The 288,358-nt window shown below is 38.4% G+C and overlaps 1 protein-coding gene across 2 annotated transcripts; it reads right to left on the bottom strand.

The window, feature by feature from the left end:
- Positions 1-54,398: 54,398 nt before the first annotated feature.
- Positions 54,399-239,210, bottom strand: FAM171A1 (family with sequence similarity 171 member A1). 2 transcript variants are annotated; one of them, XM_001368430.5, is made up of 8 exons: positions 238,806-239,210; positions 142,422-142,649; positions 133,204-133,296; positions 113,981-114,139; positions 107,438-107,614; positions 66,054-66,170; positions 63,159-63,273; positions 54,399-62,229 (listed from the first exon to the last, which is right to left on the bottom strand). In XM_001368430.5, exons 1-8 carry the CDS (start codon positions 238,900-238,902, stop codon positions 60,522-60,524), a joined length of 2,694 nt encoding a protein of 897 aa, XP_001368467.1. In that variant the 5' UTR covers positions 238,903-239,210; the 3' UTR covers positions 54,399-60,521. The 2 variants fall into 2 exon arrangements, with proteins under 2 accessions (XP_001368467.1, XP_056656137.1); XM_056800159.1 differs by lacking the exon at positions 238,806-239,210 and adding an exon at positions 178,018-178,141.
- Positions 239,211-288,358: the final 49,148 nt, after the last annotated feature.

Here is a 288,358-nt window from a genome sequence, read left to right as displayed (position 1 = left end):
CTGTCTCTTTGTGATCCTAAGGACTATATATAGCTGTGGTGGCAAACCCATGTCATGTGTGCCAGAGAGGGCACAAAGAGCCCTCTCTGCCGGTATGCACCATCACCCATCATAGTTTGTTACTAGAAAGGCAGAGGGATTCAGGCCAAACTTCTCCCTTCCCCTTCTCCACCATGCCTGAGGACATTCCTCATTTCACCCGCCCCTCTGCCCAGCAAATAATTGGGAGGGCTTTCTCCCTCCCCTGTCTGGGGTAAGGGAACACTCAGTCTCTGGGTGGGATGGGCCACAGCACATGACTTCTGGGGAGGGGAGGGCATGCCACAAGTTCTCTAAAAGGTTTACCATCTCTGACCTATAGCATACAAGGTCTACTGTCTTCCACGATTTCCCTAAGTCTGTGTAAGTTATAAGTTTGTTGCTTCCATGACACCATCTATGTATCTCTTCTTCTGCCATTCCCTTTTCCTTTTACCTTCAATGTTTCCTAGCATCAGGATCTTTTCCAATGAATCTTATCTTCTCATTTTGCTGTCAGAGTATTTAAGGTTCAGCTTCAGTATTTGCCCTTTCAGTTTGAATTAATTTCTTTAAGTATTGGCTGATTTGATCTTGCTGTACAAGGAACTCTCAAAAGTCAGAGAGGAATTAATAAATCCAAGCCAAAATGTTGCCATCATTCTTGATATCTGAATATGATGCAGGATGTGATGGTAACCAATATCCATCCATGTCATTATAACCCGAAGAGATTCCTGTAGGACTCACGGCAGTGTTCATAACCAAAGTCCCCAAAGAATGATTTGGAATCACAGCTTTTATTTGCTGAGCCTGACATTGGTAGCAAACACTTGGCCTCAATCTCCTATTTGCAAGGTCTTTTGTTCAAGGTCTACCTACTTCTAATTCCTATAAGCTATATTGTTCTGCCTCAGCATCCCGTATGTCTTTCTCACAGTTGCCCAGTTTCACAACTTCCTCTTCTTTACTAGCCTGTCCTAAGAAAAGAGACTCTAAAATCACCAATGCTCTATCAGGGACAAGACTGCATTCTTGGTTAATCTGCTGAACCACTGAAAGGCAGGAACTTACACAGGACTCGAAGGAAACTGCTCTAGAACCAGATGTGCTTTCTACATCAGAGCCAGGTCTGCAGTCCCACAGAAGATGGGAAATCAGTCCTGTCTGAAAACCTTCAGCTTGACTTGGCAACACACTGGCCTGCCAACTCCCTCCAGGAATACAGGACTCCTTGTTAATTTTTCTATTTTTTGGTCAATCAGCACATCACTGGACCATGCATTCCTCAAGAAGAGTAAATAATAACTTTATGGATGAAGAGCATAGCCTGCTGTATTGTCAGAGGCCTTGTTACCAAGGGACAGGATGCAGGAAATGTCAAGGAGATGGGATCTACATTTATTAAGGGTTGTTCCTCTCTGACCAATTCTTGAGAGGGATGGAAAAGAAGCAGTGTTGGGAGGATGATGGAAAGGAAGCATCAGGAAATAGAAGGAAATAGAAGCCTTGGGGAAGGCAGGGAGAGAGAAAAAGGAAGGAAGAGAGAAAGGAGGAAGAAAAAGGCAAGAAGAGATGAGAAGAGAGAGAATGAGGAAGAGAAGGAAGATTGCAAAGTAGTAATTGGTTCCCAGTCATTTTTTCCCCCCAGAGAGGACTTCTTTGCCTCCTTTCCAGTGAGAGAGAGACTGATCATAAAGCACTTACATTATATCCCTGGGCTATCCTCTCACATACAGCTGAGAAGTTTTCTCAGCTGGGCCTTGAGATATATTTGTATCTACCTAACAGGTAAGTAACAATGCTCTTAAATAATAAGAGCTGGCATTATCCTCACAACAACCCTTGGAGGAAGGTGTGAATATTATCCCCATTTTACAGATGAGGAAATGAAGCAAGAAGAGGTTAAATGATTTGTCCACAATTGCACAGCTAATAAGCATCTGAAGCAAAATTTGAATTTAGGTCTTCCTGAATCTTGGTCTTTTTACCTTTAACAATACTGGGGCTGCTAGGTGGTGTAGTGGATAGATTGCCAGGCCTGAAGTCAGGAAGACTCATTTTCCTGAGTTCAAATCTGGTCTCAGAGATTTACTAGCTGTGTGACCCTGAGCAAGTCACTTAACTCTGCCTCAGTTTTCTCATCTGTCAAACGACCTGGAGAAGGAAATGGCAAACCACTCTAGTATCTTTGCCAAGAAAACCCCAAAGAACGTCACAAATCAGATAATTAAAACAACTGAATAACAAAAATATACTTTCCTTCTCTTCACTGTCCTAAGTTCCTCACACACTCCTATCTCTCTATGTGTCCTTTATGTCTAGGATACTCACTTTCTTCACCTCTAACTCTTTTTTCCCCTGGCTTCCTCCAAGATTCAGCTCATATTGTCCCTTTTGTAAAGTCTGTCCTCAGTCCCGCTATGCTCACCTACCACCTTTCCTCAAAGATTAGCTTTTATTGACACTGTCTCTTGTATCCATTGTGTATATGCGTCTTCTCTTAGAATGTGAGCTCCTCCAGATCAGAGACAGCCTTTTTTGCTTTTCTTTGTAGCTCAGAGTTTAGCACAGTGCCTGGCACATTAGTAGAGCTTTCAAAAATGCTAGAGTTCTCCATCTTACCAAGCCTTCTTCTCTGTCACTGCACCATGAATTCTTCTTGGAGGACACTGGAAACTCTTCTCCATTATTTCATTATGTCCAGCCTGTTATCATACACTATCATCCTTGCAATCTGATCTTGCTCTGTGGTCAGTTCACATGATTTTAGTGAAGCACAGTCTCTTGAGGGCACATCTACATTTCTATTTGTCTTTGTGCCTAGTGCCTAGGACAATGCTTACACACATGCTTTTTGAATTGAATTGGAAAGACTTCTGTGCTCTTTTAAGTGTCTTCTCATGTGCGTGCTTCCACTGTCAAATCACCAAGGTGAAAAGACAGGAACTCTTAAATTATTTCCTAAGGATTTTAAATTATGTTTACTGCATGCAAAAATAAGAGTTTGTTTCCCAGAGGACCAGAAGAGTCGAATACCCAATTGCAGATCTCTTGAGCATGGCTTCATAAAATAGATTGAATGAGTTGATGAATGCCAAAGAAGGAGGTTAAGTAACATTGGACGTCAATATAACATAGTCGTTTGCAAGAATGTAAAGCTTATTCGCTGGTAAGTTTAGAGTCCCATGTGTGTGAGGAACATATTAGAACATCATACAAGCTTCAAACTCGATTTGTCATCTTATCTGATAAGTTGGCTCTCCTCAATGACCTCATTTCTATTGGTGGTATCACCACTTTGCCACTCTTACAGGCCAAGAAGTAATCTTGAAATCATTTTTGCTTCTTCCCAAGCCTTCATTCTTATATTTGGCATCACCAAGTTCTATCAGTTTCCTCTTGCAGAACATTTCTTAAATTTGCTTGTTCCTCTCCATTCCCTCTATCACCATCTAGTCATTACAGCTTCCTCAAAGAAGAGCAATGAGTGACCTGAAATGTCAACACTACTGGCAAAGAGGGATTCTGTTTTCTGGAGATGGAATTCACTATATCAATTAGAATCTCATCCAAAAAATGAGAGGATGACATTGAAAAAGACCTGTGTGCCAACACAGTACCATCTAATGGTACCACCATGTATCCTGGCATTGTTGACAGAATTCAGAAGAATTGTAGTGTTTAGAAATTGAAGAAATCCTAGAGATTGGCATTTTTTGGTCCATCTTTTTTCCTTTGTCAATTGGGTGAAGCCTATGTTTTTAAAGCATAACAAGAATAATGTTTTAAATGCATAAAATACAAAGGAAACAAATCATATTGAAATATAGTCATCAGAATATTTTAAAAACAAGTTCATGTATCTCAGGTTAAAAATCCTCGATAATCCAACTTTTTTTTTCAACAGATAAAGAACTGAGGTATAAAAAAGTTATATAAGTAATTAGTTCAGCTAGAATTCAATTTTATGGAATTCTACTCAACCACAGGAGGACTGGACAATCTACAAAAATGTTACTGGGATGAGACATTTGGGGCATTATTCCTTCAAAATGAAAACTGAAAGTGACTTTCAATTTACAAATGACAAGAGTGCTGATGATATATATACCCTCATGGTTACAGAGTGGCAAAGGGATATCAGTTTAAGTTTGAAGCCTGAATACCTCTCAGATCCTTCCCTCTGCCCCTCCCCTCCCATTCTGATATGAAGAAAGACCTAGCTTCATAAATCTGCTTTCAGACACCATGAAAATTATTGTCTTACTTGAATACAAATACTTTGGATCAGGAGTTCCATTCAAGCCTCCCTTCCCACTTTCTAGTTGATGTGGGAGGTAACATGATGTACTTGAAAGTACACAAGATTTAAGACTACCAACCCTGCCACTTACTCACCAACTCCTGTGGATTCAATTATCATCTCTGCTAATGCTTCCCAGATTTACATAACCCATCCTTAGTTTTTCTACTGAGCCCCAGGTCCATATGACTGATTTTCTTTTGAATATTTTGAATTGGATCTCCTGTGAGCATCATTAATTCTACCTGCTCCTAACAGAGCTAATTATTTTCCTCTGGTCTTAGCATCCTTATTATTGTTGAGGGTATCACCATCCTCCTAATCACCTGGGCTTATAACTTTAGTGCCATCCTAGACTTCTCGTTCTCATTCATTCCACATATTTAAGCTGTTGCCAAATCATATCATGCAATCTCCATCAGCACATCTTTAGAACATAGCCCCTATTTGTGAACCTTAAAATTTCACAGACTTATGAATGTTAAGAATTTTACTCCACATTGAGGAATCCTCAAATTCCCTACTGAGAAACATTCCCCATTTTGATGTGAGAACTCGCCAGGATCAGAAATGGGAGGACCTCTATTCCACCTGTACTTAAGAATGCTTTAGGGAAGAAAACTCCTTGCTAAACAAAGAAAGTACTTGATCCATGCTTATGGTGGGGCAAGGAGTTCTTTGAGCCAGGCCTGTTTTTAGAATTGATACAATGAGATGCTAGGTACCTAAAAGGGTCGGGCAAGTTTTCTCTTGATGAGATTAGTTGACTCAGCTGTGTTTTCTCTCGTTCAGATTTACTGAGGAGATTTGGTCGACACAGCAGCATTTTTTTCTGATTCAGACTTACTGAGGAGATTGGTCGATTTAGCAGGAATTTAGATGGGCAGTCCTTTGGAAAGCATTTACAGTGATTGGTAGATGTAGGGACTTAGGGGAGGTGACATGGGAGAAAAACCGCTATATAAGAAAAAGCAGAATCTCTTGAGGAGATATAGATCCTTTTGGAGGATCTCTGATGAGGATCGCTTGGGAAGAATCTCTTGAGAGAGGCTCTGGAGAAGGGAAGATTTTGAGGACAATCTCTAAGGAGGTCTCGCTGGAGCTCCTCTAAGGGGACTCTGTCCCTCTGGAGGCTCTGGAGAGAGGCCCTTTGGAACAGTATCTGACTGGAAGGCTCTCTGGTGAAGTCAGCTGAGATGGAGCTGGCCTGGTGTCACTAGAATCCTTGTTTAGTCAGACCTTGTGGTGAGTGTTAAAAAAAAACTGACTGATTTCTCTCTTAAGACTCAGGTCTAGGCCATATTGGCTTGAGGCCCTTCATACTTATTCCTCTCTTACTCTCTGTCTTTCTTTGATTACTCATTGTATTGTTAATTAAAATCTCTATAAAACCCAATTGACTTGGGTATTTGAATAATTGGGAATATTTCCCTGGCGACCACCTTATATTTGATTTAAAACCCAAGACACTGTAGTGAAACATATCTCTGCGGTCAAAATTTACTCACCCTCTCTTATATCTATCACAATTTATATCTTCCACTATTTTAATCACTACAATTTAAGACATCAACCATTTTAAATCTCACATATTCATCACACCCATAGTTACCATTCTAGTTCAGACCTTCATCACCTCTTGCTTAGACCATTGCAATAGGCTCCTTCTTTTTAAAAAATTTAAACCCTTACTTTCCGTCTTAGAATCAATATTGTGTATTGGTTCCAAGGCAGAAGAGTGGTAAGGGCTAGGCAATGGGGGGTCAAATGACTTGCCCAGGGTCACATAGTTAGGTAGTGTCTGAGGCCAGATTTGAACTTAGGACCTCCCATTTCTAGGCCTGTCTCTCAATCCACTGAGTCACCCAGCTACCCCCACAATAGGCTTCTAATTGGTCTCTTTGCCTCAAGTCTTTCTCTTATCCAACCCATCATCCATATAGATGCCAAAGCAATTTTCCTAAAATGTCACTCAGACTGCCTTCATCAATTCAATAGGAAATGATGCCAGCCCCTTCCTATTGCCTCCAGGATCAAAGATAAACTTCTCTCTTTGACTTTACAATCCTTTTCAACTTGGTCCCTTCCTACTTTTCAATCTTCTCACACTCTACTGCTCTTTCTCTTTGTGTCTATAATCAGTAATACCACTACTAGGTCTGTATTCCAAAGAGATTTTTTTTAAAAGGCGGGGAAAGGACTTAGTTGTACAAAAATTTTTATAGCTGCTCCTTTTGTGGTGGCAGAGAATTCAAAATTGAGGGGATGTCCATCAATTGGGGAATGGCCGAACAAGTTGTGGTATGTGATTGCAATGGAACACTTTTGTGCTATAAGAAATGATGAGTAGGATGATTACAGAAAACCTGGAAATACTCATGTGAACTGATGCAAACTCAAAATTTTAGAAAACAAATGCTTAAAATTGTTTTTACTTATAACTGGGAAAAATATTATCAAAGGAAAAAATGAAGGCTATTTAGCAAAACAAAAGCTCATGAAAAATTTGTTCTGTTAACCATATAAAGATTGGGCTTTTTTTTTTACTAGCATTTATTAAAAAAACTTATTATGTTGAGAGTAGTTGATGATTATCTGTGAAAACTTGGCTACTTTCAGCAATGCAATGATCTGGGAAAATTCTGAAATACTTATGAAGGGGAAGGCTATCCACTTCCAGGGAAATCTTTCACATCAGTGTATCTGGTTTTATTTTGGGTTTTGATTATGTATAAGTGTGCTCTTACAACAATGACCAATATGGAAAAAAATTAACAAAGGACAAAAAAAGCCCTTAATATTCTCCAGGACCTAGGCTAGAAATACAAATACAAGCAGAAAGAAAGTGTTTACCCTCAAAGAACTTACATTCTAATAGGGGAAGAAAGTACATAAAAGGGAGCTAAAGGTAGGGGAGATGAAGCAAAATTGAGTAGTATTATTCTGTGAGCACTCCTCCACCTTCTAGAAACTAGAAATCGAACTTTTCTCTGTCTTGTTGCCAATTTACTAGTCTAGTTAGTGACTGTGGACCTTCTCTTGCAAGCAAAGGCAACCAGGAACTAAGAATTATGGGCCCATTGATCTAAATGGAATTTGTACTTACTGTTATTTTGTTAGTACAAAACAAAATCCTGCAATTTAATAACACATTGAATTTCCTGTCATATTTGAATATAGATTGTAAAGTCCTGGAGGGTAGACTCTGTTTCCCTCTGTTTCACTATTCCAGGTGCCTGGCAGAGGACCTGATCTACTATAGTTAATTAAGGCTTGTCAAAATTAATTGACATCTCTGCTATCAGTCTTTCATACCTCTAGCCTCATCAGTATGCCCTGCCAGACTAATTTTCCTAAAATGCCATTTATATCATGTCACTCTGCATCAAGAAACTTCAAGAACTCCTTTCTAGCCCCATGAAGCCCAAGCTTCTCCTTCTGGTTCTCCTCCCCCCCCATTATTCCTATACATGCTAGCTTTTCCCCTGTTTCCTACTATAATCCGTCTCCACCTCTACTCCTTCTGATCCCAAGATCCCTCAAGACCCAGCTCAAATCTCCCTCCCCCCTTTTAAAAAGCAACCCATAGCTTCTGTCTTAGAATCCATACTAAGGTTCACACTGGGTTCCAAGGCAGAAGAGTGGTGAGAGGTAGGCATTTGGAGTTAAGTGACTTGCCTAGGAAGTGTCTGAGGCTACATTTGAACCCAGGATCTCCTAACTCTAGGCCTGGCTCTCTTTCCACTGAGCCACCTGAATGTTCTGATACAATTCCCTCTTGGAGATTCTTAAAGCTGAAAAGTAAAATCCTTTATCTACCCATCAGTACTCATGTGGCCGGCCATGAAGAACTAGGGCCAAGGAGCCTGAGATCTGGACCCAGACTCAGACATTTTATGAGCTACTAGTATGGTATGTTGGTGGCTATTGGCTAGGGTCTCAAGAATAAGCCTCTGTTCTCTGTTTTTGGCATTGCCTTCTTTAAAAAAAGTAAAATAATGGAGATAGAAGGGCCCTTCGAGAGCCTCCATTTGGTTCAACTCCCTCTTTTCACAGATGAGGAAACTGTGGCCAGAGAACTGAGTGATCCATCCAGAGGCTTGTCATGAGGTAATAATAAAGGGGGGACTAGCATGCAGCTCTCCTGAATGTCAGACAAAAGTTCTTTCCACTATGATATACAACCTATGTGGATCCTGAGGGGAAACTCACATAAGCAGCAAAAGGTAATGAAAAATAAAGTAATTTAAAGGCTTTTAAAAAATAGGCAGCTTTAGTGAAAGTGCAAATTAGCTAAATTCAAAGTGGTGACTGACAGTATTAAGTCTCCAATTAGTCCTTTTTGACGATGTGAGATAAAGAATAGAAAATTAGCTCTTGAGTCAGGAAGACCTGAGTTAGAATCCTGCCTTAGACAATTACTCGCTATGTGATTCTGGGCAAGTCACTTAATCTCTTCCAGCCTCAGTTTCTTAATTTGTAAAATGAAAGGGTTATCCCTTCTAATTATTAAATCTATGATGATTGATGGATTTTGCCATATCAAGATACCACATCCTTTTCTGATGAAGATTTGCCATATTTCTCATTTCTAGGTTTTAAAAAATGACATCTTGTCATCACAAAATGAGATGATAAGTCACATCTCCACAAAAGTCCTGCTCTAGGAGTATTTCCTGGCACATGCTACTTAACTTCTTTGGCTACAATTTTCTCCTTAAATAGAAGGCATTATGCCAAAAAGGAAATCACTAAGGTCTTTTCTAGCCCCATTGCTAAGAAATATCCAAACCAAACTCATTCTTTCTCCCCCTAAATCCTCTCCCCTTATTTTCCCTCTTCAAATAGAGCAGCGGTCCTCAACCTCTCAATTTGTAGCAATGAGAATACATAATGCATATCAGGTATTTACATTCCAAATCATAACTGTAGCAAAATTACAGTTTTGAAGTAGCCACCAAAATAATTTTTTGGTTTGGGGTCACTGCAACATGAGGAACTTTATTGCTGGGTCATGGCATTAGAAAGGTTGAGAACCACTGAAATAGAGAGTAGCACCATCTTCTCAGTCCCTCAGGCTCACAACCTAGGAGTCATCCTAGATTCTTCCCATATCTAATCTGTTGCTAAGGCCTATCAATTTCTCCTTTACCACATCTATCCAAGAGATCCCCAACTCTCCTCTGACACAGCCACCCCTCTGGTGTGGGCCCTCTTCCTCTCACACCTAGACTCTTGCAGCAGTGGCTGGTACATCTGCCTGCCTAATGTCTCTTCCACTCCAATCAACCACTAAAGTGACTTTTCTAAATCACTCTCCCCTCTACTCAATCAATTCTGGTGCCTTCTTATTGCCTGCAAGATCAGCTACAAACACCTTTGTTGGGTATTCAGAGTCCTTCAGGTTCTAGCCCCTCCGATGTTTCCAGTCTTCTTACTTTATTCCCCACTACATACACTTCAGTCCAGTAACACTCCAATGCTCAGCTTTGGACATTTTCTCAGGCGGTCTCCATGCATAGAATGCTCTCCATCCTCATTTTCACCTATTGGTGGAAATTGCCTGGCTGCCTTTAAGCGCCAACTAAAACCTTCCACAGGAAGACTTGCCCAACCTATTTTAATTGCAGTGCCTTCTCTCTCAATGATTTCCTATTTATCCTGTATATAGCCTGTTTATACACTCAGTTCGTCTTTACCATTTGCATGTTGAACCTTTGCAACTTTCGACTTTCTTGGTAATTTATTAGTCATCTCATTTTCACTGTTGGATTGGAAACCCAGAACATTAGGGCTATACCCAACAGAGGGGGAAAATGAGAGCCGTGGAGCAGCTGGTATCCAATCGGTGCTACGTTGGTCTTGTTGACCCTACCCTTGTAAAGAGCTCCCATGGATGCATTACATATTTTCATTATTTGCCTTTACGACCCCAAGGAGTATGTGGTACAAGTCCTTTGAGGTCTAAGCCCTGAAGCACAAAGATAGTGGTGCGGCTTTTTGAGAAAATACAGGTGATCCATACACCCTGCCAGAAGATGTGTAGCTGCTGTCCAAGGAGAGCTTGGTGTTAACCAATCAATGATTCATTGTATCTGCAAAAAGGAGGAAAGTATTCATAAAAGTTTTCATGAATCTGCTCTAGAAAGTGCTAAAGTAACCTCTCAAGTGCAGATGAGGGAACAACACCAGCACGCTGGCATCTACCATAGGGGAAAGTAAGATTCAGGTTAAGAAATGGTCTAGTTTTAAGAATTTTATTTGCTGTATCACAGTTATGTTACTGTAGATTTCATGTGTTATGAAAAGTTGATATTGTCTGAAATCAAGATTGGGTTGTATAGCTGCCTGCAGCCACAAATTCATATCTTCATGGGTGGCCACCTGAGAAGGAAAGTTAGAAACTGAGGGAAAATGGGTGAAGGGGATAGAGGGAGGGAGAGAGAGAGAAAGAGAGAGAGAGAGAGAGAGAGAGAAAGAGAGAGAGAGAGAGAGAGAGAGAGAGAGAGAGAGAGAGAGAGACAGAGAGAGACAGAGACAGAGAGAGACAGAGAGAGACAGAGAGAGACAGAGAGAGAGAGAGACAGAGAGACAGAGAGACAGAGACAAAGAGACAGAGACAGAGACAGAGAAAGAGAGAGAAAGAGAGAGACAGAGAGAGACAGAGAGAGACAGAGAAGACAGAGAGACAGAGACAGACAGAGAGAGACAGAGGGAGAGAGACACAGAGAGAGAGACAGACAGAGAGAGGGAACATAATAAAGGAAGAATGACTCAGAGACAAAGAGTTGAACAATGTGGGCTCCAGCTTGCATGCTCTTCTGATGGTGGAAAAGAGAGAGAGAGCTACACACGTTCCCAATCTTTTATTGGAGAATCAAGGCATGAGGAATGGGAGGTAGTTAATGAACATGTGACTGGCATACGATTTTATGTTGGCTCAATTGACAACCACAAAATCAAAGAGGATAGGGCGAAGTGAATCAAACATGTGACCCGGTAGGAATCTGGTCTGTCAAGGTAGGAACTAGGACTCTGTGGCAGCTAACATCCTCCCCAGGAATTCTCCAGTCCTTTGGACTGTAGATTTGGAGAGTGGTCAGAATTAATAGAGTACCAATTAAATACAATGATCAAGAAATAATATGACCATGAGTCTGGTACATGAGCACATAGGTTACAATATTAATACATCAATAATACTTTCAATACTAGAAAATACCTGGGATGACACAAGTTGTTGTTTTTTTGAGATTTTAGCACTAAAGATCATAGAATTCTAGGGAATTGCTAGGAAGAGAAAATGTTTTGCATGTTACTGATTTTATTTTGTGGGTCATTTCATTGTTATTTTGTTAGGAAAAGTATATATTATCAGAATTCATGTTTTTGTTATATAAAATATATGATATATATTAATTGTATGCTATACTAATGTTTTGTTATAAAGAATTATATATTTTCAACAATTTCTAGTAAAAGCTTACAGTCTTTGTTGGTTACAAGATCCTTACCCCATGTTTCTCATAGGTTTGCTAGGAATGTTAACCCTATAAAAGTTGAAGATTGATGGTATATGTTTGCCTGGTGTCTCCCATATTGGATTATGAGCTCTTTGAGGACAAAGACTATTTTTTGCTTTTCTATATCTCCAGTGTTCAGCATAATGTTTGGCATAGTTGCTTAGTAAATGTTTATTGACTATAAAACTATGACTGACCATTATTTTATTTTTTAAACCTTTACCTTCTGTCTAAGAATCTATACTAAGTATTAATTCTAAGGGAGAGGAGTGGTAAGGGCTAGGCAATTGGAATTAAGTGACTAGCCCAGGGTCACTTGGATGTAGGATGTGTCTGAGACCAGATTTGAACCCAGGACCTTCTGTCTGTAGGCCTGGCTGAGATTTAACAGGTCCATCAAGTGGGAAAGACTGAGCTAGAGCCTGAGAGGAGACTATGTGTCACTTGAGGATCCTCCCAAGTTTGGAGAGACTCATCTCCATGGTCATAGAATCAGGAGATTTTTGATCATAGCAACTTTCAAAGAAGCTAAAGTTGTCAAAAGGCTTGTGGTGTATATCAGTTTTAGCGAGCCCATCTAATAACATCAGAAATCCTTGAAATATTGAAGTATGGAGGGATAGTTAGGTAGCACAGGGGATAGAGCAAGCTCAAAGCCTGGAGTCAGGAAGATCTGGGTTTAAATATGGCCTTAGGGATGTATGGGGTGCTCAGGGAGGGGCAGCATCTCTGGTATGGAGGGCTTGTCATGCCCTCCTAGGGCAGCTCTCCAACCTCTGACCCTCAGCTGATACCCAGCTCTCACTTGTGGCTCCCAGTAGCTGCTAGCATGCGGCAGCGGCCAAACCCTGGGCAATGGCTTCGACAGGCCGGCTAAACCTTGTGAGGGTAGCCATCGTGTCGTCGACCCCTGGTGAACCAGGGCTTTGCTCACCCAGCATGTGAAGACTGCTTTGGTGGAACAGATGGAAGAAACCAATAAGAAGGTTCAAAGGCTGAGGTGGCGACGCAGCAAAGCACTGTGGAGTGCTTAGGGCGTGTTGGAGCACAAAAGACAACACGGCCATCCAATGCAGCTGAGGAAGTCTCCAGGTGTAATGACTTTTTGTGCCAATGGACCCAAGCTTCCAACGCCGAGAGAGTGGGACTGTCTCTGTGCATCGACTTTTCCACTTAAATCTCCTTCACGCATAAGTATCTTTGTGCACACTCATCTATCCTAACCCCGTCCACCCTCTTCAAGACCTGCGGTGATGGGGGAGTGGCGACACAACAGGTGGAGGTGACCACTGGCAGTTGTAGTCACGATCCTGCACATAGGTGGCCCACGGACCAGTGGTCGCTCGGCCCTGTAGGCAGCAGGGACGTTCGGCAGCATCCTGGGCGACTGAGCAGCCCTCTCTAGGACAGCACTGCTCACCCTAATCAAGGGAGGGGACTAGAAAAGGTGTCCCAAACATTGCCTGCCCTGCAAACACCCAGTCAGCACACCGCGGCTGGCGGGTCATCCCTTTAAGCGATCAAAACCAAAGAAAACAAAATACAAAGAAACTCCTACTAGGAGCATGGAACATCCGAACATTACTTGACAGAGAGAATACCCCAAGACCTGAGAGAAGAACAGCTCTAATCGGTAAAGAACTGGCACGATATAACATCGACATCGCAACATTAAGTGAAACACGCTTACCAGAAGAGGGATCACTCAGCGAACCCACCACTGGATACACCTTCTTCTGGAAAGGTAGAGCCTCAAATGAAGACAGAATCCACGGTGTTGGCCTGGCTATCAAGACCAGCTTGCTCAAACAGCTGCCAGACTTGCCTGTGGGCATCAGCGGGAGGCTCATGAAGATCTGTTTGCCTCTCAGCAAAGACCGGTATGCCACAATCATCAGCGCATATGCCCCAACACTGACCAGCACAGAGGAGACCATCGAGCAGTTCTACTCTGACCTGAGTGCAGTCCTGCACTCAGTGCCCACAAATGACAAGCTGATACTACTGGGAGACTTCAACGCCCACGTTGGCCAGGACCATGAAAGATGGAAAGGAGTGCTCTGCAAACACTGTGTGGGCAAAATGAACAACAACAGCCTACTGCTACTCAGCAAATGCTCAGAGTTCAAACTCACTATCACAAACACTGTGTTCAGAATGGCGAACAAATATAAAACAACGTGGATGCACCCACGATCAAAACAGTGGCATCTCATTGACTACATCATTGTATGCCGGCGAGACATCCAGGATGTATAGATCACCAGAGCCATGAGAGGAGCTGAATGCTGGACAGACCACCGATTGGTTAGAGAGACTCTTCAAATGCGCATTGCGCCTCACCATCCAAAACGCACCCAGACAGTTCGCACATTTTACAATGTGAGTCCTCTTAGAGATCCATCTTATTTGCAAACATTCCAGTCCTGCCTGGATGACAAACTGTCTACCAAGGGACCTCTCACTGGAAGCTCAACCGAGAAATGAAACCATTTCAGAGACGCAGCGAAGGAAACATCAAAGGCAGTCCTAGGCCCCAAACAACGCAACCACCAGGACTGATTCGACGAGAACAACACTGCTATTGAAGACCTATGGAGCAAAAAGAACAAAGCCTTTAGGGAATTGCAAAATAACCCAAACTCTGTTCCCAAAAAGAACAGTTTCAAGTCTCTCCAAGCCACGGCGCAGTGTGAGATGAGGAAAATGCAAGACTGATGGTGGGAAAAAAAGGCAGAAGAAATCCAGCGCTTTGCTGATACAAAAACTACACACAATTTTTCAGTGCCCTCAAGACTGTCTATGGGCCATTAAAACCCACCACCACTCCCTTGCTATCCTCTGACGGTGACATTCTCATAAAAGATAAAAAAGGCATCAGCAGCTGGTGGAAAGAACACTTCAGTCAGCTTCTCAACCGACCCTCTTCAGTCGACCAAAGTGCCCTTGACCAGGTCCCCCAAAACCGCACCATTGAACAACTTGATGCCCCTCCTTCAATAGAGGAAGTCCAAAAAGCCATTAAACAAATGAGTACAGGCAAGGCACCTGGTAAAGACAGGATCCCAACCAAGGTGTACAAGGCCTTAAATGGAAAGGCTCTTCAGGCATTCCATATAGTGCTAACCAGCATATGGGAAGAGGAAGACATGCCCCCAGAACTCAGAGATGCCTCCATTGTAGCCCTATACAAGAGCAAAGGCTCATGAACAGCCTGTGATAACGACATCTCACTACTCTCCACTGCTGGAAAGATCCTCGCTCGTGTTATACTCAACAGACTCCTGTCATCTGTTTCAGAGCAGAACCTGCCTGAATCACAATGTGGCTTCTGACCAGATCGCAGCACCATTGACATGGTCTTCATGGTGAGACAAATGCAGGAAAAATGCCTTGAGCAGAACCTGAGTCTCTACATTGTCTTCATAGACCTGACAAAGGCGTTAGACACAGTGAACAGGGACGCATTGTGGGTGATCCTCAGCAAGCTCGGTTGCCCAGCAAAATTCATCAAACTGATTCAGCTCTTTCATGTCGACATGACAGGGGAAGTCCTATCTGGTGGAGAGACTTCCAACCTCTTCAACATCTCCAATGGCGTGAAACAAGGCTGTGTCCTCGCTCCAGTACTATTCAACCTATTTTTCACCCAAGTATTATGACATCCTGTGATGGCTCTAGACCTGGGCATCTACATCAAATACCGACTGGATGGCTCACTATTCGACCTTCACCACCTGACTGCAAAAGCAAAGACAACAGAGAGACTCATCCTGGAAGCTCTCTTCGCAGATGACTGTGCTCTCATGGCCCACCAAGAAAATCATCTCCAAACCATTGTGGACAGGTTCTCCACTGCAACAAAACTGTTTGGCCTGACTATCAGCCTCAGCAAAACAGAGGTGCTGTTCCAACATGCACCAGGGAGGCCAATGAACCAGCCGTGCATTATAATCGATGGCACGCAGCTTTCTAACGTCAACACTTTCAAGTACCTGGGCAGCACCATCGCCAACGACGGGTCCCTAGACCACGAGGTTAATGCCAGGATCCAAAAGGCCAGCCAGGCACTTGGGCGGCTGTGCTGCAAAGTCCTCCAACACAGAGGTGTAAGCACTGGGACGTAGCTCAAAGTGTACAACGCAGTGGTCCTCAGCTCGCTCCTGTACGGTGTGAGACATGGACACTGTACCGGAAGCACATGAAACAGCTGGAGCAATTCCACCAACGCTCCCTCCGGTCAATCATGAGGATCTGATGGCAGGACCGAATCACTCACCAGGAAGTCCTCGACAAAGCCAACTCCACCAGCATCTAAGTCATGGTCCTCAGAACCCAGCTACGATGGTCTGGACACATCATCTGCATGGACCCACGGCGAATACCAAGACAGGTATTCTATGGTGAACTGTCAGCTGGACTCAGGAAACAAGGCTGACCAAAGAAAAGATTCAAGGATCAGCTAAAGTCCAACTTGAAGTGGGCTGGCATGACACCAAAGCAACTAGAACTCGCTGCCTCTGACAGAAGCAGCTGGCGAACCCACATTCACCATGCCGCCACCACCTTTGGAGATGAGCGACGTCGACATCTGGTCGCTGCACGTGAATGCTGACACCAGGCCATAACCGCACCTCCCATAACAACTGGCGTTCCATGCCCCATGTGCCACAAACTGTGCGCCTCAGTCTTTGGACTCCAAAGCCACAGGAGGGTACATCAATAGATGATAATGCACAAAGACAATAGTCATTCTCGGTCACCGAGAGACTACTAGTAGATACTTCCTACTTGGGCAAGTTACTTAATCCTAATTGCCTACCCCTTGCCACTCTCCTCTCTTAGAATTGATACTAGGACAGACGATAAGGGTTTAAAAAAAGAAATATTAAGATATGGCAATGGGAAAAAAGCAGAATGATATTATCAAGCTAGAAATGTAACTTTCTTTTGTCTGTGATTCTTACTTCATTTAAGAAAACAAATAAAAACAAGAACTGATTTAATTATTTTTTCCTGATTACCTGCTTTATTCTGGTTGATTTTCTTTTTTAAAAGAATCATTTTCTTTATAGAAGCTTTGAAAGCAGGCTAACAGAACTCTGGATCTTTGGGCAGGGATCATACTTTTGCCTCTTTGTATTTCCAGTTATTAGCACAATGCCTGGCACACATTAAATATGTACAAATGCTTATTGATTACCTGAAAAATTTTCACTAGTTCTAACCTATTTTACCCCTTACTCTTTTCAAAATTATAAGCCAATGAGAATAGGAACATCTAAAGTAGAGGGGATTGGCCACATCGTTTTAGAGCTTAATGGGCCCTCAAAGGCCATCTAGTTCAACTTCTTATTTGTCAACGAGGAAAGTGTGACCCAGAGACATTTGTGATTTGCCCAGGGTCTTACTAATGCTAACTAGCAGAGACAGGATGTGAACTCATATTACTGATTCCAAATCCAACCTTTTATTTTTTGCCTTGCTACTTCCTCAAAATACTTTTTTCTTTAGGCATGGGCAAAAGAACTTCAGTGAAGGAATGAATATCTGTGAAGGTCATAAATATTTGGTAGACAGTAAGGAATTCTACATTGAAAGATAAGTCACAAGAGCAATTTTCTATTATTTCTGTCACTGCTTCTAATCTTTCTAATCACACGAAAATCCAGATCTTAACCAAAATATGATTTGAAGAAATTCCCTGGTGCTTATGATTTTCTTTCCTTCTGTCCAAGAATATTAATTAATAATATTAAGAACGCAGGATTTGGAATCACAGGATCTGGATTTAAAGCCCTGCTCCTTTTATTTCTTTTTCTTTTTCTCTCTTCTTTTTATTAATTAATAGAATTTTTCATCAATAATTATATACTTCATACTTTTATATTTCTAAAAGATTTTCAAAGGTATGATGCTTTTTAGACATACACTTTATTTAAAAAAAATTTTCCCAATAACGTATAATAATCATTTATATCTATGTTTTCTGAAATTATTTTATGCAAATGACCTCATCCCTAAGATGATAAACAATTTGATCTGGGTTATACATGTATAATCTTGCAAAACATATCTCCACATTGGTCATGTTATGAGAGAATACTCATTTAAAACCAAAACCTCCAAATAAAAACATACAAAATAAAGTGAAAAATAGTTTACTTTGATCTGCATTCAGACTCCATCAGTTTTTTCTCTGGAGGCGAGTAGCATTCTTTGTCATAGTTCCTTCAGAATTGTCTTGGATCATTGTGTTACTGATAATAGCTAAGTATCTCACACCTGATCATCATATAACATTGTTATTGCTATGTATAATGTTCTCCTGCTTCTTCTCACTTCACTCTGCATTAGTTCATTTAGGTCTTTACAGTTTTTTTCTGAGGTCATCCTACTCAACATTTCTTATAACACAACAGTATTCCATAACCACCATATACCACAACTTGTTCAGCCATGCCCCAATTGATGGACATCCTCATGATTTGCAATTCTCTGTCACCACAAAAAGCTTCTATAAACATTTTTGTACAAATAGGTTCTTTTCCCTTTTAAAAAGTCTTTTTGAGGTATTACTGAATCAAAGGTTTTATAGTATTATATTGTTTATATAGTTTTATAGCCCTTGGGGCATAATTCCAAATTGCCTTTCAGAATGGCTATATTAATTCACAATGCCACCAACAATGCATTAGTATCCAAAATTGCCCTATCCTCTCCAACATTTATCATTCTTCTTTATTGTCATATAAGCCCATCTGATAAATGTAAGGTGGTACCTCAGAGTTGTTTAATTTGCATTTCTCTAATCAATAGTGATTTAGAACATTTTTTCCATATGATTATAGATAGTTTCGATTTCCTTATCTGAAAACAGCCTGTTCATATCCTTTGACCATTTGTCAAATTGGAGAAATTGGAGAATGACTTTGTATAATTAGATTTGCTTTCCAGGACTCTCTTTCCCAGATTCCCATGTTCCTTCTCACTTTATGTGCTAATGTAGGGAGGATATATTTTGAGTATAGCTACACCCTCTCTCTCTTATCCCCCCGATCTCCATTTATGGAAGTGGGGTGAGTGCCAGGCAAGAGAGTTTTTCTCACTGGCTTTACTTAGGCTTTTACTTTTGTTCTTTTATTTCTTCTGCTTCAAGTGATTACTAATAAATCTCATAAAACATGATACTTGGAGTTATTGGATATTAATTTCAATCTTACAACTTATTTCCTTATAATTTGATTCAGTTCTCTAAATATTTGAAAAATGAGTCTTTTATTGGAAAGATTTACTATAAACCCCCCATTTGTTGTTTCTCTCCTAGTGTTGGTTTTATTGTTTGTTTGTTTTTTTTACAAAATCTTTTAAATTTAATATAATCAAAATTGGCATAATGCTTTTTTAGCCTCATAACAACCTTGTGAATGTAGGTAGGGCAGGCATTAATAGTCCTATTTTGCACTTTAGGAAATGGAGTTTCAGAGTGATTGAGCTTCTTCATCTAGAATCCTTTCATGACTTCAATTCTCTATCTCTTGACTCAGTTTCTTCATCTATAAACCAAGAGGTCCAGACTAGATGATATCTAAGGGATTTTTGAGATCGAATAGTCCTTCATTCTATCTTTTGGATAACTATTTAGTGTGTTATGTGCTCTGAGGATAAATTCATGTGGATCCATCCACTCCCTCAAAGCTATCCTACCTGACTAATGGAATACATTTTTGAGGAAGCCAGCCAAGGATTAAGTGGGCAGACTGTAACCAATGGAATTCTTCAAAGGTTTCTTGGACGCAAAGGGAATCAGTACTTGACTTGAGATCATTAGAATTGGGAAAGACCTGAGGAGTTATTAAATCTAATCTAATCTAAATTTACAGATGAGAAGACCAAGGCCCAGAGAATGTCATAGCATCCTGGTATAATAGGGGTTTGGGGCATGTCGAGGTGCCCTATGATGTTGTTGTCAACATGGAAGATATTTAGCTGCTTTTGGGAGGCCGGTGGACAATGTGTGAATATGCTGGGTTGGGCTGCCATGCATTTGAGAATGACTTGTTCCCCTGGCTGTATAGCTGGCACTTTTCTCATCTTTAAGGCAGACTCAGCACCAGCTTGTTGTTGAACATTTGAATCTTAGGGTGAAGGTGTCTCCTTCACTCATACAATGGGGTAAGATGGAAAAAGCTTTAGAGTCATCTTCTTTCCGCTCTTCCCTAAGCCATCTGCTCTTGAAACAAAAAAGGGTCCTTGACATTTTTGATTGTCCTTTTCAATTTTAGGATAGAAAGTAAAGTCTCTGATCTAGCTGGGAAGTCTGTGCCACAGAGACTTTGGTAATCCAAGAATCAAGGCTAGATATTGCAGCCAATGGAAAGAGGCTTTTCTCAACCATGTGGGAGGCCATCCTAGAATGTTCACACATATGCTAGTCCTCTATTCTCCCAAGGAGTTTCTTAGTATCTACCATATGGAAACCATCATCTTGGGTTGTTTGGGCATGTACCAACCTTCCTCCTCATCACAGTATAGCTGGAAGGGACCCCAGAGGTGGGTAGTCCAGGGTTTAAAAACATTTTTGTCTCATTGGCATCTATGGCAATTTGGTGAGGTCTATAGATCCTTCAGAATATTTCTAAACACATAAAAGAAAACACATAGTGTTACAAAAGAAACCAATGATGTTGAGATCATTATTAAGTGTTTTTTAAGTTTACATATACTGGGTTAAGAGTCCTTTGATCTAGTCCAGCTTCATCATCTTACAGAGGAAGAAACTGAGGCATAAGATAGTGAAATGTCTTGTCCAAGGTCATACAGGGCAGAAAACCAAGATTTGTAGCTAGGCTCTTCCACTATGAATCCAACACATATTAAAACAAACAAACAAATAAACAAACAAAAAGCACTTACTTTCTGTCTTAGTAACAACTCTAAGACAGAAGGGCAAGGGTTAGGGAGGTGGAGTTAAGTGACTGATCCAGGGCCATATAGCTAGGAAATGACTGAGGGCAGATTTGAACCCAGGTTATTCCCAACTCCAGGCCTGGTACTCTTTCCAATACTGTACCTTCTAGCTGCCTTTGCTCTTTTCATAGTAAGAGCCTGCCTCAGTGACTTTTCCAGAGTCTTACAATTTCCTGGGTTTATCTTTGTATTTACTTCACTTAAGTTAAATAAATATTCCCTGTGATCTGGTTTCTCCAGAAAATCTTTTCTTCAGAGGTAATACAAGAAGGTAAATCCCAACCCTGCCCAGGTCACCACTGGCAATTTCAAATGATCAGATTTTAAGCTAAGTGCCCTTGATGCTTCGTTTTAATGTCTTGGTGTAAGTTTCTTTCTTTCTCTCTTTCTTTCTCTCTCTCTTTCTTTCTTTCTTTCTTTCTTTCTTTCTTTCTTTCTTTCTTTCTTTCTTTTTTTTTAAACACAACAGTGACTTGCACAATATGAATTCTGTGCTTGACACCACAGTAGAGTCTATATTCCCAGGGAATCTTTGATGCACATTATACCAGACATGATCCATATATAGTAAACAGACCTGCCTTTCCATAAGACAGACAGACAGACAGACAGACAGACAGACAGACAGAGGCAGAGGCAGAGAGAGAGGCCCGCACTCACAGAGATTTATTATTGGCTGGCCTTGAAACAAACTCAAAAGCATTTGCAACCAGCTGGGAATCTCAGGGGGGTAACAGGAACCCCCTGTCTCAATCCCAGGGGGCCTAGAGAAACATAATGGCAGCACATTAGAAAAAAATTCTACACTTCCATTTGGGTTTTTCTGTAGCCCTTCAAATAACATGCATTTCATTTTCTTAACAATAAAAAATCTTTTAACTAGTTTGTTACATTAAAATTCCCAGGTATCTCCATCCTTTCCTCCCTTCCCCACACTATAGAAAGCATCATTTGGCAAAAGGGATACATATATATATATATATATATATGTATATATATATATATATATATATATAACTGTGTCTTGCTTATTTCTTTTTGATCCAGTTTTTTTCTGGAGGTGGATATAGACAAGTTTTTCTTCAAAACATTTTTGTTGCTGTGTATAACATTCTCTGTCATTTTAAAATTAAAATTGGATGCTCTGTTAATAAGAATTTATTTTATGTTCCTCTTTCTTCTCTTCCCCCCTTAGAAGAACAATTAGAAGAAACAGAAATGCAGCCCTCCTGACAAATATGCAAGGTCAAGCAAAACAAATTCCCACGTTGGTCATGTCCAAAAAAGCATGCCTCGTTTCACATATTTAAGCTCCCCACTTCTCTGACTGGAGGAGGGTAGCCGGCTTCTTTACTAGTCCTCTGGAATCAGTGATATGCATTTCTTGCATCCTGTGGATCTGACTCAGTAAAATGGCTGCTAAGAGGGAGAGTGTATTTCCAGTGTTCACTTTATTACCTAGAAATTTTATTTTTGAACAAGTGAATAACAGTTTATGGTGCCTTTTGACTACAAAGTTCTACATAGGGATTTTCTTTTTTGAAATTCACAAGTCTGTAAGATAGGTAGGGAGAACAGTTTATTATCTATTTCAAAGGAATTATTCCCATATGCCAAAGGAGTTGGCTATAGAATTCTAGGGCTGGAAGGGGTCTGTAAATGAGAAGATTGACTAGATGGTCTCTTAAACTCCTCGGAAAGTTAATCTATAATAATCTATTATCCATTACACTTGGACTTCATAGTAAACTTAGCACCCAAGGGCCACCTAACCTTTTTGACTCCCAGCTTTGGCACTTGTGCCATTCTAAATACACAGTAGACTGGGATCTTATCACTTTGAGAAGTTCTTTCCACCAAAGTCACTTACTTATTAAGTATCAGAAGCTGGATCTAAATGCAGATCTTCTTATATCCAAGCCTAGCATTCTAACCACTACTCTATAGCTGCCTCCTCTAGCACGTGGGAATAATTCCATTGAAATATATAATAGTTCTAAGTGATGAGGTTAGGAATAATTTCACAATAGACCTTAAAATAGAATGTGAATTTTACTGTGGGAGCAGTAGCAAAGGAAAAAGATGTCAAAGCAACAAGTCATGGCACTGGAATTTAGTCACAATATTTTAGACCAATGAATGAGAGAGAAAAAGTAGGATAATGTAGTGGATGGAATTCCATAAATGTCTTTAAACTAGGTCATGGAGCCATCCATTGGAGAGAAAAGGGAAAATCTGTGGCAACATTCAAAGAATGGCAGCAGGCCATTGGACCAACAGAGGCCCTAAACTAGACCATGGAGTCATTTATTGGAGAGAAAGGGGAAATCTGTGGCAACATTCAAAAGATGGCAGCAGGTCATTGGACCAACAGAGGCCCTAAACTGGACCATGGAGCCACGCATTGGAGAAAAAGGGGAAATCTGTGGCAACATTCAAAGGACTGCAGCAGGACATGTGGACATGAGGCAGAAAAGAAAGAACAGAAGCTTACTCACGGATTCCATGCCTGAGGATATAGCTAGTGGATAAACCAAAGCTTCAGAGAAAAATGTTGATGCTGAAATGTATTTTTCAATTAAATAAAATAAAACAAGATTGTCTCTAAATCAAGGCCTGAACAACATCCTTTGAAGTTTTTCATGTTTTTGTTTCTCACTTGAATCACCAAGATCAGAGAAACATGGGGCTATAGATTTAAAGTTGAAAGGAGCCTGGGAGAATATTGAGTCTAGCCCTCTTCTTTTATAAATTGAGGAAATCAAGGCACAGAGTGATGAAGTGGCTTGCTCAAGGCCATGGAGCTGCTGAATGTTTGAGGCAGGATTCAAACCCAGATCTTTCTGAGTCCATGGATAGCATTTTTCTACACAGATCTTTTCCCTGACCTCTTAGAGCTGCTAACATACCTGAGAAAACAAGACACAAACCATGAAATAGTCCATTAAAATCAACAATAGAAAATGATGTGAAATCAACTGCCAAAATGAGTAGTCCCACATTTGAGATTTTCTTGGCAAAGATACTAGAGTGGTTTGCCATTTTCTTTTACAGCTCATTTGGCAGATGAGGAAACTGAGGCAAATAGTGGTAAATGACTTTCCAAGGGTCATAGCCAGTAACTATCTGAGGTCAGATATAAATTCTGGTCTTCTCTACTCCATGCCCAGCACTCTGCCTACTGCACTACATACCTGCCACACAGATAATAAAGTGCTAGGATAAGGTTATAGGATGATGAAAATGAATAGGGATGAAGTAAAGGGTGTGAAGGTGGGATTTGATCTGGGATCTGAAGGATGGATAGGTTTATAGGATCCTAGATTTAGAGTTACAAAGAACCTCAGAAACTATCTAGTTCAGTCTCCATTTTTTTTAATAGATGGGAAAGCTCAAGTCCAGAGGGTTGTGACTTGCCCAAGGTCATGCAGGCAGTTGTAGAATCAGTGTTCATCTGCTATGAAAGAACTAAGAGAGACAATGGGAAGCCAGAGGCTACTCCAAAAATGACTAATAAGTGTTCAGTAATGATGATGATAATAATGACAATAACAATAATGATGATGATGATGATATCTAGCATTTACATGGCATCTACTATGAGCCAGGCACTGTGATAAGTATTTTACAAATATTATCTCTTTTGATCCTCATGACAATCCTGAGAGGTAGGTGCTATTATTATCCCCATTTTATAGATGGAGAAATTGAGGCAGTGATTTGCCTCAGATTGTACAGACAGTAAGTATATGAATCTTGATTTAAATTTGGATCTTCCCAATCCAAGCATACTACCCCCTTGACCTAGATACAAACACAAGATGAAAATCACAAGATTTAGGGATGAGACTGAGTCAAATATATTTTAAAGGATAGTGAGAAGACCAGCCTGGCTGAAACAGGGCTGGAGAAGAGTGAAAGAAAAGGTGAGTTGGGGATTAAAGGGACAGATTTCTGTGATTCCTTAGTGAAAGGAACTCCTAATGTGGAAACTCCATGGATCCACATCATCGACTGGTCTGCAGCTCAGAATCTTAGTTTCTTGGGTTATGCAGTTAGCTATGTCAGAGAACGGAACTTGGGAAACAGCTTAGCATGGTGGATAGAGATTTGCCTTTGGAGTAAGTGGCACATTTCAGAGGGCCCTAGATGACAAGTAGGGGAGATGGGACTGTATCCAATAGGCAGGTAATGAGTAGCCATGGATAGTTTAAGGACAGGGCAATGGAATGAGAAGTTTTTCTCCAAGACCCAGATCTAAAACAACCCTTCTAATGTTGAATATAATTTTAATATTTTTATTCTTTCTCCCTTCTGAACTGTGAAGTGTGGGTAGTCTGCAGAGTCATAGGAACTTAGTCACAGTCCTTGTATTTTCCCCAGTCTATAGTTCTTTTGTATATTTGTATATTTTTAGTTATTCAGTCATTTTTCAGTTGTTTCCATCTCTTCATGTTCCCATTTGAGGTTTTCTTAGCAAAGATACGGTGTTGGTTTGCCATTTCCTTCTCCAGCTCATTTTTCAGATGAGGAAACTGAGGGAGGGTTAAGGGACATAAACTTAGTCATGCAGCTAATAGGTATCTGAGACCAGATTTGAACTCAGGAAAATGAGTTCCTTCCTCATTCCAAGCCTGTTGCTTTTACCCACTTGTAATCCACCTAGCTGCCCTTATTTGTACATAGTAGAGACAATATATGGCTGCTGAAATTGAATTTAAATGATGAAAAACTTAAGAAGTATGTTTTCTTTTTAAGCTTCCAATTCCATGAAGCCCAAATACTGCCTTTTTGAAGTCAGGAAATTGATTTAATATTCATATAAAAAGTTCAAATACATTGCATGTCTCCATGTAATTTTTCAAATTATTTTTTTAATAACCCAAAGGATTTCTTGCAGAACCAGGATTCTGAGTTAAAGAATGCCTACTCTCCTTCTTGACAACTTCACTAACAATTTCCCCCCGAAGGGTGGAGAAGCACACATATCCTGCTCCATTTTTGTAATGGCATCTTTTGGAGATCAACCTAGACTTTGGTTCTTTGATCAGCATTTCAGCTGAAACCCAACAAACACTGTACTTTTCAAGCCAGAATAACTGATGAAAGGCTCTGTGTTGCAAGTACATGAAGCCCTTTAGCAAACACTTAGAAATCCAGGCTTACTCTTGTGAGATTGGCATTAAAATATTCAGTGCGATAGAATGAACTGTCCTCGAAATGCTCATGATCGTACGTGGCTTAAGGGCTACCTAGACTTCTACTCCCACAGATATGATGTCATTATGGCTCCTCTCTTCCTTTTAGTGAAAATTGTGGCATTTAAAAAATCATTGCAGAGAGAGCTGAAGTTTTTAGTAAGAATTCTAGGAATCCGGAAAGAAAGATACCATGTTGGGGGGTGGGGGAGGATGAGCCAGTTTCCTTTTGAGGATTAAAGATGTTCAGTGGGACTCTCCATCATCTTACCTTAAATGGTTTCCTTTAAGGGTATCTCTATTAAAGTCACTCTGACCAGAGACCTCCAGTACTGGCAAAGGAGGACCAGTATAGTGTATGTCTCTTATCTATAGCTGTTTAGGGAATGGGCAGCCTCTGGCTTGTGCGTTGCTTACCTTGCTTATCTTTGAATTTACTTGTCATATTAGGTAGCTAGAGGGTTCAATGGATAGGACCCCAGAAGGGGCATCAGGAAGGCCACAATTTGAATCCTTCTTCAGTCCCATACGAGCTGTGTGACCCAAGGCAAATCCTGTGACCTCTCTTGTTTTTTTTTCATCTGTAAAATGGGGATAATAGCACTAATTTCACAGGTTATGGGAAGGATCATATGAAAGAACATTTATAAAGTGTTTTGTAATCATAAAGCATTATATAAATATTAGATATTTTTGTTGTGTGCCCAGAGGCAGCACTTACTTGCTACTGCTCCTATAAATAGGCCATGCCAAGGTCCTTTCTCCTGAGGCAGCCTGCTTTGGCACTTCACAGAGTATGGCGGACATGTGTAAGCCAAACTTAAACTAGAAATGTGGCTTGCTCTTCCTGGTTTCATTATCCACATAGCTCAGATCCAGAAGCAGTGAAAAGCATATTGGATTTGGGGCCAGATGGCCTGAGATTAATGACTGAGTCTGCCCTGTATGACCTGTGAGATCTTGGTCCAATCTCATCTCCTTTAGGGCTTGTGTTCCTTATCTGTAAAATGAGGGGACTGGACTTCTAATATGCCTTGGAGTTTTGAAGTTAGTTTCTAACCCCAATCAATAAGTATATTTGGCTACTTGGGGTGCAGTACATTCTTCATAATGAGCCACCATTCTTTTAGTCATAGAGACTCATAACCTCAGTGTGATCCATGATTCTCTTCTTTCCCCTCTCTCCTCCCATCCAAGTAATTGCAAAGTCTTATCAATTTTACTTCCACAACATGGCTCGATCGATCCTTTGCTCGCCATGCACATTGCCTGACTCTAGTTCAGACCCTCATGCCCTCTCCCCTGAACTGCCTCTGTAGCCTCCTCGCCCGTCTCCCTGCTTCCAGCTTCCTTCATCTTTGAGTCACCCTTCAGAGAGCTGCCAAGTGGACATTCTTAAAACAGAGATCTGTGTCACTTGTCTGCCCCAAATCTGTTGTGACTTCCAGTGGCCTCTAGTATAAATGACAAAATCCTTTATCTGATTAAAATTCACTCAACCACTTGGTTCCCATCTCCTTTTCTAGCATTACTTCATATTATCTCCCTCCATGCACTCTCTTCTTTGATCAAGTGGGTCTCCTTTCTTTTCCCCAGACATGACATTCCACCTCTGGCCGCCATGTTTTTCCTTTGCCTCATTGTCTCAGGCCCCTCAATTGCTTTGATAATCACAAGGAAGCACCTCCTAAAGTCAGACTGCTCTAATTCTAAATTCTCTTTCTCTATTTTTAAATCTTTCATATTGAGTTTGGATATACTCCACTGACTGACTTCTGCATTTCTTTGTATATCTATTGCTTAGCACAGTGCTTGGCTCACAGAAGGTCCTTAATAAATGTTTATTGACTGATTGAACCTGAAGTTAGGAAGTTGTTGCTGTTGTTCAGTTGTTTCAGTCCTATCTAGCTCTTCATGAGCCCATTTGGGGTTTTCTTGGCAAAGATACTGGAATGCTTTGCCATTTCCTTCTCTGGCTCATTTTGCAGATGAGCAAAGTGAGGTGTACAGGATTAAGGGTTGTCCAGGATGGCACAGCTCATTTTTGAGGGCAGCTTTGAACTCAGGAAGATGAGTCTCCATGACACCAGGTCCAGCACTCTATCCACTGTGCCACCTAGCTGCCCTGGTGTTAGAAAGACCTGAAAATCTGACCTCAAACACTCGACGCTGGGCAAGGTCCTTAACTTCTGTCTACCTCCATTTCCTCATTTGTATAATAGGGATAAATAATATTATCTACCTCTCATGGTGGTTGTGAGGATGAAATAATATTTGTAACTTGCTTCATAAACCTTAAAGCATAAATGCTAATTATTATAATTGTTATTGTTATTTTTATCTATCTCTATATATTATATCTCTGCTGGGGAATGTAAGCTCATTGAAAGCAGATATTATTTCACTTTTATCTTTATATCTCCTATTCCTAACACAATAGTTGTTATGGGCTGGAGTAAGTGCTCTATAGGGTAGTAAAGTAGCACCATGGATAGAGCATCAGACCTGGAGCCAGGAAAACTCATCTTCTTGAGTTCAAATCTGGGCTCAGATCTGGGTGTCCCTGGGAAGGCTGTTTGCCTTGGTTTCTTCATCTGTCAAATGAGTTGGAGAAGGAAATGGCTAGCTACGTTGGAATCTTTGCCCTGAAAACCCCAGACGTGGACAGAAAGAGTCAGATGTGACTGAAAACAACTCAACAGGAGCCCAGTAAACATAGACTGAGGAAGCTCTTTCGAAATTTAAAATGTTTCATTCATGGTTGTATCTCTAAGCCGTGGCACATAGTAGGAGCCTCATATGTGTCAACTGTATCTAGTTGTTTTACACTTGTATTCTCCCTGACCAGAAACTATCCAAGAGGTGCCTGGAAACTGTCATCCTAATTTTGATTTAATTTAATTTAATTTTTGATTGAGGATAAAGACAGAGACAGAGAGAGAAGCAGAGAGGCAGACAGAAACAGAGAGAGAAGCAGAGAGACAGACACATGGAGAGAAGCAGACAGAGAGACAGAGACAGAGAGAGAAGCAGAGAGACAGAGACAGACAGAAATAGTAATGAGAAGCAGAGAGACAGAGACAGAGAGAGAAGCAGAAAGATAGAGATAGAGAGAGAAGCAAAAGGACAGAGAGAGACAGAAAGACAGAGAGATAGAGAGAGACAGAGAGAGAAACAGAGAGGCAGAGAAGCAGACAGACGGGGTAGGCAATGGAGAGGTTAAGTGACTTACCCAGAGTCACACAGCTAGGAAGTGTCTGAGGCCACATCTGAACTCAAGGTTGCCTGCCATTTCCAGTCCTGGCTGCCCCAGCCATGATTCTTAATAGGAAATGGGGAGGGTTCACTGGAGAGATGAGTAAATAGGTCAAGGTCACAGAGACTGTAGTACACAGGTAGCATTGCCCCTGATGGTCCTCTTATTCTTGGGTATTTGAATAATTTCCTTTTCTTTGGTGGGTCTGGCAGTCAGCAAACTCAAGCATTGGAGCCCTTCTCAGAATGTTTTTGAAGCATAAAATAACAATGTAGGATTATGAAGGAAACCAAAAGTTAGTGATGTTAAAATGTACATTGTTTGGGCAGTGAGGTGGCTTGATGCATAGAGATTCAGGCTCAGAGATGGGAGGTCCTGGGTTCAAACCTGTCTTCACACACTTCCTGGCTGTGTGACCCTGGGCAAGTCACTTAACCCCCATTGCCTAGTCCTTCTCGCTCTTCTGCCTTGGAACCAATACTTATCATTGATTCTAAGATGGAAGGTAAAGGTTTTTTAAAAAATGTACATTTTTCCCCCACCAAATTCATGGACTCCCTGAAATCTCTCCCCAGAGCTGATGAGGAGGGAGGTCTGGCCTGCTGGCCTCAGTTTATAGACCCCTGTTCTAGAAAAATTACCTCACAAAGAGACACTGAACATGGGGCACTGACTGAGGCCAGTGGTTTCTTGCTCCTGCCATTCCTTGTTCAGTCTCTCACCTCTTATCTTCATGAGGAAAGCAATGGACTTCTCATACATCTACTTATTGCCTGGACCCTCTTCTGGATGTTAATGCTCAGGTTGCTGTCAGGGGTTCCATCTCTCCTCTACCCCTTCCCAAGTCACTAAGGTTCCCAAACCTTATTGATTTCAAGTGGGAGATATTTTGGGGGGGTTATTTGAGGGAAACCCATTAATTGTACCGCATTGGGTCCAATTTACACATCAGACTCCTCGTGGGAAAACCCATTTCAGCCCCTCCTTACAGTCTAGCAATTGTCCCATATTTACACAGTGGTGAGCATTCTTTAATGTTTAGATGGAGATTGTTCCTGTGCTTCGGAAGAATAAACAAAGAGATGGGGAAAGAGCTCTAACTGGGGCGTGGTGATTAGAGCTTTCACCAGGACTGAGCATTCAGAAGGCCCCAATAATCTTGTTCTCAGGCAGGCCTCTTCCCCTGGTAACAGCTTTATCTGGGCCAGGCTTCCTTCCCCTTCAGCAGTTTAGGACCTTCACAGTGTCCTTGGGCATATTTCTCCTGCATTTGTGCTCAACCCCTTGCCACAGAGCCGCCATCACTTGCCGATGTGCAATAATGACTGGTTATGGCTTTGATAACAAATAATAAAAGCTCGTTGACTTATTTTAATCCTGTTTTATTCAGCCTATGATACTTACAGCTCAGTTCAGTTTCTTTTATAATAACTCTAGCAATGGGAACTCAGGGAGTGGAACAGCCTAAATCAAGTGTTTTAGAGACTGCATCCCTCATTGCTGCAGACCTCTGACTTCACTGGATCTGAACTTGGGCCTCTGGGGTTCCCAGATTAGCTAAGAAGATGAAATGGACCTAAGACTTACAGCAAAGGAGGTTATGACTCAAGGAGGACTCTCTCTACTTTCCCCAGCAGGATCAGACATAAACATTACAGTATTGGCCACACGAATTCAACCAGGAACATTTGGCGGTTTGAAATATATTGGCAGAATTCATAAATGCTGGAGGGGGGAGGGATGAGTATTTGGAAGAGCCTGAGGATAGAGAGGGTTAAGGAAATTGTGAAATAAAGTGGAGAAACCTAGCCTATTTTCATTACCACCCCCTCCCCACAAATGCCCTACCTGGAAGTGCCCAGTACTTAAGACTTTAGAGCAGAAAAGTGTAATTATCAAAATGTTTGCACAGAACCTCTGTTCACATGGAATGGGACACCAAAGTTCTGTGGAGAAGACTCAGCTGGATGACATTGAGTAGGTTTCTTAACATCTCTGGGCCCCCCACCCTTTTTCATCTGTAAAATGAGTGTGCTGGGATCTCAGAGGGGACCACGGAGCTGACTTTAGCCAAGTCATTTCACCTCCATGGGCCAAAGTTTCCTCATCTGAAAAGTGAACAGGTCAGACCAGTTAGCCTGAGAGGACCCTTCTGGGTCTACATCTATAATCTCATAATCCTATGAAAAGTACTAGACCCCACTTCAGCCCCATTGATTTCATGTGACACATTCCCCAAAACATCCTCCTGCACCAACTATTTTGAATGATTACATGTGCCAAGGAGTTCTTCCATATCTAGGACAAATGGAAAGGGTAAAAGATGGCCAACCAGGTAGCAGGCCTGAGGACATGTTTCTGCGTAAAATCTCTATTTATAGAAGATCGCCCATCTTCAAAGACCTCTTTTTGGCTGCCACTAAAACCCTAAATGAGGTCTGGACAACAAAAGCAGCCTCAGACCACGATGTGACTCTGAATCAGACCACTGAATCCAGCACTGTAGTGGCAGCACACTCAGGGTGGTTTCATAACCCTTTAGATCAGCAGGATCTCTAAAGGAAGGTGGGGAAGAGTTGGCTTGGAAAACCACCAGATGACTCAGTTTTGGGGGGAAGGGGCACCCACACATTCCCTGCCCCATTCCAACTTCATGAGGTAATCTTTCCTTTGTAGAAATATTGTTCCTGCCATAAAAGGAAACAGAATGATGTGGGCACAATCACATGTGCCCTAACTTTCCCTCAACACAGTGGGGGCCATTGGAGCAGCAAACATTCATCAAGTTCAGAAGTCATTGGATCTCTCTGGGCATTCTGTTTCTTTAACTGAAAAATGAAGGGATTATATGAAATGACCTCTCTTCGAGTCCTAGGTCTATGGTTTTAGGGGTCTGTGCCAGGCACTGTTCTAGGTGCTGGGGCTATAAATACAAAGAGGAATAGAATTCCTACTCACAAGGAATTCCCACTCAAATGCATTCTTGCTCCCAATGCTGGGGAAAGAGACTCCTTCACTTTTAGAAAATATAATCTCCATTTCCTCTTCCTCCCAGGGTTTCTCTCTGGATATATTTTTTAAGAAAAGGAAAGACTCCTGGATACTCACATCTATCAATAAGAGCCAAGGGCGTAGCAGAAATAAGAAGCTAGAAAATAGCAAAGGAATCATCAGTGAATAGAATAAAGTGTTACCTAGAGCCAAGGAGCTCACTTAAAGTTCTCCTGGGTGATTTTATGTAATGTGGTTCTGTGTGGGTTGTTTTCTAAAGGGGGCTTAGAAAATCATGATTGATGGGAAAGGAATATGTCATGGCTGTTTACTATCTGTTTGAGGTACTCTCCTTGGGTAGAGTCTTTTTTTTAAAAATCCATACCTTCTATCTAAGAATCCATGCTAAGTATCAGAAGGCAGAAGACTGGTAAGGGTTAGGCATATGGAGTTAAGTGATTTGCCCAGGGTTATACAGCTAGGAAGTGTCTGAGGCCAGATTTGAACTCAGGAAAATGAGTCTTCCTGACTCCAGGCCTGTACTCTACCCACTGTACTTCCCAGCTGCCTCTTTCTTTTCTTTTCTTTAATTTTTATTGAATTGATTAGAGTATTTTTTCTAGGATTACAAAAATCATGTTATTTTTCTCCCCTACCCCCAACCCTCTCCCATATTCCACTGGGTTTTACATGTATCATTGATCAAGACCTATTTCCATGTTGTTGATGTTTGCATTAGGATGATCATTTAGAGTCTACATCCCAATCATATACCCATTGAACCATGTGATCAAGCAGTTGTTTTTCTTCTGTTTCTACTCCCACAGTTCTTTCTCCAGATGTGGAAAGCATCTTTCTCTAAGTCCCTCAGAATTGTCCTGGGTCATTGCATTGCTGCTACTAGAGAAGTCCATTACACTCAATTGTACAACAGTGTATCAGTCTCTGTGTACAATGTTCTCCTGGTTGTGCTCCTTTCACTCTGCATCACTTCCTGGAGGTCATTCCAGTCTCCATGGAATGCCTCCACTTTATAATTCCTTTGAGCCCAATAGTATTCCATCACCAACATATACCATAATTTGTTCAGCCATTCCCCAATTGATGGGCATCCCCTCATTTTCCAATTTTTTGCCACCACAAAGAGTGCAGCTATGAATATTCTTGTACAAGTCTTTTTCCTTATTATCTCTTTGGGGTACAAAACCAGCAGTGCTATGGCTGGATCAAAGGGCGGGCAGTCATTTAGTGTTTGGGCATAGTTCCAAATCCAGGTGCCTCTTTCTTGAGAGGAGTCTTGAGCAGTGATTTGCCCTTGACAACTGTGGGAGGTGAGTGGCCAAGTCCATGGCAGAGAGAAAAGAGCATTGTATTTATCATAAAAAACCAAACCACTGGCCTCTTTTCTTGACTCAGTCACTTACTTAAATAAGCAACTACCATGTTTTAAACACTTGGGATACAAAAGCAAAAGTGAAACAGCTGTCTGTCCTCAAGATTTGGAGTCATTGGAGACTTGAGGCAAAGAGGAAAATGGAGAGGTGGTGGCAGTAACAGGAAAGGGAGGATGAAGTTCTGAGCTAAAGTAGTAACTGGGTGAGTAGAGAGAGAAGAGAGCAGATAGAGTCCTATTAAAGAGCCAACATTTTGTCTAAAGGGCAGTCGTACTGTTTTATGGAACCTGTTTCAGGCAAAGTAAGCTAGATGCTGAGAGTGGGTCAAGGGGAACGGAAGGAGAAAGACAGACACAGGGAAAGTCCCAGGGCTGGAACCCCAGAGACCTCTGGGAGGTGACTAGAGAGATGCTGTAGGGTTGAAGCCCATGGGAAGAACTTCAGAGACCAGAGAAAGAAGGGGAACTTTCTCATCTAGGGAAGAAGGCGTAGGTGCGCTCTGTGTGTGCATGTGTGTGTGTGTGTGTGTGTGTGCGTGCATGCGTGTGTGTGTGTGTGTGCGTGTGTGTGTATGTGTGTGTGTGACAGAGACAGAGACTGAAAGGGAGAAGGAGAGGGAGAAGGAAAAGGAGACAGACAGACAGAGAAAGAGAGAGAGAGAGAGAGGAGAGAGACAGAGAGATTATTTGAGGAGTGGACACACCACAACCTTGAATCTTCCAAAACCTGAAAGATTTGCAGAAGGAGACAGGGGGAGGGCTAAGACATCAAACAGATGCCAAACTCTAACTCCACTAGAAATTTAGAGTTGGATCCTTTATCGGACCTTATCTGAAGGTCAGATCTGGAAAAAAGATTTAAAAGAGAAAGGGGAAATGAAAAAGTTCAAACCAGTAGAGTAACTACTAAGACTTTCTTCCTCTACTAACCTTTCTCTTTGTTCATAAAATTTACCCTAAATATGCTTCCCTGTAGCCTTTAGATAGAAATACTCTAAAGGATCTGTAATTATATGTAATTCCTATTTAAAATACAGACTTCAGCATGCATTACAACCCTGCATGATTTAATAGCTAAATTTTAGAGTTGCCCGAGGCAAAAAAAGGTTGAGACATCAGCTCATAAGAGTCAGAGGTAAGAATCTAGGGTTTCACTGGACCAACCTGCCTCCATCCATCAGAAATAAATATTCAATACTCACATGGATCTGCAGTCTCATTTATTGGTTGTTTCCTCCAGTGTAGATATGACCCTTCTATACCTGCCCATCCAGCCTAGCTCTTGTCCATTGATCTCCCTTAAAGTAGGCTAATGATGCACTAGCTTTTGGGACTACCATGTGAGACGCTAGAACTTTCAGGCCACTAAAACAATCAGCTTGTCTTCTCAAGAATTTTTGTTTAACCTAAGTCCCTTCTTTCTATACTTGTGTCCCTCATAACCCAGCGGACCAGGGGACGTCCTTATTTATTTCAGAAAATCAAATAGCTTAGATTGCACTGGCTAAAAAGTCCATGACTTTATGGCCAACCCACTGGCAACGAGTTACATTTTTTTTAATAGTGCATGGATAGGTTAGGCCTCTGAAACTAGTTTGTCACTGGGGTAGTACTCCTAGCCTTTCTAGTGTGGTATAACATGCTGGCATAATATTAAAAAACCCAGGGCAACATCCATGCCATTAGAGATGGCATTTTGAACTTCCTGTCCTTTATTCCCCAGAAGGTATAGAAGACCCCAAGTTCTTCAGCTCATTGGAAAATCCCCTTTCTAGGTGCTTCCCCCCCACCCCCCAGCAGTGTTCTCAGAGTCCCAGAGCTTGACTCTGTGTGGTGTCTAGCACATGACACTGTAGGGCCAATAAGAGCATTGTCTTCCTTGTCTTGATGAAAGACGTTCTTTTTAACTACTTTGGGGGTTCTGGGTTTTTCAAGGTTGATTGACCCCATCCCTGTGAACAGTATCTAATATCATAGAAGTCCAGTTGTTATAATTTGTTTACTTTTTAGAATTTCATTTATCAAAACCATAGATTGCAACTGTTTGGAAATCTTATATAATTAATAACTAAATGGAAAAAAACAACCAACATCCCCCTAATAAAATAAACTGGGGGTGGGGGCAGCACAGTGGCTCAGACAGGTCCACAGATGAGGTCCTGGGTTCAAATCTGATGTCAGATACTTTTTATTCTTAGCTCTGTGTCCTTGGACAAGTCACTTAACCTCCATTGCCTAGCCCTTACCACTCTTCTGCCTTGGAAATAATATGCAATATTGATTCTAAGATGGAAGATGAGGGTTTAAAAAACCAAATGCATAAACAAAGAGAAAGCTAAAGGCCGAGAAATAGAAATGCAACTAAACTCTTCAGTTTAGATTTCTACTTCCAGAGAAGCAGTGAAATCTCTGGGGTTTGGTAGCTTTTTTTTTTTTTAATAAAAGGGCTGGAAGACTTTGTGGAGAAGCAAAGGCTATGTCTTATCTCTGTTTTTGTATTTCTGAGTATTTCTTGTATAGTAAGTACTTACTGAATGCCTTTGTACCCATTCATTTTTTGTTTGTTTGTTTGTTTGTTTGTTTTTATTCACTCACTCATGAAAAAAAGCAAAAATAATTCAAAGGGATGGGAGCAGGATTTTTCCAAGTGCTGGAAACAAACTTTTTAAAAGTGCTACGTAAACATGTTTTTAGTGTGTCATCATCATCGCAGTCAAATTCTAAAAGGAAGAGAACTGGATTCGGAGTCAGCAGACCTGGGTTCAAAATATGACCCTGAGCAAGTCACCAAGTTTCTTTGGGCTTCAATGAGTTCTCTGCAAAATAGGTTGAACTAGAGGGCCTCTAAGGCTCCTGTCAGCTTTAATTTTGTGATGAAATGGATCCTCCCTCTTTAAATTGTGGTTAGGGCTACTTGGGAAAGCTCATTGCTACAGCTCTGTCTCCAAGCAGGCTGCTTCCTTCTAGCTTGCTCTTTAGAATACAAGTGAGTGGGAAGTTGACGATGGTCTATTGGAATGATGAGGGGAGCTTATTTATCAGAATGGAATGGACCATCGCAGAGACAACTAACTCATCAGGAAGGGGGTTTGTCTATGACATCACCAGTTTGGCATTCCTAGAACCATACTAAACCTACTCCTTTTCTTGAGAAGGTCAATACAAGGGTCATGAACTCAGAACAGAGAGGGGAGAATGAGTCACTGCAAAGGCAGTTTTCTCCTAATTCTCCCATATTTCAGCTCATATTTCACAATCATATTTATTGTGTAATCACGGACTAGACTACATGTATATAGACACACATCAAGAACGTTGATGAATCCATCATGGGGGCTCTCCACATACAACAGGTACTTCATTGAGTAAAAATGGAGGTTTTTGGAGAAAACAAACTGAAGAGGGCAGTTAGGTGTGTGAGGAATAAAAAAGGGGTCTGGCCAGAGTTCTAAGCATTTATTAATAAAATGAGACAGAGAAGAGATAGACATAGTTCCCTTAAGGAAAGATTAACCTGAATAGAATGGAGTCTCCATTTGGCTGGATATGGCCCTATCTCCTACAGCAGCAGCAGTGTAGCTATCCTATCTCTATTGCAGAAGTCCAGAGAGCAGTGTGACCCCTTCCTGGGTTTTTCAAACCTTTCCTAGCCCACTCGCTCTCACACATCATGCCCATGGGTCCATTGTTGGCCCTTCCTCCTCTGCTAGGGTGGCCCAGGGGATTTTCACTCTGCCTCATTGTCACCCACCTTAATTGCTGGCTTTCATGTTGACCCCAGGGGGCACCAGAGCTTAGATTCTGTTTTCCTGATCAAGGTCCCCTAAATAACTTCCTTCACACTGGTACTACAATGGATAGAGCACCAGGCTTGGAGCTGAGAGGAATCTAGTATCTTGCCTCAGATACTTCCTAGGTCTGTGATTCTGGGAAAGTCACCTAACCCTGATTGCTTAGCCCTTGTTGCCCTTCTATCTTAGAATTGATACTAGGACAGAAGGTAAGGAAGAAAGGAAAGGAAGGAAGGGAGGAAGGAAGGAAGGAAGGAAGGAAGGAAGGAAGGAAGGAAGGAAGGAAGGAAGGAAGGAAGGAAGGAGGGAGGGAGGGAGGATCAACCTGGGTTTTTGGGAAGAATCAACTGTTAATACAACTTCAGACATTATTGGCTACCGTTTAAATGGCAAACTTTTAAGGTTATTATTAGAGAAGCCTTTATCTAAGAAATATATTAGAGATACAATATAGACAAAACCATAAGAAACACAGAACTTAAGTTCTCAAACTTCTGAGAAGCTTTTTCACAACAATTTACAACCATTAAAGCCGTAAGCTATAACAAGTCATGCCATGAGGAACCTTTCTTTATTTTAATTGATTCAAAGCAGTTACCAAAATTTCAATTAAACTCTTGGGTTTACTAAGCTGGCTCCTACACTCCAGCTTAGCTTTCCATTCAAAGTTTCAGCGAACCATTTACACAGATTCTTTCTCCCTGTTATTTTATCTAATCTGAACCACACCATCCCTGCTCCTACTTCCAACAAGGGGAGGTAAGGGACACTGCTTCACTCATATTAATTTACAAAACATACACATACACAAGTTCGGAGTTTGTACAGCTCGACTGAAACGAAACTCCATTTTGGCCCAAAATTCTTAGGGTCAGAATTAGGCAACTTTGGCCTATCATGTGCATATCTATAGTCCCAAAACTCCACAGCTACCTGGTTCATAAGTTATAGACATATATACTCTGCAGCAGCCCCACACAGGGGGCTCACTGGGGCCCTTACCGAATGGCAATTGCCCATTTAAGCCCCTGATTAGAGTGGTTCTCTTCCCCAAATACTCTAAGTTATTCAAGAGTTCCACTTACCCAGCCCACCTGCTAAATAGAGTCCAGACTAGAATTCAATGGGTGCCTGTGGACATCTCATTTCTGGAGTCTACTGGCAGGTGGTTTAGGCAGCTGGAAGTTCAAATCTCAGTGGGACCTCCAAATATGTCAATCTGGAAAAACACAGAACCACTCCCAGTCCTATACATTCATCTGCAGGTTCTCTGAGCTTCAGTCCTTCAACATCAACTGCCAATTAGACATTTCAGCTGGATATTTCAGAAACATTTTACATTTTGACAGATTCAAAACAGATTATTTTCTTTTCTCTCAGACTTCGTTTCTTCTAAACTTCCCCATTTCTGTTTAAGACATGCCACTCTTCCAGGGTTGTAATGTCAGGATGATCCTCAACTTCTCTCTCTTGCTCACTCCATATAGCCAAACAGTTTCCAAATTTTTCCATTTATTCTTCTGCAATGTCTCTCACATCTGATCCTTTCTTTTATATAGCCTCTACTCTAGCTCTCATCACCTCTTGCCAGGGCTATTGCAATGATCTCTTAATTGGCTTACATTGTACCCTGCCATTCCAATCTATGTTCCATATAGCTCCCCAAATGACTATCCTTAAACATAGATCTGACCATGGCATTCCCCTCTTCAATCAACTCTAGTGGCTCCCTATTGCTTTATAAAATCTTTTTTTTCTTTGCATCTTATTTTAAAAACCTCTTACCTTTTGTCTTAGAATCACTACTATATATTGGTTCTAAGGCCCAAGAGCCGTAAGGGCTAGGCAATGGGGATTAAGTGACTTGCCCAGGGTCACACAGCTGGGAAGTGTGTGAGATCATATTTGAACCCAGGACCTCCCATCTCTAGGCCTGGCTCTTAATCCACTGAGCCACTCCACTGCCTCCTTTTCTTAGCATTTTAATACCATTCTTAACCTGGCTTCAACCTACCTTTCCAGTCTTAGTGGGCATTATTATTCTCCTCATCCTCTATAGTTCAGTCAAACTAGCCTTCTCTGCAATGGATATCACCTATAGCTAGAAAGTACTCTTCTTCAACCACATTTCCCAGAAACTTTTCTTTCTCCAAGACACAGCTCAAGTAGAACCTCTTTCTGACTTGCCCTGAACCTCATTGGCTAGAGCTCTTCTCTTTAATATTTCTTTTAGGGTAATTATCATCATCATCATCATCATCATCATCATCATCATCTGTATCCCCAATATCTAGCACAGTGATGGGCAAATGGTACGTGCCTAAAAAAATCTTTGGTGGTTTCTGAAGCTCCAAATTCCAGAAGCTTCCCTAGATTTGTCCTAGTTACTTAACTCCATTATAATCTTACCTTTTTTTCATTTATTCTTCCCCTAATGGGACTTTGAGTCATTATGAGGCCACACTACCTCTTCTTCAACAGGAAAGAATATTTCTTCCAAAAGGGCCTCCTCAGTGGTACTCATGCAGTTGATTATATTTATAGTCATGTGTTTGCCACTATACTTTCATGTACCCATAAAATGTCATAAGACTGGAGTCAGAAGTGTGGTTTGTAGTTTGATTTGGGGCTTAAAAAACAAGGAGACTCATGTAAAACTCATGATTTTTTATAAGGAAAATTGATAGACAATTAGGTGCCTCAGTGGATAGAGCCAGGCTTAGAGATGACAGGTACTAGGCTCAAATCTGATTTCAGAAACTTCTTAATTGTATGACCCTGGGCAAGTCACTTAACGCCAATTGCCTAGCTCTTATTGCTCTCCTTTTAAATTGCTTTTAAATTAAATTTTAAATTTTAAATTAAATTGTTTTTTGAGAATTCAAGCCTTAAATCAAAGTTCTCTATACAGATGGAGAGGCCTCTTTTGCCTGTTTCATCCATGTACTGACCTATGTATGTGTATCCAGATCTTAAAGAAGGTGTCCATTATGAATTTTTTAGAAATATGAGAAACAAAGACAATGATTGCTTATAAAATATCTTCTAGAATAATTTTGATCAATATTCACTAGCCCCTGGTCACTCATGTTATAAATTCCTTTCCTAACTGAAACTGAGTTTCTTGATCAGTTGATCAGGCAGGGAGAGGGGAGAATCACGTAAAAAGGTTCTTCTACATGGGGAGGGGAGCCCAGAAATGCTTCTCTTCCCCTGAAGGGAAGTTAGGTTTCCTGTTTTCTTATGATGACTCACAATTATTATCAGTTACAAATGCTACAAGCAGGTAGCATTAGTCATGGAGGGCTCTATGGACTGAGAGGCTGTTCTTTCTTTCCACTGGAGATTTCGTCAGCCACAAAGTCTACAGGGAGAGATAGAAAAAGTTCTTGGTGCAGGATCAATGCGAGTGTATACTCCATCCTCACTGACTTAAACCCTGTGGGCTAGCTCAGGCTTGGTGGATATGTCCTCGATGGGTCTTCAATGGAAGGAGGCTAATCCCATCTTGTGAAAAGCAGGAACTGCAAAGTAAATGCAGCAGAATCACAACTTGTAATTTTGGGCAAGCAGCACAATAATTACCGTCAGATAAACTTTAAAAAAAAATAGGGATAATTTTAAATAGATATTTTTATTCTCCAGAGAGAGAATTATCTTTCTGCTTTCTTGAATGAATCACTCATCTCCCTGGGCACATAGTCAAGTGTTCAGAATATCCAAAATTTATACTTGTGATTTTTAAACCAGGTGATGGCTATAATTTTGTGGTCTTCAATTTTTGATACATTGTGTGGAATTCAACTCACTTGCCCTTCACCTACTCCCTCCAGCTTCCCAGCATGAGTCTGCACTGTTTGATGTTCACATTGTTCAGATGAGATGGAGAGTCACCAATACTATTTCTTCTGGTTGGACAGAGAACCACTAAGCCTGTCCATATACCCCACCACACAACCCCAAGGTATTTTAGGCCTATTAAGCCATCTGTCATACCTCTTCTATCCCCTTAGATCTCCAACATTGTCATCTGACCTGTTGATGCAATTCCTTGTCAACCATCCCTCCCTCACCCTCCATTTGTACCTTACAACATCTTATACTATCTACTCTATAGATGAACTCTTTTATGTGTTGTCTCTCTTTAATTAGAGTGAGCTTGAAAGAAATCTTGTTAATTTTTCGATTTGAATTTCCTGGGGCTTAGCATAGTTTTTTGCACATAGATAGTATTTAATAATAAATGATCTTTTCATTTATTAATTCATTCTATCCTGACATATTCAATTGCACTCTTCAATGGTGGAGACACCTCTAAGACCTGGAATGCCACTGGGCATGCTTCCCAGGATGCCCTCCTGCACTCTCATACAGTTGTGTAATGATGGGGTTGTAGGCCTTCTCCAATTCTTTTTGCTGATGCTCAGATGTTCCCTTCTCTGAAGTCTGGTTCTTATCTAGTCTCTAGATTATTTCATTGCATTTATCAAAAAAACAACCCTTGTTTTGTTTATCTTCTTTACCAATTTGGCTTTGGAGTTTCTCGTCTGTCACTATGGCTTTTATGTTGAAAGCACAATCTTTAAGTGAGGACTTAGAAGACACTTTGCCTCTGATGGTTATCTTCAGCCTCCATTTTTTTAGCTCCTTGGCCCCTGTGCTCATTGTTTTCGTTGCTCAGGCAGTTCAGGATTCTTATCAGATACAATGATGATGCTATTTGCAACAATGTCAAAGGCTTCTTCAGGCTGGGGAGCATCACCGGGTGCCAGGGGGGTTTCTGGAGCCTAAAGTTGCCAAAGAAATTCTTTTGCCATTGTTTTCACTTTCATAAAATGGGATAACACTAGGTTGTATGTCTGAGTCATTGATGAAAAACCCTGTCTTTTTGGTAAGGATAATGGTATTTATTGTGTTTGGTCAGAACTTAACCTCGCTAGGAATAGAGGAGCAATTACCAGTAAGTCTTGAACATCCTTAGGTTTATCCCTGGAGAGGATGCTATTCTGGATGGCTATGCAATAAGCAACAGCCTCATCCTATTCTTTATTTAATTCTCTGATGCTAAAGAGGTTCTATGGACTATTGGATATAAGTAGAGCCATATACTGAAACTATCATCATAGGAACGATCACTCATTCAGCGTGGCATCCCTTCGAGATTGTTCCATTGGGTCCAGTGTGCCACAAGAAGTTCTTCAAAGCAAACATGGGTGATAGAGCTCTAGAACTGATGCCTTCAGAGAGGAAGTTAGTCTGAATACTGCCTGGGTATGGGAAGAGAGAGTGCATATGCAATACAGTGATGGGATTCTCTGTGATGTCCTTTTAAACCTTAAACTTCAGCTCTGGAATGAAATGACATCATAAAGTTGTCATATTCCATAGACATGTATGTTTTACATCACCAACCTTCTCATCTAAGTCATTAGCAAGAGCCGCAGAATCAATAAAGCCAGGAATTATTTCCATGTCTTTGTTGCCCTAAAGATGGGAAATATTGGAATAGGCTGGTGCTGGGATCATATTGCTTTTCCTGAGATGAGTTTTAACAGCTTCTTTCATTTCCTTTTTTTTTAACCCTTACCTTTCATCTTGGAGTCAATACTGTGTATTGGCTCCAAGGCAGAAGAGTGGCAAAGGCTAGGCAATGGGGGTCAAATGACTTGCCCAGGATCACACAGCTGGGAAGTGTCTGAGGCCAGATTTGAACCTAGGACCTCCCATTTCTAGCTCTCAATCCACTGAGCCATCCAGCTGCCCCCAAGCTTCTTTCATTTCTGTGAAGATCACAGAAGATATTTCCTCTGGATAGAATTTTTTCCGCTTTCCTTTGTATTGTTGTGGTTGTATAGACCACTCTCAAATATCCTATTTCTGGTGGCTCGATACTCTCCTACTAATGACATACTGTAGCACCTGAACCCCTACCAGTGTGCTTCCCATTTAACAAACCAATCATACTTGATTGGTTGATAACTGACTTGATAACTCTTAATCAAAACATTTCCTAATCAGAAGGCAAAAATAAGGACCATTACAATATAACATTCTCCCACTAATGCACAGTGTCCACAAGGGAGAGAGGGTTCAAATCTAAATTTACCATAGCACTGAAGTGCATATGTAGGAAGCAAATGTTTACAGAGCAACTCATCACTCTAGAGCTGTGGGCCTTGATGTCCTTTCTTTTCCTCCAAAAATCTCACCTGGGCTCTAAATGTAAAGGCTACTCATGGTTCTGATCCCATGATTCATCGGCATGGGGGCATTGGCCTGCTCTGTTTCTGAGCTGGGCTGCTGGCCCTCTCTTTATGTAATTCAGAGGTCCTTCATTCAAGGAGCTTGCCATATTTTCGCCATATTTATTGCAAACACCTGATCAGTCAAGTCTACTATAGCTTAGAACTCTGAATCATAAGAGATCCACCAGCCTCAGCCTTCCTGGTAGTAGGGATTACAGGAATGAGCTGCCACACCTGTCTGTCTCCAGAACAAGCTACATAAAATTTCATTGATGGACATTCTATTGATGCTGGGCAGGCACCTCTTCTGTTGGACCAAGCTTCACCTTTTCTGGGATGGGCAACTTCTATGTTGTGCCAAGTTGCTTTTCTTTGCTATTCAGGGAGTGCTATATTCTTTCTGGGGTATAAGAGACTTAGCTTGGGATTTGCAGTGACTTTCCAGTTGTGTTTCTTTGGCTGGTCTCTGAAGACTTTCCACTTTTAAGGAAGCAGGAGGCAAAGAAGAGAAAGAGAATTCTTCTTTGGCATCATTTAGTTCTGACATATTTTCTTAGAACCTTTTCTTTCTTTTTTGAAACCTTACTTTCTGTACTAGTATGAAAAACAGAAAGAAGAGCAACAAGGGCTAAGTGACTTCTCCAGGGTCACACAGCTAAAAAGTATCCAAGACCATTTTTGATCTCAGGTCCTTTTTACTCAAGGCCTGGTGCTCTACCTCCTGAGCCACCTACCTGCTCCTTTAGAACCTGTTCTTGTTTTTTATTTAAACTCTTACCTTCTATCCTGGAGTCAATACTGTATATTGGCTCCAGGGCAAAAGAATGGTAAGGGCTGGGCATTGGGGGTTAAGTGATCTGCCCAGGGTCACAGCGCTGGGAAGTGTCTGAGGTCAGATTTGAACCTAGGACCTCCTGTCTCTAGGCCTGGCTCTCAATCCACTGAGCCACCCAGCTGCCCCCTTTAGAACCTATTCTTGATCTTTTTAGAGAGAAATATTACTTCTAGTCATGGTTCCAAACACAGTGCTAGGCATTTGGGGATATACAGACATTAATGAAACAAACAATTCCTATGTGTAATTACATTGTGGTTTAGGTAATCACAAAGTACTTGCAACTGGAAAGGGTCATGATAGGCTTCCTGTAGGAGAAGTCTCTTGAGCTGAAATTTGAAGGCAAAGAAAGACTAGTAGGCAGCATCAAAGGAAGAAGGGAAGCCTTCCAATTACAGTGATGTGACCAGGTTGTGAAGAACTTGAAGCAATCTTGTAAGGTTGCTGTCTGCCTCTTGGATTCTCCAACTTCCTTAGAGTTCCAACTAAAATCCTTACTTCTTCAGGAACCTGAAACCCCTTCATGCTTTGAGATAATCTCTAATTTACCCTGTATACGTCTTGCTTACAGATAGTGGCTTGCATGTTGTTTTCTCCATTAGGCTGTAAGCTTCTTGAGAATAGGAACTTTTACCTTTTTTGAAACATCATCACTTACTACGTGGCTGCCTAGCATACAGTAGGTGCTTAATAAATATCCCTTGAGTGACTGTGGTAGAAACGACAATGGATTTGGAGTAATGGCATCTGGGTTTTCTTCAGCATCTATGTTACTTTTTGTTAGAAAGTAAACCCTATTAAGAGTAAGACTTGTTTCATTCTTCCTATTTGTATCTTTAGTGCTCAACACATACAGAAAGATCTTATGAAAGGCTTGTTGGGTGGTCGCTTCGCGTCTAAGCCTTGGTTTCCTGATCTACAAAATGTTGGTATTTCTGTCACGAACCTCACAGAGCTCTCTTGAGAATCACATTAAAAAAATGTATGAATCACAGAATCTGAAAGTTGGGAGGGGCCTCAGGGGCAATCTAGTCCCACCCAAACATGAAGAAACTCCCACTAAAACTTACTTGACAAGAGGCTGTCCAGTCTCCCGAGCTCCCAAGCGAGTCCATTTCAGTTTTGGACTGTTCACTATTAGAAAATATTTTCTGACATTAAGTCTAATTGGATTCTTTGCAACTGCCACTCATTGCTCTTGGGTCTTTCCTCTGGGGCCAAACAGTCTAAGTCAAATTGCTCTGCCACATCCAATATTTGAACAGAATTCTCATGATCTCCCTGAGTCTTCTTTTCTCCTTATCATGTCCAGACCCTTTAACTGATCCAAATATGTCAAGAACTCAAGACTCTTCACCATCCCGGTTGGCTTGATCATTGGCTTGGACATTCTCCAACATCAGTGTTCTTCTTATACCCAGCATGCATATAGCATTTTAAGAATTTCAATGTACTTTACATGTATTGTTTCATTTGGTCTTCATGACAATACTGTGAGATCAGTGTGATTGCTGCTCAGGCTCATATATCTAGTATTTATCTAGTCTAAGATAGAATTTTCTCTTAAACTGGTGTCCAGAATTAACCATGATACTCTAGATGGCGTCTTTTAAAGGCAGAACACAGTGGGACCATCACCTCCCTGTTTCTGGACGCCTTGTTCCTCTTAATGCAAGCAAGGAAACAATAGCTTTTTTTTGGTAACCACATGACACTGCTGACTCATTTTGAACTTGTAGTCCACTGAAACCCCCAGATCCCTTTCAGAAGTTGCTGTAAATCAAATCTCTCCTATTGTATATTTATGCAGTTAATTTGAAGGGGAAGGTGGTACCAAGTAGAAGGTGTTACATTTGCTCCAATTTAATTTCATCTTATTGATTCAGTTCTGTAATATGGATCATCAAGATCCTTTTCGATGTTATCATCCAGTGAGTCAGGGATCCCTTTTTACCTTTGTGTCATCTACAAATTTGATGAACATGGCATCTATGCCTGTATCCAAGCCACAGATAAAAATGTTAAAGAGTTCAGGGCCAACCAAAGATCTCTGGGGTTTTTAGCCAGAGACCTCTTGCCACATTGACACTGAACCTTTAACAGATAGTCTTGAGTCCAGGAGCTCAATCATTTCTGAATGGATAATATCCATCTAATTGGTATCATCATCTAACTCATCTCACTTCATCTTCTCTATAAGAATAGTAAGAAATAGTTTAGCAAAAGTTTGGTTAAAATCTTGGTTCACTATGTCCATAGCATTCCCTTTATTTAGCAATTTAATAATGCTTTTCTTTCTTTTTTTTTAAGCTCTTACCTTCTGTCTTGGACTCAATATTGGGTATTGGTTCCAAGGCAGAACAAGGCAGAAGAGTGGTAAGGGCTAGGCAATAGGGGTCAAATGACTTGCCCAGGGTCACACAGCTGGGAAGTGTCTGAGGCCAGATTTGAACCTAGGACCTCCCATCTCTAGGCCTGGCTCTCCATCTACTTAGCTATACAGCTGTCCCTTTAATAAGCCTTTTCAAAAAGGAGATGAGGTCAGTCTGGCTTGCATTATTCTTAAATAAGTTAGGTTGACTCTTGGTAATCACTGCTTTGTCTTTCTAGATATTTGCCAACTATCTTTTTAATAATCCTTTCTTGAATTTTCCCAGGAATTAAAGCCAACCATTGGCTTCTAGTTTTCCGACTGTTCCCTTCCCTTTTATGAAAATTACCCTTTTCCAGTCTTGTTGTAATTCCTTCATTTTCCATGATCTCCCAGATACCATTGGTTGTGGATCAGCCAGCTATCTATTAGTTTTTTTCAGGACCTGAGAATGTAATTCAACTGGGCTAAGTGACTTGAATTTATCAGGAACACTTGCTTTTAGGATACAGACGAAAGATTATTCTCTTTTGCAGAGAAAACAGAAGTCAAATAAGAAGGAGCAGTTCTTCTCTCTTGTCAATTGTTGCCATTCCATCTATTTCGAGTAAGGGTCCTCTCACCTCTTTTATCCTACTTTTTCTTCCAATATAGTTAAAGACGAACAACAACATTACTGTGTATATAGGGTAGATTGTTATTTATTCAACCAACTCCCCTCAGTTGAAGTGGGCAATACGATGCTTAATCAATCAATTTCAAGGTGACCTACATGTGGGAAATTCTTCAAAAGCTATTTGATGAAATGAAATGATACCACACAAGAGTTTTGTTCCAGTTGGCCAAGGGATTAAATCTTATTGTCTTCTGGGTCCCATACAAAAACAGAGTGATCTAGAAAGGAACTGAATTCCAGAAAATGGATAGAAATTGCCTGGACTATAGGGATAGGAAGAGAAGCTTTGGCCAATCCCATTCCCTTTGACCAGAAGATCTGCCTGTTTTTTTTTTAACCCTTACTTTCCATCTTGGAATCAATACTGTGTATTAGTTCCAAGGCAGAAGAGTGGTAAGGGCTAGGCAATGGGGTGTTAAGTGACTTGCCCAGGATTACACAGCTAGGAAATATCAGAGGTCAGACCTCCTATCTCTAGGCCTGGCTCTCAATCCACTGAGCCACCCAGCTGCCCCCAATTTTCCTATTTTGAGAGTACAAAGTATGTTAGATTTCCCATCATTCCATCAATGACCTAAATGGTATTCTTGGGTCAATTGATGGCACGGTCTGCACTGGAAGTCAGTGACAAATTATGGAGCAAATTCACCACACTCCAGGGGAGCTTGTGAATGGGTTGGGGGGAAAGACTGCTAGTGACTAGAAGCTGTTAGTTATCCTTTTTGTCATTTGTCTGTTCTAACCTTGAGCCCACTTTCTACTGGACTCTAGTATTTATGAGAGAGCTTGTCAGTTTTTTTGGGAAGAGGGATGGGATGGGAGAGGATGTTTTATATTGATTATATTTATATCATTTTGGTAAGTACATCTTCTTAGACAACTGCTTGATGCTTTTTTATTTAATAGTTCTTTACTGATAATCATGGGAGCAAGAGAGCTGTGAGGCCTTGAGTCAAACAATTCTTCAGGATTATTCCTAGAACTCTAGATGAATGATTCAGCTAGTCAAACCCTGGGATCCTGACTCATCAGTGGAACTAGAATTGGGATAAGGATCCTCAGAGCTTAAGTGGGCTACATTAGCCCTTTGTTTCCCTCATTAACATTCTCTCATTCTGAGTTTTAGCATCCCTGACACTATTCTGTTTTTTTTTTAAACTTACCTTATATTTTACAATCAATACCAAGTATTAGTTCCAAGTCAAAAGAGTGGGAAGGGCTAGACAATGGAGGTTAAGTGACTTTTCCAGCATCAACAACTAGGAAGTATCTGAGGCCAAATCTGAACTCAGGACCTCCTGTTTCTCCCTGGTTCTCTATTCAGAGTCACCTAGATTCCCCTCCTGACTATTCTTGCAGGACTGTTCCACACATATATTTGTTTTGTTATCTTATATTAATAATCTGTTACCTGTATGCAGAGCTCTTTGTAAGCCATGAAACACTACATGAATGTGTTAATTCCTTTTACAACTTTGTCTTTTTCTAAGTGGGGGGAATTCTGAACTGATAGAACAAATTCCCTAAAGCAGTCAAAGCACTTATTGAGCACCTATTATATACCAGGTGCTATGCTAGCCACTAGGGATACAAAGAAAAAGTAATAATAATCTTTTACTTGTGGCAGTTAGCTGGCTCAGTGGATAGAAAGCCAGGACTAGAGATTGGAGGTCTTGAGTTCAAAACAGAAGTCACACACTTCCTAGAGGTGTGACCCTGGGCAAGTCACTCGATATCAATTGCTCAGCCTTTACCTCTCTTGTTCCTCAGAACCAATACTTAGTAACAATTCCAAGAAAGAAGGTAAGAGATTAAAAAAAATAATCTCTATTTTTAAGTAGTTTACATTCTAGTGGGGGGAGACCACATATGAGATCTCTTGCTACCCTAGAAAAGAAATACAATGGAAACAACTTTGCCTTTTCCTCAAGTTCTTTTTTATCAGCCTGGTTGGTTACAATGTGGATTTTTCATAATCAAGCAAGAGGGAAATAAACCCATTACGTTTGTATCTGTTATTTTTATGTAGCAGATAGTTTGGTTTGATATGATTTTCTTCACAAAATAATCATGGGTGACTCGCACTTGAACCACTTTCCATTTCTCCAGTTGCAGAAAAGAAGTGAACTCACCACCCTTGAAATTCATCAGTTGTCAGAGGTGGAAATGGGCTTTCGAGATCAGGTTTCCAAGGCACATTCTCTCAGTGACATACATTGATCTGATTTAGGTTTTCTCCTAGGTAAATGTTCTAGATTATGAATGCTTTTCTGTAAAATAAGCCAAAGAAGGAAATGGCACACCACTCGGGTATCTTTGCCAAGAAAACCCCAATGGGGTCCTTAACAGTGGAACACTGCTAAAACAACTAAAGAACAATCATGTTTTCAATGATCCTGTTGTGGAATAGACAAGAATAACAATGGTTTGTCCTTTCATTGCATTCCTTGTAGGATTTATCATAGCACTTCATCCATCATTATCACCCTTTGGGTCCTCGAGCTCCTCTGAAGTTATATGTTTATACATGCACATATGCATTGTACACTGAGGTGATTTCTGAAATTTTCTTGCCAGGCAGTTTTTCTAGACTATTTTCAGAGTTTATTTTTAAACAAACTAGATTGATGAAGAATCCTTATCATCCAGGCTATGATAAACAATCAATGGATATAGATGGATGGCAATTGATGGTCCAAATCTAGTGGAAAGAAACCTGGCTTTGGAGTAGAGTACCTGAGCACAATTCCTCCCTTTGATGTTTATTACCTATTCAACGTGGCCCGGGGGACATATCCTCTCTCACTATCCTCCTCTTTAAGATGCTGGCATTGGACTAGAAGGCTTGTGAGGTCCCTTCCTCAGGGATCTGTGATCTTAGAACAACTTATCCTCTTTTCTAGCACAACAGGCATATCAAAATACTACGAAGCAGCTTAATTAAGGCATTAAGAGGCAGGTGCCACATTTTACAAGGCAATTAGCTATGCAGTCTGTGATGAATAAATTATGAGGGGTTATTGCCAGGGAAAACCAGGCACTTCTCCTAATGCTCCTGCCTCGCAGGCAGTGGCTCTGACATGGGTATCAAGGCCATTCAGAGTAAAGGGAAGTACAATAATACCTCTTTCCTCCCTGGGTCATGGCTGACACTTTGCAGACTTTCTTTTTCAGTTAAGGGCCATTTTCTGCCACACAGTTGGTCAGGCATAACCCAGCAGGAAGACTAAGATAAAAGAGGAAGCCAGAATTTTTTTTTTGAAACCTTACCTTCTATCTTAAACTCAACACAAAAAGAAAAAAAGTGGGAAGGGCTGGACAATCAGGCTTAAGTGACTTGTCCAGGGTCATAGAGCTAGGATGTGTCTGAGGCCAAATTTGAACCCAGGACCTCCTCTCCCCAGGCCTGACTATATCCTCTGAGTTACCTAGCTGCACCAATACCTGAATGTTTTAACATTTTCCTAAAATCTAGCTGAAATGCACCTGGCTTCCTAAACAGTCATTGCCACCTGGAAGTTGTGAAAAGAGAGCAGAATTAGGCCATCCTATGAATCAAGCTATCAATAAACCAATAACATTAAGAAGGAAAAGAATGAATTCAAAGATGGGAATTTTGGAATTTGTACTGGTGCTTAAATACTTTTTTTCTGGGGGGGGGGGAGGAGTTCAGAGACATATCAAGAGCATTTCCTAGGTATGGGGCACTATACTAGGCACCCTGGGGGGGGGGACAGGAAATGAGGTGATCATAACATTCAATATGGTATAGAGGAAAAAGGCAGGACTGATAGTTGGGAGACCTGGTTCTGTTATTAGCTACACAATCCAAGGGCAACCAGTCAGTAAATACTTAGGAGGGTCCTACTACAGTGCTGGACCCGGTGCCGAGGGCTGCGGTTTTGGGTTATTACAAAGAAAGGCAAAATAGTTACTGTTTCCAAGGAGTCTAATGGGGGAGACAACATTCAAGCAACTATGTATAAATAAGCGACATACTAGATCCATTGGAAATAACCAACATAGTGAAGGTGCTTAAATGCTCTAGGCCTTGGGTTTCCCATCTGTAAAAATAGGTTGTTAGATGGCATGTTCTCTAGAATTCTATGATTATATAATTTGTACCCAAACCATTGGATGTTCCCACACTGACATAAACAAAATGGCCTGAATTCTTGGCTATTTAAATATGCAACCAACATGTTTAAAGGTTTCAACGTACATTAGAAACAATTATTTGGAAAGTACTTTAGTCTTGCAAATATCTCCCAAGGATCTAGCTTGGCAAAACTGTACTTGGACTGAAAGGTTCTCCTTGCTCTTCTCTAGTTGTTTACCTCTTCTTCCTGGTGTTCTTCAAAGTACCATAAAGTCCTTGTGGTTTCCACTTGAAGATGAGTCTAGAGATGCAGGGTAATTACAAAAACTCTCAAAACAACATTTATTTAAATTTATCTTTATCTTACAAATATGTGGTCATAAAAATGGGGGGACTGTGTTTGGGTAAGAGTAAAATTCTTAAAAAAAAGGAGCAAAATTTCAAAAAATTTGAGATACCATGAGGAACGATATGAGTTATTTATTTGTCTATTCCCAAAATTGATTCCTGTAAAAATTAAAAAATTTGGGGGGGTAGGGAAGCCCTGTGCAATTTCTCATTTTGTCTGTTGCTTTTTAATTAGATCCATTTTTATTTTCTTCCTTCCTTCCTTCCTTCCTTCCTTCCTTCCTTCCTTCCTTCCTTCCTTCCTTCCTTCCTTCCTTCCTTCCTTCCTCTCTCTCTCCCTTTCTTCCTTCCTTCCTTCCTTCCTTCCTTCCTTCCTTCCTTCCTTCCTTCCTTCCTTCCTTCCTTCCTTCCTTCCTTCCTTCCTTCCTTCCTTCCTTCCTTCCTCTCTCTCTCCCTTTCTTTCTTTCTTTCTTTCTTTCTTTCTTTCTTTCTTTCTTTCTTTCTTTCTTTCTTTCTTTCTTTCTTTCTTTCTTTCTTTCTTTCTTTCTTTCTTTCTTTCTTTCTTTCTTTCTTTCTTTCTTTCTTTCTCTCTCTCTCTCTCTCTCTCTCTCTCTCTTTCTTTCCTCCTAGGGCCTACACTTGTTTTCATGGCTGCCTTCTGATAGAACATTTAATTATTTTTTAAACCCTTATCTTGTATCTTAGAACCTATGTATTAGTTCCAAGGCAAAAGAGTGGTAAGGGCTAGGCAATGGGGGTTAAGTGACTTATCCAGGGTCACACAGCTAAAAGTATCTGAGACCAGATTTGAAACTAGGACCTCCTGTCTCTAGCTCTGGTTTTCAATCTACTGAGCCACCTAGCTGCCCCCAAGAACATCTAATTCATAAGAGACCAGGGACTGTATTTTTTTAAAAAAATGATACTGTACCCCCTCTCTTACTTTGGTATACCTTCCAAATCATTAGGACAAAACATTTAATTTTTCTTTTCAATAACTGTTGTGATATTTGGTTTCAAGTTTCCTTTACTGAAGTACATCAGTGACTCCTTTATAACTTACAGAGTTGCCAAGAGGATTTAGAAATTAAAAACTTAAAGATCTGGGCTAATGGGATAAGATAACACTATTTGGTAAAAATTGCTGGAATAGCTATTATGTAATTTAGCAGAAACTAGGTATAGACTAGTATCTTAAACCACTCACTAAGATAAGATCAAAATGGATACATGATCTAGACATAAAAGGAAATATCATAAGCAAATTAGAATAGGGAACATACTACTAATCCAATTTATGGATAGGAGAGGAATTTATGAGTAAATAAGAGATGAAGAGGACTGTGAGATATAAAATGGATAACTTGGAGTACATTAAATTGAAGTTTTTGTACAAAGAAAACAAATGTTGACAACATTAGAAAGAAAGCAGAAAACTGGGGTGGAGGGGGGACATTCCATAGACAGCCTCTGAGATAGAAATTTATATCTAAAATTTATAAAGAACTTTGTCAAATATGTGGTGATAGGAACTATTCTCTCACTGAAAAATGGGCAAGAGATATGAACTAGATATGAACTAACAGGTTTCAGATGAAGAAATCAAATTGATATATAGATAAATGAAAAAGTGCTCTATATCACTATTGATTAGGCAAATGCAAACCCAAACAATTCTGAGGTATTGTCTCATGCCTGTCAGATTGGCTAACGTGACAAAAGAGCAAAATGACAAATGTTGGAGGGGATGTAGAAAAGTGGGGACACCAATACACTGTTGGTGGGATTGTGAACTGATCCAATCATTCTGGAAAGCAATCTGGAATTCTGTCCAGAGCTCTGAAAATGTGCGTACCCTTAGAAATAGCAAAGCCTTGTTGGCTCTATTTCCCAAGGACATGAGGGGAAAAGACAAAGGACCTATATGTTCCACAATATTTACAGCAGCTCTCATTGTATTGGCAAAGAACTGGAAAGTGAGGGGATGCCCACCAATTGGGGAATGACTAAACAAATTGTGCTATATGATTGTGATGGAATACTAATCTGCCATAAGAAAGGATGAGATTACTTGAAAAGAAAACCCTCAAACTTGGAAAGAACTACATGAGATAATGAAGAGTGAAATGAGTAGCACCAAGAGAAAATTCTATACAATTACAGATTTAATATTTGAAGAATAATTTGTGAATGTTTGCTTTCAGTGAATGAACTGAGAAGCAGAAACAAATAGAAATGTATTCTATATATACATACATCTGTTTGCCAGATGATGCATTCTATGGATTGGGGAGGAGAGAGAGGGGCTGAGATACCTGGAAATAAGTTAAAATAAATAAAAAATAATAAATAAAACATAAAATAATAACAATAAATAATTAAAATAAAAATAAATTCTTTTAATAAAAAATTTAATTAAAAAAGTTAAAGACTTGCCCAATATATATCAAAAGTAATAAGATTTCATCAGTGTCTGACACATAGTGCTTAATAAATGCTTATTGGCTAGTAGATTCTCTTATCAACTTCAGGGCCAGTCTTCTATCTAATACTCTCTATAATTAAACTTAGATGAGATAATTACATTTAACTATTAATAAATAATATTGTTAATAAGAAACATTAATAATAAAAATTTAAAATCCATTAATAATTATAATTAATATTGCCAATAATATCCATAATGATAAATACATGCTATAGATTATAAGCCTTTTGAGAGCAAGAGGTCTGTTTTATTATTTTTGCTCCCTCGATGTCCCTCTTTTTCCTGGTATAGTATACCACACATAATTTAATGAATACACAATTTCCCTGATATGGATGCTTTTTCCTCCTACATGGAGGTCATGGTCTTTTCATACTTTCTAAGTACCCACTTCTTTCATTAAAAAACAAACAAACAAATACTTATCTTCCATCTTAGGACCAATACTATGTATTGCTTCCAAGGCAGATGAGTGATAAGGGCTAGGAAATAGTGTTGTGGGTTCACATTGCTAGGAAGTGTCTCAGGTTAGATTTGAACCCAGGACCCCCCATCTATGACCTGGCTCTCAATCCACTGAGCCACCTAGCTGTCCCCACTTAATTTAAAGAATATTTTTGAGATTACAATATATTCTTCTGTCTTTCTTATTACTGTCCATTCTTGCTACACGACCAACTTCTTTTTCATTATACCTTTCCCTTGGATACCTTGGATCACATGTAAACTATTTGGGGTAAGTACATTATAGTTGTGTCAATCAGGTATCTTCTGTTCATTGCCCTTTGGGCTGCTTTTAGAGATAATAGTGCCACCTCGGTTATTATATTATACCTATGTCTACCAAATATAGTAAACCCAAGAGAATGCTAGTGTAAAAATCGGGCTCTTGTGCCAGTGAGTATACCCATGTATCCTTGGGCAAGTCACTGAGCTTTCCTGGGTCGGCTTCAGTTTCCTCACCTATAAAATAAAGGTGTTAGGCTAGATGACTTTTGAATCAAGTTGAGGACATTGAGCTCTTTGGTGAATGAAATCTAGCTTAATCTGCTTATGGCATCCTGTTAGATTTCTCATCATCTTTGGGTTAGAAAGCAACTTGTTGGGGCAGCGAGGTGGTACAAATGGACAGAGAGCCAGGTCTGGAGTTGGGAGGACCAGGGTTCAAGTCTAGTCTCAGATACTTTCTAGCTGTGTGATCTGGAGCAAGTCACTTAATCTAGTCCTGGCTCTTCTTTCTTAGATTTGTAGCTAAGGCAAAAGGTAAGGAGTTCTTTGTTTTTTTCCTTTTAAAAGAAAGTAACTTGATTAAGTTGGTGCCATGAAATGAGGAATGAATTTGGAATGATAAGACGGGGGTGTAATTCTCCCCTTAATCACCTATCACCATTCTTGTGGCCGTGGACAAGTCACTTTATCCCGAGGCTCAGTTTCACCATCTGTAAAATGAGGAGATTGGTCTGGACGCCATCTAAAGTCCTTTCCATCTATAAATCTATAACCCTCTTCTAAAAGAGTTTGTGAAATATTTGGCTGCAATTCAAATAGGCAGAATTTATTTCATCCCCCATTTTGCCAGTCTGTTCTCTAGCTAGGATCACCTAGGTCTGTCCATGTAAAGTTCAATGTGTTCTTTGAAGAAAGAAACACGATTCCCCTGCCAGGTGAGACCCCACTCTCTGTTTTCTTTCTTTAAGGAGAAAGAATGAGAAAAAAAAAATCTCTTTGGTGAGTGGATGAAAATCCACCACTAGGTGGCACAAGCCCGATGACTTGGACATCAGGTTGATTTCTTCAGACAATATTATGTTTCGGAAGAGTCTGATCTTGGCCAAATCCTGAAGAAGGCCACGCTTTGGGGAGAGGCTGTCTTTTAGCCTCTCACTTTAAGGCTCTCACCACAGCGCTCGCTCGTCTCCTCCATCTGTGGTCCATGAAAGACAAAGGCAAAGCTTGAGTGCTCTGGATGGCTGCTCCCAGATGGATGAACCCGGAGAGGAGGCAGAGTTCGCTTTGGCCTGGGTTCTTGTGGGGAATCAACTGTCTGGGGCTCATGCTCAGTTGCTCCAGACCCCGTTAATGCTGCTTTATGTTTCAGAGCTTTTTTGGCACAGGCTTTCACTATCCATAAAGTTTCCCAGATGATTCCTAAACTCATCTGTGAACTGATGAACTCATTGGCACTTTGCACAGTGACGGGCACACAGTAACCACTTAATTGATGCTTGTGAAGGTGGCACTAATAGTGAATGTAACATGCTTCCATTCTGGTAAGAGTCACTAGGACCGTAGCCCAAATTATAATAATAATAATAATAATAACAATGTTGATGATGATAGTGACAATAATAGTAACACATCAGATTTATGGAGTGTTTTAAGGGCTATGGTGTTTTACCTATATTAGCTGGATACAAAACCTTAGTGAGATACGTATTATTATGGTTCCCATATTAAAGATGAAGGAACTGAGGCTGAAGAGAGTTAAGTGACTTGCTTATGGTCATACAGCTAGTGAATGTTGGAGGCAGGACCTGAATTCGAGTGTTCTTGATCCCAAGTTCAGTATTCTACTGATTAATGGTAAGAATTTAGGTTCTCAGATAAGTAGTAGTGAGGGGTTTTGGAAAAAAGCTAACGATTTAGTGTCCTTCAAGTCCTATCGTACAGACCTTAGGATCTGTGAACTTGTTTTTTAAAAACTGATAATAATATTTCAGTATAATTGGTTTCCTTTGTAATTCCATGGATTTTCTTTTCTGCATTTAAAAACATTATTCTAAGAGGTGCATGGGCAGAGGTCCATGACACAAATAAGATTAAGCAGTACTGTCACGAAGCACCATCTACTCTTTGCTGATGGCAGAGAAATATGAGCCCCAGCTCTAGAGTCTAAGGACCAGGGTTCAGTTTTGGGCTCCATCACCTGTTCTCTGTGGCCAAGTCACAACTCTTCTAATTCCTCTCCTGTAAAAAGTGATGAGGGGGGCAGCTAGGTGGCTCAGTAGATTAAAAGCTGGGCCTAGAAACAGGTCTTGGGTTCAAATTTGACCTCATACACTTCCTAGCTGTGTGACCCTGGGCAAGTCACTTCACTCCTTTTACTCAACCCTTGCTGTTCTTTTGCATTGGAACCAATACATGGTATTGATTCTAAGATGGAAAGTAAGGGTTAAAAAAGTGATGAGGATGGAGTATAATGTAGTGGGAAGAACTGGAAAGATGGGGAAAGAAAACCCCTCTGAACATAACATTCAAATCCCATTTCTGCTTTGGGCAAATCTCTTAACTTCTTCAGGTCTTGGTATCTTCTATAAACAAGAGGGTTGGGCCAGAGTGTTTCTAAAGTTTCTAAGCTTCTCTCTCTCTCAATTTGTGAGCCCATTATTGTGCTTTCGGGGGAATTAAATTCACAGCAGAGATCTTAGTAGCTTACGGACCAAATCAGGTTCAGAAGGGATTTTAGGCAAATCTTCTGCAAGCAAGAACATTCATTTCCAACTAACATGGGGCTCAAGTAGGCTCGCCAGGGGCTCATCTCCACTCACTTGCTCAACACTGTCATGGATCCTCCCAACAGTTTTCCCTTTAAAAGCAGAACATTAATCATGACATTTTAAACAGAAAAGAATAACATGCAGTCAGCTTGATCATAATTCTGCCTGCCACTTTGGGATTCATGCACTAAGGATTCTGTAAAGTAGCTGTTACAATAAACATAGCAAGCTGAATTTATTTTTGCCAAACAATCTGTTCTATGTACTAACATCTTCATTAATGATTTAGTGAGCAGCTTCACAAATCTGGGATGGTCCTGCTCATTTCAATGCAATCATCCTTGGAACTGTGACAATGTGGCCCAACACTGAACTGCAAATATAAGATGTCGTGTTCTTTTGTTGTTGTTCAGTCATGGCTGACTCTTTGTGACCCCACTTGGGGTTTTCTTGGCAAAGATACTGGAGTGGTTTGCCATTTCCTTCTCCATCTAATAAGGAAACTGAGGCAAATAGAATGAAGTGACTTGCCTAGGGTCACACAGGTAGTAAGTATCTGAGGCCAGATGACTTCCAGTGCTCTATCCACTGTGTCAACCAGCTGCCCCGTCATGTTCTTGGGCAGTGATATTATTGTATCTCTCATGTACAATATGGCAAAATGATCCTCCTTGGATCACAACAACATATCAATTGAGAAGATGGCAAAAGGCTGCAGGAGAGCTGTGTTCTTAATAAAATTAAAAGTTTACTTTTAAGGTAAAGAAATACTAAGTTTAGTAGAAGAAAAGCTCAAAATCCCAAAGCCTATACATATTTAAATTGTCTTTATAAAAGGCAATGTGATATATGACAAAAAGTATTGCCTGGGAGCCAGGAAATCTGCATTCTACTCCTTCAGTCTGGACCGGGTTGAGCGAGATTAGAAAAAGTCCTGTGAAGTCTCTTCCAGCTTTCAATCTATGATTCCAAGTTGACCTACCTGGGCTAGGGGGAATGGGTAAAAATGACGAAGATGGATTTGGTGGCCTCCAGGGTCCCTTTCAGTTATGAACCTCTCTGACATAAGCTAAGGGAAGGTTACTTTCCCAAGTTAGAGTAGGTGTGCTCTGAAGTTCATTCAATTCTAAAAAATTCTATGATAAACAAATTTTTTGGGGGGTGAAAAAATGTATGTCTAATTCCTACCATAAAAAATGAAAACCGTACAGTCTAGGAAGTCTTAAGGTTCCTAATGAATTAAAAGAACCACAACATAGGCTTTTTTTTTCCAGAGTTTATTTTCAAATGATCATTTTTGGATAACCAAGCAGCTCTTCAAAGAGAATGCACAGAAGAGTCATTCTGGCACTTTTGGAGAATAAGTACATACGGTTTTTTGTTTTTTTGTTTTTAATATATACTTTTAAACACATTCAGTCCACTTGCTCAGTCCATACTCTATGTTAAGCAAGCTTAGCCCACAGGATTCCAGAGTTAAGTAACCATCTATACAAAGTCAATGAAACCATAATCTTGGCCACCCAGCCAAAGGGAAGGGTAGGAAAAGGTGTCTTTAAAATGTCCTATAGTCTATCTTAGCTAAACAGAATCCACATTACACGTGATAACTACAGAATACACTGTACTGAAAGGAGAGATGCTCAGCACAGATGGCCACTTGGCAGCATGCAGTGTAAAGAAAAAAAGAAGAGGATATAATTTCATCAATTTATAAAAATCAGACAGTACGATTAAACAAGTCAGCAAAAAAGGGGCCGTCTATTGTCACTGTAAAAAAGGCACTTGGAATTCATGGGACCAGAATCGAAGGACTCTTAGCTGACACCAAATTCAGTTTGGTTTCATAAAAAGGCTTTAATATTTAGAGATGCAACTCATAAGAGTTCCTGAAGGGAGACATTAAAATCAATCACTTAAAAACGAAACATGTTAAATCAAAGGCATAAAATGTTTACAACCAAGTTGTGTAAAAAACAAACAGACATAAAAAACAAACCCCAAAGCATAACCTAAGCAAAATTTTACTAAACAGCAGCAATGCATAGCCTTCCTTGGAGATAATGCATACCTCGGACACTAAGTGCCAAAAAGAATCTTGAATAAATGCTTTACAGTAGCATTATCATGATAAAATTGGTTCAAGAAATGCAAATAAAATTCCCGACTATTCCCAAATTCTGAGAGAAAAGTGAGGTCATTATATCTAATAATATGTTTGTTTTCCCCTCAATGTCCTTGGTGATAAACACACAGTATCAAGTATGTGGGATAACATTCAAAACCTACTTTTAGCCATCTCACTGGAGACATCCATTAAAATCAGTTTTTTTTTATTCTGAGTAATAACTTTAATTCCTTTCTAACATTTACACAGCAAACAGTAATGCAATCCAAGTCCACTGTCCACATTTGCCATTGTATTTTTTTTTGTCTTTTCCACAAACAAGTAAGCGCTTCCATAGAAAGAATATTTGGCAATTTTATACTCCACAGAAAGGTGGATCTATAACAGCTCACTTTATGTTAAAAGCCATGAGTGGTCTCTCTTCTCGTTTTTGCCATGGACTTTTCTTGTCTTCTCCTTGGTCGTCTTCATCATCATCGTCATCTTCGTCTTCCTCATGGGCTGATCTTCCACGTTCTGGACTGGCTAATGGCTTGGGTGGGGCTTCCACAGTTCGCCTTATTGTTTCCTCCTGCAGGCTGGGCAGCTGGGCACCACTCCTCCGACCAGCCCCATCCAACAAGCAACGCAGGGCACTGTCCTCTGGGGTACACACTGTGGTTCCACACTCGCTGCCGCTTTGGTCTATGTCATCCAGGTACACTAGCTGTGTGTATGCAGTGCTGTCTGGGACACTCTGTTTTCTCTTCTGATGCTCCTGCACAGGTGGGTGCCCCTGCTGAAGGGATAAGTGATCTCCTCGCCCTTTTCGGGCTGATTTTGGTTCATTCATATCAACACCAGAATCTAAACTGGCATCATTACTCCCATTCCTTCCAGCTCTTTGGAGATCGATATATGAATGTCTGACGTGAGCATTGGATCTTCCATCCAGAGACACAAACCATGCTCGAGGATGGGGAAGTGGCTTCCCACCCCCTAGTTCCAGGAGAGCCTTTTCAGTTAGAAGCTGTACCTCGCTATTCATTTGAGCCAAAGCTGCATCGTTAAGGGATGCAGGGATGGACAGAGATTCGGACATAGAAGCGTTCTGTGGGCTCCACTCACGGGCGCCTGCATCTTGTAAGTGCTGTTGCGATATTGCTTGTGAAGATAGCTGCTGGGATTGCATCTGGGTTGAGGGGTGTGGGAAGAGCTGAGCATGAGGGTTGGAAAACTCTGCCTGAAGTCTTTCTATGTCAAGTTGCTGGTCTGCTGGGACAACCAGTGGCTGGCTCACATAGGAATGTTCCCCTGGCAATTTCATATAGTGAGCAGGGATGACCAAGGCAGGCAAGACTTTCCGATAAACACTATCATTGACCTGATCAACAGAACTACAGCAAATTAACTGGCCGGGCCGAGGAAAAGAGGTTGGTCTTTCGAGATGATCCACTGACCGGGACATCATACATTCCGTTGGCCGGCGGTCCAGCAGTTGCTCTTTTTCAGGGGATGAAGATGTAGGGTACATTTGTTCCTGAATAGTGAGCTTGCTTCCCGCAGAAATGTGATTAATGGAGGCGCGGATTTCTCTGTCTTGCTTTTCAAATAAAGGCTGGGACAACATAGCATTATAGCTCCTCCTGTAATCATCCTTAAGGGGGGATTCATAGCCTTCTCTTTCTATAGATTTTCGTGATTTTAAAGGAAAAACTTCCACAGATTTATGGTAGTCCTTTCTTAAGGTCCCACTTGGTGTCAGATTATCAAAGGATAATCGGCTTTTATTCTCTTCTTTGTGGGAAAGAAGTTCTTCTCGGGAGCTAAATTCCTGTGAGGTGCTGTATGAAAGTTTGAGCATTGGGGTGTGCAAATCTGCTTCACCACTAGAAGACATCATCTCCATATGAACACCACCAATCAGTTCCTTTGTGCCTGATGCATCTGGGCGCCCATGGCTGGCAGCTGACAGGGTGCCAGGAAATTCCGATTCTCGTCGGGAAAACAGTAAATTTATGTGGGACATGGATGTTGACTGATCTTTTTTGGAACTGTCTAGGGCTGTAGAAAGCTGAAGTTTTCTATGGTGCTGACGAGGTTTTAAACATTTCCTCCTGTAATAAGAAATAAAACCCCAAACCAGAAATTACATGTTTTCTACCATGAGTACAGTTTTAAACTGTGATGGAAATCTTAATTCACTCTATAAAAAGGAACAAAACTAGCAAACTATATACACAAGAATTAGGGGCTCTTTCCTATTCCCTTCCCCCTGGACAATTTAATTTGGTTCAGAATTCACACTACAAAGAGAACACCATCCAGTGTTCATTAATAAATCAGCTGATTTAGGCACTATTAAAAAAAGGTTACTATAGAATTTAGGATAAAGATCTTTGGGGTTATATATAGCATATATAGCATATATCATTATATAATATACATATATTTGGTGTTTATATATAAATAAAACACAAAACATTGAAATAGTAATTGTCTTGATTTATTTTAAAACTCTTATCTTTTGTCTTAGAATCAGTGCTATGGAATGGTTCTAAGGCAGAAGAGTGGTAAGGGGGTTAACCAACTTGCTCAGAATCACTCAGTTAGGAAGTATCCAAAGCCACATTTGAACCCAGGACCTCCCATCTCTAGGCCTGGCTCTTCATTGATGCACTGAGCCACCTAGCTCCCCTTGATTTGTTCTTAAGACATATAGCTTATCATTTTTTGATCATAAGTGTTTTAATATCCTTTCCAATCTACTGGTCTGTATCAAAACCATCCAATGACACCTGTCCCCTACAACACTGGTCTTCCTACCCTGTTTCTTGTTTTTCATTTGTTTGCAATTTTAGTTGTAAAGATCAGTTTTTAGAATCTTTCCCCAACTCGTTCCCTAGCCTACCCTGTCACCCTGTCCCTTCTCCCTTCTCCTGGGGGTAGGGGGAACAGGGGAGTAGATTTTTTATTATTTAGTCAAAGAGAACAGATTTTTAACAAGTAACATTCAATTAAAAATGCTAAAGTGATAAAACTTTACCTGCAATAATACAAAAGAAGACACAGCAAAATCAAAAGGATGAAGGCCATTCCTCCTAAAATGGCCAAAAGAAATACCGTGTGATATGTAGTAATGTCTTGTGTTACAACAGGACCTGGAAGGTCAGAAAATAGCATTTTAGGAATAGGCGAGAAATGTTAAATAGAGAGACAATTGGATGAGATCTCTGTGGCTTCTGCCTCCCTTGAGCTAGGAGCCAGGAGAGAAGAGTCTTTAAATGTGAGGGCAGAATTCACTGACCTATTGCTCAAAGGAAAATGATTAATCTCACTGGAGCATTTGTAGTTCCTTTATTCTCCCCTAACTAGCACTTTCCCAGCCATTGCCCCTGGACCCCAGCCCTGACAATAATTCCTTTGGAAAGATGACTACTTAAATGTTAGAACAATTATGGCAAGGGCCCCTATTTAGATAAGAAAAGCTCACTGGCCAGCCTCCAGGTCAGAATGTCAGATGTTGGATTTTCAGGGAAAGAAACTGAACATTTGAGAGCAGACCTTTGGTAGGAATTTTAAAAACTCACACAGGGTTCAAGAATGATGAGCTTTTATCAATGGAGACAAGTTCCAAGATTACTTTGGTTTAACCTCTCATTATTTTATTTTATATCCAACTAATGTCAATTGAACAAACATTGATGAAGCTCCCAGGACCTGTCAAGTCCTGTACTTTATAAACAATATCACAATAACAGTCAGAAAACTATCACAAAAACAGCAGAATAACAGCACCTTATATCCATAAGGTTTGAAAAATGCCAAACGTACATTATTTCATTTAACCCTTGGGTTACCATCCTTCCTCTCTCCTGAAAATAAACTGCCTAGTCTGAATGTGTGAAATAAATTGATGTTAGGATTTTAAAATTTCATTTATTGCATTGTGTATGTGCCAACTCTCAAAAAGCATATTAAAGATAAAGATTCCTGTTTCTTATTTTGGAAAAAAACATATATAACATTTATTAGGACTTTAAAATTTGCAAAGAGTTTTATAAAGATGATCTCATTTTATCATCCTCACTGAAATCCTGTAAATGTCATTATTCCCACTTTGTAGTTGAAGAAACCGAGGCAAACGAAGGTTAAATAACTTGCCCAGCACCACATTTACAGTTAGTAAATGTTTGAGGCAGGGTTTGAACTTGGATCTTTCTGACTCCATGCCCTAGCACTCTTTCCACTGCACCACCAGCAGCCTCAAGTCATCTGATGATGTCTACTTTCAAAACAGGAATACAGACACAGCTCTCTAATGAACGAGAGAGATATAGCCACAGCCAGTTTAGGATGGTGAGCATATGGATCCCAGGGCTTAAGTGGTCATGGATTTCTGTTCTTAGTTTTTGTTGAGGGTTATATTAAGCCCTGATACTCATTCAGATTAAGGCTCTAACATAAGCCCTCCAACAAAAGCTATTATGATCATAATGATTAACAGAAAGAACCCAGACCAGTCCAAATAACTGCTCAGCACCAATCACTAATATGTATCAAGGGATGCCAATATACAGCACAATGGGGCATTCTGGGTATACTTTATATCATATTAATATAGACATAGTTAAAGCATGGAGAAAGCAGTTAGCACAATGGTAGAGAGGGAAAGATACTGGCTTAAAAGTCATAGACTTGGGTACATATCCCATCACTTGGGCAAATTATTCAACCCCTTTGGGCCTCAGTTTCTTCATCTATAACATAAAAGTTTTGAATTTCACAGAGTTTGTGATGTGGAAGGGATGTCAGGAGTCATCTGATCCAACCAATACCTGTAGGGAATTCCCATCTAATGCAAAATAAGGGTCTTCCACTAGCAGTTTGTATTGTCTACTCATTGCTTCTGATTCTGCCTTCTGGGTCAAACAGAACAAGTTTCTTTTCTCCACCACTTGTCTCTGTGGTATCCTCTGCTGCTGGATATATGATTATGTAATCTTCCTGCTTATTTCTCATACAAAGCCAACTAAAATTTTAAGAGAATAAACTCCAAATTTTAAGTAATATGCATTCAAAGGGAAACTCATCTTTATTTTTTAAATGTGATTTAAGTGCTAAAGGCCAATGTCAATTAGAGGATGGTGTGAGGCAAGGAGCATCACTGGCATTACAGAAGACAGCATTTTCAAGAAAGAGGGAAATAATCAATGAACATATGATCATATGAGCAACATGGCTCAATGGAAAGATGTTTCAAGGGATTCTACCAAGAACTGGTGGCCAGGGTGGCCTTTTGTGCCTTTCCTGTCTTTGGTCTAAGAATGTCTTAAAGAGGCTGTTACAATGTAAGAAAGAAAATAACATTTTATGCATTTTTTATTCCAGTTTTATCAAGATGCTAGTGAAAAGTGAGGTTTTCCTAAAGATTTTAAATACTATCTTCAGAATTCAACTTATTAAATAAAAAAAAATCTTCCAAGTCATGATTGACAGAGGAGATTCCCTGCATTCATTCAAGGGGGATGGAGAATGGAAGACCACTGGCATTTAACAGCAGCCTTGCCCTATCATACTGAGGTTGTCTCTCTACCCTCTGACTCTGGCACGGTCATTTGACTTGTGGATCCATCGTAACCTAAGGACCCCTAGACCTGACCATCTACCCTTTAGTTGATTTTTTAGGACATCTGAGCCTTTCGATCTCTTCTGGAGCTGCATTTTCTTTTCTCTGTTAACTTCCTGAGAACAAGGATTTTTCCATTTGTGTCCCCCCCTCTACGAACATAGGACTCACTAAGCAAATGCTTTTTCTTTCTATTATTCATTCATTTAGCAAGAATCCTTGGTCATCTGAAGCTGCCTGCTCACAGTCAGTCTGCACACACAATGAGCATGTGGTCTTGACAAACACTCACAGGGTTTTCTACCACTTTACCTGGGTTGGGGGGAGACATGGCTGCTACCCAGTACCCCAGTTGTGGGGCGATGTAGGTCCAAGTCAGCTGATTTCCTTCCTGCTGTACAAGGCCTAAGCCACTTTTCAGCCACGTTCCTGTGGGATTCAAAGCAGAATTTCAAATTTATGAAATTGAATCTTGTTGCTTAAAAGGGAAAACATTTTAAAAGCCCCATTAGTGCTTAAAGATTCTGTGATTTCTTGGGATGTGAATCATACCCCTTAGATGAATTAGTAGACCATTTCTGAGAGATGCTAGGGCTAAAAAATTCACCAGTGGGTGGTCAAGCCAGGGATGGATCACCTTTGTCCTCATACGATGGACATTCTGTACCTGGACTTGAAGCTTCGTGGGACCTGTTGGAGCTTATGGCCATATTTCAAGCAAAAGGGAAACATTTTCATGCTTTGAGGGGATACCCAAGTAGGACATCAGTGATATCCTTATATCATAATATTTTATAATTAAAGATGATTAAAATTAAATGAACTAAAATTTAAAATTATGTTCTTAGGCATCAAAGTGCAGTCCATAGGGATCCCTTCTAGTTTTAGCTCTGAAGAGCTTTGATTCCTTTCCTTAATGAAGAGATTCACAGTCTCTTTTCAAGGCTATGGGCTTTTGATTATAATAATGGGGTATAACAATAATAGATAATAAATATTTCTGTAATGCTTTAAGATTTACAGAATACCTTAGAGAAATTATTTCATTCATGCTATATAGGTGGTAGAGGAAATTAGTACATGTTATTTCACCCTTCATCCTGACACTTCCCAGTAAAATATAAGCACCTTGAGGGTAGGCATTGCTTTATTTTCAATTTTAGTGTTTAATATGGTGCCTGGGCACATAGCAGATTTTTGTTGTTGTTGGGGCAGCTAAGTGGCATTTGACCACCTCTTAGAACCACAGCTGTATTTTCAGAAATTCATTCAACTGCTCACAACCTATAATCCAGTGACCCCCATGACTAGGCATATACCCCCAAAGAAGTCAAAGACAGGAAATAAAGGATCCAATTTAGCCAAAACATTCCTAGGAGCAAACTTTAAGGTAGCAAGAAAGAGGAAACCAAAATGGCAGAAACAACTATAGCATATGAGTGTAATAGAATATGATTGTCTTTTAAGAAATGAAAAATGAGAGGAATTAAAAAAAACACAGGAAGATTTTCAAGCACAGATGTGGAGTGAAATAAATAGTGGATGTAGTGCTCGACCTAGAAATCAGAAGACTTGAATTCAAATCTAGATTTAGATACTCACTAGCTGTGTGACCCTGGTTAAGCTACTTTTGCTTGCTTCAGTTTCTTCATGTATAAAATACAGAGAATAACAGTGCCTACCTCTAAAATCTGTTCTGAGGATAAAATGAGTTAATATTTTCAAACCCTTTAGTGCTAACAAATGCTATTTATTATCATTATTTGTTAAAACAATTGAAATGAAATGATTATTCAAATTACATCTAAGTCTGAGTCACTAAAGAACAACGAAGATTCTGGAGATGAGATTAATGACTTTGAGCAAATAAACATCTCTGAGCTCCAGTTTTTTCAGCTATGAAATGAAGGGGTCAGAGCTGATGACCTCAAACCCCTTCAGTCTCTAAATCTATGATCCTCTGAAACACCTTCTCCCTCAAGCTAGAAGCTGGCATTGGCAGGCTACCAGGAATAAATATTTTGTTGTTGTGCAATAGTTTTTCAGTTCTGTATGATTTTTTTGTGATCCCATTTTTAGGCTTTGTTGACAGAGATACTGGAATGGTTTGCCATTTCCTTCTCCATCTCATTTTATAAATGAGGAAACTGAGGCAGAGAAGTTTATATGACTTGTCTAAGGTCACAGAGTTAGTAAATATTTGAGACTGGCTCTGAAATCAGGAAGATGAGTCTTCTTGACTCCAGGCCTGGTTCTCTATCCATGGCACCACCTAGAAGCCCCATTCACTGTCATATCTTATAGCATATCTAGTGAATATTTTTGATTATTTTCTTTGTCACAAGGACGTAAAGGCAACTAAGTGGTTTAGTAGATAAAGTGCTGGCTCTGGAGTCTGGAAGACCTGGGTTCAAATCCCACTTTAGATACTTAACAAGCTCTATAACCCCAGTGGGGTAAATAACTTAATCTTCCTAAGCCTCAGTTTCCTCATCTGTAAAATGGAGCTATTAACAGTATCCACCTTATATGACTGTTTTAGGATCAAAAGAGGTAACATTTGTAAATAAATATTATATAAGGACAAAAACACCAAAGAAAAAAAAACACCAAACTGTTTTTTAAAGAAATAGAAATGTATAATTTGCCCTGGTTTAGTGCTACCTAAAATCACTTGATGCATAGCCATAGCTTGGAGCCAAAATGCCATCTGTCATTGACCATGGGTCTCAAACTTTCAACCTTTGTGAACCTTCTGTGTTTCCAGACTCCTTTCTTTAACACAGCTGTGGATGCTTCCATTGAATTTTTTCCTGTGGTGCTTGGGATGCTCTGGTGTGCCAGTCGTGTTGCCATGGCAACATTCAAATGCAGCCTGTAGAAAAGGTGCCTGGTATCATTGCTGCCAATTCCTGCAAAGCACCTCCAAGTCCTAACCAGCTGTTGAACAAAAGGGGAAGGAGAGGGACGCCTCCAAAATTTGCAAGAGCCTCCTCTGTATTTCCTTTTGCTCCTCCCATTCAATTTCCCAAACTACTGATTGATGTCTTGAGCTTAGATTTGGAGCAATTTCAATTAAAAAATAGAAAAATCAAAATGAGAGGAAGAGAGAGACATACAGCCAGAGGAGGGAGGGAAGAAGAAAGAAGAAAGGGAAGAAAGGAGGTGGAGAAAGGAGAAATAAAGGGGAGAGAGAGAGAGAGAGAGAGAGAGAGAGAGAGAGAGAGAGAGAGAGAGAGAGAGAGAGAAAGAGAGAGAGAGAGAGAGAGAGAGAAAGAGAGAGAAAGAGAGAGAGAGAGAGAGAGAGAGAGAGAGAGAGAGAGAGAGAGAGAGAGAGAGAGAGAGAGAAAGAGAGCGAGAGCAATTTTGGGAAAAGAGGTAAGAGGTGCAAAATACAAGCCTGATGGCTGCTAAAATGATTGGGAGAGGACAGACTCTCATCTTGGATTCATTTACTGAAGAATACTAACTTAGTGACTTTGATAGAAAAAAAAATCTTAAGAGCACCATTCTGGTTCTGCGATGCTATTAAAAGTAAATAGAAATAGCAGCTCCTTTGAAAGCAGGAGAAAGCCCAACCAGTTTCTATAGTAGATAAGGGAGTTTTCTAGAGTAACAAGTCTCTTGTAATGCAAAAACATTTTTTTTTCAATTTTCCCTCCCTCTTGGAGCACCATGCTCCTCAAACATCTAAATTCCTTCCCTCTCTTTTTCAGTCCCATGCTACCACCACAGAAACTCTCCATTCCCATTAGAATCACCCTGTCTGTCAAGAAGTACCTTTGGGTGCATAGCTTTACAGTTCCTCCAAAATGAGATTCTGTAGTCACTACTCCTTTCATGAAGCTGACACTAGGTCAGATATATCAAAGGGCTCTAAGGGGTGATTAGGAGAAGGCTCCTAGTTCTGATACTTGCTGGACGCTGGGTAGCCTACTTAAATTGTCTCCAGAACCAATTTTCTTCTCCATAAAATACTCAACTCAACAAGCACTTATTAAGCACCCACTATTTGCATGGTTGTCATTTGATGTTGGGAGGAATATAATGGTTTTGGTAAATCAGACCTTACCTTCAAGGGCCTTGGGTTCTAGAACAGATGTGGATACTGTGTCCTGTGTAGTACTGTGGATAGCCTGGTGGACTTGAAGTCAGGAAGACATGGGTTCAAATCTCACCTCTCCCAATGACTGTCATGACCATGGTAAAGCAAATTACTTAGCCTATCTTGGCTTTAACTTTCTAATATATAAAATAGGAATGATAAACACCTGAGGGACTCACCCAAAGACTTCACTTGAAGTAAAAGTAAGAAGTCCCTCAAACCTTTTGCCAACTTTTAATTGCTATATCTGCTGGCCCTCATTATTATTAACATTGAAGGAAGATGGTCAGAAAGAAATGATGTAAGGTTTTTATTATCTCAATTTTTATAGCTCAAATGATCACAGAATTTAGAGCCAGAAGGAATTGATGGAACTATCAATTCATCAACAAACGTTTATTAAGTGCCTATTATATACCAGGCATTGTATAAGATATGGGAAATCAAAGACAAAAGCCCATCAAAGGAAGGGAAGTAAATAAGTTATATATGAGCAAGCAGACAGAGGGAGGTTGTAAGTTGACCAGAGTTGCACAGTTAGGAAGTATCTGAGGCCAATTTGAATTGAGGTCCTCCTGATTCCAGGAAGGCCTAATATCCTATCCACTGTGTCCTCTAGCTGCCTCTGGTTGCTGCATATTTAGAATTAGGTAATTCTAGATAAAACTAGGTAATTAGAAATTCATTGGGACATATATCTCGGCTTCATAACAAATATCTTTGGGTCATACACAGAAAATCCTGAAGAGGACTACATATTAACAGCATTTTGCAAGAACATTTCCTGCCCCCCCCCCTAGAAGTTCTCATTCTTTAAAGAGTAAAATTAAGAAATCATCCAGGTAAATAAGGAAAGCAAAGTTAAGCCTAAGAAATAAGACTATTTCCTTCCTCAACAAATAACATGAAGCCTTTGACTGACTCAAAAATGTCTGCAGCAAAGGAACCAATCATGAGAACAGATTTACTCCAAACATTAGAATAACAAGGCAGTAGTTCCAAGTGTTCTCCCTAGGAAAGAAAATGTTCTCAAAATGGCATAGGGATTCTCCAGACAATCAAAGGATCCCGACTGTCTTCATTCTGCAAAAGCATTTTGTTACTCTAGTCATAAGATGTGAAGTTAAAAAAATTCTGTGAAGGGGCCTAGGGATTACAAAGAGGACAAACATCATATAATCTTTTAAGTCCCAAGGAATGTTAAAGTCTGAAAAAGACAACAAAGCAGCAGCTAAGGGGATCAGAAGATTGAGAGCCAGGCTGAGAGACAGGAGGTCCTGGGTTCAAATTTAGCCTCAGACATTTCCTAGATGTGTGATGTTGGGGTGAAGTCACTTCACCCCAGTTGCCTAGCCCTTACTGTGCTTCTGCATTTGAACCAATATTTAGCACTGATTCTAAGATGGAATGTAAGGATTGAAAAAAAAAGACAATGAAGATGTATTTACTGTATGTTTTTAGTTTCTGCCTACTTCCACAACACCTCCCCAAATTTGGGCAGCACAAGAAAAGAATTCATCAGGATCTTTTTTTAATACAGAGAGTGTATGAGCACAGTTGGAATAGATTTAATTTATTAACTGTGCTTATTATTATTGACTATAAAAACCCATTGCATTTATTAAAGCAAAATGCCATCTTAAAAGCTCTACTCTAATGAGATGTCTCTCATGAGTATTCCAAAATTGTACAAGGTGTCTTGAAAGATGCAACAGCAGAGATAATTCTGTTCAACTATCTTCTGGTGATTCAGGTCAAGTAAGGGATGAAACAGACCAATAAAGGCTTTTGCTAAGAGTATTTAGAACTGTAAGGGGGAATGTCCAGTGTGAGGTCTATATGAAAGACAGACTGTGATTACAATCGATTCAATACTGTGTTTGATTCTGGAAAAAAGTGTGTTAATTGACTACTTCCACCTACCATCTTTATGACTTCCTCAACCAAGAGAACCTTCCCTGGCCATTGATTTCATATCTATTATTTTGCCCTATTAGAATGTAAACTTCTTCCTTGGGATACAGGAAAAAAACCAAGCAGAAGAAGAATGTTTCTTGTTAAAACTGTGACATACAATTGGATGACAAGTCCAGTCAACAATGCAGATGGTCAATGAGTTCGGCCCTGGCCTAGAACTGAATAAAGGATAGGAATGGGCTACAGTGCCTTTAGGAAATTAAACCGCACTTTTAGCAACCTAAAGTTCCTTCCTGAAACAAAAGGCTATCATTTTTTAAGACCAATAATTTTCAAGGGCTGCTATTTTATTGCAAATCATGGAATATTTTAGTCTCCCAAGAACTAAGATTGAAGGTTACCTTAAAGGCCGTGGAGAGTAAATAAAGAAGACTCTCAGAATCTTATATTGTGAAGAGATACTAAAGCCTATTGGGTTCAATCTTTATCCCCTCTGAAAATGCCCTCTACCATATCCTGAACCATAGACTTTCTGGTCTTTTCTTGAAAATCTCTTTTGAGGGAAAGCAAAGAGATAGATATTTTCACTTCTGAATAGCTCCATTTGGAAGTTTTCTTTATATCATATTTAAATGTGCTGTTTTATGCCTTGCTTTTAGTTTTGTCCTCCTGTGTCAAGTAGAACAAGTCTAATCCCTCTATCCCAGGACAAATATCCAAATATCTCAAATCAGTTATCTTTTTGCCACTCCCCCAAGTCTTCTTCTTTTCCAGGATAATCATCATTTTTTCCTTCCAGCAGTTCTCATGTGGCATGATGTTGAGGACCTTATGACAGAGGCTGGCATTAAATGAAGAGTTCCAGGTGGAATCTTTCTCCTTGTCAGGGGAAGGGCCCCAGGAGGTTGGAATCTTGGGGAGTCAGAAGGTTCCTTTCTGAAGAGCAGTTGGTCTCTCATTTTTGAGAAGCTGAAGAGAGAAGGCTGGTTAAGACTTTCTCCTGAGGGTTACCCACATTTTTCCTGCTAGTGACTGGATATCCTTCCCTCCAACATTTCCCAATTGAAAAGACTACTGAAGAGGAACCTGAGAAAGACATGTGGAGTCTCTGTCAGACTTTACCTCAGCTCCTGTTGCCCTGAGTCTAAACTGTGGTCAGTCAACCTGACTATTCTCTCAGGGGGCTCAGGCTGCCAAACCCTGTGTTTCCCCCCAAGTCGAGGAGGGAGGGAAAAGGGGTTAGATAGAGAAAAGGACCCCCCTTTCCCCACTTTCCTTTCCCATTCTTTCCCCTGTCAGCCATTCCTTTGTATTACCCTAACTGAATAAATTGACATTAAAGTGACTATCCTTTCCCAAATTTGAATAAAGTGTGAGTGGAATAGCTTAAAGAGGGAGGGAAACATTTTGGCTCTAGTAGTGGAGGAGGAGGAGGAGAGGGACAAGAGCAAATTTTAGGAGAGCAGCCATAGCTGAGGAGGGAAGGCTGAAGGGGGAAAATCTCCAAACCCCTTCTCCTCTCTTTGAGCCAATCTTAAACATCAGCTGTCTCTCATAGATCCTGTTTCTTTTACCACCCCACAAACCTTCTCCATTACAATCCATACTCTCTGAATCACCCTCCTCTCCAAAGCCTCCAGTTTATTCACTTCTTTTCTAAAATCAACATCTCATTCACTTTTTCTTGGATCTTGGATCTTGGATTTCCAAATTCACAGAGATCTGAAAATAATGAGTATTTTCTACTCCTTTTTTTAAATAGATGGTTTAGCCACCTTAAAAACTTTATAATAAAAATACATAAAATGTTAGAGAAATACATCCTTTGCTGAATTTTGTAATCACTTCAGCATTTTTACCTGTGTCTGAGAAATAGTGGCAAAATTTATTTTAGTTGGAACTAAAGAGATTCCTGTAAATAAATTCTGGCATGTAAATCCTCCCAACTAGAATGTAATGAAAACTTCTTGGGAAAAATATTGTACCTTGAAATCACTTGCCTGGAAAGCTAAATTTTCTGAGCCCTAAATTTATTACCTATAAGAATAACACTATTTTAAAATTTGTAATTGGATACCATCTTCTTACCATGACTAAAAGTTGAAATTTCACTCAGACCAAAATGTAATATACTAAAATGAGCAAAAACAATTATTCCTAACTTAAAATTATTGTAACTTTTACATGGAAGGTATATGGTTAGTTGAGCACTTTTGTTTCTTTCATGAAACAGTGAAAAAACAATGAAAGAAGTATTTTAGGTAAAAAAGAATGTTAATATTTATCTTCAGTTTTTAGATGAAAGGATACATTCATCAGTGGAAGGAAATTTCTTCCGTTTCCAACTTTTGATCTATCATTTGCTATAAATTTATTCTTAGGATTTTATACATTTATTTTTATTGTTTTTGTTTCTGAACTGAAATAGAGCTTGGCACATAGTATATGCTTAATAAATTATTGATGACTAATGAAGTAGCCAATTATCTTTTATTATCAATAACAGTAATAATATCTTTTGTAAGTTTTGTTTTCTCTATCCTTTGGTTAAAAATTCTAATAAGTAGGTTTTAGGGAAAGGCTAGCTAACCATTGATTATGGCTATTAAAAAGGGATTCCTTGTTAGACAGGTTGCTGGTACAGTGGTCAGAGTTGATAGACTTGGAATTAGGATGGTTTGAGTTCAAATTCTGCCTCAGATATTTAAATACCTGTGTGATGCTGGGCAAATCACATGAATTCTCTATGTGCTTCAGATCTGTCATCTGTAAAATGAGAAGGTTGAATTTGATGGTCTCCAAGGTGTCTTCTAGTTCTAAATCTAGGATGATGAAATGTACATTGGGCTAGACAGTTTCTGAGGTCCTATCCACTTTAAGATTCAGTGATTCATAGTTCTGTTCCTTTGCTCACACTATAGCCCAAGTCTGGAATGCCTTCCTGACCAGTCCCACAATCCCTTTCCAAATCCTACTTACCTTTCAAAGTTATGAGACCTTTCAAAGTCTTTCTATATGAGATCTTCTCCAGTGGACTTAAGCCTGCACTGATCTTCCTCTTTCTCTGAACTCATATAATACAATATATGCTGTTCTTTAATATGAAGCCTGTTCTAATGTCACATCATAGTGTGGAAGTGGCCCTGGGTTCTAAAAGTCTTCTCTAGTATACTGTAACTTCTGAGAAGTTCCACCAAGATTGGAAGTCTTAAAGTTTTTGTCCACTCACCCAAAGACCAAGCTAAGTATGGAGAGGCTCATCACCAGAAGACTAGCAAAGAAGACTGGATTTACTTATTTTGCCATAGCAGCTTATGAAGATGTCTGTTAAGGGGCTGTGATTTGCTGGGAAAGGAATAACCACATTGTGAATTTGTGGATTTTGAGGTATTGATATTGTTATGTAACTATTTCATATGTACCTACTTTATTATTCTGTCTAGATTCAAGATTCAAGCTTTGAGAACTAGGCTTCTTAATCTGGGACCTATGAGCCTCATTAATATTTTTTGATAACTGTATTTCAATATATTTTCTTTGTAATCCTGTGTGTTTTATGTCTTATAAAACATAGGCTTTAACAGACTCCCAGAGGGGACTATGACATAAAAAGATGAAGAACCTCTTCTAGGAGAATATCCATAAATTATATTTCTTTTGTATTCTACTTATTCACCCCCCCCCATACTGGCCTTCACCTTGCCCCATCTCATGACATGGGGCATAGTGGTTAAAGGTCTAGTCTTAAAGGTCAAACTTTACCACTGGTATATATTGGCTTTGTGACTACAGACAAGTCACTTAACTTACTAATGGTCTAAGCAACCCTCTAAGACTCAAATTTACAAAGAAGTTGGTTATCTGGTTCAATGACATTTCTATACAGCAATGAAATCATAGGTCAGGATGTCAAAAGAGGGGCGATGAATCTATATAGTGAGGCATTCTGTTTTGGGAATATAATAAATGAATGCAGGGAAGCCAAAGAAAGGTCCAACCACAGAGTTAATCAGATCAGACAACCTTTGGTCTTAAGGAAGGCAGGGTTGGAATGAGAGTGATGTCCTAATGGAAGTGTAATTAAGGCACCCACCCTTTAGGGCCTTGAGAGAAGAAAGCTAGTTGGTGGATACAATCATTTATTCTGGCATAAGTCATCTGTAAAATGCTCATGCACTCAAAGAATAGAGCTGGATACAGTTTTGTGACACAAGAATCCTCTAGTTACTGGCAGAAACATTCCCAAACTTTCTGAGCTCTTATAGAAGAAAACAACTCTAAGGGGAACAAAAGAATTAATGAATTGTATATTAAAAGCATGTGCTTCTCATTACTCAAATCATAACGTTCCAGGATGAAGAATTTTGCACAACTCAGAGTGAGGGTGTGCAGCAAAAGAGATCATTCCATTTACTCACTAGGGGGAACTTGAGTCCAGCTGGCTTCTCCACTATCATGGAACAAATAAAAGCCACCTTTGCTTAATAATTAAGAGACTTCCTGTCACTGAGATTAAGAAGATGACAGAAGCTACCCTCCTCTCCTCACATTTGCCAGGCTGGGGCAGAACTAGCCATGGCTCAAATTGCTCCTCTGTCCCTATAAAAGCAATAATCAAAAGCTAGCTTGCTCCCATTCAGCTATCCTGTCTGTCTAACTACTGAGATAACCTCCAAAGTTGAGCTTACAGAGGGTTTTAAAAGTCAAATAGTGGTTTTTATTTTTACATTTGGAGCCACTGGAGTTGAGTGAATGGGAAGCATATGACATGAGTTTTTGGGAAATTGATGTGATAGATGGACTGGGATTTAGGCAGAGATTTGAGGTGGGGAGACCCATTAGTAGGGTACTGTAGTAGTCTAGGTGTGAGGTGACACCAAGGTGGCGTTAGTGTCGAAAAAGAGAAGGGGATGTACATGGGATCATGGGATGTTTTAAGAAGGCTAAGATTAGGCAACTGATTGGATAGTCAGTCAAGTGGGAATGAGGAGTGAAGGATGAGATCAAGATTTCCAGCCTAGGTGACTGGATGGTGGTACTCTCTACAGTAATAGGGAAGTTAGGAAAGTGGAATATTTGGTGGGTGTGAAGGAGAAGATGAGTTCAGTTTTGAGCAGACTGAATTTAACATATCTATGGGATGTCCTGTTGGAAATGTACAAAGGGCAGTTGGAGATGCATATAAAATGAGTTTTTCTACCAAGAATTCTTGGACAATTATGGATATAATTTAATGTTCTGGTTGATTCAGTGTCATCAACATGACCATCAATTTTCACCTTCTACTATATCACTGTAATAATTAGAAGGAATCTGAGCTGTGTTATTTTCCTTTGCTCCTAATAGCTCCCTATGATGAGCTTTGGAAGACTTTATGTCTGCATTTTCCCATCTCTTTCCTTGCTGACAGTGTACCTCATTCTAACTTCCTTCTCTGTTCCTTCTTTCTAATTTACTGCTTCTATTCTTCCTTGAGCTTAGAAAACAAAATTAGAGCAAACAAAATGAGCTTAGAAAACAACAACAACAAAAAAAAACAAATTACCAAGTTTATTTGAAATGTGCCTAAAAGAAACATAAGTAGATTCTGAAAGAAAATCTGAAAGGGCCACCTAAAAACAGAGCATGATAGTGTGTGATTTGGCTGATGTCAGTCATGGATGAACTTCCTTGCTATGGTTCATCTGTGTTCTGGATAGATAAATACAAGAACAACTTATAGAGAAATGAGACTTTTAATTCATGACATGATCTGCTTCTGGGCTAGTCCTGGTCATTATGAGAAAGGCACATTTGTGTATGGTTGGGGAAATAGATACTATGAAAAGTAGACCCTGTTAACTAAAAAAATCAGCCTGGGGTTATGTAATGATAATAATAATGATGATGATGATGATGATATATAGAATTTATAAAGTACTTTCTATGTGCCAAGCACTATGCTTAGTGCTTTACAAATAATAAGAACAAAAAATATTTATTTCTCATTAGTCTCCAAGCTCATTGTGGACGTCTATGTATTTTGTTGAGTTTGTCAGTTTTGTAATCAGCCTATAAATATTTATTAAATACTGACTGTGTGCCAAACCTGGTTAAAAATACAAAAGATGGAATGAAACTGTCTCTATTCTCAAGGAACTTAAATTTGATTCCCCTTCACTAAAGTCAGAGTCATAATTGTAACAAGGAATAGAAGATACCCAAATCAAACTTCATCTGATAATAATTTAACAAAGGTTTTCTCCAGGAAAGAAGTCAAGTTGGTAGCAGCTAGGAGCCAACTCTAGCATCCTAGAATGCTCAGAAGATGCTCTGGATGGAATTTCTGCAAATAGACCTCAGGGTGGTCCTTTATTGTACACTTCCTTATGTATCCAATCAGAGGCTATTAAAGCTGGAAGAGACCTTTCTCTTTCTAGCACTTACACAGTACTGGGCACAGAATAGGTATATAGATGCTTGAAGACTGATTGAACAGGTGGCTTGACCAAAAGTAGACAAGCCAATTAATGTCAAAACAGGGATGAGAACTTATATTTAGCATTCTTTTAATCAATTTCTGACTTAGTCATCACAACTTTCTAACTTGCACATTATAACAAAAAAGACATAAAAATTCGTTCGGGTAGAAATAACAGTAAAATGTCACCAGAATCTGATCCAGCTCCCCAAACTAGTGCCTCGTTTATTCATCTGGGATGATTCAATGTGCATCAAGCACTATGAAAATTTTCATTTAAAGGCTCTGCTCTGTACAGGCCTAATCAGAAAACAAAAGGACAGAATAAGTCCAGTTTTATGTTTACTTGTAAACATTTGATAGGGTATCCTGGGGAATAACTAGAAGATATGCTTTTTAATTTGGTTAAGAGGACCAAAGACATCTCTGCTGTAATTAATTTTTATTTTAAAAGCACAGATAAAAAGAGCAAGTGTTTAGAGAAATGGGCATTCGGAGATGTTAGAAAAGACATTGATGAAAACTTACTGAGGATAGAAAGAATGAGAAATAGAATGTTTATTTTGAGCCCAACCTAAAAAGATTCATTAGATTCTTATTGCCTGGCAACAGTCTTTCTGCCAGGGTGTATTTTAGCAGCTGGGATACCTCAGCTGAAGGTTTGGTAACAAGAAAAGAAGTCTTATATTATTCATGCTATTTATCCTAGAGGAGGAAACAATGACCCGAGGTGGACTCACACTTTCACAGCTTATAAATCTAAATTTAAATATTTCTCATTAGTTGACATTGTATAGAGCAACAATAATTAACATTTCTGTTTGAAGACCAAAAATTCCTTAAATGTTTGATAAATAAGGAAGCAGCTCTAAGCTAGTAACAATTGCCTTCTTTTTACAGTGTATACATACACACATCTGCTACAAAAACATATAACTGCGTTAAGTTTTTTGGGACCCCTATATAGGGAGCTATGATGCTCTGGGATCATAATGAGGTATAGCATGGACAACTTTTTAAAACAGCAAAGGACAATCCTGAACATTGGAGCAATAGTTCTCATTCAGTGTGTGGAACATGGGCCAAACACCTTTGTGGGGGGCTACTGAGTAATTGTCAGGGGTCTGTGAATTCAGAGATGAATCTATATGTGAATATTTGATCTCTATACTTCCAACAAAATATGCAGTGTGGTACTCAGCAAAATAAGTGACAACATAAATTCTCTTTTTGTAACTTCCCTGTTACTGTGCCACCATTTTCCTATCCCAGTTTAGCCATGCTCACAACCTCATCCTTGACTCCCCACTCCCACTCACCCCCTTTATATGCTCAGTTGCCAAGTCTTGATATTTTGTTCTTCATAACATCTCTTTACAATATATCTTCATTCTCTCTACTCAAAGGTTACCATCATGCTATAATTATATAATAGCTGACTAGGGGAAAGACACTGTAATCGTGTGGTAGGATTGTAAGAAAGTAAATAAGAGTTTTTGTCCCAAAGAACTGGCGAGACAAATTTCTACATCTGAAACAATTTGAGAAAGTAAATGGAAGTACATCTATCCAAAAGGTAGATTACAGAAGATAACAGGTCAAAATGATCACATTTGTTTATTTGAAAGAGTATCAAATTTCATGATACTATGGTCACAATAAATTAGACTTTCATACAGTGTATTAAAGGCTGCATTTATTTGAGTACTCTTCAAATTTCTATTTGAAGTGGCAGCTTAGGTCCCTGGAGTATGGCTAATTCCTTCTCTTCTAGAAGTAACTCTGAGAGGTTTGGGGTGGTTCTGCTACTGTTGCTTAGGAGTCCCTCACTGATTATCAGTCAGTAAGATTTAGTTAACTTTTAGAAAGCTAATGTGCTTTAGTAGTAAGCATTGCTACAAAAACACCCACTCCTTGACTACCCCTACCAAACAAAAAAGTCTGCATCATATTCTCCCAAGGGAAACCTCACAGTATAGGGGAAAGTGGGCTTATGCTTAAAGAGCACACGTGGCAAAGGGACAAATCAACTCCTGGCCTTGGGGAGTCCTTTTCTCCCTTTGTGGAGTTCTAAAATTCTCTTTTGGTGGATGTAGCCTTCTCTTGGGCTCAGAGGATTAGTGCCATTGTAGAGTCTTGAACTTCCTTTTCCTTGGTATATCTAATCTCTCCTCTGTTTCTGATGCAGATGCCACCATCAGTCACTGATATTCTCAGGACATTCTTACTGTTCTTTTTGGAAAATCTGAATCTTCTGGCGCAAGGGGCAGGAGAGAGATTTTCTCTCTATAGCATTGAATGATGCTTAGAGGCTCAACTAGTTCTCTACCCCTAGGCTGACCTGCTACTGGAATACTGGATTCCAAAGTGGCTTGTTATTTGGAACTGGCTAAAGTCAAACTCTAGTGTGCATGATTGATTCTCTTTAAGAAATCACAATATATTCTTGTATAGCATCATCTGCTTTTATTCAGTTGGTGCCTAATTTTTACCTCTGACTGATTCAACAGAAGTTTCTAGGAATTTTTCACACCTAGGTTCCACCTCTGATTGACTGAGTCTATAACTCTTTATTTGATAACGATACAAGGACATAGAACGTTTTGTAAGTTATATATTAATAGAGGTTGATGGAGTGGAACACTCTTCTTTCTGAAGAATATAAAAATTTCCTTAAAAGTAGAATTATTTCCTGTGAAAGGCAACTCAGCTTTCCAAAAATACATTTTTATTAGCAAGAGTTGGCTTGCAGCCTCATGGAAAAAGGGATGTTCCAAAAGTATCCCATATGTAGCTGGGAAGTTAAGGTACAGTAAATCAAAGTAAACTAAAGCCAGCCTAAATATTTCTCCTGAGTAAGAACACAATAATGCCTTATGGTTTCCTAGAATAAACAAGTAAGACAGAGAAAAATAAATCATACAGTTGCAAAATTTCAGAGTAAGTGATGATTGATGCATACATAGAGAGTTAGCAGAAATCAAGGATCTGAAGTCACTCCTTTTTTGATGTTTGAAAATCTAGAGACTTCTTAATGGTCTTGTTTTCTGGCACTAAAAATTATCTTCAATTGTTCTGGCTATACATCTTCCAAAAAATTTGAGCTTTTTATATCAGATTGGCAAAAATTGACCCAAAGCAGAAGAGCAAAATTATAAATGCTGGCTAATGGTTTGGGAGAAAATGCCTTTTATGTTATATTGCTTTTCTCTTAGAAAATGAAAAGAAGAAATGCTACTCTCCCAAACCAACCTCCTATCCCAAACCTAAAATCAGGGACTAACAAGTTGGCTCAGATAAAGAGTTGGAGATGGGATGGGAGATGGCAGGAAGGTTTTTTATAAGATGCTATCCAAATAAGTAGATTTAGTACTTTTAGGACAGTAGAAATGTAAGAATTCCCCAAAGAATGTGCAACTATTTATACCTTCAAATGACATACTAAAAGGAGAAAAAGTAAACAAACTGTCAACTATGCATTTAAATTTAAATAATGAAGGTTATGTAAAAGGCAGTAATTTTTATAGGTTTCAAATATACTCCAACATGTATTTATTCATAGTTTCAGCTATGTTAATGTAACCTCAGGGCTAGTTTTGAAATAAAGGCTTTCTAGTCATCCTATTAGTACAATAACTATAAACCTTCAACTGAGTTTTCATTTTTTAATTGGTTAAACTGTGTACATTTCTGGAACCAAATAGTATCACTGAAACTAAATAGATGAGACCACAAATAAATCTCATACTCAGCTTGATTCTTATTCTGGGGATGTCACCAATATTCTCTTTATCAATAGCCAGCCCAGAAATAAGTCAGTGCCAGGGGGAAAGGCCAATTAAACAAAAATTTAATGAAACCATAATAATTTCCAATCAGTAGTTGTAGTTAAATATCAGATGACTTTTCCCCCTTAAGTCTTTCTTAATTTCTCAGTTGGTGCTCCAGGGAAGGGAAGAAGGAAGCCAAAATTATACCTATATAAAGTGAGAGCCAGATTAGTTTTGAAAATTCAGTCATTTTCAGAAAGCCTGAAGATGGATATTGGCCAATCAACAAATATTTATTAAGTGCCTACTATGTGTCAGGCACTGTGCTCAATGCTAGGGAAAAAAAAAGACAGAAGATAGTGTCTGCCCTCAGGAAGCTTAAAATTGAATGGGGGCAGCAACACACACATATACACACAAGCAGAAAACCCCCCCAAAACGAGGGAGTGAAAGGGTATGTAGAAGGAGAGAGATAGTACCTGGGCTAGGGTTAGGGAATGGGGCATGATGAAATCTAGTGGACTGTAGTTGGGTGAGAAATGGTAATATGGCTGTCCTGGGCATGTTCCTGAAATGGAGGTCCTAGAAGAAATTCTCTGATGTCCTCTCTCTACCCCCTGCCACTGATACCACTGAAACTGGAAAGATTGATTCTTAAGTCTAGGTCAGAAGAACAAGAACAGTTCTTGTAGAGGCTTCTAAGCTTGAAGGCTGGGTGATACACCACATACCTGTCGTCTAGGGAACAGCCTAGCTAAGATGAAAGACGTTCACATTCAAGTTGGCCACAGAGTGATGGATTTTTCAGTCACAGTAGCTCTCAAGGACCATCCACCAAGTGAAAGAGGGATTTCAGTCTATATCAGACACCAATGGACGAAGTACCCACAGCAACAAGTCCCTGGAGTACTAAAAGGTATTTTATTAAGATCCCTTTTATTAGTGTTATAATTGATGAATGGCATGGAAATAACTTAATACCCCCTACTTAAGGTTATTTATAATGACCATACTTTGAAGTAGCACATTATTGTACATAATTTATAATAGTTTCCTATGAATTATAATAACTAATTATTTTGAATTAGTAGCCCTATTTTTGGTTATAGTAAATTCCATTTTTCAGAATGGTCAATTCACTCACTCTGTCATGGACCACATAGGGTACCCCATTAGTTAAATAATTTTATACAACATAAAACAGCTTATGGTTTTGAAGGATGGTTCTTTAATATATTCCTCAAAGAATAGGGCAGAAAAATTGTTAGAATAACCTCATGAAACAAGAGACTGAGAAAAAAGTTCACTAAAAACCTGGCAAGATATTCAATTAAGCCAAATCCTGAGAGAATTTTAAGTACACTATTTGATGGAAGATAACAACAGATGAAAAATGGGAAAAATTGGTGAACATTGCCATTACAAACTATTCTTTCCTTCAGTAACAATGGGGTCAATAGCACACGTGCTGTCTAATATCACAGTCCCTAATGCAGTGAATGAGAAAGTAGACACAGAACTATAGAGAACAAAGAGAGGAAAAGCAGCTAGACTAAGGTAAATACACACAGAAGAGGCCCATTATAGAAGGAACACAATTTTAAGTCTTTCTTTGAACAACAGATTCCCAAGATATTTAAGAAGGAAAGGTGGGATGATACTAAATGATTAGGAAAATAACATGGACATTATTACTGCAAGAAAAAAAACCAGCGAAAACATAAGCCATGACCTACTTTCCTAGGCCTATAGAATTTTTACAAGAATAATATATAGACAAGCATGAAGAGCATTTTTGAAGATGGTATGAGAAAACCCAGCTGGGCTTTCTCTGGTTATATTCTATAACATATACATGTTTAACACACTTTGGCACATGATAGATGCTTAGTAAATGTTTGCTGAATTGAACTGATTTTTAATCAGAGTTTACAAAAGTACTGATGATCCGACTATGCCTCCTGTTGACTAGAAAAAACATTGGGTTGAAAGAAGATGCCATTTTAAAAACTCTCCTCTAGCAAGGAGTTTCCATGCATGTGTCAAAATCACATAAGGTTCCATGAAGAAACAGACTAGTCTATTTCATGACTAAGGATAAAAATTATAAAATATATGACATATATAAATATAAAACAAAGTACAACACAATGTGATTGGCCAAAGTATTATTTCTCTCATGTAGAATTATCCATATAATAAGAGATCATATGGAAAAGGGGCTCCTCACAGATTGGGTGAACTCCTTTTGTATATTTACTGAATGACATCATCAAGAAGGGGTGGATGGGCTGGGATACTGGTGGCAGAATCCGCATTGCAGAGATCACAGGGTCACAGACTATCAACATGATTCTACTGAAGAAAGGGAGGGACAAACTTCTGTATTGCCTTATACTGATAACTTTGACAAGTGCACACATGCTAGAACTCCTTTCAGTTTTTTGGTGGTCCACTGTGGGTCCTAGATGATCTACTGTAACAGAATGTGTGTAAGAAGATGCCTTTCATTGTTCCTATGAAGGAATGGTTCATGGGATGACTTGGAATAAAAGGATCTGAATTCAAATTTTGACTTTGCAACTTAATGCCTATATGTTTTTGGGCCAGACCTTCTGCCTCTCCAGGCCTTAGTTCATCATTTGTAAAATGAGATTAAATTAAATGGTCTCTAAAAGAAGCTCTAAATCCATGATTATATGAAGCTGTAATTTTTTATAAAGTGAATTTTCATTTTTCTCAGGCATTATCTATCTGTACTACACACATGTGTCTATAATATAACTCATTTATGCCATGTCTTCTAGGATAATGGTCTACACTGAGTGCTTAATGTTTGCTTTTTATGATACTATTTTTGACAGATTGTCAGCTCTTTGAGGGTGGGCACCATATTTTATTTATCTGTGAATCTTTCCTAATCCTGTGGCACTTATTCCTAGTGGGTACTTAATAAATAAATAAATAAATCCCCATTGAATTGAATTCTTAAAAATTCTCCTTCATTTCCCTTTTTAGACTCTAAAACCATTGTTGCCTTTATCGTTCTCATTTTCAGCAAGTCATAATTTTATCATATTTGTTCTCTTTTGTTCCTACAATGATCATGTTGGCTGGCTATTTCCCCAGTAAAGCTTAGAAAACTGGGGGAGGGGTTGCTACTGGGGCAATTTCTGAGAGATTTTTCTGTCCCATGCCACCCAAATCTTCACCTTTCTCTCAACATGTTCTGTTCATTTTTCCTCCCTATTCTAACCCTCATTTGGGGTCTCCTTTAATTTTAGACTAGAGTGACTAATGTTTGTTCATCTTCTGTATCCTGGTTATCCCACAGAGACTGTGGCCAAGAGAATTCTCAGGGAGAACTCTCCAGTATGGGCAAGTTAATCAGACAACAGATGATTTTTATTCTTTATTAATTATTGAAGTGGGGTGGATATTTGAGAATCAGATGTAGAGTCCTATGCCTTGAAGGAACTGTGAGGAGAGACAAAGCACACCTACATCAAACATTTATTCAAAACAAAACAAAACACACACACATGGGTGGGGGAGATAGATTAATACCAGGGGTCCAGGGTAGCAGTGGGTTCCAGGGAAAAGTGTATTAGATATGCAGCCAGACCATTAAGTTCAAATCTGGCTCTATCAGTTATCAGTGATCTGTATAGCTTTGGGTAAACTACCCTCTTGACCTCACGTTCCTCACCTATAAAATGAGATTAGACCTGATAGCTTTTTCTGTCTCATCTGGTCCTGAATCTATGCTTCTATGAAGATGTCTGAATACAAAGCACACCTAGCGTTGGCCATATAAGGCTGGCAACATTTTTGTTCATGTTTCTTAAACTGACTTCCTTTTAGCTACATTTTCAGATCATGGATCACTAAATGGATCGATTAGCTTTACACTGAGAAAAACAATTATTTCATAGCTGTCTGCTGTCTAGTTTACTGTCCAGTCAGCCATTAAATATTTATTTTTGTATTTATGAATACAAAAAAAAAAGAAAAACAGTTCTTACTTTCAAGGAGCATATAACCTAATGGGAGAAGACAATGTAAAAAAAATGCTGATGGGATCTTACAGCATGCTGAGGTTTTCCCCCAAAAAGACTTCCTGCATCATGGGGAGAAGTCAGAGAAGACCCAAAGTAGTGTAGCCAGGTGAGAAATGAGGGGAATGCCATGGTCTGATCCTAATTAACACTGTGCTAGTAGTAGTAGTTATCTCCCTATATGAAGGGCAGCTTACTTCAGTTCTCCTAAAAAATAATTCAGCAATAGGACAGATTTGGCCAGGAAAAGATGAAATATTCATTAAGATTAAGTATACTCATCAGACACTTTGGAACAAGACTGTACAGATGTGATAACCTGGTTTTTGATTACATTAATACTCTTTGGAAATGTTTGTAACACAATCAAATCCTCTCCTACTCATTTGGCAGAAGCTCTGTCATTATTCTATCAAATCCCATAACATCTCAGGGTGGACCAGGCAGGCAGAATCACTAGCAGAGTCATTTAACTGAGAGAGTAAAGCTACTAATTTGGCTTTCTGTGTGCATGTGTACATCCAGTGCTTTATTTTTTCTTTCTATCCACACACCACCTTCAAAATGCCTACCGAGAAGATGAGTATGACTGTGTGTGTGTGTGTGTGTGTGTGTGTGTGTGTGTGTTAGTGCGTGCAATATAGGATATATAAGTAGGTATATATCTATAATGTATTTATCATATATAAATGTTTATACATCTATGTGCATTTGAATGCCAGACCAAGCATTCTGTATTTATTCCAGGGGACCAAAGGCAGCCGCTGGGGATTGTTACTGAGGGGGTGGGAGTATGGTTGGCATAGTCTGACCTGTGCTTTAGGAAAATCACTTTAGTGACTGATCATTGTATAAACAACTATCTATCTCTCTATCCTTTTTGTCTATCTATCCTATCCTATCTCTAACTCTCTTCTCTCTCTTTCTCTCTCTCTCTCTCTATCTACCTATCTCTCTATCCTTTTGTCTATTTATCTATCCTATCCTCTCTTTCTCTCTCCCCATCCATCCATCTCTCCATCTCTCTCTCTATCCTTTTTGTTTATCTTTCCTCTCCTTTCTCTTTCTATCCTGTTTGTCTATCTCTCCTCTCCCTCTCCCTCCCTCCCTCTCTCTCTCTCTCTCTCTCTCTCTCTCTCTCTCTCTCTCTCTCTCTCTCTCTCTCTCTCTCTCTCTCTCTCCCTTTTCTGTATATTTATATAACTACCTATCCTATCTATCTATCCTTTTATCTTTGTTGTCTATCCATCTATTCTATTGCTGATGACCTATGAAGGTCCCTCTAGTTCTAAATCTCTGAGGTCTGTACTGGTAGCCAGCATTAGTGTAAGACCTTGAAACAAATCCCACTATGGCCAGGAAGAAAATGTGATACTTAAAGATTTAACAGACAAAATGATTTTCAAGGATTAAGTTGCAGCTCCAGTTTTCTCCACATATTAAAACCAAAGAGATGCCAAAGCATATTAATTTTTGAAAAGTAGACTTCTATTTTTATTTTCCTTAGGTTGATATTAAAATTTGTGTAAAAACATGCTGTTTAAAGTCATCTTTGCATCCTCATCTTCCTCCCTAAATGCTAGATGGCCAGAGAGAGTATTTTATAGGCTCAGCTCACAGGAAGACTGATAGAGAGCTGAAAGTACCACCACTGAGAACTACTCTGATCCTTTTGTTGTTTTTTTAAACCCTTATCTTCTCTCATTGGTTTGAAAGTAGAAGAATGGTAAGGGCCAGGTAATGGGAGTTAAGTGGCTTGCCCTTGGTCATATAGCTAGGAAGTATATGTGGCCATATTTGAACCTCCCATCTTGAGGGCTTAGCTCTTTATTCACCAAGTCACATAACCACCCCCAACTCCTTTGTTTTTTAGATGAGGAACCTGAAGTTTAGAGACATTAAGTGATCTTTCTAAGGATTTGCAAGTCCTAAATAGCAGAGCTGGAATTCAAAATCAAGTCTTTTGATTTTAATCTCAGCATTCTTTCCAATAGACCTGTTGGTGAGTCTGCCTGCCTCAAACCTCTCCCTACTGCAATAACATGTTCCATTCAGTCACTAAAATGATTTTCCTATAGCACAGACAAACCACCAATGGCTCCTTAACATCTCCAGGAGCAAATACATTTTTTTTTGGTATTCAAAGGCTTTCATAATCTCATTCCCTCCAACCGTCTTCTTATTCTTACTCACCTTCATTCACTTTGGCACATAGTAGGCACTCAATAAATGCTTATTGGTTACTGATAAGACCATACTTTCCCCTGAATCTATGATATCTCAAAAGTTTATATTGTGACTTGGACACAGCAGGCACTCAAAATTATTTGCTAAATGAATATTTAGACATGCTACATTTACTAACATAAATCCAATTATAATGAAAATATTGTCACTTTTTTATCATTCAGCCTAAATGGAAAAGGGCAATACAAAATAATTAAAACCAGCAAATATCTATCCTTTTTGTAGCTAGTGCTAAATGTATACAATCCTTAAAAAAAAGCAGATTTATGTTTCTAACATTTATGTGCTTAGGTTGGCATTACAATTAGTGTGATGTCTTTAATGATATTGGGGTAAGAGGACCCTGAAGCATTATATAGGCTGCTGGAACTAGGAGAGATTTTAGAGATAATCCAATCTGACTCCTTCATTTTACAGAGAAGGAAACAGACCCAGAGATGGAAAGTAGCCCACCAAAGGTGAGACTAGGATTAAACATTTGCCACATATTATCCACCAAATGGACAGCCCATAGGTGGGTAGTCAAAAGTTCACTGTGAAGTAAGATACGCTCTCTTTGAAAATAGCAAACATCAATTTGCAAGTTCTAGGAAGATAAGAAGTAAATGAAACAGCTTTCATAGAGCTTGTTAAAAAGATCTGAGTGCTAGAGCAGTTAGGCAAATGGGTGATAGAGCTTAATACCTGGAGTTGGAAGGACCTGGGTTCAAATCTGACCTCAGATTTCCTAGCTGGGTGACCCTGGACAAATCACTTAACTCCATTGCCTAGTCTTTATTGCTCTTCTGAATTATAATTGATACCAAGATAGAAGGCAAGGTGAAAAAAAAGGCCTGAGTGCCAGCCAACCAGTTTAGGGAGTTTTAGTACCAAAGAGTAATATTTTTGGAAAGTAAAGATCTGGTTTAAAAACAACAGTCCCCACCTAAACCAAAACTATAATTGTTACTACAATATCATCATTTTCAGGAAAATTCTTTTTTGTCTCAGATGCTCCTGGATTGAACAATTCCTAGGAATGGATTAATATTACAATATTGTTTTTAAGTTGCTAAGCAACACCAAAAATAAATGTCCATGTTCTGAGATCACTGGACATTCTTTATTCTTCCCACTCTGAACGCAGTTTGTTACCTGGCCTCGTGCCATTTGGACAAATGCAGTTAGCTAAACCTCAGCTACTGTTATACTTTACCTATGGCGGCAAAAAATATAGCAATTTGTACCTTTGAATAATGAATCATATTTGACAAGGTGGAATTAGAGAGCTTTGGCAGCATGCTCTCTCTCTCTCTCTCTCTCTCTCTCTCTCTCTCTCTCTCTCTCTCTCTCTCTCTCTCTCTCTCTCTCTCTCTCTCTCTCTCTCTCTTTTTCTCCCTGGACCGATTACATCTTCCTGGAATTCAAGCATAGAGTTTTGGAGCTCCTTTGTTTTTGCTAATATCCTCTTGGTCTGCTGTCTTTACAGGTAAATTGCCTTTTTTGGAGGGGAGATGTACTTATGTGATAGAAAGCAATGGCCATTTTATGGGCAATTTTAATATCTGGGAAGAAACAGTTGATGCTCACAGGAAAAAAAAATTCTTTGTTTCTAAGGAATGATTCAATGTGATAGGGGGAGGGAAGAATAGCAGGAATTCTACTTAGGATAATTTTTCTAATTACAAATAAATCAGAATTATACAAAATTAAGGAACTGCTTATCTTTCTGCTTGTTTCCCTTTGTAACACTTCAAATGATAAGGAAAACATCGCCAAAAAAAAAAATCCACATTTTACTGATGTCACAGATGCAAATACCTTTCCCTCAATTACTCTAGCAAAGGACCCCCTCCTTTTCTCACTCACCACTGCAACACAAAATGCAATACATTTCACACCTCTAATTTAGACACTGTACCTTTTGTATCCAAATATGTCACATCGAATCTATACCCATGGTTTATGGTATATATAGAAAAAGACAAGCCATTCCCAGCTGCATTCTCTTAAAGCTGTAACCTCTATTTCTGCGCACTCTGCAGGAAAACAGTCTTGTTTTCCACCCACCCCTCACTGAAATAATAAAAAGAAAAAGAGCTGTGATCTACTTTTTAATCATCTTCCATAGGCAAGGCTCTTCTAGCCACAACTTACCTAAAGGGCTAATTAAATGTGGGCAGCAGCAACAGAACTGTTCGCTGGTTGAAGCAGAGACAAATCTACTCGGGTACAATTATGACAGTGTACTCCCGAATGCCTGATACGGATGCTCCATACATGATAAAAAAGCAGGTTTTGAGTAACTGCTATTTCTATAGAAACACACCCTGAACAAGATAGCTTTCTGTGTTTATTGTTGGGGATGGGTGTGTGGAGCAGGAGCAATTAAAACTGAATCCCACAATGTAGCTTCATTCGAAAAAAGTAGACAACCACTACTGACATTTGGAAAAATACAGTGAGATGATCCAAATTAGGTGATTAGAGAAATCAAGGTTGTTAAAACAGGAATCTCCAAACAAGGGAATCTGTAAACTTCAAGCTGGCTTTCTCTGTGACTTCCAGTCAGGCATTCTGAGTTTAGACCCACTGACCTAGTTCTCTGCTAGTAAGTGACCATTCCCAGAGGCAACAAGGCAACATGCTGTCTGAAAAGCTATTACACATGCAAGAATAACCATCTGCTTGTTCCCTGTCCTGCTGGAACGTGATCATCTCCTAACAGGTTAAAGAAGAGTATAAACCTTATTCTCTCCTAAAGCCAGCTGAAAGAATCCTCACTCACTGCCTGGGGTTCCTTGGCTAAGTTGTATTCGTCAATCCAGGGATGAGCTTGATCACTTGATTTTGATGAGACCCAATAAGGATAAACATTTGCTTTTCAGAGTGTAACTGACTGTGTCTTCTCACATGACTGATGCTGTATTCACCATTATTCACTGAATTTGCCCTGATCCATCAGATACTGTCCTGAACACCCTCAGGAAAACCTCCATATCACCCCAAAAGAGATGACTCCTGACAAACTCTAATAAATCTATTAAATAAAAGATAAAATCGAATAAATCATGAGGTATATTGATCACAGACATGTCTTTAGCATGTGACCAAGGCATCATCCAAAATCCCACAGCAAAGTGTTTATTTGGCAGTGAAAGTTTCATTCTGATCCCCAAACAATGATGCTGTGTGTCCTGTCCTTTTTTAAAAATATGAATTCTACTTGCTGGAACATGGGTGGTACCAGTCTGTAATTCATAAGGTCATTTGTAGTGATGGGCCAAATCCAACTTCATTTATTTTCCAAGGTAGATTTAATCTTTTGCTCCAGAGACAAAGAGACGGTTCAGTGGATAGAATTCTGGGCTTGGATGACTTTGGGCAAATCTTATAACATCCTGGAACCTCAGTAAAATGGGGATAATAGTATCTATAGCACTTAGCTCCCAGGACTGTTGAGAGCATCAAATGAGACAATATAATATTGCAAACCTTAAAGGACCATCTGGGAAAGCAGGGGAAGGATATGCATTTGTATTGAACCTGGTATGTGCTAGGCACTTTTACAAATGGTCTAATTTGATACCTATAGTCAATAGGGGAAGTAAATACTCCTCATTTACAGTTAAGGAAACTGAGGTAAGCAGAAGACTTGTCCAGGATCACACCATTAATAAGTGCCCGACATCTTATTTGAACACAGGTCTTCCTGACTCTAGTCTCAGGGTCCCATCCACTGAGCAACCAGTTGCTTCTGGTACAAACTAAAGCCCATATTAATGGTTATGAGAATGAGGATAATGTCAGATTGGAGAATCCACAGATTCACAGTGCATATCTTCTTTGCCAGCTAATCAAGTACCATGGACAAGGAAAATGATATCCATTTTATCTTTATCTGTTATCAATAAGAAAGCTGCTCTTAAGAGCCTTGTTCAAGTCTCTTGGTGACCTCATCCAACTCTAAGACCATAACTTGCAGTCAGGTTATTCTATATTGATAGAGCAAGTTCCCTCTAGAACTGAAATTATAGGAACAGTCCAAAAAATAAAGAACATTAACTGTAACTTCACCTACCGTGGTCCCATATGGACCAACAACATTGTATTCTTCCACTAAAAAGGGAAAGGTTTTTTAAAAATATAATTAGAACTGGACTCTGCCCTTTGTGCAGAGGGTCACATGAATGTGACCCAACCAAGAAATACCCCGTAAGCTCCCAGTGCTTAGTTGCCCTTGCCTATGGGTCATGGATGTTCTGGTCTGTGATTGGGTCTGTGTGGGAGCCTGGGGCTTTACACTTAAACAACACCTTTCCTCAAGCCTGCTTCTCAGGTCTGTCTGCTGCTTTTCTATTCATCTGGATTTCTTGGCTTTGCAACCCAGTTGCTGTCAGTTAGTCTGCAGGGTTAAAAATCTCTATGCTTGTTTGCTCCCAATTAACAAAGGGGAATTGACTTGGCTGTTTCACAATGGAATGTATTCTCAACTCCATCCAGGAACTGGGAGGGGAGCTCTTCCTGCTGTTGGCAAGCAGCCCAATCTTCTTTGATTAGCTATATTTTCAGCAATGGGGGAAGGGGTGCTTGGGATGTAAACCCTAAGCTTCAGCTCTCTGCCCTAAGCTGGGAAGAAAAACTCTAATCAAGTTTCCAACACGAACATGCTATAGAAAAAAGCAGGGGCACACAAATGCTAATTTTATTAGTGAACAACTATGGCATGAGGATGAAGAACTTAGAATTATGGAAGGTCAAATTTGAACCCAAGTCCTTTTGACTCCAGGCCTGGTACTTATCCATGGAGTCACCTAGGTGCCCCCAGATTTATCATTTTCTAAGTACCTATTATATTCTATATCTATGGCATTCTCTGATACTTTTTTCCTCTTAGAATATAAGCTCCTTGAGAACAGGGATTGCTTCATTTTTGTGTTATATCCTCAGCAATCCCTGACCTCAAGGAGCTTATATTCTAGGAGGAAAAAAGTGTCGGAGAATGCCACTGATATAGCCTTGCTGGACGGGGCATGACTGAAGTCTCTAATAAAATAATAGGTTCACAAATGTCCAAATTTATTTTTTTTAAGTCAAACAAAACATTATCTATGGTTGGTGGTTCACTTGATAGAAGATAATCTGAGTTGCTCAGGGCTCTAGAGAACAATTACTCCAACTTCCTTAACATTGCTCCCCTGGAGAGATGGACATAGTGAGGCATAAGCTAGTCGTGAGCCCAAGACTCTGGCCACCAAGTGTGGTACTTACTGGCTCTCAAGCCTTTTTGAATCAGATTTATGCTTGCTTTCATGAGTATAGGTAATTGCCAATGAGGAAGCTCCCCCTACCATTGGAAATCAGCCCATGTTCATCAACTTAGAGTCTTCAGAATGTTGCTTATTCAGTGAAGGGTTGAATACCTTTCCCTAGATCTTGGGAAGAAGAGAGGGTGGGTGGGAATAAGTATTTATTAGGTGCCAGGCTAATAGGTTCAACGGCCAGGCTAATAGGTTCAACGGCTGAGATGGCGATACAGCAAAGCACTGTGGAGTGCTTAGGGTGTGTTGGAGCACAAAGGACAACATGGCCATCCAATGCAGCTGAGGAAGTCTCCAGGTGTAATGACTTTTCATGCTTCCAACGCCAAGAGAGTGGGACTGTCTCTGTGCATCTACTTTTTCACTTAAATCTTCACGCACAAAGACAATCGTCATCCTTGGTTACCGAGAGACTACTACTAGGTGCCAGGCATTGTGCTAAGTGTCTTACAGAAATGATCTCATTCAATCCTCACAGACTTGGGAGGAAGATTCAATCAGTGTCCTTATTTTATAGTTGAAGAAATTGAGATAGAGATTAAGCGACTTCCCAAGATCACCCAGCTAGTAAGGATTTGAGGCCAGATTTGAACTCTAGTCTTCTTGATTCCAGGTCCATCTCTGTGTGCCCTAGGGTACAACTTAGAGCCATATACCCTTAAGACTCACTGGCAGGACTTAAGTAGGTCTTCCTGATTTAGATTCTGAGTTCCAGAATCTACTACTCCAGGCCATTTTTGCTGTTCTAACCATTATCTTTTCATTGTTTAGCTTTTTCTTTGCTTTTAATTTTGTTAACATTCTCTTCATCTCTTCCCTCAAGTTACATAGCATTAGTGTATTCAAATAGGAATGGTAAGTCAAAGGGGATTCATGGGGGTACCCTTCCTCCAAACTGTTAGCCATTGAGAAAAATTTTAAAGATAAAAAAGAAAACATTTAAATTTACTTCCCATCCAAGAGCAATAGTGAGAAAGCAGTCAGTAATTTTAGAGAGACATGGCTGCCTGGGTCAAGCTACTGGAAAGGACGCTAGGATGAAAACTGAGGAATTTTTTCAGTTCTTTTTTCAGTTGGTTCTTGAAGCATTATGGATGTCAAGCATGCCAGACACATCAAATGTAAGTTCAAAAATGCACTCTAAAGCCAAATGAATTATTTTGGATTTCCTAGCATTTTGGATTATCCAAACTACTGTTCTCCTCCATTGGTGCAGATAATTGAGAATGATAAATAAATAGCAGCCTTTTTATGTTCAAAGATACAGCTGTGGACTGTGTTTTGATATTGATATGGAAGTATGCTGAAAGGACCAGTGTCTTTTCCCACATTGTGGGCATGCAAAGAATGTCCCTTGGTTTGCAAAAGCTTTTTGTTCCAAGATCTGCAAGCTGTTTACCAACACTGTGGACAGCTTTGAGCTGAGCCATACCATGTAGCACTTGGGATGGATGATTAAGAACTCCTATTTATGGGTTAAGAAGTCAGTCCTGCCCATAAGCCGTTAGCAGGAAAAGGCATTGTGGTCTTTTGGACTCACATATTTGAGGATCTGGTGATTCCTAGGAGTCTAAAAATCCAAAAAAGTATGGAAATATTCAACATGATTAAATGATAAGCTTCTTTTAAATATACCTTGCAGCCGAAATATAAATAACAACCCATTTCTGTAGTGCTTTTAAGTTTGCAAAGTACAGCCCTTACAACAGCCTTTGTAAGGTGGTTAGTAGAAATATTATTATAGTTATTTTGCATGTCTAAGAGGGAGGGAGACTTGTCTATGATCAAGGCTAGTAAGGTAATATTTGAATTCAGTGCCCTGATTTCACGTCCAAGTACACTTTATTCACTACACTATGCTGTTTTCTAGAAATCACTTGGTGGCAGTGCCCTACTGTGGATCTGCAATGAGTTGTGCTAACTGGCTTCACTGGTAACCCTGAATCTCTTAGTCTAACCATAATACAGCATTCATTTCATAATGATACCATGAAAGCAAACCAAATATTAGGGAAAATGCTTTGAAGTAATTAGAAAAGAACTGTTCCCTAAATTCCTAAATGATAATGATGTTGGGAACTTTTCTAAAGTCCCTGCAGGGTATTAACAATAATAACTGAAATCTCAAGAAGGTAAAGGAAATGAAAGGCAATGAAAGGAATTAAAAAAAAAAACACAACTGTTCCAACTAACACTTACTATCACCTGAAGCATTGCCAGGGAAGTAAACCATAAGCTCTGAGCAGATGCCAACAGTACTAAGTCCCCAAACTAGAAATCTCAGGCCTTTTCCTCTAAAAAGACCCTTTCGACACTTTGAACCTATTAACTGTGCAAGGGATGGCAATATTGGAGACTGAATCACAGGGGTCATCTCCCTTTTATTTTTTTGATAACTTTCAAAATTGTGTGAATATTCAACTGTATATGTCACCCCCTCTTTAAGAAGCTAAAGGATTCTGCAAAATGTTTTAGAAAGATTATTTAAAAATATCCATGAGCTAACCCCAAACATTTAACCTGTTAAGGGGTAGTTTTTAATTATCTGGAAAACAAATATAGAATGCTTTATCTACCATCTGCAAGATGCTGAATAAAGAAGGGGTTAAAGAACAACAATCCTCTAAATTCAATAAGAAAGAGCAGAACCCAGAAAAAAGACTAAGATTTGTGTTGGAATTCTTTTTTTTTAATGAGCCCCACTTAATTTTTTAGCATGTCAGTTTTTTTATCCACAAATATGGGATGAACAATATTAAAATATTTTCTATTGTAGGCGGTGAGAATTCTAACACTGATTTCACCAGTATATAAAGTTATTTTCTCTTGTGCTTAAGTACACTGTCAGTGAGAATGCTAACAAAAACCAAAAAAAAGTTTCTTTAGATCTGTTGAAAGACTCACGAGGTTCAAAGGAGGCTGAAATGATTAGGTAATAATAATAGAGGACAGTGAAAAGGCTGAACTTCTCAACTCTTGTTTTGCTTTTGTTTTCTCAAGAGAATGGACTCTAGACTGAGCAGGGTAGCATAAAATATAAATCCAGAGAAGGTGACAGTCATGCAACATCAAACTTCTCCCAATGAGATCAAGCCTCTAGGACTGGCTGATCTTCATCGACTCAGATGCCAAAAAAGCAAGCTGCCAGGCTCGCTGAGCCACTGCTGATGATTCTTTAAAATATCTCAGAGTGCAGAAGAGATGCTATAGAAGATGGAGAAGGGCAAAAATTATCCTGATTTTCCAAAAATGGGAAGGCATTGGTCTGAAAAGCATACAGTTGTGAACTTTCATTCCTAGAAATATTTGAAAATGTGCAATAAGAGGATAGTTTGTAAACATTTAGATGGGGAAGCAACAAGCATTATGAGTTAGCAAAGTCTTATCAAAAGTAGTTCAGTGCAGACTAACCTTATTTCTAGTTTTGAGAGGATCTATATAGACTGGTGGATCAGAAGAAGGCTGTAGATAAATATGAAAGGTGTTGGCAAACATGCAGTTATTACTGGGTAACTATGTGGGGCAGTGGATAGAATGCCTGGGTCTGGTTTTGAAGACTCCTCTTCCCAAATTCAAATCTGGCATCAGATACTAGCTGTGTGACTAGGGTCAAGTCCCTTATCCCTGTTTACCTCAGTTTCCTTAACTGTAAAATGAGCTTGAGAAGGAAATGGAAAACAACTCCAGGATCTTTGTGAAGAAAATCCCAAATGTGTTGCAAAGGGGTTGTATAACTGAAATGATTTAACAACAACAAAACAGGCAAATTACAGAGACAATGAGATAGAGCACATCCCACTCAGACTACACTGGCACTCTGTAGAGGATAAGTCCCTTTTCAGATGTGAATGGATCATTTTATATCTTTTAGGATGTGAGGTTTTGAGTAGCTTATTTGAATATGAAGACACCTCTGTACATTGTCTAAAGGCACTTATTGCATAGGCTGACCAAGTTCTACTGTCTAAAAAATGTGGGGAACCCCAAATCCTAGAACTAGGATGAACAGATGTTTTAGCTTTTTTTTTTTGGCAACTCATCCTACTTTTAACAGGGTAAAAAGAATGAGAACATATTAAAAATTTAATAGAGAAAATATAAAGTTTTAAAGTAAGGCTCAAAAATCCAAACCTACAAATATAAGATGGGAGATCTATGGCAAGATAATAGTTTATCTTAAATAATTTAGGGGGTTTTAGTAGATTATATCTTCAATATGAGCAACAGTTTTACCTGGGATCCAAAAAAGATTATGCTATCCTAGCTTACATTTAGAGACTAGAATAAGGGAGCCAATAGTTGTTCTTCCCTGACCAAGTTGCTTCTGGGATACTTGGTTTATCCTGAGTATATCATAAGTGAAGAAAAGTAAAGCCAAGTTGGAGCATACATGAGATAATGGCAGCACCAGAAAATATGCTAACAGGCATATAATTTGAAAGCAGAGGGATGGTTAGCCTGAAGAAGAGAGACTTAGTGGGAAGAGGCTAACTTTCTCCAAGTGATTGTGAAACAGTGTCCTAATATTGGACTTGTTTTGCTTGGTCCAAAGAGCAGTGCTATAAGTAACCTGGGCATGAGGCAAAGCTTGATAGGCTTTTCTAATATTCAGAGCTGTTAAAAATTAGAATGGGCTGTCTCAGAAACTCATGGACATCTCTCCACTGGAGCTCTTCAAGGAGAGTTTGGATGGCCACTTGCTGGAAAGTTGGAAAAGGGATTCTTGGCCAAGTTCTGCTTGAACTAGATGGATGAGATCCTTTTCAAGTCTTACAACCTTAATAATTATCCCACTAGCTGACACACAGAAAACATTTAATAAAAACTTTTTGAGTTGGCAGTCTGTAAAAATGGTATCATATAGGTTGCAAATGGCAAAGATAGGGTTTGAACCCAGCATTTCCAATGTTTTTTTTTTCCTTTTCATACATGTGTGTAAACTTGGCTCCAGTGAGTGATCTTGTCAAGCTGTAGATGTTTGCTCAAATGGACTCTGGGGATGCTTAGCATGGATAGAAGATGCCTCAGTGTCATGCTGTTCTTTCTGGTTAGGAACAGGCATGACAAAAGAAAAAAACCAACAGCATAAGGATCCAGGAATAAGCAGGAGGAAAATTTTTCTAATTACAATTACTGAGAAATGAAGAGAGGCAGAAATCATACTTAGAAGCTATGATGTCCATATGCTAAGGGACAGGACATAGGCTATTAAAAAAGATAACTAGAAATCTGAATGTGATGAGGTAGCTATGACTTCTGAGGGACCATTGAAATATGGAGACATGTGAATAGAATAGGAAAATGGAAGACTATATTTTGTTAAAAAAAAACAACAAGAAAGAAAAGGTACAGATTAGATAAAAGGGGAAGGAGAGTAGCACTGCCCATCAATAAAGCATGTTCCTTTGTGGAAATATATAAAACTCGAAGGAGGAAGCATTGAAGACAGTCTATGGGTGAGAGCAAAAGGAAGACAGAGAGATTATAGTATGAATATACCAGGAAAACTGGGACAAAAGAAAGAGGTATGTAACTCTTCTTCTAAAGTTAGCCATAGAACCACAGAGGTGGCAGGGAGAGGACATACAAGCACAATGCAAGAGTGCAATTATCCAGACATTGTTTGAGGTCTCTCTACTAAAGGGGAAACAGCTGACAGTTTCTTAATTTCTCTTTTAAAAAAAATTAATTAATTTAGAAGATTTTCCCATGGCTACATGATTTATTTTCTTTCTGTCTCCTCTTCTCTCCCCCTTCCCTGAGCTGATGAGCAGTTTCACTGGGATATATATATATATATATATTGTTCAAAACCCATTTCCATATTATTAATATTTGCAGTAGAGTGATCATTTAAAGTCAAAATCCCCAATCATATCCCCATAGAACCATATGATCAAGCAGTTGTTTTTCTTCTGTGTTTCTTTCTCCACAGTTCTTCCTCTGAATGTGGATAGTGTTCTTTCTCATAAGTCCATCAGAATTGTCCTGGGTCATTGCATTGCTACTAGTAGAGAAGTCCATTACATTTGATTGTACCACAGTGTATCCATCTCTGTGTACAATGTTCTCCTGGTTCTGCTCCTTTCACTCTGCATCAATTCCTGGAGGTCCTTCCAGTACCCATGGAATTCCTCCAGTTCATTATTCCTTTTCAGCACAATAGTATTCCATCACCAACATGTACCACAATTTGTTCAGCCATTCCCCAATTGAAGGGCATCCCCTCATTTTCCAATTTTTGGCCACCACAAAGAGCATAGCTATGAATATTTTGGTACAAGTCTTTTTCCTTATTATCTCTTTGGAGTACAAACCCAACAGTGGTAGGGCAGTCATTTAAGGTCCTTTGGGCATAATTTCAAATTGCTCTCCAGAATGGTTGGATCAATTCACAACTCCACCAGCAGAGTATTAGTGTCCCAATTTTGCCACATTCCCTCCAACATTTATTATTTTTCTTTAATGTCATATTGACCATTGATTTCTCTTGTTGATAATTTGGGCAGTGTCCAATTTATCATGCTCATGCCATACAGAGACCAGCTGCAAGAATGGGGATGCTTAGTTTGGATAGAAGATGCCTCAGTGTCATGATGTTCTTTTTCAAGTATGTGAAGGGCTGTCACGGGAAAGTGAGATCAGATGTCAATCAATCAATCGACATCTATTAAGCACTTATCATGAGTCAGGCACCATGTGGTCAGTGCATATATAAAAAAGAAGCAAAAGCTAGCTCCTATTCTCAAGGAGTTTACAATCGAATAGGTGAGAAAAAGTACAAACAAATATATACAAGATAAATAGTAAATTATGAACAGACAGAAGGCACTAGAATTAGGAAGTGCTGGGGAAAGCTTTCAGTACAAGATGAGATTTTAGGTATGATGTAAAGGAAGTCATAGAGGTCAGCAGTCAGAGAAGAACTGGGAGACCATTTCAAGCATACAGGACAGTCAGAGAAAGTACTGAAAGCCAAGAGATGGAGTGTCTTGCTCATGAAACAGCCAAGAAGCTGTGTTGCTGTACTGAAGAGTATGTGGTAAAGAGAAAGGTGTAAAAATACTGGAAAGGTAGGAAGGGACTCTGAATGCCAAATAGATAGTTGTGTATTTGATCCTAGAGGGAGTCACAGCAGTTTATTGAGTAGGGGTGGGATGAATAAAATTCCAAGAATGAAAAACCAATTTAACTAGGCTAGCAATAATCACTAAAATGATGGTCAGTCATCTCAGTGAGAAAGAGACTTGAATCTCGGATCATTTTAAATGTTCCCCTGTCTTCTTATAGCACATTATAGAGCCCTTGCCTGACCAGAAAAAGGCAACTCTTTCTGGTGGACACTTAATGAGGAAGTGGACTAAGGGCTTTTAGCTCCTTCCAATTTCCGCATTAGTGAAGGAGGAAATTAAGCTAAAAACTTGGCTTGGTCATGAGATTTCAGCAGCCTCCAGCATCTGGACAAGGAAAACCACTTCACTCTGGTGAAGGCTCTCCTTCATGAGCCATACTGCACTGCCCCAAACCTCAGTGAGGAGAGCAGAGCCTCAGGGGAGGGATCTAATTCTAGCTGGGTCCTGTTTACAGAGTAAAGAGAACTCAGGTTCTCAGTTGGGTTGAGCCCAACCAAACCTAGCTAATAGCTTATGCCTTAAGAGCAGGAACGCAACGCCTAGAATTGGCCAAGGAGGGGCTTCTCTTTATGCTACTCTAAGAAATGGCCTTTTGACAGAGAAGGAAATATTGCAAATTAATATTAATAACAATGACAGCATTAAAATGAATTTTCCTCAAGGGGAGTGACACTGTTATACTTGAACTTTAGTAAAATCATTTTGGTGTTCAAATGGAGGATGGATTGGAGTAGGGAGAGAATTGAGAGAGGCAGATCCAATAGCAGGCTATGTAATCCAGGTATGAAGTGATGAAAAGTAATAATAGCTTTATTATAAACTCCTACCATGGGCCAAATGCATTATAAATATATCATTTGATCTTTGAAACAACCCTGGGAGGTAAATGTTGTTTTTTAATACCTCATTTTACAGCTGAGTAAACTGAGGCAAGCAGAAGGTAAGTCAGTTGTCTAGGGTCACACAGCAAGTAAATATCTGAGGCTGGACTTAGGTCTTTCTGACCTCAGACCAGACTCTATCCACTTCACCATTTACCTTCATTCTTTTCTTGGTGGTGTCTACTCCCAGCCCAGAGCATACAACTAAGAAACAGATATGGAGAGGTAAGATAGGCATAAACCTATGAATACTCATGATTTTAGATGAATAGATTTCAAGAATTCAGAGAAAAGTTAGGTGTAAGCCCACTAGCCTAAGTCTCTGAAAAGTTTTCAAATGGGAAATCACCTCAGGTCAGATGAATATCTAAGGAACATGATTTGGATGATGTAATGCGAATTATTTCATTGAAGAAGAAAAGGAGTTGGCTAAAGAGACCAGGATGGTCACACTTGGTGGTCATCACTGCTCAGGTAAGAGAAAGATGTGTACCAAAAAAGATGACAGGAACAACCTCTAACTGGCATTGACTATAAGAGAGTGGTCATGTGTGGTAAGATATACCAGTAAGGCAAAACAGCAGAATAAGCTGAGGTTTGCAATAAATGCTGAGGATGACGAGAAGGACTTTAAAAATAGCTATGAGAGGGCAAAGGGAAGAACAAAGATGAAAGAGGATTGCTGCTTAGAATGGAAGAGAAGATAGTTACAGGACTGATATAAAATAATATTAATTATTCGTTTCCTAGTTTGCTTTTTTTTTAATCAATTAAGGAAAATGATCTTTAGACTGGGAAGAACTAGAACACAACTGGTTACCTGGAGATTAAAAATCAGCACTGAAACTAGGATAAGTGAGGAGGCTCTGAGAGAACACCTACTTGTCCTCAATAAACTCAAATCACTTGGCTCAAAGGATCATATTCCAGCCTATCAAAAAAACCTGTATATGGCAGCTGGTGATCTTTGAGTCATCCAGGTGATTGGGATGAATGCCATGAAACTAAAGAGAGACCAACAGCGTTCTGATTTTTACACAAATTGAACCTTCAAGTTACGAGGGACCTAACCTAAGGGGCCATCTAGTCCAACCTGTACCTCAACAAACTGAATAGTCAGCCATCCAACCTTTTCTTGAAGATCTCCAAAAAGGGAAAATCACTCCCTTCCTATAAAGTACATCCCAATCCTGCAGAGTTCTAATTATAGGGAAATTTTTCCTTATCACAAATCTGTCTTTCCGTAGCTTTTAAGAATGACTTTTTCATACTATGTGTATCCACTGACAAATATATAGTGAAAAATGTGCATATACACATATAAATGAAATGCCACTTTAAAGGTCCTAGAAATACCTTTGTAGTGGGGATTAAGTATGGAAAGCATAGATGAGTAATGAAACTCAGCACACTCAGCATTACTTCCTGGCACCAACTCTTCCAATCAACTTTCTTTAATTCACCTGAGCAAAACCATAACCTATCCAAAGGGCTTAGAAAGTCAGTTACCCCCTCTAGCAAAGTATTCAGATTCATAATTCTTTGGAGAATAGCAAATGACTGTTAAAGACATTTTGTTTTCAATTAAGAGCAACTATTACTTTTTTAAGTTGTATGCTTAAAAATCCTAAATTGGCTTCACTACACTGAAATAATCAGAAATGGTTCACTTGTAAATTGACTTTGCCTTTTTGAGATCCTTTTCTGATTCTCTGATGGAGCAGAAACATGTCTGGGATTTTAAGTCTGGCTTCACAGGGTCCTGTCATTTTGGCCCCCCCAAAGTGGGAATAATGTGGATTATCTAGAGAAAGCATTGGGGGAAAAAAAAACCTCAAATACCACCACCATCCCCTTAGGACACTTATACCAGCTGCTCTTGAATTTCTGTTAAGTCAAGGGACACAGTTTCTTTCAAAAGAGCACTTTTGGGGGGAAGCTCTGTAAGTGGCTCAGTGGAAAGAGTGCCAGACGTGGAGTTGGAGGGTCTGGATTAAAAATATTTGGCCTGAGAAACTTCCTAGTTCTGTGACCCTGGTCAATTGCCTCGCCCCACTACTCTTCTACCTGGGAACTGATACTTGTATTGATTCTAAAACAGAAGGTAAGTTTTCTTTTTAAGTGTATTCTTTAAAATCTCTTTATTTAAAACTTTTCTAAATACACATTCCAAATTTTTAGACCCGATCTTAAAGAACTATCCAAACAGTTTTGCTTTGTTTTGCATTCATATAATCATCTGTTAGAGTCAATAAGCAAGACAGGAACTGGCAGTCTGACTTTTCATGGCCAAGTACCACATTAAAAGACCTTAATTAAACTAGAATAAAGCAAATATGCAATGGAAATTCCCACTGAAGGTTCAACTACATGGAAGTTATTCATATGCAGAAAATTAAAAATTGGGCCAGTCACAGAGAAATCACCTCTAATAGCTTAGAGATTTAATTACAATACATAGTTATTTGCCTCCATGATTGGTATATCAAAGGCCTTATTTATTATTTTTAAAGTGTGTGACAAGGGAACCTAGGTGGCTCATTGGATTGAGAGCCAAGTCTGGATATACATGCAATCTCAGATACCTCCTAGTTGTGTGACCCTGGACAAGTCACTTGACCACAACTTACTACCCTTACCAATCTTCTGCCTTGGAACCAATACTTAGTATTGATTCTGAGAAGATAAGGGTTAAAAAAAATGCTGCAAATTTTGATGGTACCCATTGCCTCTTTGGTGTAGAGCTAGAAATGACCTCAGAACTAATTCTCACATTTTGCCAGTGAATAATATTGAGGTTCTGGAGAAGTTACATTTCAATCTCACACAGAGAGCAACAGTCAGCATTTGAACCTAGAGCTATTATTCTTTGCCTCATGGCATCCTGCCTCTTTAATCATCCAATATGCCTCACTAATAGAAATATGCAATGGATAACAAGATAAAGTGATCACAACAATGTAAAGAAATAGAATGCTGCCTATCTTCTAATCTTTTGTTGTTATTATTCTTTTAAACTCTTACCTTCCATCTTAGACTCAATACTGTGTATTGATTCAAAGGTAGAAGACTAGTAAGGGCTAGGTGATAGGGCTTAAGTGACTTGCATAGGATCAATCAGCTAGGAAGTGTCTGAGGCCATATTTGAACCCAGGACCTCCTGTTTCTAGGTATGGCTCTCCATCCACTGAGCCACCTAATCTAATCTAATCTAATTATCACCTTTCAATCTATTCATTTAAGGTAGACCCAGGAAGAAAAAGGCAAACAAAGGCAAAAAAAAAGGGGCAAAACAAACTCTGGAATGGTTGCATTGGAGCATGAAAAAGGTTGTACCAGAGTTCCCAAATTCCCCAAGGAGGAGAAAAAAAAAAGTTGTCTAAATACCTTCTTATAAATTATGACAATGGACAAATACCACTCCGGCTCCCTTGCTTTCTTCTCTTTTGGGATATCTTTTAAATCTTCCTAAACTTTTCAAATAAAGTCCAATATAGCTTTTATTTGGAGATCCACTACAGTTTATGTCCCAAAGAACACACTAAAAAAGACAACCTTGGCATAGACTTGCATATCAACATTTAAAACATTCATCTTTAGAAGTCATCAAACTATATGAACAAAAAGATTATGATAAAAGTAACATATAAATAAACACAGGAAAACATTTCACTTCAAAGATAACTGAAGAAATGGAAGAGAAAACCATAAGATGCCACATTTCACTCGTTAAATAAGTAAAACTAAATAATTATGAAATCTAACATTGCTGGGGTCATGGGGAAACAGAGCTTCTGTTGTAAGCAAGGCGAATAAGAATAGCTTTTTGGGGAGAACCATTTATAGACAATAAGAGTAAAAAATTATTTCACCTGATCCAGTAATTCATAAGATTGGATTAATTTGCAAATGAATTAATACAAAAGAGGAGACAGTCATATATTCTGTAATTATGTTATGTATAACTGCAAAAAACAGAGAATCTTAATGCCCACTAGTTGGAGGGTGGGCTGCTGTATGGTGACTTAATGAAAGATTATATCCCTATAAAGATGAGCAAGAGAGGTATGGATAAAGCTCAAGATAAGTAAATGGAAGCCGAATGTAGCATGATGTATACATAGTTCTGGTCATTACGAAAGTATATTTCTTTCCTTTTTAAAGAAATCCTTACCTTCTTTCTTAAAACTGATATTAAGTATTGGTTCCAAGGCAGAGGACTGGTGGGGGTTAGGCAATTGGAGTAAAGCAACTTTCCCAGCCACCTAGCTAGGAAGTGTCTAAGACCAGATTTAACTCAGGACCCCCCTGTTGCTCCATCTCTAGGCTTGACTTTTTATCCACTGAACCATCTAGCAGCCCTTCAAAAATATGCTTCAATATTCAATAGGATCTAGAAGGATTAGAGTTACTTTAATTATTGAGATCTGGATGTACACATTTCTGTTTTATTATAAAACTGAGAAAATATATAATTTTTAAAAATCATGAAATGATTACATGATTTAGTGTAAAATATATTTCTGGTAGTGTATTAGTTCATCATATATGCTTTGGTACAGGTGGTAAAGATTGGTCTTGCACAAGTAAATGTGGAGAAATTGGGGTGGTTTTTTAAATTTTAAGACTGAATCATGTTATTTAGATGAGTAGATGATCAGCCATTGAGGTTTAACTAGAACTTGACTGATAGGTTCAAGGATGGTCAAATGAATGCATTTATAGTGCCATGGGATATGATAGTTCCAGTTACATACATATGTTGCCTTAAAAATGGGAGTTTCAAACTTACCTCTGGCACAGCACACAACTGCCTCAGCAGTTAAAGGTGGTCTAGAAACCAACATGGATAGGGAAAATCCCCCCAAATTACCCTTAAATAAGATTAGCCTATTAAAGTTAAGATTACTCAGTTAAAGATTATTCTTTATCAAATATGCCAAGAAAATCTTCTCAAGTTACAAATAAACTGATCTTAAGGAGGACAGAACAAAAAATAATCCATCTGAACTTGAAAACAAGGTGTCAACTACATAGGAACACCTAGAATTCCATTTTTCATAGAGGCAAATTATGGGGAAACACAGAATATATGGGGAAGTTTATTTATTTATAGGTCATTTCAAATTCCTCCATTGGGGAAGATTTTAACCAATGACTAGTATTAAATAAATGCAATGGATATGGTTTGTAACCAGATAATAGGCAGAATGAAAGCAGTGCAGGAACAAGACAGCAGAGAGGTAAAGATAAATGCTTGTTCAGTAAATCTAATAGGTTAAAAAATAAATCAAAGGCAATTATCATTTTAATGAACTTATTCTCCTTTTCAGTGAAGATCCACTTTCTGACAAAAAGATGACAGACTCAAGGTGCAGAATAAGATACACATTTATGGATCCAGGCTTATCTATGCTTGTTCTAAGAGATTTGTTTTTCTTTTTCACTGGGGTAAAGGATAAAAGTTACATTTTTATTGATTAAAGAAATAAATTTTTAAAAATACCATAGAAAACAAAGACTATATCAAAATGACCAATACATCAGATAGAGCCTTTAAGGAATAGAAAAAAATGGTTAGAGTATGCTCCCTAGTTTTTAGACCATATAAGTTTGAAGGGTCCCACTTTAAAGAATAATATGTGTGGATATCCATATCTATATATGTGTCTGTACATATAAGTACATACACAAACATCTACCAGAATATGAATAGAATAATCATTATCTACTTTGGAAACTGGATGTTTTTAGGTTTTTCAGAAAGGAAATCACACCCAAATGAATTCAGCCATTAGAAGATCAGCATATATTTCATTACTTACCAAGTTTTTGGTCAAATCGCCACGCAGTAACATGTGCATTATGCCTCAAGTTGCTCTGTGGGGACAGAGGAACTGTGACATAAATGGGCCCATCCACCACGACTGGGGTGCCATCGCTGCTGAGTAGATGAACGCTGACTGCAGTGACAGGGGTCAGGTCATACTTGGTACTATTCCCTAAAAACAAAAGTCATGTTGTATATATGTACACGCAAACTCCAGCCATAGGGAGTGGGGGGTGTCATGGGGTAATGTGGGTGCTGGGTCAATAGGGGAGTGTAATGTTCAGAAAGTCTGAGAGTTGGATGGAACTACAGAGGTTATCTAGTCCAAATTTGGGGGGTATAGCACAGAGGGTGTCAGCAACAGACATAAAAAAGAGAGAGGTTGGTTCAGATACCCTTTAGAAAACTTAATAGTTTTGTGACCCTGGACAAGTCATTTAATCTTACTAGGTGACCTCAGTTTCATCTGTAAAATGAGGCTAATAATAGCATTTACTTTATATGGCTGTCATAAGGAGCAAATGAGGTATTTTATAGTGCTTTGCAAAACTTAAAGGATTATATAAAGACAAATTATTATTATATTATTCATTTGTAGGAATGGAATAATAATATTTGTATTATTTACTTCCCAGGATTGTGAGGAAGCATTATGTAAATCTTCAAGTACTCTAAAAATGGTAGCCAGTTGGCACTAAAAGATTTTACCTTTAAAATACTGGAGGGACATGATATTATCATTTCCACTTTGAAGATAACAAACTAAGGCAGACAGAAATTATGTAACATGCTCAATCCTACAACTAGCAAGTTCTAAAAGCTGGATTTGAACTCAGGTGTTTCTGATTCAAGTTCTCCATTGCACATGCATCATTATTATGATCATTCTGCACAAGAGGATGATGAAGAGATGAGTTGCAACTACTCTTGGGCAAGTGTTAAAATCATTGTCAATAAATTCTTGCACAAATTAAGCACTATAATTGAACTTCATGAGAAGAAAGTCTTTTTAAATTGAAGTTTACATTTATTAGAAAATATTTAAATTATACAAGAATTACTTCAAAATCTTGGCATCTCTCCTCAGAATAGAGAAGCTTCGTAAATGAAACATTAAAACATCTTTTAGGCTCTGTTATTATTTTTTATCTATTTAAAAGGCACTGGATGTACCCATTGTTCTCCATTAGAACATATTTCTAAAAGCCAACACTTTAATGCTTTTCTACTCTCAACAGTCAAATTAGAAACTGCAAGAGAGATTATTATAACACACTTTTAAGAATTAAGCAAGCCACTTTAGATTCCATTCTCCTGTGAAATGTAACATGAGGATAAATACAGTATTTCTTAACGGCTTATCTTTTCTCCCAGACTTGGAAGAAAATAACAGTGAAAAGGTTTCTACCAACATATATGATTCATGCAAGCATCTCATTGTTTGCCTATTATAAATGTAGCTAGAATCAGATTTAAATGTTATACCATGAATTCAGGGTTAATCCAATCATTATGAAAATCGTTTGCTATTTTGGTTAACTATTTTGACCCAAAGATCTTCCTGTAAGGAATAGACCTCAATGATGTCACACACACACACACACACACACACACACACACACACACACACACACACACACACACACACATTCCTAGCAGGACAAAAATGGCTAATTCAGAGAAGCCTAGAAAGTCTAGATATGCTTAGCACTCACTGAGGCTAATCCTGTTTTGATCCTTCTTCCCACTCTTCCTTCTTAGCTTCTCCAAGCCCTTGCTCCGGTGGTCATCTTCCTTGCCCCTCAGTCACTCTCAGTCTCTACACTGTCTAATGGCCCCTTACCAAATGCCCCCAAACATGTATAATGACAATAGTGCAAAGAGTACTGGAATCAGAACCTGAAGACTTGGGTTTGATTCCTGACTCCAGCGCTTATTATATGTGCCCCTGAGCAAATTGCTTAACTTCCCTGTGCTTTCAGTTCCTTGAAGGGATGACACTGATGACATCCAATCCATCAAAAAGCATTTATTAAGCACTTACTGTGTGCCAATCACTATACTAAAGTGGGGCAAGAGAGGCAGAAGTGAAACAGTCCCTGCCCTCAAGGAGTTTACATTTGAATGGGATAAAAACATATGGAAAAGAAGGGATTGGGATAGGGGCTGGACCTGTGAATTCATTGGAATAGAAAACTTCCAGATATGGAAACTCCCTCTAATTAAGGCAGGCTGGTACCTGCTCTGCATAGTCTTTTTTTTATCCTTACTTTCTGTCTTAGAATCTATATTAAGCATCAATTCCAAGGCAGAAGAAAGGTAAGGACTAGGCAATGGGGGTTAAGTGACTTGCCCATGGCCACTCAGCTAGGGAGTATCTGGGGCCAGATTTTAACTAAGGATCTCTCATTTCTAGGTCTGACATTCTATCCACTGAGCCACCCAGATGTCCCTGCATATGTTCTTATGGGAGATTTCTTAGCCTCCTTTGTGTGTGTCTTGGACTCCTTTGGAAGCCTTTGGAGTGAAGCCTTGATTACCTTGTTAGTATGTTTGCTGCTTGCAATCAATAATGAAGGAAATGCTGAATTCAGTTAGTGAAAATAAAAAGGTATTTTTTAAACTGTTCCAAATTCATGGACCCCTTGAAATTTCTCCAGGGGTATTCTAGGATCTCAGGTAAGAACCCAGCTGGAGACTTGCTTTGGGTTCCTCTGAGAGTTCCCATCACTGAATTTCCTTCTCTCACCCAGACACTCATTTCTTTAAGACAGTTCAGTGTGCACAAGACTAGTACATCCATGGCATGGTGTAGTAGAAAGAACAATGGATCTGAAATAGGAAGACCTGAACTGAACACCCCAGCTGTGCTCTGACTGCTCAGCCTTCCAGTCCTCCACCAACACTATCTTCTAACTCTGATTGCCCCCTTTCTCACTCTCCTCCTCTACAAGCTGGATACACTGTTCTCTTTGCTGTTCCAAGCATACACTTTCCTCCACCACTTGCCTGTGCACGGACAGTGGTTGTGCCCAAGCCCTTTGTAACACCCCACTTTTTTCCCTTCAGGGCTCAGCTCAAATTCCAACTGCAGCAGGAGACCATTTCTGAGCAGTGTCTTCCCTCTGAGATTATCTCCCATTTACACTACATGTATCTTATATGCCCATTGTTGGGCATGCCATCTTCCCCACTGGAAAGTGTGCTCCTTGAGGGCAGGGTCTGCCTTTTACCATTCTTTGAACCCCAGCACTTGGCACAGTGCTTAGCAAGGCTGGCTTTAATAAAGAGGTACGGGTTCAGCAAACACAAACACAGAGATGGGGAGGGAGAAAACTAGCCTGAGCACAGTATGCTTTGGGGGACCTAGAGAAGGAGCTGTTCAGTCTGTCTATCCCATGTGGGGTGTTACATTGGGCAAAATCATTTCACTTCATTGGGCCTCAGTTGTCTCATTTGTAAAATTAAGAGGGTAGGTTAAGTAATCTCTGAGATCCCTTCCAACATTAAAGCCAAGGATTACATTTTGAAATTGACCTTTGCAACTTTGTGACATTTCAAGTATGGCTAATAATCTTGTCAAAAGGAAATTGCTTTTTTTCTCACTCTAGATACAAATCAAATGAAATCCTTTAGTTTTTTTTTATTTAGTAAATCTTAACATCACAATTTGGGGATAAAAGAGAAGCTATAAATAAAATGAAACCAAAGATCAATGTCTAGCTAAACTGCAAGCCAGGAGGGCTAATACATTTGGCCAGAAGAGACTGCCTACACCCACTCTTCAATCCTATAGGAATAGAAAACAAAAAGTGGTGCCCTGTATTATGTATATGTGCACATTAGTCAGAGTTGTGCTTTTTTCAGAGAGGTTTTAAATAAAGCTCTATTCTCTTTAAGTCTGCATCTCAGTTATTCCAGTAGGAAACAAAGGTTAAATATAACCTTCAAAAAACCTTCTCTTTCTCATCTCTCAAATAATGGAAGACTAAAATAAAGCAAACCAAAAAAAAATAATCAATAGCTCGGTTTCTTTGTTTTCTCCTCCTTCCCCCAACTGGCTCATTTCATAATTTATTTAATAGCTACTGGAAATGAAGGATATATAAAAATTCTAATTACTGAGCTTGAAGTGAGTCTCTCCAAGTTCAAGGTTTTATAATCTTATGCTGTTTTTTTAAGGATGTATTTTGATGATTTCCAGACTATTGTAATCATATTATAATGTTATAATGAAGTTAGAGAGTCTCACACTCTAAACCTTACTTTTGAAAGGAAAAATGCAATATTATTATTTATGCTTCCTTAAAACTAATCCTAAGTCTGATGGCAAAGGGCTATATAATGAAGGGATCATTAACACACAAAATTTAGAAGTGAAGAAACATTTTTTTAAAGAGGGGTAGCACTAAGGGAAAGAAAAAAAGTATGAACAAGAGACTCACCGTGCCACCTTGGATTCTATCCCAAAATTTCCTTTAAGCAATAAAATATGTAATGGGTAAGATCTTTTAGGGCTTGATGTAGTCCAGTCATTTTAGTCATGTCCAACTCTTTGTAACCCCAGTAAGAGTTGTCTCAGTAAAAACACTGGAGTGGTTCGCCATTTCCTTCTTTAGTTTGTTTTACAGCTGAGGACACTGAGGCAAATAGGGTTAAGTGACCTGCCCAGGGTCACACAGCTAGTAAGTATCTGAGGCCAGGTTTGAATTCAGGAAGATGAGTCTTCATGACTTCAGACCTGGTGCTCTATCTACTGTGCCACCTGGTTGCCCATCTCTTAGGGTTAGGAAACTCCTTTAGGAATCTTTAGCTTTCATTTAACACAGAAGGGCAAGAATTAGCTAAACTGAAATTGGTTCTCCTGGAGATAAACTACAAAGAAAGCTATTATTTACTAACCTGGCTAGATCTGGGTCAACATTCCCCTTTTTTATTTTAACTAGTCTAATGAGTGTTTCTAGAATTCCCAGTCCTACAGTGAGAAGACAAAAAAGAGGACCCAAACTTCCTGGCAATGATAGTTTCTGATTTTCAGGGTTCTTGATTCTCTGTTCACTAGAACAGGAACAAGTAACTTTTAGTGCAAGTGCTGTGATACAAGACCCCCACCCCAAAGGGTCCAAGGTCAGTCTCTAGGAAGGGCTTTCAAATTCCTATGGTCTTACTGATTCCAGCTTGGGAAGCAGGGTTTATGGGAGTTCAAAACATAGCTTGTTATCGTTATCCTTCCTCCTAAACATACTTGCTGCTAACTTTCCTTCTTTGGTTATCACTGCCCTTCTAATACAATGTATACATATACATATACATATATGTATGAATATATATATATATACAGGTGTTTGTGCATGTGTATATATATATTACACATCACATACAACACACATATGCATTTACTTCTTGTCTCCCCTGATGGAATGTGTTTCAAGGACACAGACTGCTTCCTTTTAGTTTCTGATGCCCAGCACTTAGCACAGTGCCTGGCAAACAGTAGCTGTTTAATCAATATCTGTTTAAGTGAAAAAAGTCAGAAAACTAACAATAACCAGGCTTTTGGTCCAGTTCTTTGGACTTTAACCAGAAAGCACAAGGAGTATGACTTTGGAATTAAGTGGTAGAGGAGCACCTAACTAACACAGTGGATAGAGTACCAGTTCTGGAGTCAGAAGGACCTGGATTCAAATTTGGCCTCAGATACTTCCTAGCTGTGTGACCCTGGGCAAGTCCACTTGCCTAGCTCTTTCCATTTGTCTTAGAATTGATACTAAGACAGAAGATTAGGGTTTAATTAAAAAGAAAAGAAGTTAATTGGTAGATCATTAAAGACCCCCCTCACTTAAAGCAAAGGAAGGAAAGAAGAAGGAAAGAGAAGGAATGAGAGAGAGGAAGAATGATAGGTCCCTACCAGCCAATGTCCTGCGTCAAAGAGACACCAGAACCTTAGGCTGCTTTTCTCTGAACTAAAAACACACCCTCTTTCTACTCTAAGTGTAAAGATTTCTGAGTGGGTGTCAATAGATTTCACTGTTCTTGAATTAAGTCAGCTGGCCCTTTCCCAACCCAACATTCCATGCAGTAGAATTAAGGGTTTCAAGAAGAGAAAGAGGATGATGAAAGGCAGAAGACAAAGAAACTTGAATTGGGTTTGTTTTTTCTTAATTTTATAACTGTGAGTTCCTCCTTTTAAACATTTTAAAATTATATAAAATAATTCTTCTGGGTTGACTTGAATTCATATAAGTTCCCCCCCCCCCAAAGAGTATAGAATTGACTTCTACAGTTCTAGGTACTAAATAAGCATAGAATGATGGATAGCAAGGCATCCAACAAATATATCTCTTTAGAGGAAAATAATAATGAAACACTGAAATTCAGCCACATTGAAAGTTCCAGTTGGTTTCCTTGCAATTTGAATATCTACTTACTTCTGGAAAGATTCTCTTCTTCAATCTAGTTTCTCCTCTTTGCAGTAACTAAATCTATACAAATATCAACACATAAGATCATGGTTAAAAAGAGAAGAGATTCCAATTACCTGTTCCATTCCCATCTAATCCTCGTAAATATGGGAAACTGTCCACTTCTGCAGGGGCACTGGAAGCCGTGAGAAACGGAGTCAGGTCACTGTAGCTGGTGTTCTCCGGCAGCTTCAGGGCTCGTCTCTGGAAATGAACCCGAGGCTGTGGCCGAGCACCTGCAAGAATTAACCATTGACTTATTAAAGGAGCAGTTTCCATTTTTAGAAAACGGAAACTAGCAAGTCAGTGCCTTTTGGATGGTTTCAGTACCTCCCTTCCCCTCTCCCCCAATTCCTCTTCCCCATCATCGGACACAAAGATGTGACAACATACTATTATGTGGCTAGAAATAATAGCCCATTGTCACGTTTGTTTTCTCACAGGATGTTATTTGCCTCTTTTTTTTTTTTAACAAAATGCTTTCCAGGCTTCTTTTTTTTTTTTTTTTAGAATTTTCTTCTTGCAGAACATTTGATGGTAGATGAATAAAATTTAAAATGTATCCAAATGCACAGAGTAAATGACTGATCTATTAAAAAAGCTACTTTGTGCAAGATACAATCCTGGAAGGAACACATCTAGTCAAATTTCCTGATTAAAATGTAGCTTACTCTGAACCCATGTGTAGACCAAGTTGGAAAACAGAGAAATAGAGGTGTTGCCATGAAAAGACTCTAGACATTTATTGTAGCTGATTACTAGGAAATATTGGTTGTTTGCCATCAGATCTATATCTATTCAGAGAGCGAGGGAGCCAATGCTAATTGGGATAGATTATATTAGAAATTTTTTGATGAGATTTCAAAGATAGATCTCCATCCTTTATTATGTGGATTTCCCTTAAAGGAAAAAGATAGGCTTAACTACATCTCAGCAGGGTGAACAATCACTTTGTACTACCATCTGTCATCTCATCCTTACTCCAGGTGGGGTAAGCAACCTGTTTTTACCTAATGCTATGAGGGTGGCGACTAGAAGTAATAATATTTAAGAAATTCAGCACTAACATAATTCAAAATTATTAGAACCAGACTGTAAAAGTACAATATCAGAATTCAAACTCAAGTTAAGTCTAGTCATTCTCTGAAAAGTTAACAAAGGTTTCAAAAAGGTATCTCTTTTGTCTGGCCTCCATCAAGTCTGTGACACTGAGTTTGGGTGAGGGGCTCTTTCTTTTTGCTTCCTCCAAAAATAATCTCTGATGAAGACTGATCCAGGTGATAGATAGATCAATGGAATTCAAATCCTGCCCTTGATGTTTACAACCTGTGTGACCTTAAAAAATAATTTAAATTTCTCAGTATATCAGTTTCCTCATCTGTAGAATGATGGACTCTGAATTCCCTTCTAGCTCTAAAACTGATGATCCTAGGGAGGTCCTCAATGTTGACAAGGAAGGCAAGTACAATAGAAGGCATGCTGGTTTGGGAGTCTGGCTTAAAAATTTCAGTAGTCACTGGCTCCCTCTGTGACTGTCACCTCTCTAGCCCCAGGATGACACAATGGGAACTAAATGACCCCTAACATCCTTTCCAGATCACTCAAAATCATGACCTCAGGAGAAAGGGAGGGGAGTGAACATAAGAAGAGCAGTAGCTGACTACAGTTCAGAAAGAATCATGGAATATTGAAAATAATAAGAAACGTTCAAGATTCATCTACTTGTCTCATTTTCTGGCTGTGGAAATTGAGGTCTAGAGGCTAAATCAAATTTACAACTTCTGGTTGGGAGTAAGCTGCCTTAACCATTCACCTGGTGAAAATGTTGAATCCCACTACGGAATTCCTGAATCGAACAAGTCTGAGACTCCAATCCCTGGAACACAGGCTAGTCCAAAAACAAGTCTGTATTCTCACATGTCTGGATTATCCTTATCCAGGATTAACTAGCTCATCATGCTAGTACTGTTTCAAATCATTAAAGAACTTTCTCTATCCTCTACCTCGAAAACAAACACTTCTCAGAATCTTCACCATCTGGACTATATTACCTCAGAACTAAGGCACTGCAAAATCCCAGAGCTGGAAGGAAGCCTTAACATCATCTAGTCCAACTCCCACCTGATACATTCATGAAATCCCACTATAGACTTCTGGACAAGCAGTCAACCTTGACTCCATTCTTTCCATTTTGTCTTTTGATTCTTCTCAGCTTTTTACAAAATCCTGGGGGCAAAATTCAGATGGTGCATATCCCTTCAAATCCCTTCAGCAGCCTGTATAGTTCAAACTTCTTGTACTCACCATCAAAGCTCTGTGCCCTCCCAATCAGCTGTTGGCTTCTCCCACACCCTTTCTAGGCTTCCTTCTCTCTGCCTACACTTGCCTGCTTCCTTTGTTCCTTTTTTCCATACTGCCTCTGAGACTGAGTCTCTTTATTTGGCAATCAACCATTGCCCTCTTTCTCTCCCTCCTCAAAAACCTACTCAAACCATATTTTTTCTATGAGTCTTTTCAGGCACACTGCCCTTGTTGAGATTTAAATCACTTTCCTCCAATAGATTTCATGTGAACAGTACTGTCTATGTTACTGACTCCATAAACCCCGAGGGCAAGGGTTGTATGCAGTATATACCAGGGAGCAGAAAGAAAGTGGCTACTGACATTTGAGAAATAAAACCGAAGGTTGTTGCCTTTTAAAAAAGGTAACATGACAGACTTATCTTGTCCTCTTTCAGGCCAAAGCAGAAGGCTAAATAAATCAGAGTGTGGAGTGGCTTAAACGTCTGTCCATGTCAGCACTGTTTACACACCTTATCCTAGGGTGCTTATACTCCATTACAAAAATGGGACATACATAGACTAGTTCACTGAGCACACTGTTCAGGAAAGAGAAGGAGACACACACACACACACAGAGACAGAGAGAGAGACAGAGAGACAGACAGAGACAGAGACAGAGACAGAGACAGACAGACAGAGACAGAGAGACAGAGGGAGAGCGACAGAGAGAGACAGACAGACAGACAGACAGAGACAGAGAGACAGAGAGAGAAAAAGAGAAAGTGAGTGAATATGTCTCACTCATGCACACACTGTTGGTTGGGGGCTACTAAGCAGAGTTAAAACAGTGACTTAAAAACATGACTAGAACACTAATACCTGAGGGAAAAAACCTGAGGTTTTAACTCAATGCTACACTGCTAGCTTCATGGAACTTTCCAGCTACAAATGGTCTCATACTAACACTTAGCTTACCATTCACAACTTCTTGTAGCTATCAGATCAGATGTGGGGATTCCCATCTATGCCTCTCCTCATTCTAAGTCTACTGTTCCTTCTGCAGCAGTGTGCCTGCATCTCCCAATCACTGTGGGCGCTGATACCCTATTGACACATTAATAATGGTTCTGCCTTAACCCCACTGGCTAGATTGGCCGGAACAAAGTGGAAGCCACAAACAGTTTAGAGAATTACTAAAGTTTACTCTTCCTACTTAACTTGACCGCAATGTGATTGGGTGGTTAAAATGCCGAGGTCCCTTTAGACTCATCAAAAGTTTAGCAGATGAGTCAGAACTTGTTTTCGAAACCAAATAATTCAAAACATATTAATTTCCAAATTCTCTATGTAATCTTCTGAAAATTTTAATTTTGGAGTTAAATAGTAAAGATTCCCCCTCTTCCAAAACAGGCCAATTGGTTTCTTTCCTATCAATGAGGAAGTGTACAAGCAAACTTCAGTAGCTTTTTTTCATGAAAAGACATTTATTGTACCAACAGTTCACAAACATGGATTCTTCCTCTGTTCTTCTACTCTCACTCTCTCCCCTGAGAGTTGTTTGAAAACAGTCAATAGCTCTTGAGAGAGAAAAACCAGTGTTTATGATGGGGAAAATCCGTATGGTTGCCGAGCACTGAGCATGAGAAAAGGGGACAAATATTTGTCCACTCAACATGCCCCTGAAAAAGCTATTTCAGCATTCTTTTCAGAAGGATGCCAACAGAAATACCATCTTAGATTTAGAACTAGAAGGAGTCATGGAGATCATTTAGTCCAATTTACTTATTTTACAAATAAGGAAATAGTGCCCTATGGGGGCTTATGACTTGCCCAAGGTCATACAGAGAGTGACAAAGACACTTAACAAACATGGAATCAGCTCTTCCTCATCTGCAAATTAAAGGAGTTGGATTAGAGCATCCTAAAGCACTTAGATGTGTTGATTTCTGGGGTGGAGGGTTTTTGTTCAGATAGGTTACATGTATATCAACATGTATATTCATGGAATGAGGTCCACAGTGAAGCACAGATAGATATTTTTGGAATCTTGCTCACCCCTCTCTAGCCTAGAGGGGAGCAGAAGAAATGGCTAGGAATGCAGTCACCTTTCTCTCTTCAGAGAGGAGATCCTGGGCTAGAATTAAGTCAATCTTTCCCCTATCTAAGTGTTGCTAGTATAAGGGCAATGCTTTTTGGTTCAAACTGCCTTTCTAGTGCTTACCCCTTAAGGGGGAAGGAGGAGTCTAAGCTATGTCTGAAGGTTTTATGCCTTTTTCATCAAATGCCCATTACACAAAGACCACATAGTGAATAGCAAATCACACATTGTGAATTGTGAATAAACACATTTATTCAAGTTGGTAACAAACAGAAATCAGCAAAGTCACCCAGATTAAAATATATCAGACAATACACAAAGAGAATGAGCTCACTCACTAGGAATTAGATATGAAAGGCAGAGAGAGAGAAAAAGAGAATCAGTGAGAGAGTCTACCAAACTTATCCAAGGGGACATTAATTCCCTGATGTCTTTAGGGTAGCCATCCAGAAATCTGGAATGTGCTTGAGGTGTCAGCTCCTATTCATGCTGGGTTTTTACCCCAAGTTTAGAGACTTTTCTCACTGAAGAGAGACTAGAATCATATATATCCTCTCTTAAAGATAGAAGCCAAAGAACTTTCCTCTCCCAAGTTCTCAATAGCTCCAACTCTTACACAAACACACCACATCAAATAATCATTCTTTCCAACAATGAGAGGTCTTGTGCAAATGAAGCTTAAACCCTGGATTACATTTGACTTACTAGTGCCTACTCTAAGGATCTCTCCCATATAACTTAAAATCAACAAACTTTAGAAATCGTAGAATGTAACTAAGTTGGGAATGGCCATAGAGGGGCAGCAATGGGAGTAAGGTTTAAAGAATACTAGCTCTGGCATCAGAGGACCTGGTTCAAATTCCACCCCTCATAGTAGCAGGGTGACTGGGCAAATCACTGCTTTGCCTTCAGTTTCCTTATTTGTAAAATAAAAGAGACTAAAAGGCCTCTTAGGTCCCTTCTAGCTTTGGATCTATGATAGATTCATGCCCATCTACTTGCAGATGAGTAGACAGAAGTGACTGACCTGTCAAATATCTCTTACTCTCAGATCAGGTTCATTCTACTATATCTAGATGAAATACATTTAAAAATATATTCTGGGTCTATGTGCCTGGGCAATGGGTGAGGAGGTAGATACCCATACAAAAGAAATACAGAAGGTAGGTAGTCTTTTTTCCTGTCCAAGAAAGGAAAATTCTATTAGCCTAGCAGAGTTTACTTACTGCTTAATCTTGCCATACAGATTTCAAAACATAAAATTTCAACTGAAGCATTAAACATCTGGCTGGAGAGAACAACGGCTTCCCCTGGCCCTCCCCAATGGTCTTCACTCTTTTAAATCTATAATCACTGCCACTATGTTGAACTAAACAATGAGGCATCATCTGTGAATCTGCACATGACACATCTGAAGACTTAGAAGTGAGCTGTTATCACAGTTTCCTTGCCATACCCAAAGAACCCTTTCCTGGGACTAGGTTTGATGGGTTATGCTAATGAGTGGCCACACAGTGTGGGTTCTTGTCTAAACAGAAAGCATGGCTATAGGTTAAAAACATCTTTATTTATGTGGTAGAATAAGCAGGGACTTCAATTCTTTTCCCTGTCCTTACAACAATGGAGGTCTCATGAGACAAGGCACACTATGCTTTTAAATAATAACAACTATAATAAAATTAACAACGCTAAATTCACACTAATGATTTTGTTTTGTCATTGTGAAATTTTACCAAGTACCATATTTTCAATAAGGAGAAATTGCATAGCACTGCTGGGTTTCTACCCTAAAAGGATAATAAGGAAAAAGACATGTACAAAAATATTCATAGCTGCGCTCTTTGTGGTGACAAAAAATTGGAAAATGAGGGGATGCCCTTCAATTGGGGAATGGCTGAACAAATTATGGTGTATGTTGGTGATGGAATACTATTGTGCTCAAAGGAATAATAAAGTGGAGGGATTCCATAGGAACTGGAACAATGTCCAGGAATTGATGTAGAGTGAAAGGAGCAGAACCAGGAGAACATTGTACACAGAGACTGATACACTGTGGCACAATCAAATGTAATGGACTTCTCTACTAGCAGCAATGCAATGATCCAGGACAATTCTGAGAGACTTATGTAAAAGAATGCTATCCACATTGGGAGAAAGAACTATGGGAGTAAAAATGCAAAAGCAAAACATATAACATCACTTATCACATGTATATATGGGTATGTGATTCTGGGTTTAGGCTTTTAAAAAATTGTTCTGTAACAAAAATGCATAATATGGAAATAGGTATTAAGTGATAATAGTTGTACAACACAGTGGAATTTGCTTGTTGGCTCTGGAAGGGGAGAGGGAAGAAGGAGGGAAAGAAAATGAATCATGTTACCATGGGAAAAAATAAAAATAATAAATTGATAAATAAAAAGAATAAGGAGAAATTGCAGATGACCAAATTGGAGTTTTACAGTCATTTACCTTTCCATTAAGATGAATTATTCTTTAAAAGAGGCCAATAATGGGGCATAATAAATATAATACCCCCACCTGGGAGGCACAGGGATGAGAATTGAAATAAAAAGTAATTAAAATCACAATGTAGGGCAATTAATTATAGAAAATGTATGCTTTTTAAAGTTAGCATACATGATTCTATAAAAAAGAAGAAATTGCTTTCAGCTAGTTTCCAGTTATAAATGGGAAACAATGACATTATTAGACTCAAAAAATGAACTGCACCAAATTACAAGGATGGCTTATGTCCCATGCGATTTGCAATAGAGCCATGTTTCTCAGTCTTTAAGAAAAGACACATTCCAATATTATCTGTGTATGAAGTGTCCACATATTTGCAGCCACAAGTCATTCAGAGAAGTGACTTTGAAAGAAACCACTCAGGGACACAAACCTAAATGCAGCTGTTTCAGAAGACTTGCAGCTGAAAGGACCTTTGGAGATGAACTACTCCAATCCCTTCCTTGTATAGTAGAAAAAATGGAAGCACAGAGTAGAAGTGACTTTTCCAAAGTCACACAGTAATGTGAGGAACAAAGTTATAATGTGAACTCATTGTAACTGGACACAGTTAAGATGGTCATGGGAGAAGGATGAAAAATAGCAATATTTATAAGCAACTGATTCATGGTGAGAGGAATTCTCTGAGGATGATATTGAAAATTTGCCTCCATAAGCATAGAATTTTACAGCTAGAAGGGCTCTCTCTCTCCACAAATACTTTTACAATAAACTACTGAAAATCATGTTATACATCCACTAGACTGTATACGCTCCTTAAGAGCAAGATTTGTCTTTTGCCTCTTTTGGTCTCCCTAGTGCCTGGCACATAGTAGGAGCTTATTGGCTCATAGTAGGAGAATGTTGGCTCTGGAGTCAGGAGACCTAAGCTAAAATGCTTCCTGCAATCCAAAAGAAAATATCTGTGTGTTTTTGGCCAAGTCACTTCACATCTTCCTGGGTCTAAGTTTCCTCACCTGGAAGAGGGAGGATTGGATGAGATATCTACAACTATGGCTGATTCTATGATCTTATATATAATAGTATTCTATAGATATATATGTATGTATGTGTATATCCATATTTATCTCTGTAACTATATATATATATATATATATATATATATATATATATATATATATATATATATATATATATATACCTGTGTGAGTGAATAATACCTTGATCAGGTAACAAAGCTCTCCAAATAGGCTGCTTATTGCTGTGGACAAATTTCCAAATACTGTCCAAAATGTACATGCAAAGAGTGGTAAAGTGTTTGCCCCTGCCCTTCTCTTATGGGTCTTTCAATCTTAGAGCTGACCAATCAAGGAGCATTCACTAATAAATAGCCCACTCTGCTAGCACCTGGAGATGCAGAGTCAAAAATGGAACAGTCCCAGGTGCATTTATTAAGCACTTGCCATTTGCCTCATACCCTCCTAATCCTTACAACAACTCTGGCAAATAGGTATCATCATTAGCCCCATTTCACAGCTGAGGAAACTAAGGCAGAGACAGGTCAACTGATGCCCAGAGTCACATAGCCAGGAAGACTCCAAGGCCAAATTTGAACTCAGGTCTTCCTGACTTCCCTTGCAAACTATGTCACTTAGGGCTTCTGATTGGGGATGGCAACACATATATAATATTATGTATTCAAATTATACAAAACAGAATATACAAATTTTATATTCCCAAAGTCTCAGTGTAGGTTTCTAAGCTGTTGAAATTGTAGCCTCAGTCACATTAAAATGAAGTTCCCATGTGACTTTATTATGTTGATGTAATAAAACACACCCATGTATATATAATATAGTGTAGAATATGTTGTACTTTATACATTGTCAATCTAATATGTAGATATAAACAGGAAGTTTTCTAAGTCAATATGCTGCAGGCAGGATCCTTATATACCATTCAGTGGCTAAGTTTTTATGCTGCATATTGACTTTATTTTTTATTTTTTAAATAAAGCCTTACCTTCCACCTTAGAATCAGTACTGTGTACTAGGGCAGAATGGTAAGGACTAAGCAATGGGGTGAAGTGACTTGCCCAGGGTCACACAGCTGGGATGTATCTGAGGCTAGATTTGAACCCAGGACCTCTCATCTCTACGCCTCATTCTCAATCCACTGAGCCACCTAGCTGTTCCCCCACCACCCTCAGCCATTTTACTCTGGTTCCAGCACCATTCAAGAGTTTTGCTGGTTACCTGTAGATCTGATGTCTTTAGAGAACATTGGGAAGTACTTTTCCAGGGTCAAAGAACCATTAAGGTGTCAAGGCAGGACTTGCACCCAGGTGTTCCTGGCATCAAGACCATCTCTTTGGCTGCTCTACCAAGCAATCTTTCTAAGGTAGATATAAACTATTTACGGGAGCTTTGGAGGAGGGAGGCACAAGCACCAAATCCCAAGTGGGGATCGGGAAGGGCTTCAGGCAAACTGGCTTCCTAGCTGTGGTATACAACAAGTCAACCCCAGTGAGTAAGACAACCAAGTGGTGTCCAGCCTGTGGGCATAGGGAGGCTGACCGGAGCTAATTAATTTGATGGTGTCACTGTTGAGACTACCTTTGGATAGTCTTCATTCTATAGGGAGCATCACAACCTTGTCTGGCCCAGATCCATTTATAACACTTGAGAAAGACTAGATATTCCTGGACTTTTTTTAAAACTCTGGATGCTAAATAGGCTGCCATATGCTTGAAACGTGGTCTATGTCATCCAGTCCCAGCTTCTTGGCTACTCCAGTCATGATAAATCAGCAGCTTCAGGAGAAGGAAGGCTGAGTTGGCAGAAAAGGTGAAAGAAGCCAGTGGTGAAGAGGAGAAAAGTCAGGGGTGAGGGGAATCATTAGGAAATGAACAGAATATGAATGAGGGTGGGGAATAATTGGCCGGACAGGATGGGAAAGGGAATTACTGAACCTTTTAAATGAGAAGAATCCTACAGATAATGTGATATCTAATCCAGTCCTCTCATTTTATAGGTGAGATCAAGGAGGGTCAGAGAGATGATGATTCCTAGTGGCAGGAGCTGAGGTCAGGTCTCCAATCTCTTGATGCTCAACTCTCTGCACTGGGCATTGGGACCATTGGTCAACTGGGTCTATGTGATATGGATGAGGGTTTTACCATAAGGCAATCAACAATCAATGCACAATCAGTAATCAATCAAGTACTTACCATGGACCAAGCACTGTGTACTAAGTTCTGGGAATTCAAAGAAAGGCAGGTGCAGTGTCAGGGATTTAAAAAAAAATCCACAGGCAGGCTACTATGACAATCCTGGGGAATAAAGGAAAGGGCAGCTAGGTGGCTCAGTGGATAGAGAGCTAAACCTAGAGAATGGAAGTCCCAGAGTCAAATCTAGCCTCAGATACTTCCTAGCTGTGTCATCCTGGGAAAGTCACTTAAACTTAACCCTGATTGTTCAGCCATTACTGGTCTCCTGTCTAGGGAACCAATATTTAGAATCAATTCCAAGACATAAGGTAAGGACTAAAAAAATTCTAAAGGAAGTCAGAGATATGGAGTTTTTATTATATTTACGATGTCTCTAAAAGTAAAATTTTATGTTTCTTTTTTTTTTCAGGAACACAGAAAAATGGGCAAATTTGATGCTTGTTGTTTTCCCCACTAATGGGGTTATGAAACTAAATTAATTTTATCATGTTTTCTGGCTGAGGGGAGGCACAAAGAAATTAACTATATTAAATATAGAAGTTGCTGACAATTTGGGGGATTTTTATCAGTTTTCAAAGTTGTGGGCAGGGGGAGACCAAAAGCAAAAGACATATAGCAAAAAAAAAAAAACACCAACTTCTTAAGAATGCTTTTTTTTTTAATCCTTATCTTCTTAGAATCAATACTAAGTATCAGTTCTAAGACAGGAGAGAGATAAAGGCTAGGCAATTGGGATTAATTGACTTGCCCAGGGTCACATAGCTAGGAAGTGTTTGAGACTACATTTGAACCCGGGTCCTCCCAATCCAGGTCTGGCACTCTATCCACTATGCTACCTAGCTGCCCCTCTTATGCATATTCTAAAGACTATGTAAGTCTATTCACCAGAAGTGAATAGTGTAATGGACAGAATTCTGGACTTAGAATCAGCAAGCCCAGAATTCAAATCCTTCCCCAAGCACTTATTAGCTTATATGGCCCTGGGCAAGTCACTTAATCTGTGTCTTAGTTTGGTTTATCTTTAAAATAAGGAGATTGGGCTCAATGACCTCTAAGGTCTTTCTCCTAGTATATCTATAATCCTATGATCTTATACCTTGGGGATTTGGCCTATTTGCAGTTACAATTCACTTGACCCAAACCTGCCTCTGGGCATGGACACTGTTAGCCACATATGGCAGCCTTGATCTGACCCACTAAGTAGAAGTCTGACTCTGTCTGGTCCTCTGGCAAGTTGTATAGCCTTCCCTTTACTTCCCTGAGAATGCAAAGCTGGTTTGGTACCAAATTGTGAATACACAAGATGTAATGTCCCTGACCCACATAATTTTCAAGCTCTATTTGATATCTGAACAGGTGGAATATGGATGAACCTACCCAGCCTTTCAGCTCACCCTGAATATCACAATGTGAATCCTTTATATTTAAGGGAAATTAATCCTAGCCATTTGAGTTTTATTTACTGAGGTTGAAATTGCTGAATTGTTTTGATGATTAAAAAAAAGTGCCCGAGTGTGAATCTCTGCATATAAAAATCAGATTTTGTTTTCTCTGTACTGATTAGTAATGCTGAATTTTTGTTCTCTTTTTCCTCTCTAAAAAGATTCTTTGCTATAAGGAATAGGTCTTCCAGAGGGAGAAAGAAAAGGGGCACAGGAGGAAATCTAGATAATGTAAAAATGTTTTTTAGAAATCAATGAAATATATTGAAAAAGGTTTTTAAGGACTTGATAAAATCTAAAATGGGATGCCATCATTTATTAATGTAACTGACTAATAGTCTTTCTCTGGCAGTCATACAGAATTATTTTTGGTTCTGGAAGTGGAATCACCACTAGCAGATACGCCTGAGAAATGGAAGGTGGGTTTTCCTGCACATGTCTGTGTGACCTTCTTTAAGTCCCTTCACTTTGGTGGGCTTCAGTTTTCTACTTGGTAAAAAGAAAGGGCTGAACTATAGATTATTCAAGGTCCATGTCAGTTCTAAATCCTATGTTCAATTGCTGTTTCATTTCAAGATAGCCATCAATTCTTGGTGACAGTACAAAGAAAGGAAGGCTAATAACAGTTTATATATATATATATATATATATATATATATATATATATATCAGCTGAGTAGGCAGGACCTATATGTACTTACTTACTACTCTGAAAGGTTCTAAGACAAATAGATTTTAATGACTCAACCCTGGACCCTGGGTAGTTCTCTAGCTTAGAGAGTTTATCAATTCTTACAATTTCAAGAGATTGTCTCTCAGCAGTGAAAGACTCATCCAAATCTGCATCTCCATTCGCAATCATTTTCTGAACTACATTTGCCTATCACCTACTGCTGGCTAGACATTTCCCTTTAGATATTCTGTCGTCATCTGAAACCCAATATGCTGAAAATGGAACTCATCTTCTCTCTGAAAACTGGCTCGCCCTCTTGACTCTGCTATTTCTGTCATTAGTAGCATCATTCTCCCAGTCAGCCAGGCTGGAAACCTGAGTCATCTTTCACTCCTTCCTGTTTGCCTCTATCTGATCAGTCATCAAGTCTTGGCAGCTCTTCCTTTGTTATATATCTTACATCTGCCTGTTCCATTACATCCCTACTTCCACTTCCCTAGTCCAGGCTCTCAGTCTCCTAAATGATTAAACTCCCTGTCCCTTTAATCCATTCTGCACACAAAATTAATCTTCCTAAAATTCTGACTCTATACTGTCCTTCAATGGCACCCCAATGCTGGCAGGACAGTGTCCAGAGTCCTTAGGCTAGTGGTATTCAAGATTCTCCACAATCTAACCCAACCTGCCTTTCCAAACATTGCTAGTTATCCTCCTTTCTGAATTATATGTTCCAGTCCCAACATGACATGTATATCAGGAGTGTCCAACTCAAATAGAAAGAGATTCCTTCAGGGACTTAGATAACCCAAATTCCATCACTTATCATACCATCCCTCTTTCTATTTATTGAAATCTCAGCCATCCTTCTAGCTCCAGGTCAAGATCCTCCTTTTCTACAAAGGATTCCTTAGGTATAATAGTTGCAACAAAGCCTTAAAGTTTAAGGTCAAAGGTTGTTTGGTTAGGAGCTAGAAGGTATTTCTGAAGTTATTTAATCCATTCATTTTACAGAAAAAGAAACAGGTCTAGAGTCAGAGGAGCAGGGATTTAAACTCAAATCCCTGGACCCCAAATCCAACATATTTTCCCCTGCAACAAAATGCTTTACAACCAAGGGCCTTTGTAAATATGATTGCATTTGCCTCTTCCCATCTTCTGCCTATTGCTTCTTCTGGTTTTGCCCTCTATGGCCAAAGATCAAATCCCTCTTCCATATGATGTGTCAAATGCTTGACCCCAGCCATTGCATTCCTTGGGTTTTCTCTTTTCTAAGTGAAACATCTGAATTTCTTCAGTGGAAGTCATGCTGATTCTATCTCTACAAGATCTCTTGCATTCCTTCCCTTCTCTGACTTCACGGCTCTAGTTGACCTTCCCAGATTGATTTTGCCTCATTTTACCTCACGTACTCTGGGATTTAGCCAAATAGACCTATCTGCTGATCCCCATACAGGACATTTCCATTTCTCCATGTTTGGAATGCTCTTCCTCCTTACTTCCATCTATTAGAATCCCTAATTCCTTTTTGAAGATGCCATAAAAGTTCTACCTCCTATACAAAGCCTTTCTGGATTTATACACACACACACACACACACACACACACACACACACACACACACAGATTATGCATACATGCCCGTTGTACGTAGAACACATAACCATATTTAGACTGCATAAATATAAATATATACACAAGTATATAAATTATATTCATGTATGCATATATATATATACATATATATATATATATATATAAATGTGTGCATGGATCCATACCTATGGTGAAAATAGAATTACCCTCCTTTTGTCTTTTAATGTAATCAGCAACTTTTAACTTGAGCAACCAAGAACTTGGAATTTTCCTCCTTTCTAACTTAGTCAGAAACTTGAAGATCCTTTTGATAAAGGTTCGCACCCTCAGAGACAAGAGGTACACTGTCAGAAACATCCTGAGATGTGAGTGGGAGAGCTTCTGTGGAGAAAACTGTGTATAAGCTGAACCCAGGGACCCATCATGCTCTTCATGTGGGTCTTCTCTTTGGTGAGATACTCTCATGGGCTGGTGAAATTCACATTTGCATTTGGATTTGCACTTGTGCTCTGGAGGCACTCCGATTCAGACTTGGACACTGACTGAAGGAGCTCTCTCTTGGGTTGGTGAGACTCTTGCTGAAGAGACTATCTTGACTCCTGGCTGGAGATTGAGACCTGAGGGAGCCTTTCTTGGTGGTGAGCTGGATCCCATCAGATTGGCACTTAGGATATTTAGTTAGGTTATATTGTCTACCTCCTTCCTACCTTTCCCTATTTTTACTATATGTCTATTAAACCAAATTGTTAAAAGCTACTAACAGCCTCATAACTTAATATTTACTTTTTATAATTGGCGACCACAACTCTTTTTAATTATTACACTACATAAAGCATGCCTTTCTATTTGCACACCATATATATATGTATGTATGTATATATATATCCATGTGTGTGTGTGTAATTGACTTATCTGCACATATGTCTTTCTTCCAGTAGAATATAAACTTCAGGACAAGGCTGTTTTGTTTCCAATTTAAGAACTCTGGCTTAAAACATAGGAACGATCAGGACATGACTAGATAAGGAGTGTGCCTAAGAAGAGCATGTAAAAATGTATTTGCATGCAGATTTTAAAGCCCTTTTGATTAAGTTTGCAACTGAAAAAGAAAAGGGAGGGAAAGAATTACTTCCACATATCTATGCAGTAAGATACCATAAAGAGTAGTTACCATTAAGTAAAAACAATAGTTACCCAGAAATTCCTGTAAGACAAAATGTAAGAAAGAAGCTCCTGACACAACCAGTGACCTCCATTGGCAATTCACAAATGCAAAGTCCAGGGAAGAAGGAATATGTGTGTGGCATTTCCTAAAGTAAGGAAGCTGGTTAGATCTTACAGGTTTTGTCATCCCTCAGAGGCAGTAGGATAAGATTCCTGCCTGGAATAGCTCTGCAAGGCTACACCTTTTTCAAAAGAAGCAGGCTAATTAGAAGAAGGGGCAGGGCTAATTGTATATTGAGAAGGAACTCATGTGAGGAAATTTAGGAACCAGAGAGAGGAAACATAGTGGAGGGCATTTGGGTGAAGATAAATGCTGACAAAAAGGAAGGGAATATTGTCATTAGAAGCCTGAAGGCATGAGATAGTAATGATGGGGACAACAGGGGAAGGGGCCTTCAATTAGCTGGACATCTGCAGGAGTCCTCTCTCTGCCAAAACCACATCTGTTAACAATTTCCTGATTTGCTTTATGCTTTAAAAGGTGCATGAACTAGTTCCTGAGTGAAAAAGATGGGAGCTCTTATAATTTGAGGAGAAAAACTAGTCCTAGTATGACATACAGACTAGATTTAGGGAGATCAGATTTGAAAAGATTCAAAGAAAAATAGGTAGGACTCCCTGGCCTAAAAAGCAGGTCATCAGGAGAAGAAAGGTTTCAAGAGAAACTATTTGGTTGTGATGAAGACAAAAAGAATTGCAGAATTGCCTAGGGAGAGAAATTAAGATGAACAGGCAACTCATTCACTGAGAGCAGAACAGGGGTGTACACAAGATGGAAGCAAAGGCAGGTGATGGTGAATGAACAAAAAACCATGGCATTGTTCTGGGAGGAAAGAATAACCATTCATGATGAGCCAGTGAGTTAGGAAGGACCAGGAAATGTTATTATTGTTGTCTTCATCCATAATGGAGAAAAGAGAAGGATCAAAGACAGAGCAAGAACTATGATGGAGGTGGATGGGATCATGATCACCAATGGTGAGGGGAAGACAATGCTGCTCAAATTTGTCTTTGTTTCCAATTTCTGTACCAAGGAATATGATATCTAGGTCATGCAGCATATGGTGTGCCAGGTCTGGAAAATCAGGAAGATCTGGGTTCAAATTTGACCTCAGATGCTTACTACCTGTGTGATCATGGGCAAATCATCTAACCTCTGCCTCAGTTTTATCATCTGTAAAATGGGAATAATAATAGAATCTGCCTCCTAAGATTGTTTTAAGGATCAAATAAAACATGATCCCTGGAACAAAGTAAGTACTATGTAATGTTGGCTGTTGTTATCTTTGTGATGAATGGGACAGGAAAAAAATGGTTCATTGGGAGCGGATGCCCAAGACAAACAGGGACAGACTGAGGATGTCTAGGTGGGTTTGATAAGCTCATGTTAATAGGTCTAGATAACGACAACAATAATAGTTGGTCTTTGTATGGATTTTAAACACACATACACATTTGTTTATATACATATACATATATAAACTTTAAGGTTTGTAAAATATTATTTTATCCTTATAACAACCCTGGGAGGTAGGTGCTATTAATATCCTTATTTTACAGATGAGGAAACTGAATCAACAAAAGTTGTGACTTGCACAGGGTCATAAAGTTATTAAGGGTCTGAGGCTAAATTTGAACTTTTATTATATATATATATATATATATATATATATATATATAATAAAAGTTCAAATTATAAAGGAAATTCAAAATTATAAAGGAAATCAAAATTATAAAGGAAATCAACTCAGGTCTTCCTGACTTCAGGTCCAAGGCTCTATCCACTGAACTATCTGATGCCTAGATAAACTACATCTTCTGGTAATGAAAAAAAATAGCCCTGAGTGAGACACAGTGGACAAAGCTTCTCCTCAAGCCCCTGAGCTCAGTGGCAGAGATCCTCACTGACTGTTCAAATGAGTTCCCTCTTCTCTCTTATGCCATGCCTTAGAATACCTGCATGTCTTTACCCTCTCTTTTACCCATTATTTTCTCTTCTTTAACTCCTGCCTCTGAGAAACAGGTAGAGCTTTTCAATGCTAAGGCTAACCCCTATTTCTGTGATGATGATCCCAGGTCTCCTGCCTCCTCCTAGAGCTGGTCCCCTTGATCATCTCTTCTTGTTCTCACCTTCAGGATGACTGTTATGAATCATTCAGATGGCTGTTGAATGGAAGGAGGAACTAACTTTTCTACTCCACTCTAGAACTGGTTCCTTAATTTGGGGGGGGGCATGGATCATGGATCCCTTTAGCAAACTACTCAAGTCTAAGGGACCACTTCTCAAATACATGATATAAATACATGATATAAAATAGAGGATTATAAAGGAAATCAACTATATTGGAAGATCTCTCTCTCTCTCTCCCTCTGTCTGTCTGTCTGTCTCTCTCTCTCTCTCTCTCTCCCCCCCCCTTCTCAGGAATCTAGGTGAAGAACTTCTGTCCTAGTGAATAGAACTAGGGGCAATGGGTTGGAAGTTCCAAAAAGACAAATTTAGAAAACATTTTTGAATCAAGAGTTCTGTTGATTTCTATTCATGTCCCTTGCCCTCTAATTGCGGAATGGTTGAACAAATTGTGGTATCTGTTGGTGATGGAATACTATTGTGCTCAAAGGAATAATGAATTGGACTAATTCCATGTGAACTAGAACAACCTCCAGGAAGTGATGCAGAGCGAGAGGAGCAGAACCAGGAGAACATTGTACACAGAGACTGACACACTGTGGTACAATCGAATGTAATGGACTTCTCCATGAGTAAATATGCAATGATCCAGGACAACATGAAGGAACTTATGAGGAATAACACTATCCACATCCAGAGAAAGAAATGTGGGAGCAGAAACACATAGGAAAAACAACTGTTTGATCACATGTGTCAATGGGGATATGACTGGGGTTATAAACCCTAAATGATCACCCTAGTACAAATATCAATAACATGGAAATAGGTCTTGATCAATGACACACGTTAAACCCAGTGGAATTGTGCATTGGATATGGGAGGTGATTGGAGGGAGGGGAGAGAACGACCATGATTTTTGTAATCCTGGAAAAATGCTTTAAATTAATCAATTAAATAAAATTTTAAAAAAGAGTTCTGTTGAAATTGAACGGGCTACTTCAGAGATTAGTAGATTCTTTTCCACTGGAAGACTTCAAGTCAAACTTCTATAACCGTTTATCATTTGTTATATAAGGTTAAGTAGGGGCTGGAATCAATGGTCTCTGAGATCCCTTGTAGCTCAGAGACTCTGTCATTGTGTTAGAATAAAGATTTATGGCAGAAACAACTATCACATTTGCAAGAGGCATTGTGCCAATCCAGATGTTTTCTGCATGGAACAACAGAAATGACATCCCAAATAATAATAACACTGGCTAATGGGACATGAGACATTTTGAGTCTTTTGACTGAAAATTAGGAGTCAGAGAGTCTGATTCTCGGATTACAAGGTACACATGAAATAAAACTCTCTATTTAGATCAGAGGTATCCTTTACAGAGAGATATCCTTACTACTCCCACCTTTGCTTGTCATTTCCTGACACAATTAAGGACAAGACAGTTAAACTGGGTAGTTTAGTTTCTATACGTGTCTAGTATAGAATAAAAAGCAGAAGTCAAATATTTTCATGCATTATTCTTTAGTCAAAAAAGCTCTGAAATGATTGGAAATGATATTCATTTCCTGCAAGAATATTCCCACTAGTCAGTCACTCAACAAGGACTTATAAAGTCCCTACTATGTGTCAGACACTAGCTAAATGCTGGAGATACAAAGAAAGCCATGATATCTCCTTGCCTTCGAGGAGCTCACAGTCCAGTAGAGAAGAAAACAAATAAATAACTATGTACAAATAAAAGATTATCTATCCATATGCATAGATGTGTGTGTGTGTGTGTGTGTGTGTGTAGTTATACACACATGATCAGTTTGGAGATGGTTAACAGAGGGAAGGACATTAGATGACATGAGTAATAAAATTAGTAATAAGAAGAATTCTAAATGTTTAAATGTTCTAAATGTCTGAGATGCTTTCACATTAAGATGGATTTGAAGCAGACACATCAGTCAACAGAGGGCTCCAGGCCCTAGAAAATCGAGGCTGGGTGGGCTTAAAAGAAATCCATTCCAGGTCAACTAATGCGTTAGCAACAATCTAACATACTTTCAGGCGAGTGATGTCTTCCTCTCAGCAAATGCTCTATGACTACGCCCCTGGCAAGACGGAGATAAGTGCGCTTGCAAGTTGCCATTGTCCACTTTAACATACGAAATGTACCTTGAAATCCTGAGACTATTTGCACGACATCTTCATACACCATTAGAGTAGCTGATCGCTCAGGGAGCAGGCCAAGACTTAGAGAAGAAAACACTGGAGAAGGGGGAAAAAAAAGAGGATGCTTGTGAATTTTTGCATCTAAATTAAACCATACAGCAGTCAAACAAGCAGTTAAGGTAACAGTAAGTGTCCACTCCGTGGTAGGTGCTGGGAACATAGAGATATAAAATGAAATAATCCATACATGCAAGGAGCTTACCCATAAGTCGATAAACACTTATTAAACACCTACTTTGTATCAGGCGGGGTGTGATGTGATGATGGGTACAGAGAGAGGGAAAAGGCAATCAGTCCCTCTTCTCAGGGATCTTATTATCTAGTAGCTGAGTGCTTTTAGATCTATTCAGATTTGGAAACTACCAATAGTCTATTATTATTACAATAAACAAAAGACTAGGAAAATTCCAAGAAGATTCTATAAATCCCCAAAAGACCAACAGCCCCCTTAAAAAAGCTCTCTGGTGAGAATAATCTCTATCAGGCAACACTTTAGGAGATGATCCTCATGAGTCTTCTCCTCTCAGAAGGGACCACCTTCTGGTGAGAAGCCCCTTTTAATTTAGGTGGGCTGATTCTCCAACAACAAGACACCAAAAAAGTAGTGGAATCTGTTAGAGGAATGTAAGGAAAAAATAATGGGATTACCAAAGATTCCAGCACAAAGAAAACTTGGTTAAAAACTTAGTGCTCTAGGAGATAAATACAAAAGGAAACTATTAATAATAGAATGAACCATAATAAAAAAATTTAGACTATAATTATTTCTAATTAGAATAATATATAATAATATACATAATAATCTAGATTATTAGTGTGTTCATGTTTTTTAAAAGCATACATATTCCTCACAACAACTCCGTGAAGTGGATGCTATTATTATTCTCATTTTACAGATGAGAATTGTCAAATGACTTGCCCAGGATTGCATAACTGCTAAGTATCTGAGAAGATTTTTCCCAACTCCAAGACTGGCAACTCCAACTATCTGGCAACACTCATTGGACTTCAAACTTCTCTGTCTTTGTAGTGCCTGATAAAGCACATACTCTGAAGCCCAGGCTTAGACAGCCCAGGCCACCTCTGCACCACAAAGAGGCAATGGAATAGGTCCAACAATTTGAAGCTCTAAAAACACAAACTTTTAGTCTACTTAAGAAAACCTTAAATTAAGCTTTAGGTCTTCATTTACTTCCACTCCACTATGAGACCCAAATGGAAGAAGAATGGAATCTGAAAGGCAAAAGATGAAGGAAAGGTCCAGGGAAGATGACTGTGCTGACCAGAGGCCAAAGAGGTAGAGACACGGAAAGGCACACTACCAGTCACACCTTTAGGAGATATTTCTCCGGGGGACTGTATGGGCTCTCCTATCTGATCCAGAAACTCTTCTCTCTCATGACTAGAAGGTGGCTCCTATCACTCTTCGGAGAGGGGCAGCTAGGTGGCACAGTGGATTGAGCTCCAAGCCTGAAGTCAGGATGACTCTTCTTCCTGAGTTCAATTCTGGCCTCAGACACTAACTGTGTGATGTTGGACCAGTAGATCAGCCCTGTTTGCTTTGATTTTTTTCACCTGTAAAATGAGCTGGTGAAGGAAATGGCAAACTGCTCCCATACCTCTGACAAGAAAACTCCGAATGGGGTCACAAAGAGTTGGACATGACTGAAAATGATCCAACAACTACATCATTATTTGGTTCTTTCTTGACAAAAGACATCTTTTAATGCATAGTCTACTTGCCTGAAATCAATTCGTTTAGCCATGTTACATGAACCCTTTTGAAATTCTGGACTGATTATTTTCTCTGTGATTGAGTCTTAGGAAATTGCCAAGTTACTAAGAGGTTAAATGACTTATCCATGGTCACAGGTAGTATTTTATCAGGGAAAGTCCCAAAGCCCTAGTTTTCCTGACTTTGAGGCTATCTCAACACAATAAACAAACAGATCAACAAATTTTCCAATAGCTATAACACGACACAGAATATAGCTTAGTATTGTTTGAAGAACATTAACAGGAGTTGGAAGAACCATTTCTGCCACTAAGTAGGTGTGTGACCTTGGGTTACATTACTTCCTCCCCCTAGGGTTTAGTCTCCTGATCCATGAAGGAAGGAAGGTTATACTATGTAATCTGTTCTCTAATGTTCCTTTCAGTTTTTAGAATGCCAATAGTTAAAACATAAAAAAAACAGTTTTCATTTCATTTTTTCCTTGTCCAATTTAGAGACTACCAATTAAGAGAGGCAAAAATAATACAGATCCTTAAATGAATAAAGGACCCCTGAAGAGGTAGGAGATATTTCTGACTGAAATCAGTCATGTGTGAAAGATCACATGTTCTTCAGATTTAATTAAAAAAATTTTAAACAAAAAGATGAAAGCCTACCTTTGAAGAGAGATTCCAGACCACAACTTCCTTCCTTCCTTTCTTTAAAAAAACACCAACCTTTACTTTCTCTCTTAGAGAACAACGACTCTAAGATAGAAGGGCAAGGGCTAGGAAAATGGGGTTAAGTGACTTGCTCAGGCTTCCGAAGTGTGAGATCACAATTTTCAAAGTTCAATTACACTATTCAGGCCAGTCAGCCTAAAACATGATCTAGCTGTCTGCCCCCTATCACTGGCAGAAATAAAGCTATTTATTTATGATGTCCCCCCTTACTTTTTTCAGCTCCAGGAAGGAAACACTCTATGCCCCGGTGCTTCCTTGCAAAGTAAGGGATGGGAAGAGAAATCTAGGTTTGAGAAACCTCCTAAGAATGCCTTGTCTTGTTTACATGCTTGAAAGATCCCCCTTTTCATTATAAATATAGAAAACATGTCCCTTTGGAAAGGACACTCCGCAGCTCTAGTGAATTTTTGCAACAGGCAAAGTAAGAAGCATTTATTAAGTGTTTACTGTGTGCCAGGCACTATACTAAGTCACAGATCGAATTTCAATCAAATCAATTCAGCACCAAGCTCTTGTTAATATTCCAAACAAAGGGCTTACTATTGTGAAGAAGAGAGCTGGAAAAAAATGTAATGTGACTATTGTCTGATTCACTCACTCAGAAGAAAGGAGATTAGGGAAATGTTTTCCTTTTTCTTCTGGCATTTGTGAGGATCCAAAGTGAAGGCAATGGATCAGACACATGGGATGAGGAAAAGTGGGAGGTTAAGGATGACACTAGGGTTGCCAAACTAGAACTTTAGACAATACTAGAGAAGCTTAGAAGAAGAGTGGGGCTGATGATGAGTTTTAGATTTAGATAGGATGAATTCGAGATGCCTTTGGCACATACAGTTTGAGATGTTTAAAATCAAGTCAAGTCAACAAACATTTATTAAGCAGTTACTGAGCAAGAGGCATGATGACTGTTCTGAACCAGGAGTGAGCATGAACAGGCAACTCAAGATCAAGGAATACAGTTCAGGAGAGAAACTGGAGCTGAAAAGATCAATCTGGTGGTCACCTGCAGAGAAAAGGTAACTGAATGCAAGGAAGTTAATGAGATCATCAAGTAGATGTTCTAAAAAGAAAAGAGATGAGGATGTAGGACACTGTCTGGAGGTCACTCCCATTTGGGGATGTGATCTAGATTATGAATTAGCAAAGGATTCTGAAGAGGAGTCATTAGGTAGGTAGATGGACAGAAGTAGAAGAATTTCATGAAAACCCAGAGAGGATACCATATTCAGGAGGAGAGTCTGGTCAACAGTATAGTCAACAGTCAAAGAGTTATTAATTATTCATATACTTTTTCTTTGACATCTGGGTCCTGTAACCAACCAAATGAAAAAGGAGACATTTTCCCTGATCTTCTAAATCTCCTCAAACTCTGCAAAATAAGAAAAATGTGCCAGAAAAAAAGCAATTGGACCTGTCTCCAAAGGCTAAGACACTAAGAACCCTAAGGAGGAAACGAACTGTGAATTAATGACAGAAAGGGCTATCTTTAATCCCTAACTCACTTCCTCCCCCCATTACCTCCCATGCTGCACAGGACTCTAAGTCTTGTATTCTGAGAGGCAGATAGTAATTCCTTTGCTGCTATTAAAGTCTTTGCTATCACACCCTGTTCCTGCTTTGACCCCATCATTCTCCACCCCCATCCTTTGGGTAGATCTTCTTAGGCAGCAGTACACTATGTGGCAGCTATCTCAGCCAAAGACTGAAGAGCACAGGGAATTGAGGCAGGGCACCAGTGTGTGGTGGGGCGCCATCAAGGCTGAAGAAAAGTGGACTGGCATTCTGCTGGGGGCAGGTCTCTCTCTAGAAATCACCTGAGGCAAAGTGGGAGGCTAGGGAAAAGGAAGTTGAGAGAGGTTAAGGGTCCTCCTCATAAACTCTGCCTTAAAAGACCAATGGGTTGTAAAGTAAGTTCTAAAGGAATATAAGGAAAAAATAATGGGATTACCAAAGATTCCAGCACAAAGAAAACTTGGTTAAAAACTTCATGCTCTAGCAGATAAATACAAAAGGAAACTTAATAACAGAATGAACCATAATCTTTAGGGTACCCAGAAAAATCTGACTATCACTAAATATCATAAGACAAATGAAAATGACAGAAGATCCTTTGGGCTTCTAAAAGAATGTGGAACCACAGGAAGATGTTGCCAAATGGCTTCAAAGAGAAATAAAAATGATGAAAGCAGAATTGAAGAAATAAATGATAGACTAGAAAAACGTGACTCCACAATGGTGAATCTCTCCAAAAAAATGAAAGAGAAAACTAATTGATTGGGAATGCAAATACAAAGAAGTGAAATACAATCTGGAAGAAGAGAAATAAAAAAGAATCATGTTAAAAGAATATATGATAGCTATAGAATCGAAATATTGATCTGAAAGAATGTGTAGAGACAACATAAGGATCATAAGCACATCAGAAGAACATGGTAAGCTAAAGAATCTGTACACCATAATGTGAGAAATAATACAACTGTCTAGAACTTCTGAGTATAGAAAACAAAATGCCAATTAAAAGGATCCACAGATTATCTTTGGGGGTTGTGGGAAAGGAGAAAACCTAAGCTGCAAACTCCCAGATACACAGTAGTTAAATAGAACAATTCCAAAGACAAACAAAAAAACAACTGGGAGAAAGACCTTCAAATATAAAGAAAAGGAAATTTAAATATATAATTCTCTTCTGAACCCATTAGAGATCATAGAAAGAACTGGACTACTGTGCTCCTGAAAGCTGATGAAATTAAAATGCAACACCAAATGACATATCTTATAAAACTGAGCCTAATAATTTATATCAAGCATATGTTAAGCACTTATTATTATGTGCCAAGCATTGTGCTAAATGCTGGGGATTTAAGGAAAGGCAACAAATAGATCATCGAAAAGCTCAAAGTCTAATGAGGAAGGACAATATGAAATCAACTATGTATAAACAAGATTTATAAATAATACATTAGATAATCAACTGAACATCTAGATGTTACAATGGATAGAAGCTTCAGGTCTGGAGTCGGGAATACCTGAGTTCAAATTTGGCCTCAGACACTTACTAGTTGTGTGACCCTTGGCAAGTTAGGTAACCCCATTTGCCTCAGTTTCCTCATCTGTAAAAGGAGCTTAAGAAGGAAATGGCAAATCAAAAGTATCTTTGCCAAGAAAACACCAAATGGGGTCCTGAGGAGTCAGATATGACTGAAATGACTTAACAAAAACAACCAAGAAAGAGAAAGCACTAGCACTAAGGGTTGTTTTTTTTTGTTGTTGTTGTTATTGTTTTGTTTTGTTATTTTTTTTTTTTGCCAGGAATTAGGAAACAAGGGAAGTCATAAGATAATGATGAGAAGAGGAAGGATTCCAGCATGGGGGATGGCCAGTTAAAATGCACAGCCAAGAGATGGAGCATTTTGCGTGTAGAACAGCAAACAGGTCAGTGTCACCAGATCACAAAGTATGTGAGGATAGTTAGATGGTGAAGGATGGAGGGGGTCAGTTTATGTAATTTTGGATTTCAAACTCTTTTTGGTTTTATATTTGATCCTGAAGCTGATGGGGAACCATGGAAGTTTATTGAATATAGATGTGTATGATGTAATCAGATCTGTACTTTAGGAAGATTAAGGACGATGCATTGTGGTAAGAAGAGACATGAGGCAGAGGAGACCAGTGAATGGGCTTTAGTAATAGTATAGGTGTGAGGTGATGAGCGCCTATATCAGACTGGCGGCAGGGTCAGAGGGGAAGAAGGGTGCATATATACGGAGTTATTTCAAAGGGAGGATTGAAAAAACTTGGCAGTAGACTAGAAATGAGGAGTGAGGACTAGAGGATGATACCTTGATTGCAAGATTGAATGACTGGGAGGAGAGTGGTGATCTCAATAGCAATAAGGGAATTCAGAAGTGGGGATAAGTTTTTTGGGGAAAGATGAGTTTGATTTTAGATATATTGAGTTTAAGATGTAAGATTTAATTTAATTTAGATAAGACATTGAGTTTGAGATGTTCAAAAAGCAAATGGAGCTCAGCAAAAAGATTTGGGTTGGATGTATAATCTTGAAATTATCTGCATTGAGATAAATGAACCTATGGGGTCAGTTGAGATCAGTTTAGAAGTTGAAGAAGGTCCAGGACACAACCAGGGTGGAGCAATGTCACAGAAACCTGGAGAGAAGAATACTGAAAAGCAACTGACAGGGTGAAAAAGAGTAGAGAGATCAAGAAGGATGGGGATTGAGAAAGGGTCACTGGATGGCAATCCAATTTTTTTTTCACCACAAACATTAGCATTTATTCATTTTCTTTTTTTATAGCAAATGACAAAGACCCAGTTTACCAGCTTTACTTTTTTATTTTTTGCCTAGGCTTAACATTACAGATCACTAGTAACTTTGGAGAGAACAGTTTCAGTTGAATAATGAGACTGGAAGTTAGACTGTAAAATGCTAGAGGAAAAGAAGTGGAGACATCGATTGACAACTATCTTCTCATGGAGTTTAGTCACAAAATGGAGGAGAGATATGGGATGACAGCTAGTAGGGATGAATGGATCAAGTGAGAGCATTTTTAAGGAAGGAGACATGTTTGCAGGCAGTGAGGAAGTAACCAGGGGACAGGGAAACAGTGATGATAAGTGAGAGTGGGGCTGACAGAAGTGACATTCTACTGGAGAAGACTGGATTGAATAAATGAAAAAAAAGATGAAGATTCAATACGAGAGACATGTGAAGCATTTCTACAAAACACAGATGTAAACTGTGTGCTTTGAAAGGAACCCAAACAATAGAAATATGAAAAAGTAAACAAATACAGCAACCAGGAAAGGAACAAGTAAATGAAATGAATTAGCTCAGATAAAAACAGGAAAAATAAAACCTAAAATGAGAAAGATACCTTTGAGGTTAAAAATGACTACAACAAATGAATAATGACAAAACGCAAAAGAGGGATCATTAACAGATCTTCTAAAAGTACAAAAGAGACAAGGGCAAAAACAGAACTTAAAACAAAGAAATGGTGGTAAAGGACTAGGCCTGCAATGTCAGACTAAACCTCACCAAGAGGTGGATCAATTTCTCTTATGGTATTAAACTGAAGAACTGAAGGAAATATAAATCAAGCTAACACTTATTAAGCACCTAGTATGTGCCTAGTGCTGTGCTGAGGAGTGGACATACCAAGAAAGGCAAAAAATAGTCCCTGCCCTCAAGCAACTCATAGTCTAAGTGGGAAGACAACATACAAACAACTATGTACAAATAAGATATTTACAGGAAAAATTTAAGATACTAAACATAAGGGGGAAGGTACTAGTATTAATGGAAATAAAGAAAGGCTGCCTATAGAAGTTAGGATTTTAACTGGGACTTGGAGAAAGCCAGGGAAATCAGTAAATAGAGATGAGGAAGGAAAGAATTTCAGGCATAAGGAAAAGTCAGGAAATGCATGGAATAAAGAGCTGAATTATTTTGTGCAAGCAATAGCCTAGTGCCACTGGATTATAGAATAATGGAGAGGATACAAAGAAAGAGGGGAGCACATAAGATATATGGCACATAAACTAATCAAGTCAATGGTAAAGAGTGCATAGAAAATAATTTCTCTAGTCTCTCAGGAAGAAGAGGAGTCTTGAGAGAATGGGCAAAGAGGTAATGGAAGGGAAAGAAAAGGAGAATTCCAGATTCAGTGATGTTAGAGGGTTCTACTGAATAACATTCTCATAATGGGAGGGAGAAATTATGTAATAAGAAATGGGGATATTAGAATGGATAAAATCTTCTGGGATTTGGTCATCTTGGAGAGTGTTGTGCCTCTGTTGAATGGCATCCTGCCTCAGGAGGAAGTTGCTCTTAGAAGCAACTGTCATCTGCAAGATCAGAAGAGTAAGGATCCAGAGAAATTTCATGGCATATGGGGGGTGGGGATCATCAGAGGAAAGGTGGTAGTAATGAACCACACAATCACTTAATTCTAAAGTTACTTCATTTCCCATTTCCTTCTTTTATTTCATTTTTCTCCAGTAAAATAGCAAAATAAAAATAAGTCCTTATTGAACTAATACACTTTATCAAGGTGCAAAAGTTTGACATAAAAAAGAACAGACAGCATTAATACAGTGTGTTAAGGCTTGCAAAGCACTTTTGATGAAGAAATGTAGTAGCTCAAATGCAGTCTTGAGTTCAATGATAATAGATACATGGCAGCTTTGGCTATCAGTCTATAATTTTCTCTCTCTGAAGTCACACAATTTCTACAAAGCAATGACAATGACCTGGAATTCCATCATTATTTGTATTCCCCTCCACCAGTACAGATTGTACCCTCTTCTCTTAATTTAGTAAGTAGTCTTTGAGAACTGTCAAAATTAATTGCTGTGATCAACCTGGTGATAAGCCTCTGAACCAAACCAGGAGGGTTCTCAGATAATAGACATAGCCTTAGTCACCTTTTCTTGACCTGTTTCTAACTTGTTAGGACCTTCAAAAGCTTGAAATTTTATTGGAAGAACCAAGACAATCCAGGGTCCCCCCAGAATCCCCCCACAATGATAAGATGTAAATTAAAGGGGATCTTTAATGGAGGACAGAAGAGTTTTATCTATGGTAAATATGAACTCATAAATGTTGGTTGATTCAAGATCAATTCCTCTTTGGTATCAAATGTAATACCTTAGAAATTAGAACAAAGTAAAATCCTACTTACCAGGTAACCGTATGGGTTTCCATGGTGCAGAATTTGGTACATATGCAGGCTTACTGGCTGTGACAATCAGCTGATTGCCCAACTGATATTGGAACTTGATGAAAGCTGTGCCATCTGCCCCTGATGTTCCAGAGGCAATAGAGACCTGGTTGGTAAATATCTCAATGAAGGCTTCGTTGACTGGCTGATGGGTGCTGGCGTCACTGATGTGGACCTTCAGTGTCACTTCTGGAAGAGAAAACACATGTGTTACTCTTGAGGAAACTTCTATGATGATAATCACATAATATACAATGTTGAAAACAATACAAGGAAGAAGATTTTGCAAGCCGACTAGGAAATGTAAGCTAACAAATTTTTTCCTTCTGTAGCTTCCCTGCCAATTCCTTGTAGATTCTTTGCCAATTTCTTCCCTCTGCCAATTTTCTTCCCACAAAGTCATCATGGACTTCCCATGGTCTCTATTATTGTCAGAAGTCATCTTCTTTAGTAAAATCACCCTTTCCGTTCCCCCAAATGCCAGAGGGGAAAAAGTGATTGCTTTAAGAATTTGTACACCACACACCATCTGCTGTACTTCCCAGATGGTATTTCAGGGCCTCCAATATATTGCCAACAGGGAAAACCTGGCCAGGAGCATTAGCCAAAACACATTCTGCTACAGAAAGGTCCAGAGCGGGTTATTAAGATTCTAAGCTACTCTCTTTGATAGCCTTGCTAAAGAGGGATATAAGATGGCCAGGGTCCTTGTGTTAACCTTGAAGACAACATTGAGAAACTGTTAAAATCCATTTTTAAGGGCAGAAAGCCCTCAAAAAATGAAGGATTTATGGAGATATTCAGTGTTCATGATTGGGACTTGCTAACAAAATTGAAGTGCCATTATGACCTAAATAAATTTATCAACAATGCTACACCAAATTAAAAAGGGCTAACTTTATAGAGCTAGATAAAATAAAAACAAAATTTATTTGGAGGAATGGAAGTTCTAAAATCTCAAGAGAAAGGATGAAAAACTGTAGAAATAAAAGGGAAATAGCACTTTCAGACCTTAGATTTACTGTAAAGTAAAACTATGTGGCACTGTCTAAAAAATAGAAAAGTAGCTTAATGCAATATATTATTTAAAAAGGAATCAGAAATGTCTAAACTCAATTACTCAGTGTTCAATAAACATGAAAAATGTAAATTACTTGTAGATAAAGTCCTTATGTGAAAAGGACTACTGGGACAACAAGAGTTTGGCAAGAGACTAGATTGTTGCCATTTCCTACAATCTACTTAAAATGAATATATATAGCCTGAATATTAAAAGTTAGGTAAAGAAAATTACAAAAGAACTGGATCAGTTACTGATATGGGAAAAAAATCTTTTTTTTAAATTAAATTCATCCTATTTTTTTATTCAAAGGCATTTTATTTTCCCAATTACATGTATGACAATTTTGAACATACATTTCCCGAAATTATAAGATTCAAATTGTCTCCCTTCCTCCTTTCTAGCCCCCCTCTCAGAATTGGTAAGCAATTTGATCTGGATTATGTGTATTATCATGCAAAAAATATTTTCATTTTGGTCATTGTTGTAAGAGCATACTCATAAAAGTCCAAAACTAGGGGTAAGAATTCTTAAACAAACCGGAGAAAGGGTTCATCACAAGAGATAAATTATAGATAAAATGCCATGAAATTACTAAATTTTATATGAACAAAAATCAATGCAACCAGATTAAGAAGAGAAGTTGTCAATTGAGGGGAGAAAATCTTACCATCAAATATAAGGGTCTGATATTCAAAATATATAAGGAACAAATACAAATATATAACCAAGAACCATTTTTTCAATAGATAAGTGTTCAAAAGATATGAAAAAGGAAAAAAAGGAAACATTTATTAAGAGCATCCTATGTGCCAGATCCTGTGCTAAGTTCTTTATAAATATTATCTCACTTGATCTTCACAATAACTTTGGGAAGTAAGCAGCATTATTATTCTCATTTTACATGTGAGAAAACCGAAGATGACAAGGGTAAGTAAATTGTTCAGGGTTACAAAATTATGATATGTCAGACTGAATTTTAATTCAAGTTTTCTTGACTCTACACCCAGTGTTCTATCCACTATGCCAGCTTTCTGTCTCTGATGAATAAAGGGTTCTCAAAACAAAAATTGCAAACTATGGACAGTCATGAAACATTGCTCCAAATCACTGCTCACTAAGAGAAATGCAAACAAAACAATGCTGAGAATCCATCTTAAACCTAGTAAACTGGAAAGGATGACAAAAGACAGAAATAACTAATGTCAGAGGTGCTGAAGAACACTGGTGCATTGTTGATGGAATTGTGAAATGGCATGATTATTCTGGATAGCAATTGAGAATTATGCTTAGAAAGTAACTGAAATATCCTTACTCTTTGATCCAGAGATTCTGCTACTACTTCTGCTGCTACTACTACTACTACTACTACTACTACTACTACTACTACTACTACTACTACTACTACTACTACTACACACACTCACACACATTTTAAGACAGAGAAAAGACAAAAAGAAAGGCCCAATATGTACCAAAATATTCATAATAGCACTTTTTGTAATGGAAAAAATATCTAGAAATGAGATATCTATTGTTTAGATAATGGCTAAACAAATTTTAGAACATGAATATAAATGAATATTACTGTCATATGAAATAATGAGTATGAAAAATACATAAGAGCATGGAAAACACATACATTGATATAAAATGAACTATACAAAACTAGGAAAACAATATGTACTATGACTATAACAATATAAATGGAAAAACCAAAAGATACAAGAAAACTGAACAGTAGGAAACTTATGATGAACAAGCATGGTTCCAAGGAAGAGATGAGAAAATAAAGTTCCTCCACTTCTTTGCAGAAGCAGGAAACTATGAGTTCAGACTTTGCATATACAGTATGTACATTTTTCATATACAAAAATGATATATATTGTTTTTGATGTATTTGGTTACTTTTGCTGCTGAAATGCTATTTACCTCAACTTTTCTAATTCTTTTTTCATGGAATAATTTTCTTTGTATCAGGGAGAGGTATAGTGGAAATGAAGATAATATAAAAGATATCAATATGTTTTTTTAAAGGGGGACAAGATCAAATAGAGTAAACAAGTGTGTGGGAAGATAGAATCCAAAACTGAAAAACAGACAAAATTCCAGGAAAGGGAAAGAGGGTAAGGAGAGGAAAGGAAATCAGTGGAGGAAAATTAATGAAAGAAAAAATATTCCATACCCAAATTTCTCCAAGAAACTTATCATTTAGTATTATTAATTATAACTCTACTTATATTTTTTTCAAATCTTTCAATGGGCCTGTAGTCCCATGGAATTACACTACCTCCAACCAGTAGACTGAAATCCTCCCATACCCATCCATCCTATATAACTCTTTTAAAAAGCAGTTATTTGTAACATTAAAATATCCTCTTGTCTATGTTTTCCCATAAGGCTGTGGAAGGGGAGTGGCAGAAATCTGTAAACCCAAGTTTACTATCTCTAGACATCTCAAAAATATCAAAGAAAGACTCAAGTTTTCCATATTGTCTTCCTATCATACATTTCCTGAATGAGAGCTGTTAATCTTATTCTTTGAAATTCCTTATGGATTGTATGCTTTACCAAAGACCTTGTGCCATGGAACCCAACAATCTCCCAAAGTCTGAAATGGGCTCAGATTTATATAACACTTTTAAGTTAGCAAAGTGCTTTGCTTATCTAATAGCAACCCTGAATAAATGAAAGAAGGAAGGAAAAAGCATTTATTGATTGTTTTAATTTTGCAGATGAGGAAACTGTGAATCAGAGAACATTAAGTGACAGCCCACTATCACAGAGCTAGTAAATGGAAGGACTGAGACTCTAGTACAGTTTTTGATTGGAAGAACATTTTTTTCCCTACTTATACCACACTGATAGTCCTAAGTGGTTATATGTTCAAATGCACACAATGCTAAATAATTATAATAGGGGTGTATAGCACAGTGAATTAAATTTGGAGTCAGGAAGAGATGTATTCAAATTATTCCTCAGAGACTAGTTTTTTGATTCTGGCCAAATCATTTAACCTCTCTCAGTCTTAGGTTGCTCTTTTATAAATGGGGGTAAGGGAGAGGAGTTAGACCCAATGACCTCTTAAGGTCCTTTCAAGCTCTATTAAGTACAAAGAACAGATCAAACAGAATAGCCTGAGAAGTTCAAGGAAGGAGGAAGTCCAGAATTATAATGAAGCAACATCTAATCCAAGCAGTTGTAAAGACACAGATCCTTATAATCTCCCCCCCCCCCCTTTATATCAGTACCCTTTGATGGCTGAGATGTCAACAACCCTTCTAGAGTTCACTTGATATCATCTACTCCCTTCTGCCACTTATCAACAGCATATGGTTCCTACCTCCACTTTCCCAAAGCTAAAAGCCTATTTGATGTCTTCTGGATATAGAGGTTGAGCTCCAGGAGATTTCAGAGTGGGTCCAGGTTTAAAAGAGGTAGAGTGGGGTAATTTCTATTGAGTTCATAACTCATTTGCAAAACATTATGGAAGAGCAAATATGGCAGAGGTTAAGTCAAGTTGCCTAGCAAAATAACTAAAAGCACAGGAGGGCTTTTACAAAACAAGTCAATCTAAAGCTTGGCATCAGCATGAACTAGGTCAAATCTCAGGGACATTCCTGGATGAAATGGAAAAGGGGGAAAAACGGAAGTAAAATGGGAATTTGTCACTGCTTCTACCATCATCCTTCTTTCAACAATGATGGTGGTGACATTCCCTTATTTGGTTTCTCCAATTCTGTTTTCAATGAGCCAGATGAGGTTACAGCTTTTGATAACAACTATTCCAGACTCAGTCCTGTGAAAGTAGGGGGAGGGTGATCACAAACAAATTCCATTACCTATTTTAGAGGATGTCTGTAATACAAAAAGAATGGAATTTAAACTATTTTATAAGAAAAAAGTAGCAGAAAAGGCATTTAAGAAAATGAAGTTAGGAAGAATAACTAGAAAGGGGAACTATCTATGCTGACGGTGAAACAATCTTGAAAGAATTGAGTGGTTTGTTTTCATAAGGCATCTCCAAAAAACATAACATACCAAAGGAATGGAAGAAAAAAAATCAAAGATCACAAGAGTACAGAAAAGAGTGGTGAGAAGAGAGCAATAAGTAACGAACCCACATTTTTACTCTCATAGTTATAAAACCTTATGAAATGATCTCTATTATAATAGATAACACACACACATATATATGTGTATATATATATATATATATATAGTGCTTTAATGTTCCATAAATCATTATACATATATTGTCTTACTTGGTTGTCTCCTTTTAAAAACTTTTTAAGGTAGTTGGTATTGTTATCATTCTCATTTTACAGATGAGGAAAATTATGGATGACAGAAATTAAAGGTTTTGCCCTGGGTCTCACTTGATTAGTGTTGGAGGCAGGATTAGAATTCATCTCCCTTACTAACCAAGTCTAGGATTCTATTGAAGGCACTTTTAAAAATATGAGGAGGAATATTAAGAGGAAACAGTAGAGTGGAAAATCATGAGATCTGGATCACTGGACTGCAGGCAGAACAGTAGTATTAAGACATAGGATCTAGAGTCATAGGATTGTAGACCAAGAGCCAGAATTAACCTTGGAGATCCTTTTGTCTATGTCCTCATTTTACAGATGAAGCAATTGAGGCTGAAAATGGTCAGTGAATTGCCTACAGTCACATAGGCATTAAATGGCAGATTTGGGATTTGAATGCTGATTGTGTGACTGGACTCTTCCAAATGTACCATGCTGTTTCCAGAAGGCTCTGAATCCTGGCTTTGCCCTATTACTATCCATGTGAAGTCATACTTTACCTTCAAACTTAGAGGCACTTATGTGGATTGATGGATAGAGCACTGGTACTCTAATCTGGAAGAACCAAGTTCAAATTTTATTTCATGTGTGACTGGGAAAGTCACATAAATTCTATCTCTGTTTCTCCAACTGTAATATGAGGATAACAGCATCTATCTTCCATGTTCAAAATAAAATGATATTTGAAAAGTGTTTAGCAGTGACTAGCACTTAATAAGTACTTAATAAATGCTTATTTCCTTCTCCCTTCCTCTTTTTTTCCCTCAGTTTTCTCATCTGTAAAGTATGAGAGGACTGGACTAGATAACCTTTAAATTCTCCCTTTCTGCTCTAAATATCCCACTTTTACAAGTGAATTTCTATAGCGATCACATCTTTAGGGTCTGAAAACTGACTAAAAAGTATAATGAATACTATATACCACTGTTTACTATATGTTGATTACAATAAATAATTTGATTCAGCAGAGCAAAATATTGTTTTAAAGGTTCTCCTCTAATAAGTAGTCTTTTATCCATAAATTGAAATCATACCCGATTCTTTATGTATATATAAACATATATGTATGTATAACCACAGAGAAATCTATTCAACAATAGTCTGGATATTTTATGCCTTAAGGGAAGCATAAAACAAGAAAATTTATGCTCACCAATGGTACTAACTACTTTCATGCAGAATGCCTACTGAAAGGCTGAAATGGAAGAGGGATTTACTATAAATGGTAAGATCATCTGGTCATTCCTCTTTGTACATTATATTGTGCTGATAAATATTAAGTCTCAGAACATCAAAAGATTTCATTAATGAGATCCATGATTACTCAGAAGAGATCAGCTTAACATTCTTATGAGAAAAATGAAAATTATGAAAAATGTCTATGCTGCAGGCTAGGACAGACAGCTAGATGGTTAGTTCATCAAATAAGTACATTCATTCATAAATCATGGATAGACACTGGATTTGGGCAATAAGTTGGACTTAAAATTGAAGAAGAAGAAGAGGAAAGAAGGTTGGGCTACATGTAAATAATTACATCATGCTGATAATGACTCCAAACTGGGTCACAGTATAAAATCATCTTTAATTCAAGTGTTCTGGGCATGGTATATGGTTAGGAATCTTGATGTATGGAAAATCAAAGTTCTAGGCAACCTAAAGGAAATGAGAGTTGCATGGTGGGTGCAAAGATGCTGCAATCTATTTTCATGGATGACCTCTGTATAAGTGGAATTAAAGATCTATCAGCTAGAATTGTATTATTAGAAATGGAAGTGAGTTGGTACTGAAGGGAGAATCAAAAATAACAAATGGAAAGTTTGAAGCTTGGAACTGATGGAAGCCAAAGTTATATAAAGAACTTGAGGAAGGGCCCCTACTATGTTAAATAGATCTTCTATGTGGGTTGGTAGGAAAAGATGCACAAGAATTACATAGAATGGCTTGAAGAAATTGCAATCTATAAAAAAATTAAAGAATGGTAGAAAGGGTCATAAACTTAAGAAGGAAACTTAGAAATAATTAGCCCAACCCTGTCATTTTACAGATGACAAAATTGAGGATGAGAATAGTCAAATAACTTGCCCAACATCACTAAAGAAGTAGATAGTGGAGTGGGGATTAGAACCTGTGTCTTATGGTGCTAAATTCAATGTTTTTTCTACTGAGCAGCATTGTCTCAAGTTGGAAATATCCACATCAAAAGATCATGGTTCTATTGGAATAATGAAATATGAGTATAAACAAAATATGATGAATTTCAATAAGCATCTCACATTTTTGATCATGTTACTTCTTTTTACTTCCATCCCTTTCTAATAAAAGAACACAATGAAGTCCTGGAGAGAATTCTCTACACCTCCTCTCCCCACCTTAGGTGGTCATGTATATAAAAATAGAAAACACAATGATGCTGAAAATTAGAATTTGAAAACAATTAGGAAAATGAATGGTGAAAGAAACAAATGAAACAAAAACCAAGGATGTGGCATTGACAAAGTAAACTTCATTAATCTATTCCAATGATATTCATGCCACCTTATTTCAGACTTGAAGATAAATTACATGTACATCTATATATTATCAGGCAATCACCCCTCCTCCTGAAATATATTTAAATTAACTCAGCTTTTATTACTTTAGACATAGCAGAGATTGTGAATCTTATGGGCAAGTGAGTGGTGGCTTTTTATAAGGGTTCCCTGGTGATTTATGAACTTTTATGGTAATGTAACATTTACTAATACTTAGTATTACAAGCTTTCTGCTAACACATCACTTGCTGAGAAATAGACTAAAGTGGCTTGGATTTGGAAAGAGCCATGGGGTTCATGAATTAGCAATAGAAAGAATGAGTTCTATTGTGCTCAATGCCCTAGATTTGGTACTTGAATGTCTTCTCAGATATTAAATGAATCCTAAGAAGAAACAGACCAATCAACTTTTATTTCAAGGTTTTAAGTTGTTAGTAGAGCTATGGGAGAAAAATCTCAGTCTTACCTAACCAAACCTGAATTCAAAGAAATCTGTCCAACTCCTAAAAATATAGATATTCTTATTTAAAGGCACCAAGGCAAATCTGTTTGTCTAATTTGTGTATTCTTGAGCTATCCAAGGTTCTTTACATCTATAAGCATGAAGTCAGAAAAGATGATCTTATGTGTTTAATAAAATAAAAAAAAATATAAGGTTAGAAAGAGTCCTTGGATATCATCTTTCCCAACTCTCTATTATGATTTTCAGGACCTTCAAAATAATGGATATCTTCTTCTGGAAGTTGTATTTAAGCTTATCAATGTCTTCTTTAAAATATGGTCCCTAAACTGAAGCAAGCAAAAAAAACAAAACAAAACATGGAGGCTAATGTCACTGGGCTGCTGATTATGTGGGTAAGATGCTAAGAAGACTGAAAAGCTGGAAGGGGCCAGGTTAATAAGGGCTTTAAATTTTACAGGATTTTATATTTGATCGTGGAATTCATAAGGAATCACTAGAGTTTACTGAATGTGGAGGGGAGCTAATGTGGTGGGACCTATACTTTAGGATGATTAATTTGACAGTTGAGTAGAGGATGGGTTGTAGGAGAGGCTTGAAGCAGGGAAACTAGCCACCAGGCTATTATCCACCTTTAAGTGGGAGCTGATTAGGACCTACATTATGTTATTTACAAGCACAGGAGAGAGGGGGAGTATAGGAGAAATGTTTCAAAGTGGGTATAGAAGACATCCTATATATATATATATATATATATATATATATATATATATATATATATATATATATATATATATATATATATATATATATATAGAGAGAGAGAGAGAGAGAGAGAGAGAGAGAGAGAGAGAGAGAGAGAGAGAGAGAGAGAGAGAGATTTTCTCTAATTTCTCTAAATTTTGATAGGCAGGGTAGTAGCCAGTCAAGGAAGGTGTCGAATGTCTAATAAAACAGGATTTGATTCAATAGCAAATAATGAATAATGAAAAGTTTGAGTGCAAAGGAATGTCATAAAGGATAGTAAGAGATAACCAAAAATTCATAGGAGAAGGCAACTAGGAAAAAAATGTCTTCTAATGGTCAGACCATTTGAATGAGTATAAAAGGAGGGGAAACATAAGTGATACCTTTGTGGGAATATATTATAATCCACCTGGCCAAATGTAGGAAAGAAATGATTAGTTTCTGGCAGAAATCACAAAATTGGCACAAAAGTAGGCCTATAACATAGTGGTAAGAATGGGTCTTTAGGCAAATATTTGCTGGAGGCATAGTTTTGCTAAAAATTGACATTCAATACATTCTACCTTTGCTTGGCTAATCAAATTAATCTTTTAGTAAGAAAAGGAAGTGACAAAGACAGCTGCTATTCTGGACCCGATTTTGACCAAAAAAGACAAAATGGCAGGAACCTTAACATAGGAGCTGTATAATCATTAGGAACCTTGAAAGAAAGGAGTTATATATATATTATCATTGAGTTAATGAAAGCAAAGGACAGGAGCCCTAGATATAGTCTGACATGTATCCTAGACATCAAGAAGTACTGAGAAAATACAACTATAATTACATAGCCTAAGAATCTAAAAGGAAAACCCACTTAAGAAACCCTAGGAATGAGATTCTGACATTATAACTGCAAATGACAGTAAGGAGAGGAAAAGAGGGGACGATGTAGAAGAAGGTAGTCATTTAAGGAGCTCTCTGTTGAGCCCAGATTTTTTAAAATGTATAAATGATGGAAACATAAGCTTATGTGAGTGAAATATAAAAACAAAACCCAAATTCTCTAAGGCTAGTGTCGGGAAGGCAAATACTTTTTAAATCTAAGTTTAAGAAGAAAGGGTTAGACTACTCTTTTGAGCAGATGGAGTGATGCTAATGCAAAGCTGAAACTACTCAATTTAGTTTGCTCCTGTTTTCTCTGTCAAAGAAGCTTTCTTCTGCCTACTGAGGAGAGGGAAAAGATCAAACTATTCAAAGAAAATTCAAGTTGCTCAACCCAGATCAATTAAAGTCAAGGGACTGAAAGAATACACAAATAGAACTGATGAGCTGCTATTAATGACTTCTGTTGAATCTCAGAGGTGTAATGAACAAGGTCCTATTAGGACTTTGAAGGGTGGAAGTAACTGGGAGATGGATATAAGGGAACTCAGTAGTAGAAGGGACTTTCCAACAATTAGAACTCTCATCTTGGGGTCTCACTGAATCTTCCTCAGTATCTAATCACATCTAGACCCTGGCTCTAGCCAGGATTCACTTCACTCTTACTAGTTGTCAGGCCATGCATAGAAATCAAGTCCTAGAGTCCTTAGTCCTTTCAGACCCAGGATTTTCACCTTGGAACCTCACTTCTCAGTCCTCTCCTAAGTCTCTATGTCACTGCCTATCTTCTGTCACATCTCCATCCATCTCCTCCCTTTCCAGTTTTGAAACCATAATCAAATAAACTCTGTCATTGTTTCAGGGAAGTATGTGTCAATTTACTCTCTTCTGGCTTCAATTGTCACTCTTGTAATTTCCAAACAAAAATATTCCTCTCAGACCACTGAACCCCACATTTGTCTCCCTCTATGAAGATTATAAGCTCCTTGAGCATGGACTGCTTTTGCTCTTCTACTTGTATTCCTATAGCCAAGTATACAGTAAGCACTTAATAAATTCTTTTTTATTCAATCATTTTTCAGCTGTCCAAAAAGAATGGGATGCCTCACATGGCAGTAAATTCTTTGTCTAGACAATTTCATGAGGTCCTTTCCATTTCTAGATTTATGATCTTATGATTTTAATGTAGATAAATCCAAGAATTGAGGTCATATATCCTTCCCAAAGACCCAGTAAACTAATGATGAAGCCATGGGGCCATGAAAAGATTACAGGAATTCTTTACCCATAGCCCTTTCCTCTTTTGCAAACTTGGATGAGCTTGGCTATGCTGGCACAGACTTCTCCACTTTCAGTAGTTCAGAGAGCATCTGTTTTGTGGGAAGAAAGCTAAACATTATCTTTTAGTCAAACATCATCTTTTAGTCATTTCCTTTCCATCTCCCACAAATTCAGATTTAAATGGAACAAAGTCATTTCAAATTGCTGGCTTGGGTCAATGCATTGCCAAGCAGTAATGGCACACAAGATGGCAACAAGGGGAAATGAGCCTGGCACACAGGTTACATTACTGCAGCAAAAATGCTCTCTCCAAAATGCAGATATTTAGAAAAAAACTATTTAAATAATAGAAAGATAACATCAGGTCTACTATTTTCTTTTCTTATTTTCCTGATCATATTTATCAAAGGATATTTCAAACCATTCTTTGTTTTTTTCTTCTTAAAACCCTTCCCTTTTGTCTTAGAATTAATACAAAGCATTGGATCCAAGGCAGAAAAGCAGTAAGGACTAGGCATTTGGGGCTAAGTGATTTGCCCAGGTTCACACAGCTAGGAAGCAGCTGAGGACAGATTTGAACCTCAAACCTCTTGTCTCCACGCCTCACTCTCCACTGAGACATTTAGCTGCCCCTCAAATCTTTCTTTCTGTTGGTGTCATGCAGTACACAAAATACATCTAATTGTAACTGAATGTTACTCTGAATTAATATTTTATACCAAATCTCCAAACCAGCCCCTCTTTCCCTTTGAAAAGTTTGCTACTTGGAACATCACAAGAAGTTCAATTCTTGGTTTGTTGTTTCTCATCTAGAGGGACTGTGGAGACTTTTCTACAATGGCACCTTTCACCTGCCCCCTGAGCCAACATTTTAATCTGTTGTCAAATATACTTTAATAAACCACATCTCTATCTCCTCCATGAAACTTTGGCTTCTGACTCCAATTTTTGTTCCCATTTTGTTCTCCAAGATCTCAGATGTTACTGTACTTTGTTCAGGGATTTAAAGGAATTTATTTCCTCTTAAAAAAAAGACAGAGCTGTAAGTTTCCAGAGCAATCAACTGATCTTAAAAATAAAAATAAATCAAACCAACAACAGCCCAACAATTGTACAGTGGACCATCAGTGACACAGCTAGAGTAAATCCATTTTGGTCAAGCAGTTCAAGGCAAAAAGTTCATTCAAAACTGACTAATACTTCTGTTTAACATCAGGAAAAGTAGCTGAAAAGGGAATTGCAATACTTATCACCAAGCACTATGATTAGCTAAATTTAACCCCCAAAGCAACAGGGCTACAATGGCTTTTTGTTCCTTAAATGAAATGGCAAAGAATCTTCAACTTTCCTAAAATATTCATTAACTAAGGGCTTATTGACTTTTTTTTTAACCAACAGAGCAAAGAGGCTTGATATGTAATATATAATTTCTATTTTAATTGGTTTTATGGATGCTAAAACTCCATGTTTACACTTATGGAGGTTAAAATTTCAAGTGTCCACACATTTGTGAGCATTTTCATGCCTAACACTATAAGCCAATAAGTATCAATTGTCAAGAAATGGCTCAGTGGATTGAAAGCCAGGCCTAGAGACAGGTGGTCCTAGGTTCAAATCTGGCCTCGGACACAACCTCCATTTTCTAGCCCTTATCACTCTTCTGCCTTAGAACCAATATACAGTACTGATTCTAAGACAGAAGGTAGGGATTTAAAAAGAAAGAAATATCTAATAGCTAATTCTCTCTTTCTTATCTTACAAAAAGCAATGATTTCCTTTTTTTTCTTGCAATTGGGCATGCATTTTAGATTACCTAAGTTTTTTTTTCCCTTATTTTTTTAGCCACTCTACAACCTCAGCACTTGTAATATTAAATTTTTTATGATCTCTTTAAAAATGGAATGAACATCATGTCCTCACACACTGGATAAATTGCACTTAACCCCCCCCCCCAAATGAAGAGACAGTGATATTGTTCAATAACAGACTAACTGCACTTCTTCTAATATTCCATGACTTTTAGCCATTTTCCTGTGGTACTAAATGCTTGGCAAACCTTCCAAGTGCTACCCTGTTTGGTGGAGTGTTTTTTTTTTCTGAAAAGACCAAGAATACAGTTATGTACTGGGGCATGTGTTCTCCTCTTGACATGGGTGGCAACAAATATGCCAGCTCCAGCAAAATATTTTTTCCCTGATGACTCTGGAGCAGTTTTTCTCCATTCATATACCTTCCATTCTTAGCGCCCCTTGTAATGGTACATGCTGAGGTAGACTTTATCAAGAGTTTTTCTCCAAATATATGTGGTCCCTGAATTCTTAGTGCAGTTTTAGTGGCTTAAAACTGAACTAAAACTTGAGGACACCCCATCTATAATCCTTGATTTTTTCAGCTATGGCTCTTGATCTATAGAAATCCCTTTGAATCTTTTTGTTTTTTATATTCTCACTGATTAAAAAAAAGCTAGTGATTATGTTGCCATGGGAGCCCTTGAGAAGTGAGAATGTCATTTTGTACTTTTCTTTCCCAATGAACTGAGCCATAATCTACACTTTGTTATAAGAGGTGATGGATTCCCCATTTAAGGCTTCAGACTGGAATAAGGTGAATAGATCGGTAACATGAAAAATGCCTACTGTTTAGACACTTCTTCTTCATTAAAGTAATCATGGGGCCAAGTGTTGGAATCAGAATCTTAGGACTTGGAAGGAATTCCAGAAATCAAGTAGCCCAATCTCTACAATATCCTGGGTCAGTGTCAAGATTCTGCTTGAAGACCACCTCACAAGACAATCTATTCTGAATTCATGGGACTTTAAATTACTAGCAAATTCTTACAGCCAGATAAATTGACCTCCTTGTAATTTTTTCATCCTTCACCTCCCTGGCCTTGAATGAAGTGTCCTTCATGTCTTGAATGAACTTCTTCTCATCTCTACTCATATAATTCTTTGTTTTTGTTTTCTTCCATCATTTCAGTCATGCCTGATTCTGTGACTTCATTTGGGAGTTTTCTTTCTTTTTTTTAACTCTTACCTTTTGTCTTAGACTCAATACTGTGTATTGGTTCCAAGGAAGAAGAGTGGTAAGGGCTAGGCAATGGGGGTTAAGTGACTTGCCCAGGGTCACACAGCTAGAAAGTGTCTGAGGCCAGATTTGAACCTAGGACCTCCCATCTCTAGGCCTGGCTCTCAATACACAGAGCCACCAAGCTGTCCCTTATTTGGGAGTTTTCTTGGCAAAGATGATTGGAATAGTTTGCCATTTCCTTTTCCAGCTAACTTGACATATGAGGAAATTGAAGCAAATAGGATTAAGTGACTTGTCCAGGGTCATACAGCTACTAAGTGACTGAGGCTAGATTTGAATTCTCAAAGATGAGTTTTCCTGATTCCCAGCCTGGCACTCTCTCCATATCCAGCTGCTCCAGTTTTCTTCAAAGAACAAGTTAGGCATCTCTCTCAAAGGAGGCTTTTCCTGATGCCCTCCCCACAACAGTTAATACCTTCTTTCTCTTAAACTTTATATATTTTGTATTCTTATCTTGGTTAATATTGTATCCCCTAATAAAATATATTTTTCTCAAGAGTGAACTCTATTAGGCTATTCCACTTGTCTCTTTTTATTTCCAGAGCCCAACATAATACCTAGTATAGAGTATTCTACATTTAATAAATATCTGTGAATTTTTAATAGGCATTTATTTAGTTCCTACTATGTTCCAAGCACTGCACTAAATACTTTTAAACTATCATCTTTTTACCTCCATTTTACAGTTGCAAAAGCTAAGGCAAAGAGTTTGTGTCAAGATTCTGCTTGAAGACTACCTCCCAGGGCAGGGTGCAGGGTCATGCAGTAAGTGTTTGAAGATGCATCTGAACTTGAGTCTTCCTGATTTCAGGCTCATCACTCTATCCACTGATCTGCTTTCTGCTTTCTGGATCAATATTGGGTAAATTGAGTCTTCTACGATTCACCAGTCTCAAGAGAGTGGCATCTCTCTCACTGTATCTGCTTTTCACAACACTGACTATCCCCCTTTCCTTCGAGCATTCTCTTCCTTTGGAAGAACTCCAGCTTGTCAGTATCCTTAAAATACAGTACCTGGCACTGAATGCAGTCATGTTCCAGATGTAGAAGACAGTGGGACTGTTCTGCTTTGTTCTGGACGCTAGACTCTTACAAACGCCGCCTGGTATTATTACATTAGCTTTTCTGGCAGCCATGTCAACCATATATTTGACTCATACCCGAGCTGACAGTCATCGAATACTCCCAGGTGTTTTTCATATTATGAGCTATTGTTAAAACATACCCTCTCACTGTAGTGGTATTTGTACAATTGATTTCTCTTATAACCTATGTGAAAGACTTGAAATTTAATAGAGGCAAATATAATCTCATTGGATTCAGTTCAGACTCAGTTCACTGTTTCTATCTGCAGAGACCTTTGTGGATCTGAGCCTGTCATCAAAGGAATTAGTCAAAGAATTAGTCATTCTTCCCAGTTCAGTGTTATTTGTAAACATGATAAGCCATTTATCAATGTCTTCATCCAAGGTATTGATAAACATCTTAAAGAGAACAAGATCAATGACCTGAACCTATACCCCTCCATTAGAATCCTCCCTATAAATTAGTTCAGGACCCACTTAACTAAAATCAGTCAGTCTATATTTGTCTCTTATCCATGAAACTAAGCTGGAGGCCTTTTGTTGAATGTCATGCTGAAATCCAGATATGCTCTGTCTACAACATTTCCCTGATAGACCTATCAACTGTCACAAAAGGAAATGAGGTTAGCTTGATGTGACTTATTTTTGGTGAACTTGTGCTAGCCACCAGTAATCACTGCTTCCTTTTCCATACAGTTGCAAACCATCTACTTTATTACTGACTCTTGAATTTTGCCAGTGGTTTACGAAGCTGATCAGTTCTGAGAATGAATGCTCTTCCCTACCCTTTTAAAAATCAGGACAGTTGCCAATCTCCAGTTTTCACTTAAAGTGAAACATGATTATTAGTAAGATTTAAGTGATCTCACTTGCACTATCGATTTGCAACTGACCCAAAGCTAGGAAGGCTAGCTAAGGCACTGTTTGAAAAAGTTAAAATGCAAAAGGATCCTGACATGCTTGAGCACAAGAATAAACCTAGCAAGATGAAGTCTCATAGGGATAAATGTAAAGTCTTAATTACACCTAGGTATAAAAATCAACGTTAATAAGTGGAATGGGGGAGGCATGGTGAGACAGAAGATGAAAAGGATCAGAAGTGAGTCAGAAGGGTGAATGAGGTGGCAGGCAGCCAGAAAGAGAGGTCATATTGGGCTGCATTTGTGAAGGAATAGCTTTCAGGAAGAGGGAAGTCATAGTCCTGCTGTATTCTGTTCTCACTAGACTATGTTTGGGTACTGAACTTAGTTTTAGCATTCTATGGATTAAGAAAGAAGTTTATAAACTGAAGTGACTAGAGAAGGAAAGTAATTATGGGGAAAAGTATTCAATTCAGGTCAGGCAATGGTTAGTTGAAGGAAACATACACATGCACACACACACATACATCTTTAGTCTAGAGAAGCCTCTAGGGGACATAGTGACTATGTTCAAGTTTTTGCAGGTCTATCAAGCACAGGAGGGATTAGATTTGCCTTGTTTGACTCCAGAAGGTAGAGCCAGGAACACTGAATGAAAGCTATAGAGGTAATTTGGTCTTAATCAGTTAGAAAAAAAACTTCCTAACAATGAAGAGCTGTTCAGTCTTTAAACAGGGGCTGGATGGCCACTTATTAGGTATGTTATAGGGGAATTCCTTTCATGTATGGGTTGGAATGGATGGCCACTAAGGTCCCGTCTAAATCTCAAATTCTACAGTTCTGTGATTTTTCAGCACCAGAGATGGAAAGCATTTGGGCAAAGAAACTTGAACTAATTTACAAAAGCTATGTACTTCTTCTTCATTTACTGTGGGCATGAATTGCCTCTTAACTACATTGGATTGAATCCTGCTCAACTGAAAATGATTCTTAGTTCCAAGGACATAAACAAAATAGGAGCCTGCTTACACATGCCAGGCCAAGGCTAAAAGCTCCTCTTCCATTTACTCCACATTCAGACTGGAACCATGCTCTATGAGTCCTGGAGTTTCAATTTAGTGATTATCACTGCCCCTGGCAATGGATCCACTGCACTCACTGAGTATCAAAAACAGGGTATACCTGTTCCAGTTGGTGATGACAATTAGGACTCCAAAGATCTTTTTAATGAGGAATACCAAGATATTGTCAGGGGGCAGTAAGGGGAACAAAGACCTTTCTTCTAGATGATTTGCAAGAATTCCCACTGGATTGCCTCAGTCAACAAGTAGGTTGAGCTGGCTAGAATAGGGGCTTCCCAAACTAGAATGATTACATTGCCAATCTCTGTACAGACAAAAATCAACCATACTGAATATATTCACTTTTTCCATTAGTGGAGCAGAAGCAAGACACAGTTTAGCAGCATACAGCTGGGCTGAGCACTGTATCCGGCGACCTTCTGTAAGTCCCACTAGGCTAATTTATCCTTCGTGGATGCTGCCAAGCCCTCCAGAAACCAATCTACCAGAGCTTGGATATACCATGCCAAGCCCCGACTCGGGTTCTGGAAACATCTGGCACACTCTATCACAATTATTTTTTTCTTATTTAAGCGGGAAAATGTGCTCTCTAGTTTAGATTCAAGTGTGTATATGGTGGGTGGTGTAAGAAAAAGGTAGCTGAAACTCTTAGAGAAAGCTCTTCATAACCTCTGTTAATTTTTAGGTAAGCGGCAGTCTATCTGGCTATGTGGGATACCACAAAAGGACTTCTTATGTCTTTTTCCTTTCCAAAACTGCACTCCACATGATTGCCATTGTGATTTACCTTAAACGTGTCTCTCCTCCATTTAATAAATTTAAGTAGCTCTTTGTTGATTCTAGGAAACACCTCAGTTTGTCCTGCAAAATTCTTCAGAGCCTGCCCCCAAACCCACCTTTTCAGCCTCATTATATATTACTCTCCTGTCCTCGCTTCATGGTCCAGCCAAATTGGCCTTCTCTCTGTGCATTCACACACCGAACTCCCTCCTGCTGCCTGGGCTTGGCACTGGTTATCTCTCAGTCTTGGAATGCCCTTCCTACTTATCTCTGCCTCACACAATCCCTTACTTCCTTCAAGCCTCAGCGCAAACAACTTCTATACAAGGTCCTTCCTGATTTTCCCAGCTGCTGGTGGCCTCCCTCCCAAGTGCCCTCTTGCTGCCTGTCTAGCTGTTCAGCTGTCTGAACTGCTATCACAGTTCCCTGATTTCTGGAGTTCCTCGTCTAGAGAATGACAAAACAGCAGGTACCCTTCCCTAACAGTGCAGCTGCAAGCCATCTGTATCAGGAATTCAAATGCTCAACATTGGGATCTGCCCAAGGCAGAGCTAGTACATGCCCATAATTAGGGAAATCCCCAAGCAGGGGGACATCATAATCCCTGCTGGGGCAGAGAAAAGCAAGACTCAAGGAAGGAGATCAGATATAATCTGCAGGCTGCTCTGTCACCAGGGTGACTTGGAGCAGGGTTGGGGGGTGCAGATGAGAGAGTGGGGAGGGAAGTATTCATTGGAGTTCAAAGCCAAGGATGCCTGTTAACTCCAGTTAACTCCCACTGCTGAACTCACAATCCCATCGAATAAGGAAAAGCCTGATAGGGGGCTCTGCTTTTACTCTTCCTTATATCTACTCTGGGTTACCTACAGTTTTGATTCTTCTGGAGGGGAGCATGTCATGATTCCTAGTCAGAGAATATCACTTGCATTAAACCGATAACTTTTAATAAAAGGGACCAGTTTGGGATTATGCAGAACTCTATACAATTTATCAGGGAAGTTCTAAATCATTGTTCCCTTTCTATTCATTTCTGGGACCAGTTAGTGGTACATTTGCTATATGGAGGGAACAGGGTTCATGACTATAGCCATATAGGGCCTTTTCAGGTGAGTTAACTTTCCCTTATCAAAGTAAGTTGGCACTTCCCTTTCAATTCTGGGTCAGATGGAGCTGCTTAGAGCAGAAATGTCAAAGTCATGACCCGAGGACCCCCAAGCTTTAGAAAAACCCCAAGTGCAGTCAAAACCAGATTAAAATATAATTGGGAAGATGTTTAACAAAATAAATAAAAATACAATAAAACATGGATAATGTGAATTTGTGGTTTTCTAGCTTTTTCCAAGATAACCTGCAGGTATCTATTTCTATTACTCCATTATTCTATTCTGCCTTAGAGCATTGAAAAGATAAGTGATTTACCCTGGATCATAGAGCTAAGATAAATTAAAAGCAGATCCTGAACCCAGGTTTTCCTGCCTTTGGTGTTTATTCATTATATTACATTGCCTCTCATGCAAAATACATATAGTGATGGACTAATTCAATAGACAGTCTGCTCAGCTGAATGTTGAAATCAGGGCAATGTGTTTTTCCTGTAAGGATGGCTAGGCTGATAGATTTTTAATGACTGAGGGGGCCCTGTAGTGTTCCAGGGCTCAATGCAATCAACACAATAGCGTCCACAAATGGGGGCATCTGTCAGACTCCTGGCTGGGGGTAGTAGCAAAGCTTGAAGCAGAGAACTAGAGTCAGCACCAAGAAGAGTGATGAGCTAAGCTGCTCTGTAGCATCATTAAGGACTTCTGAGGGAGCCATGTAGTGGGTAGATAGACAAGGACAAGGAGGCCACTGCCAGGAGTGATCTGAAGAGCCACAATGGGGAAAGCTCTCAGTAGATTTGGTTGCTGTGGAGAGTAACTGAGACCCAAATAAACTTGAAGGGTTAGAGGAGGGAATGGCTGGATTCTTCAGAGCCTTCTCAGAAATGGGCATTTGTGTATGTCTCAGCACAGTGACTTGGGGTTTAGGAGCAGAGGGGGTATTTCTGACATGGCTGTGTTTTTTGTCTCTAATGGCATCCTGTGCTGGCAAAGTCTTTCTCAGAGGAGTTCCTCATGGACCCTGGGAAGGGAGTAGAGTAGGGGGAGTGATAAGCATTTAGGTACCTACTATGTGCCAGGCACTATGCTAAATACTTTACAAGCACAATTTCATTTTAAACCTGGTTGGAGGGGGTGTATGGGTGATGTCTGAAAGCCTTAGATATAAGGAGAGTCTGTGCAATCTCATTACCGAAATCAGAACAGTGATCCATATTAAAGTGATGACTGAGCAAAGCTCTACAGTAGAAAACTTTTGAGACAGAGATCTAGGTGGCTCAGTAGATAGAGTGCTAAGTTTGGAGTCAATAAGAACTGAGTTCAATCTGGATTCCGACACTTACTAGCTGTGTGTCCCTGGGCAAGTCACTTAAGTTCTGGATGCCTCAATTTCCTCAAATGTAAAATAGAGGCAAAAACAGCACCTACCTCTGAGGGTTATTGTGACAATCAAATGAGATAATAGCTGTAAATCACTTGGCACAATGCCTGGCATATAAAAAGTGCTATATACATTCAAGCTATTTGGTTGTTATTACTATCATTTAGGATCACATGTTGGAATCTTGATTGATTTGAATATATGAATTGGGATACTTTTGTTTAATAAAAGACTTTTTAAAGCTGTATTTTGCTAAGTCAAGTCAAAACACCTTTGTGAAATTGAAAAATTAAAGCTCAGGTGGGGATCTTATAAAGGTGTCCCAAGTGTTTTAATTTGTAAAAGCTTAAAACTCTTTATTTTACTTTAGATAGTTATATGACTATAAAACATAGTCCGAAGTAGGAAAAAAGTCTTCAGATCTTCCTATTCCTTTGTCATGTTTTCATTAAGGATACCTTTGAGGTATGTGGAGCCCATTCTAATAAAGACTTTATAGACATGGGAAAGTAGGCACATGGGTTGTTAGTTGCTAATCTTTCCTCTGGCACCTTTTCTGGGAGGCACCTGGGAAATATAAGAATATGGTTTAAACCTCTCCATTCTCCTTGCAACTTTATGTGAGTTATCCTGAACGCTGTTCCCTGAGTACCTTTAAACTTGCTGCCCAAAGAACATATTTACCAAAATGCATGAAGAAATATCAGTATGAAGTAAAAAGAACAAAGAAAGGAATATTTTGGCTTGTAAAGAAAAAATCTTTCTAAACAACCGAGCTTCCTGAAGGTGGGATGGGCTATCTTGGAAGTCTGGGTGTACAAAAGATTCTGTGATACATGGTCAGACTCAGATACTTCTTCTACTTTCATCTTCACTACTACTTTGCATGACAAAATGGGTAATGAAGTTGGTAAAGCACAAAGTTTCACTAATGATGGGTCCCTAAAGAAAGACTAGATTTGTCCCATTTAGTCATTGTAAAAAGAAAGTAATCTCAGATGGAAGGCGCTAATAGTGAAGGTGGATTGGGAAAGATCTCTCACAGAAGGTAGGATTTGAGCTGAATGTTGAAGGAAAGCAGGGCTTTAAAGAGACATGGATAAAGAGGGGACCATTCTAGGTATGGGGGACAGCCAGTGAAAAGGCATGAGCTTAGAATATGGAGGACCTTATCTGAGAAAGAGCAAGAAGGTCAGTAATGGTGGGTTGGGGGGAATGGAGTGGAGAGCAACGTCTATCGAAGTCTGGAGAGGTAGGACAGAATCACTTGGTGAAGGGCTTTAATAGTTAAACATGATTTTTTAATATCCTCAGAGGTAATAAGAAGCCATTGGAGTTTTGCTTTTGTTATTCTGGGGGGAGGTTATGGTCAGATTTGAGCTTTAGGAAGACTACTTTGACAGCTTAGAGAAAGATGGAGGGGAACAGGTAGAGAAACCAACTAGAAGGCTATTTCAATCATCCAGTTGTGAGATGATGCAAGCCTGTACCAGAGTCATAGATAGCCATGCAAGTGGAGAGAAGGGCACGTCGTATGTAGATGAGTGATACAATGGGGCCTGGCAATAGATTGGATGTATGGCATGAGTGTGAGTGAGGAGTCAGGAGTGACATCATGGAGCCCCAAAAGGTCATATTTTTGACAGTAATAGAGAAGCTTGGAAGAGGGGGAGGTGTCTAGGTTATCACTGGTTAGCTTCTGAACCATAAAATATTGGGCCACTGAGAGGAAAAAGAATCATGAACATTATATATGTATGTAGCCCAGATCTGAGATTTCAGTGTGGGGTACTCAAAGTGTAGAAATAGCCTTCACTTTCTGCAGAATGGCAACTGATCACAATAAAGTCTTCTATAGTTGCCTGGGGCACTGAGCAGTTTGGTAACTTGCCTGTAATCACACAGCTAACATGGGTCAGAGGCAGGGGCTGACTCCAAGGATAGACTTCTCTTTCCACTATGCCAGGATACCCCATGGTATACTTTTTGAGTTTCCAAATCAACATCTGTCAACACACCCTATCTTGGCTGCTATATCTGACTAAATTAATTCTTTGAAAAATGAGAAAGGAGTGATGACTGCGGTTCCTTTAGGTGGCCAAGAAAAATGACCACCACCACATCCACCACATGCCAGCTTTGTTCCAGTCCTCCAACTTCTACAAAGCCTATTTATTTTTTTGTAAATTTTATTTAATTAGTCAATTTAGAACATTATTCCTTGGTTACAAGAATCATATTCTTTCCCTTCTCTCCCCCCACCCCTTCCCATTACAAAGCCTATTTCTCAAAGACATCGGAAAGCACTTTCTAGTATATGACTTAAATTTCCTGCACTATTAAAAAGAGGGAAACATCCTAAAGAATATTATTTCTTGTGATTTTTGCCATAATGAACCTTATCTACAATGTTTTTCATATAGTTCAAGTTTATGGGCCATTTGGGATAAAGCCAAACAGTTGTTTTTTGGGTTTTTTTTTTTTTGCTTTCTTTAACCTTTGGCTTTGCTGTGTTCGTGGTATCGTCTTAAAATTTATTATTTCTCCCTCAGTTTGAAAACAAAAGTTCCACACCCACCTCTCACTGCCAACCCAATTATCAACCCTACTGCAAATATGCAAATCTGACAAAATCTTAGCCTTGTCCTTTTTTGAGTTGGAGCATGGGGAAGTTAGCTATAATTTGTTTTTAATTTATTCAGCAATGTTGTTACCTTTCATTCTTAAACAGGCAGCTGTTTAGTAACAGGTGTAAAATAAATCACAGATGTGTCTCTACTGCTCCATTGGCTGCCTTTTAATGGGAACTCACTTGCTATTCTAGTGGCAGAAATGCTGGCTGGGTCCCAAATGGGAAGGCCAATCAACTAAAGACTAAAAGAACCAAACTAGGCAGAAATATGGACAAAGCAAAGAGCTGAAAATGACGTAAGCAATAACTAGTTCCACTCCACGGCTTCTAGGTAAAATCAACATAAGGAAATTAGCTTCAGAGAAACAGAGTAGAGATGGGTCCTGGGACCTTCATACTGTGGGGAAGGAACTGAATGAAAAGTTCTTCTGGTCTGTAAGAGGCGCTAATGGGCAAAAGCCCTTTCTTCTGTGCTTTTCTATTTCTCAGCATGGAATACCTGATGGGCTTTGAACATCCCAATTGTATCAGTGCACAGCACAGTGCCTGGCACATAGTAGGCACTTGTGATAATTAAAATGTTTTGGGAGCAAGGGAAATATATAACAATTATGACCGCTGAAATATGTTTTCTACTGGTGTCTTGGTTTTATATAAATATAAGATGGTCGCCAGGGAATATATTCCCAATTTATGAATATGCCCAAGCCAACTGGGTTTTATAGAAAATTTTAATTTATAATACACTGATTAATCAATAGAAAAAGAGAGAAAGTAAGAAAGGAATAAGAATGAATAAATCAGTCAGTTGGTTTTATCACTCACTCAAGATCTCTCTAGGTAAGGCTTCTCATGCCAACCTCAGGCTCCACCTTCAAGAGAGCCTCCTTTCAAGCAATGTTTCCAGAGAATTCTCCTCCTTCAGAGCCAGCCTTCTCTCCTGGTCCTCCCACAGAGCAACCTCCTCAGTCCTCCTTCAGAGCCACCTCGCTCAGAGCAAAACCTCCCCCGGCCCTCCCCCTGTCCTCAGACCCTGCTATCTTTAAGGAAACCATCTAAGTTCCCTCCCCTCAGTTCTCACATCTACCAATCACTCTCGATGTCTCCCCTGTGCCAATGGTGGCTCTAGTTTAACCCAGGACCGCCCAGAGGTCTGTGGCTTTGCACATATATGTTGAAGGTCATATTCTCAAATAATTAAATCTTGATCTATGCTGCAGCCCTTCCTAAATCCTGTTACTCTAAGTAGGGTGGAGATTGTATTTTCCAAGACCTGGTTCTGTCATTCCAAGTATCTCTATTGTATCAATTCTAAAATCAATCATGACTCAAAGAACTTCCTGTTCTATGCTTAAGCATAGGTCAAAACCCTTTCCATTATTTAGCAAAAGGTTTCTGTCCTAAAGTAGTCTTAAGTAGGAAGGAGAAGGATCCTCCCATGCCAAGGGGTTTCACATTCCAATAGAGTTCTTACTATCAGTAGGAAATTTTTTCCAAGTATGAAATTTCCCAATGGTGAAATTTCCAACATTCATAAGTCTAAGAAATTTTAAGGTTTACACACTTAAGGGTTGATCAATTGACTGCATATCTCTCTTCTACTGCTCCACTCCAGTATAGTCTTGGAAAGAATGGCTGTCAGAGCTAGAAGGAACCTTAGTATTTATCTGCTATGGCCCTTTCATTTTAGAAATGATGGAAGAAAAGTTGATACCTCTTGAAAAGTAGATAGTAGCAGGGTCAGACCGGAAGCTAAATCTCTGTAACAGATAGAATTAGTTGTGGGAGACAGAAAATGAAAATGGAGGTATCTTTTCCAACCTTTTCTTTAAATGATGAAGCCTTTTGAGAAGAGACTTTGCTGGTTATCTTAAGTGAAATGAATGGTAGGATTATACTACTATTAGTAAGAAGAAGTCCTCTGACATTATAGTCATGATGAGAAGAGGCTGGTTGTGATCCTTCTCATAGCTAAACTATTTTAAATGACTATGTCCATTTTATTAGTGATTTCATTATAAAAATCTCTATATTCAGTAACTTTAAATTTTAATATCAGGAAATAAATAGCTATAAAATAGAGAACAATCCAAGCATTTGTGACTATGGAAAGGATCTTTCTCTAGTCTGTAAAATAAGTGGTATTTGATGAAATATAATGGGGACTCTGAGTTTGTTTAATTGAGAGCTATATTGACATTTTATAACCAATAAAGAAATATCTAAGTTACCTTGGATGTTACCTACAAACAAGAGTATGTGTATCTAAGTCATCTTGCTACATTTGGCCAAAGGCTACTATCTAAATTCTACTCATTGTATCTAGTTTTGTTGTTTGGGGTAATTCGGATCTCTCTTCCAGAGGACACATATTCAAATACCTAAAGACAATCATAATGTTCCCTACTCCAATGTTTTCTCCATTCCAGGGATAAATATCCCTAGTTTCTGTAACAGAAGAAACTTATGCCATAGGTTTTAGTTCCCTCACCATCTTAGCAGACTTCTCAGAGATACCGTGTAGCTAGCTCATCAAGCTCCCCCATCCCCTCCATTTGGTCTCTAGGACCGAAAACACTATTCCAGATATGTTATGTATAGAGCAGAGCACAGGATTATAATTTCTAGCCCTGAACACTCAATCAATACAGTCTAAAACAGTATTATTATTTCACTGCTTTGTCCCACTGCTGACTCAATGATCTTGACATTCACTAAAACTGTTATCTTCCCACAAAAACTGTTGTCTAGTTATGTTTCTCCTATCTTGTACTTGAGATTTGAAAATAATCAAGTCTGAAATTTATATCAGTTCCTATTAAATTTCTTCTTATTAGACTCAGCCCATCATTCTAGCTAGCTGAGATCTTTTTGGCTTACATTTCTCTCTTCCTACATGTCAGATATCCTTCCAAGCTCTGTTTATTCTGCAGCTCAGATATGCGTGCCATCTTTTAATGTTCAACAGCACAAGGTCAAGGGCAAGTCCCATGGGGTGGTGGAATTGGATAAGATTACATATATAGAGCTGGAAGAGACCTCAGAGATTATCTTCTCAAGTTCTCAATTTTAAGATAAGGAAATTGAAGTTTGGAGAGATCCAGGGCACTGAAGTAGTAAGTGGCAGTCAGGTTGAAAACTCATGTCCCCTGACTCCAGACTGAACACTCCAGTGGTCTTTTCTACCCCACACTCTCTCAAGTACTTTTCCAAGTTGATATTGGTTTAGAAATATTTCTTCAGCTCCCAATTGTCAAATCATCTCTAAATCCACCATACTACACTCATTTGGCTCATCTCTGAAGTAAGAGAAGATACTGAAGGTGTGTGTGTGTGTGTGTGTGTGTGTGTGTGTGTAGTTTTCAAACTGCATTAATGTCCAGAATAAAATAAAATTAAAAGGATGAAAAATACATTAATGATCCTGAGCTATATGTCTACTCTCATTTTAGCAAAATCTTTACAAAGGTCACTTCTATATGAACTGAGGTCATTCTCAATTTGGACAATGGAGATATTACCTTCTGTCTCAGAGTCAATACTGTGCATTGGTTCCAAGACAGAAAAGTGGTAAAGGCTAGGCAATGCAAGTTAATTGACTTGCCCAGGGTCACACAGCTAGGAAGTATCTGAGGCCATATTTGAACCCAGGACCTCCTGTCTCTGGGCCTGCTTCTCAATCCACTGAGCCACCCAGCTGCCCCCAGGATATTTCTTTTGGAGTCAGGCTTGTACAAAAGGAAAGAGAACTAGATTTAAAAAAAATTGAGGAATCAGTTTGTGTCAGGATTCTGAAACTCACTAGATGTTTGAACATGGCAAATCACACAGTTCCATAGAATCTCAGTTTCCTCATTTTTAAAATGGGCACAGTAGTAATATTAGTACCATACACTCACAAGGTTTTTGTGAGGAAAGCACCTTGCAAAACTTTAAGGAGGTAAATAAATCAAAGATGATTATTTCTGACATATAAATGATAAATTTCCATTTAATGTAGAAGTCATAGGATCATTGAGATTTAGGACTAGAAGGAACTGTCAAATTCATTTAGTCTTACATTCTTATTTTATAGTCAGTTTATCAACTGCCTACTATGTGCTAGGCTCTGTAAGTGCTGGAAATGTAAAAAAAGAATAAAATAAAATAAGGTAAAAGACAAGGGAGAAAACTTGTTCTTATTTGCACAAGGACACACAGGATTGGAACTCCAACCCAGGTCCTCTGACTCTAGAATCAGTAATCTTTCCATTATACCAAACTTCCTGATCTTTGTTGAAATACCTTTATAATGTGTTAAATGGATCAGCTCATAAATGGGAAATACTCCTCTCTCTCTTTTAATGGGGCAGTGAGATGTCACAGATGGTAATGTATGGGACTTGGAGGTAGAAAGACATGAATTCAAATTTTCTTAAGATACTAGCTGAATAACCTTAAAAATGTCACTTCTCACTTAGCTTTAGTTTCTTCATCTATGAAATGGGGATAACAATAGCATCTACCTCACAGGGTGCTGTGAGGGTTAAATAAGATAACATTTTGAAATGCTTTATAAGCCTTAAAAGTGCCATATGAATGCTATTATAAATATTTATAGGTATATATGGATATCTACTTGGTTGATACTTGATAATTTGTACTGCAACAAACTGAACTTTCAGATTCTTATTTACATCATCCCTTGTTCAGAATTTCCCTCATCTGGATTTTGAACTAACTTCTTTTGCTAATCTATTTGGCTCATAAATGTTTTAAGTTGTCAATAATTTATTTTATTTTTCAAAAAAAATAATCAGACATCTTATGACCTTTATTATCTTCTTCATATTCTTCATATTCATAAATATGAGGACTTGGAGTCCTATAATATACCTTTGAAACTAGGACCCACCATCAACACTATTTTAAGTTATTTGGGGGGCAGCAGTGCCCGATACATTTTTACCCTAATGCACCCATAAAGACTAAACTCTCACGCTCTTCTCCTCATGACAAATAACTGGCCTGGCAAGTGTTTTTGGCCACCAAGGAGAAGCAAAGAGAGCCATCCCACATTTGGACCAAATTCATGACCTCAGCCTCATTCTGGCTGGGTGCTCTGATGGCCTCGGGTCAAGCAACCACAAGATGATCAGCCTTTACAAAACATGGAGAAACAAACAGAACTTTGGATTTGCTGTCTGAAGATTGGGTTTGCCTCCAGGGTCTTCCACTAACAAGCTCAGGGGAATTTAGTCACCTTAAGATTTTTTTTTTCTCTTTCAAGATACTCAGTCTCCCAATTCTGCTCATTTTCATTGTCTGATCTGGATGATCTCCTTAGCATCTCTGCCTCCTGGTTACAGGCTTCCTTTAAATATCAGCTAAAATCCCACCTTTTTTCCCCTAAGAAGCCTTCTCCATCCCCTTTCATCCTAGTGCCTTCTTTTTGCTGGTTATCTCCAATCCGTCTTGCCCCTGTTCTGTCTTGTTTGTCCATAACTGTTACCTCCCCCTTAGGCTTCTGAGTTCCTTTAGGACAAAGGCTGTCTTTTTTTTTTCTTTTGTCCTTCTTTAAATCCCCAAGACTTAACACAGTGCCTGGCACATAGTAAGTAGTAATAATGATTGCTGACTTGACTTCATAAAAATGTGTATAACAATACTCCCATTACCTAATAAGATAACTGATATGAGAGCATTTGGTGAACTGTCAAACGCTATATAAATGTAAGCTATTATTAATACAAAAATGCCTTTTCATCCTAAAAGAAGAAATGGCTTAGTGAGGAATAATCTTTCTGGGTGAAAGGGAAAAGACTTTGGGGAAGACTCTAATTTAATCCTTTGCTACCTAGAAGCTTTTCTTTCCAATCCCTCAATCAAAACAACTAGCTAGTATGCATTCATTTTTGCCTTGTGACCTGCCTTGGATAAGGCATGAAGAAGAAAAGGGAAGTCAATGAAAATCTAAAGTAATGTGAGTTACAAAACCATTCCTACCCTTTGAGCCAGCAATCCCAATATTAGGGTTCGATCCTAAGGTTGCTATTACAGCCTAAGGGTGTCATTGAAAGGAAGAAAAAATATGAATCTGTACAAAGAATTCATAGCAGGCCTTTTCAGACTTCCCCAGCTGCTAAGTGTTCTTCTTCATTGAAATTCACTCCTTATCTATTTTGTATATGTTTATCTGTATATTACAATTTTCTTTCTGTAGACTGTAAACTCTTTTAAGGCTAAGAAGGCTTCCTTTTTGTCTTTGGCTCTCCAGTGTTCAGGCACGGTGTCTGATACCTAATAAAAACTTAATAAATATGTACGTTGAATTAAAATGAATAGCAGTTTGATTCCTAATGGTGAAACCTGGAAACAATCTAGACAACTGGGGACCAGCTGAACAAAAATGTGCCATATCAGATTGAAAACAAGGAAGGTAGCATCTCTGCTGCCAGGCTAGATCTTGTGAGCTCAGGAGTTTTCAGCTGCTAATCAAGAGTCTATACTATCTGATATCAGTCCCCTACGTTTCCAGGAGCAACGATCCTCCCAGGATACCTAAGAGCAGAGAAGGACCCAGGCTGAAAATGGATCCACTTAAAGCTCCTGAGCCACGTGATCAGGTCCTTGAGTGGCCACTTCACTTCTAGTCTCTGTGAGATTAGGACAATCAGTCCAAAAATGAAACTAAAAACAAAATAATAAATCAAACAGAAAAAGATAACATGAAATGACACAATGAAGAAAACAGAATCAGCATAACCATATACCCAATATGACTGTAAAACAATATGATAATAGCAACAAAATTTGGGGAAAAGTAGAATAAAGAGGTCAAAAGGAGACACTGGGGCAAATGATCTTTTGTTTCTCTATTGTAAAAATTAGTATGTATTTTAAAAACTAAAACTCCTTTAAACTTAAGATCAATACTATGTATTGGTCCCAATGCAGGAGAGTGGTAAGGGCTAGGCAATGGGGGTTAAGTGACTTGCCCAGGGTCACACAGTTAGGAAGTGGTTGAGGCCAGAAAATTAATATGAATTGTTAAAACAAATCTAGATAATTTCGTTTGAAGTCCAAGATTTACAGACAATTCTTTTAAAGTTTGTTTTAATGCTTATTTTTGTTGATGTTTATTGAATGTAATTTTAAAAGTAGCTATTAAAAAAAATAGAAGGCCAGCATTGTCATTAAGGATTTGATAATACAAAGACCACAAAAAGTTGTCACACACAATATCCAGGCAAACTATAGTTAATAGAAAATCCTTTCCATGTTGATACAGAAAAAACTTGCAATAATATGAAAATATTAAATAAACATGTTTCTTGCCACCCCGTTGTATATATCATAAATATTCATGTTATTTTCTCCAAAAGAATTCAAGCTCTTTGAGAAAAGAGACTTCGAAGTCTGACTTTGAATCCTCAATGCCTAGCATATAGCAGTGACTTGAAAAAGTTTTGATTTTTTACTAAGGAATAGAAAACTCTAGGTTTGTGTACCAAGTCCTTCAATATGGGTTGAAATGATCTCCAATACAGTTCTCATCATAATCTAAGCACACAGGAATTTATTTGGGACTGCTAAGTGAGTATCTGCCAGAAAATGAAATTGTTACCTCATTGTAAAAGTTAAGAAAGCTACAGAGAAGCTTCTAAAGGGAAAATCTTCTATCTTGTAAATATGCAAAACATCTGCTAGTACTTACTTTTTAAATCAGAAAATGACTCTTATGGGGAAAAGGTCGGCTGACTGCACAGTCTGTTTTGTGCAGCGATTACACAAATAGCTGTAAAGTTCTTCACCTCGAGAAAGTTTCCACCCCAAACAATATTTAATGTATACAATTGGCTATCATTATTTTTGATTGTTGCAAACACTGTCTGAATCTCTCTTTGAGTTCTCGAATCTGCTCTTTGGTTTCCCACCATCATGGAAGCACATAATTTAAAGATGAGAAATTAACAATTGAATATTGGTAAAAAAATAAACATAGTACATTTTGCTATTACTTGTAAATCTCCATTTACTTTATGTAAATAGAAGAGGAAGGGAGGAAGAAGATGACAAAAGGCCAGATTCTTCTTTTCTGTTAAAAAGGGGGAAATTATGAAAATATTAGATATTGACATGGGACTCTCAAGATTTTGCTTAATTAGAGAATATTTAGGAATTTATTTAGTTCTATATTAGGAACTACTGTTCTTTCATAATAATATGTATCAATCTATTTAAAAATAAAAGATTTAGAAGGCAATGACTCAGGAGAGGGTCAATCCTACACAAAGAATAGGCTGACCCAAGAGTCACATAAATTTGAGAAGTTTTGCAAGGGTCAACTATTCAGAAAAGTTTCTCTATCCTGCCCTACTGAAATTTCTACTACTTGAGTCACTCAGCTTTGTTCAAGAGCATTGCCAAAACTCCTTCTGGCAGAAAATTCCTATGGAAGTATTAACATATTCAAATGACTATATTTATTACCATTTTTTTTAACTGTAAGAGTTCAAGTAAGAAAGTAAGTTTTTGTCTTAAGAAGCAATATTGTATTTTGGCTCCAAGGCAGAAGAGAGATAAGCAATGAGGGTTACTTACCCAGAGTCATGAATTTGGAAAGTGTCCAAGGCCAGATTTGACCTCTCCTTTCTAGGTCTGGCTCTCAAACCACTGGGCCACTTAACTGTTTCTCCATACTGTGTTCTATGAAACTGGTTCTACTTTGCAATGAATATGGGTTCCACCAAATAGTTTTAATTCTATCTACATTTCCTTCTTGAATATTAGACTTGAATTTTTATTTTTACCAAAATCATTTCTGATGTATGGCAATTTCTTGGTGTAAAATAAGCTTCATTTCCTAAATTCTACTACCAATTGTCCCCTCTTCCTTACTTTATTTGAGGTGGGCTCCTATGCCTTCAGAGTTCTATCATTTCTCATTTCTGTTCATCTCAGTCAGAATGATACACTAGAAAGAATATTAGCTCTAGAATTAGAAGCCCAAAGTTTAAAATTGGACTCTTCTTCTCTATGATTTTTCCTTGTCTGCAAAGTAATGAGGCTCGGCTGGGTCGTCCCTAAAGGTCCCTGCTGGCTCTAAATCTTGAATTCTATGTCAAACCCCAAATGGTTCCATGGACAAATTAGTTGAGCAAAAACATATTTATTAGATAAACTCAAAGAGAAGTTCCTTGAACACAGGGTCTGTTTTCCTTTTGCCCTTATGTCCCTAGTATCTAGATTGGAAAGGCTTCTATATAATAAGCCCCTAAAAATGTTTGAGGAATGAATGAATTGGAAAAGCATTTGGGAAGGCAAAGAGCACAAGACAGACTAATGTTCATGAGAAGGATAGGGGGGAGAGAGGAAAGGCCCAGGATCTGGTGCAGAGTCTGTGGAAGGGTGAATTTCAGGGGCTGTGGCAGAATGATAATCTCCATTTTTCTGGGTTTCTCAGAACTACTCAAATTTTCACCACTTCTGAGACTTTCCAGTCTGATAGGGAAACTAGAATTGGTTCTGTTAAGGGTTATTCAATGATCTCAATCTGTTAACACATTATCCACGAGAAACTAACTGCCACCCCTCCATGTTGTAACTAATTTGCCACTTCAAGGCACCTCTACATCACTCCTGTCTTCTCTCTTCCCCAACAACCATAGCTCCATATACATGTAATTAGAATTCCCTACAATTTCTACAATTCTAAAAAAGGAATCACTTATCTTGCATTGTATTAGAGTTGTAAACAATTTGTTTGCAGGAGTTCTAAATCTGAGCTGCCTTTCTATATTCTCATTTGTAGGGAAATTCACAAATGAGGTAGGCGAGCTGGCATATGCCAACCTGTCATCTTAAATACCTTTCAGAATATTTAAAATTTAAATGTGGCATTTAAATTCACTGGAATTGAAAGAAGATGAAGGCAAATGCATATGGTAAAAAAAAACACAAAACACCCAAACACAAACAAAAGCACAAAAAATTTCTCTTTTAACTATTTTTCTTCTTGAAAAAGACATAATAATTTGCCTTAAGGACTTTGCAACTTTTTCTACAACAACTCTGCGAGGACATCATTATCTCCATTTCACAGATATATCAATTGGCTCAGTAATATTAAGTGATTTACAGTCACATAGTTTATTTTAGTTGCTCAGTTGTTTCAGTCATGTCCTACTCTGTGATCCCATTTGGGGTTTGTTTGGCAAAGACACCGGAGTGGTTTGCCATTTCCTTCTTCAGCTCATTTTACAGATGAGGAAACTGAGGCAAACAGGGTAAACTGACTTGCCCACAGTCATCCACATAGTAAGTGTATGAGACTGGATTTAAATTCAAGTCTTCATGACTCCAGAGGCCCAGCATTTTATCTGCTGCACCACCTAGGTGCCCCACCCCAGCTAATATTGTAGCTAGCTTTTATAAGGTGCCTTAAGGTCTATAAAGAACAGATATTATCTCATTTTTGAGGTAGGTGCTATTATCATCGTCTCCATTTTACAGATGGGAAAATTGGAGCAGAGAATGGTTCAGACTTGCCCAGTATCTGAGGCCAGAATCTGAACTTGTGTCTTCCTGACTCAATATCCATTATTCTATCCACTCTAACATCCAGCTGCCCTGCTCGTAAATGCCAGCAGGAAGATTCAAACTCAGGCATCCTAACTCCAAGCCTGGAGCTCCTTTCTACCCTAAGTGCATCTCTAGGTTTTTTCAACATTTTTGTTTTCAGATATAAATGTGAAGGTCTAACTTAGCATGCTTTCTAGTTATGCTATGTGAACACAAGGACCATATCAGAGAACAGGCGGAGGTTTTCCTCTTATCTCAACAGGAATCCTCTCTTTGAACTCCCTAAGGATCCCTAAGCATCCAGCCTCTCTCTGCTAGAAAATCTCCAGCAACAGGGAATTTGCACTAACAATGAAGATTCACTTCTTTGGGTACCGGTGATGAATGCCATCACCAAACAAAGCTCCAAGAGACATGTTTAAATTCAGGAGCATTATCATCCCTTCATTCTTTATTATCTCCCAGTTGAAGGGTATCTTTCTAAGAAGCGCTCCATTCATGTCATAAAGGAAATAGGAACCTGTCTGATTTCTAAGGAACACAAAACCAGTGAGTCTATGAAAACCTTCCTGTGGGGTTGAGGCTTTCACCTCCGGCTTCCTAATATGGGAAACATGATTTCTATCCCAAAGTCTACCTTTCCAGACTTCCAATACCTCACTCTCCCTACCACATATGACTCAAAGGTACTAAACTGGTCTGGTTTCATGTCCTCTAACAACTCCCTTCATTTTCTATCTCCATGGAGGTGCCCATCCCTGGGATGCTCTGCTGACTCCACCTCTCCTCTACCCTGGTCCTTGGCTTCCTTTACTAGCAGCTCAAATGCCACCTTCTACAAAGGGTTCAGTTGCTTTCCCTTCTCCAATTGAACACTTGTTTCCTCTTTAGATGTTTCTCATGTCCTTCATTGTTTCTTCTTTTAGAACATCCAGTCTTGGAGAGCAGGGACTGTTTTTGGATTTTCTTTGTTGAATGGTTGACCCATCTCCCTTCTCAGGAAATCTGAGTTGGTTCTGTCCAGTCAATGACTAACAGTTATCACTGAACAAGAGATCAAATATTAGCTGTTTATTTAATATTCATTTAATTTTATTACCTAACATCATATTAATTTCTTATCAGTTCTGCTGTTCCACATAAGATTTTATTACAATAAAAATCTGTTAAGTACCTATCTGTGAAGAACTGAGAGAGAGGAAATGTGATGGGGAGAAGGCCAGGTTAGTTGTACTTGATTTTGGAATGCCTTAAAGTATCAAGCAAAAGAGTTTGATCTTTATTAGTGAGAAGAATGGAGACTCCTTGAAGGCAGGGACTTTTATTTTTGTCCCAGTCTCCTTGGTGTGCAGCACAGTGTACTGTCCTTGGATTGAATAGGCAACAAGGGTCGCCCGAAGGTTAGCAAATCCAGTCAGTTTTCCAATTTACTTCCAGGCTGGTGCTCCAAAAGTTAGTTTGGAAGCCAGTTGGGCACTAAGGTAGGGTTTTCTCATGTGCTATAAATGGTGGTCAGGGCCCCACAATTGTACAAAAGTGTCACTTAACTTACAATGTAGCTGAATTATAATATTGAGAGAAACAAAGAACTTGGCCAGCCCCTACCCCATTGTTTCCATGGGGAAACACACTTTCTGCATTTGAACTTTACATGGCATATGGCTCAGGGTTGGGGGCATAGAGACAGAGACAGAGACAGAGACAGAGACTGAGATTGTAAAGCACCTGCATCAGCTTGACCAAGTCACTGGTAGAAGAATGATGTTTCCAAGGTGTCAGTGGCAACAGGAAGAGAAGAAGGAGTAAGGGGAAGGAGATCTCAGTCCTCCCTAGGGCAGAAGAAAAGGACATTCTATCTGTTGTTGTCAAGAGGCAATTTGATGATTAACTTGATTATTTAATTTATTTACTGAGGTGCCAGGTGGGCTGTGGCAAGGGAGGAAGATATTTTACTATAATTCCCATGTACAAATTGGACATTTGTAAACCAGAAGGCCACTATAAATTAATAATATAGCTACCACTTATATGGCATTTTAAAGCTTGTAAAATCCTTTAAATATATCTCATTTTATTCAAACAACAACCTTGGGAAGTAGGTGCTATTATTGTCAAACTCATTTTACAAATGAGGAAATTGAGTCAGATAGAACTTAAGTGCCACCCAAGTTCAAACAGCTAATAAGTGTGAGGCAGAATTTGAATTCAGGTCCTCTTGACTCCAGACCCAGCTCTCTCACAACTGTACCATCTAGTTGCCTCTCTATTAGTTTTATAGTTACCCATAGCTCACAAACATTTTACTATGGTGAAGGAACTACATTAATTTAATATAGAGCAAAAGGATCCAACATAAAGGTCAGCATAAGGGCCAAACAACATGTATCAATACCCTGTGTGTTCAGAAAGTGGCCTTGTGAACATCTACAGCAGATTCCTTACAGACGTTCCTCTCACCTATTTCTAGTAGCAGATCTAATCTGAGAAACTGACATTTTAGCTGTGGAAACCATTTCACAATTCATGTGTCTATGCAACCAAAGAAAAGGGAAAAAAAAACACTTTCAATTTCTTTAAAAAGCCTTGTCTGCCCTGCTCTCTTTGAGAGAGAATTTTCCCCAGGGAGATTCCCATTTCCAAGTTCATAGACTGTAGAAGTAACACTCCTTCCTGACTTCCTCTTCAGGCAGGGGAGACAGATAGGTCTCTCTGAAATCTCAAGCCTATAGCCTCATTATTTCTTCCGAAGCCTTTTCTGTTTCCTGGGCAGAAATTCCTCTGAGCAATGTGCTTCCTTGATCACGCAGAGGCAAGATGCTATTACCCCCCTGCCCCTGGTCAAACCCAAGGATGTTGAAGGACCTGCCTGGTGTTTAACCATACCCTGAATCTCAGGAACTTTCTACAGCTGAAGATTTTAATATCTGAGATGAGGAAAAGAAACCCCTGAGGAAAACATAACAAAGAGCCAGCATTTCCACTCTGACAGCCCTCACTACTCAACCTGGCAAACATACTTCAATGTCAATGCTGAACAAATACGTTTCCATTTGCCAAGTAGAAAAAAAAAGTCATTTGTTTAGCTGATTAACCAAAGGTGTATTTGCTTATTGCTGCAACCATGGCAAGACAGTCCCTTGGATGTATCAGATTGTCAGGTGATCTTAAAGAGAGCAGCTGCCTACATTTAAACTTATTTCTTGGGAGGTGCCTGGCCAAGCACCTCAAATTGTCAGAAACAGCTCACTCTACTCTCAGGTTCCCAGTGTTGCTTGTGGCATTGTCCTGGCCCCAAACATAAGCTCTGAGCATAGCCATCGGAGAAGGTGACTAAATAGAACACCAGCTTTCCCCAGATTTGAAAAGGGGAGTTCCCAGGTCATAGGGAATTGCTGGAAGGGGGTGTTCCAGATTAAAAGCTTTCTCCATGTGGCACCCTTGACTCTAATGAATTGTAGGCCAGTGACAAAACCCCAAAGTAATGGGGGGACCAGAGGTTCCTCCTCTCCCTTAAACTAACTGCTGCCCTGTGTTTCTCTCAAGCTGCTGAGAGACAAAAATACTTGGGGAGATTCCCTCATGAAGACTGATGTCTTCACTGTGACCCTTTCTGGGGTGGGTGCCAGCTGCCTGGCTAGAACATATGGTGACTCCATGGGAGGTGGGGGAAGTAGGAATAAGAGATAGAAAGGATCAGAAAACCAATCAAAGCTAACTAAAATAATGTCAATCAATTAAAAAGAACTTATTAATAACTTACTATGTATTAAATACCTGGGATCTAGAGAAAGACAAAAACAAGGGGGGATCCATTCAGATGGGGGGAGATAATATGTAAATAACCAGGTACACCACACACCAGGGGAGTAGAAGGAATGGAACTTTAGAAGTAAACTCTCAAGTGGCTGGGAAAACCAAGGACTCATTTGAGAGGTATCTTGAAAGAATGTCATGAAGTGGCTATGAAGGAGTATATTCCAGGCATTGGGGAGAACCAGTGCAAAGAAAAAGAAAGGCATTAGAGCATTATGTATGAGGAAGAGCAAGGAGACAAGACTGTAGAGTACTAGGTAGGGAGCAGAGTGAGATAAGTCTAGAAGTTAGGAAGTGGTTAGGTAGTGAACAGCTGGAAATGGCAAAGAACTTCATCCCTGTGGATCCAGAGGTCCTAGGGAGTCACTGAAGTTTACAGAGCAGAGGAAGCAACAGGATCAGACTGGGCAGAGGGAAAACTGGAGTGGGGAGAGAGTTGAGGCAGACAGAACCAGAAAAATCTTATTGCAAAAGTCAAGTTGAGATGCCTTGAGGAACAGAAGTAGGGTGATGAAAAGGAGATGTACAGGTGAGACAGCACCAATGAAGAAGGAACAAGATTTGGCAACTGCTGTGATAAGCAGGATAACTGAAAGTGAGGAGTCCAGGAGGACACCAAGGTTGAGAATCTGGGAGACTAGAAGGAAGCTGGTGTCCTTCATAGTAATAAGGATCCAGAAAGGACCAGAAAATTAACTCTAGCCCCTTGAATATGAGAACTATGTAGCTTATTGCCTTAACTGCCAGGAAACAGAATTAAATTCAATGTCCAACCATAATAATGAACTTATCTCATGCCCTTTACACAGCTTCCAATGATTTTCACAGAATGAAAATTATTATCATTTTACTCCCTTGCTTAAAAAACTCCAATGGCTCCCTATTACCTTCAGGATCAAATAAAAACTTCTCTTATTGGTACTTCATGCACTTCAAATCTTGCCTAGGGTAAGTTCCAACTTATATATACTTGTAACACTTTCCTGTGGTTCAAACCAACTGGCCTTTTTGCTGTTCCTTACACAAAGCAATCCATTGCCAGACTCCTATCCTTACAAAAGGCTGGAATGTAATTTCCCCCCTCACCTTCCACTTTTAGAAACCCTGATTTCCTTCAAAGCCCCATTTGAAGGTCTCCTCTTACATGAGGAAAGCTTTTTCTTTTGATGCTTCCAGTTGCTGGTATCTCTTCCTCCTAAAATTATGTTGAGTGAACTTTATACATAATTTAAACTCTTTTTGATAATGGTAATACACTAAATAAAGTACTTCACAGATTCACATACTTCATATATATTTAATATGTCCATGTTGACAAAAACATAAGCTCTCTGAAGTCATGGCTGTTTTCTTTTTGTCTTAATTTCTATTATCTGACACATAGTAGGTACTTCCTATATCCCTGATGTGTTAGAACTCTTTTCTGTACTACATGATGGTTTGTGTTTTTGTCCTTAAACTTTCTCTTTTTTGTACCATGTTTAATTTTGCAAACTGCCCCAATCATTTTGGAAGTAACATTAAAGAAATAAAACTGGTTACTTTGTGCTTCATTCTCAGAAACTCCTATTATCACAGACTTGTTGCTTTTCTCTCTTATAAGGAGTAAAATAAGGGAATAGGTGACAAACTAAAATGATTCCTGATGAGAAAGCAGGGATTCTAGGCCTGAGAAGCTGAAAGAGTTCTCTCGTCTCCTTAGGAGTAGGAAAACAAAAGAGAGTGAGGTGTTGAGTTGTTTTCAGTCATGTCTGACTGTGACCTTATTGGGGGTTTTCTTGACAAAGGTTTGCCATTTCATTCTTCAGCTCATTTTACAGATGAGGAAACTGAGGCAAGTGACTTACCCAGGGCCACACAGCTTAGTGTCTGAGGCCAGATTTCAACTCAGGAAGATAAGTCTTCCTGACTCAGGCCAATTACTCTATCTAGATGCTCCGACAGAAGTTTAGAATGATAAAAAGTCACTGGTTTCAATTCTTTCCATCCTTGATTTGGTTCCTGTTTTCCAGAGTGTCTGCAAAAGGCATGCCAGGTGCAGGTTTGACATGGAAACATCACTTTTAGGTAGGGGCAGAAATACAAATTGAGCTATTAGCCAAAATGGCTCTAGGAAGTCCAAAGAACAGTAGAAAGAGAAATGGATTTGGAGTCAAAGGATGTGAGGTCATATCCCAGATATGCCACTCACAGTCTGCACAATCCCAGGTATGTGGCTTCACCTTTGGGGCCTCAGTTTCCTAATCTATGAAAAGAAGTGGTTGAAGTCATTAATGTTTAAGGTCTCCTCAAGCTCTGGGAGCTTATCTTAATGTGGAAGGTTGTAAATGATATATGTTGATTTACTGTCTATTCATTTCCCCCTCCCCCAGAAATTCATCCTCAGATAAACTTTCTGTTCAATAGGAAATGGAAGAACCAATACATTAATTCTTTTCCCAATTTGGAGAGGTAGTTGGGGAAGGATTGAGCACAAGAGATGCTAGATTCATTTCTCTCACAAATATGAACCACAAAATAAATGCCTTCAGTCTCCTCCTCCCCCACCCTCTATTTCCAAGTAACTCATAAAGGAAGGAATACATGGGAAAATGATTTCTGCAGAAATTTCCTCTCTATCTATACTTCCATGCAAACCAAGTCCTGTTCTTTTGCATAAACAGAAGTAGGAAAAATTTTTTTCTTAAAAGGATAGAAACCACTACGCCAATCATGTGACCACAGAGGAAAGATGCTACTCTTAGATAGATCCATAGAGTAATATTTTCTGTAACATATATAGTCATTAGAGAGGCCCTGCCATTATAAGTAACATTTGACATACTTTAGGTCATCAGACAGCAGGCTGAAAGATACAGTAGGAAACTCAGCCAACTTCAAAGCTGGCCAAACTTGAAGGATGACTATATACTGTATTTGGAAAACAGATGAAGAGTGACGTAATATGGGCAGATTCTGTGCTGATCTTGGCAATTAAAGCCAGGATTGCTGTCAAAATCACAGTGATATATTTTTATTTGATCATTTTGCTGCCCTGGCTCAGAAAGTAGCAAGGATATGAAGGAATTTCTTTAAAAGCTCCAAGTTCTTGCTGCTGTTGAGATTTTAATCAATTGAATTTATGCTTGGTAAAATGCTTCTAACACACGAGACATCAAAGGCAAAAGCTTAAATTAAAATTTCAAATACTTTCTACTTTCTCTATTCAGGAATATTTTTTATGTTAGAAAATACATGTAGATAAAAAAGAAGGGAGAGTGGAAGGAAGGAATAGAAGAAAGAATGAATGAAAGAAAGGAGGGAGAGAAGAAGGAAGAGAGGGAAAAAGGACAGACGGGAGGAAGGAAGGGAAGGAGGAAGGGAAGAAGATAGGAAAAGAAGAAAAGACTCTATTTTTCAGATGTACATCTGTGTAAAACACCTGATTAGTAAGAAACTATAGGCAAGGCACAGGGTACAAATTATTAAGAATTTCTGTTTGTTTAGTACCAGGAATCTTTTTAAAATGTCCTCTCATTTTTTCTTTGGTGTCTTGCTTTCCCCCATATCCATAGTTTGAGAAAAAAAAAAAACTACTTAATTACCTTGCTGAGATCTGAATTTGAAACAAATTTGCAGTTTGGTTTTGGGGAGGATACAAAGACTCAGCCATGCTCTCTACCCTTTTAAAACTGCAAACTGATTTACATACTCAAATATGATTTTTCTATTTGGAAACACGCTAATGAAGACAGGATTTTTTTTGTGAATAGAAAGCATCAAAAACGACAAACAACAAAACATTTGAACTCTATTGAAGATCATAAAGATATTAAGAAACAGAGAGAAAAAATAAAATGGCCTCAAGCTACAAAGTTCAATCATGATAACCCTTGCCTCATGTCTTAATAGTACATACTGGTGCTTTACATAAAAGCATTCGTAGATGGAGCATTTAGAATGTTATTTAATCCAGCCTACTCCATCTCTTCAGCAGCACATATAAAATACAGATCATTGATTTTCATCTTATGTCATTTTTCATGTGGCCAGGAAACACTCAGTACACACTGCTGTTGACTCTTATGTTGACACACCAACACATGATTAAGTAGGATGCTGCCCATTTTAGTGAGAGATAAAAGTCTAGATAGTTATAATTCTTTTCATATGAATGTCATCTCTAGTCTCTTTATGCTTCCAGCAGCCACTCCATGACTGATAAAAGCCTGGTTTATTGCATCTTAACAACTTTGTAGAGATTAGGAGGTTGTAGAAAATACCACTGAGGGTTAAATGTGGCTTTCTGCCATTGTTCTGAATGGACAAATTACACATTGCTTTCTTTGACAGATGTTCGATAACTGAATACAGCTGAATAAAAATCAGCTGCTAAAGGATTTGAATTTGGTTCTTTACTAGAGTTTGTTTATTGAAATGCTTTCCAAGGCTCAAACAACTCATTTATTTTGAAATATTTTAAAAAGAGATGAAGAGGGGGCAGCTAGGAAGCTCATTAGATAAAGAGGTAGGCTTGGAGATAGGAGGTTCTGGGTTCAAATTTTACTGCAGACACTTGAGAGCTGTGTAACTCCAGACAAGTTTCTGAACTTTCATCACCTACCATAGCCCTTACCACTCTTCTGCCTCAGAATCAATACATAGTATTAATTCTAAGACAGAAGGGAAGAGTTGTGTTTGTTTGTTTGTTTTTTTAAGAAAAAAATAGGAACTTTTACATTCTAAGGTCCTCACCAAATTTCCTCTATATTGGATTATGTGTTCTGAACTGTGAAGCTGACACTGAAAATGGTTCATTCAATCACATTTTTCAGATGTACATCTCTGTAAACTGATCTGATTAATTTTAAATTATTATGCCTAGGAAAACATTCTACTGATTCAGTTGTGTTGCACCAAAGCCAGCACTGTCAGTTGCTACTGAACAAATAATTTAATGGTAAATTTTCAGTTTCTCTTGAATTTTGGGGGGGAGGAAGCTCTCAAAGTATAAACTCCCTTGGCTGCCATATATCAGTAGCTCTATTTTAACCTACAGCTTCCTAGACTTTATCTGCAGTACAGAAAGTCAAACAGGTTTTCTTGACAACAATGGTAGACCCTCTAGATCAACTACCCCATGGTGCTTCTCAGATTTAGATTTGGCTCAAGCACCATGTCCAACATAAAGCCTTTCCTGATCTCCCAAATGCTACTGCCCTTTCTTCCTAACAATATTGTACAGAACCATTTTATATTCATATTTGGATTTTATTCTTTATGTACAAATATATACATATATAGGCAGGATATAATATGTATACATATACATACACACATATATAAATATACATATAGCAGGTGCTTAATAAGTGTTTATTGACTGAATGATTTAGCTACAATTGTCTTATGATAATTCTCCTATACAAACCATAAGCATGTATCACAAGGTATACCTTGACTAAACTGTGAGCTCCTTAAGGGCAGGGACTGCCTATAAATCAATAAACATTTACTGAGCACCTGCTACGTGCCAGGCATGGGACTAAATACTAGGAAGCCATAAGAGGAATGTGTAGTCCCTGCTTTAAGGAGCTTACAATCTAATGGGAAATAATACAACATCTAAATAAATATGTATGTGTATGTAGAGTTACAGGAGAAATAGAGAATAATTAACAGAGGGAAGTCACAGAATTAAAAGGGGTTGGGGAAGGCTTCCTGTTAAAGGAGGGATTTTAGTTGGGAGTTAAAAGAAGCCAGGGAGGTCAGTAGTGAGACTACAGGATGTAGAGTATTCCAAGCATATGCAAGAGCTAGAGAAAATGCCATGGATAGCCTTGCTGGTGGACCAGTAAGGAGGCCAGTGTCATTGGTTCAAAGAGTACATGATGGGGTGTATATATAAGAAGACTGGAAAGGAGTGGGGTGGCAGATTATAAAGAGCTTTGAATGCCAAAAGAGAACTTTGTGTTTGATTCTGTAGGCAATGGGAAGCCACTAGAGTTTACTGAATAAGGGAATGATATGGTCCAACCTGTGTTTAAGAAAATCATTTTGCTGCCTGAGTAGAGGATGTATTGGAGTGGGAAAGACTCTGAACCAAGCAGAAGTGATTGCAATAGTCCAGGTATGAAATAATGAGTTAGGGTAGGGGCAGTGTCAGGGAGAACTGGACATATTGAAGAAATGTTAGAAAGATGAAAGCCATGGTTACAGCTTAGATGTGGGTAGTGAGAGACAGTGAGGAATCCAGGATGATTCCTTGGTCTATAAGTCTGAGGGACTGGGAGGATGATGTTGCCCTCCACAGTAATAGGGAAGGTAGGAGTGGGAGAGGATTTGGGAGAAAGATAATGAACTCTATTTTGGCCAGCTGGGGCTTCAGATGTCTCCTGGACATCCAGTTTGAGATATCTGAAAGGCAGATAGAGACACAAGATTGGAGGTCAGTAGAGAAACTGGTGCAGGATCGGTAGACTTGGGAATCCTCAGCATAAAGATAGTAGCTGAATACATGGGAGTTGTTAAGATCACTAAATGAAGTGAAGGGAAGGAGGAACATGACAAATGTAAGAGACACTTACAATTAGAGGGTATGATCTGGGGTAGAATCCAGCAAAGAAGACAGAAATGGAGGCATCATATAAGCAGGAGGAAAAGCAAGAGAGAATAGCATCCCTCAAACCTGGATAGAACAGAATAGCAAGCTTTTTTGCTTTTATGTGTATTCCCAGTCCTTAGAATATAGTACCTAGCACATAGTAGGTACCTAATAAACACTAGCAGACAGATTTATCATATAATACAACTCTACTTAAAATGGAAAAAATGAGTTTTGGGTTTTTTTTTTTTTGAGAGCAGATGATGATAAGCCTATAAGAACACTGTGGTCCATAGGCATTTTTCTTTAAACACTCACCTTCCACCTTAAAATCAATACTATGTATTGGTTCCAAGGTAGAAAAGTGGTAAGGGCTAGGCAATGGCAGATAAGTGAATTGCCCAGGATCACACAGCTAGGAAGTATCTGAGTCCAGATTTGAACCTAGGACCTCCTGTCTCTAGGTCTGACTTAATACACTGAGCTACCGAGACACCCCTCCATAGGCATTCTAATCCCACCAGGGAACAAATCCTAAAGCCATACTAATTCTTTAACAGCAATGTATTTAATTAACAAGAATAAATCATTCCCTCTTTCAGGTTTACTTGAAAGAAAGAGTATATATAGAATATGACTGATTATCAGTCAATGCCACATTGACTGAAATATGGTGAAAGAATTATGCCAATCTTATTCTATTACTTCCAGTTCCCATTTCTTGAGATTCTAACATGAAAGTAATCAACAAGCAAAGTGGCACACATTCCAATAAATTGGCTCCACTATGGATTATGGAAATTATTAGCCACCAAGAGAGAAGTCTAATTAATTAGGAGTTTTCCTAGCTACACACAGTTAAATTTTGATATCTCCAAACTTCCTTGGGAAATGACAGAGAGGAGATAGAAAACATCAGGCTACAGATAAAGAACCATTTGTGTATAAAAAAGCTGTGTGAATTACAGTGATCCATCAGTTTTTTAATTCAATGTAACCCAGGAATTTCTGCTATACTTCAAATAATAATGCTTTTTTAAATGTTTATTTTATCTCTTCTCTTTTGGAAAAGAAATTAGGGTCCAATCCGACATCCACGTTCTTTCTAACATACCTGTTGCTTTAAGCTTTAATCTGTTGGCAGTTAGCCACCTCTGAGTATGCCTCAAAGCACTCTGTGAATGGCACCTCTAGACCTTAGGCTGATTCTGAAAGCATGAGGGTATGCAAGAGTAGGCTACTAATACAAAGCTAGTTGAAGTTTATTGCTTAGTTTTAAATAGTGGGAATTGCTCAGTGTCACGTACACCCACCAGTTAAGAGGTTTCCTATGAACAAATTAAGAAAATCTCCCTCCATCACCTGGCACCTATTCCAGGGTCAGCTACAATTGTGAATGCAAAAAGTGGATTGATTCTTGTGGGGGGGGGCGGAATAAACCAAAACAAAAGCAGCCCATCTGTCTGTCGGTCATGATCAGAACCACAGCTCAGTAACAGATGGAATAAACAAGTTACAGGCAGACCAAACTGCAGTTAAAGAAAGGCTTTTACACTTTGAATCATTTTCTGAGTAAAAACATCTGTACCAACTCTTTTCATATCGGTTCTGCCTCATGCCCAAGGTCTTGTACTCTATCAGTGAAAAGTTAATGAAAAATTGTAAGGCATTAGAAAAATAAGAGGCCTACAACACCAACACCAACACCAACCCCCTTAAATCCTGGTTTAGTGATTCAGTTCAACAAATACCAGCATGAGCAAAGTTGAGTAATATCTAATCCCCAACCCCAAGGAGCTTAAGATCAAATTGGGGAGATAAGATATAGCCCAAATCACCATAATACAAAGCAGAACATGAGAAGTGCTAGAGAGAGCTACAGACAAAGTACTCTGTAAGCAAGAGAAGGCTGGGGAAGGTTAAGTTTGATGATGGGATGAAATCTTAAGAGTAAAGCTTTTTTTTTTTTATAAAGGCTATATTATAGGGAGGGGATTCCAAGCAGAATGAACAATTTTTAAAAATGTTGAAAATTACAGAGGTGGTTGGGGAACAGAGAGTAGTCCAGCTGGCCTAGAGCTTTAGAAAAAAAGGAAGATAAATAGTAAGAGAAAAAAAAAACTAGGAAGTTAAGTTGAGGTCAGGGAAGGGAAAGCTTTGAATGACAGGATAAGGAGTTAGACTTTATCATGAAATCAGTGGGGAGTTCTTATAGGATCCTGGACAGGAGAATAACATGAGCAGAGCCAAGATTTTTGACAAAATGATTCTTGTGGCAGATTTGAAAGTGGATAGGGATAGGGGAATGTGGAAATCAGTTCAAAGTCTAGCATTTCTACTGCTAAGACATTCTGGAGTATACTTACCATCATTCAGTCTTTCTTTGATGATCTTGCAGTTCTTATCCTAAACATCAATTACAAGAGCATAAGGACTAATGTATAGAATCTGACCCTTTGTTTGTTTAGTCCAGGTTGCATCTTTAATAGCCATACAAAGGAACATATTGCCAAAGGACAAGGTCATCCTAAGTTATGAATACAAAAATATTCACAGAAGTATATTTCACGTAGTAAAGAACTTAAAATTAAAGGGGGGCACCTATTATTTGGAGAAAGACTGAACAAATTATGTTTATGTAAATTAGGGAAGGCTAGGGCTATAGTCTGGACCTGTAATTTCATTAATATTGGGAAAATCCTGGGTGAGAAAACTCCAGTTATCAAAGGAGCTCAGTATCTTCTCTGAAATGGACAGTGTTAGATAGTTGTTCAGTTCACTAAGAAGGGAATCCTTTCTACCACTGGAAAATGGCATCATGTCTGTGATGTACAATCTTAGAGATTTGCCTTAAAAACTAAGAGGGCACAATATCCCCAAAACCAGAAAGTGAGTGTGCTTCAGAGAATAGACTTGAACCCCATCTTCCTTGCTTCAAGGCTAGCTCTCTGTCCACTATGACAAAGTAGTTCTTACATGTAAATGTAATGGAATATTATTTGGAAAGATCTGTAAGAACTGAGACAGAGAAAGGTGATCGAACCAAAACAATTTATGAAATATCTACAACATTAAACATATTCAACAATTTTGAAATATCAAAGAACTCTGATCAATGCAATGATCAATCCTGCTTTATAACACTCACATTCTATAATAAAACATTCTAACCAGCTCTTTAAAAAAACCAACCCTTTCTTTCTATCTTAGAACCAATACTGTATATTGCTTCCAAGGCAAAAGAGTGGTAAGGGCTTGGTAATAGTGGTTAAGTGCCTTTCCCAGGGTCATAGAGCTAGCAACTATCTGAGGCTAGATTTGAAACCAGGACCCCTCATCTCTAGGTCTGACTATTAATCTACTGAGCCATTTAGGTGCCCCCTAACTTCTCTTGAGACTACAAATTCAGAATGGAAAGTAAGTTTTCAGACATGGCCAATATCATGGATTTGTTTTGCCTGACTAGGATAATTTAACTATGATAAGGAAGAACAGTGAAACCTTCCTCCCTACTCATCCTCCACTTTTTTTAAAAGAAAGAAAATAGCATTGATAAAAACATTTAAAGAAAGTACACAGAGAGGAGGTTCACAGGGACAGACAATACAGATAGCTTTGAAATTGAAGTGATCAACAGAAAACATACTTCAAAAAACCTGACTATAAATAATGAGACTCGTAATTTCATTGGTAGTCCTGGTTTTCCATCCTTTTTTGTATCTAAATATATTCATAGTGTTTGTCAAGCTCAGAAAAAAAACCCTAAAAATGTCTAATTTTTAAAGGACTAGCACCAGTGAGAACCCATGTAATTCCTTCTATTTGTTCTAAATGTACAACCATCCAGCTTCATTCAGTACTCCTTCATTTGAATCTTTCAGGATTTGATTAATAACTATCCAGGTTTGCTCTAGTTATACTCATTATGATTTTGTAGCCTTAGATTATAACTTCCAAAACCATATATTCTAAATCTTTGAATCTGCCCCACAGATATCCTTCCTTTCATTTCCTTTGCCCTCTGATTGCTATTCTCTGTAGAGTATAGCAGATGCATGAGTAATTCAGGTCAGTTCAAACATTAAGTGTCTATAGCGTTCAGAGCAAGAGGCACTAGACTCTTAATTTTTGTGTATTTTGACACTCTGATAAAGTCTGTGAAACCCTTTTCAGAATAATGTTTTGAAAGGAATAAAATAAAACCCACAGGAGTACAACATGAAATCAATTATACTGAAAATTATCAAAAGATATTTAAATATAAAACAAATTCCTTGACTCCAGGTAAAGAACCCTGAGAGAGCCAACTTCGAAGTTAAGAAAGACCTGGACTTCAAAGTTCCAACTCTTAAATATGACCTTAATCAAGTCACTTAACATATCTTGGCAACTTTCTCAGATGACAAATTATAGACTCAATGATAATCTGCATTGTAGATTGTCCCCTCTACCAGTGATATCACAGGTCCAGCTGTACCCTTCCAAAAATGTTCAAGTTAATGTGTGGAATATAAAGATGTGTAAGTCACGGTTCGGTACAACATTTAAAGGTGAGGGACTTTACTAATCTTGTTCTATGGCATATGATTAAAACCCAAACCTCTTTTTTTGTTTCTTTCCCCTCTGATTATGTCTTCTACCTGCAGTCAAATGTACTTTTAATATGCTAAATCTTCTATTCTAGTCAGGATTTTAAATTCTGTGCCAGGTGGTTGGTGTATATATATATATATATGTACATAGTCTGACAAAATAAGGCAAGAAATCTCACTATAAAATAATAAGGAAAAAGGGAGGATACTTGCTAACACATTAAATTTAAGATTAAGCATAATGTTTTAGACTAGTCAAAAGATATGGTTATTATATTACAAGAAAGAACAACAGTACACAGAATGGATGTATTCCACAGAGATGTTATTAAGTCAGCTATTGCAAGCATAACCTATCAAATCGCCTGAATCTATTTAATTTGACTTTTTCCATACAATGATTACTGACACATATCTACATGTATGTATATGTATATACATATATATGGTGGACTGATATAAAATTTGGTGGGTTGATTAATTTATGGTTTCCCAGGGATTGCCAGCATTAGAACAACAATAATATCACATTTATATGGAATATTAAGGTTGGCATAGCCTTTTCCTCACAATGATGCTGTGAAGAAGGCAAAGCAAGAATAATCCCTGTTTTGCAGATAAGAAAAATGTGCTTGTGAGTGGTTACTGATATTGACAAATAGCATAGCTAATAAGGAATGGAGTTTGTTAGTATCTGAACCCATTTTTCTTATTTTAAATGCATTGCTCCTTCTACAAGACCACAGTGCTTTGGTGTCATATACTAATAGTCAAGAGAAATTGCTAAACAACTCATGGCATATTGTGATGGAATACTACTGCACCGTAAGAAATGACAAGTAGGTTGATTTTGGAAAAACATGAAAAGACTTACATGAAATTATGAAGAATGGAACAAGTATAACCAAAAGAGCATGATGAACAACAACAGAAATATTGTTTGAAGAATGACTTGTGTGTCTACCTCTAGAGAAAGAACTAATCAATACAAATAAGCAAGACATTGTTTTATAAACTATATTTTTTTTCAAATGATGCCTTTAATCTAGGAAGGGAAGGAGTAACTTGAGCATTTTAATGTAACAAAAAATTTTTAAATAATATACCCTGGGTTCTGAGTTCTATTAATAATTATTTCATGTCACAAATTTTCTAATGAGTCACAAAATACTTAGAAATTCACTATCTGCTCCAACTCTGATTATGGAAAATGAGTCATTGACAAGTTTTTAAATAAAATAAAAATTAAATTAAATTAACCTTATTGCTTCATGCTGGCTGGTAAGAAGAAGGCAGTGTAAGTTATTAATAATCTAACCAAATCAACATTTATTAAGTGCCTACTACATGCTGGGCACTGTGCTAAAACAGACATTTGTTTACCACTTGGACATTTGTATGGCATATTGAATCAAGAGCTGGCTTTTAAACTAGTGGGGTTGTGTCTGACTAGTGACTGGTTATGTAATCTTAGACAAGGCTATTTATCAACCAGTGCTCTAGTCAACTCTAAAACCTGAAACTTAGTTTCATCCCCTACGAGTTTTCCTTTGCCAAAGAAATCACAGGTCCCATTAAAGTGGGGATTATTAATTATACGTAGTAATTGAAACATTGTGGAATGATCAAATGTAATAGACTTTGCTACTAAGCAATGCAGTGGTCCAGGACAAGAGGGACTTATGAGAAAGAAGGGTAACCACAGCTAGAGAAAGAACTTTTGGAGAAGAAATGCAGAAGAAAACATATGATTGATCACTTGTTTATATGGGTATATGATTTGGTGTTTTGGTTTTGAAGGATAACTTTGTTACAAAAATTAATAATATAGAAATGGATTTTGAGTGATAATATATGTATAACCCAGCGAATTTGCTTATCAATTCTGGGATGGGGAAGGAAGAGGGAAGGGAGACAACATGAATCATGTAACTGTGGGGAAAATAAATAAATCAATGGAAAACAAAACAAAACAAAAAATTAAGTGGGGATTCTTAACTTTTTGGGATATTATGGACTGCTTTCTAGTCCAGTGAAGTCTATGGATTCCTCTCAAAATTGATCATTAAATACATATGATAACACCCAAAGAATTACAAAGGACATCAACTATATTGTATTATTATTACATTTAAAACAAATTTAAATTAAAAGCAAGTTTATGGAACCCAGGTTACGAATTTTAAAATTAGAAAATTTTTATATACATAAAATCCCATTTGAGCCACATACTGTGATGTGGGTACTACAGGTACAACTATCTCTGTTTTGCAGATGAGAATACTAAGGCTAAAATTAGTTAAGTGTCATTAGGGTATATGTGGCTAAGTTACAGAATTTTAAGCAAATGCCTTTATTGCTTTTGAGAACACATAAAAACAGTAAATAATGTCAAACAACAGCATTTTCAATTAGGGATCCTTTCAGATCCTTGCCTTATTGAAAAAGTAAGGATTGTTTCAAATCAGCACTTTCATTTTCACATATACTTGGCTACCAATGAAGCATTCTATTCTCTGAAGCAGATTACACACAATTCTGACCACATTAGTAAGCATTATTCAATTCAAACATCAATCAAATTATTCATGAAGCATTTTTTTCCATTTTTTAAAAAATAGATGAAGTTCAAAAGGTAAGTCTGTTCTTTGGAGAAGCATATTTTTACTGTACTAATTGTCAGAATCTGTACCACCATCTCCAAGCTCCTCTCCCTTTCAAACATACAAAGCTCACCACCCTCTTCTTCTTGTCCTTCCTCCAGAGGCTATAGACAAGACATAGAGATAAGAGAACTAGAAGAAAGGCTACCTTTCCCAGTTAACATGTCAAGTCTGGAATTATGACCATCTCCAGATAGTTTCTTATTTCCTTTTTGCCAATAATATCAAATCAAGTTATTTTACTAGAGCAACAAATAGGTAATAATTCTATTTCTACACCCCAACTTTGCCTGTCTTTCTATGGAGCAGGTTTTTTATGATTAACTAGAGAAATCTCCCCTGAAAGCCTAAAATACTGCCCCATTGTAGAGTGGAAAGATATCTGGATTCTTCAAGGCTAGGTCTGGACAGCACAAGCTTTGGCGAGTGTTGCACTAATCTGAAACGAACTGGATATCTAACATTGGAAGATCGTTCTTTCATTTAATCAATAAGCATTTATTAAGCATTTGCTATATGTCATATATAATGTATGACATAATATATATGCTATATGTATTAAATATTGGGAAATCAAAACCAAAAAACAATGCCTGTCTTCAACAGGTTTACTGTCTTAATCGAACTAAGCAGGAAGAGCCTCAACACCAAACTGGCTATTGAGTGATAGATTTCAGTCACAACAACTTGAAGAGTTATTCACTCCAGTAGACAGAGAAACCATACTGATCAAATCACAGGTATCAGGAGTCTTGGGATATCTATTTTAAACTTCCAAATTCAGGTATACTTCATTCCAAAGTTCCTCAAAACCTGTCCTTAATTTATTCGTATACCTTTATTATATATTCTGCCTCTTCCTCCACTCTCTATGGTCCAGGTAAGTCACCTTTTTAAATTATTCCTCATATACAAATTTTCATTTCTTCATTCCCTTCAGCTTCTCTCCTATCAAATTTTAACCACTTGATATATATTCCATATCTAATTATATATGTACATTTGTGTCCCTAATAGAATGTAAGCTCCTTGAGAGCAAGGATTGTTCCAGCTATGCCTTTGTGACCCTAGCACCAAGGACAGTTCCTGGCACATGGATGGAACTTAAATACTTGGTGATTGGCTATATAGGACATAAATTCCTCAAAAGGCATATGAGGGAAGACAAGGAAAAACAAGAAGCCTGAGGAAATGCACAAAAAGTAATTAAAACTGACTCAAATGTGACTGAAGATAGTAGAGTCCTAGAATTGGATTTAGATTCAGTTCCTATTCCTGCCTCTGTTAGGATCATTTACCTAAAATTGGAAGGAATATCCGAAGCCACTTCTTTTTCTAGGTCTAGGTTCTTCATCTGCAAAATAATTCCACTAGATGAGATGATCTCTGTGGAATCTTTTCTAGTTTAAAATCTATGATCTTATGAGTTGTCATCACATTCCTTTAGATCGCACTTCCCTTTCTTTCTCTCAAAGGTCATAAACTATCAAAGTGAGGAAGAAAAAAAAAGGAAAAAGAAAAACATTCTGCTGTGAATTCAGAGAGTTGTTTTTGACCATGAACAAATCATTTACTCCTTCCTGGGCCTCACTCTGCACTCATGTAAACTAAGAAGGTGGGTTTAGATAAGAAGTTCTTAATCTTTCCTCTGGAAACCTTGTGAAGCCAGTTGATCCTTTCTCAGAATTATGCTTTTAAATATGTGAAGGAAATGCTAAATTTCAGTTAGAGGCCAATGAAAATACATAAAATTATTTTTCCCATCTAAGTCTACAAATTCTCTGATCTTTGGGGTCCAAGGTCTCAAAGTTAAAAGTCTCTAGTCTATATAATCTTCAAGGTCCACAGAAGATGGAAGTTTCTAGGATCTTTCAGCCATACTGGTCAGAACAGACATCCAAAGCTAATGAGTAAATGTTAGCTGCACAGACTTTTTATGCGTGCCCAGAAGGAGTTTAGATTATTATTTATTATACAATAGTAACCAATGAAGGTTTTTTGATAGGAAGGTGACATGATTGGAAGCCTGCATTGGAGAAAACACTGCCATTAGGGTGAAAGATGCATTAGGAAAGGATTATAACTAATTTTGTCATTTAACAATGGAATCAAGTTTCAGAAGGACTTAAAGGTTAATACAGAAAAGAGTACTCAACTTTTCGAATGTTTCTACTCTCAAGTCCATTGTACCAAACATCAGTTAGTTATCACCTAATATTACCTTAAGCTTCAGTTTAGGGTCTTTATTTTTTTTCCATGACATAAGAAGGAATGACTTATTGACTAAGGTATCCCACAACATCTTAATAGGCTCAAATTGTTGTTGAATGTCATAGTACCTCTGGACTATGTGTGGGCTCTAGTTAAGAAGTTACTACATTCTTTAGTGTTTAAGAGGTTAATCTACTATGAGTGGCTATAAAAATGGCTTTTTTGAACCTATATAGTTATTAAGAGGTTTGGGGATCCTGTTGTTAGGTGTGGTACAAAAGTAAATGTCCCTGAGAATCACTGGACTTATCTCTGTGCCCCACCCCCAAAATTAAATAAACAAGCTATCATGATAAGTCCAAATACGAGGCCTTATTTATTTCATGGATTTGTACTGGCCTCTAGGGAATCCATCTGGACTACATCTGTTCAATATACTTGAATTCCTGCTACTCTTCCCTTCTCTCTTCACAAAAGCTTTCCTGAAGTTGCAGTGAAGAGATGGAGTACCTAGGTAGAGCATTGTGGATTGCCAGTTCATTTTGATTTGATTAATATTTAATAAACTACTATTACTGTACATGATCACAAGGATAACCTCAGGATAATACAATCTTTTTGGCCACATTAACCCTCAAAGGCCACCCAGTAAGTCCCAGAAGGGTTGCTGTCTGCACCAGGGCAAGGAATACTTCAGAAACCAATAAAATCACAGACCTTTGAATTAGACATGTGCAAAGGACTCAATACTAGGCTCGGGGGAAACAAGAAATTAAGAATCTACCATCTAGTAAGTGAGGTATGACAAATAAACAAATACAATATTACAAATGATACATTCTATATTTGATTTGATACATTTGATAAATTTGATACATTCTATATATTAAAATCTAGTAGGCACAACTATTTGCAGTTTTAGCAGAGTTGGAGACTCTTAGTATAGTGATTCCTTACACTGAAAAAAATGGTAATCCTTTGGTGACTTGGGAAATAAGTCTTAAGGAATTGCCTGTGAACCTTTAAATAATATGTGGTCACTCACCAATCAGAAAAAGCAACAGAGAACCCAAGTATTTCCAACCCCAAAGCTTAGAACTCTATTCACTATGCTGCAGTCCTTCTACTCATACATTACAAATAAAAATGAACAGAATATGATTAAGGTATAAGGAAACACAAACATATGGATGAAGGGAAGCACTTCAAGATGGCAGAGAAAAAATATAGAAGTGGATATGATGCCTGGACTTGCCTTGAGGGAGGAAAAGAATTTCAAGAAGCAGCACTATGGTGGAGAGATTAGGACATTCCAGTGGAAGTCTGAGGAGTGGTGGGAACAAAGAAATCAAGGCTGAGGAAGTTACAGCTAATATTAGACAATTATAAGTAGAGAAGACTGGTTAAAAATGGTGTGGAGGTGTGTGGTCAAGATCAGGTTAGAAAGATTGGGGTTGACCATGGAGCTCTATTCATGAAACTGCAAAGGACTGCAAATTTACGTTAGGGCTGTCTTTAGAGGTTTACAATGGCCAGAAAAATGAGTTTATATTATTATTCATTATACCTTGGTAACCAATGAAACTATTTTTTGGATAGTGACATGATTAAAATTCTACATTACAGAAGATACTCTTACATTAATGTGAAAGATGAGTTAGGAAAGGAAGAAACTGGAGTCTGGAAGAAATTCTCCAGAGGAGAGATAATAAAGGCTTGACCTTGGTTGGTGGCAGGGAAAGTAGAAAGAACAGGGTCAATAAAATAAGTCTGATAATGGTAGGACATCAACTGGCTGAATGTGAAACAGGGTGTTAGAAGGGAAAGCTTAAACAATGGCTCTAAAGTTTCATGCTTGGCACCATCAAATAGAAATTGAGAAATAGGAAAGTTGGGAAGATCAAGTTTGGAGGAAAAGATGATGAGTTCAGTTTCAGACAGGTCAAGTATGAGGCATTGGCAGGACAACTAGGTGGAGAGGTCCAGCAGGCACCTGGAGATGTAAAATTGGAGCATTTGGAGATCAGGCCTGGAGAAATATTTGCATTAGAAGTGAGAACTAAAGCCACAGGAGTAGAGAGTTCACCAAAAGAGTGAATGTACAGAGAGAAGAGTGGACAAAAGACAAAGTTTTATTAAAGGATGCCTCCACTTTGCAAGCAGAAGTGGGAGAAAGGAGACCCTCAAGAAGATATCAAAGTACAGCCAGAGGGAAGTAGGAGAGCCAACATATTCTGGATATGAAGGGAATGGCTGAAATCCCTTTCTGAAGCTTATATAAACTAATGTGTTTTTTTTTCAAACCCTTACCTTCTGTCTTAGAATCAATTTTGATGCTAAAGCAAAAGAACAGTAAGGGCTAGGCAATTGAGGTTAAGTGACTTGCCCAGAATCACACAGAAAGGAAGTGTCTGTTGTCATCTTTGAACCTAGGTCCTCCTGACTCCACGCCTGGTGCTCTATCCACTCTGTTCTACCTAGCTGCCTTCAACATACAATTTTAACAATCTTTTAATTATCTCAAATTACACATTTTAAATGCCCAAATATACCTACCACATAATATGTGCCTTAAAAAACCTGTTGATTCATCAATGAGCTCTGTTTCATTAAAAGGTTCATTTTGTATTGTCCTTTTCCCCTTCTATCATACCAGGCTTTCCATCGTTGCCTCATTGCTTTCTCCTCTGACTTAAAAGTCTATAGAGAGACATCAGTGGAATACCACTGGGGCTAAAAACAATCCCTCTCCTTCATCAAGCATTTCACAGACCACAGATTACAGAGATGCCCGTTTTCAATCTAGCACTTCAACACTCTGTTCCTAACCTCTGCTTAGATATAAAGGGATACTCGAAAAGACAGACCCCCTGAGCATTTGCTATATGGAGAAACCTCTTAAAAATAACATTTAAACAGAAGAGTATGATGAAGCCCTTGGTTGGTGCCTGTTGACTACATTATGATGTCTTTGTGCAGTTAGGTAATATAGAAGATAAAGCTTTGGACTAGGAATCAGATCTGAGTTCAAATTATGACTCAAACATTCATTAGCTGTGTGTGACCTTAGATAAATTACTTAATCTTTATAAGCCTTAATCTCTTCATCTATAACAAGAAGGATAAAAATAGCACCTACCACTTAAGGTCATTTGGAGGATCAAATAAAATAATATGTATAAAGTACTTTGTATGTCTTAAATGTTAGCTTTATTATTAAGACAATGGGAGAACTAGGTAGTCCAGTGGATATAGTGCCAGATCTGGAGTCAAGAGGAACTGTGCTCAAATCTGACTCTGGATACTTCTGATCTGCATGATCCTGGGGAGGTCACTTAACCCCAATTGGTCAGTACTCTTTTAGAATTGATACTAAGACAGAAGGTAAGATTTAAAAAAATAATTAATGACCAGATATTTTAAAATTTAAATATTAAGTATTAAAGCTACTTTATGTATTCCCCACAACCCTAGCATCTATTGTCCTCCTTTGAAGCCTTGAAAGGACTTGCTTTGAATATATTCCATGTGTATATATTGTTTCCTCCAATAGAATGTGAAGAAAGTCTGTTTCACTTTTGGTAAATGCATTTTCAACATCTGGCAAAAAGTAGATTCTTAAAAAGATGCTTGTTGACTTATTAAAAATGCATAAAACTATGAGGATGGCCAAAATTATTCACCATGTAAATATGTCCTCATTCTTGATGGAGTTTTCCCAGATTGGGGGAACTTCTAAAGTTCTTACAGAATATGTGTGGAATATTGGTAAAGGTCCCAGACATCTGGCAGGCTGTGAAGTAACAGTATATGGTCGTCTGGGTATAGAAAGCACTGCTACCCTCTGGGTGGTCAAGGTTTCTCTTCCCAAAGATCACACCTCTGAGATTCATGATCCTTTCTTCCCCCTGACCCATCCCAGATACTGCTCCTATATTCCTCTCCTGCCCTACTACTAATCCAGCATAGTACAGTAAATCAGTCACTTAAATTGTGATAACTATTTAAGTAGAGTAGGAGAATGGAAAGAAACAAAATTCACTGATGCTCTTTGTTACATGAATGACTTTTATCAATATGGGGAGGGAGATCCTTCTATGGACCCACAGTACAATCCTTTTCCTGAAGGTTTTAAGAAAGCAGATGACCTTTCAGTTCCCTTGAGTGAATGTTAATAGATATTTAATATGTAAGTTCCTGAGTTAGATTCTGGTGACATAAAGAGAACACCAAATTATATAATGCAAAGGAACTTCTAGAGTCAGAGAATAGTAACAACTAAGGAGAATCAGGGAAGGTTTCTCTAGGAGGTGGTACCTGAACTTTTCTTGGAAGGAAGTCAGGGATTATAATACGACAGAGATGAGGAGGCTGACATGATCAGGATTGTGCATCAGGAAGACAAATCTGGCCACAGCATGTCAAACTGAGAGGGGAGAGTAGGAGGGAGGAAGAAAAAAGAGGAGAGTGAAGGAGTAGGAGAATCACTGCAATAAGATATAATGAGGGCTTCCAATATGGTGGTGGAAGTGGGGATGAAGGGAGAGGGATTGGCTGAATCAGAAAAGACAATAAAGCATTTCTAAAGTCATAACTGTTCAGTGAGTAAAGAGATTGATGTATAAAAGCAATGCATTTTAGACATACATTTCAGGCAAATAGTTACTGAATAAAGCAAGGTGAAGTTTAAGGATGTACATTGTTATTTCATTTTCTAGATTTCAATGTTTTAATCATCAAGAACAAGCAGACTTTATTTTCTATTTACAACTTTTGTGTAATATGAAAATTACCAGGATAGTACACAGAGCTATTTGTTTCAATGACAAAAAACAGAAAAAACAACAGTTAGCTATTAAACTTATTAATCATATAAACTAAATTTGGTTAAGTAAAATGCTACTGGACCAGTTTTTTCATGAAGCCTAAAGACTCCAAACAATAAAAATTCATTAAGGCAATTAAAAGAATCACTGAAGTATCAAAATATAAAATAAAACCATATAATTATAAACTTTTCTGTGTAGTATAGAGAAAACCCAGGCATAAGAGATAAAAATAAAATCCCATTCATGGAGACAAGAAGTATATTAAATAGCCTGAAATTAACATACCAAAACAAACATATGATCATAAAATTTATTTCAGAAACAGAAGTCCTAAATAATTAGAGAATTGCTCAATACTCATGACTGGGATATAGAAACAGAAAAAAAATGATGATACTACACAAATTATCTATAGATTCTATGCTAAATAAAAAAATACCAAAGGAATACTTTATTGAATTAGTAAAAAATATCCAAATTCATTTGAAGAAATATATTGTCAAGCATAATATCAAGAGATATAAAAAGGAGGAACATTATATTAAGTATTAGTAGATTTCAAGTTTTAATAGAAAAGGTTCTATTAATGCTGATATTAAATTTGAAAAATACAAGAGTAGATCAGTGGAAAAGACAGTATAATAAACAAGACCTATGAAATATACCAAGCAGTCTAATTAGAGAAAAGATTAATAAAATTGAATGAACCAAAAAAAATTAACTAATAACTAAATAAATAATAAATAAAACTAGGAGCTGCTTTTATTTTAAAATAACCCAATAAAATATAAACCATTGGTTAATTGGGGGGGATGGGAAGAAGAAAACCATATAAAAAATGAAAAGGCGAATGCACCAGCAATCAATATAAGATTAACAACATTATTTGGAGTTCTTTTGCCCAATTATATGCCAATAAATCTGAGCATCAAAGTGAAATGGATGAATTTTTACAAAAATGTAAATTGCCCATATTAAATTGAACAATCCATTAATGCTCTCCATAGGAAAAAAAAAAATCTCCCAGACCAGAGGGATTTGGTACCTAAACCAGGAAGAGCAAAGACAAAACTATAGATCAACTTCCTTAATGAATATTGATGCAAAATTTTTAAATAAAACACTATCAAAGAGAATACAACAATTTACTATGAAGATCATATGCTATGATAAGTGTGATTTATATCAGGATTGCAGGGCTGGTTCAATATTAGGAAACCTATCATCATAACTGACCATATGAATAAAAAAACCCAAAATCATATGATTATCTCAAGAAATGCAGAAAAAAGCTTTTGACAAAACACGACACTCATTCCTTTTCAAACATTGGAAAGCATAGGGGTGAAAAGGAGTTTTCCATAAAATGATAAGTAGTACCTAAGTAAAGCATTTTTTTTACTTTATTTTCTTGATTTTTTTGCAACATGGCTAATGAGGAAATATGTTTTTCATGATATTACATGTATAACTGATAATATATCTCTTGCCTTCCCAATAGGTAGGGGAGGACAAGGAGAGAGGGAGAAAACTTAGAATGCAATTTTAAAAAATCAATGTTAAAATTAAGAATAAATTTATTTTCTTAAGTATTAAAAATATAAAAATTGACTTATGTCAATAAATCATTTACCTCAATGGTTGTTAGTTGTCCTTCATACTCCAAAATGTTATCACTATGTTGAAGTTACTTTATAGTGTGTCCAACTGTAGTTAATCAGACCAATTCTAGCTTGGAAGATTCTACCACTCCTCACACTTACCCTGCTCCCCATCCTTTGCTAAATCTTTTTCTTTTTGTTTTCCAAAGAAATTCTCATCACCTCTTACCTAGATTATTTGGGTTGGTCTCCCTGCCTGAAGCCTCTCCTTCCTCTAGTCCACCTCTACTCAGATGCCAGTGATTTTTCTAAATCTAGGTGTGACCATATCACCTCCAGTTAACTCCAGTGTTCCCTATTACCACTGGATCAAATAAAAATTCCTTTGTTTGGTATGTAAAGCTCTTTATAAACTAAACCCTTCCTGCTTTTCCTTCCTATGCTCTACAAAGAGATATACTGCCACACTCACATTGAAAATCCTGGTATGCAAGGAACTGACATCTTTGTGGCTGTGTTCTGGCTGTCCCCCTGCCTAGAATGCTCTACCCCCTCACCTCAGCTTCTTAGGTTTTTTCAAGACTTAGCTCAAATCCCAGGAGGACTTTCTTGACCTTCCCAGACACACTTTCTGGTCTCAGATTATACCTTTCATCTTCCCTGCATATATATAAAATATATGTGTATATATGTATATATTGCATGTACCTAATTATTTATGTCATTATGTCATTATTTATGTCACTGGCTGCCTCCCAGTATTGTTATGTTTTGTAAACTTCATTTCACTCTATAAACATGCATTACTATTGGTTGGCAACAACTTTACAAGAATTTCTCTTTCTATTCTGCATTGATTTTCATTGATATACACATAAAAATATATGTGTATATATGTATATATTGCATGTACATAATTATTTATGTCATCTCTTCCATTGGAATGTAAACTGTCTGAAAGTAAAGACAGTTTTTTTCCCCTACTCTGTATCCCCAAGATGTAACATGTTGCAACACATGGCAACCACTAAGCACTCAATCAATATTTGTTGACTGATAAGCTCAGAATGAGAGAATCTAGATTTGAACCCAGGTTCTGCCATTAACTATTGTAAACTTTGAGTACATCACCAAGCTTGCCTGGGTGTCAGTCTTTCCACTTAGAGAAAGAAGGGTTGGTCTGGATGAACTCTAAGAAATCTCTTTCAAATCTACTTTTATGATCCACATGGAATGACAAATTTGAACAATTCAGAGAAACATGTGAAGACTTGTAGGAGGTGATACAATCTACACAGTAACTATAACGACCTAAAAGCCAACACTGAGAGGCAACAAAACTGATCAATCAAAGAGTCTACGTTACTTCCAGGTAATTGGAATTTAAAAAGACACATCCCTTCTTTTGGAAATCCAAAGCTGACTGTTTTAAGGGATACACTTTGGAAAAGGATCTATTTTGCATATTCATTGGGAAGTACATACTGTGTCAGAGCAAAATATATCAATAAATCCAGAGATAACTATTTTAAATTTAAAAAGCCAGACTAATATATGGTTTCTAATGCTCTGAAATTACTTAAGAGCACTTGTAAATAGACTTTCCTCCATCTACTTTCTCGACATTTTTTTTCCTGCTATTACAAAGAACCATGCCATACTGTGGAAAGTACCTTCAATATGGAGTTGGGAGATCTAGATTTGAATCCTGCTCCAACATTTATCAGCTGTGTGAACAATGATTTGTCAGGTCACTTAATCCTGTAGCGTCTTCAATTTACTCATCTGTAAAATGAGTATATCAGCAATGACACTGGCTGCCTCCCAGTATTGTTATGTTTTGTAAACTTCATTTCACTCTATAAACATGCATTACTACTGGTTGGCAACAACTTTACAAGAATTTCTCTTTCTATTCTGCATTGATTTTCAGGTTTAAAAAAAGCTCGAACTGCTTTGGTTTCCTTTTATATGTGAAATATTACTCAATGAATGCTCATCTTTATTCAACAATATCTATCAAAACATCTCTTCTTATGTTTTAGTGATTTTTTCCAACAAAAGGGTGCTTCATCAACTGGATTTTATTTCTGCCTTTGCTGAAAGCAAAGTTAAAGTGAGAAAAAATCTATTTTTCAGCTTTAATAGGCCAATGATCTAGTGGTAGAAGGGTTAGACATTGAATTATAAAACAAAGTTGAATTTAAATTTGCCTCCTATAGTTACTAGCTGAGGGATCTTTGGAAAGTCACTTAAACTCTCAGCCTCAGTTTCCTCATTTGAAAAACAGATAATAAAGGCACTTAATGCACAAGGTTGTAGTGAGAATCAAATGAGATGTTAAATGCCTTCCAAACCTTAAATCACTATATACATGCCACCTCGAATAATTATTATTCATATGAAGTTTTAAAAATAGAATAAGACAAGAGGTAGTAAAAATGCTTGAGGTGAATACAAAATAAGATGATTTCCTTTTCCTCTTAGCCTGTAACTCCTAATTTCTTTAAGCTTTAAGTATTCACAGTGATTGAATTTAAGAGAATCTTTGTCACCTTTGAATGCTAAGTAAGAAACTTAATAAAGGTCAAGGGGACTTATGCCAACAATGTGCCAATGGAAGCACTCTTGGGAAATGTGACTTATAGGCCATTTTATATAGAATATTACAAACAAGAAAGTCAATATCATTAGAAATGTGGCAGGTAAATAGGAAGCACTAACATGAAATAACACCGCAGAAGGCAGGAAACAATTAGCTCACCATTAAAATAAACATGGAACCTTTCTGAGTCAAAAATGACAGCACTGACCAATTGCTACAAATTGTCTTATCTAAGGTATTGGCTGCCTAGGGATGAGCCACTGGTACTTTCTCCTGCCCCTGGATCCTTCCCCCATCTATGAAATAAATTTTCCAGATAATAAGCTGGGGGTCTAAGAGACAGTCTCTTTGCCAAGCTAATTTATTCCCAAGGGGGTTGGAACTCACAAGCATAGCCTCCTCTGTCATCAGCTGAGTAACAAGTCTAAACACTGACCAGACTGCAGAATAAAAGAAACACCCAAATTAAACAACATCCTCATTAAGAAGCTGAATTTCTCAAAATCTCCAAAGCAATGGGATAATTTGAATATTTATATGGCAGCCAACTAGTATTCAATTGGATTGGATTATCTTCAATAGTCTTTCATAAGTTCCTAAAGTCCTTCAGTGCTCAGATGTTTCAGGGAAGTTACAATTCTTAATTCAACTAAAATCATTTCAATTCAACAAATATTTTTAAATGCCTCCTTTGTACCAGGAACTGTGATACAAATACATAACAAATACCATAGTCATCTTCTTCTCAGAGCAGACAGAACACCAACTGGTTACTGTAATGGTTAAAGTAAATACCACATCAGAAGCAAGGACAGAGATGAAAAGAAGACATTCTATATGATTTCAGCCACTCCAATCCAAATTGCTTAAACAGGTTGTTAATATGAAATAAAAATAGGATTAATGGGCAAAAATAGGACCGTTCAGAGCTGATATTATGACAGCTGTTAGAACTGAGACAAAACCGTACTCAGAACAAAGAAGCCAGAAACTACCTTAGCAAATATGGAATCTCCCTTGCCACGCACAGACCCAGGATAGATGACAAGACTGCTTGAGGGCACCAGCTCACATATGAAACATCTCCATGGAAGAGGATGGATGAAGACAAGCAGCAGTCCTGATTCACAAAATACCATTAAATAGTCCAGGAGATGATGAACTGGAAGGGCTCTTTGCATGAGCCCCAGTTAAGCCAAACTTTTTTGGGAAAATCTACATGTGAAAGAAAGACAAACAGATATGAAATGGAACAGATCCTCTAACTTTTTTTTTTTAAAAACCCTAATCTTCCACCTTAGAATCAATATTGTATATTGGTTCCAAGGCAGAAGAGCAATAAGTGCTAGCCAGTGGGTTTAAGTGATATGCCCAAGGATACACAGATAGGAAGAATCTGAGGCTATATTTGAACCCAGGACCTTCCTCTCCAGACCTGGTTTTAAATTCACTGAGTCACTTAGGTGCCCTGAGTCTCTAGCCTTTTGATTGGTTTATTCTGGTTGGGGCCAATAATAAAATCACTATATTTAGACTCTACAATCTCAATTATGACCCAGCATTTCTATTATTCAACAAAGTGGCCTCCTGTGAGAAGATTAAGTCAGAAAACGTAGCTTGGCATACCTAGATATTGATAAAATAATTCTATTTATTTCATGATGGTGTTTTTATAAAAACTTTCAAGGATCTCCTGATAATCTTGAAAAAGTTAATTTCTTTCCCTTTCTCCCCCCCAAAAAATCAGGAATAAAAAGGAAATTTAGGAGGTATAAGAAACTACAAATCATACACTTATCCTCTTACTTCAGAGTATTTATGGAATGCGCTTTGTGTACATCTAGGGCATCCAGGATGAGTACATTGGAAGGACCAGTGATACCAGTATATCTTGGTGTTATAAAAATATAAGACCATTCTATGCTTATTAATTATTTTTTTAAAAAGCACTTGATTCAGTAGGAGAAGTGCAGCCTATAAGGTTCTCCTCAGAGAACGTATTACCCCTTACCATGCCAAAGACAATGAAATTCTACTAGGTTCTGAGAGCGAGAGCCACACTTAGGGAAATAAATGGTCAGTGATCACTCACTGCATACTGACCCATGCTCACCTAAAATGTTTGTCAAGGTTAGAGAAAGCATTCTGCATGAAATCAAACAAAAATATTTCCTACTGAAGACAAAAATTCACCAGATGCTCACATTTTCACTCAGTCTTGGAAGCTACAAAGTCTCCTTGAGGTAATATTTGAAAATAGGACAGAGATTGGTTGAATGATCCTGGAAAGAGGAAAATGGATGAAAAATGAAAGTGCCCAGATTTTTACAGCCCATGACTACTTGATACATTTGTGTGTGTGTGTGTGTGTGTGTGTGTGTGTGTGTGTGTGTGTGTGTGTGTGTGTGTGTGTCTTAGATAAGCACTGTAGATGGATGGTGATTTGACCAAGAATTTACAATGTAAGATTAGTCTGGATTGCTTCTAGGAAATTGCACCATGTTTTCAATGATCTCAAGTTACCTTCTAAGCAATAATTGTATTTTCTTAAACTAGTATTTTTCTGCTAATGCCATGAATTCACAGGATAAGGAAGTCCCCAAAGAATCCAAATTAGGAAAAATGTAAAGGACAACGGAAAGACACATGACTATTACTGACGTGCATGTGGAAAGGTGCAGTCAAGTACATGAATAACCTATTGGAAATAACACTGGACTTTGAAATTAAGAAGTCCTGAGTTTGAATCCTGACTTTGCCACTTTGGGCAAGCCCCTTAATGTCTTTTGGTTTCAGTTAATGAAGTCTGTGATCCTATGACACAGAACAAGAGATGAAGGTAAGGAGGTCATGTAACAAGAATATGAGTCAAGAAAAAGACAGCATCTATGGCACATCCCACACACCCTTCCATTTGGCTCTATTTTGTCTGTTTTTTGAGGGTTACATTGAGGACCTTGAGTCATTAATGCAGCATAGGTCTGTGGAAAGCATTCTGAAGCTTTCCAATATACTTGGAATCATGAGACCTGAGTTAGAATCCCAGCTCTGCCATTTAGAACCTGATTGACCTTGGGAAAATCACTCCCAGGACTCCTTTCCTTCTCTGTAAATTGAGAGAATCCTATTAGATGACCCCATACTCCCTTCCAGCTCAATCTCTGTGATCCTATTTTTTAATGAGGTCTCCGGCACAGTAAATGTGCCCTCTGTGGAAGATTTGAGTAAAGAGAAAGAAAAAAAGAATTCCAAATGGTAGGATCTCTCTGCACTACTGAAGTGAGCACTCATATATGATGAAAGCATAGATTACCTTGAATATCCTACTATGTGCTGCTAAGTACAGGACTAGATCCATTCAAATACCAGAGGATTTTAAGGAGTTATTTATGTGTACTTGAGGGTAATTAAACTAACGAAGGGAAAGGGAATTGGCATTAATACAGCACCTATTATGTGCTAGGTGCTGTGCTAACTACTGAGGTATCCCTCATTAGAGTTATAGAGAACTTTCTTTAATGAGTACACAAAAATTACTAATAATTATCAATCATCATCTCATTTGAACATAAATGAAGATCATCCGAATGCTTCAGTTTGTCATTTAATGTTCAATTCTCTGCCAAGCTTATTTGTATGATTCATTCTTTAAGCAAACCATCTTCCTGACAAGTATCAGATGAATTCAAATTAGCCAGGGCTTTAAAAAGGAGGCTTTACTACCTAAAATAAGTCCAGTGAATGAATCTTTTCTTTTTCCCTCCAGCTGTTGACAATGGCTATTCTCCCACTTTGGGTCATCACATGTGTTCAGCTGATGCCATTTCCCCATGAACTTTTGAGCATGTGTAAATATTATACAGCTGGTTCTGTCCACTAACCACAAAGTGAAAAGAAGCCTTTTTGATTGACTGTGAGTCCTGAACACGGTACATTCAAAAGTCCTTAACCAGACAAGGTCTGACTCCCTCAAGTCTGTAGGAAGCAGGATGAGCCGCTATAAACTTGTGTATGGGGAAGGGGCATCATGCCTTCCCTCTCCCAGGGTTGGCATGAAGCCAAGAATAAATGGCTCTGTTGGCTGCTTCTTTCTCTGTTTTGTCCTTTCTTTTCTGCTTTTACGGGACAGAAATTGGAGATCTCCCACAGGATTACCCAGTTACCTTCTAAAGGTCTGTAGAACAAGCCATCAGAAGTCCACAAGTCAGCATCTACACTAGGAATTGCCAGAAACCAGATTATTAAAGAGCTAAATCCTGATCCAGCTCAGAAGTAACAAAGATGCAACCATCCACTGTTACACATTTGCAAGGGAACCAGGCTTCACTATGTGTAAACAACTTTAAATCTGTGCCCATACTCCCCTGGGAATAAGGTGGTATGGGGGAGGGTATGCTCACACTTAATACCATTTCCACAGAACATTCACTTTACCCAATTCACTTCCAAGTGCAGCACTGCCAATGGATCCTACTACCTGGTCTCCTGCACACAAATTAAGTCTAATGGATTGTTGTGCATATTCCAGGTCTGCAATTTCATTTGTCTAATTATGAGCATATTCTTCTATGACATCTAGGGATAAATACAAAAGATATATCCTATCTGCATTTTGCATAAGGATAGAAAAGTGACTTTCTCCTAAGAAGAGCATAAACCTCTCTGTGCTCGTGAGTAGCTGCTGGGTACAGAATTAGAGACAACAGCAACAGCCCAAAGCATCCATCTTGAGACCCCATGGTATTTCATTAGCTACTATCTTCTACAAAAAAAATTACCAGACCAGCATGTAGGTGTTCCCAAGCAATAGGAACAGGTGGCAAGGAGTCTGAATTTTCCTCAACTATGGAGAAGAAGCCAAGAAAAGGAAACTGATGCCTAGGACCCTCCAGTTCTGGCTACCTCCAAAGTGGAAATCCCAATATTTGACTTTACTAAAATATAGAGTAGTCTTTACTGCTGTGCATTTAGGCTAAGTCATCTTAATCAACCAATAAAGATTAAATAAGTGCCTAATATGAGCCAGGCACTGTGCTAAGAACCAGGTATACAAAAAGGGGCAAAAGAAAGTCCCTGCCCTCAATGAGATTACAATCCAATGTACAGCACCTGCCACTGGGCAGCAAAGGCTGTGAGACCCTATGTGCCACATGTCCTGCCATTTGATTCTCTTCAATTTTGTTCTCCAGTTTAGGGCATCAAATCATGTCTCACAAGACTAGACTTTATGCAGGGAGGAGAAAGTATCATATATGCGCCATCATAATCCCCTGTACCCCCCCAACCCCATGGAGCCCAGAACAATGCAAGGAATAAAGTGAGGAAGCCTTCAAGAAGCACTTCTTGTACTGAATAAATTTAACCATATCTTGCATTTATACAGTGTTTTAAGGTTTACTTGAAGAATATTATCTCATTTAATATTCCAAACCACTTTGGGAAGTAGGTGCTATTATGATCCTCATTTTACATATGAGGAAATAGAGGAAGGCAGAGGTCAATCAAATGACCTGCCCAGTGTTACATAGCTAGTAAATGTCCAAGACTGAATTTGCCAGTGCTTTATGCTACCTGCTCCTGGCTACCTCAATTGACTAAATTGAATATAATCTGATTTGATGAGCTTTCCCAACATCTTGTTCAAATTTCTCTTAACCAATGTGTCACATTCCATTTGGTTGGTTGAATTTATTTGTATCCCAGTCTTTTCTCTCTACTAGACTATAAGCCACCACCTATGTCAGCTATTATGACCATATTCCATATTTCCCATACACCCCTACCTATAGAATGGCACAATCATCCTTTGTCTCTAGGGTAATTTGAGAAAGTTATGTCTTCATGCCTCTTTTGCAGACTAAGAGCTGAGGAGAGCTGGAGGAGGGATGAAGTTGTTGAGACAAAAGCTTTGAATAATAGTAGCTTCCTTCACCTCCTGAGATCTTGAGAACTCTCTAGGACCTCTTCATCTCCCACTCAGCCTCTAAGATCTGTGATGGCACAAATTTTCAAGGACTGATACTATCAACTTTCAAAATATTTGTTGGTGACAGAACCCACAAAATGAACTGTGACAGATTGAGTTTGTTTGATAAGAATTACAGAAAACCATATTTTACTATAAAGTGCTTTGAGATGCACAGGGAACAGAAGCTGTCTGAGATGGAGTATAATTTCCTTCTTTCAACTGAATCTTCAAATAACTGAGACTATAGCTCTCTCAATTAAAGACACAAAAAGTGAGAGAGATTCTTCTTGGCTGCATTTGGGCAAACTTATAAATTGTAAAAAGGGCCTAACTTTTGCATTTAAAATTCTCCTTGTTTCAAAGAAACTTTGAAAAAGGTGAGTTAAAAAAGAAATTATTCCATGGATTGTGGAAATGACTAGAAATTTTTCTTCACACAACCTTATAATTAAGGAATTTTACTCTCCATCCTCTACTATCTCTAAAATAAGTAAAGGGGCTAAATGTGGAGACAATAAGAGAAAAGATGAAAAAAATATAGTTAAATAATTTAATCTTAAACAAGGATTTGGATTCAACAAAGAATCAAAGCTTCTCAGCATCCATTCCCTGTGGTTCACTAGGCTAAGCCCTGGATTACTTCTTAGTTCCATTAGCCTGGTCTATCCCACTCCCCAGCTGAACTTCAAACCCTCCCCATGTCTGTCCTGATGCTAATATACCAAGGGAAGTAGGAAGAAAGGAGGAAGCAGAGAGTTGAAAGAGGTAGTGGTAACAGACAAAAGATTCAAGAAAAGAATGTTCTTCTTTGTTCAATGACAACTAGAGAGTCTTTAGGGAGACTACCTGAGACCAAGGATGGTCACTGGAGAAACAGCAACCAAAGGTCACTCTGTTCTTCCAAATACTCACAAAGAAAACCCAAATAGGAAGGAGAGGAGTCAGTCATTCACTGTGTAGGCTGCCAAGCTCCAGAAAGTGTTCACAGGTGATGAAATGGACCCCTTTCAGCAAAACCACCTACTTTTAACATATCAAAACAACAACCCCCCCCCAAACAGTGATTTGTTCAGGATATTGCCTGATATGAATTTTTACCAAAAGAATAGTAAAACAAATCACTGACATGCTTTAGGACTAGTAACAGTCATGTTCCATGATCAGGTCTAAGGCAGTCAACCAGAATTAGATAGCTCCTGCTGGAGCTGGAAAAGGCATTTCCATTAGATCAGAAATAAATGTGTAAGGTTTGATGCTCATTCAGCCCCTCCGTGTCCAACAAATGATTACTTGGGGAATTGGTGCTATCTCAATTTGTGCTCAATAAATATTGCTAAAATCAGTCCTGATGTCCTCCTGAAGGTCATGTTGACTTTCTTTCTAAGCCACCATTCCTCCTACTCCAATGAAACCTTGAGTGTGTATTATCTAGCATTAAAACTGCTATTAAAAACCATTCCTCTCTTTTTCAATTAGACTTTGGATGAGAATTGACTACACACTCAAGATTACTTCTTTGAAATGAAAGGTTACTTTAGTTTTCTGGGGCACAAAGTAAGAGGAAAGGACACCCCTGCCACACATTAAAGAGTCTGATGAAACTTGGTGGGAGCAGCAGCAAGCTGGAAACAAGACGAAGTAAAAGGTCCATATTATTATCATCCACTTCCTGAATTTTCCCTCTAAGTTCTCTCTCTATCCAGACTTGAAAAATGGTATTAAGAGACACTACAATCTTTATTTTGGGGAATTATAGGATAAGTGGATCATTCTTTGAAAAAAAGAATATAAACTCTATAAAGGCAAGGGCTCTGGATTTTGTCACTGAATCCGCAGTAACTGGCACAAAGTTGGTGCCTAATAAATGCTTCTTGAATTAAATGATACCCTCAAGAGGCTATCAATGCAATGGAGAAGTTATTCTCTAAAGGATTCCCAAGCATTCCTGTTATACCCAGTTAGCCTTATAACAAGGTCCCCTCACCAACAAAAATAAACCATTTCCCTTTGTATTCATGTATGTTCTAGATTTAAAAGGGAGTTAGTTGGGCAGGAAGTAGCATAAAGTCACCATGAAGATATTTCTCAAGTATCCATACTAATGGGGTGGGAGGAGGCCAGCAAATTATCCATATCTGGTTCTAGAAATAAATGGGTAATAAATAAATTTATATAATAAATAGTCAATAAATGTTCTCCTCCCCCTAGCCTCTAGACACTTAACAATTCATTAGCAAACAAAACAAACAAAACAAAACAAAACAAAAACATCTCACAAACAAAAGTGAGAAGACTCTCAAAATATCATACAGAATGGCATGTACTTAGGGCCATCTAGAAAATATTGAAGCTAAAGCTGTGGATGGAATAGAATTTAAGGGCCTAAACTGAAAAAAGATGAAAAATATGGGGGGAATCAAAGACTGCTCACAGTATTTGTACAGGTTCCTTACTCAAGAATCTCTAACTTGCTCTGGAATATCTTTTCTGTTTCAACTAATGAATGGTGTCATTTTGAATTGAGGAATTCAATTTAAAAATAATTCACAAAAGACTCTATGTACAAAGAATTACAAGTACCAAAGGGATAAAAAACTAAAGCAAAGCCTGCCCTCAAGGAGTTTACATCCTCTTCCTTCATCACAAGTTCTTTCCTACAGTTTGGCAGGAAAGTTAACATGTCTTTGAGGGCATCAGGACTAATTTCATAATATTTATTAAGCAATATTGAGATGGCACAAATCCTTCAAAGCAATGATAACATTTATAGATAACGTTAAGTAGAATTAAGTACTTTCCAGTCATTTCATGATTTCAAAAAATTATTCATCGAATTGGCATGTATCTTCTTGAATGAGGATTTCATGAGGATCCATTTTGAATGGCTTTCACCTTTGTAAATTCAATCTCTCTCCATCACTAAGAATTCTAACATAAAGCAGTTTCCTCTTTTCCCCTGACTCTCCCTTCTGATTTTAAAAGAGCAAGTTCACTAATTCCCAAATAAATTAATAAGCATGTGAGTGAGCTCTGGCTCTGCCACTTTTTTCATGGTTCCTTCCCTCCTCCTTTCCCCCACTGATAACTCTCTTTGTGGAAGCTGAACTTCCCTTCTCCATTTTGAAAAGATAACAAATCACACTTTAAAATGAGGAATGAAAGACATTAGCTGATGTGGGAGAGAGAAACAGAAGAATCAGAGAATATGGGATAAAACCAAGTTTCTTTGATGTTAAATACTGCATGGTGGAAGATTAACCAGGCAAGCAGGATAATAAGGCAAAACCGGCTTTGAAATTATTTGGGACAGGATGACAAATCTTATACAGGAACTCGGGTCACAGGTTGGGAATGAAAGCCCCCTCCTGCCCATCCTACCCCTTGGTGTGAGAAATAGATTTATTACGAAGCTTATAAACACCACTGGTGATTCTGCTTGAGGCCTTTTTCAAGGGCTTTATTACTGTGCTCAGCATTCTTAGCTAAGTTACGGCTGAGTTATTCCCTTTGGCCAATAAAACACTGAATGGAACAAGGGGCATAGGAAATGAAGTTTGAAGAAAATGCAACAAAAGTATCCAACACCACTAAAAATCAGTGATAGTCTAGACCAGACAGAAGGATATTGCCCTAGCATGATCAGGTTTTCCCCTCTAAACTCCATTTATAAAGAAGTTCTTTTTTTCCCCTAAAAGTATTTAAACTCAGTAGGGGTACTTTACTCTGGTCAACATTACTGGATACTTCCACAGCAACCCTACTGGGAGAGAACAGCCCACAGATATTTCCATATGGACAACACATTATGGAATCTACCTCTCGATGTATGTGGAATACTTGCTTTAATAGAAAATTCCATCTGATCCCTCAATGTCCAAGCTAGGCAATACTGCTACTACTATTAATAATACTTACCATGGTTAATACTTATCTAGCACTTTAAACTTTGCAAAGCATTTCTGCAGATCTTATCTATTCCTTGCAACAACCCTGTGTAAAATGTTTCTGTGATGTTTAATGGTGCTGATTTTACAGATGAGAATACTGGGGCTCCAAGAAGGTAAATGACTTACTTACATGGTTATAGCAGTTCATAAGCATCAGGGATTGAATTTGAATTGAGTTGTCTCCTGATTCTATGGCCAAAACTGCCATTTTTACCAATTCCTTTCATTGTCCTGGTAAATTGTCACAAATAAGCAGAACTGTTCAATCTCTCATTGGTATGGGTAAACTTCTCTCTAGGCAATTAGCCATGGGAAACTCTTTTTTATTCTCTTTTTTTCTGTCATTCAATCAACAGAATTTTATTAATTACCTAATAATAAATTAGGTATCTGTTTTGGGGGGTATATAATTGCTATAAAATCCAAAATTTAAAAATCATCTGAGAAAAAATTTCAGGGAAAGGAACTAGGATAACTCTCTGCATTAGGAAAATGGATTGTTTGAAGAAGACACCATGAAGATGCCTGAGGCAACCTCCACAGCAACAGAAGACCCAGAATGAACCTTGGCGCATAACTGATTGAACTGTGGGGGGTTGAACTCAAGTATTTTGGATATAAACTTGTATGCTAAGAGGATTGCCCCCAATTGGCTTATTGTCAATGTGCCTAGCAAACACTGGTTTGATCTCTCTTTCATTTCCCTCTTATCTCTTAACTATTGTAGTGTCTTAGAAAGTGAAATATTGTATGCACCTGTAGCTAGAAAATCTTTAGAAGCATAAACTGATTATGTTAAATGATTCATTGGGGAGATTAGTCTCCCAAAGAATCACAGGGGGAATTGTGACACTTACTAAAATGAGTGATGACTCCAGAAAATGGGTGATAACTCAATTAGTAGGAAACTTGTGAATTCTTTTAAGAGTCCATACCCACAGATACTGTTCAATCAGGAAACTCTGAACCTTTTTGATGAGAAATCGATCTTCAGAAGGTGAGAATCGGTTCCCACAAACACTGCCCAGGGTTAGACAATTTGGAAAATGTGATTGGCCCTTGTGAAATTTCTAGGGCTGAGGAAGTTGACTCCAAGAAGGAAGTTGGTTTCAAGAAGGCATTGGATTTCAAGAAGGAAGTCAGTTAAGGAAGAATGCCAGCTCAAAGGAAATAGTCAGCCTCAGGAGTCACCTTCAGCTCCAGTCATTATCTTGTCATGCCTCTTGGAAGGAACTTGAGTGAGTGGATAGCTGGCTTTCCCTTCCTGTATTCTGGAGAGAATTTAATTCCAGTTGAAGGCTAATAAGTCCTGGATGAGCCAACCACTGGAATAATATTTATTTAGATAGGTTAATATCTTCTCTAATCTTTTGTATTTCTCCTTTGTAAATAAAAAATTTATATTTTTCATATATTTAGCCAAACCATTCATTTTAACACTGACACATGTTAGGTTGTATTGATACCAAGACAAAATGAAAGTACCTGCCTTCAGGTAACTTATATTTTCTCTGGGTGGGTGGGAGGACAATATATACAAGTGATAATGATGACAATAGCTAACATTTATATAGTGCTTGTAAAATTGTGCTATAAGGCATTTTTGGAGGGTAAGGGAGAAAAAGAACTGACAGATAAGTTCAGTTAAGTTTCCACAGAGAAGGGGAATCACTTTACATATTTGGCCCTAATGGTAAGCATTTCAAGGTGTGAGGGCATTGTTGTTAGGGTTCATGCGTTGGGTTTTGTGGTAGAAAGAATACTAGATTTCAATGCTAAAAGACTTGGATTCTACTTCTGACAATAGCATGATGGAAGAATGAGAATCAGAGGATCTGTCAGAAGGAACTTCAGAGGTCAACAAACTCAACCTCTTTCCTGAAGTGTGGATCCTGTGCTAAAGTGTCCCTTATGAATGGTCATCCAACCCAGCCTTGGTTTGCTCACAGGTCCAGAAAGAAGCAGGTCACTCTCTAAGGAGCCAGTCCACATTCTTTGGAGGCAACTTGCCTTGTTAGAAGTTCTTTAAATTAAGACAATATCAGTCTGTTTGTAATCCTCAAGCTACTGGTCCTAGCCTATTGGAAGACTTTGGCATTCCATATTTTGTAATTAGTATTGAGCAACTTATGGATCCTCTACATTCAATTATCCAAGTGGTCAGGAACTTAATAGCCTGACCCCAAGGATCAGATTCTCTTCTCTGCTTTACAATAATGACAAATGCTGTGTTTTTTACATTAGGATGATAAGAGTTGGAATTAGAAAGGCCCTCAGAGACCACCAAGTCTACCTCTTTCAACTCTAAATCATATTTCTCATATAAATAGGGAGGAAATGCTTTTAAAAATTTAACACCCTTCTAGAACAATAGTCTAACCAATGTCAAGGACAGTCAAAATCTATAGATACCAGCACATAACCCAAGTCACAGCACCAAATGATTAGTAGCTAGCAGTTAATATGTTCTTTGAGATTTGAAATGTGCTTAAATATTATCTCATTCCTCTCCTCCATGCTTCCTCCTCCCTCACAATCCTGAGAGGCAGGTGTTGTTAATATCCTCATTTTACAGAAAGAGGTTAAGTGACTTGCCCAGAGTAACACAGCTAATCAGTGTCTGAAGCTGAATTTGAATTTGGGTCTTCCTTGTCTCTAAATCCAATTCTCTGTTGGCAGAGGCATAGAGCTACCTTATCAGCTGACATGTGGGTGCTTTCATTCCTGGAAGACAAGACTATCCTACTGGGAAAAGCTCTAGATTTGGACTCATATGATTTTGGTTCTTCCAATCCAGACCCTACAGAAATCCTCCCCACTTAATGACCCTGGGTGAATCACTTAACCAAAATGGACCTTGGTTTCATCTTTTGCAAAATGGGATTTTGGACTAGGACTCTTAAATTCCTTCTAGTTTTAAATTCCCCCTTCCCATTTTTTAAACCCTTGCTTTCTAACTCAATGAGAACTCTAAGTGAGAAGGGCAAGGGGTAAGCAATCAGGTTTGGGTGACTTGCCTAGAGTCACACAGCTAGAAAGTGGCTGAGGCCAAATTTGAACTCGTGTCCTCCTGGGGCTCTATCCATTGAGCCACCTAGCTGCCCCCTAATTTTAAATTTGTGATCCTGTAATATGGAAATAAACAATTATAAGATTTTATCTCATGTAAGCATAACAATCTTACTAATGGAAATGAAACAAAAAAAGAGACTTAGCCTTTTCCCCCCCTTTTCCCTTTCCTTCTCTTAGTAAGAGAGTAAAAGGGTATATAAATAGCACAATGGATGGAGAAGGCCAGCCTGGAGTCGGGAGGACCTGGGTTCAAATTTGTCTTCAGCCAGTTACTAGATTTGTGATGTTGGGCAAGTCATTTAACATCAATTGCGTAGACCTTAGCCCTCTTCTTCCTTAGAACAGATACTTAGTGTTGATTCTAAGGACAAAAGGTAATGGTTTAAAAAAAAGGTTTAAAACCAAAGGAAAAAGTTAGAAGGTGCTTACTTTCAAAAGCCACTTAAATCAAATCTCTACCACAAAGACTTAATAGATATAGTAAGGAATCAGCAAGCTTAAGCAGCATAAATATCACAAGACACCGGTTGGAGAGGAAAGGGTTCTAAAAGTTTAATCCTAAAACATGGGTTTCCACCCAACCTTAGACACTTAACTACCCCTAGGACTCAGACGAATCATTTTAATCCCTCAACCTCATAATCTCACCTGGAAAAAAAAGGTAAAACTTGCTTGATTTTCCTGACAGATCTGCTGTGAGCAAAGCCTGTAATCCTAAAAAAAGCTGTAGAAATGAACTATTATTACTACCTGACTTAAAAATAATCACTAATGAATACACATAAAGTCATTTTTCTGGGATCTAAAGGGCAACTGAGCTCTTATTTCAAAATCACTTAACACTCAGGAAGCCTTTAAATGTGTATTGATTTAGAATTCACATCAGTTTTATATTTCATTTGAAGTAAACTTGATTTCAATCCAGTCATGGAAAATGGTCTATGTATCCATTTAGTTTAGAAAAATTTTCAAGTGAAAAGGAACAATGATGGAGACTATTACCAGGAAAAAGAGAAGGAAAATGTGTAATGTATTGATTTGAAAAACCAAATGCGTTCTGAGAGCATTAGAGTGGATTTTCATAGAAGGCACTAAATGTGTGTGTGTGTGTGTGTGTGTGTGTGTGTGTGTGTGTGTAGAGGACACTTTATAATAGCCTGCTTTTTTTGTCAAAAGGGGTGGATGGCCTGGAAAGAGTATTTAGGCGCAGGCGGAAGAATGGTGTTTGCAATTTCTCCACCACTTTATCCCAGAATCTACAGAGAAGAAATTTCCTCCTCCCTTCTTCCTCCCCTCCAAAAAAACCTGATAGTTTTTCAAAACTAAGTTGTATGCCAACCAAGCTTGTCACTGTAATGTCAGGGCAAAGAAGTAAGATTTTACTAGTCTGATAACAGTAACATTTAAACCAGAGAATGATAGACAAGCCTCTTCTTGTCAAGCATGACACATCAAAGCCACATTTTGAAGGGGTTTTCCATGTTCCACCAGATGGGCTGCAAACTGGACCAGATTGCTAAGACACTGTGTCCTCCACCCCCCACCAGTTGAATATTCTAACTATTCTAACCCTTTCCCCATATGCCTTACCACACAACCATAAAAGAATTATAGCAGATGGCAACAAAGAGAAAGGCGAGATCTGTCAGCCATGCGAAGATCAGGGGATCTTTGCTCTAAAGAAAACACCTCTAGAAACAAGACTATAATCAACCAATGACCTCCCCTTTCTAATGAGATGGGAATATTTTAAATAGTGACCAGGATACAGAACAAAGCAAAGCTCCTTGAATTGGATGCCTAGAAAATAAACTTTAAGTGAGCTGTCCATGATTAAAGGGATGCATGAAATCAGAAGTCAAGACTGCCTACACACACATACACACAAAGGGAAAGAGATACTTGGGGTTATATAAACAAATTCATCTAAACTACCTTACAGGGTATTATATACTATAGGTTTCCTTAAGACAGGAAAATGATTTTCTAATCAATCAGAAAATAAAATTCTTAATAAATTTACATTCCTGGCTGTGTGTAATTCTCAGGATTTGGAAAAATAAAACAAAACCCCACATGCAAATCCAACATTCTCATATTACAACTAGAAAAAGTTGATATACATGGATCTTAGGAGCAGTCGTGCAAGAAAAGATTTCAAAGAAATTTTTAAAAATCCATCCAGATATAAAACCAGGGAAGTGACAGAGGCAAAGGAAAGAACATTCATGGGGGCAATTTTAAATGCCCTTATAACAAATTAATGCCCATGTAAATGGAATCTTATCTGTTCCAAACAAATGCCACAGGACTGACACCTCTATTGATGCAGGGGTTATAATTATATTATACATACAAATGATGTACTATGCAGAATAAAAATCTATGTTCCTTGGAGCTATAGTCAATTCTTAGAAAATATAGTATAGTGCTGAGACAGCTAACCTCAGAATCAGGATGGCCTGAGTTCAGTGTGACCTGGGTAAGTCACTTAATTTCTGAATACATCAGATGATTCTCAAAGAAAATAATTTACAGTTTTGCATTTGGTTAACAGAAACCACACCAAGAGCTCCCCAGACCAATAATAATAGTTGTTCAGATTTATGTAGTGTCTTAAGATTTGCAAACAATATATATATATATATATATATGAAGAGACATCACTTTCTATAATATCTATACACATATGTGTATATATATTATATATATATATATAATAGTTTTGGGGTGTATGGGGTGCTCAGGGAGGAGTAGTATCTCTGGTATGGAGGGCTTGTCGTGCCCTCCTAGGGCAGCTCTCCAGCCTCTAACCCCCACCTGACACCCAGCTCTCACTTGTGGCTCCCAGTAGCTGCTAGCATGGGGCAGCGGCCACACCCTGGGCAACGGCTCCGACAGGCTGGCTAAACCTTGTGAGGATAGCCATCGGGTCATCGACCCCTGGTGAACCAGGGCTTTGCTCACCCAGCATGTGAAGACTGCTTCGGCGGAACAGACGGAAGAAACCAATAAGAAGGTTCAACGGCTGAGATGGCGATGCAGCAAAGCACTGTGGAGTGCTTAGGGCGTGTTGGAGCACAAAAGACAACACAGCCATCCAATGCAGCTGAGGAAGTCTCCAGGTCTAACGACTTTTCATGCCACTGGACCCAGGCTTCCAACGCCGAGAGAGTGGGATTGTCTCTGTGCATCGACTTTTCCACTTAAATCTTCGTGCACAAGTGTCTTTGTGCACAAGAACGCACAAAAACAATCATCATCCTCGGTATGAGGTAGGTACTATCATTATCCCCATTTTATAGATAAGGAAACTAAGTTTTATGTGAGTTATGCAGGGCCATATGGACAGGTAAAGTCAGAAGTCCAGACTATGCACCAACAAGGCACTCGCTCTCGCTCGCTCTCTCTCTCTCTCTCTCTCTCTCTCTCTCTCTCTCTCTCTCTCTCTCTCTCTCTCTCTCTTTCATACACACTCATACACACACATTTATATAAAACATTTATCTATATACCAGTACACTGGTAAATAGGTGTAGAAGGTAGGCAGAAAATTTCAGTTTTTCAATTCAATAATCATCTTTAGAATTTGTGCCCTCATTGAGCTTGGCATGAAGGGTCTGTTGTTCCTACTAAACAACAAACTCACCAAAAAGATCTTAGATCTTCTGAATTGACTAATGCAGCAAATCATCTTGGAAGAATAAAGAGGTGTGACCCTGATTTCATAGCAATGTTTTAGTAATTTTTTTAAGAGTTCCATAAAAAAATGTTTTTTTTTTAATTTTCTTCAATTAACAAGCATTTATTTTTTTCTCTTTTCCAGTCCCATCCATTTGAAAGAAAACCCTTTTTCACACATATGCACAATGTAGCAAACAAACCTAATTCCCACATTGGTTATGCCCCAGAATGCATGTCTCCTTATGTATCTTAAGCATCCCCCTTGTCCAAAGGTGGGTATTATTTAATCACTAAAGCCCTGGAATCATGGTCTTAAAATGTTTCATTCAAATACAGATTCTGATTTTTTGACTATCATAAAGCAAGCAATTCTGAAGTGTCATGAACCCTTTCCATTTTATAAATTACATTGCTTCAAGTACTTATCTCAGCATTTTCTATGGTATACATGAAGGGTTAAAGAAGTCTTGGAAAGAAATGGCTTACATATTGGAAGAATCTGGCTTAGGTCCAAAGAGTCCATCAACACTTATTCCCTCTAACAACTATATACATTTAAGATTTCTTTAAAAAGGGGTGAAGGTCAACATTTAACATCGAAGACACTCAATCTGAAGTTCTTTTAAAAAGATCTTCATTAGGATGATAAATTAGAAAAGGCATATCAACAATAGTTTATACAAAAGGTCAAAATAGAATTTGAACACAGCCCTAATTTTTTTAAAAGCTTTACATTATATAAATAGAAAATTACTTGAAGTATCCTAAAGAGATAATAATGACTCATTCTGGATTCCCTTTTTTTTAATTTAGAAAATATAATTTCACTTGATTCCTTTTGTTTTTACAGCATATCCATTTCCAAATATCTGTGTCCCTATCCTGCAAGCCATCCCTGGTGACAAAGATTCAAAAAGAAGAGGAAAAAGTAGCTAAGTAAAATAAAATTAAACAAACCAGATGCCATATGCCATATTCCATTCACCTTCCTCCTCAGTGAAGGGAGGGGTGTACAGTTCTTCTCAAGGGTCAAATTTGTTCATAATAATTATGCAGTTTTCAGGGTTTTAAAAAATGTGGTTTTTTTCCTTTTATGCTGTTGTAGTTGTTGCATAAATGGCTACATCCCAATTAGTGCAAACAGTGAATCCTATTTAGTGGTGGCATCTATCTGAATTTGCACTATTTGAAATTGTAATCATATAAGTTAGAGTCCAATTAGAATTATGCGGCTACTTTCTGGGATTCATTATTTCCACTAATGGGACAAGGCCGTTTTGTGGTTTGTGTTTTGTGGTTCAACTAATTTCATTCTTTATCAGTTCATTTGAGTCTTACTCTAATTCTCTGTAATCTTTACCTATATCACTTCTTCTGGAGTAATACTATTGCATTAAATTCGGGGGTGTGCTGGAGCCAGCACCTACTGGTCACCAAGAGCCAATTGCTAAATTTTCAGTGTGAACATGTACACTCTAAAAAGCAGCAAATGCTACAAAATGTGACTTATTATGCTTATTATCTAGACTTAACAAAGTGGCAGAAAAAATTATAATAATGTAGATTAAACTTAAAAGTGTGTCATTGAAACTTTTTTTTTAGTTTCCAGCAGACCTCTGAGAACATTCGCCTATTATATTTTCTTTAGTCATTCCCCAATCTGTTTTTTTGGCCAGACATTCGGAGCTCTATTGAGGACCTTGCCAACCTTCCCTTTCCCAGGTTAGCTGAGAGTAAATGGAATGGAAGAGACACCAGGATGCTCGATGTCTAAGCTGACAAGTGAGTGGATACAGAGGAGAAAGGAAGAACATAGGAGGGGGCAGGCAGCAACTGCTCCTTGAAGATGTATTCCAAAGCCATAGCAATTATTTTCAGGTCTAGTTCAGTGTTCCAAACTCAATTCTCCACATCTCCAATTTCCTTGAATGCCTGGTTGAAGTTCTGCATCATTCCATATTACTTCTGGTTCTTTGCTATAGAAATATGTTGCTTCAATTATTTTTACATATTAGGGTATGGCACAATGAATCTGAAGTGATTAAGAGTCAGGAAGACCTGAGTTTGAATTCTGCTTCAGAGATGTACTAGCTGTGCAATCCTGGGCAAGCTGTCACTTAAGCTCTCTTGATATCAATTTTCTCATACATAAAATAGGGGTAATAAGAGTAATTTTTCTCACAAGATTATTGTAAGGATCAAATAAGACAATAAATATAAAGCTCTTTGTAGCTTTAAAGTGGTATATGTGTGTGTAAGGGAAAATGTAGAAGGAGAGAAGGGGAAGAAGTGGGAAAGTTCTTTCTGTTCTTAACTTACTTGTATATGCCTCTCATTGAGAGAGATATATTTCACTGGGAGAGATATTAATGGGGAGGAGACACTTTAGTTACTTTATTTTTTGGACATAATCCCCAAATTCTTGTGTAGAATGAATAAAATAAATAAAAACAAATCAACAGCATATTATCTGCCATAGCTTAAAAAATAAAAACCTTACTTCTTATCTTAGAATCACTACTACATATTGGTTCCAAAGCAAAAGAACACTAAGGGCTAGGCAATGAGAGTTAAGTGACTTGTTCAGGGTCACACAGCTACAAAGTGTCTGAGACTAGATTTGAACCCAGGACCTTCTGGCTCTAGGCCTGGCTCTCAATCCACTGATTCACCTCCATATCTTTTTGTTAGCCCTTCCAATCTTGACTTTTTCTATCTTGTCATTTTGATGAATTTAAAAATCAATCTTATATACATTGTACTTGCATAATTGCTCTGATTCTATTTTTCATTGTATATTATGTAACTGATCAGGCAAAATTTTATTAACAAACAAATAAACTTTTAAAGTTACAGGGATACTGGCACTGTCCATCAAAAATTTTCATATTATGAATTGAAATTTCATCCCTTTAGAAAATGGTATGAAGACCAGATCATTCTACTGTGGGTATGACATTAAAATTCTCTTTCTTCTTTTCTTTTCTAGACAGTTGAGTTCCCTTTAATTTTCCTCCTGGGTCCTATTTTCAAACCCTTTAATCATCTTCGTGGGTCTTCTCTGAACTCTTGCCAAGACCTCCACATCGTTAGTTCTGGAGCCCAAGGCTGGGTTGGACTGGACTCCAGTCCATCTTTTAAAAGGAATGGAGTATAACAAAAGTACTGTCTCATGGTTCTTATACTTTTATTTAATATTCCAAGCAAGAGGATGGACTAGAAGTTTGCGTATACACCATCTGTACATAATTGTCTATATGCTGTCTCCTTCATTAGGTTGGAAGCTCCTTGGGGGTAGGGACTATCTTCTGTCTCTTTTTGTATCCCTAGATTTTAGCATTGTGCTGAACACATAAACACCTAATAAATATTTATTGACTGACTAGATGGGCATTAAGGATCCTTGCAACACTCTAACTCTATGATTATGTCACTGTCACACACATACACACATCTACACAGTTATAGTATGAAGTCTTGAGTAGATCTTTAGTTACTATGACTTTCTCATCTTTTTATTTTATTTTATTTTATTTTTTTCTATATCCATATTGTCTTTCTTCTGCTTGGGTCACTATCTAGTTTGGAGGTGTGTGTAGACATTTTTGGACTTAGTGCTTGGAAAACCTAGGCTCAAATCTAGCCACCAACAAAACAAATCATCCAACTCTTCTGTGCTTGTTTCCTTGTCTATAAAATAAAGATAATATAACTATATTCACTACTTTTCTCATGCGACCTAACTAATATAAGCATGTAAACTGAAAACTGTAACGTGCTATTGAAATATTAATTATTTATCTCTTGCCAGGTATATTTGTCCTTATTTAATCTCCTTCTGTTTATGATCAATAATTCAATGTATTTCAGTAGAATTCATACTCATCTAAAGAGGTATTTATAGGATGAGACATCATAGGAACATGATAGCTGAAGTCTAAGTGACTTGCCCCAAGTGACACAGGATTTGAATCCAGGTCTTGACTCTAGAGCCAACAGTATTTCCATTAATCATGCTGCCTCCTGACCTTGTCCATTATTCAGAGTACCTTCAGAATCCTCACCTCATTCATAAGCCTTGTCTCATTCATGGGAAAGTGAGTCCCCTTTTCAACTCACTTCCTGTCCTCAAATTTACTTTTGAATTGATTTGGAAACACAGCCAAGATCATTTGATGTTAGAGTGGAGGGTTCTTTTAGTGGAAGAATGGGAGTGTCAGGTTAAAGAATTTGGACTTTTTCCTGAAGGCAAAGGAGGATGACTGAAGGTTTAATGAACAGTAGAACAACGTGATCAAAGCAGAATCTTTTAAGATTTATTGGCAGGTTTGGTGTAGCATGGATAGCAAAAAACAGTAGAGGCAGGAGACCAGTTATTAAGGTATTACAGAAACTAGACAAGAAATAAAGACCTGAAGTGGGAGGTATCAGTAAAGAAACAGATGAAACACCTGATAAGGACAGAATCATGAAGGCGTTAATGACTTATTGGCTGTAGCTATAAACTATAGACATCTGCAGTGTTTTGACACAGCAGGCATTTATTTAACATTTATTTAATTAACTATGAGGGCAGAGATAAAAAAAGAATCAAAGATGTTCATGAGGTTTTGAACGTGGTTGACTAATATTAGAAGGACCAGGTACATCATTTTAAAAATAATTTTTACCATAATTTACTGTAATTTCTCTTACTGAGCAAATGTACTAAGAACAAATAAGTAGAAGCATATATTAAAACTTTTAGTTTGAAATAAAAATTTCCAATTGACTATCTCTATTTCTTTGATAAAAGCATGAAAAACGTGTTGTAGTAACTGATGCAGCTTGGTCCTTCCAGGTATAGTTAACTCTGGTCTTTCTAGTTCCAAGTAGAATAATGAATGATACCATTAACAGAAATTACTTTGTCAGCAATCTGAGTCTGGGAAGTGAGGGAAAGGAGATGAGCTAAATCTAAGGTGAATACAACCAGTCACAGTGAAAATATTCCCCAAGCACAGGACTTGAGGCCACTGAAAGTAATCAGATAAAAATTATCATTCCATTTATTATGAATGTATTAAGTGTGGCAGATACTAAAAAAATTGCTGAAGATAGAAAGGAAAAAAAACAAAACTAAAACATAGTCTCTGACCTCAAAGCACTTGAATTCTAATGGTGATAACATTAGATAGATAGAGTGATCTCAGACAGAAGGTACTCAGAGTTGGGGTGAAGGGGTTGGCAGATTGGGAAAGGTTGGTCCCAGTATAGGGGACTAAAAGTCAGAGAAACCAGGAGGTGAGAGGAGAGGGCAATGCAGGCTAAGGAGGAGCAAGCAGCTGGTGAATAACGAAGTCAATGAAGAGTTTGAATGTCATGGACAAGAATAGATGAACTGAAAACTAGGTCTTAAAAATGGCAATCCAGACTGTGAAACCAGATTTCATTGCCCTCTAGCCACAACTTAGAGATCAACAGGCACCAAGTCATTCCTCAGGTACTGACCTGGACACTTATGGAAAAGTCTTCCATAAGGTCAAATACCCACACCTACCCTACTTTTGTCCCTAAGTTGGCCTTTGTTCTCAACCCAGGTCAATAGTTAGTGGGGGTCAGAGGCAGAAAATAAACTCAGGTCTTCCTGGGTCCAAGGACAGCCTTCTAAATTAAAATAATAACAATATATATACACACATATGTATTTATGTATATAATATATACACATGCACATATACATATAACACTCACATATATATGCATATATATAAATACACACCCCCATATACATATACACATTATATATACACTATGTAATATGAATTAGGAATACCATATATATATATATGGTCAGAGATTCTGTGCCTGTTGGTTTTACTTAAATGTTTTTCTTTGTTAGAAGGGAAGGTTCAACTAGGGAGAGGATTGGGTAAGGGAAAAAGGTCTAAGGGTACAAGAATGGCATAAAATGTATGTATATATACATATTTCATTTTTTACTTATATATGAAATTGATATTAATTCATATAAATCATAATCACAATAGTGTAATAAGGCATTACAAGTATATCCAGTACAGGTATGTAGAAACCTTGAACTACAACTATTTGCCATTAAAAAGATCCACAAAAGTACAATTTATGCAGGGTTTTGTCTTAATATCTAGGACCAGGATTACAGTATGCTTCCATATGTTTAAGACTGCTGTAAAGTACTAGCCTATTCCCTTCTTTAGGAGATCAGGTCTTATATTGTGCTAAAATAACAAAATAACTGTCCTAAGCTCTGTAGCAGGTACAGGGAAACATGACCAGAATTGGAGGGAGGTGGGACCTGTCTAAAAAAATATCCTACTTTGGAAATAATCTTCCCTTCATAACTTATTATGAAAAAAGAAAAGAGAATTCATTGTAACATTTCCAAATTCCCTTCTAGATTCTTTCTTTTCCTTCCCTTTTTCTTTTCTCCAATAGGTGGAAAGGGGAGGTAGTGCTAGACAGTAGAATGATTCTTCTGTATTTGACATCATTGGAGGCTCTGGTCTCAAATCCTGCCTCTGCCTTTCACTGACTGTGGCTCAAATGAGATAATGTCTATGGACAGCTTTAAAAACATTAACATTCTTTGCTATGTCATTGTTATTAATATATTTTTATTATATTTTAGTATTAGAGGTAGTATATTAATAAATATATCTATTTCTGAAGCTTCAGTCTACATCAAATGAGAAACCATTTTGCAAACTTTTAAGTGCTATCTGAATACTAACTATGAGCTATAATTAGGTGAAATTTGGGGTTCATATTTCATTTCCACCTCTAGGTTAATTCTGCTTAAGGTGAAAGAAAGAGAGAGAGAGAGAGAGAGAGAGAGAGAGAGAGAGAGAGAGAGAGAGAGAGAGAGAGAGAGAGAGAGAGAGAGAGAGAGAGAGAGAGAGAGAGAGAGAGAGAGAGAACCTCTACTAATAATTGCATTTTTGTGCATGGTAAAGTGGCACATTTGTAAAATTTAAAAGAGCAACTTTGACCTCTATCTTAGTCCGAGTTTTGGAAACTAGCTAAGAACCATGCAGAAGGTTCTTGCCTTGGCCTAGGTCCATTTTCCTCTGCTCTGGGCCAAAGCCTTTACCCCATTATCATAATTAAAAGTTGGGGTATTTTGAAGTATAAATTGGAGTAATACTAATTTGAGAAGCCTTTGATTAAAAAGCAATGAGGCATGGAGGCAGGTAGGTGGCTCAGTGGATCGAGACAAGCTTTTTTGTGTGATTCTTGGAAGCAAGAGAGAATTGACTATAATGGGAACAAGTTGCAACATTTTAAACCTGTGTAGTCCTTTGAAGACAAACCTCTGAGGTTTCATCACATCTCTCTCAAATTGACAAAGATGATAAGAGACAGAAATTGGCAATGTCAGATAAGCTATGGGAAGACAGACACTCATTCACTGTTGGTGGAGTGGCAAATTAGTCCAACGATTCCCGAGAACAATTTTGAATTATGTGAGAAGTTGCTAATTTGATAACACTTTTTTACCCACTGATCCCACTACTAGGCATTTTCCCACAGGAATCAAAGAGATAGAGGTCCTATAATACCTTCAAAAGTATTAATGGCAGTGTTTTGTGTGTGTCTGTGTTCATAGGAAAAATTGAACAAAAGAAGCCAATTACTGGTTGAAAAATGGATGATGCACATTTGGTAAATGAGAATAATGAAATATTAACTTTCCATAAGAGATAAAAATATGAAAAATTCAAAGGAATGTGAACAGGTACAGGCTGAAATAGGCATAGAGAAAATGGGAGCTATAAGGTCCTCAGAGACCATCATGCCCAATACTTTTCTTTTACAAAGATGAGGAAACTGAGGTCAAGGAAAATTACAGCTAATATCAGTGATGTTTTAAAAGAACCCACTGACTCCCAAAACAATAAGAACAAGATATACAAGTGCTATAGTAATGTAAACAAACATACTACTAAAAAGTAGTGGAACTCTGTCTAATTGTAAAGACCAATCTCAGTCTTAGAGAAATGATGGTAAAATACACTTGCATTTTATCAGAACAAGGAGGTAATATGTATGAGGAATGTAGTATATATGTAATCTATTGGTTTTGCTTAAATGTTTTTCTTTGTTACAAGGAAAGTTTCAACTAAGGAGAGGGTTGGAGAAAGGAAAACAGTTTCAGGGGATAAGTGATATAAAAATAAAAGGCAAGAATGAATGATGAAAAAATAGTAAAAATAAGCCAATTCTTCTTGTGCTGGTAATTGCTATAGATATGGAACACCTATTGTTTTGTGTCACTATAAAACAAAAGAACTATGTCTTACAAAATTATCTAATTTGATCTTTTCACTGTAGAGTATGCAGTTATTATTTCCATTTCAGAAATGAGTATCCCAGAGTTTTGAAGTGGCTTGCCCAAGGTCACCTTATATATTGTCCATAAGGAAATTTCTGATTAACACAAAAGAGGAGTTCCAGGATGATGATGATGATGATGACAATAATGATGATGATTGATGATGGTGGACAAATTCCAACCCCTCACAACATAAGACCAACAAATGTGATGAAAAGATTTGGTTTATTCCAAGAGAAAACTGTCTGTGATAATGACAAGAATTAAATTTAGGTGAAGAAAATAAAGCCAATCCTGAAAGAAAACTAAAGCACCACTAGTATCTTTGTGAAGTACAGATCATGCTTCTCAAGCAATGAAATGGAAACAGCGAAGTGTTCAATCATTTAGCTTTTTCAAGGGAAATTGAGAAAAATGGCTTCTCTCTAAGGAAAATAGGAAATGATGGTGAAAAATTTTTGATGGCATCAAAATCCAGTGTCAAAGTCCATTATGAAAAGCTCTGAAATTCTATAGACTCTAAAAGCACAAATTACAAAAATCTCAAGTGAAAATAATGCTGATTTGTTTCTTTGACATCATACACATTGTTCAAGGAGAACTCATCCCACAAAGTCAAACAGTCCTTTGTAGTAGGAAGCCATTCTAAAGCTATGTAATGAAAACCAAATAATGAGGAACTTCTGGGCTAACACTTGGGCACAAACTAAGAGTTTACTTTTTTGACCCCCAACAAAATAATTCTTCTTGATAGCTCATTTTATTTACTAGTCAGGATTCTGTATTACTTTTAGCTATTGCTAAAATCAAACCCTCCTCAAGAAATGATAGCTTGGTATCATTAAGTTTTTTTTTTTTTAATGAACATGGTCTCAGAAGACAGTGCTGAAAGTTTTGAAAACATGATAAACAAATGGCAAAGTCACCGAGTCACAGAGAGAATCTCCCAAGAAGATTAAAATTTAGAGATTTTTTAAAAGATTCAGTGCTTTATAATCACACACACATATATTTGTATATATGTATACACACATATATACATATATATTTACTATCTCATTTTACAAATGAGGAAATTGATTTAGGTAGAAATTAAATCTGAGGCTACCGTACTACCTCGCTACCTCAATATGCTTTTTCTTTACTGTATTTCATGGCAGGCTCCAGATAACATAAATCTGGCAGTAATGATGAATGTGGTTATATAAATATCAGATCAAGACTTAACATTATCTGAATCTAATCGTGAATTGTAGGAGTTAAATTCAAATAAAATAGCATAGTCTCTAATATGGTTTATGTGACATAATATCCCTTGAGAGAGGTCCAAAATACTACAAGGTATTTCTAGGGAAAGTATGCGAGGGCAAGGGGATCTTTGATAGTGATAAACCTTCAGAGAAGAGTTGTGTTACCAAAGGAAAGCTCCCCACTGTCTAGACTGCATCATCCTGCTTGATATCCTTTCTCTGAATGGACAAAATTCCTTCCTGATCTGCAAATGATTATCTTTCTAAAGCCAGAAATTCTGGAAGATGTCTATTTCTGCGAAAGGCCAATGGTTCATGAGAATTGTTTCTAGCCTAACTCATAGATATAAAATATTGCCTACATATAGAAAGAGTTTGATAAGTTACTGACAAATGAAACACCTTTTCTAAAGATACCTGCCAACTTGTTTGAACAACAAAGTTTCAGGGAACTTGCTTTGTTTTAACATCAGTATTACTCTTAAGGCAATAGTTCCTGTTTGTATTTCGGAGAATAAAAACACATTTTACATATAGGAAGACAAATATCCCATATGTATTACTAGAATTCTTTGGTCAATATTTATTCATTCAGATCACTCCACATTCAGGAAACACCCTTCTTGTGCAGCACACATACTCTAAAACTTCTACAGAAAAAAACAAAAACAAAAAACAGCTGTCCTTTTGGGTGCTAGTATTTAGTCAAAAAGATTCCTTCTATTTCTAAGGCTGCTGATTTGGGATTTCCCAAATTGCTTAACTGGAATAATGTAGTAAGAACTGCTATTGTCTTGTTCTGTTAGTCATGTATTCTTGATACCAAGCACACAGGGCACTGTGGAGGCACGTAGCCATTTTATAAAGCTTTGCCAAATTGTACTCTTGCCCACTTTATAACAATATTAAGGCTTATCATTCTGCAAGGTAGCAGAAGGGTGGAATGGGAAAGCGCACTAGCCCTGGAATCTCAGGGACTGGGTTCAAATCCTACTTCTAACATTACCCATGTGTAATCACTGAATCAAAAGTATTCCTTAAGCACCTACTACATGATGAACACAGTGTTAAGCAGCAGGAATACAAATGTAAAAAATAAAACCATTCCTACCTGGAAAAAGCTGAAATTCTACTAGAGAAGACAGATACACACAAAATATATCAGCATAAAAGCAAAATAAACAAACACAAAATATGAAAAGTAGTTAAAGTCATTTTGGAGTTGAGAAGCATTTCATGCAGAAGATGGAGTTTATTAAGCCACACCTTAAGAGAAGAAAACGATTTTACTTTTTATGAGGTGGACATAAGGAATGAGTGCATTCTAGGCATGTGGGATGGCCAATGCAAAGGTCCAGAAGCAGGAGATGCAAATATCATTGGAGGAAAAAAGGGATGGCCAGTAGCTAGATCATAGAGCACAAGAGGGAGAGTAATGTCCAATAAAGCTAGAGGAATGAGTTGGGGCCAGATTGTACTAAATCTTTAAAAGCTTACCAAGGGCAGGTAGGTGGTACAGTGACTAGTATGCCAGGCCGGAAGTCAGGAGGACCTGGGCTCAAATATGACTTTGATACTTTAATCACTTAACCCCCATTGCCTAGCTCTCCTGTCTTAGAATTGCTATTAGGTCAGAAGGCAAGAATTTTAAAAAGATAAACAGAAGAGTTTACATTTTATCATTGAGGCAACAAGAAACTACTGGACTTGATTCAATTTGGGAGGGTAGAATTCATGGTCAGATCTGTGCTCAATGAAAATAAGTTAGCCATGCATAGTAAGGCCTGGAATGAGGAAAGGCTTGGAGCAAAATACCATTTAGGACACTTTTATAACAACTTGGGGAGACACGATAAGGACTTGAACTGAATGAATAGAGAGGTGATCAGATGTGAGAAGTTACAAAAATGACAAGATTTGACAACTACATATGTGTGGTGAGGGAAAGTGTGGAAACAAGGGAGATAATCAAAGACTGGAAGGATGCTTTTGCCTTGGAGAGAAAAAGGCAAGTTTGAATGAGGGGAAAGTCTAGAGGGAAAGATAATGAGTTTGGTTTTGGACATTATGAGTTTAAGTTGTCTCTGGGAAACCCATTATGACAAGATCCAATAGGCAATTAGTGATGCGGGGACTCAAACTCAGGGGAGAAATTGGGGTTGATGAATAATATGGAAGTCAATTACATAGAGATGCTAGTTTAACCCATAGGAGATGATGAAGATACCAAGAGAGACAGTAGAGGAAGAAGAGAACGGGACCCAGAATAGAGTCTAAAGAAACTCCTACAGTTAAGGACCATAATAAACTAATAAAGAGTAACTTTTCTGTGCCTCAGGTTTCTCAGGTGTAAAATGAACAGGTCTGATTAGATGGTCTTCTAAACTCTCTATATGGATACTTTCATAGAAAGAAGATCTCTTCTAAGTCTAAATCAACCCTTTGGTTCAACTTTTGATTGCAGTCTGAGCTCTGGATTATGCTAATTACCCAACCTTCCTTGGAAAGTGTGTGTGTATGTGTTTTGTATCTACTCTGTCATCTGCTTCTGCCCTCTGATTAGTAACTACTACTTTCTGGGGAAAGAGCAAGTACTTACTAATGACAATAGAAATTAAAAAAAAAATAGGAGTTCAATCACAAGACAAGCTCATGGTCGCAAATACTGACTCTGAATGTCCGTGCTTTTAGAGATAATTCTTTAGAAGTCTACAAAAGTCTACCTTCCATATAGTGACGATTTTTAGTTTAATTCAATTACCTGATTACAAAAACGTAAAATTTTAAAAAGCAAACAGAAGAGAAAAAAAAAAAACCAAACCTCATAAAACTATGCAAGAGACTTGCCCTCAAATTCCCAGACACTTTGACTGTCTCTAGGAGGAATTCTTTCACCTGGCTGGCAAGGAATCCCAGCAGACCTCTGTTAATTCCAAATCTTAGACTTTCCTAAAGTGTGATACCAGGTGTTTTATTTACACAACTTCAACACAAATAAAGCAGACTGGGTAATTCCCAGAGTGTCTTCTGCTGCTTGGCATATTGTTTATGACATGATTCCACAATGCTCACTCTGACAGCCCAAACCCCAGCTTAAGAAAAAACTATTTTCTTGGAAAAACACCCAAAATGCACCCCTAAATGTCAGGATTTGTCTGGTCCTCTAAATCTTCAGAGATAACAAAGCAGTCAAGCTTACTCTGTCTATAAATACATCCTCGTTGGATAACTCAAAATAAGTTATAGATCACACAGACCAGAGCTAGTTCTTAGGACCGAGTTCTGACCTTTCTATAGGCAAATGGACAGTTGGCTTCAGAAGTACACAGCATATATTTGCACAGTTTATCAGCCTCTCCTCTAGAGGTACCTTCTTCAGTGATCTTCAGGGAACATGACCACATTTTCAGGTACGAATATGCAAAGATATTCTACTCTATTCCATATCCAAATCCATTCAAATATGCCTAGCCTCTTGTAACACAGAGGCCCCGAGTGAGAAGTTCCAGACTAAATTCTTAGAACATGAGGCTGGTGATGTGTCTAAGAGGTAAGCTTCACAAGATCTTAGATCCAGGGCTGGAAGGGGACCTCAGAGGCCACTGAGTCCTGGCTTCTCATTATGTACCTCAAATGTTGGTTGGCTCAAAGGGAATCAGAATGCTTCTGCCCAAAGCACCTGGATGAAACTTCTAAAACAAAAGGTAAAGTGTGCCCCAGCTTCAATGTCAGTTATAGAAAGTGTACTGAAGTAGAAAAAGTGCTGGGTTTGGAACCAGAGCACTCGAGTTTGAATCCCAGCTTTACTACTTATTAACTGAGGGGCCTCTGGCAAGTCATCTGATTTCTCTGGGCTTCAATACCCTCAGTTGTGAAGTGAGGTGAGACTAAATCACTATTTAAGTTCCCTCCTAGCTCCTAATCTATGATCATCTGACCCAACACAAAACAGAACACACTGGACTCCATTCCTGAGCACAGAAAACCTGTAGAAAAATCATACCTAGAATCAACAAACCAAAACTTCACCACGAAAAATGATCAATAATTGTCAAAAATAGCTCCTACCAAAAAATTCCTTGAAACTGTGGTGCATTTGGTTAATTAAGGATCAGTTTGATGCTGACCCACTTGCAACTTATTCTTACACTTTAAGAGTTGAGCCCAAGCAAAACCCTGGATATCCTTCCATCTACCTATCCATCTCGGTCCCAAATTCTGTTTCAATGTCTCTCTCTCCCTCTTTCTGTCTCTCTGTCACACACACACACACACACACACACACACACACACACACATACACCTCTAAGAATATCCAAAGACTATCTTTCAATAGCTTTTCAATACAATTCTCAATACCGTCTAGAAGCTCAAGCAAAAGAATCTGTAATACACTAACTAGTTTTAGTAACAAAAACAATGCTTTTAAAAACTAGGTTACAGAAAGAGCCAAGCTCAATTTTCCTTTTTTTAAAGTATTTTTAAAATTTAATTTTAAAAACAACTCTCAAAGATCATATAGAGCTAGAAGGTACCTGGGATTTTTTCTAGTCTAATTCCATCATTTTACTGATGAGGAACTATGGAACAAAGAAGGTCAAGTGAGTGGCCAAGATTGTTATTATTGATCAATTTTTATGGTGATGCTTCAGTGTGTTGATCCCAAGTACAATTTTTCTACAGGTTTTCTATTTCAGAAATGAAGTCCAGCTGTATTCTGTTTTGTATTGGGTCATAGGATCATAGATTTAGAGATGGGAAGGAACCTTTGTATGACTTAGTCTAATCTCATTTCACAACTGGGGAAACTGAGGTCCAGAGAAATGAAGTGATTTGCCCAAGGTCCCACAGTTAGTAAGCTCAGAAGTTAGGATTTGAACCTTTGTCTTCCTAATTCCAAACCAAGGGCTCCTTCTACTAAGATAAACTAACATTAAGGCATTTCACCTTGTATAATAGATTAAGGATAAGCTAAAAGATGTGGAAACTTAAAATTCCCCATTCCTTAAAGAATGATAACATGGTTCAACCTGTCTGGCCATATAGACCTTGACACCAATTCCTGGTGTAACTGTTGTGCTCAACTACCTCTTTAAATATCCTAAATGACAAAGGGTAGGGAAACAAATGAAAACATGCCAAGTTAATGGTGTCTAAAACATGACCAGGCTCAGTGGTTGGGATTCCAAGACATCTGTGGTAAACACCCTGTTTATATATTATATCAGAAGTGACTATATAAAGACTTTACATATTATGTCACTTTTAATCACTTTGTTATATACAGAATTGGATTACTAGGAAACATAACTCTGAAGTGTGTTTTAGACTTAAAGTATGAAAATTCACAATGGAATCGTCATTTAAAAAAACCCACCAATCTTTAATTAGCTGTTATAAAATGTATACCCACTTGTTTACATCCACTTGTTTCAAAAGTCAAAAGGACCTTGGGTAATTACTAAAAGACCAATTAGTACAAATATGTCTAAAGTTCTTTAAAATATGATGTCACAATAAAGACAGCTACAGTTCAACAGAATCCTTGGCAGATAAAAGAATGTTCTGTCATTACAAGTATAGAAGAAAGGTCATTAGACTTGGAGAACTTGGAACCAAAGATACACACTGTTCTTTAGAGCTATCGGGGTAACACTTGGCCAAGTCACTTATCTCCTGGCCTCAATTTTCTCAGTTTACTAGATAATCTCTGTGGTCCCTTTTTGCACTAAATTATGATGTCCTGATCATCTGCCAGCAAATTACCTGCACCATACCTTTCTAACTTATTTATACTGAAAACCTAATTTGATAACCTGTGGATAAGAATCAAAGAAAGAGACTGTTCCATTAGATCTATTAGATACTGTAGGTAATGACATGACACCAGCAGATTGTGTTCAGGACCTCACTGTGACAAATTGGAGAGACAAACTCTCAGATGTTAAGTCCAGGCAGTACTGAATAGTCTCTCTGTCTCTGTCTCTCTCCCTTCTCTCTTCTCTTTTTCTCCCTCTCTTCTTTCCTATCTATGCTCTTTTCCCCTCCGCCCCCTCCCCCCACTTGTCATAGACAAGGAAGACAGAGAAATGCATTCTCCTAGCAGAAATAACGAGGGAGAGCTCATCTCCTACCTCACAATGAGGGGTGGCTGAGTTGCTTGTCCAGTACAGGTGCTTCCCTAGGCTGAAAGGACACCGGGAGTTTCTGTTGCATACAAACTCCTCTCTGGTGCTTTGGAAATAAGATGTGGGAACTAGGACCAATCAGTCCTGAGGGCTTGGGAAGAGTTCAAACAATTCCAGTCCAAGCCAGGAACCTCGATTTCTTTTTAAAGTGCAGCCCCTTTCTGATTAGTATCCTCCAAGAGAAACTAAGCAAAAGGACGCATCCAGGTTTCCCCAAGCTAAAATCCTACCTTAAAAACAAAAGATGGGCTTGTCAGTTGTCTGAAGGACTACTTTGAACCCAGAGGCAGGTAAGCTGAGGATATAAAGAGGCCCAAATTTATAAAAGTTCTTTAAGGCCCTTTTCCCTCCTAATTGGGGGGTGGGGTGGGGGTGGAATAAAAGAGGGTGTGAAGATATTAATTCCTGCATCTCCCAGGAAGGCACTATGGGTCCAGAAATAATCATTGATAAGGAGTAGTGGAAGAAAAAACCCTAGAAACTTTCCAGGGCTGCAGAGCGCTTTATTCTGTGCAACAGTGTGGGGGACTCACAGCAGCAGCATGGGGGTGGGTGGGGAAGAGGGCAGGAATAGAGCCAATTCTCCCAGAACTCAGGGCGAAAGGGTGCGCCCTGGCACTCCTCAGGAAGGAGAAAAGAGGAAGCCCTGGAGGGATAGGGGCTAGAAAGCAGCGATCTTTCCAATCCCCACAGCCTTCCAGTCACCGGCACCCAACAAAAGAACCAAGGCCAGAGTCCTGCTCCGCCCGCAACCCGCCCCGCCCCCCCCCCTTTTCTGGAACGAAGCCTGCCAAGGAGGGAGTGGGAGAGAGAATGGAGAAGGAGGTGAGGTCCCTTCTCCTCTCAATAATCCAAAGGAAGGGATGGAAGGGTGTGCTTGTGTGTGCTGTGTGTGTATGCAAACACAAGGATCAGTGCAATGAGCTCTCCATTCAAGCAGCAGTGGCGGCGGCAGCAGCTGGTGCCCCCCCTTTTCCTTCCCTCCCCCCCACCCCCTGCCAGGAGCATCTGCCCCGGGGGTACCTCGGCCCTCGCGGCGGCGAACACAATGAAGCCCCCAGATCCTCCCCCTTCTGGGCGGCATCCGCCTTGCCTCCGCAGTCCCTCCGCCAGCACAAAGCGCCCCGGTCCCCGGCCCCCGGCCCCGCACCGACCTTGAGCCCGGGGCTCCCGCAAGGTCTTGGTCACCGCTTTCCACACGTTGCAGCCCAGTAGGCAGAGCAGCAGCAGCAGCGCCGCGGACCTGCTCATTGCCACCCGCCGCAGCCGCAGGCACCGTGTCGGAGAGAGGCGGCAGCAGTGGCGGGGGTGGAGGCGGCTTGGGCTCGGATTCGAGCTGCTGCTGCGGCTGCTGATCCTCCGGCCGCCCGCATCAGGCGCCTCCGGCCCGGGATGCTGCGGCGGCGGCGGCGGCTGCTGCTAATGCTGGTGCTGCTGCTGGCCCGGCTCCCCGCGGCGGTATTGTGCGCCCTCCTCCTCCTCCGGCCGCCGCCGCGGGCCCCCGGGCTCCGCATCCCACGGGCTCGCCCGCCTGCCCGCCCGCTCGCTCCCCTCGCCTCCACACACTGCTGGGTTTCCCCAAAGAGTCGCCGCGGCGGCGGCGGCGGCGGCGGCGGCTGAGGCTCCACCAACTATTTAACCCCTTCCTGGCCTAGTCTTCTTCTCCCCCCAGCCTGCGCACACACGCGCGCACGCGGGCTGGCTCGCCCCCAGTCCCTGACGCGGCCCACGAGCCGGACTCATGATGCCATCTGCCGGCCAGTGGCATGGAGGGAGGGAGCGGGGGGGGGGCGGCGAGGAGAGGTCCTGTCTCCATCTCATCTGTCTCAGACTGCGACCCTTGGGCCACAGGTGGCTAGACCTCCCCTTCAGATTGTTCCCATTGCTCGTGGATCTAACCAGCATAAAAAGATGGGTTCACACTTAGACTGAGGGCTGGAAGGAATCTTGGAGGAAACAAGAATCTAGCCATCCTCATTTTAAGTCAGATAAGTACAGATAGGTTAAGCGACTAGTCCTGAGTCAGGCAGCTTAGTAAAAGGAAGGACGGAGTGTTTGAATCCTGATTCCAAGCCTTAATTCATTCCACTTATATATACAGTTTGCTTCCTCCTGATCAGGGGATTGAAACCAGAGATCCATGAACTTGTTTTTAAAAATATTCAATGTGCTTGGATTCCAATATAACTACCTTCCTTTATAATTCTGTTTTTTATTTTATACTAGTACTTTGAGGAGACCTTGAGATTCATCAGCTTTCTATAGGAGTCTGTAACACACAAAAAAATTATAAGGCCCCTGATCTAGGAAAAAGGACAGGAGAGAAAACCTAGAATGCTGTTTGGCCTTTCCTTAGAACCTTTAGGATATTCCCCGAAGAGATTAGAGACTTGAAGTTAAATTAAAAGGGGCAATAGAATTTTAATTCTAATCTGTTTTGTACCCACCTTTAAATGTATCAATTCATGTTGGTTGATGGAGCTGATAAAAAGGTTTTTCCCAGCCTAGCCTTTTCTAGCTATAAACATTTTATTTTACAAATAAGGAAATGGAGGCCCAGAATTTGCCAAAGGTCACATAAATAACAAGTGGCAGAGCCAAGATTTGAAACACTTTCCTCAGACTCCACATTTCTAGGCTTTTTTTTTTTTTTTGGCAATATACACCACTTAAACTAGTAACATTTGTTACAAACTAGCTAAGATTCCTTACACAGACCTACATAGCTAAATTTGCTTCAGAAACATTAAGCCAATAGAATGGTTCATAGGATCATAGATTCAGAGCTACAAGGGATGGGCTATTATTTTTTTCCATTTTGAATTTTTTATTTCATTGATTTTTAAAATTTGAATATTTTATTGAAATTCATTTTATTGCTATGGAATATTAGATAAGTATAACCTTTATATGCCATAACTTCTTAGATTTACAATAAAAACATTTACTCCTATTTCTCCTGTAAGACACCAATGAGATTACACATGTAAATCATTGTACAAACCTTCAATTTCTCCCCACTCTCCTCTCTCTCTTCTATCTCTTTCTCTCTGATTAATCTCTCCTCTCTCTGACTTCTTTCTTCTCTCTGTCTGTTTCTGTCTCTCTGTCTCCTGTGTTTCCCCTTTTTTTTCTCCTAAGGCTCCCTTTCTTATCTCTCCTCTATTGTTCTCCTTTCTCTTTCTTTTTCCTTCTTTGTCTCTCTCTCCTCTGTGTCTCTGACTGTCCTTCTCTTGAAAGTCTCACTTATCATTATTTTATTAACTAAGAACCAGCACTCAGTAATCACCCTACCCCTGCACAGGTTGAAGTATGACCCTTGCCCAGTTGACTTACTAATAGACAAATTATAAAGACAGGGATAGTACAATAAAACCAGGCAGCAGAGGGACCAACAATGCTCTAATATTAGTTACTCTTGGCACCAGACCTATAATTACTGCAAATTGTGCACCTGTACCCAGGAGGGTAGGGGTAGGGGTAGAGGTTGAGACAACCAGATGGCTAAACAAAAGCAAGAAGAATTTCCTTGATCTCTTGCCTAGCTATGGTAAGCATAGTGTATTTAACTACTGATCATGTCATTTTCAGAGTGAGGTTTGATATAGAATATATAACTGCCACTTAGCATTATAAAATGTAATGCATGACTCTCATTTGATCCTCGCATAACAAAGTCTATGAGACAAGTATGAGAGGTCTTGCTAACCCTATTTTTGCAGATGAGGAGATTGAGGCTCAGAAACTTAAGAATCAGAGATAGGGTTTGAAACCTGGTCCTCCAGATACTCCACAAATCATCACTCTATCCACCAGGCTATAGCATCTCTCAACTGAGATTCTCTGTATACATCTTGGTTTTTTGAAATCTTCAAGGGGGAAATAAATGTTGACAATTCTTGTTGAAGTGAAATTCTATTCCTGAAAGGAGGATTAAGACCTTGAACATCTCTCCCAATTTTTAAAGTCTAGTGGAATTTTTAAAAGAAATGCAAAAGACCCCAAAGGAGTGGTAGTTTTTCAAAAAGGCCTCCATTCATTCCACACTCCTTAGACAGGATTGAAGAGGGAAAAGTTTAGGGACAAGGATATGAAGGGGAAAACACCAAATTTGGGTTAGAAGAAATCCAAGTTAAATTCTGCCTTTCCCTCTTATTATACAACCTTAGGGGAGTAATATAACCTCTCCAAGTCTGTTTCCTTATCTGTAACTTGGTATAATAATATGAAATAGTTATTATCTGGGATCTTAGATCTGGGCTTGAAAAGAAGTAGAAACAGAATGATGATGCAATAGATGTTCCCAAATGTAATTGATAAATAAATAGATGTGGATTAAATGCATTGAATGCAATGGTCTCACCTACTTTCATCCATGCTGCAGAACAAATTCCTTTGCACTAACTCCTTCATTAACCCCATCTGCCTATCCTTATAAAGAGTATATATTTAGCCACTAACATTCAAGATTTTCATTCTCTTAACAAACATTTAATTTCTCAATGTATGCCAGGAATGTAATAACTTAGGGTTTGTGGCCTGTTTTATAACATGTACACGTTTGATTATTTGGTTTCTACGTATCATTCAAGAAAAAGTCTAAATCCTCTTTCAATTCTCTACTCACCCACTAGTGACCAACCTAAAATTCTCTCTCCCTCTCTCCCCTAGAGAAAAGATCTCTGTATAATCTAGACTTCCCCCTTCTTGTTATTTTCTCCTTTTTAAAAAATATGTGGATATCCTAAAATAACTCTCACTGAGAACTCTAGAGTAAAGGTGTCTCAAAATGTCAACTTTGGCTGAGAGGAAAGAGTTATTGCAAATCTTTCCTTTGGACTCTCTCCCTTGAATCTGTCCTCTCTCTATCTCCACTATTAGTATAGGTCTTCGCTAAAATCTACCTGGATTTGTTGTGATGATCTCCTAAGAGGTTTTGCCAACTGGGTCTCTGCTAAATCCAATCCATCATTTCTAGTCCTATCAGTCTAATTTTTCTTATGGCTACACTTGGTCTGGTTATTCTGTTGCTCAAAATTCTTCAGTAGCTCCCCATTGCCAACAGAGTAAAGTTCAAAATTTCTTAGTCTATTATTAAAGCTTTACCCTGCCCTCCCAACACATACTTCAAAAAGAATATAGACAATTTATCAAAGTGATACTTTTTTTAAAAAAATTGGTTCTTGCTGCAATTTAGTATGTGCCCAACACAATTCTGTGAAAAAACTAACAAATCTATAATTTATGTTTCTTCTTTGGGAAAGAATCTTGGATCTGTACAGTTTGAGACAAATAAAAGTACTGATTATCTCACAACAAACCTGTGATATAGTAGTGCAAATGTTGTTTACTTTTTCCACATGAAGAAGGTGATCAAGGCTCAGAGCTTGTCCATTGTTGCATAGGTAGTAATTGTTAAATCTGGGATTCAAACCTAGATTTCCTGAGTCCCTGTACAGGATTTCCCCTCTCCACCTGCCAGGAACTATAGCATGCTGTTTCTTAATGCTATGAGTTCAATCATGAAATATAGTATAAAATAAAAGCTGGCATCCTCAAGATCCAAGAAACAAGTAAATAAGAAAAGAGGGCAAATCACCCATTAGAAAATATTGTTGTGAGTTAAAATCCTAATAAATATTGTTTAAAATTTGACTGATCCTTTTGTTTCCACATCACAGTCTTTTCCAGATATATCTCTCCCATCCAAATGACAGCCACTTTGTAACAAAGAAAAATGACTAAGCAATAACAACCAACATAATGATGGGATCTTATAATGATTGAAACACTCCCTAATCCCTAGCAATCCCTCCAAAAAGAAAAGGAATGCTTCTTCATCTGTTCTCCAGAAGCAACATTGCTTATTTCTTAGATTTTGATTTCATATTAGTTAGTATTCTTCTCATTTATATTATTCTAGACAGAAAAATTCCTTATCTTAAAAAAACATGATCAATTGGCATACCCATATTCTCAAAAACAAAGTAAAGTTAATCTGGCATGACCTGTTCTTATTGAAGACATGCTATTTATGATTGTTGCTTCTCTTTCTAGTCCTTCTCTAACCATCCCTTTAACAAAACTTTCTAGAATCTATGCAGTCAAGCTCACTGGGTTACTTATGAGTAAGCTAAAAATGCAAAAATGTTTCTGAATTTTTCAAGGTCAGACAACTAACTAGTGGAAGAGCTAAATCTACATTATTTCTAGAGTCAGGGGAGCTAGGTTCAAAACCTGACTTGGCCAACCTATTCACAACATTTGGGTGGAGTGAATTAAATGGTTTCTAAGGTTGGTTACTTCTGGCTCTTGTTTTTATGACTTACTCCAACCAACAAAAACTCAACTCCACATTTTAGCTTGGGGAAAGTGATGCTTTCTAGTATACCATCAAACATTCCATTGTCCTGCTAAAACATAACCTGTAACTATGCCCATAGCCTCATTTTTGCTAGTCACTCAGCTATCCAAGAAACATTTCATCTTCATTAAAAAAACAATTCAAAGTATTTCTGTTTTCCAAAAAATTGTGGTGGGCTTTGTTTTACATTTACACTAAAATTAGGGACTCTTATCTAAGAAAAACAGGTAGGTGACATCCACTGAGATTAGAACTGGGAACAGCCTTCCTAGGCAAAGAACATTTAGTAATCTAGATACATTTGGGGCACAGGTCATATATACATACACTTTAACAGAGAGGATACAATGATGACAATTACTGTATATCCATTTATGTGACAACTTTCCTTTAGGAATCTCTGAACAGTTTTAAAGACATTCATTTTCTTATCTCCATAGGGCAGATGTGACATAGTGTTAAAAAGGATAGCCCCATTTTGCAACTGGAAATGTATGCCCTGAGCCATACAGAGAGAAGAAATGACTTATGTAGAAGCATAACAAGTTAGTGGTAATGCCAGAATCGCTTTAGTGTACCAATCTCTGAACTCTTGTTTATTTTTAGTTTTTTTTATTGGTTTTTATTTTAGACCTTTACCTTCCATCTTGGAGTCAATAGTGTGTATTAGCTCCAAGGCAGAAGAGCAGTAAGGGCTAGGCAATGTGACTTGCCCAAGTTCACACAGCTGGGAAGTTTCTGAGACCAGATTTGAACCTAGGACCTCCTATCTCTAGGACTGGCTCTCAATCCACTGAGTTACCCAGCTGCCTCCATTTTTTATTGTTTTAAATTTTAAAATCTCTTTATTGTACCATGCTTACTCCAAAATATATCCATTAAATTTTTATTTGTATTATTTAAATTTATCTATTTGTTGTGCCATACTCTCTCCAAAGTATATTGATTTTTTATGATTTAAATTTTTTTCTGAATTTAAACACCAAGTAAAATGGACATTTGCATATGCACAGTAAGCAAGAGACCTTTCTTTACTATATTTATCATAGCAGATTTTAAAGCTTTAGAGATCATCTGGTCCAATCCCATTTTTACCAATGAGGAAACTGAGACTCCATGAGCCACACAGGTAATTAAGGGCCAGAGGCGGGATTGAAGCCAAGTCTTGTGATCCACATCCAGCATTCTTTCCAGTGGCCCATATTTCTTCATTATATGGATTTCCCCCCTCACCTCCATTACTAAGGAATGAACTAAATAAATACAGTTGGATATCCACACGCAGAACTATGCATGGTTTAGATCATTACTTATATTCTTTTTCTGGAAAACAAAATTGTCCCGTACCTTTCCTCATGCACAGGTATTCAACTCCTACTCAGTAAGTAAAGGAGGAGAAAAAATAGCAGTCTATGCTTGAGTGGGGGTGTTCCCAGGAACAAAGGGAGGGGGAACTTCTTATTCTTTGTAGAGCTCTTCCTGGGGCCCCATTAAATCTTACATTGTTTGACTGAAGTTGAGTTATGACTGTACTTTCATGAAATGGCTTGGAACTTGCCTGACGAGGCAGCATTTGATTTTAATTTCAGAGGGCCCTGCCAAGAGGAGTGATGCCATACGCAGACCTTTGCTGTCTGCAGTTTTCCAAAGTCCTTGATTTCAGAGGCTCCAGGTCCTGATTTCTCAGCCAAACATTATTTCCTCTATTGAAATCTTTCCTGAGGCCGATGCCAATGCAATGGAATTTTAATTGTCTGGATTTACCTCTGGAGACTCTGCTTATCCGTTGAAGTGCCTAGTGGTAAACATGTTCTTGTATTAAAAAAGGACTTTTCCAGCTAAGGAAGTGTGTCACGGGCATTTCTGGCCCTGGTTGTTTAGGAGGTTTGGCTGAAGTTTAGATAAAAATGGCACCATTGGAAGAATGTAAAGGCTTAGCTTAGCATTTTGAAGTCACTAGATCAATAAGCACCTATTAAGCCCCTACTGGATGCCAGATACTACACAAACAATGAAATAATTATTCTATCAGCACAGACAACATGTACTCAATAGAGGGAAATACAAAAAATGAAGAAAATAGACACAACTAAATATGAGATAGTTTGGGAAGTGTGGGCAGCAGGTGTTGGGCAGAGGTGACAGGAAAGGCTCCCCATAGATGGTGACACACACTCAAGCTGCATCTTAAAGGAAGAGAGGGGTTCTGGGAAGCAGGGTTAAGGAGGAGGTAGGCATTTGAGGCATTGGTACTGGGTACCCAGGGGTATTGTCTAGTAGAATTGGAAACGTTTTCTTAAGACCAAAATTCAAGGCTTGAGCTTTGTATACTGGGCTCAGAAGAGCTATAAGTAGCCCAAGGAGAAAAGGGCTTATGGCCAGACTGCCAACATGCAAGGGGGAGGTTTTCCTCTCCACAGCAGTCTTTATTCCTGGATCTTGTCTTACAGGTCTTCGCTGTGCTACCCCCTGGGGAACTATCTGTAGGTTGACTTTTTTCTTCAATCTGTACTTAGTCAAGGGGAAGATGTTCAAGAGGAGAGGCTGCCCCCTGTCTTAGTACAACTGGAGTCAGGCTGTCTTCTGTGCTGCTGTTAGACTTTCTTTTGTGTCCCTGCTTCCCCAGCCCTAACAAGGAAAGGGTTTCTACTAATCGCTTGGTTCGGAAGCTCTGGTAACCAGAGGTCCACCCACCATGGGCAAAACTGTGAAGCTGGTGAACTATGTGTTCACTATCTTCCCATCTTCCCTTTAAGGACCTTCTCTCCCCAGTTGTGACCATTTCCCAGTCCACATTCTCCCGCTTCCCCTGGACCAGTTATATCAGGCTCCTTATATTGTCCACTAGACAAAAATGGCCCTTTTAAAATACTTGAAGAAACTGATTTAATCAGTATATGTGTTTCTTCAGCCCACACACATCAAGACACTATCATGCTTGAGTTGATGCCCTTTGCCAGTAATACATATGGCTAAAAATGAGTCACCCTGAGGTGGTTGCCTCTAGGATCAAATACAAACATATAAAGCCTTTCATAGTCTGGCATCAAAGAATCCTTTCTGACCAATGGCTCATTACTTCCCTCTTCTCCCAACCCAATACTCATAAGCATTTTGCCTCCTAGTCATTCTATCCTATTTGATGTTACCTGGACATGAAGTTCCTGTTCTTCATCTCAATGTCTATTCCCCAAGCCTGTAATACTCTGCTCACCCCTGTTTCTTGGAATTTGTAACTATTTTTCACCCTGAACCTAAGGGTTACCTTCAACAAAAGATCTTGCCTAATGATTCCAGTTGTCTCCCCTCTCCAATTCCCCAATAACTTTGGATTTTTTGCATATATTTTGTATTCACTCATTTGTGTGCATGCTGTTTTCCACTAATAAAATGTAAGCTCCCTGAAGGCAGAGTCTAAATTTCATTTTTGCCTTTGTACGGTACGGCTTGGTACTTAGTAATAGTTACATGAAAGTTTGTTTGTGTGTTGATGAGATTCTCTGAATTTAGCTGGGCTGGTCCTCAGGTCAGATAATCAAGGAGCCATTCTCATCCTTTCCAGACTGTTGGAAAAGACCACAGTTCATGCTCCACCAGCAAAGCCCTTTAGAACTCAGGGCCCATTCCCCACCAAGATCAGGCTTCTGAATACAACTTTGGAGAGCACTAATGTTCCACACTTTCTTTCATCTCTTCTCTCATCAATATTCATTTTCGAATCCTCCTAGTCTGAGCTAGGTCAAGTCAAGGAGGAAAGATATCTGAATACACATTAGGATATAAACGCCTGAGAATTTAATGTGTTATCTCTGACATGGATCACATAATTTTTTATAGACTATGCTTTTAAGCCAAATGAATGCATCTATAATGATAACATTTCAGACACTGTTAGGTGATATTTTACACAGTGCTCAGCCCAGTGGCATAATAGATGTCCAGCAAATATTTCTTTATTAATTGATTTCATTTATATGAGAATGAGCTCAGTCCAATGAACATGGAGGAATTAGCCTGGAAAATGCCTCTGATTTTGCTCTCCCACTCCCCATTCATCATTCCTATAACTTTCCAAACCACAGAGCCCCGGACCACAGTTTGCCAGGAGTGTATTACCTCCCTGATCAGAATATCAGCTCCTTGAGGGTGGAGAAGGTCCTTGCTTTTGATTTTGAATCCCCAGTGCTTAGCATTGGCTAGGTGCTTACTTAGTAAGTACTTCAATGCTTTTTCATTCATCCATTCATTCATTTTTGTAGCAGGGGGACTATAACAGCCAATGACTAAGGATGGATCTCTTCACAAAGGATATTTGAACTAGATTAGGCCTTCATAATCTTTTAAATATTCCAGATCACCTTTTCTGAATAATGTTTTTAAATGCACAAAATAAAATACACAGGGTTACAAATGAAATAATTATAGAGTTATTAAAATATAAAAGAAATCCATCAGTCAAATGCAATTATCAAAATGTTTTAAAATTGAGTTCATGGGCACTAAGTTAAGAACCCATGACTAGACCCTTTCTTAAGGAAAGACAAGTGTGACTAGTAGCTCTTGGGTGTTACTTTGGTTTCTGTGCTTTAGGGCTGTGTAAAAGATGATTAACCACTAAGCAAGGACATGCCACTCATTTTGTGGACTATATAGCAAAGGAAGGGAGATGGTCTCTTTAAATGTCTTTATTGGGATACAGCTCCATTTTGTGCTTTTATCAAGGAGCCAGTACATTTATTTATCCTACCAGAATGGTCTGGAGCATGGATGTCTCCCTAATCATGCCCCATGAAATGAACTCCACCAAATTTTATTTTCCAAGTGTTGTTGATGATTTCTGTTTCCTTTACATCATGGTCATTTCCTGATATACTTCTTTTCTGCAAAGAACCCTCCTAGTAATAAGAAAAAAAAGTTAAATAAAACCTATTAATGCAGAGATCATGTCTAACAATATATGTTCCATACCTGTTGTCTCCCTATTCTCTGTTGGGAGGTTTTCATCATCTTTCCTCTGGAGCCATGATTGGTTATTGCATTTAATCTGAGTTTAGCCTAGCAATGCTTTTATTTTATTTTTTTAAACCCTTACCTTTCATCTTGGAATCAATACTGTGTATTGGTTCCAAGGCAGAAGTGTGGTAAGGGCTAGGCAATGGGGGTAAAGTGATTTTCCCAGGGTCATAAAGCTAGGAAATGCCTGAAGCCAGATTTGAACCTAGTCCTTAGGCCTGGCTCTCAATCTACTGAGTCACCCAGCTGCCCCCTAGTAGTTCTTTTAATTAATTAATTTATTAAGAATTCTTACTTTCTGTCTTAGAATTGATACTAAATATTGGTTTTAAGGCAGAAGAGGTTTCAAGGACTAGGCATTAGGGTTAAGTTAATTTACTAAGCAGGTGATATAGCTAGAAAGTTTCTGAGGTCAGATCTGAACCCAGGACTTTCCATCTCCAGGTCTGGCTCTCAGCTTCTCTGGCAATACTTTTTAGATAAATGTTCAATTTGAGCCAGACTACTCTATCAGAGTAAAGAAATAGTTCCTCTTTCCACCAAATCCTTCACTGATTCCCCTGTACTATCATTATAAAACAACAAAAATGACATGCTGGGAAGAAAAATGCAGCATTCTACTTTGTGAATAAAGACTCTTTGTGGATAAATAGTGAAGCTGATACTTTGGACATAAAATAAGAAGGCAAAGACTCACTGGAAAAGAACCCTGATGCAGGAAAAGACAGACGGCAAAAGGATAAGGAGATGATAGAGGATGAGATGGATGACTGTCATCAAAGCAATGAACAGAAGTCTGAACAAATTTTTGGAGATGGTGGAGGATAGAAAGGCATCTCTTGGGATGGTCCATGGGATCACAAAGAATATTGGACTGGACTGAATGGCTAAACAACAATAAAGACTCTGTGGCTACTGGGGATGTCTTCAGTTGACAGTTTCAATTGTCTTTGAGAATTAAGAGAGAGCAACAAATAGGAAACTAGTATTTTAAAAAAAGACTGGAGGCAAAAAGAGGACTGCAGAAAAAGAAAGAAAATGACAATAAAAGTATAAGCATCAAGACTTAGAGTTGCCCTGGGCTGTTTTTCTCTTCTAGCTGCAGAAGAATATCCATCCTCTATTACTCTCTCCTTTCCCCCCCTTTTTATTGATTCCTTCCATTTTTTTAACCATCATAATTTTTTACTATTTTTACTATGCTACCACTGAATCCAGTCTTGTAACAAAGAAAAACACTAAAGGAAAACCAATTGACAAAGATACTGCATTTGGTTAGAGGGAAAGTACATGGGAAGAAATAAATTAAGTCTAGTGAGAGGTTGGTTTGCAGAGGTTGGTCTGACCACATGCTAGGAACTTGGAGACAGGAGATTCTAGAGTCTGGAAAGAGGATTTGAAGGAGCACCGACCAACTGAAGCTGCTTCCTGTCTTGGAGCTGAGCCAAGAGAGAGGGAAGCCAAGCTCTGCTGATCCTGGATACCAAGTCTAGCAGTGAGAGAAGGGAAACCTTTGGACCTGTCTTGGGAGTACCTTCCCTCATAAGAAAGAAGACATCTAAAAAGATCTTGTGTAATATCAAAACCTGATCGAGGACTTCGTTGTGAAGAGGCAGTTAGCTGTGTGAGGTCTGAGGCCAACCTCAGGGCCCCAGACATCTAGAGTTCATCCCTGTTTCATTTTGGAGATCTATTATCTCTTGAGAAACCACCTAGGGAGGATTTTATAGAGTCAGGTAGATGCAGGAAAATTAGCCAAAGACAGGAAGGGTTTAGGAAGCATCAAGCAAATGAAGAGTTCCCTGTGCAGGGAACTTGGAGGAAAGTGAGAAGTCATAGTGGTTAGGGAAACCTCATTCCTTAATCCTCCCTTCCTACCATTTTGTTTTATTAATAAAATTATCTTTTATACCAACAACTGCTTGGAAGGTTGATTTTCATACTGGACCCAGTAGGTAAAGCTTATCAGCCTTACTTCACTGTGGGGAACTGAGGTATCCCATACACCTCAGGGTACCCTATTATTTGAATTTAAACAGTATGTTGTAGATTTTAAAATTAATATCCAATACTGCAAGTATTATATTTATAAGATTTATTAATAATAAATTTGAAGCAAGGGAAGAAAAACCTCAGTAAAGAGAACCCACTTTTCTAGCCACACACATGGAAAAAAAAGTGAGAGGGAGGAGTTACCCAAACTTATATACAAATATGAACATGCAACTGGTGGATAAGGGAAAGGAATTCTGGGAAATATAAAAAGAATTCTGGGAAATGTAGTTCAAAGATAGAAAAGTTCCACTTATGCAATGTGCAACATGCTTGTCAGTCATTTGGCAAGTATTTATTCATCCTAACTATGTGCCAAGTGTTAGGGTTACAAAAAGAGGTAAAAGATAATCTTTTCCCTCAAAGAATTAATGATCTAATAAGTGAGATGAGAAGCAAACAAATATGTGTAACAAACTACATACAGGAGAAGTAGGAAATAATAGAGAGAGGAAAAGTGCTCAAGAACTAAGATGTAGGAAAGGCTTCCTATCAAAGGAAGGATTTCTTCCTATAGGATTTTAGCTGAGATTGAAGGAGGCCAGGGAAAGCAAAAATGGAGATGAATAAGAAGAATTCCAGGCATGGGGGAAAACTAGAGCTGAAATATGAGGTATCTTGTTCCTTGACACCTATGTTGTGACCCTGGGGGATTGGGAGAACGGTGGTATCCTCAACAATAATTGAGTAGTTTGGACAGGAGAAATTTCAGGGGTGTGTTTGAGATGGCAGAGAAGCCAATCTGTTGAAGATACGGAATGGAATAGGATCATTTTGGAAGTAGAGGGGTTTGCCTTGGTAAAGAATAAGGCTACCTCTTTATGTGAAGAAGGAGATAGTGCAGAAAGTATCTGAATAATTAATGTAAGATAGAGTGAGAGGGGAGAAGAGGGAACATAAGATGAAAGACCTAAATTTTTTTCTGTAAAATTTGAAGCAAGGGGCAGGAAAGGAGGAAGGGATGTTTGAGGAGGTATGGAAAGATTTGGAAGACCCAGTGTGGAGAATGGGGGAATGATCAATAACAGAGATATAGAAGAATTGCCTAGCAGCTGTGAGGGCTCAGTTGATGTTGTAAAAGATAAATTTGCAGTGGACTCAATCAGAATGGTTACATAATTTTTCTTCACCTTTCAAGAGTACTTGTATGGGAGCAAAGTCAGCAGATGGTGTGAGTGATCCAAGTCTGAGGCTTGGCAGAACATAGTCAGTGCAAGGATTTAAGAGAAGAGGATAGTATAAAGTTGAACGGACTTCACTAAGGGATCAAGAAAAGGAAAAGAAAAGAGAGTAGCTAGGGCAGGGGTGATGGCCTTGGAGAGAATTGGGACATTGAAGGATTTGAGGTTATTATATGGATGAAACTTAGGTGTAGGTAAGGGAAGACAGAGAGAAAGGTGAAAAGTCAATAGATTAAGTTCACATGAGGGGCTGAGGTAGAGGAGAGAGGTGGGTCATGAGAAGAGAGTAGGTTGAGGAACTGAATGGTTGGAGGGGTTGAGGGTGGGTCAATATGTATGCTGAAATCCCTTGTATGAGAACAGGAGTTGGGGAGGAAAGAAAAATTAAGTCAGATGCTGAATTCATTGAAGAAGTAAGGGGAGTGCCTGGGAGACCTATATACAGCAGCTACCAGGATTTTGACTGGGAAATAGATATGGATTGTATAGCTCTCAAAGGAGAAGTTACTGAGAGATAGAAATAGGAGAAGCTAGAAAAAGAAATGGAAATCAGGGAGTATTCTGATCTCAACACCACCATGTAGATCATTGAGCTAAGAAGAATGAGTGAAGATATAGCCAGTATTAGAAAATGTGACCAAGGGGACTATTTCATCAGAGTGAGGTGGAAAGGAAAGTGAAGACTCAGAGATTGCTAGAAGATGGAAGGAATGGGAGAAGAAAAGATTTAAAAGAAAGGCAAATTTGTTGAAAGAAGCATTCCACAGAGCACGGTGAAAAGACTGGGTAGAATATGGTTGGGTTTTGGGATGGGTAGATTGGTGGACATAAGTTGTCTGGTAGTGGGGATGAGGAATGGGGAGTGGAGTTTGAATGATAATCTATATAGGTTCAGAATAACTGGGTATGACTAGATGTATGTGTATATCCATAATTATTCTTCTTCCCTATCTTTTTCAACTTCTTTACCCAGGAGAGAAAAGAGTTTTTTATTTCCTTATTTGATTTCTCAATTTCAAAATTGGGCATTCATCAATGCACTGTATTTTAGCATTGTTTTCATTTATATTATTATTGTACATATTATTCTCTGAACTCTGTTTTTTAATTCTATATCATTTCACATAATTCTTCCCAAGTTACTCTGAATTTGTCATATTTGCTACTTATAGCAAAATAATATTCTATAGCATTCATATGCCACAATTTGTTTAGCCATTACCTAGTTGTTGAGTATTCACTTTGCTTCCAATTTTTTACTATGACTCAAAGTGCTGCAATCACAATGATCCAGACAATTCTGAGGAACTTATGTCAAAGAATGCTCTCTATTTCAGAAAAAAAGCACTATTGGAATCAGTATGTAGATGAATACATTCAATTTTAAGTTGTTTAATATTTTGGTTTTTGTTTTGAGGTTTGGGTTTTATGTGATTATTTTCTTACAAAATGAGTAATATGGAAATGTTATGCATGATAATAAATACATGTATAATCCAGATTGAATTGCTTGCCAACTCTGGAATGGGAGAGGGAACAGAGAGACACTTTGGATTATATAACTTTGGAAAACGTATGTGGAAATTGATTACATGCAGTAGGTAAAAATGTTTAAAAAGTGTAATCAATGTTTTGGCCTATAAATAGTCTTTCTTTCTATCTTTGATCTCCTTAAAGCATATACCAACTTTTGCACATATCTCTTTTTTGTTTTACATTATTATTATTATTATTATTATTGTTATTATTATTTCCTCTCCATTCCCCTTAAGATCATGCTCTGATGTTTTGATGGATCCATGACCTCATTAGTGTGAGTACTTTCTCCACTGATGCCAGTCATAAACTATCTTTCTTTATGATGTTTGTCTGTAAGATCTTATTTCATTTAAAACTTTTGACCTTGAACAACCAACTACCAGAACAATTCTACTAAAATCATGGTCCTAATTATTCAATAATTAAAGCAAGTGTATTGATCCAAACTACATGGTTGGAAAGCATAAAGGTATATGCTTCATTGGCATAGCCTTTGTGAACCCAATCAACTCCCCCATGGGATGAGACATCTGAACACAAGTTGGTAAAGTGGCAATATTCCATGCTACAGAATTAACACATCTTTAAAAAAAAATCTCTTCTTCCAGAAAAAACTCATTCTATAAATCATTTGGGTCAAGAGGCATCTCAAGCTCAACATTCCATAATGGAACTCATTATATTCCCTTCAAACCCATTCCGCCTCCAAACTTCTGCTCATGTTCCATTTCAGTACAGGCCATGGAGACAGTCCAAATGAAATGGAAAAAAAAATACTTCTTTGGTCATAAAATAGTATACTTGGATACACTTGCCTTGTATAGACCTGAGTGTTTTCAGGAAAAAAAAGTGAACTTTTTTTTTTCTGAAGAGACTAAAACTTATTTGGGGAAAAGGGGAATGAATGTTTAAATCATTGTTGAGCTTTGAAAACTTGCAGGAAAAAGAATGTTTTAGTAATACCTTTTATGGTAACTTCCAAAATCTCCAGATGTTCAAATAACAGAGACCAAAAAACCAACCCCCTTCAAAGCAAAAACAAAACAAAAAATCAACCCTCAAACCTCCCTGAAAAACTTTATGTTTAAGGAATATTAATCACCTACCATATTTCCACTTCTTTCCATATATCCATATTTATCTCTCTCTCTCTCTCTCTCTCTCTCTCTCTCTCTCTCTCTCTCTCTCTATCTCCTTGCAAAGGCTAATCTCTCCAGTTGGGCCTTGATCTCACTACTTCCTATCTTTTTCAGAAATTTGGCCCCTAATATTTTCTGTCTTGTTTTCTATTTATCCTTATCCACTGACTCCTTCTCTGCAGCTTACTGTCATGTCCAGAACTCCTCCATCCTTTAAAAAGCTCCAATTGATGCTACCATTTCCTACAACGATTGTCTGATATATTTTCTCTGTTTCACAAACTCTCAGATAGGTGGCACCTACTTTATAGGGTTGTCATGTGGATTAAACGTGATTTTAATTGTTTAGCAATTGGCACAGTGCCTGGCACATGGTAAGTGGTATATAAATGCTAGCTGTGTTTGCTGTACTCCTGGCTTACATTTTCTTACTTTGTCACACTTGGCTATCTTTCCTTTACTAGCATTGCTTTCTCTTGCTTCTTCCTCTACCTGCCTAACGACTCAGTATCAGCCTCCTTTGCAGGGTCATATCTTGCTTATATGTTCTGAGAATGTCTACCTCCCCTAAGCTCTATACTGGGTTCCCATCATTTCTTTCTTTACACTCTCTCCTTTGGTTACCTCACAAGCTGCCATGGCTATATTATCACCTTTATACAAATAACTACTAAATCTACATATTGAGCCCTAATTTCTCCCCTTAACTCTATTCCCATATTAGTGTCTGTCTAGTGCATATGCCTACTGGTGTGTCCCAGATGCATCTTGGACTCACTGTATTCTAAGATCTTCTGTCTTAATATATCCCTCTTCTTTTTTTTTTAATTTGAAAATTTTTATTTAATTAGAATATTTTTCCATAGTTACATGATTCATGTTCTTTCCCTCCCCTCTTCCCAACCCCCTCCTGTAGCCAATGAGCAATTCCACTGGATTTTACTTGTGTCAATGATCAAGACCTATTTCCATATTATTAGTATTTGCACTAGGGTGATTGTTTAGAATCTACATCCCCAATCATAGCCCCATTGAACCATGTGATCAAGTAGTTGTTTTTCTTCTGTGTTTCTCCTCCCACAGTTCTTCCTCTAAAAGTGGATAGTGTTCTTTATCATAAGTCCCTCAGAATTGTCCTGGATCATTACATTTATAATAAAGATAAAATGAAGGGAAACTGTTACTGCTTGAAATGGAGAAGGTAAACTGAGGGGAAACTGTTTCTTCTTGCAATGACTCTTGTTCTCTGGCTGGCGACTAGAGAGGGCTGCCTATAGGGACCTGAACCTGCTTATTTGTAATGGAGGTAGAACAGAAAAATGCTGGGGGATGCCACCACACAGGGATGCTGGTACACAGAGAATACTGCTCTAGATAGATACTGGAGGATACTCTGGGGCTTGCCTATTGATCCTTACTGATTACTGATGGATCAATCTATTTCCTAACCCTCTTCTTCCCTCACTCCCTCCCTTAACCAAATCCTCCCTTTTGCCTCCTTTACCTCCCAAATGTTCTTGAAGCCTTTGCTTCTTCCCTCCCTCCTGAGTGAACTATAAAGATACTCCAGTTGCTTTCTCAGTCAGGGGGTTTATCGGGATTACAGGATGGGAAACTGAGGTAAGAGGGATGAGGATTTCCCTAGACTAAAGGGATAATTTTAGAAAGGTTTGTGGGAGTATTCCAGTCACAAACTGTGACGCTGAGATAATTAGGGAGATGGAGGACAACAGAAATTCAAAATCTTCTTTCTTCTTAACAAATCAGCCAGGTCTCTCTTAAACTTAACCCCAGAAAGAAACAAAGTTCAAAATCTCTCCTTTTCTCCTGGCCAGCTCAACTCTCTTATAGACCACTGTAAAATTGAGATTTGAACTCTGGACTTCAATCCCCACAAGTCCTTGCTCCACTTCCCCAAAATGCTTTGTAATCTCATGGAATTCTGAGGTGGGTGAGGTGGGTACTTAAGCTGATTGCAAAGGCTTTTGAGCTCTCCTCTTGGACTTCCATTTTGAGGCAGACATGGCTCTTACCATAAGGTAGGTGAGGTCTTGTCTAGGCTTCTGGCCTAGGCACATGTTTTTTCTTACTTGTATATTCTTAAATTCTCAACCTTTAATAAACTTCATAAAATATAATACTCCTTGCAGAGAGAAACTAATTTCTACCTGCCTCAGTCTCCCCTAAATTTTAATCTTTACAGTTTGGTGACCTAATGGGGAAAAAAAACCTCAATCTTCTGATTTCTTTTCTGATCTTTAGTTTAACTTTTAATATCTAGTACCTAGAAATTTTTTTTGAGCCATATTACTCTGGCCAAGGTTTTTTTACCCTTGCAAAGCTGCTACAGGCTCTGGACCTGTTGTTTGCCACCCACCCCACCTGGTTCAGCCGCTTTTGCCTGCGGTTGTTCAGCCCCTGATCCAGACCTGATTCAACCAAGATTGCAATCACCTGATACCCGATCTCCTGGCCCTGCCTGCCTGTTTCTGCAGCCCCAGACCCATGAGCATGACCCCAGCCGGCTCATCACCCAGATTCTTGGAGCAGATCACTCAGGACTCATTGTGACCAGCTAGTAACAGTATTGGCCACGTGGGTGGAGGGGAGAGATGAGAGGGAAAGGAGAATGGGTAATTTTCCCTTAGGCTAAGCCTCCACATGGATGGTGGTATTGACCACAGGGGGTTCAGAGAAAGGGAGAGGAGAAGAAACAGATTTTTCAAACAGAAACTTAAAAAGCAATGGGCTGTTTAAAAGGATACCTTTTGACTGTTCTGGTAATTTCATTGATTTCACCCATTGCCAGAAGAAAGATTCAGCCCAAAAATTCAGCTTTGGGGAGGCAAATGGGTAGCTCAGCAAACTGGGAGCCAGGCCTAACGACATGCAGTCCTGGGTTAAAATCTGGCCTCAGATACTCCCCAGCTGTGGGGCGCTGGATGGGTCCCTTAAACCCCATTCCCAACCCTTACTACTCTGCCTTTGGACAATAGACATCTAAATGGATAAACACACCCAAGGAACTTTAAAGTCTAAAGGCTATATTCTAAGGCATTTCAGACTCCAATGGTTTATAAAAATCTCTGACTCTATTGCATTTTTCCTGATTGTTTTGTTTAAGGTTTAACTTTGCAATTTTAAATCCATATGTTACTGGATTCAATATTATTATGTTACACTGAAGGTTGATTGAATTTATTTTGAATGTACTGAGTTTTGACTACTGTTAAATTCTGTTTTTCCCCTATAACTGTGCTGAACAAATATTATTGAATAAGCCTATATATGAAAAAACAAACAGTTTTTCTATTTTTCACTTTGTAAATTGTCATAGAGGAGAGATGGTCTTTAGAACTGGTTATAATTGTATTAACAACCTTTGGAAAAGTTAATATGCTAAATATCTCAAATGATTTTAATGGGTTTTTTAAATATGATTTTTGTAATTTTTTTTTAACAATCTCTGGTTATTTTTGCCTGCCCCTACCATGAGGTAAGGCCCATTTTAGTAGCTGAAGTGAAATACATTTTATAAACCCCAACCTTCCCACATGTGAATGGAAGTTGGGCAGTTAATCTCAGGGCATTTGTACCCCTAAAAAGCCTCCGAAAAAGGATCACCCCTTTATTTATACTCTTCAGCTCACTACTTTACTTGTACCAGAATGATATATAGATTTCTTGATTATGTTATTAACCCAAGATGAGTTTTACTTTGTTTTAAAAATATGTTTATTACCAAGGTTGAAAGATTGCTATGTTTGTAAAAATTGTGACAAATGTCCATCAATTCATAGGTTTTAAAAATGTCATACAGCAACTTATGTGAAATATGAAAGTGCATTTGTTTGCTATTGTAATTAATTGGGCTACTGAGAATTTTGGGGATATTGATATCTACATATTTGTACTACTGTAATTTTTAAAAAAATGAAAAATTGTTACCTTGTTCAATTCATTTGCCTTCTACTCACAGTGAGCATGGCCAGATATAAAGAGGAAATGGATCTCATTTTTGGTGAGAAAGCCTTGCATTTTATATTTTCTTATCTGACACAGAGTGTCAATGATTATAAGCTACATTCTTGAATTTTAAAGCTCTTTTATTATTATATTTTTCTTGCATGTGCAACATACTTTTTCAGTTTTTTAATTTTTTTCTCTCTTTTTTATATTTGAAGCACATGTCACCAGTATTAAGATTTTCTTTAACTTTTTGACTTTTCAGTACTACAAGTTTAAGATACATTTGCTAATGCATGCCCTAAAAAGCTTGTGACTATAAAACCGATGCTACTACTTATTTAAAAGTTATGGGACTTTGCTTAATGATTCTGTCTGATTCCAGGACAAGATATACACACAAAAGCCATTGCACAGAGCCAAAGAAAAGCCAATCCAGGATGGATTGATGCACTTCTAGGCCAATACAAAGGTCTTGAACCTAGTGTGAAGACTCGAGGTTACTGTGTTTATCATTGCTAGACATAGGCTTTCCTTGTGTCCATACTCACTCTGAAAATACAGACGAGTATCCCCAAAACTTGACTCCTACTTGGCTCCTATAATCTGGTCCCCTTTTCTGCCTCTCATAGTGTGGTACCTTTCTGTAGTCCTGGCTACTGACTGGGTAAATGCATCATTGCTTAGATCATTTTGATTGGGCCCTGATTCAAGGACCTGTTATAGATTTATTTTTCTTTTACTTAGAATTTTTTCACCTAAGACTTTGATAATCTATATTTTCATCCAGAAATTTTTTCTTTTCTTTTGGATTTTTCTGATGTTTTGTTAATTTCTCTTACCAATTGATTCATATACCTCAGCCATGCATCCCTAAGTGATCCCGGTTTTTTAATCACCTTCTTAATGGGGGGAATCTAAAAAAAATATTATTTTAAATTGCAAAGTTTAAATTCCTTTTGAGAAGAATTTTAGGTAAAAAAGATGCTACCTCTCTGAACCCAGAAACTGAACTGTTGGAGAAGACATAATGAAGATGCCTCCAGACCACAAGTTGCACAAAATTGAACTTTGGATGTGGTTGATTGAACATTTATTTGTATGTATACATGCCAAAGGGGGCTGCCCCCTAACTGGCTTTTTGTCAATGTGTTCAGCAATTATTGGTTTTGTTTTATTTTCTTATCCTCAAATTATTGTAATCTTTAAATTGATTATGTTTTTATGATCCTTTGGGGAAGGACTTCTTCCCAGAGGATCAAATGGAGAAATGTAAAATTGAGATTTGAACTCTGGACTTCAATCCCCACAAGTCCTTGCTCCACTTCCCCAAAATGCTTTGTAATCTCATGGAATTCTGAGGTGGGCAAGATCAAGAAGGTACTTAAGCTGATTGCAAAGGCTTTTGAGCTCTCCTCTTGGACTTCCATTTTGGGGCAGACGTGGCTCTTTCCATAATGTAGGTGAGGTCTTGTCTAGGCCTCTGGCTTAGGCACATGTTTTTTTCTTACTTGTATATTCTTAAATTCTCAACCTTTAATAAACCTCATAAAATATAATACTCCTTGCAGAGAGAAACTAATTTCTACCTGCCTCAGTCTCCCCTAAATTTCAATTTTTACACCACCAACTCAAAAGCTTCTCCCCTGATCAGCTTCCACTGCTCAGAGTCAGAGAGACAGAGACCAAGTCCCAAAAGCCAAGTTTTTCTTCTCAGTGTCAACTTCAACTACTCAGAATCAGAGAAACCCCAAAAAACAAATCAGCTTCACAAAGGTTTTTCAGCCAGATTCAAACCTCCAGGGAGAGAGAGAAAGTGACTTTCAGTCAGAGGCAAAGTCCAAAAACCACGTTTCTCTTCCCAGTGTGGCCAGCAAAAGCCCCCAACTGCCCCTCCTGGGAATATCCCATTGGAATCTTCTCTTGACTGACATCTAGAGCTAGATCTCCAGCCCTGTGTCTTGGTCTACAAGTCCTGCAAAACCTCTCTCTTCATGTCTCTATCACACATTGCTGCTAGTAGAGAAGTCCATTACATTCTATTGTATCACAGTGTATCAGTCTCTGTGTACTACACTGTTTTCCTGGTTCTGCTCCTCTCACTCTGCATCACTTCTGAAGGTCATTCCAGTTCACATGGAACTCCTCCACTTTATTATTCCTTTGAGCACAATAGTATTGCATCACCAACATATACCAGTTTGTTTAGCCATTCCCCAATTGAAGGGCATCCCTTCATTTTCCAATTTTTTGCCACCACAAAGAACATGGCTATAAATATTTTTGTACAAGTTTTTTCCCCCCTCATGATCTCTTTGGGGTATAAACCCAGCAAAACTCATCCCTCTTCTAATAAATAGAGAAAAAGAAAAAAAATAGTGACATGCATCTGAATGCAGATCAGCTCTAACTTGTTATCAACTTGTATTTAAAATTTTTTTTCACAAGTTGTTTATTTTGAATAAGAAATCCATTTGCCCATGGATGTTTTTGAAGCATGGTAATGTTTTGACTATAGTGGGAAGATGTTGAGTGAATATTCATGCTGAAAGGATCCAAGCATTTCCAGAGGACATTGGGGTGGCCCATCTTACACAGGATGTATCGACTGTGGGAGAGTCAAGGCCCAAAAGGAATAAAGGTATTACATAGACCACTGGTGCCAGGCTAAGAGCTAGGGATGGGTGATAGAACAAGGGACCTTCAGCTAACCACTCTGTGTGGACTAACCAGTCTGTGAATTGAACAGAAGCTAAAGAAGGAGGTGTAAAGGAAACCAAGACTCTTGAAGTGCATATAGATTCTCATTTTTACCTATACTGATGTGCCCTTTTAAAATGTGCTACTATGAGTTTGAGGTGTATGGGGTGTTCAGGGAGGGGTAGTATCTCTGGTATGGAGGGCTTGTCATGCCCTTCTAGGGTAGCTCTCCAGCCTCTGACCTGACACCCATCTCTCACTTGTGGCTCCCAGTAGCTGCTAGCATGCGGCAGCAGCCACACCCCAGGCAATGGCTTCGACAGGCCAGCTAAGCCTTGTGAGGGTAGCCATCGGGTTGTCGACCCCTGGTGAACCAGGGCTTTGCTCACCCAGCATGTGAAGACTGCTTCGGTGGAACAGATGGAAGAAACCAATAAGAAGGTTCAAAGTCTGAGATGGCGACACAGCAAAGCACTGTGGAGTGCTTAGGGCGTGTTGGAGCACAAAAGACAACACGGCCACCCAATGCAGCTGAGGAAGTCTCGAGGTGTAACGACTTTTCATGCCAATGGACCCAGGCTTCCAATGCCGAGAGAGTGGGACTGTCTCTGTGCATCAACTTTTCCACTTAAATCTCTTTCACGCACAAGTGTCTTTGTGCACACTCATCTATCATAGATGAAAACGCACAAAGAAAATCATCATCCTCGGTTACCGAGAGACTACTACTACTACTACTACTACTACTACTACTACTACTACTACTACTACTACTACTACTACTACTATGAGTTTATGGAGATGGTAAAACTTTCCAGTATGAAGGGAAACTGAACTTACTGGTGAGGGGTGTGTCTTTGCTAAATAGGCTTGGATATGGGTTCCCTTATATTTTCTTTATAAGCCATCAATATACCTATTCTCTTTATGTTATTTTGCTAATTGCAGAGGCTATGGGGACCATTTGAGGAGATGTCTATGTGTGCACAATAACCCATTGATAAAATGATGATAATGATGACAACTAATGTTTATATATCATTTTACTATGTTCCAGGGACTGTGCTAAATGCTTTATAAGTAATATCTCATTTTATCCTTATAAGAACCTTAGGATATTGGTGCTGTTATATCCATTTTACAGTCAAGGAAATTGAGACAAATAGTTAAGTGGCTTGCCCTGAGTTACCCAGCTAGTAAATTTTTGAGGCTGGATTTGAATGCAGGTCTTCTTGACTTCACTTCATTATAGGAAGACTTTCTTAAATGTGAACTTAATCAGTATCTCAGAGAATAGGGATCTTAAAGTTCTTACTGACACCTAGGTTATACAACTAAACTTAAATCATCCATCACTTAAAATGTTTTTCCAAGGAAATGGACACCAAGTCTCAAGTTAGGAAAGTTTCTTTCCTTCTATATGTTGCCCATCATTTTACAGCTTTATTAGCAGTGGCATGGGGTGAGAGAGATGAAGGAGATACTCCTGGTCCCAATCATTCTTTCCATCTGCATAAACTAAATACTTCTATTTATTTGTCCAAGACATAGAGTATATTTGAATAATGTAGCTCTCTTAATTTGCCTAAGAGAAGATATTCTCCAGCTTAATCATTCTTCATTATTCTGAAAGGGAATAAAAGGAGAAGGGAATTGCTGTAGGCTTCTAACCTGATTTACCCATTTTACATTTAGGTCTTTAGAAAACTGGGTACTCCCAAGTTAGCCCATATTGATTTGACTTGATTGCTTCAATCTTATAAATGTTTTTGTCCAAATCTCTTTATCTCTGTAATTTTCAAGTTTGGTGATAACATGCTTTGGAAGAGTCATTTTTAAATATTTATTCATTGAGTCTCTGGATTCCTTGTATTTCTAGTGTTAAGGGTTAACATTTTGGGTAGGAGTTTGAACAAAAGTCAGGAGAGCAGTTTCTTAAAAACAAAATGCTTTTTTAAAAAATTATTGGGAAATATAGATAGGAAATAAGGAGGAAAGTGAAAGTGATCTTAAAATAGATTATAACTATACCCAAGATTACAATCCTAACCAAATTTCTCTAAAGAAAACCGTGCATCTATCTGCCTCAGGGAGCAGTATCTTCTGCTAGGCTGAAGCCCTCACCTACTCTCCTATTCTCTCTAACTGATAATATAACCACCATCTATCTACCTTATCTACCCAAGTTAATTGATAATCAGTAAGACTATTAAGGCTTTAATTCAGTTCTCTGTCTCCAACCAGAGAGAGTGCTAGCAGCACAACCTCTCCCCAGCAGACCCAGAGACAAAAAGCCCTTCCAATGGTCTGCAACTTACTAACCACACCAATTGCCAAGCAGCACAGCAGGGGGACTCCAACTGAAAAATATTATTGCTCCTTTTCCTCTTAAATATAAAAAGGAGAAATTAATAAAAAAAATCTCTTAACACTAGGAAGCTCATTGTTCTTGATGTGACTTCATATTAGAATGTAAGCTCCTTGAGGGAAGGAGCTGTCTTTTGCACTTTTAATTTCAGCACACAGAACAGTGTCAACATATAGTAAGTGCTTAATAGATGTTCTTCTATACATTCATCCATCCATCCCTCATTTGTTCATCCATTCTTCTATTCATACATTTATTCATATCTGTTTTTTTTCAATTATTTTTTGAAATAAAGCACCCAGGTCCTTTACCTTTACAAGACCCTTTAATACTGTTCTTTTGATATTTTGTTTTGTTAATCTTTGAGGTAAGTTTCTTTTTCCCATTTTACTTTCTATTTCCCTTTTATTTTTTCCTTAAAATTTTTTATTTCCTTACTTTTCTATATTTATTTATATGTTTATGTACTTATTTTATTTATATTTTATTTCCTTTTATTAATTCCTTTTAAATATTTTGAACTCAATTTTTTTCCACTATCATTCTTTTTCCCCACTAAATCCCTTGTACATTTTTCTCCTGATGATTAATTCTCTCATGTAATTTTCCATTAAGGTAATATTTTTTTCTTAATTTTCCACTAGAAACCTTTGATTTGGAGTTAGTCTATTAATTCGACTGGGGCAACTCAAACCTCCAGTACTGTAGAAATGTCAATGTTCTCTCTTAATGCCATATACGGATTCCTTGCATCTGCTGGTGATTCTGCTGCCTTCCCTTGGCTTCTCTGTTGGTTTTTCAATTATTGAGCTATTCTCTGCTACCATCTGCTGGGTTGTTGCTTTTATTTTCTAAGGTGTAAAAGCTAGAAAATTTCTGCCTGACAAGACAAGGGCAACTTGATCTTGTTTTAGTGCATGGTTAAGTCAAGATATTTAATCATGAATTCAACAAAGGACAACAGAATACACAGGCCAACATTAAATCTCTTCTTTTTTAATTGCTCTATATTTGATGTTGATTGAGATCTCTGTCCCAATGAACTATTTGAAAGGTTCTTATAGCTCCTACTTAAACTCTGATTCTTCCCCAAATTGTGTTCTTAAAATCTATTTTTGGAACTCTGAAACTAAACTCTGGAACTAAAATCAAACAAAGAAAAACAAACAACATGTGAGTGGAGGATGAAATTATAAAACTTCTTTGATTTCACAATTCCTTTTCCTTGGTATACAAATGAATTTAGGGCAGAAACCAAAAGGTCAGGTCTTAAAAACATCTGGGCCCCACAACTTCATTTAATATACATATTGGCCAACAACCAAAACATCAACTTTCTTTGTTTACTTCAGAATAGCCCAGAAGTGTAGTATCCTTATTTATGAATACTGCTCTCTAAACTCGCCCCAGTACCCACTGCCCCATGTGCATCTTCTTGCCTTTATAATCTTGGGTAGTGCCGATATCCTATCTGGAATGTCTCTTTTCTCTTTCCTTATTCTTTGAATATTATCCAAACTTCAAGGCACAGATCAAATTCTACTTCTTCCCTCAAGCCCCTTTCCTTAACCACACTTCATTTTACAAAGGTTTCTTCCCATTCAACAATTAAATAAATATGTATTATATACCAATTATATACGATATTGCTGTATGTACTCATGTATATATATATATGTATATATATATACACACACATATATTTATTTTTTGTTTGTTTTAGTTGTTTTCAGTCATGTCTAACTATGACTACCATTTAGAGTTTTCTTTGCAAAGATGTTAGGGTGGTTTGCCATTTCCTTTTCTAACTCATTTTATAGATGAAGAAACTAAGGCAAACAGGGTTAAGTAAATTGCCAAGGATCACATATCTAGTAAGTGCCTGAGGCCAGATTTGAACTCATGACATGAGACTTTCTGACTCCAGGTCTGACACTCTAATCACTGCTGCATCACCTATCTGCCTCATCTATCCATCATCTTTCTCTCTCCCTCTCTCCCTCCCCTTCTCCCTCTCTTTCTCTCTCTCTGTTTCTCTTTCCTCTCTCTCTCTCCTTCTCTTTTTCTCTTTTCCTCCCTCCCCTTCTCTTTTCCTCTCTCCCTCCTTTTCTCACTCTTTCTGCTTCTCTCTCCTTCTCTCTCCCTCCCTCTCTCTCCCTCTTTCTCTCTTCCTCCCTCCCCCTCTCCCCCTCTCTCTCCCTCTCTCCCTCCCTCCCTCTCTTTCTCTCTGTCCCTCTCTCTCTCTTTCTCTTTGTCTCTGTCTCTCCTGACCCTTAGGACTCAAACCTAGACTTCTTACAACATTTCTAATATGTATGACACATGATGGAGAGGTCATAATGAAAAGAAATTCTTAAACAGAGCATTCATAGGAATAAACTAATCCAGTTATAATAAAACAAAAATCATCATTGAAATTGGAGAAAAGGTGGTGAGATGGAATCAGAGATTGCACACAGATGGACAAAAGCTGCACATGGAATTATGAAATTGCGAAGTTGAGATAGGATCTGAGGCAAGTTGTTTCAGTTTGGACCCAAGGAATTGCCCCTGGTTCTTAAACAAGCTTTAGGAAGGCGAGGAGGAAGGATTAGGAGGCAAATCTAGGTTGTGAGACAGCTCCCAAAGTCTAGGGAGGTTCAGTGGGATGGATGTATTTTTCTTTCTCACTTTCTCTGATTTCCAAATCAGAAAAAGTCACACAGGGTTCACTCCATCTAGGCAGGGCACCCTATTCCCAGAGAAGTAGTTCAAGAGTGGTCTCCAGAGTCTGAGGAAGGATGGCTAGAGGTGCTCAGGTACTCTAGGTAAAAATGATCAAATTGTAGAATGAAGGAGTGTGGTCCCAAGTGTGTTCCAGAGTCTGTCCATACTGACTCAGGAGAGCTGAGTGTTAAATTTTCACTGTGAGCATTTAAACCTCAAAAATCCACAAACAAATCAGGTCCTGATTGATTATCTTTTTTTGGAAAATTTTATTTAATTCATTAATTTAGAATATTTTCCCACAGTTACAAGATTCATGTTCTTTCCCTCCCTTACTCCCACCTCCCTCCCATAGCCCATGTGCAAATCCACTGGGTTTTACTTCTGTCACTGATCAAGAACTATTTCCATATTATTAATATTTGCACTAGGGTGATCATTTAGTCCACATCCTCAATCATATCCCCATCAATCCATGTGATCAGGCAGTTGTTTTTCCTTCTGTGTTTCTATTCCCACAACTGATTGATTATCTTGACAATAAAAAAGTAGAGAAAATGTTAAAAAATGCATTTGTTGTTCAGTATGTTCAACGTATTTGGGTTTTTCTTGGCTGAGATATTAGAGCAGTTTGCCATTTTCTTTTCTACCTCATTTTATGGATGAGGAAACTAAGGCAAACAGGTTTAAGTGACATACCCAGGATCACACTACTGGTAAGCACCTGAGGCCAGACTTGAACTCATGAAAATGCATCTTCCTGACTCTAGGGCCAGCCCTATGTCCACTGCACCACCTACTTAAGTGTGTTATGAATATATTTATTTTTTTCTGGAGAGCTAGTTGTTAAAACATTTACCAGCATATATTTGGGAGTAGGTCTCCTCTCCTAATGGTATTTCATTCTGCCCATGGCAAAACAAGCCAAGAGTCAGTAGTATGACTTCTTGAGGGCGGGAGCTGCTTTTCATTTTGTCTTTTGATCCATAAAACCTAGCACTGTGCCAGGAATGTAGTAGGTCCTTAAGTGTTTTCTAGATTGGAGTGGCTTGAATGAGGGCACTTTGGGCATATTCCACCTGTAGAGAAGTACTTGAGGAACACGAGGAGATGGAACCGGGCCATCTGGAGCTGCCTACTGAGCTCATCATAAAATTGAACTTCAGAAACATGGAGTAGATGCTTCCCTAATGCAAAGAAATAAGCCCTTTAATGGGCTTATTTAGTATTAGCAACTATGATACTGTAGGAGTATATTTTTTTTAAATCATTCCTGGGATCATAGAGTTAGTTACATTTAAAAGAAGTTAGACATCATCTAGTCCAACTCCTTCATTTTGTCAATATGGAAACTAGAGTTTAAAGAGGGAAATGATTTGGCTACAATCAGGTGGGTAGTAAGTGACATACTAGAGATTCGAACCAGGTCTTCTAACTACAAAACCAATACGTTTTGCATGGCGCCATGTTGCCTCCAGAGAAAACACAGTTGTCTTCTTTTTATGTCAAACATTGAAAGCCAGGAGGGAAACCGGCAGCAACCTCCCCTACCTTGATTTCTCCCACTGTGGGGATTTGAATGGCTCTCTTTTTCAATATTTGAACATTCATAAGCCACAAGCACCTGTGGGGTGGTTTGTGGGAAATATGTCGGTGGTCTCCATTCATTTTTTTCTTGGACGTGAGCCTATACCACAAACCTCAGCATAGATCTCGCAAGGCTTTCCAGACTTCACCACTTCTAACAGAAGAACTTGACGGCATTTTACTATATATTGCCTCAGCTAATAAAAACAGAGAAATCGCCACTCTGAGGAGTTAATTAAATATAATAAACACTTCCACAGGAACAGGAAGCCACCATCTTTCCTGTATATAAAGTTCTTATTACAAAGGAAGGAAGGGCTAATCAACACAGAGCGGAAGGCACCAGGAAAACAGGGAATCCGGCCGCAACTTTAATAAAGGCAGAAAAGCGTGTTGCTGAGGACATAGTCACAAAAAGTCCTCAAAGGTGATGGAAGGGGCAGAAATAAAGGAAACACAAAGCTATGTGAGTCAGCATCTCTAGTCATGATCATTAGTTAATTTATTTATAAAATTTATAAAATACGAATATTTTATACATAATTATAAATTAATATATAATTTAGAAAATTAATATATGAATGATCAAATCAATATATAAATTATAAAATTTTTATAAAATTTATAAATGTAATATATAAACTATAAAATTTATATAAAATTTATACATATGTAATTTATACATAAATTATAAAGTTAATATATACATCTAATATATATAAATTATGAAATTTATACATAAATTATAAAATATAAAATTTATAAAATAATTTAATAAAAACAAATATATGTGAAATGGTAAGATTTGTGGAGAGTACACGGATTGTTTAAAAGGTGCACATTATATACATGATAAAATATAATATCATAATAAAATATGCAATTAAGTGTGTGTGAAGTAATATTAATTGGAGGTGTTCAGGGAATAGCTGTACACTGGCTTAGAAAACAAAGTAAGGGAGAGTGGTAGTAGTGATGATAATGATAATAATTGTGAAGATGAAGGTAAAGAGGGGGCAACTGGGTGGCTCAGTGGATTGAGAGTCAAGCCTAGAGACAGGAAGTCCTGGGTTCAAATCTGAACTCAGATACTTCCCAGCTGTGTGGGCAAGTCACTAGACCCCCCATTGCCTATTCCTTACCACTCTTCTCCCTTGGAGCCAAAACACAGTATTGACTCTAAGACAGAAGGTAAGGATTTAAAAAAAAAAGTAAAGGTAAAGAGGAATAAGTGTGTGGGCTAGATTCTTCTCAATATGACTTGAAAGTTGACAGTCAAAGATACCTAAAATGTTATTCAGAAAGCAAGAGGAGTCAAGAGATAAATAAATTTCCTCCTCAATGCTTTTAAATGATAATGTGATTTTTAAAAAAACGCATAGGATGATAATAGAAAGAAACTTCCAGGAGTTTTAAACAAGAACTGTTACATGCCTAAGAGATATAGATTCATAAAGCTTATGAGGAAAAACAAAGTATCAATAGAGAGGGAATGATATTAGTTCATGCATATTTGATAAGGAGACACTATCAGTATTGAAATACAAATGTAAAGAAGATAAAGACTTTTTCCATATTGGCAGAAATACAGGCTAAGGGTCACCATCTCCATTTCTTTATAATTAGGAAGGGTCCTTTTGAGTCATATAAATATTTATAGTAATTTACATGGCCTGAGTGCTAGCTGCCAGGAGCATGGCAGGTATAGAAAGATTTTTATTTGCCCTAACTCAGGTGAGAACCATGACGGAAGTACTTTATATTGTCAGGGGTTTGAGGAGTAGAAGAGTGAGATGAAGAAAAAGAAAAGAAAAAATTTGAGATTCATCTGAGTAACCCTTTTGTACCTCAACCAAGGAAGGAGAGATCTTTCTAATCAATGATAAAAATATGGTGGGCAGTTTTGCATAAGAACAATGGCACTCTCCCCTCTTCCCTCAGTCCCAGAAGAAAAGGAAGAAGTAATTTGATGCAGAAAGCAGTGGAGTTGTTTTGGAAGGGAATGAGGAGGTCCTTCACTGAATCTTAGTTATGGAGGTGGCAAAACATGGCAGCAGCAAAGTGAATTCCAGGACAACACAAAGGGGACTGTAAACAACAGAGCTAAGGAAGATTAGGACAGAGCAACTTGCCAGAAGATGGAATTATACATAGCATTCTTTCATTGCCCAGTGTTAATTGCCTTTTACTTTCTCTTTTCTTTAACTCACTCCCCTACTTCCCCAACCTCTGAAAATATAAAGTCCCTTGCTCATAACTAGGTTAGGGTAAATAAATACCTTTCTATTCCATCTGGCAGCTAGCACTCAGTCCTTGTGGGATGTATCCCTTTGCTCTGACCACTGTAGAAGTCCATAGATTTCTCCCCTTTTGTATATGGGGAAAGTAATTTAGAGTGGTTGAAATGCTTTATTTTCTTGGTTATTTATTTGGGCATTATTCTGATCCAGTTAAATGCTTACCTAGTTTATTTATGGTCTCTGTCTGGTATGTTGGCAGAAAATATACTAGATAGGGGCTTGAGTTGTAGTTGCATAACTATATTTAATCAAGACACCCAACAATGAACCTGAGATGAGGGATTCCAGAATTGTAGGGAACTCTTGCTATACTAAGAAAATAATTGTTTTGTGTGTGTTTTTTTTTTCTTTCTGGGAGTTAAGAAGTGGGGGAGGAAGCAGGGGAGAAGAGGTAATGAGGAAAGCAGGTGGTCTTATGTTTTCCAAGGCTGGAGGACCAGGCTGCCCTGAGTTTCTCCTCCACAACCTGAAGATAGCTTCCTACATCTGCTCAGTTACCTCCCTACTGGGCATTCCATCTGTTTCCCATGAACAAGAATTGCAGCATCATTTTAAGGAGTTTCCAAGTGCAATGCCAAGTAAGAGGCTCTGGGTTCCAGTTTATTATAAGGAAACTGGTAAAACTTATCTTATAATGCTCTTTGTTGCAATCAGTGAGTGAATGTTTAAAACTAGGCATCAACATCAGAAAAAGTACTTTGTACTTCAAAGATGATCCCTAGTGGGATGAGGCTTAATGGATTGGAACATAATAATTTGGGTTGGAACACAATGATCCTGAAGGCAGAGGGATAGAAAAGAGATATTTTGGAACAAAAGGAGATCAGTGATTGCTGTATTTCTTGATATAGCTCTTATGAATTTACCTTTGAGAAAGGAGAAAAATGCACAGTACTTAATGAATTCTTGTTGACTGATTGACTGAGCCTTGATCAGTAATATTAGAAAGATCATGGGACATGGGGGAAGTACCATGGGATGGAGAAGGACAAATGTCCTGATTTTTTAAAGAGGGAAGAAAACAGAGTCTGCAAACTGCAGACTGATCTGCAGAAGATCTGCAAAGATCTTCCATTCTTGGAAACATTCTAAAATGGATCATTAAAGAATAATTTGTGAACACTGATAGTAATTGTAATAATAATAATAATAATAGCTAACATTTATATAGTATCTACTATGTGCCAGGCACTGTACTAAGTACATTACAATTATTATCTCATTTGATCTTCTCAAAAACCTGGGAGCTAGGTGCTGTAATTATCCTCAATATCCCCACAATGGCAACAATAATAAAAGCTATTTATGTAGCATGTTAAAGTTTGCGCAATGCTTTAGAAACATGATCTCATTTGATCCTTGCAAAAACATTGGGACATAGGTGCTATTGTTGTCTCCATTTTACAGATGAGGAAACTGAGTCAGGAAGAGATTAACTTGACCAGTGTCAGACAGTATCTGAAACTAAATTTGAATTCAGGTTGTTCTACCCCCCAGACTGATGCTCTGTCCTCTGATCTATCTCATTGCCTAACGAGAGAATGAGAATTGTTTAACAAGAGATATCGTGACTTTGTGGAAAATATTCTAACTAATAACTGTCTAACTAACCAAAGTTCCTTAATCTTTCTACCTATAATCTGGCTTTCCTCTACATACCCCTGACACTGGAACATAGAAAGCACCTCAATTTGTGGCATTCTAGGATGGCTTTTTTTTGTGAGTGGAGGAGATCATAGAAGAAAGTAAATTTTAAAATACTAATGACAAAACCTTTGTTTCTACCTCAGAGTGCTAAGATTGATGGCAGATTTATCCATGCATTTCTGACAATTAGGGAAGTTTAATTAGGATTTAGGGATCCCTCACCTTTGTAGGAGCATAGATTTAGTGCTAGTAGGAAGTTTAGAGGCCATCAAACCCAACCCAACAGATAAGAAAATTGAGGTTCAGAGAGGTTAGGTGATCTGTCTAAAGTCATTGCATCCAAGTGTGTGAGGCAAGATGTGAACTCAGGAGTTCTTGACTCCAAACCTAGTACTCTATCCACTGTGTCACTAAGCTAGCTCTCTGTGTATATTAACACAAAAAAGGATGAATGGCAGCCTTGCCTTTCTTGTCTTTCTCTTTCCTTGTTAGTTCTGGAGAATGATTTTTTTTCACCCTTGAAATTTCCTGAAACAGCTGGTTCACTCTTAAAATAGGAGCAAAAATATGGAAGGGAAAGAATCTGGAGCCTAGAAACTAGTCTTTGAGTGGGGAATAGCTTATATTAATTTTCTCTCTGTCTGACTGGTTTAGCCTCATTGTGGCAAATTCAAAAGATGAAAAAAGAAAAGAAAATAGACTGATATACTATCAGGTTAAGAAACAAAGTGAGATCTGATTTATAGAGAAGAAGTATATAGGTAGCCAGGTACACACTGGATAAAGCATCAGCCCTGGAGTCAGGAAGATCTGAGTTCAAATTTGGCCTCTACTTACTAGCTGTGAACACATGCAAGTCATTTAACCCTGTTTTGCTTCAGTTCTCTAATGTCTAGAATGATGGCAAACCATCACCCAATATCTTTGCCAAGAAAAACCAAAATGGGGTCATGGAGAGATGGACATGACTGAAATGTTACAACAGCAACCACAACCACAACGACAGACTGAATCATATTAAATTGATGAAGTCCAACAGCCTGGTATGAGACCCAAGTAATCCAGATCATCTCAAGGACACTTAGAGATCAAATTAAAAGAAGAAAGCTATATTCATGTGATGGGAAGCAAATTTTTAGACTCACTGTATCTGAAGACATGAGTTGTTTTTTTTTAGCCCAGGATCCCCTTTTAAATATTATCTACTGTGAATTTTGTGGGGTTATGATAAAATGTGATCCCATTTGTAAAATGTGTTGTATATCTTAACAGACTATATAAATGTGCCAGCTATTATCACTATTATCATTCTTCCTTAAGTTGTAATTACTCTCCAGAACAGGAATTCTTAACACTTTTTGTGACATCAACCCTTGGGGCAGTCTGGTGAAATTGATGGATCTTTTCTCAGAGTAATGCTTTTAAATACACAAAATAAAATTAATAAAATTATAAAGGAAACAAATTTTGAAATACAATTATATACATACGTATACATTCATGTCTACGCATACACTGCACAGTCACGTATTTAAGAAAAAATACATAGGTATATGCATGTATACCTATATTGCCAAGTTCACGGTCCTCTTGTTAAGAACTTCGTCTTAAGGTGCTATTTATAGAGAAATTGTTTTCTTTCTCTCTTTTTCAATTAAAAGCCAATTTAATTTGGTTTGAAAGATTTGGGGCAAATCTATTCTTGTCAGCTCCATCCTTGGCCGTGTTTGAGCATCCTTTCATTTTAAACCATGAATCATAAGTCCAAAGTCACTCTTAGACACCACCCACTTATTCAGAGAGCTCATTTCCCAATATCTCCATTAATCGACAGCAGAAAGCTCCTTACCATCTAAGCCCAGATGTCAGTAGTCTTTGCTTGCCAGCTCTGCAATCTCCCAGCACTAAGATCTCACTCACACCAAGCTAGTGTTCTGTCTCTTTTGAACTGAATTCATGGGGGAAAGTTGGGCTATTTCCTCTAACTCACTGTACTCAGTGAACCCAATCCCTTCCTTCCTAGCAACAGGGGAGGTCATGGCTAATTTCCATGGCTTTGAATGTTGGCTTCTAGGTCTCTCATTTTGGGGAAGTCAGAGGTATGAATGAAGAAGAGGAAACTGCCTTTTTGCCTAGCAGACAACCAGTCTCCTAAGGGGACTCTTTTCACAAGCAGGAAAGTGCTTTTCAAGAAAAGGGATCTCAGGGTTACAATGTTGATAGTCTTTAATTGCTGATAGGCTATTCCCACAGTGGCAGAAAAAGTGAGAAGAGAGAAGATGCTAATGAAATGAATTTGATCAAGCTATCACAGCTTCAAACCTGATTAACCCATTAGCAAGCTTGCAGATGAAAAAGACCCAGAGTGGACATTCCCTCAATGGGGCTTCCTATTGTTTGACCCTCACAAGAACGCTACTTTGTGGAGGCATGTTTCTTGGCTTCTGGTTAACGAACCTCCCTAATTGGGTTCTTGAAATGGTGCTTCTATTTTTTTTCCTTCAAATTGCTGGGAAAAAATAATAAAAACATTAACAATCTGAGCCTTAGGGCATCTGTGTAAATATACAGAGCCTAATGACATGATTCTTGAGATGAAGCCAACTTTCACCCCAGGTAATCTATGGCCCCTTATTCCATTCACCCTTTAAGTCAATGCTAATAATACAAGACCAAGACATCAGCAAACCCAGCATTGGATCTGAATCTCCCTTCACCTTTCCCTCATATACTCTTATCCTGATTACATCAGCATTCCTAACAAAACCTTTTGTCAAAGGCAAAATGCTATTTGATTTTATTTAAAAATTTTTAAATTAATTAAGAATATTTTCCCCATGGTTACATGATTCATGGTCTTTCCCTCCCCTCTTTCCCCCCTGCTCCCAGAGCTGACAAGCAATTCCACTGGGTTATATACATGTATCATTGTTCAAAACCTGTTTCCATATTATAAAATGCTATTTTAAAGCCATATTATTAGTCAACTTATTAAAGTCTGAAAGTTACTCGAACCTGGAGAGAAGAGGATGAAATCTAAATGAGAGGCTATGATATATGACAGTGAGTTGGCATAAGAACCAGGAAGACCTGGGGTCTAGTTCTGCCTCCAAGGCAATGGGCAATGGGGCTTAAGTGCCTTGCCCAGGATTACACAGTTAGGAAGTGTCTGAGGCCAGATTTGAACCCAGTTTTGTGACTATAGGTGAGTCAACTCCTCTGAGCCTCAGTTTCCTCATCTATAGAAAGGAAGTATTGTGACATGTAGAATGAATGGGTAATTCTGACTATATTAAATTAAATAGGTTTTATACAAATAAATATATCCAAGATTCAAAGGAAAATTTTCTGGGAAATTTTTTATTGACAATTTCTTGAATAGAGGGCTCATGTCTAAAATATATAGGGGAGGGGCAGCTAGGTGGCCCAGTATATTGAGAACCAGACCAAGAGATGAGAGGTTCTGGGTTCAAATCTGACCTCAGACACTTCCTAACTGTGTGATCCTGGGCAAGGCACTTAAGCCCCATTGCCCAGCCCTTACTGCCTTAAGGATTTAAAATGTATGTGTGTGTGTGTGCATGTGTGTGTGCGTGTGTGTGTGTGTGTGTGTGTGTGTGTAGATAGTACTTTGTCAAATATATAAGAATATAAGCTCTTCTCTAATTGATAAATGATCAAAAGATATGAGCAGGCAGGGAAGTATCTCCTCATATCATTTCTTTAGAACTAAGCTGATTCTTTATCATTCCATAATATTGAAAGTGTTATAAAAATAGAGGTAGCTTCCTTCCTTTTTCTTGTCCCTCTTCCCATGCCCAGAACATTGCTCACAAGGAAATTTGTTTTGCATAACTTCATATGTGTAATATGTTTTATATTTCTTGCCTTTCCAATGGGTAGGGGAAGGATGGGGAAGGGATAGAATTTGGAACTGAAGAAAATAAAATTGTGTCTGAAAAAAGAAAACAGTAACTCTCAGCTTGGTTTGGCTAAGATAATTGGCTGACTAGGTCTTGGGAGGATGTATTTTTGTAGGAGTTAGTCCCTTGTGCTGATTTATAAAAGAGAATTATAGAGCTCTCTCAGCACCCCACATTCCCTTTTTCTGTTTTTGTTTTTGGATTCTACCCCTCCATTTCCCTCCTTAGAGAATAGAGCATTGATGAATGAATGGATAGGGGAAGTAAGGTAGCTCGTGATTGTAATGTCTCACTCCCCATAGCTGGTTATGGCTTCCTCAGAGTAGAAATACTTGGGAATCAGACATGCCAGGAGATGTTTCTAGTCTAAGACATGACACTGATTTCAGAGATTTTGAAGATGTGTATAGCAAAAGTAGCCATGCAATTGTTCACATAGCAAGAGTGGAAAAGAAGATGGAGAGGTAGATCATGGATGGAGCACTGTGTCTAGAGTCATGAAGAAGGGAGTTCAAATCCAACCTCCTCAGAATTTAATAGTTACAATCTTTATCTGCCTATATTTGCTCAACTGTAAATTGGAGATCATGATAACATCTGCCTCCTAGAGTTGTTATGAAGATAAAAAATGAGATATTTTTTGTAAACTGCTTAGTATACTGCCTGGTGTATAATATGTGCTAAGTAATTCCTCCCATCCACCCATCCATCTCTCCACCTTTCCACCGCTCCATCCATCCTTCCTTCCTTCCTTCCTTCCTTCCTTCCTTCCTTCCTTCCTTCCTTCCTTCCTTCCTTCCTTCCTTCCTTCCTTCCTTCCTTCTTTCCCCAAACAAGGAGATTTTCTGGGCAGCACCAGTTTTAGGGAGGAGGAGGAGAATATGCATTCTTAATCAAGTATCTCCAAAGGGATCTATGGCTAGATTTTAGGGACTTCATGAATTAATTTTTTTATAATTGCTTTCCCTTATAATCCTAACAATATAGATTTTACACGCTTAAAATATTTTTCTGAGAATGGATCCATAGACTTCACTAGGCTGTTAAAGAGTGTCAGATCCTGTTCTAGAGAGAGAAGGGGGATTGACAGAACAATGCTTCTTTTTGGAGGGAAAGAAATGGCTCATTCTCTGAGAATAAAGGAGAAGCAAAGGAGGTCTGTAACTTGGGAAGGACTTCCCTAGATCTCTTCATCCTTAGCTTTTATAATGAACTATTTGGATAATGTGGGGGCTGATGGGAAGGGCATTACTTACTCCAAAGACTCCACATATGATTGCCTTCCCAGGAATAGCTTAGGAACAATTTGAGTGCTTTCCATGTTTTCTTTATGTATTTTTACGCCTGTTTATCAGCTCCTGTGAGCCCTCTGAGTTTTTTACTTTTTCTGTCAGGTGAAATAAAGGTGAAATACATGATATGTATTTATTACCTTCAATAAAAAAATGAGAAAGCCCGTCCATGAACAATACTAAACTCTAGTTTGGGACAAGGGACTAAAGAGAGAAAATGAGGGCTCAGAATGGGCCCAATCTGTGTGAGCTTTTGTCAGGGTGGAGCTTGAGTTACTGATTTCATGCTTAATTTCTTTAACAAGATATGTTCTTTGAGCAAACAAGGAGTATGAAGAGGAGAGATGGGATATTTACATTTTTCATAGACTGCTTTATTTCCTGTAGATTTGTTGTTTTGTTTTTAAACAGTCTACCAATGTGGGCCATGGTTTAACCTAAATGTGTTCCAAATGGTACCATTTTGGAAGAAAGGAGCACTTTAATGTGCCTATGACATTACAGAGTCTAAAGGACTCATGTACCTATATACATGTATATATGTGTGTGTGTGTGTGTCCATGTTAGATAACTATGCAACTCCTTAAAGGCGACATCTCACACACCAAATAGTAGCTGCTTCTGGTGATCCCAGAGCCAATTGTGGGGTTTGAAATTCAGCTTCAGTTTTAATGATGATGACGATTTGGTGATAGCCATGATGTCACAGATCCCAAAGTAAAAAAAAAAAAAGCTTAGATATTTTAAAGAACCACAATTTCCTCAGTGTGGGTGCTTCTTCCTCTCCTTAGCAGATGCTTCAGTGAGTAACTGTAGGCAAAAAAAAGAAATCCCCATCTGTGGTCATCCTACTGGTGAAGAACCCTTCCAAACTTAGGTTGGCAGGAGTGGGGTATCTCTACAAACTTTGGGTTTTTTAATGTTATAATGGTGGGATGTTAAACCTTGTGTGATTCAACTGTGGTAGAAATGCTTCACATATAATTCCAACGATAGACTTTGTCTGCTTCCCCAGAACCAGTCTTAATTGACGTAAAGAGGTGCATTAACGGTATTCTGTTTAATCAGTGATGATGGTAACTCACAAGATAAGTAATGCTGTGTGACTCTGGGTAAATCACTTAACCCCCATTGCCTAATCCTTACCACTCTTCTGTCTTGAAACCAATACACAGTATTAATACTAAGACAGACTATTAGGGTTAAAAAAAAGATTAGTAACTCTAAGTAAAATATGCAACCAAATGAGATAATATATGTAAAGCATCTTGCAAATATAGAATGAGTAGCACTGGGCTTGAATCCATATGTACATGTCAACATTTATGACATATAAGTCTTTGAGGGCAGAGATCACTTAATTTTTTTTTATATTACCTAGAATCTAGCAGGCTCTTGATCAGCGCTGATTGGTTGGTTGCTGATGGTGGTTTTCCAGCTCTGCTGGTTCTTTAATGACAGATTCAGATGATATTTACACAGCAATGTGAGTTTTATAAGTATATTCTTCACAAATTTGTATTGACTGTCATTCTCATTTATAGAGATAAGAAGACTGAATGACATTTACCTCTAGAAGATGCAGTGGCCAATTTTATCCCTTATTATTATAGTATGTGTTGGGAGAGATACATAGTTTAGATAAGAAAACATTCTTGTTCTCATGGAGGCTACAGTCTAATAAGAAGAATATCACATATTCTGAAATATGTGATTATAGCAGTGTGGATACTACCTTGCAAGCTATCCATACCATGTCATCCTGAGTCAAACACTTACTAAATGCACACTATTTGACAGGCATTGTATCACAGCTCATGCGACTCTTCTCTAGGTCCTTCTGTAGATCATCCTCAGGAGCCTGTTTCTTCATGACATGGAGAAAAATGAAGCATATGACCCCATCCTTTGGTCTTGGTACATGACTGAATGACCTTTCCCAGTGAAATACATTTTTGATGATCTCTTTAGTGGTGCTTCATACATAAAAATTCTCAATTGGCTGTTCTGAGGTCTCATTTCAGCATGGAGGTAACTCCAGGTTTTTAAGATGTTACGATGGTGGAATTTAAGCCTTAAGAGGTGCAATTATGATAGAAAGGCTTCACATATGATTCTGGCAAAGGATACTGTCTGCTTTCCTAGGAAAAGTCTACATAGGTATAAAGAGGCTCATTACCACTCTTATGCCCAATAAGTGACCCTGGCAACCCACAAAAGATGAGTAACTATAATACAAAATATATAAACAAATGAGATAACATATATAAAGCACCCTGAAAATCTTGAAGTGCTATATCCATTCTACTTATTACTATTATTATTACTAATATTATTATTATTGCTATCTAGAGGGGGCAAGGTTTATAATTTGATATATGCATCCATATACTATGTGTTATTATAGAGCACCAGCCCTGGAGTTGAGAGGACCTGGGTTCAAATCTGATCTCAGATACGTCCTAGCCCTGTGACCTTGGGCATGTCATTTAATCCCATTTGTCTAGACCTTGCTGCTCTTCTGTCTTAGAGCAGATACTAAGGCATATTCTTCTACCAGTTGCCAAGGCTTCATCTAACTCTGTCTCCAGGCAGTACCAGCACATTTTGTTTTCTAAGAGTGACATTTTAGGCTCATTTTTGGAATATTTCCTGGAATATATTTTAAAAATTCATTAGAGATTCAAAGAGCTGGAATCACAGTTACTCCTAACTTCCTGTTCTCTCTCCACTTTGAATTTCCCTGGAGTATCTAGGTTTGCCCAGATAAGTTTGCTTTGGGTATTGCATTATGTCTCACCAGTTTGTGGTGCGTGGCACCCTTGCTAGGCTGAAACATATGACAAATTGCAGGCTAAGAATCACTAATTAGTCTTGACATCTGGCCTATTTGGTTGAGACATGTTTTGGGCAATCCCTAAGAACTGACATGGCTCTGTTTGATGTTTGGCTAAATCTGTGCTTTTTTTAAATTACATAACACAATGCGAGAGTGATGACTATGGAATTTGCTTTGAAAGACTCTGGACTTACCTGAAGACGTTGGTTATCATCCAGAAGTAGCCAAAAGCACAGATTTCAGAAGGGTGCTTGCGTTTGTGTGTGTGTACATATAGGGGTTACCATTGAAGAGGGGAGGGATGGAAGGAACTTGTAGTTAGGGCAGTTAGTCAGCAGGCAGTTAAGTGCTCATTAAAAGTCTTCTGGGAAGAACAGACCTAAAATGGTAGATGGGATAAAGACTTCAGTGGATGAAATATTAAAGGTGGGTCAGAAGGAAGGATTTGAGTCATGCTGAGAGATTTGCATGGAGAACTAGTGCCAAGTCAAATGGCACCATCATTACCAACTTCAATGCTTTTTGAGCTATTGAAATTATGCCTGAATGTCGTTCTCCCCATTGGAAATCCTCCAAGAAAGTTTTGCTCATTGTGTGGTATGGGATTCTTTCTGCATCTGCTCCATTTCACCTACCTTCAAATTCCATAACTAAAGTCATGAATGGACCTTTGAAACTGGATAGTTCTGACAGCTTTGAAGGTGTTGTTGATTTGGTTATTGTTCAACATTAAGAACAAGTTGGCCTGGCATATGGCGGTGGGGAGAGCAAGAGCTTACCACTGGGGAGGCAATTCTTCCTAACTGTAGAACTCAGTGCCCTGGAGGATAGCCTTCACAAAGATAAACTAAAGGATTACTAGTTCATGACAAGGCTTCTCCAGATGCTTCCTTTCATAGATGACATTATATTTATTGCATCAAGCTCTGAAACATGATGAAGACCCCTCAATGAAATGTATAATAATTGAAGAGAGAATGGAGAGAATGTCCTAACCATCCATACTTAGAAAACAATCATAATAAAAGGTAACAACATAGAGCTTTAATGTTTATAAGATGCTTTACAGATACTCTTCTATCTGATTCTCACAACAGCCCTGAAATATAAGTCATTATTTTCCCCATTTTATATATGAGGAAACTGAGACCATGGGAGGTTAAGGGACTTGTTCAAGGTTTGCTAGTTAATGACTTATGCAGAATTCAAATTTAGGTCTTCTTGGCTAAAAGTCTGGTGCTCTAACCATTTTGCTATCTATTTGACCTAAATGCAAAGTGAAAGAAATATGGATATTGACCAGGTTCTTGCATGTACTTAACTGGGAGCCGCCTGTTGAGCTAACCCAAATGAACAGTCAGGGAGGAGAAACAATGACAGGCTGGCTTCCAGGTCTCTGCCTACAGGGATATAGCCAGCTTTTCTAGCTACCTTTTTCAATGCTGGTAGCACTTTCACTCTTTCACCCAGACTCACTGGTCATGGTAGGAGAGTTGGATTATTTATCGCTTTAATTGCCACTTTTAGACTGTCCCTCTACTTCCACTACTCAGTAACCTATCCTCCTTTGAGGTTCAGTCAAAATACATGTATCCTCCAACCAAGATTCTGGAACCCATTGTATTGTGGTAGTTATTGCCCTCCATACTTGAAGAGGACCAAAATGACATCACTAGTGATATATTTTGACTATGCATAAATTGGAATTAAATGAGGCAGTTGTGCAAAGTCATTGATTTCACTCTCTCTTCCAGGATCATCAAAATCTAGTGGCAAGACAAAAGTCAAGATGAATGGTGATGGCCCAAGATGCAGTGAATGACCTTGGCATTTTCCATGTCTGACCACTCCATTAGCACCTGCTTCCACTGCTTTCATGGCCATTGGAACAAATTGCTTTCATCCACCCTTCTCAGGGGGAAGTTTCCACATATCTGGGATAGGTAACCTCACTGATAGGTTTGAGACCTGTTGTCCACCAATTTCTATGTACTCTCTTCCTTTATCACTTGGCCTGGCTCATAGTCCTTTCCTCCCTGCCTCTCAACCTCACACTAAAGGCCTTCAACACATATATTGATATTCCTTCAGACTCTAAACTGTCAATTCTTCAATCTACTAATTTCCTATAACTTACTCTTCTGTCCTACCCCAGCTACACACAGAAATGATAATACTGATCATAATAACATCATAATTCACAACTATTCTGCATTTATGTTAATGAACTCTGAAATTCATTTATCTGATGACAATGTTTTTATTTCACTTATTGCTCTTTCTTGCATCCTCTACTCCTCAGTCATAACATGACCTCTAATATTCCTATTCCTTAGCTATTTTCCAAGCCTTAGCCCCATTTGTGTCTTCTGAATTTCTTACATTTATTGAGTTTTTAGTTCTCTAAAAACTGACTTCCTTTTTGTTATCTTTTTATTTATATTGTTTTAGTCATATATATTATTCTTTTGGTTCCACTTATTTCCCTCTGAATCAATTCATGCAACTCTTGTATTTTTCTGAATTCTTCATATTCATTATTCATTACTATATGATAATATTTCATCATATTAGTATGCCAAAAGTTGCTTTAAAAAAAACTCATTCCTAAATCAATGGACACCAGCTCTGTTTCTTTACTACAACAAAACATGCTCTCTTCTGTCCTCCAACTTGACCCTCTGGTGAAGCAGTTCAACTCTAACCTGGCCTCTTCTCTTGAGTTTCTTGCCACTTTATGCTATAGAAGACCTTTCCCTACAAAGCCTCAGCCTTGGATTACTCCTGCCATCTTCTGCCTTTCTCCTTGTCATAGTAATCCACTATATATGCGTCAATGATCCCATTCTATCTTGTTGTCTTCATTAGATCAGCCCCTCTATTATTCCTACTATTTTACTAATATTCAATCACTCTGTATTCACTATTTCCCTAGGATCTACAAATATGACCACATCATCTCCATACTCAAAAACCCCCTCATTTCATCTTTGCATTTCCATTGCCTATCATCCCATAGCTAGCCTCTCTTATGTGACTAAATACTTTGAGAAGGCCATCTATAATAGGTGCTTCCACTTCCTTTCCTCTCTATCTCTTCATAAATCCTTAGAGTCTATCTTCCACACTAATTCAATGAAACTACTCTCTCCAAAGTTACTAATGATTTTATAATCAACAAATCGAATGGCCTTTCCTTCTTTGTGACTCTTCACATCATTGAACACCCTCTTCTTGAAACTATTTAAGATTTTGCCACAATACCAACTTCTGGTTCTCCTCCTATCTATATGACCACTCCTCTGTCTCCTCTGCTCTGTTTCATGCTCACTAACAATAAGTATCCCCCAAGACTCCTTCCTCTTTTTCATCTATATAATTTTATATGGTCATCTCACCAGATCTCATTGTTCCATAATTATTTATGTGTGGATGATTCTCAGATCTGTTGTTAGCCTAATAAACTACTAGAGTTGACTCTCCAATTGTCTTTTAGACATCTTAAACTGGATGTCCCATCAATATCTTTAAGTCAATATGCCTAAAACTTAACTCATATTCTTTTCTTCCAAACCCTCCCTTTGTCTTCTTCCCTAACTTCCCTTTTACCATGGAATGACTTATTCCTCTCCATCTCCACTGAAGTCTTCTTTTCCTTATTCCCTTCAAGGTTCAATTCAGGTGTCGCCCCCAGGAAGTTTTCACTGACAACATTCCCCTAACCCCTGAAGGTAGCGTCTCCTTCCTTGAATTTATTATATGTATTTTTGCCTAACTTTTTTCCTTCTACCTTTCACATTACATTTTGTATCACTATTATTTGTGTACATATATTTTCCTTCTATTAGATTATCAACTGCTTTTTAATTTTTAAATTAAAAAAATCCCTTACTTTCTATTTTATAATCAATACTGTGTATTGGTTCCAAGGCAGAAGAGCAGTAATGGGGGTTAAGTGGGAGGGCTAAGTGACTTGCCCAAGGTTATACAGCTGATCATCAACTTCTTAAGAATGGCATCTATATCATATTTTACATCAAGAGCCTTACAGTTTCTGCTTAATAAATATTTATTGAATGGATAAATAAATGGGGCCATTTTGGAAAATGTCATGGAAGAGAGGGTATTTGTATCTTGAACAATGAATGACTGAAAATAAAATTTGTTAAGCACCGGATGTCAACCATTGCATTAGGCACTGGGGTCCCAATAGGAAAATCAAATTAGTCTTGTTCTCCAGGAGCCAAAGCTCATGAAATAGAGTTAGCCTGCAGGGAGGATGGCAAGCCATAGAAATCTGAATAGTTCAATAGCAGGATGGATGTCAACAGCATTTGAGATCTGGAGGACATAGAAGCAAAGTAGTTGATAAAGCCTAGAGGAATTTTGGAAGCAATGACAAGGCAGATGGTAAAATGTGGTGTCTTCCAAGTTAATAGGAGTGCAATTGTTGACTCTCATATCATTCAAGATATGTGAATAATCAAGCACCAACAGGATATAGGTTTTTCTCACTGCATAGCATCTGGAATGGTTCTGCCAAGGACATGGATGAGAGAGGAAGGCAAGAAGGGAGAGTGACTCTGCCTGGATATTCAGGACGGGTTCTGAGATGGCCAGGGCCTGGGAGAGGGTCCTCCCCAGTAGTAAATCAATAAGATTTCAACAGGTAGAGATGGGAACACTGGGAGGATGGGTATTCTAGGCATCAAAACAGCATGGAGGTGGGAGAATGTGGAATGCTTGGGGAACAAGAAACATGATGTTTGGCTAAAGCAAAGAGTATATGAAGTGGAAGTAGAGTGAGATTAGGTTTGAAAAAATTATTTTGTAGGGCCTTAAAATGTCAAGCTAAGGAATTTAAACATTATAGATCTCTGATGTTTAATTCCTTGGTTATTATTTTTAGCTTTCAGAGGCCTAGAAAATTATAGATATCAAGGATTTCTTAATTTCTAGGTGTCACAAAGGGGGAAAATGAATAAAGGGTAAAGGCTAACAACTCCTTCCCCCAACTTTAGCACCCTGGAGTTCATCGCCTCCCATCCCTTTCAATACTTTGCTCTGTTGCTCATGTCTTCATATTCTCTCTGTGTCTCTTTCTCTCTCTGATCTGCCTCTCTTCCTCTGAGTAAAAAGCATACCCTGACTTCTCCATGCTAAGATAACCTTCCTTCAAGCCTGGCACTCTCCTCTAGCTATTGTTCCATATCTTCTCTTCTCTTCATTGTTAAATGTCTACATTAGATATAACCAGTCTATATCTGCTACCCTTACTACATAGTATTTTACTCCTTATCATTTGGTTCTCATTCCCAACAATTTATTGAAAATTCTTTCTGAAGGATAAGCAATAGCTTCTTTTGCCAAAGCTAATGACCTTTCCTAAGTATTCATATTCCTTGAACTTTTTGTAGCCATTTGACATCTTGACTCTTATCCTTGACCAGAGAAAATGGATACCTCAGCTCTGATCCACTTTGGATCCTACTCCTCTCCAGGAACCAATTGACCTAGAGTCAATGGCTAAATAGGACCTTTAGTGGCCCTCAATGCCTTTTAATAATCGATAAGCATTTATTAAAAAAATAACAAACCCTTACCTTCCATCTTAGAATCAATACTGTGGTAGGGGCTAGGCAATGGGAGTTAACCAATCTGTCTGCTATCACAAAGTTAGGGCATATCTGAAGTAAGACTTTAACCCAGGACCTCCTGTCCCTAAGCTGGAACCTCTATCCATTGAGCCACCCTACTGCCCCTTTTACAAGTATTTATTAAATTTTAACTATGTGCCAGGCACTGTACTAAGTGGTGGAAAAACAAAATAAAAAATAGTCCATATCTTCAAAGAGTTCACACTCTAATAGGCTAGAATCATGCAAATTATTATATTCAAACAATATATATAAATATAATAAATCATATATGTGTATACAATTTATACACATATAAATTGTATCTATATACAATGTACATATAAATATATAATATATATTATAAATTGGAAGTAATATTAGAGAGAAGGTGACAGCATCTAAGGGGAGAGGAATGTCCAAACACGTAAGGACTGAAGCTAGATCTTGTAGCAAGTATGGAGCCATTATTCCTTCTGTTTTTCTTTGGAAAAACATTTAAGTCTTAACCACTAATTGCCCACATGCCAGATCTCTTGTTTTGGAGACACTATCCAGGATTAGAAGCTTCATTTTTCTCCTCCACCACCATCCTGATGCCCCATTTTACAGTGCCAAAGTACAAGACAGTTTCTTGTACACTGAGGTGGCTTCTTCCAGCAAATTCTTCTAAGCTTACGCCTAAGCAGTAGTAATGCTTCCAATACTAGACCCAAGAAGGAGGCAAGAGTATCTTTCCTGAGCTGGCTCATTTATTGACTTGGCCTCAACTACTATTTTGGGGAGAAGGCAAAGGAACTCACTATAATTGTGAGTTCATTTAGGCTCCTTGAAACCCAGTCATGAGGGACTCACTAACATAGATATCTGGCCCAATATCCTTTCTTTTTTGGTGTTTAAGAGTTTCTTTCCATCACCAGAGAGCCTTTGAAGTGGAGAATACCAGCCAAATAGTGTTTCTGATAATAATAGCTAATACAAGACTTTAAAGTTTACAAAGCATTTTACAAACATTATCTCATTTGATCCTCATAATAAACCCTGTAAGGTGGGGGCTATTATTATCCCTAAACAAATGTGGAGGCCAGGGCTGAAAGGGATGAAGTGACTTGTCCATCACTACATACTTAGCAAGAGTCTGAGGCAGGATTTGAATCCAAATATTCCTAACCTCCAGTCTAGCACACTATCTATTGAACCACTTGGATTTCCTGTTTTAGGGATAGCAAATCCCCACCTTCCCTTTACCTAATCTCTGAGATTCAGAGGAAGAGACTTTCAAGAAGAAATCTCTCTTCACCTCCTATCACTCGTTGCTACTCTTTTTCTTATTTACTTAATCCTATCCCTCCAGATCCTGCTCCAACCTTCCTTTCCAGTATGCTTTTTGGAACACTGTTACATCATGAACACATTTCCTTCCTTCCTAATCCCTTCCTTATCCTGTGTCTTCTCACACTCATCAATAACTCGCTTTCCTCAAAAGTCATTATGACTCTAGGCATATTGTCCAAGCATCTCCTCAGGTCCCCTGAGTCAGGAGGAGGAGAAGGCAGCATAGTCCTTGCCCCTCCCTCATCACCACTTCCAGACCTTCCTTGTACATTTAGGTGGTACAGTGGATAGAGTCCTGGGCCTGAGGTCGGAAAGATTTATCTTCCTGAATTGCAATCTGGTGGTGTGATGCTGGACAAGTCACTTAATCCAGTTTGCTTCAGGGTCACACCACTAGAAAATGACTGAGGCCAGATTTGTCTTTTCTTCATGATCCCAATTGGAGTTTTCTTGGCAAAGATACAGAGTGGTTTGCTATTTCCTTCTCCAGCTCATTTTACATATGAAGAAACTGAGGCAAACAGTTAATTGATTTGCACAGTCACACAGCTAATCAGTGTCTGAGGATGGATTTGACCTTGGTTGCCCCCCTCCCCAACATTCACACCTCTGTATGGGAAAAGATCAGGTCGCCCTGACTCTAGCCCCATAGTCTATCCATTATATCACTTAACTACTCCTGTATCTTTGCCAAGAAAATGCCAAATGGGGTCATGAGTCAGATATGACCAACAATAACCACCACCCCCTTTCCTTGCCCCTTTCCTTCTCCCTTCCTTTCTTCTAGCACAGTGCATTTCACACAGCAATCACTTAGAATGTTTGTAGAACTGGATAGGATGGACAGGAGGACAGCAGGTAGGTGAAGGTAACCATGGAATTCCTCTTTTGTTATTGGAAGGATGAGACAAAGACATTCCTTAGGTAGGAGTTAATAACTTTGACCTGTATAAACACAATATGATTAAGTCCCTAGTTTTATAATTATTTCATGGCATATTCAGCTGACGTCTAAAAACAACATCTGAATTGACTATCTCTACCCCTGGGTTTGGCAGCACTTGGCTCTAACTTACAATATGTTTTAGCATCTTGTAATACACTGTCCTGTATCTTTGCC

Source organism: Monodelphis domestica, chromosome 5, assembly GCF_027887165.1.
Source record: "Monodelphis domestica isolate mMonDom1 chromosome 5, mMonDom1.pri, whole genome shotgun sequence".
NCBI lineage: Eukaryota > Metazoa > Chordata > Mammalia > Didelphimorphia > Didelphidae > Monodelphis > Monodelphis domestica.
Note: the sequence above shows the minus strand (reverse complement) of the source record. Positions and strands in the feature narration are given on the sequence as shown.

Excerpts from the sequence above, each read along its gene's own strand:
- FAM171A1 (XM_001368430.5), bottom strand. The coding sequence starts at position 238,902 with ATGAGCAGGTCCGCGGCGCTGCTGCTGCTGCTCTGCCTACTGGGCTGC. Across the intron at positions 107,615-113,980 it reads ATTAGATGGGAATGGAACAG|GGAATAGTACCAAGTATGAC; the intron begins GTAATTGGAATC and ends TTTTGTTTTTAG. Across the intron at positions 63,274-66,053 it reads CATGTCTCCCCCCAACCCAG|GTCCTGTTGTAACACAAGAC; the intron begins GTAAAGTGGTAG and ends CTGACCTTCCAG.